Source organism: Rattus norvegicus, chromosome 1 (assembly GCF_021556685.1).
Source record: "Rattus norvegicus strain SHRSP/BbbUtx chromosome 1, alternate assembly SHRSP_T2T, whole genome shotgun sequence".
NCBI classification, from domain to species: Eukaryota; Metazoa; Chordata; class Mammalia; order Rodentia; family Muridae; genus Rattus; species Rattus norvegicus.
This window is the reverse complement of record NC_141534.1, coordinates 207049285-207300000: the sequence shown is the minus strand read 5'-3', so window position 1 is coordinate 207300000 and position 250716 is coordinate 207049285. Positions and strand designations below refer to the sequence as shown.

General features: G+C 48.3%; 2 protein-coding genes and 1 long non-coding RNA gene across 7 annotated transcripts; 1 reads left to right on the top strand and 2 right to left on the bottom strand.

Annotated features, from left to right (window-relative positions):
- Positions 1-8527: 8527 nt before the first annotated feature.
- On the top strand, positions 8528-12450 carry Nkx6-2 (NK6 homeobox 2). Of its 2 annotated transcripts, XM_087561138.1 has the most exons (4): positions 8528-9232; positions 9314-9486; positions 9680-10505; positions 11706-12450. In XM_087561138.1, exons 1-3 carry the CDS (start codon positions 8827-8829, stop codon positions 9932-9934), a joined length of 834 nt encoding a protein of 277 aa, XP_087417264.1. In that variant the 5' UTR covers positions 8528-8826; the 3' UTR covers positions 9935-10505; positions 11706-12450.
- Inpp5a (inositol polyphosphate-5-phosphatase A) lies at positions 11675-196100 on the bottom strand. Of its 4 annotated transcripts, none has more exons than XM_087577269.1 (16): positions 195720-196100; positions 134006-134047; positions 105699-105799; positions 101509-101596; positions 73159-73222; positions 66799-66902; positions 61646-61698; positions 60160-60279; positions 47574-47658; positions 32375-32470; positions 32205-32279; positions 24200-24273; positions 16318-16429; positions 13917-13985; positions 13107-13143; positions 11675-12971 (listed from the first exon to the last, which is right to left on the bottom strand). In XM_087577269.1, exons 1-16 carry the CDS (start codon positions 195792-195794, stop codon positions 12898-12900), a joined length of 1269 nt encoding a protein of 422 aa, XP_087433395.1. In that variant the 5' UTR covers positions 195795-196100; the 3' UTR covers positions 11675-12897.
- Positions 196101-209821: 13721 nt separating this feature from the next.
- On the bottom strand, positions 209822-217391 carry LOC134485195 (uncharacterized). Its single transcript, XR_015652695.1, has 3 exons — positions 216399-217391; positions 215690-215821; positions 209822-211708 (listed from the first exon to the last, which is right to left on the bottom strand). It is a non-coding gene; the product is annotated as an uncharacterized LOC134485195 (long non-coding RNA).
- Positions 217392-250716: the final 33325 nt, after the last annotated feature.

The window sequence follows — 250716 nt, the reverse complement described above, 5'->3', positions numbered from 1 at the left end:
GTCCCATGCTGTTCCTGGGGTGAGTCCCATGGTGCTCCTGGGGTGAGTCCCATGCTGTTCCCGGGGTGAGTCCCATGGTGCTCCTGGGGTGAGTCTCATGCTGTTCCCGGGGTGAGTCCCATGCTGTTCCTGGGGTGAGTCCCATGGTGCTCCTGGGGTGAGTCCCATGGTGCTCCTGGGGTGAGTCCCATGCTGTTCCTGGGGTGAGTCCCATGGTGCTCCTGGGGTGAGTCCCATGGTGCTCCTGGGGTGAGTCCCATGCTGTTCCTGGGGTGAGTCCCATGCTGTTCCTGGGGTGAGTCCCATGGTGCTCCTGGGGTGAGTCCCATGCTGTTCCCGGGGTGAGTCCCATGGTGCTCCTGGGGTGAGTCTCATGCTGTTCCCGGGGTGAGTCCCATGCTGTTCCTGGGGTGAGTCCCATGGTGCTCCTGGGGTGAGTCCCATGGTGCTCCTGGGGTGAGTGTTCAACAGTGTAACCCCACCCAGTGAAGCTCACTCACACCCCAAATCCCAACTCCCCACAGACCCAGGCACCAAGAGTGCTCACCACACTTCCCCACAGGGGACAATCTTCATGAAGTCCCCTGACAAAGCTATTGGGGGAAGATAAAAGTGTCAGGGGACAGCTTTATTCATCCCCTTCCCCATGACTCAATGGACTGAAAAGAAGGATGGTCAAAAATGACGCCACGAGCGCAGTCACCTCTGCAGGGTGGTCTATCAGGGCTACGGACACGGGCAGGGATACCTTGAGGTTGACCTGTCTCGGGCTAGGACAGAGGTGTACAGGGTTTCCCCAGACTAACCTCATCCCACACTCAGCTTCCTAGGCTCGAATCTGGACAGTTCACCTCTCCCCCTCATAACTCATTCTTCCTCCTTCTGATTATGCTTCTACTCATAGGCCAGGAATATCCTCTCTATGCTCCTCACTTCACGTGTGTATTTCCTTCTTGTACACACACACCACACACACACACACACACACGCGCGCGCGCGCGCACGCACGCGCGCGCGCCCAAGTGCACAGAGAAATCTATGGCTCCAGAAATTGGGTCTGTCTGAACTTCACCTCACTCGAATCAGTCTTTGAGCTTAAACAAACGCGGCGCTTCCAGGAACACTCTGACAGGGCCTGATCCGTCATGGCGAACGAGACACGTGTCTTGCACTCATTTCTGAAGACCTGGCTGGACTCATACTATTTTTTATTAACAGAAGTGACGTGCACCACCAACAAGAAAGCTCCGTGCTGAGCAGTCAGGGAAGCTCAGGGCTGTCAGCCCACCAGTCCCGCAGGACACCTGCCTGAAGTGTGTGATGCTCTCTGGGGCTTTGAGACCTCATCAGGGTAAATGCTGTTCACTTCACAATGAAAGACATAAGCCTATTCAGGGGAGCATTGAGCATATTTTTAAGAAATGGCTTGTCAGGCGTGCAGTTCTGCTCTCCCCAACTTGGCACACTTGTGGGCACTTCTGTTCACACTCGGAGCTGTCCTGTGATGGTGGGCAATTGCTGGCAGCCTCTGAGTATGAACAAGTGTGTCCACTTTGGGTTAACTGGGGTGTCTTCCTTGAGGATAACGTGTGACCTGCTTTAGTAATTGTCATGTATTCTCAGTGTCGCAGGACGGAGTCTCCACCATTTTTACCAACTGACCAGAGCCCCGGAGGAAGAGCAGGGTAGTGACAGTTGATGACCACAGGGTTTTTGTTCACATCCTTGTCGATTTCTACCCTTAATAATATGTTGCCACACTCAGAACAAATGGCCCCTCCTCTGCCAGCGTCCTTAGTCATAGAACACTATCCTCTTGGTGTCATTCTAAGGTACATTGCACTCACTCTAAACTCACTTCTTTGCTTAGTGCCCATCATCACGAGGAAGCACCCAGCAAGGCCCCCATCCCTGTCTAGCCAGGTAGGAAGGTAGACAAAGCCTGGGGAAAGAGTAATCCCCAGCTAGAATACTCAGCCAGGGACAATTGCCCCTGGTCCTCCTCATCGTGGACATGGACAGCTGGGACTGCAGGGAGCCGTGGGCCAGGGCTTTGCACGAGGATGCCCACGAGAGACCTCCCCAAGCCGCTTAGAGTTTGACTGCTTTAGAAGGCACTGACTTTGGCAGCAACTGAACCTCTCACCAGCAGAAAGATACCTCCTCCAGAAAGCCCTCCAAGAGGGCTCGGCTCCTGACTGATGCATGCCAAGAGCTCCTCTGGAAACACACACACACACACACACACACACATACACACACACACATGCACGCACAAGCACACACTTTACCATTTCCCCCAGCTGATCCAATCCCATCCCTATACCACAGCAGTGATGGCCAGAGCATTAGCCTTAACACAAATCTTTTATCAGGCTCAGCAGTCAATTAGCTCATGTGGCACGTGGTCAGAACCCCTGGAGGCCCCCAGAGAGAGCTCATTACACTCGATTGCACATCTGTGCCTGAAAGGCCCCGGGGAATTAGCTCTGCACTGTGATTTACAGCATCTTCTCTTTGTCCTTCCCTGAAGGAGACACGATGCTTGAGCCCCCCTCCCAGAAGAGTTCACCTTGGGTGGCATGTGACGGTCTCCTAGAAAGCCGTAGCCTTCTCCACCTCCTGGCCTTTGCAGTCCTACAGCTCCTGGTGCAGGGCCCTTTTGTGACTTGGGCAATTCTGCTCCCTGGTTCCTACCTTGCTTCCCACTCGGGCTTCTAGCACACAACAAAGGGTGGGAGAGCCCAGGTGCCCAGCTTGCCTGGGTACAGCTATGGAGGAGCTAGGTCCAGGGCTCTCCAAAAGAGAAGAACCAGATAGTTTTCAACAAGCCACAGGAGTAAAAGGGGCTGGATACCCAAAGCCAGAGGGGAGAGGGCTGGCCCACGAGATGAGGTCAGAGCTCAGTTGTGTGTGGAACAAACCCTCATCTCACGACACACTCATGAGCATTCAACTGTGACCTCAGCAGAGTCATTAGCCATTGGTTCATCCAAGCTCCTTGAAGCTTGGTACCTGGTGGTGTCAGACCTGGTTTGGGACCGAAGAATCAACTGAATAGGGCCAAAGTCCAAACAGCAAGCATCCCAGAAATGTTGGAACCACCAAAGATTTTCATTCTCCCAGAGAAAAGCATCCATTGGGAGTGAGGGAAGCCTTTATACAGGCACCTTGTAGCAGCCACAGGGACCAGAAGATTAGAGTTCCCAGTGCTGCCAATGTAAGTCAGACACAGTGTGGATGTGAATACCCAGCATCATTCTTGGACACAATGAAGTGACTTCCTCCTAGCAGAGTTGAAGCTAAGCAAATGGAAGCTTTTTGATACTTCTGTACCAGAACTCACACGTCTTAGAAGCCACCTGCATCCTTGCCCCTGCCCTGACCATCAGCTGGGCCTGACCAGGGTCAGCAGAAGACATCGTAGGAGTCCTGGCCAGCCTCTTCTTTGCACACAGATAGAAACTTCCTGGTTCCTGGATGGCCCTTGGCTGTGTGGAGACACACAGAGGCAGTGTGCTGTACCACACACGTCCTTGAGAGGACCCTCCCACTCTCTGTGACTGTCTGACATTTGGCTCCTTGGTCATTGTTCAGGCCATGGCCTGGCACCACTTTAGCATCCTAGGCATCTTAGTGAGGTAGTCGTGAGATCTCTGCAGCCTCTTCCCCATCCACTGTCCGGCAGGACAAAGCTAACTCCCGAGCAAATCAGTTACCCTCTTTGAGGTCGCCCCCATGCACAGCCAAGCAGGCCTCTGTGAATGAGTCCTCTGGGAAGCCGAGAAGACATGGGGTCTTCTGCCCTGTCCTCGCCGTTGAGACAGTTTCTTCTCCCAGGACCTCAGTGAAAACATGATAAAGAAGAACTTCCCAGTCCAAGGTCTCCCCCCACCCTTTCTGGAAAGGCTGCTCCTGACAACCTGGACTGATCTGCATACCCAGAAAGCTGTAGGAAGACAGGCTTATGATAGAGACCAGCACCTCTCGCAGTTCATGTGCCTGGAAGAATGTGCCCCAGGCCCCCGCTGCTGCAGAACAGGCTCCTGGCAGCTGCTGGCAGCAGTTTCCTTCTGGAGAAGTGGAGTCAGTTCATGTAGAATCATGAAGGAAAGTGGATGACAAGATCTTCAGTTCATTACGTTTCCCTGAAGCTGCTCCATACATCAAAGCAGAAGGCTCATGGGGAAGAAAACTGGGGTAAGGTGGTGGATGGAGTGAGCCCAGGATGGGACTCATAGAACAGAGGATGCCTGGTCAAGTTCAGCAAAGCTGGATGGTCTGGAGAAAGAGCAGGGAGCCCTGGCCTCCATAGCCAAACTCAGAGGTCTCCCACTCCCCTGACAACTGGGTCCCTCCAGCCCTTCCTGCTGCCCTAGTGGCTTCCTGTCAAGAAGCAAGGGGCTGATTTTCATCCTGCCTCAGGCCCTATTTCTAGACTACATCCAGTTTCCTATTTTTTGAGCCCCATAGCAACACGTGTGCTATTCCAGAGGCCTCCCTCGGTGCCTGCCTCCCTGGCTCAGTTGAATACCAGGACCTTTTCCCAGCTCCTCCCAGAACCTCCCAGTTCCTCATCCTCCCCCCTCACTTCCCTTTCACCAAGGTAGGTAAGACCGAAGGTATCAGACGAAGCCTCCATATGATGTTTTGGTTTTGCAGTGAAACAGTGCCTTGTTTGTAGCCTCAGCTCTGGCTGCCCTAGTACTTGCAATGTAGACTAGGCTGGCCTTGAACTCACAATGATCCTCCTGCCTCCACCTCCTGGTTGCTGAGATTAAAGAGTTGGCTACCACTTCAGTCCCTGGAACCCTTTGGAACTCACTGTTCTGCCATAGAGTTTGCTTATTTAATAGCATTTATTCAGTCACAGAATACGCAGAACATGGGCTCTGCATCCACAAGGGTCCTAGAGTGGGCAGCAGGGACCCTAGACTGGTTCACACTAGCCTTTACTGGAAATGGTCAAAACAGATGGCAGCAATTGAGCAAGTGGGAGATGAAAGGTGCCCCAGGACCTCCACCCCCTCCCTCGGACCAACACCCTCCTCTCTTTCAGAGGCAGAGTCCTCTGCTGCTTCGGGCAGGGGTACGACACTAGAAGACACTAGAGGTCGCTGGAGAAAGGAGCATCCATTTTCCCAATATGTTGGCTTTCAGCAACCCCAGAACAATCTTCAAAAGTCCCAGAAACGGTAAAGGGCGCTCGCACGAGAGCGCACACCAGGTTAGTGGATCTTCACGTCTGGACCTTTGTACCTCATCTCTTTCCTTTTATCCCGAGCCAGATGAGTGCTGTCCCGGAGTATGGCATCTGTACTCAGTGATTGTCTTGTGCTGCCTTTTCTCCGCCTGCCAAGCAATCCCAGTCCCAAGTCTAGAACTGTTGAGTCACTCACAGACATTTTGAGAAGCGTTCACACCTGTGCAAAGGACAAAGCTACTGATGGGCTGCCAAGACAAGCGAGCCCAGGGCTGAGCAGCTGGAGCAGTGCTAGCCAACAGCTTTGAGGATTGGGGTTTCACTCACGGGTGAAGGCATAGTTAGTGTCCATAGTATCTAGGTGCCTGTCAAGTTTGCAAGTCACTGTGATAACCTGTCCCCTCCCACAAACCCTCTGACAAGGTGGCTTCTAGGAGACATCCTTTCACTCTAGGTGTCTCTCCCCTGATTCTCCCCACCCCGCACTACTCCTTAACAAAATTCCATTCACCCTTCCCATAGCGGATAGGCGACTAGGAAGGAAGCCATAGATAGGGCACTCACCCAGGGCAGGACCACTAGACACACAATGGTGCACAATAAATATACACAGACTAAGTGAAGTTCCGGGTGGAGAACAAACGGTCCTCCGACCCCAGCTAAGTTGATCTGTAGTCCTCCTCAATACAGATTTTCTTTAAAACCTGGAGATGGCGAACCTCTCCACAGCCACACCTGGAGGAGACCCCAGGATCGTACCTCCGTAGGCGGGAGGATCTAGCGTCCTTCTGACTAATTGGAGTTGGGGGAGGGGGAACGGAGCTCGAGGGGGACATCACCTTTGGCTCAACCCAGAGGGCAGAACCTGGGGGCCGCAGAAGGAGCTCCTGCAAGTGGGAACTCTGAGGAAGTGGCTGTTTAGCCTCTCTATTCTTGCTGACTGTGCTGGGAAAAGGAAATTTAGTGCTAGCCTTTTTAGGGACAGGAAATGTTCCCAACGCGCTAGGCAGGACGGAACGCCAGAAGAGAATGTCGCAACTCTATCCTTCAACCCGCACTCCCCCTTCATTCATCCGGTTTCCCTGAGTTTCTGATCCTAGGGAAAGCAAGACAATGAGTGTCCAGACAGAACGCTACACCTCTCTGGACTCTGTGGGTTTCAGATGCAGCCGGAGTGAGCCCGTTAGTGTACACAGATCCAGGGCCACTGGAAAAGAACAGGGAGCGAAGATCTCTGGATTGCCCAGATTTAAGGAGGTCTGGACACGCCTGCGAGAACAGCCAGGGTTCGAGCCCAGAATTGCGGCACTCCTTCCGCCTCATAGCCCGGGGCTCTGTAGCGTGTGAAAGGCTAGAGCACACCTACCCTGTCTCGCAGAGGACCCGCGCTCTTCCTAGTCGGTTCGTTTGTTCCCTGTCCGCTTGCCACGGTGAAGTGGGGGATTTCAGGACTTCTCACTCCGTCCCGCCTCGCATTTTCCCGCCCCACCCCCATGTTGCTCACAGCTCTGGGTCCCTCAAGAGCTGGAGTCCCTGGCCTCCCGCACTGTCTTCCGCGAGTCCAGAAAAGTCCATACTCTACCCAGGGGCTGTCCTCTCCATGGCCAGTTCCTCGGAGCACACGCGGTCATAATCGAGGTGGAGCGAAAACGAAGCCAGCGGCTGGTCTAAGGGATCCAGGAAAGCCCACCAGAGATCCTAGCTTAGAGGATCAGTAGCTTAGAGGTCCAGAGGGCGTTGTGCTCTGCGCTGGAGGGAACTGATCCTTAGCTCCGTTGCGGCTGCTCGCTGCTCGCTCCCAAATCGATCCTGAGAGTATAGACTCAGCCTAAGAAGCCAGTACACTGAAATCTCTAGGCGCTAGGGGCCACTGCGTACGGGAGGACGGGTGAGAATCACATGCGCAAGGTCTTTCAGATTCCAGATTGTGCAGAAGTCAGGGGCGACCACAGCACTTGATCCAGTTCCCGCCATAAAGTGCCTTTCCAAGCCTTGACCTAATGGACCCGTGGCGTAAAGACCCCGACACCAACTGTTAAAAAACGAAACTGAACTTCTAAGAGGACCAGCAGGAATGGACGTTAGGCCCCTACATGGAACCACAGGGATCACTTTCGTCCGTAAGACAAAAACCTTGGGGACCAGGGCAAAAGGGGAAGTCGTTATTAACAAACTGCAGAGGGCCTCTGCCTAGATCGCCAGGACAGGAAACAGTGGATTGTGTTCCCACAGGTTGTATCACAATCAGTACTAGGTATTATGAGATTAACAGTAATCACTACCCAAGAGGAGGAAAGAAATAAGCACCAGCGTGCTACTTTCTCGGATCCTGCCTCGCGCCGCTCTAGCCGGCTACAATCTCAGCAAATCTACGGAGTGAGAGGCCCCTGTACTAGAAAAGGAATTAGAGCCTAGTGGGCTCTACAGGCCGGTCTATAGCCTGTGCTCTGCCCTCTAGACCGCAAGCGCACACCTAGCTGAAGTCAGTGAGTGTGGGGATCCTTTCGTTTTGGTTCTTGAATTCCAAAACCGCTGCATTCTGGGCCTCCTCGCTGCCTGAACCCTCGCTCAGCCGCGAGCAGGAGCGTTCTGGTCCTGAGCTCAGCTGGGCTCCAGTAGCTTCCTCAGTGAATGCATAATAAGCATACAATTTCGAAGGGAAGGCCCGGCACCTCCCAGGTACCCCAAACCAACTTCAAGGATTTCAGAACTGCGAGGCAGGGCAGCATGCTGCAATAGGCTGTGCGTGCGTGTGGTAGTAGGGCCACCCGCCTTGCCCCATATTGCCTGGAGCCATCTGTTGGCGGATTTTGGCAGATCTGAGGGAGCCAAATCTATCTGGTCCCTAGACTCCACCCTTTTTCGTTCAGAATCCACCCAGAAAAGTGACACCCACAAATTCACAGCAGCCCTCAACACCACGAGCTGGGAAGGCTAAGAAGTTCCAGTACGGGTCCAGGATGGAGTCTCCTGACTTGTGGCGTCCCGCCGTCCCAGGCTCTTCCCCGAACTAAGCATACTAAGCTTGAGCTTGCGGAGCGGATCTTGAAATCTACATTCTTTCGGTCGATAAAATATGTTCTCGTATTTTTTCCTGATTTTCCCATTAAAACCTTTGCCTAACTAAACTCCCATCCAACGGGATTTATTTCATCTCTAGGGAGATAAATCAGGGGGCAAATTTACAGCCCCGGAGGCACCTGCCTCGCTAATGGGCCCTTCATGGAGTGCATGGCCCGCGGGGGCGCGCGCAGACGGGCCGGACGCTGGCCAATGGCCTGGTCGCCAGTGCCTACAGCCAATCAGCGTGCGCGCCGCGCCCAGGCCCCGCGGTTATCAGTGCGTCCATCCCGCGCGGTGCGGCTCCGACCTGCCCCGGAGCCACCACCGCAGCCGCCCCTAATATCCCTGCCTTCTTTCTCTCTGACCGCCGCCCATTCAGCGCAGCAGCCGTCGGTCCTCTCGCTTTCCCGTGAGGGCCGTCGGCGTCCGCTTGAAACGCGTTACACGCATCCCAGTGCAACCGGCGCCCATCGGCGCCGCGCGCAAACTTCCCGAGCCGGCGGGAGCGGGCGGTGGCAGCGGGGCCCGGATGGGCGCCAGGATCGGAGGCGGCGGCGCCCATGGACGCTAACCGCCCGGGCGCGTTTGTGCTGAGCAGCGCGCCTTTAGCCGCGCTGCACAACATGGCTGAGATGAAGACGTCGCTGTTTCCCTACGCGCTGCAGGGCCCGGCGGGCTTCAAGACACCGGCCCTAGGCAGCCTTGGCGCGCAGTTGCCTCTAGGCACTCCGCACGGCATCAGCGACATCCTGGGACGGCCTGTGGGAGCAGCGGGTGGCGGCCTCCTGGGAAGTCTGCCCCGTCTCAACGGGCTCGCCTCGTCCGCAGGTGTCTACTTCGGGCCCGCAGCTGCGGTGGCTCGGGGCTACCCCAAGCCGCTGGCGGAACTGCCTGGGCGCCCGCCCATCTTCTGGCCCGGGGTGGTGCAGGGCTCTCCCTGGAGGGACCCGCGCCTGGCCGGCTCGGGTAAGTGGCCCGCACGGGATTCGGTAAGGACAGGGGGCTGGGCGCGGGCCTCGGACTGCGCTCACCCGCTCTTCTTCGCAGCCCAAGCCGGCGGGGTCCTGGATAAGGATGGCAAGAAGAAACACTCGCGGCCGACTTTCTCTGGCCAGCAGATCTTCGCGCTGGAGAAGACTTTCGAGCAGACCAAGTACTTGGCAGGCCCAGAGCGCGCGCGGCTTGCCTACTCTCTGGGCATGACCGAGAGCCAGGTGAAGGTGAGCTCGAAATGGGCCGGGGTCCAGCAGTATTGAGGCGGGGCCCGGAGTCCGTGTCCTGCGAACCGCGGGCGAGCGGCGGTTCGGCTGAGGCCGGACCGCGGAAAGCGCTGGCTCCAGGCGGGTCCGGAGTGCTAGTCGGGTGAGGGGAGCCTCGGTGCCCGCTTGATGATCCCTCCCCCAAACTCCCCAGGTGTGGTTCCAGAATCGGCGGACCAAGTGGCGCAAGCGGCACGCGGCAGAGATGGCGTCGGCTAAAAAGAAGCAGGACTCGGATGCCGAGAAGCTGAAGGTGGGTGGCTCAGACGCGGAGGATGATGACGAGTACAACCGGCCCCTGGACCCCAACTCCGATGACGAGAAGATCACGCGGCTTCTCAAAAAGCACAAACCCTCGAACTTGGCGCTTGTTAGCCCGTGTGGCGGCAGCGCGGGGGACGCCTTGTGAGGACGCGGCCAGGCCGGAGAACCCCGAGAACTGGGACTCGCGGCATACCCCGACGCCAGCCGCCCAGCCGCAGTGTGTATATATATTTTTACAGAATAAGTTATAAAGCGGACGTTGGCGCGGCCTCGGCGTGAGGCGCGGAGTGCGGGGTTTGGGCCGATCACTTTGTATAATCAATAAATTATTTAACACGTCCGCGTCGGAGCCGTGGCTCCCAAGGCTGCACATCGTCTTTCTTCCGTACGAAGCTGGCACCAGCGGGCGGGCAGGATCCTGCAGACCCCACCTAGCCTGTTCTCTGTGGGCGCCAGAGCCTGGCGCAGGGGGGCGCGACAGTGCTTGATGACGACCTGGGGCCCGTGTGCACATTTGGTTCAGAGGTTGAGCGCATGGTGGCGGTCCCAGAGCGCACGGTGATGGCAGCTTACAGGAGCACAGTGGTAGTGAGACTGAGGATGACCAGGCCATGAGAAGGCACCTTCAGCCGCCCCGAGGAAGGGAAGGACACCGCAGCTCAGTGCTTGGAGGAGCCAGGCCAGCAGGAAACTCGGTGGAAGAGACCCCAAAGCAGGTATGATTTCTATTTTCGTGCAGATCTTTTAACACATTTGAAGGGTAACCCAAAGTTCAGCAAGGCTTGTCCTATTGCAAGCAGCTAGCACCCTCACACTATTTCTTTTAAAAGTATTTTTCTTTTTCTCTTGGGGCAATAAGTGTGCTCTTACTATGCATCCATGTCCGGGTTGGGGCCAAATCAGCACTGTTCTACCATAGGTAGTGTTGTCGGTGATACTTTGTAATAATTATCCTGTTTAGTCAGAATTCTAAAGGTTTTGGATATAATTAATTACTAAACTGTGGTAATAAGGCCCGAGTGGGCTCTGCACCCTCGCTGGCTGTCAGTCTTAGACTTTTATTAGTACAAAGCAGGGTTTTAAGCAGGGCTGCAGAAATCATGTGAATCCTGCCCAAGCGCTCACAGTCTTCAGCCTGTGTCAGCAGCCCTGACACCCACCACTGGTTTCTCAGAGGACTGACAGGAGGCCCCTCAGCCAGGGTCACTTCTACCTGAGCTAAACCCATAGGTAAGACCAGTGGCTTATGCCCAGGCAGCTAAGCGCCTGGTACCCTCTCCATCCTAGGACCTTTCAGGGCACAAAACCCCATCTTTAGCCTCATACAAGTCTACTCCACACTCCACAACTGCACCTTAAAGCAGTGAACGCAATGTGCAACTTCCACATTAAGCTAATCATGACAAGACTTCTCTCTGTAGGGCATTTAAAAATATTTATTGGAACCATGAAAGCTTAACTCTTTGTCTTTTGTGCAGTGACTCTAGTACCGAAGTCAAATGCTCCTTTTGAGTCACTGGCTTTCTTTAAAAGGAAACAAGGTTTTTATTTTCCCTCCTTAAATGGGGCAATGTGTTGGTTCTGTGTGGTTTCTCAGCCAAAGTTCAGAGCAGAGAAATTTTGATAAAGGTTTTGAGCAAAGCAAAAGAAAAGCTTTTGTTTCATTCATTTAAAAGTGTGAGGGAATAGCCCTTTTCCACTACAATAAAAAAAAATGTCCTGGAGGTGATTTTTCTGAGGGCTTGGTGCCCTGTGGCAGAACGGGACTCTGAAATTCCCAGAATCAGAATGGGCCAGAGCAAACAGGGCACAAAGGAGGCCGCTCCTGGCACTTAGCATTTCAAAGGCACGGGAGAAGGAAGCAAGAAGACAAAGCAGCAGGAACTGTTTTCACCATGATCAATTTTATTGCTTAGGAACCGAGCAGTCACTTCCAGAGGCCTTCGAAGGAAGGACCCACAGCTGGAACCCACGGAGGACAACCGCTTCGGACATGGCACATTGGCAAGCAGCGACCATGGCAGTCACAGACCCGACCCTGGCATCAAGGACACAGGCTGGCCTTGAGTGATTTCTAGGGAAACCGACGTTAACTCGCGCCTCCGCCCCATCCAGGAACTGTAGTGTTCAGAAGTAAATCAATAAAAGCACGCTGTGTTTCCTCAGCAGGCTCCGCAGGCACCTTCCGCGGTTCTCAGTGCTGGGTGCGAGTCCGGCACAGGCTGTGCCCAGCATCACCGTCGCTTTTCTGCCGGGTTTACACACAGCCCATGCTAGAAGCAATCTGTGGGAAGTGGACGAGGCTACTTCTAATTCTCCCACAAGATTATGGTTTTAATGTAGGCTACTTGGCACCATAAAACGGTAACAAAAGACAGACAAAACGGTTTACAAAATTCTTAAAAGGTACACCCAGGCTAGCTATAAACTTCACATTCAGTTCTTAATATTACACAGAAAAAGGCAGAAGAGTGACAAGCTGCTAGTCCAGGCATACCACAGGGCCCCTCGCCCTGGGCAAGTGCTAGGTCTTGTCTCAGGAACAGGTGCTGACTGCTGATGGACTCGCCATTCAACTAGACTGCGGTTCTGCCTGCTCAGGACACTCGTGCACTCATACTGGAAAGTATATTCAGCATAAGTTTTGGTAAGATTTATAAATTATTTTTAAAAAGTATATATTTATATGTATTTATATATAAAAATGGAAAGCAGCTGCAGTGTGATTCTCACGCCACGTAACATGGCAGGAGAGTCAGACCTCGGGGCCTCGGGCTTGAGCACAGGGCAGTCTTGCTGCCTGGGCTAGTGCCCGGCACATTCCTCCTGGCAGAGAGGGACGCTGGACACCTGGGGCTCTAAATGGAGAAGCTTCCTCCACAGACAATCATTAAAAATGGAAAACTGTGAAGTCTAAAATACAGGCGCTCTGCTGTCTGTTAGAGTTTTGGCAATAGGACTGTGGCTTGATTAAACCCAATATGTCTACAATGTCACGTGACAGACACGACAGTGAGGTATGTGAGGCTTTCCGGAGGTCCGGAGGCTGAAGCGAAGTGTGGGGCCGGCCTTCTAGCAGGTGATGCTTGGGCGGTTCCGATGCAGCTGTTAGGAGGATGAGTTCGATACACTGCTACAGGGAGGTCTCTCGAGGATCCTCTCATGGCGCTGGCACCTCTTCCCTGGAGTGGAATTAGTAATTTGTTAAAGGATCAAACACACTGGGAAAAGCTGCAGAAAGGAGAGCAAGGAGGAGCCATATTTACCACCACGTCACTGCACGACACAACACTTGTGTACATGGGCGTGAGGTTTACCTGCCCCGGGTGCGATTCGGAAGGCCAGGAACACCGGCTGCAGTGGGAGAAAAGGGGAAGGTCAGCATGCCCCGGTTGCTGCCCGCCCACCGCTGGGACTCTGGGCCCTGATGTCTCCTGAGCATCTGGAACTGAGTCCAGAGGCATAAAGGCCAGTTGTGTACAAAGCTCAGGCTGTCAGTTAGCCTGCAGCTGGGAACTGAGGCTGGGCCATGAAAGGACCCATATAACCTCTTTGAGCTTGTAAGGAGGGTAGGCCTCCAGACAGTTATCAGTGTAAGGAACTATAGAGAAAGGACCAAACGCCAAGGGCCATATGCACCCATGACTAGCGTACGTACTGTCCCTAGCTCAGAGCCCTGGGCTATGGAGGATGTGGACTTATCTAATTTGGCCAGGATCTGTCACCTGGCCTCAGTATCACTGGAGACTGTGGCCACTCTGAGGTTAGGGGTGGTCATCTGTATATGGTCAGTGCACACCTGGTCCGTGAGACATGCATCACCACACTCTCACAGATGTGAGCTCAGCACAGGAAGGCCAGGGACACAGTCCCAGTGTCTACTGAAGCAGCAGCTGATCATCACCAAGACATGATGTCTGTCTTATACACTGTGACATTTTCTTCGGTTATGACTGATAATTTTTCTCATGCTTACCACCCACCCATCCTTTGGTAATTTATTAAAGCTAAATTAACTCAGATCAACGTTGCTTGCTTAGTAAAGCCAGTGTAAAGAAGTTGCCTACCACTCCCTCCCCACCCACAGGGGTTCAGTCCTTGGGCCCCAGAAACACTGCACAAGTCACCTTGTGGTCTCCCATGCAGACGTTAGGCCCGATGTGGTCGTAGGTGGCAACCTTCTCCTCGCTCTCTGACTGGAAGCAAACAGAGAGAGGGGGGTGTAGGAAGGCTGAGGCAATCTGCAGTCCTGCCAGGAGGGACAGGCAGGGGCTTCAGGGTATCCTTGGGATCAGAGAGGTTGAAGGAAGGCCTGGGGGCCTTACTACATCTCAGCATGTGGCTGGCTCTTCTGCTGAGAGGAACCCTGCTTCTAGAGAAGACGGGGGCATGTCAGCCTAGAGGTCAGGACTCCCCAGGCCTCCTGTGCCTACCCACTAGTCAGCACAGAGCCCCAGGCCCTGCAGTTAGTGCCCTCCGAGCTTCCTTTTAAGGGCAAGCCCTCATGTGAGTAGCTCATCGGTTTCCCATTTCTCCTATTTACACCTGCTTCTGAAAGCCTGCTTTATTAACCTAGAGCATGCTGTGTAAAGCCACCTATGCATATTAATTAACTGCTCCAAGCACTTCCTGGCAGACCCCTGGCTTTGGGTTTGAAGACAGAGGTTTTGTCAATGCTAATCAGTCAGTCAAGTCTGACCAGTCTGGAGTTTTATACCTGCAGATGAAACATCTATGACGATAAAGCTAAAACTGACTTATATTTAATGCAGTAGGAAGCTTAAGGTCAGATTTACTTTCCAGCATGGTCGCCTGCCAGAAAGTATGAAAACATAACCTTCAGCACCACATGCATGAACACTCGCCCATCTTTCAGGAGCATGTGGCCGACTCCTCGGAAGTGGGGAAACATCCATCAAACGCTGCATGGTAAATTACAAAGGCAGCATGAATTCGTGGGTTTTCAGCTGCATAGTCTTTGGACAGATAAACAAATTACAGAGGGGCTCAGACAGGACGCAGGCACAGCTCACTGAGCATTCGTCACCGAGGCTCGCAGGCACCCTGCCGCCTGGTGTTTTAGGACTCAGGAAGCAGAACAGAACATGATGAGGGCAGCAGCGCATGGCATGATGGATGGTACTGGGGAGCTACCTGAGGTGCTCTGGGGTGGCTCACTGTGGCACGAGACTCCAGCCCTGCAGGCACAAACCCCTGAAGGTCCTATTCTCAATGATAGAGGACAGGGCGTGGTCTGCCACTGTGGCTCTGAAGTAGGCATGCCGGGTCTGGAGATCCATAGATGTGAGGGCGCATTCCCTTCAGGAGCTGTAGATAGGCCCACATGGCCTCACAGGTTCCTGGCAGCCTTCTGATCACTAACTTAAGTGCACTTATCTTAGGGACTTTACCATAAGCTCCACTTTTTATAATCTTAACTGGTGGATGACATAATTTCTTCTGTCTACCTCAGTCCCGAGGAGAGGCTGAGGCTGCCTAATTCTTTTACTTTTGTCTCAAGAGGGCCAATGAGCAGGCCCAGGTCACAGACAATGTCGCTTCAGGTTCCCAAGTGGGCTTTCCTCAGAGACAGCATCGAACTGGGGCACATGCCCCATTCATGAGGCTAGAAGGTAGAGTTGTGTGTCAAGACTGCTGCTTCTGGCCAACATCCTTTCTCAGTTCTGGCATTCCTGCCTGAAAACCCCTCTCCACGGCCAGGGCCTGAACACCATCTGTACCCAGCATGCTCTGGAGTGCGGTTGTGAAAAGTCTAGCATCTGGGGGGCAGAGCCTTAGGTATCGGATGGCAGGCCTATCCCACAAGCTGGAAAGGGGTTCTTGAGGAGTATGTGTGTGTGTGACACAGGGACAGCCTGCAGCAGCTCATGAGAACTACGATGCAATCTAGGGGTATGGTGAAGGTGGGAACCCACAAGAGGGGCTCCCCTCCCCATCACAGCTGCAGCAGTAGGGATGGAGCAGCAGAGCACACACACATCCCAGCCTCCTGTTGGCAGCCAAGGGCCCACAGCCCAGTCTAACTGTGGCTATACATATACTGTTCCACTCACTGCTCCTGCATGGGTCTGCCCTTTTCACTGTTAGATCTGCATGGATGGGGCTGAGAGATAAGTCAGTTGATGACACTTTTTGAAATATGCAATTTACATATAAAATCTGGAAACTGAAAATAATAGGAAATCTGAAAACCCTCCCTTCATCTGGTCCTGCTGGGCACAGCTGTTAACTGTTCTTGCTTTACATAGCTTGTGGGTGCTCCCATGAACCCCCACAAGAGTTCCACAGAACACCACACAATAACTAACTGTTAGACCTTGCTGTGACCAGGGTCTTTGTGCTTCTAGAGAGATGACAGTGCAACTGCCTGTACCTAAGTGCTAGCTGAGAGGTGACTAAGTACTTCTCTTCTACTCATCTTACAATCAGCCAATCAACTTAGTGCTCTATGTAAATGTCCCCAGGCTGGGTGGTCCCTTCCTTGGTTAGCCCGTGGTTCCCTCTTACCTTAAGAACCAGCTCCTTGGCAGACAAGGACATGAGGATTCGATCACACCAAGCGGGGCATCTCGTGTTCATGTACTGTTCTCCCTGGCTGGAGTCCTCACTGTATGGGTAGCTGTGGAGACACAGGAACAAAGTGTTAACTACACTTGGGCTTCAGCAGTCCTCCAACTCTGAAGGAAAGGGTGTGCTGCTATCCAGGAAAGAATGCACATAGAGAGGTTTCTAGAATATAAAGCCTAACTTGAATGGTAAGTGTTCCCATCAAAATTAGTTCTCCCTGCATGCACCTATGTATTGCATGAGTCAGGCTGGCTGGTTTGTATATATCCCTTATTTATGCAGAGGCCTCTGTGCTCAAGGTGCGAGTTTGTGGAGAGGCCACCTGCCTCGTGTACCTGTCATCCTAGGAGACCTATCAACTCAGCATCCCTGTACAACCCCACTATACACGGCACACTTGCTGGACTGTGCTGCAGAATGAACTCCATGTAGGCCTGGCTTGGAGAGAGCCCTTTCCAGCATAGCTTCACTCTACATGGTTTTCGGACCATAAGACTCTCTGTCAAAGTGCACTGTGTTTCCTCAGGTCAGTCACAGAGCACCGTGCTTATGTTCATGTGCTTCTGCCGACTTCAGCTGAACAGAGAGTGACTTACATTCCATCCTGCAGCTGTCAGGTCACCTACCAGCTGGTGACTGTGGGAAGGGGCTCATGCTACCAACAGGCCTGGCCCCACTCCCACTGCCCTCAGAGAGCTGAGGCGCTTAGTACCTCTCCAGACCTCAACCAGCTAAAGCTGGCAGATGCCATGAGACGCGTGTGTCCTTCACAGAGACCATGGCTTTGTGGCCCATGTTTCTCAGAGGATTATCACTTGATTAAATTTACCTCAAATTAGGCTATAAAGCAAAGCCTTTGTAATTCATTCATGTAACATTATCACTTTAAAGAGTAAAAATCTCCCACACTTTTTTTCAGAAAAAGCAAATGTCCAATTTGTACACTGGTGACAATGACCTTGTTCAAGCACTCCTCAGTCCACCCAATGGGCTGTGAGTGAGAGGGGGCACCTCACTGTAAGCACAGACATCAGCATGCCCACTCTGAGCAGGTTGTAGACTGCAAGATGGGACCACATGGTCTTCCTGGCAGAAGGTCACCTGTTCTCAGTCCCTGCACTGCTTTTAATGTTGGACACACTGCACAGCAAAGGCATTAGCATCAAAGGCAACCTAGCCCAGGAGCATGTGTATCACAGGAGTCTCACTGAGGACACATCAAGGATGACCTTGAACTCCCAATCCTCCTGCCTCTACTTCCCAGTTGTTGGGACAGGAAGTGTGCATCATCATGCCCTGTTCTTAGCTCTTACAAGTCATCATCTTATGTCTGACAAGAGCTCTGACACAATTCCCAAACACAGGTCACTGTCCCTGGACACCCTGCTGTCCTGGAGACCTTGCTGGATGCTCTACCACTAGTCCAGGCACAGAGTCTAGTGGAAACACTAAGCTCTAGGTCTGGGGATTATAGGTTACTTCCCAGTGAGTCTGTAGATGTGAGAGTTTGTCTCTCAGGCACAGTGAATACCAGGAGAGCTTGTGTAGACCTGTAAAGCCAGGACCGTTAAGAGGCAAGGAAGAGCCCTCTGTCAGTGGGGGTGGGACCTGTAGTCACTGATTAGACCAGGCTCCTCCATGAGTTACAGAACAGCTGGAGAGACAGAGATTGGGCATCACCCCCGACTGCCTACACTTATCAAACTTGAGTTCCATGTTCCCTTGGATCCTATGGGTCTCAAGGCAAACTCTAGCTGCTACAAGGGAGTGCCTTCAACTCCATAGCCTGAGGTGTTCTTCAATACTCAACGTGTAAAAGCAGGAAGTTCTGATCCAGGTAGGCCTGGGGAGGCCAACATGGGGTCTGTAGTCTTTCCACCTTCTTAGGGGCTTCTCAGCTGAATGTAAGGTCTGCATGAGGCTGATTAATGCTGGCAGGGCTGTGCACGCAGACTTATCTGGAAGCAAACCCAAAAGGGTGGGAGGAAGGGCAAACCTGCCCTATCTCAGCTCTCTACAGCTCCCGGAATATTCGTCATAATTAATTGCAGTGCTGATAAAATTAACAATTGTCCACCTGTGCTGCCTCCACGCTGCCTCTCTTCCTATTCGCCCCTCAAACTCTGTCAGGATGTGGGCAGTGGCCCTTTGCTGGCTGTTTGCTTGCAGCCTGGCTCCTGTGACAAGGCTAGGCCCAAGATCTGGGCAGGCCAGGCTTGGATAGTGTTGCCATGGCCCCCATGACCACACTGTGGGAAGCACAAAGCCTGTTGTGTTTGAGAGTCCTAGGGTGCAGGCCTCGGGTGGTAGGGAGAGGAAGCCAGTGTGATTCATGCCTTTGCTTCAATTCTTGGCCCTTCTTGGACCAGGGGAAAACAAGCTAAAGGAAGTCGTTAGGTAGCACTGAGGCAGTCCTCAGAGTAGGGAGAGCTATGCCAGGCAGGGGCCTCTCTGCTTCCACCTAGCAGAAGGTCACCTGTTCTCAGTCCCTGCACTGCTTTTAATGTTGGACACACAGCACAGCAAAGGCAGTAGCGTTGAGGACAACTTAGCTCTGTCGTCTGTGTACCACAGAGCCTCACTGAGAACACATCTGCATGCACAGAGGTTTGGAGACACAGTGAATAGATATTCGGTTTCAAAGACACCAGCTGCTATTAAATGCCTGAAACAGGAGTGGTAAGTGAGACTACAGCCAAAGAAAATGAATGGGGCATCTCGAATCATGGCAACTGTGAAATGCCATGCTTAAGTAGAAGACCCTAGCAGCTGAGGTACCCGGGATGGCCTGGTGGCCGGATGTCAGAGGCTGGAGCCTGCCCCAGCTCCCTTTGCTATGGTTTCAGGAGCAGCTTGCTCAGGATGGTTGTAGAGGACCACAGGTCGCAGGCATGGATTCTCTGTCTGTTGGTTCACTGACTGTCCCATGCTGCATGTACTCTGTGAACCAGGACCCAGTGATAGACCAGTTCCATGGCTTCCTTGCTTCCTGACTATGTTCCAAATGATAAATATAAGACTTGTTTCTAGATTTTTGGCAAATGTAACCAATGCTACTTCTAATGCTGAACCTACTGGAGGTGAAACATCCATGTTATAAACATAGGTGTTCTTTAAAAACATTGACCTTATGTTATTTGTTTGCTGAGAGTGGAGCTCTTCCAATCCAGTGTTCTCTGAGTAACCCAAAATCTAATCTGTATAGCACTTGAACTGCCCCTTCAAGTTAAGCTTCGTATTGGGCAAAGTGCACACAGGACAGAAATTCATCAGACGATCCCACCGAAGGTGGACAATACAAAGCGGGTGCATCAGTAGGTCTAGCTGGTGAAGTGCACACAGCTCAGATAGCAGAGGTTAGGTTCCTCAAGACACAGTAAGAGCTTAGGAAGTAGAAGTGAAGACAAGTGAACACTCCGTGATAAGGCAGAGCCCTGGAAGGGGGGTGGGGCTGCATGTGGCAGCCTCATGCCTACCCAGTGTGGCCTGTGCCCTCGAGGATGCACAGAAGCTGCCTGGTTTCTGACACATGCAACCTGGGTGCTCAGGAACACCTTGTTCTGCATGAGGGTAGTCACATCTCAAACAGTCGGCAAGCCTCACACAGGTTCCTGACCACTTAGCCATAGGAAACAGAGCTGAGGTAGGAGCTCTAGACCTCGGGAGCTGCTTTTGGAGGTAAGCAGAGCCAGTCACTCACAGTGGCTCTGGGGTCAGTAGAGCCAGCATATATTTTACATTCACTCTACCCTCTAGGCATCATGGTAATGGGAATGCAGGGACTCTGGGAAGCCCCAGGGTAGTTGTATGTCCAGTGGTCAGACCTTAGGCCTAAGAGGTGGCACTAGTCCTTCAACAAGTGGGTACAGTTCTGAGGAGGTCCCGGGGCTTTCTTCAAGGGTACAAAGTGTGTGATGGTGGAGTTATGGCCTTCCTGTATACTTGCCTGTCATACCTGGTGAAGAGATGTAGGGAGAGGCCTAGGATGAGAAAGCTCATAGGGAGAACAGATGCTTCAGCCATTGCTGTCTCCCAGGAAGGCTCCTCCCAGCTCACATGAGAGCTTCTCCAGATAACTCCTGCCTACAGAACAGCGCCACAGGAGAGCGCGTGTTCTCACGCTCCTCAGGCAGAATCTTTAGGTGCACTTCTCTGCAACAAGTGCAGTGAGTTCTGGATGTACAGGCTGAAGTCCCAAGTGTGTCCATCAGTGAGACACTGCTTTGTTAGCAGCTGTGCACGTGTACAATCAGAACATGTGCCTATTCACATAATGTGCATTCATGAATTTACCCCTTATATCTAAACCCTGAACATGCCCCTCTGTATACACACCCACAATTTACACACTCGTTCACATATGTGCACACCTATACACAGGCCCTGAGAGTATCCAGATGTACTGACATATGTGTACATATACACACAGGGGTGCACAAATGTAAATGCTCATGTTCCAACACAAAGGTGTTGCACACGTGGACATTCTGTATATGCATATACAATACTTTACACATATACAAATAGTTATACATACATCCTGCACACCACATATTCAAACCCTCATAGTATGTGCATATGTACATCTATGGGCAAATATGAACACCAATGATTTCTCTGCACCCATCATCACCTATGCATATCTGCACGCACCTACACACACACACACACACACACACACACACACACCTACTTTTGTGCATACAGTATGCCTAAGGCTAACTTTCTCCTTTTTTTCATTTTGAGACATGGTCTCACTATGTCACTGTGTAGCCCTGGCTGTCTGGAGCTCCCTGTGTAGACCTAGCTGGCTTCAAACTAGATTGGACTTCCTCTGATTCTCAACCACTGGGATTAATGGTGTGCTTCATCATAGCAGGCCAAGACTATCTACTTCTAGCCTAGGAGTACACCCAGTACTTACCAGGCCACACACCACACTTCAACCCCCAGCTCCTTCCAGCTCACACTCTTGCTTATTCCTTCTCCACTGGAATGGCTCTCCAAAGCACACATGACAACACAACAGGGACTATAAATTGTTTGGTGTTATAGGGCCTTTGAGACAGGGTCTCCATGTATGCTCGAGGATGGCCTCCACCTCCTGATCTTCCCAGGTAGCCAAGACTACAGTCATGTGCTACCACTCTCAGCCTGCCATGGTTTAAAAACACAGTAGAGCCAAAGGGAGAAGGAACAGCACTGCTTCCTGGGCAGTGTCCCGGGAGGTGGTAGTGGAGGACATTGTGTACCTCCTGAATTGTCTCAGGAGCCTTCTGTTGAAGCCCATGACAAAGATGCATGCTATAACTGGAGAAGAAAGTGGACCCGGCAATACACTGGATGTAGCAGTTCAGTTTGGACCATCTCTCCTCTCCTCCACTTGAATGCTGTTTCTATATAGAGTGGGATATCTGTAAGACCAGACAACAAGCGCCTGGTGATGCCTCCCATGTGCTCAGTGTACACATTAGGATGATGGCGGATGGCTCCTACTTCATTACTGGCCTTCTACTGGATGGCTATTAGATAGAGGCCATTGTCACCTTCTCAGCCAGAAGGACATGTGAACTCTCTTCTCAGCTTTGAATGTGACTCTCATTAAAGAAGCTCTGCTTTTGAGAGCTCATATTATTTGCCTGCTCTACCCTAACATCTGGGACGCTACCTTCTTTGAAGACCACTCTCCTTAGTTGCCTCAGAACATCCCTATAGCAAGTCACATCACAAACTCAGTTCAGCAGTAAGAAGACTATGGTCACCTCAGGGGCACTCTGGCACTCTGCTGTACTAACCAACCTCTCCTGTGGCTACTCCTGGGGACTGTGCTGCACACACCTCTTCCTAGACATCTCTGAATGCACAGATGGATCCTGATGCAGGATCCTTTCCTGTTTGTGTAAAAGATTCTGCTGTAAAAATCCACTGCTGCCTCTGTTCCCTACTCAGAGGAACTTATCCTGACAAGCAGGCTGGAAGGAATGGACCTTCAGAGGCCTTCAGAGTCACCTTCCTGAGCTCATCATGCAGGGCCCCTTCTTGGTAACACAATATTCAATTGACGAAAACATGTTGGTGTGTCAAGATGGCTTCAAATCTGTGAGAGATGACGGCTGCTCCTGTCAGGTGGGGAAAGCAGGTCTCTTGCCATGTTGCTCAGGTTTAGACTACTCTGGATTTTCAGCCTAGTTGAGTCCTGTCCTGTACCTTTGGTGTGCAGGTGACTTTCAAGACTATAACACTGAGAGGAAAATCTCAAGACAAGTGCTAACTTCAGTCCACAAGTCTTGAGGGGGCAGGCCTGTCTTCATCCCACCCACTGTAGACCCTAGGCCTCTTAACTCTTGGTCATATGGGTCCCATTTCCACCAATACCCATGATTCACTGGGGATATTCAGAGTGTTTAAGAGACACATGAGTGTCAGCATAGGTCCCTCAATGTTTGACAGGATGTACTTAGAAAGTCACTTTGTTGCTCACAACTGTGATGCAGGGTTCCACTGGTTAGCACTGGGCTGCGCTGCAGGGCCCGGTACCCTGGTCAGAGTTTCATGAGGTAACCTCCTTGAGCCCTGCTGCTTGGAGCCAGTGTGCAAGTGTCCAGGACCTTGACCTGAGCACTAGCCAGATGTCTGGGAGTTACTAGGCCTGTGGCTCCTGCTTCTCCATCCCTGAAACTCTGTCCAGCTCCTCACCTTAGTCTTCCAGGTCAGGGGGCTATGGTTGGCAGCTGAAAAGGGAAGAGCGGTAGGAGTCCAGGTCTGTAAGGAGTGGGCTCCCCACTGCCATGCTTGATCACATACAATCCAGGTCTGTGTAGGAGTGGGCTCCCCACTGCCATGTTTGATCATATACAGTGTGCACAGCAATGGAGTGGCACTAGCAGAGAGGATAGAAACTGTCTGTATATGGGATGTAGGACCCTCCTTCTGAGGAAAAGATCCCCGGTATTTCCCACCAGACAGGTGTGAAATGGGCAGTATGACTGAATGGACAGAACAGCTCAGTTTGTTGGAAAGTGCCCTCCCCACTTTAGGTCAGAAGACTTGGGATCTGACACAGCCAAAGGGCTGGAAGAAAGAACACCCACAGCGACTGAAAGCTTTTGCCTGCAACACCCCTTATCCTCAGGAGCCACCTTCTGTACACTGCTGTGAGGAAGACGCAAAGGCCAAGAGGCAAAGCAGAGGATGGTGGGTAAATCTGCAATTTTGGTCCATCACATACCACACACTGCTTTCTGTTAGGCCTTTGCCCTTCCTTTACACCACAGCACTCTGAGGCCCTGGATATCTGAAGGGAACCAGTGCTATTGGATATCAAGATTCCAGGAGAACCAGAGTGAACCACTTCAGAACTCCCCCAGGGAAGCCAAGTGAGTCTCAAGACCTCCAGAGATCCTCAGCGTGCTGCCCGCAAAACCAACACCTGAAAAGCTATGACTTTGTTTTTGTTTTGTTTTGGTTTTGTTTTCACTTTGGAAAGGGGTCTTTAAAAAATAGAATTGTTTATTACTCACAGTTAACTCTTTTCTTCAAGCCATGGAAATGATACGGGGAGGTATAATTCACATACGTGTGCATGCAGACAGATGCACAGAACACAAGTCCACATGTGCAGACAGACATGCAAAGATGCCATGGTGACATACACAGGTGCTTATGTACACAGGGCACAAACCTGCAGACATGTGTGCAATACTCATTCTTAGAGACACATGTACACACATGCACATGGATGTACACACCAGCACTGACACACAGGCACACCCGAGGAGGTCGCTAGGAAGGCTGCCTGCTTCAGCAGGTGCAGGGCCCTTACCTGGGGGGGAATGAGATGTCCAGTTCATACAGTCTGTCCTTAAAGACAGACAACTCCTTGTCAAATTCCAAGAGCTAAAGAAAAAGAAAGAGAACAGAATCACTTGTTTTCCTCCCTAGAAGATGGGGTGGCGGTGGGGTCTGTGTGTACCTGGGTTACGGGTAAATTCCTAAAAAACAGAATGACAACCATCCAGTGTGACCTTACCCTCCTCAGAGACCAAGATCCATTGCCACCAAGACTCAGAGTACCAGCCTGGCTCTACCACCCAGTTGCCTCTGCTGTAAGAAGTGCAAGAACAGAGCTTAGGCTGCCTGGCCCTGCTCTCATGAGACACGGGAAGACTCCCCAAGAAGTATGCATCCCCTGAATGGGGGCCCGGCAGTCCTTTCCAGAGAGAGGAAAAGTGTCCGGTGCTGAGTGTGGTCCTCAGAGTAAGCAAGATCAACTCAGTGCGCCACAAACTGCAGCTGAGGCTGCACACTGCTGAGAGGAACACTGGCTTCCTCATACACAGGAGGTAGCAGACAGCCTGGCTCCCTCAGGACGCTTCCACCAGAGTATTGTGCCTGCTGGAAGGTGAGGTCCCACCAGCCATGACTGTCCGGTCACCATGAACACCCTGTGGGATACTATCCATTAATCATGTCCTAGCCCACAGCTGTGTGTAGCTGTGGCATAACGCTGGGGCTCCCCTCAAAACCACACCGTGTCTTCATTTCTTCCTTCCTCCTCATCTATCATTCTTGAACGTGCAATTACCAGCATGTGTACACTGTAATTACTTGTGTGCCAGCCTGCTACCTGCCCACTGGTGTGGCCCTCCTGCCTGTGTGCTCCTCTCAGAGCTGCTTTCATCAGAGCAGCACCAGGCTGGGCCCCACTCCTATCAACCAGAGTGACTTTGAACTGGTTAAGGGTCAAGTCAAGAGCAGCTGAAATCCCCCTCTGAGGTGATACTGTTTATGGGGGAGGAATAAAGGGTAAGCCACCACTCTAGACAGTCTCCTTATTTAATGTCATAATCTCAGAGCCATGTGGTGGCATACTGGATATGCAGACTCAAGCCAGAGGTCCTCAGACCCTGTCTGGCATGGCTCCGAAACTGGCTTCTGTCTGGCACTACTTTGATCTTGAGCAAATGAACAAAAGAGGAAGAAACATGGTTGTTTAGAGCTGTTGTTTATGTAAGTCAGGAGCCAGTGTCCCCCAAAGGTCAAGGTGGAAGCCTGAGGCAGCTCAAAGTTAGAATGTACCACAAGAAACAGGAGCAGTGGACCAAAGCACAGAGGTAACTGCTAACAGCAGTTTTAGGAAGTGTGGGTAGAACATAACATCCCACTCTCCTAAACAACTCTTCTCTACGCTTACTGGGAAATTTTAAGGAGGACATGCAATCTCAAAGGAGCTTCTGAATGGCCTCCTGAGAGGGAACTGCCTCTACTCTTCATGAGTGACTAATTGCTTCTGACTGCTGGGGTTCTGGACGGCCTACTGCCTTTCCATGAGTTATATGCCGACTTCTTCAGGTTAGTGTAAGATTTCCTCTTCCGACTTGAAGCAATGCTGTTTTACTCGGTGTCTGAACTTTCAATTCTTCCAGCTCAGGATTCACTGCTTCCTGAGGATTTGTGATGCAGACAGGTATAAGCACAGGCAGGCAATGTCCTGCTGGATGTGGCCCTCTGACCACTCACCCTGCCCCATTTCTTCTGCCACAGCTCTTGAGTTTCAGTGCTGCTTCTGGGCCACTCCTCCACCCATTCGTCAGGTCACAAATTTCTTCACCTGTATCTATTCAGCCTTATCTACATATTATATTTCAGCAACTATGATTTTAGAGGCTCTGTATGTCCTCAACTGTCTGACATCCTCATAGATCTTCTGCACCTTTGGCTATTGTCTTCAGACTCTTGATCAAAAGTGGAGTGTTTTTCCCATGCTCTGCAGATTGGGTTGTAAACTTATTTTTGATGGTTCAATGCTTGAGAAAATGAATGTGGTCTACCTTCCAGGATACTCTAACCCAGTCACAATAAATAGCACATGTGTGGGCACATGAGGGAGTGGTACTGTCACTCAACATTCTCCAGTTTTAAATACTCTCAAGTCACTGCAGAGTGGTACCAGGATTCCCTAGGGGCCTCTTTAGGGTCAGCACCTATTTCTGGATGGCCAGGACCTTAAGTCATCACTGTGGGTATCATGTATCACCCTCCATGCAGGGGAAAGCTGCAGCAGCAAGGTCTTGCTAGAAATGTTCACGTTAATAATGACAGATCTAAGTATTAACCCATTGCATACACAAGAACATGCTCCATTAAACACAACCTCATACAAGTTTATGAGAAGACCAGTATGAAGAAAGCGTGAGCGTGTGTGTGTGTGTGTGTGTGTGTGTGTGTGTGTGTGTGTGTGTGTGTGTGTGTACTGGAGGGGGTGCCAGCAGCTGGTAGAGATTTGGTCTCTCTAACCATGATCACACAGGCCCTATTCCATTTCTCCTGTTTGGGGCATTAAACCACCAATGTAGTGAGGGCACTGTCACACCATGGCCTCTATTCTAAAAGTACCCTTCCTCAATTTTGTAATGTTTAAAGAAAAAATAATGAATTTGGAATTAATTTCAATTTTTAAGCTGCGTAGCTGGTAAGGGAGCTCGGGAATGGCAGGTGAAGAAGTCCCAAGTCTTTGGTCATTATTGAGGGCCCTAGTCCATATGTCATTCATTCCTTTCACAGACCTAACCCATGCCCCCAGCCTCATGCTGGAGAAGACACTGTTGGAGTCTGCTCTCCACCCTCCTGCTGGCTGCTGCTGCCTACCAACAGACATGTTCTAGAATTCAGCTATGGATGCTCTCTGACCACACGCTCACGGTACTTCTGCTGCGCTGAGGCTGGGTATGCACGGGACCCACTGGCTCGCTGCTCAGCCCTGACTCTGACAGGCTGGTGAAACCCCGATCCTGTGTGACTGGCTTGCAGAATGCCTACTGCTCCAGGCCTGCCACATCAACAGGAGGATGGGGATTAGAGCTGTTGCCACCACCCACAGAGACCATCAAGTGTGAGGGGTTTCTGATTGGAAATTGCACCACACTGCTGGTGAATTGATAATTTGTATCTCTTTGAGATTTTTCACAAACATGATAACCAATTTCACATGTATCTTAAACGTTCTTCTTGATTACAAAGTGAAAAGCAGCAGCGATGTGTGTGGACAATGATAAAGCAGCCGCTAGCCTCATGCATCTGTCAGGAGCCGTCCCAGCTGCACAAATTCCACTGTTGCTGCATGGACACCGAGCTGATAAGGAAAAAAGGGCTTGGAAAATCAATGCACCCGGAGCCCCGGCGGTTGCTAAACACACAGAAAACATCTCTATCCAACAGGCCGAGCACCTAGAAAATTCCCAAGCCCTGCCCTGGGACAGCCAAGGAAAATTTAATCTCTCCAAATCCTCACCAGGGCACTCCATCCTGCAGCCCTGACAGCCACACTTATAATTAATTATACAATTTCGATGGGAATATCGACTAAACAAAGCTATAAATCATAGAAAAAGTCAATACGCATGGACACATTCAATCATGTCCTGGCCAATGATTACTACTCTTAAAATACAATAATTATTTTCAGGAGCCAGCTTGAATTAAATTTCTGTCAGACAAGTACAAGACCGGTGGCTGATGAAGGATGCGATGGATTTTGGGGGCCGAGTCCGGCGCGGGCACATCCATCCTGCAGACGGTAGTTTGTTTGTAGTGCGTGTGGCACAGCGTGTTCAACCAGGCCACGAGGATGAGATTATCTCCAATGCTCATTAGGCCGAGGGGACTCAATGCCAGATTCTGGCTTGAGTGATGGAGGCTGATTCCTTTGAATATGTGTGACCTGGGCAGAAGCCAGGCATCAGCAGCACGACCAGGACATTTCTGAAAATACATCTCAGGTTCTAAGTGGTAGCTTGTGGAAGCATGGGTCACTGGAGCTCCAGGCGCATGGCAAACCTGTTGACTTCCTGGATCAGATTCGGAACGTGGCAGATGGGCATGGGTCCCAAAAAATCACCATGTGGCATTGTCCCCTACTTCAAAGCTGCATTCTTTTATATTAGAGTCAAATTCAAAACATTTCCTGGATGTTCAGATTTTTTTAGAAAATAGGTCCTTTCTTACTCTGTAGCCCCCAATGACCTCAAACTTGCAATCTTCTGCCCCAGTTTCCCAAGTCTGCAATTATGGATTTATACCGTGTCTGCATAGCTGCTCATGCCTAGTGCAATTAATTCTTCTTCCTCCTTATTATTGTCCTCTTCTTTAAAAGATACTTCTGCGTGTGCACGTTCATGTATGTATGTATTGGGGTGCTTGGACATACGTGTGTGCACACACATACAAACATACATGCATGCATACATACATACATACACACATACAGACATACATACATGGACGCCATAGCTCAATATGAAGTGTCTTCATCTTATTTTGAGACAGGATTTGTCACTGAATCTGGAGTTCACTGATTCCACTAGACTTGCTGGCCAGGCAAGTCCCAAAGACCCTCCCCTTTCTACCTTCTCAATGCTGAGATAACAGATTCATACTGCCAAACAAACAAACAAACAAACAAACAACCCAAGGACACTGGGGATCCGAACTCAGTTCCTTGTTGAACAACCTCTCCACCCCCATTTCCTTAACCACCCTTTTAGTTTGTTTCTTTAAGGTACAATCGCATGTAAGCCGGGCTGGCTTCAAAGTCTATGCAGCTGAGGATGTCCTTGAATTCCCTCCTCTCTTACCTACAGCTCTGCAGTAACAGAACTACAGGAATAACCACTTAAATTTCACCTTAAAGAAAGGCCAGAACAGTGTGTGCTGAATACAGATTGTCTTTCAGAGAACAAGGCTGGCCATTCCCAAGGCACAGCACATTCTATGTCTGGATGCTAAGACAGCCACACAGTGCCCTTAGACCCCAGTGGCATACCCCTGTGTGTTTCTAGGACACATTTTCCCATTCCCCCTCCCGGTGCTTCCCAAGATCAAACTATGTCTTCTTAACTGTTGGAGTTCCTTGTCTGTCTCTCCTTAGCTGCTGAAGCCCCCTGTCTGTCTCTCCTTAACTGCTGGAGCCCCCCTGTCTGTCTCTCCTTAGCTGCTGAAGCCCCTGTCTGTCTCTCCTTAGCTGCTGGAGTCCCCCGTCTGTCTCTCCTTAGCTGCTGGAGTCCCCTGTCTGTCTCTCCTTAGCTGCTGGAGTCCCCTGTCTGTCTCTCCTTAACTGCTGGAGCCGCCTGTCTGTCTCTCCTTAGCTGCTGGAGTCCCCTTGTCTGTCTCTCCTTAGCTGCTGAAGCCCCCTGTCTGTCTCTCCTTAACTGCTGGAGCCCCCTGTCTGTCTCTCCTTAGCTGCTGAAGCCCCTGTCTGTCTCTCCTTGGCTGCTGGAGTGCCCCATCTGTCTCTCCTTAGCTGCTGGAGTCCCCTGTCTGTCTCTCCTTAGCTGCTGGAGCCCCCTGTCTGTCTCTCCTTAGCTGCTGAAGTTCCCTGTCTGTCTCTCCTTAACTGCTGGAACCCCCTGTCTGTCTCTGCTTCTAAAACCTCCTGTCTTCTTGTCAGCCCTGCATCCTTCACTTAAGGGAGCCTCACTTGTTTCTTGCCTTGCACAAAGACCCAAGTGACCTCACTTCTCTGGTTCTAAAGGGCCCCAAGGCCCTTCCCTAGCCTTCTCTAAGTTTGAATCACACAGCAGGGGCAGTGTAACCCCTAGGTGCCCAGGCTTATATGGGTTCATGCTCTCCTCTTTTCTTGTTCTTTCCTGAGACATTGCTACATATTTTGGCCTTGAACTCATTAAGCTCTACTCTGCCTCCTAAGCGTGAGGATTGAAGGCCTGTGCCACCACATCCAAGCCACTCTACTCTTTTGTAGTGAGCTGGGAAGTAGCCTTTTCCTGCAGATGTCTAGCAGAATACTACAACCATTGCCTTAGGAAAGCCTCTCTAGAAGGAACTACCAGTAGCCATAGTCTTTGAGTGACTGAGCAGGCAGAAAGGGACCAGAGGGCACCGAAGCAGACAAGGGCAAGGGGAAGGAATCCATCAGAGGCAGCAGCAGGGCACAGTGGGGAGAAACGGTATGAAGCCCTCCCATGGACAAGCAGCAGTGGAACTAGGGATGCCTGTAAGATTAACCTGGCAGGGTGCAGGGGTGAGGTTACTAATCAGCCCCAAGGCACGTGGCTCAGGCCTGCCACAGCAGTGGGGATGGATTCAGGCTCACAGAAGTTGGTGGACCCTGAGCTGGATATGTAGCAAGAGGCAAGTAACAGCACAGAGGGCTAGACATGCTAATCACTATGTTGTGGGTGGGAGGTTAACTTGGGCCATGATAATCTTAGTGGTATAAACTCTACCTTTGTGAACAATCCTAAATTATACTGAGACCACTGTAGAACAGTCAGCTCCTGATATTCCTAACACTCTTGTTGTCCGTGTCTGCCAGATATAGGAGGCAGACATACCATCAGATGGTTTTGAAGTGTCTGAGGGATGCAAGTGACCCACATACATTTATCCGCATTTGATGTGCTCAGCTCCATTCTAAGTGCTGTGCATCTATCCCTCCATAGCTCATGAAGGGAAACAGGCGTCGAGCTAAAGGCAAGTCAGAGATGGTAAGTGTGCACACACATGCAACAGTACCCGACTTGAAGTACCCAGATCTGTACCCAGCACCTGCACAGGCTCACACTCAGACCACCATTGAGAGCAACTTCTTCAGGACTAGGTAGCTCATCTCCTACCTGCTTCCCCCAGTGGGGGCCATAGCTGGTTATGGACAATTTTAGGTGTCTTGGGAGCTGGATGTTAGATACAGTGGTCACGGTATAGTTTAAGTTTAGGACTGTTCAGAGGTAGAGTTTATCACAGAGATTATCACCACACAAATACAGCCCCTCCCACCCCAGCACAGCTCCACATTTTACCAGAAAATAGAGATCTACACATAACAGTTATCCAGTAATAGGACAAAATTATACTACATTAAATAAAGATGGGCTGGCTAGGTAATTCAAAGAGTAAAAACACTTGCTACCAAGCCTGACAACCGGAGATCAATCCTCATAGAAGGAGTCAGCTCAGCTCCTGAAAGTCATTCTCTGGTTTTCACATGTACATCATGGCATGCACCTGCTCACTTCACTTCACATGCACACCATGCATGTACCTGCTCACATGGCCCCCAACAAATCCATTCATTCATTCATTCATTCATTCATTCATTCACAGCAGTTACATTGAGGCCACTCTCAGTGCCAGTCTGCATATGGCTTACATCAGTGCAGATGCCCACGTCTAGAGACACCTTCCCAGCAGCCCGAGTCTTGATGGTTCGAGTGGTACATTCTTAATGTACACTTTAATTTTCATGCATGTGCTCATATATAGCACAGCTGTATATGTACGATGAATGCATTCACACCCCAAGTGACACAAATGCAGTTTGGTGTAAATACATACACATAGTTTACACAATGCACACGAACATTTGCATATATACTCAAGTATGCACACACCTTGACTACACAACCCCACAACAAGGACACAAGGAACTTTCTCACTCCCATCACCACATATGTGTGGCTTCTCTCTATTTAAAATGAGGCTCCAAGCCCCTGCTGCGTACCTGAGGCCAGGGACTTCCCAGTTTACATGTTAGTAGGCAAGACGTTACTTCTCTGACTCGGAAGACTGCAGTGCTCATAGGTCACAGGAGCTCTGTGTTGCCGTTGACCCCTGATAATTCTGGCAGCCTAGCTTAGCCTGACCCAGCCCCAGCCCTACAAGTCACTCCCACTACGTCATCCCAGAGCCTGGGCTTAGAAGCCAAACTCTGGGTGGCCTAAAAACATGTAGAGGTACTGGTGACACTCTAGGGCCAGGAATGTTTCAAGCGCTCAATCAGGGTGACACTATAAAGGTTTTAAAACAGAACTTACCGCAGTGCCATTGTTGTCCCGGAAGACGTCCTGGTTGAAGTAGTCGAAGAGCTTCTTTTCCAACTGGAGCACGACCTGTGGAGTCAAAGATGCCTCAGTGCCCTGCACAGCTCCCACTCTGCAGGCCAGGTGTGGTTGGTGGCTGCCGCCCTCAGTCATGAGTCACTTACCTTACGGTCATTGTCTGACTCCCGAAATATCAACTTTACAACTTCATTGGTATCAGCAGCCCGGACTGTCTGCATTGTGGCCTTTGTGCAAAGTGTCTGCAAAAAAAGACAAGGATACTCAGTTCCAGTCTATCCACTCACTTCCCCAGTTGGCATTACCCAGAGCCCATAAGCACTAGTTTTCCAGTGTCACTAATGGGAGGGGAAGGAGATCAGTGTTGATGGACACAGCTTTCACATTCACTCCAGGTGTCTAGTTTGACAGCCCTTGTGAGCTATTTCCCAGGAAGCCTCCCAGCAGGCTGGACGAGGTCCTGGCTAGTGTAGCTGATAGTGCAGCACAGATGGAGTGAGCTCACGCTTCCACAAAAAGCAAGGCTTGGTTAGCAGTGCCCACGCTAAGCAGAAAGTCGAACCCTTCAATGGGGCTGCTCCTAGCTGTTGCTGGCTGCCCTGAGCCTCCCCAGGCCCTGTGGGGCAGGCTAAGGATATCAAGCTGTAGTGTGGGGTCATGGCATGGGGTACTAGGCTGCAGGTCCAGGGGCGGATGGTCAACAGAGTAACCACCAACCTTGTTGCATGCTTGGCCGTGCTGTCTTTGGTGGTTCTGAACCAAAAGCAACCAGCCAGAGCATTGCTTGATAATTAAGTTCCTGTGTGTTTGAATTAATCTCAATACATGCAAGAAGGGGTCAATAAGGTCATTCTCCAAAAGCAAGACAAAGTTTGGGGCTGCCCCTCCACCCCGCCAGGAGCCACACCCTCACACACATGCACACACACACACACACACACACACACACACACACACACCCTCACACACTCACTCACTCACCCACTCACTCACTCACTCACTCACTCACTCTGCAGGGGTCTAGAGCTCACAAGGACAATGAAAACAAGACACTTACACAAATGACAAGGCGACACAAGACTCCCAGAGACAATGGCAAAGCACCTATTGTAGGAATGAAGGTTCGAGTAACTGCCTCCTGCCTTGATGGCGAAGATGAAGGAAGTGGCTACTTTCCCAGCCAATAAATCAGTTATACAAAATATGGTCAAACAACCAAGTCAAACAGGAAGCAAGAACCTTGTCACTCTGGCTGGGGCTATAGAAAGAGCTAATTGGGGCTACTGACAGTCCCCAATTGGACCATATAGAAAAGGAACTAAAACAAACAAACAAACAAACAAACAAAACCAAAGAGGATGGTTAATAGTTAATAGGCCAGTTTGCTGGCAGTATTTGATCTTTTAAGGTCTCTGTATGGCAGGATTCCTTGGGCCTTGGGGCTCTATACTGACTATCCCAGAGAACTGCTTAAGCTCAGGACACTGCAGGTTCATTCTTGCCTGGGGCCCACTGAGGTATCAGATACCCTCTGGGCACAAACCTTAGGTGCTCCTGGGTAGCTGTGCCAACACAGCACCCATCCTATAGGTAGATGAGGATAAGGGCTGAATGGAGCCAGCCCTATGTGTGGCAAAACTCAGCCAAAACCTAACACTCCCAAAACACACTCCAGGCCAGGCCATTGACATTCAGGGCACAGATCAGTTAACCCAGCCAAGTCCCCAAAGTGGCTTTTGGACTCAGTGTCACAGATCAGTCTGGCTGCCTTGGAACTGTGGAGGATTAGGACAAGAACCCAAACAACCAGGGGCATCAAGGCCACCCAGCCCCCTGCATCCCATGGAGGTCCTGGCCCATCCGGATGCTAATGCGCTTAAGTGGCTTAAGCTGCTTTCTATGAATGGGGAAAGACGCTGGGTGGGGGCAGGCAGAGGGCCATTGTGGCCACTGCAGGACGGTTTAGGAAATTCATAGTTGTGTCTCCTTGAAGGCATCTGCCCTCAACTGTTAAAAACCCTGCTTTATCTCACCAAGCTGGCAGCTCCCAAAGGATCAACATCTGAAGGTCCCCCAGAGCTGTGCAAGGGCCAGCCACCCCGCCCCTTTCTCCCACACCCCTTCCCATGCACCTCCCCATTCACAGGTTGTAAAGGCTCCATCAGGAATGAGCAGGCAAAGCGGCCTTCTCTTGGCCTTTCACGCCAGAGAAGTCGTGACCACTCATGCAGAAAGCTGCCAGGCCCGGCCTTTCCGGCTCAACCTAAGGAAGGGATTTTACTCTTTTGAAAGGAGAAGAAATACCTCAAATGCTATTTTTAAAAAGCCATCTAAAATCTATTTTTATCGCCAATGGCTGCATCACATGGCAACAGAAGAGGTGGCTTAGCTCTCAAAGGATTGTTTTGTCTCCTGGAATATGCTAGAATCACCCATGTGCCAAGGATGCTCACCTGCCATTTCTGGTTTCTTCTTGCTTAGACAGGTACCAAAGCATGAGGCCTAGTCTAGCATCCCCAAGCCTGGTACTGATGACAGCAGCAGACAGCTGTTTGGTTTTGTTTTTTAACTATCAAACCACACGACTTTTACAGCTCATTAGCTTTGCACAAAGCTGCCCAGTAATCAGATGCCCTCATGTGTGTGCAGGCATTGGTCAACTCATCCCAGGGACTAAATCCGTTCATTTCCCTCCACTCAGCTGTCACCAACACTCCTCACAGAGATCAAAACTCTATTAAGGGCAAATAGTCTTAACAGCAGACCAAGTCTTTCAGATGTAATGTTAGTCTGTTTAGAAAAAGCAAAAATTACCCATGCTTTAAAAAAAAAACCAAAAAACAAAACTCTGACATTTATTCTATCTATCTATCTATCTATCTATCTATCTATCTATCTATCTATCTATCTATCTATCTATCTAGTGAGATGAGATCTCTCTATTACATAGCTCTCTGGCTGTCCTGGATATTAATGTATAGACCAGGCCTGGCCTTGAACTCAGAGAACTGCCTGCCACTGCCTCCTCTGCAAAAACAAGCAATGATAAAAAAAAAAAAAACCTTTCTAACATGACATTTATCTACTTGTATGTGTGCACATGTGAGTAGGTATGAGTGTGTCACTGCACGCATGTGGAGACCAAAGAACAGCTTTTGGGAGTCAGTTCTCTTTTACCATTTGTGTCCCTGGGATGGAGCTCAGGTCATCAGCTACAGTGGCAAGCTTCCTTTCCCACTGAGCCATTTCATTAGTCCTTATCTGTGCTTTTTGACACACAGGTATACCTGGGGCTAGACAGTGACAGCCAGCCACAGCTGGCCTCCAACCTCAGAATAATCAGATTCGAGCCCTAACAAGATCCTTTTCACACTTTTTCCTTCAGGACAGGGGAGAATGAAGCTATCTTACAAAGAGGTGACTTCTCAGGCCCAGGACAACCTTCCTGTATCCTTAGAGTCTGCTTTCGTGACACAGGGAGGTTTTAAGCAAGCTTGCAAGTTCGGCAGACAATCTTGATACTGGTGGTTGAGGAACATTATGGAAACACATAGAGATTTTTTTAAACTTTCTATGAGCAGTGGAATCCAAGCAAGGCAGCTCTAAGCTCAGTGTGAGCGCATCCTACTGGGCTATCCTCTAGCCATGCCCTAGCTGCTAAGCTGCAAAACCCAAATCAAGCCACACTGCAGCTTCTCTGCAGTGTCCAGCACAGCTACCTCCACACCGGAAGGAGCCTTTACAAAGGACTGGTGCGTGCTGTCCGCAGCTCAGAGTCCAGCCTCCATCTGGAACTGCCGTCACTGGACCAGCTCCTCTCTGTATCTTGCCACAGCAAACAGTGGCCAGAATAGAGACAGGGATATACACAGCAGCTGGGACCCAGGGACCTTCTCTCTCCTCAGAGGTAGAGAAAATTCAAAGGCACCTCCAGCTTGCCTCTTTTGCTCACCGAGGAAGCACACAGTAAAGGCTTTTATGTTCCTCATGGAGTGTGGGTAGCATTGCCTTTTGTTACTGTCCCATCATCCCTAAGGCCTGAGACACTCAGCCTCAAGCTCCATCTGCTGCTGGGACCATGCCCCACTCTGTGGGTGCCCAGCTTGGGCTACAGGATGTGTAGCTCCAAGGATAACTTGGGTTTCTGGACTGAGGGTACACCTCCAAGGCAGGAGTAGTAACCACATTGTGTTAGATCCTGCTGACGGTCTCCCCCATGGTAAGGAGCCAGCTCAGAGAGCCCCGGATGACTCAGGAGCCCCAGGTATATCTACCCAGCAATGGAGGTGGTAACTATGCTGTGGAGGAAGCATCCAGACAAGAGTGGCAGAGCAGGATTTGGTGTCCTGGTTAAAGGCCTCGAGAAACAGCAGGTCCAGGAGTACCGACTTCTATGCAGTGACATACTCTGACCCCAGATTCTTACCTGGTGATACTTTGGTTTTTTTTTTTTTTAATTGCAAATTCACACAATATATTCTGATCATGGTTTTCCCTCTCCCATTCCCTCTTGGATCCTTTCTGACTCCTTACACACCCAATTTATACCTTCTTTCTCTCTCTCTCTTTAGAAAACAAACAGAAAAAGTTAAAGAGAAAAACAAATCAGAATAAGAAAGGAAAAAGTATAAAAAAAAACTACAAACACTCACAAAAACAAACCCATAAAAACACAAAATTAGAAACTATAATATACAAACCAAAGACCAATAAGATAAATAATCAAACAAAGCAATATGAGGCAAAAAAAAAAAAAAGTCTACAAAATCCCTGCTGAGTTTATTTTGTGTTGGCCATCTACGGCTAGGCATGGGGCCTACCCTGAAGTGTGGTTTATACACTCAGCGAGACTCCATCGGAGAGAACTGAGTTTTCCTTTGCAAACAGCTGCCAATTGCAGACAGCTTCTTGGTTAAGGTGGGAGTTCGTGCCCACTTTCCCATCTCAGTGCTGGGACCCTGTCCAGCTTGAAACTGTGCAGGTCCTGTGCATACTAACCATTTAACCACTAAGGGTGTTTCTTTGTTCGAGACAGGGTCTCTCTACATAGTTCTGGCTGTCCTGGCACTCACTCTGTAGAGCAGAAATCCTCCTGCCTCTGCCTCTGGAGTGGTAAGATTTAAAGTGTGTGCTACCACAACCCACTGGGGCTGTACAATGTTTGTTTGTTACTCAAACCAGGATATCTGCTGGTGGCTAGACAGGCTTCTCAGGATGGGTGCCTAACCCTTGGTGGCATCCAGGGTTCCCTGGTATCTCTGCAGAGGGATGAGACATCCCAGGACTGATCCTGCCTGAGCAGGGGAAGAACTCTTTGAGGGCACAGAGGTCCTAGTCCTCAGCTAGGGCTTAAGCCAACTAACTGCAGGCTGGTCAACACTGATACCTGTAGGACCGAATATGTGGGACGGAGAGCACAGCCAACGTGCTTGCTTGCCAGGGCATAACATCTCTCAGAATTTGTCCCAGGGGAATCATAGACAGATTGGTGGACAGCTCTGGACCTGGAAAAGCCACCAGGCAATCTATTGTCCAGCCCAGGACTGTGCTCTGGGAGGGGTTGACGCCTCCATTGTCTAAGGTAGCCTGTCACTCACCAGTAGTTGCACAAAGCTATGGGGGCAAGGTTTAATCCTGACTTTAGTCAGCAGATGAAAACCAGAGGCCAGATGTCCTCTGGCTGTTAAAAAACCCAGAGCCTCCTGGCCTTGCCTTTTTCTTTTCCTTTGCTTTGCTTTCCTTCAAGGGGGCTTGTGGGGTAGGGGGTCAAGAGTTAATCACAAAGCAGTGACCCGACCCCCAAACATCATGGGCAGCAAGAAAGCCATTCCAGGGCAGGATTGGAGCTAAATCACCTGGAGAGGATTAGGCACCCTTCCCACCCCAAGGAGAACCTGAAGGGAATCATACCTGCAACTCCATTTGCAGTACCCAGGAGAGCAGGTGCTTCAGTGCACCCTTCATGAGCAGGCAGAACCCAAACCTCCAGGCTTCCTGGCTGCAGACCCCGGCTGCTCTGGCAAGGCAGCGCTGACAAGCCAAGGGTGCAAAGAGGCCACTTGGACCTGCCCAGGCTGGTTCTTAGATTTGAGGGTCACACCGGGAACAAACAACTCCTCCTGAGTGAAGCCTTGCTTGGCACTTTATCTCCTATGGCACAGTCACAGTCTGTGACTAAAACCCAGACAGCTCTGGTTCCCACAGTTGTGGGACAACCATCTGTTAGCAACCTCAGGCTAGCTTCCTGCAGTCTTCATCTGAGGTACTAATGGGAGGGTCATACCAAATTCCAGAGGCTTCTCCATGGATGGCGTCAGACAGTAGGATGATTGGCTCTGTGTTGTAACTAGAAGTCTGTCTGCACACACAAAGCAGCTAGGGCCTCCTGCTCTTGAAAATGGTGCTAACCCAGGGGCACATGGACTGCCTGGCACTGAGGCTTTGCAAGTACCTATGACTTATGAGGGAAAGGAGGAAAGTGGGGTTGCTGGGAGGAAGGTGTGGCGCTCAGGCTGGACCTATCCAGGTAGCATGGGTGCTAGCTCCTCACACAGGCCTGTCTGTTTACTGCAGGCAACAGCTGCTGGGTGGGCTTGGAGATGCATCTCACCAATTGTTCATGCCCATCCTCTAAACACGACCCTGTTTCTGAGCCTTTAGTCCTCTGACAACTTCATGCAAGAAAACATGCAGACCCTCTGATAGCGTGAAATCAGGAACAAAGGCCTTGGGACAAAGGGGTGAGGGGTGGTTGTGGCTGTGGCTGGCCAAATTTCAGCCACACACAGATGTTCCTAGGAATGTCTGAAAGCCAATGCTCTAAAAAGAAATGAGCCTTAAACAGTGTCTTTAGCAGAGAGGAGGAAGGCCAGTCCCAGCAGCATCCTATCGGATCCCGTCAGGGCCAGACCAACATTACAAGTTTTAGTGATGGGCCCTCACATCCGGGGGAACTGTGTGTCACACACAACAGTCTGCTCTGTAATTCCTAGATGAATTTTGCTTCATAGCACTGCAGTTTACTGACATTTCAACCACAATCTCCAAGACTTCCAAAAACAGTGGTGACTAATGACAGAGAATCCATGTAGAAACTCTGGGTTCCAATCAACAATTAAATCACATTTTGCTACTGAGGGACAGCATTTCAGATCAAGGGAGGCAGGGCAGAAAGAGAAGCTGAACCAGCTGTGCTGCCTACCACTGTACTATGGGGCAGCAACTCTGAGGAAAGTTTGGGCTCCTGGGCAAAGTAATCCAGTCCCACGGGGCTGGCATACGGCAGGTCTGGAATTGCTTGTGTCAAGTGAAGCTCCCCTGACTCTGTCCACACATGCTGTCACTCACAAGGCCCCCTTCAGTATCCATATTCAGTTACAACTATGGCGTCTATATCCCATCTCATCTGAACTCTAATCAGTCAGTGCCACGGTTAGCTGTGGGGCACGCAAGGTGGGCACGGGCAGGTGCTCAGTGCAGCTGACCTGGGAACAAGCTTCCCATGAAAGCTGAGCTGTGCTGAGATCACTTGCCTTCCTAGCCTCTGTCTGCTCTGCAGGTGACTGTCAATCTCTCTGACCACACAGCCGCTGCACAGGGGGCCCACAGGGTCAGAAGGCATAGCTGGCAGGGCACAGGTCACTAACAATGAAGGCTCTGCCTTCACTGTGGATGACTTGTAGGTGTGATGGGCTTGAAAGTATCCTGGACAAGAAGACCTCTATCTGGTTTAAACAAATGAAGCTCACACGATGAGCCTGCACCACTCTAGGCAGCCAGAGAGCAGCTGGTGTGTGGCAAGAAACCGCTTGTGCCAAAGAGGCCCAGCACCTTGTGTGTAGGTATAGCCAGGATCTTGACAAGAGCATGTGAGCCTATGACATGCTCCTCACAGGAATGGTGGTTACACACAGTGCACAAGGTACCCGTCCTGGTTCAATCTTCTTCCCATCTCAGACTGCTAGTTCAACCTCAGTCAGGAAAATATACTAAAGCTCACAAGCAGCTTTCCCACAGCAGAGATGATGAGAGGGCAGAAAGGGAATGACAGCAGCCAGCTCCCAGTCAGCCTGAGGCTCTCCTGAAGGAGGCAAGGACTCCTACCAGTTCCACGCAGATGTCCCTCGAAACATATCAAAGGACAATCCTTATCACTAAGCTCACATTTTGATGTCTCTAAAATGCAGAATTGGTTATTCCAGAGAATAACCATTATGTAGGTTAAAAATAGTTCTCTTAGAATACTGAACATTAATATGAATTCAGGTTCAAATACGTAACATGCTCTTAAATTAACAGAACATTTTTCCTTGGAATACTTCCTTGGCAATATTAACCAAAAAGGTCCTCCACTGCTGCCGCCGATGCAGGGTGCTTAGACACCTTAACCCCATGAGCCAGGCACCTCAGATCCACAACACCCTTGTCTCACCAAGAAAACAGTGGATGCAGGCCACTGTGAAGCAGGCACCAGGGCTTTAAATGTTAACTTGTGATAGTCCTCACAGTCTGCCACAGTCCTGAGCTAGCCACCTGAATTTAAAAGCACAAACAAGCCATTGTCTAACCATTCCTCAATAGCTGGTATCAATGGGCATTGTTTCAAATCTTATCACAGCGCAGAAAATAAGGGTTACTGGCAAGTCACTCAACTGATAGCTCAAGATGGAAACAGGTGATTTTAAAACTTGCGTTTATCACATGAAGATAATATCCTGACAAAATCTCTGACATGAACTGTACCCCAATCCGAAGTCAGCACACATAGGAGAGATGCTTATCTTGACTGCTGCTCTATGCCTGTGTGGCAGAGAACAGGGTTCTAAATCCATAGGACACCACATGGAAAAGATACTGCCATCCTTATAGAGGTAAAAGCCACCACAGAGCTGGCAAGGATACATCTGCACCAGGTCTAATTGTGTTTGATAAATACTTGTGACTAAATGGCACATACAGACAGTACTGAATTCGCCCTGCTAACCTTTCTTATCTTGGACACAGACACACAGACACACAGAAACACACACACACACACACACACACACACACACACACACACACACACACACACACACACAGCTTCTTGATGATAGCCCTGCCACACTACCATTCCCTTGAAGTCAAGGCAGAAGTCAGTGTGCCTTGTCCTAAGTCTGTGGCTAGATCTGCTATAGTGGTGGCACCTCAGGCCCATAAGGCCAGAGCTGTAGCCTCTCAGGTGCCTGCGGCCGAGTAAAGCATAGCACGCAAAGCACCGTCACTGACCCCACATCTGAGTGTCCCATGGCTCTCAAATAGCTCAGCATGCTTCACTGAGTGGGGCTGCAAACCACTGAAACTGAGGAGGAACAGGGCTTAATTTTGGCCAATTCACATAGCTGCACATACAGCAGGGTGGACTTGGTTGCCACAGCCACTCCTGTTCACCGAGTCCCTGGGTATATGCTGGTGGACACTTGGATCCAAGCCCCTTCCCTTTTGCTATGGTCTAGAACATGCCTACAGAACTTGTGGGCTATGCACATGGGGATACAGAGTGTTCTAACAAGAACCCAATGGCCATAGGTAGTCAGCAATTCATCTGGATCCACATGAAAACAGTCCAGTGGCAAAGGCAAGAGTGCTGGGGACTCTCAGATGGGGTCCTGAAGAGTCATCAAAAGGAATAGTCAGCTGCAACGTTACCTCCCTGGCCAGCAGTGTAAGAGCTCCTGGAAACCAGCAGTGCCTGGCTATCAAGCAGGCTGAGTTAGCTTGCTGTTGCAATAGTCTTCGTCATACTGTGGGTGTGACACTGGGACCCTTTGAAGTGCTCTTCATACTTGGCACAGCCAACACTGCGGCCACCTCAGTGCCACTCTGTACTGTGTCCCAGTTCTTCTGGAAGGCATCCGCTGAGACAGTGGTGCCTTCACTGGGCCCTGCTCTAAAACAGGCACAGCTGGTACCTAAGAATGTGGTTGTCAGCAACTGGCAATAGGATTTTGAAAAAGACAACTAGCTTCCAAAAATGCATCTATCATCACCACTCATGGGGAGGTGATGGACAGCAGGTGTGGTGAGCCCAGACCATGCAGAGACAGGCGAGGCTGGCACCGCTGTCACTTTGCGTCACCATGGCCAGCTGAACAACCCAGCTGCCAGTTGCCACTGTGCAAGGCATAAAACATATCCTCCAAGCAATCCCAGCAGCAGGACTGTGCTGGAGGCTGCATTATTAATTAGAGTAATGGAGCGTGGTCCTGTTACACGGCAGGATAATCGTGTTTAATTTGTGTATGTTTTAATTATGGCTTAAGCGGTGCCAAATTTGATCACAGTATCATCTTTTCAGTTCTGCTCTGCAAGCATGTTTGCATTAATTTGCATTTGAAACATAAGAAGCTGCTCTTCCTGGGGCAGTGCCTGCACACAGAGCCCCTTTCACAGGCCTCCCATCCAGTCCCCACACTCCTCCCTCACTGCAAGTGACAAGCAGGTCTCTACTGTGCTCCAAGAGCTTCCAGAGCCTCCAGGCTGTTCTCTTCCTGGAGGCACCCTAGAGCCTGAGCTCGCCCTCCCTGCAGGATGAACAATGGCTGCATTTAATGCGTTTAATTTACTGAGATTGGGCTTAGCTCATTGGCCTTTCATTGTTTTGGCGATGGATTTAATTAACCTCTGATGAATCTTGCCAGCCAGTGTGATGGCGTGAGACCCCAAGGGGCAGGGCTATCAAATGGGCCCGATTCCCTGAAACACTGGTATCTCCTCGCCTGTCCAGGATGACAGGAGCACTGAGGGGCCCCATTCTGGGTGGGGACCCAGTGGCCTAAGAAAACAAAGCAAAGAGTCTAGGCTGTGCCAGACACTGAAATTAACCTCCAGTTTCACTATGGGAAGGAAGCCACCAGTGGATGACATACTATTATGTTCGGTATCTCAGGCACCAGCTACCCACAGGCCTGGGCCAGCTTCCCCAGAAGACACCTCCTACAGGGTGTCACCCTGTGTTGTGAGCATCACCTTCCTCCTGTGACTGAGTCTGTCTGTGACTGTTCTGAGTTTTCACTCTTCCCATGTTTTACTCTGTCTTTCAGAAATATGAAAGTCACTTGGAGGTGACCTGGCAGAAACAAGGGTATAGAAATTCCTAAGAGGACTTGGGCCACGGCTGCTCTGCAGGCATGCATATTACAGCATCTGAGGTCCTTCATGAAGGAGAAGGGAGAAGAGGGAAGGACTGGCACTCCCAGTGGCCATGTCTGTGGACTAGCGTTTCAGCCACAGAAGCCCCACAGCCCGTGCCCCAGTAAGCATGGTCTGGCTGGGCTGCACAATTCCTGTGGGTCCTCAGGTGGTCCTAGGTGGGGTGGAGGCAGAAGAGTCCATGGAGTAGAGTGAGACAATAGACAGAACAGTGGGCCTGGGAAGTGTGGTGGGACACTCCCAAGGCTGGTAATGGGACCACGTCCCATGGAGTTTTCATACTGGGCTGGTAACAAGGATAAAGGGTCTTTAATCCCAGAGTTGAACAGGCTTTGTTTCAATAAATGAGCTTAAAAACCTACAGTAAAAAGTTGTTTTCCACATTTTTTACTGTTGGCTTGCTTACATAATAAAGTACATTCGCAATGTACTGTGTGCTTTACTGGCTGAATGAAAAGCAGCTATCCATAGTTTTAAAGAGCTTCAAAATCCCTCCAGGCATTCATATGCAGACCTAAGACACATTCACTTATTTATTGAGCAAATTAACTGTGTACAACTACTGACTCTCCTCCCACTCCTCTGCAAGTGCCAGGCAGACTAGTAATAGGGAGAAGGGGCTCCAGGCCTCCAAAGTGGGCAGAGATGCCCACCAAGATCAGTGGTCGAGGGAAGAGCCAGTCGTCAGGTGGCATTCCAGGACAGCAAGTGCCCAGTGCCAATAATCTCAATGCCCTGTTTCTATGTGTCATCTAATACCTAGAGATGGTTGGCACAAAGACAGCAGGTGCTTCAAAGAGATCTCACGCTGTGGGCAACTTGCTTGTGGCTGGACAGAGCACTGTTGGGACCGCTCCCCATTGCTGGATACACTGCCTGTTCCTTCTGTGGGAATCTGCATAGCAGACTAGTGGTGCCCCGGTCTTAAGTGGGACAGTGCCATGGGTGGAACACTGCAAAGAACAATTGGGTCTCTGGCTGGAGACCCAGCACTGTGGACCTCCTAGAACTGGGTTTCCATGATAAATTAAGAGGTTTTATTTATGGGTGAAGAAGCTGAATCCAAGTACAACATGATAGCAAGGCCATGGGGACATTTCCTTAAATACAAAGGTCCTTGATCTGTGCTAAAACCTCACACAGGCCTGCCACAGGCTAGCCCAGCTACTTCTCTCTGTAAAATCTGGGAAAAATGAAACTAGAAATCTGGCTTCACACAAGAAACTTAGAGAGATCCAACCCTCTCTCAGAAGCCACTCTCCCCTTGGAAATTCTCTCCAAACAGTGCCTTCTGTAGAATTAGAAGACTGCAGATGACTTGGGTGGCTTTGCAGATGCATTAATCTGCCAGCAGGTGACATAAACTCACCCTCCATGAGGCCAGAGCAGCTCAGTTAGAGCTTCAGACATATCTAACATCCAGCAGATCATGAAAGGCCAACAGTTCTCTGACAGACCAGAAGGCAACACTTACTGATGGGTTCTAAGAACCCTGACTACTTACAGAGGTAGCTGACACCCCTGAAACACAAAATCATCCATTCCTATCTTGAGAAAAGGTTCCCATGCCTGTGCAGCAAGGTGACATCTTCTGGTGCTTTCTCTAAGTCCTCACAGACTATTCTTCAGTGTCCATCTTGCTCTAACTATAGTAAAGGAGAAGGAGCTGGAAGACAGTGTCTCCCACCCACCACACTTTGGTGCCTGGTGTAGCCCCACCACCACTTGGCCTCCCAGTCTCCCTGCCTCCAGCTCACCAAAGCAGCCAACACAGCTCTGACTAGATGCCAGTAAGAAGCTATGTGGTACAGGTCAGACTGATGACCTCCTGGGCACTTGCTGGCTTCACGATTATAACGAAAGCCGTGCAACTCTGCCCAGGCACCGTAAGGAGACAAGACATAGGGCAGGCAGAGAAGCCAATGGCTCTGGTGAGGTCCTTCCTGGGTTTACACACAGGCCCACTGTATGGAATATCCACATGTCCACTCACCCTGACAGCCTCCCACAGAAACACACCCTGAAGGACAGATTTGAAATGTAGCCATTAGCTATTCTGAGTCTGTCCAGACTGGCTTTTTCTGCATTCTACCCAGAAGGAAAAGTCTACTGTGAAGAAGTTTCTCTGACCTTTCTCCAACCACTGGTGTTGGTCTTCTAAGTCATTTACTTCCATAGTAGCCTCTCTACCTAAGTAGGGCCCTAGGGAGTCAGGAAAGCCACTGTGTGCAACAGAACTGATGGCCTCCTGCAGCAAGCTGACAACTCAGCTCAGAACTCAGCAACGAGAGAGTCGGGGTCTGGGAAATGAGTCTTTGGGCCTCTGCTGCTACCTGAATGGAATGGGGACCTTCACTGAAGACCTTCCCTCCTAGTATACTCTGAACAGCTCTGGACACAGTGAGAGGGAGCTCCACAGACAGGTCTTACTCCCACTCTTTTCAGGCTCTGGCATCAGAATGAGAACAGACACTATAAGTCAGCAGGAGGGTGCAACTGCATAGGCACAATAGGGGGAGGTGTTCCTTTCTCCATGACTGGGTTAAGATGCACGGCTAGTTCCAAGAGACTGAAGTGGCAATCACGGAACCCGCATGGGTCTGAGCTAGGTCCTCTGCATACACCTTATGGTTGGCTACCTTGGTGTTCTTGTGGGAATCCTAAGAATGGGAACAGGGTTTTTCCCTGACTCTTTTGCTTGCCCTTGTGACACCTTTTCCTCCTCCTGGGTTGCCCTGTCCAGCCTTGATATAACTATTTGTGAGGAAACAGAAGAGGAGTGGATCTGGGGGAGAGGAGAGGTGGGGTGGGTGGGAAGTGAAATTGAGGTCAAAATGTATGAGAAAGGGGTTTAAAAAAAAGATATCCTGCTACCAGGAGCCACTGAATACCCACAAATATACCCCTTTTCCACTACCCACTGAACACCCAGGATTCCCCCTTCCCACTACCCACTGAACATCCAGGGATAAGAACTGTACCCACTGAATATTCAGGGAAGCCCCCTGAACCCACTGGTCATCTACGAGACATCTTGTACTACAAGGTTCAAAATGTACCCCATGGGCCTGCCCTGATGAGGTGCCCCAGCTTAATTAAACACAGAAGGAATTTTAATGGCACATCACTCATTTCTATCAACTTGCTCAGCTCTGTCTTTAAAAAATAATTTTCTACTGAGTATGGAAGATTAATGTGTGACAATATTTGGAACGGAGACTACTAATGAGAAGACAGTAATCTGAGGTACTGCATGACTTCATGCTGTTCTCACTGTGGCCTCTACATTTGGATTACCTAGTGTCACCGCATGCATGAAAGGTCCTGGGCAGAGTGGAAGGTAAAAGGTGGGAGGGGTCTCACTTTTCTGCACCTCAAGTTTTGCTGCCACCAGAGAAGGTGGCACATCCTAAACACACAAGAACCAGGAGAGAACAGTTGCAAGAAGCCAGGTACCCAGTTATCTGTCTTAGAGCTCTGGGTGCCAGCACTCATGTAGTGGCAGGCATGGCCCACACCACAGAGGAATCTGGCTCTTAAACTAACACCATAGGACTTGCTTCCCTTGGCAGGATACCCTAGTCGCATGGGTTCCTTCCAACCTCAGGCTGCATCACTTGTCTTGGGGCCAAAGTCTGCCAGCTGCAGTCACTCTAGGGACTCCAGGACCCTGGCACCCAGCCTGGGGCTCCCATAGTAGTCAATACCTTTGGAGTTCCCCAACTAAGAGAGCCTCAATTAATTACATGAAGTAGAACAACCAGTTTCCTGGTGTTTGATGAGGACTCAGCAATGGAAACTCCAGTGGGAACCAGCCCAGAACCCAACAGTCCCCAGCTCTGCAGGGGTCAGAGTGGCAGAACACGTGGCTTCCCCGGGCTGTTTTCTACGAGGCACACTGAGCTTACAGCATGCAAGGATGCCTATTCTTAAGGCTAGTAATGGCTGACTGGCTGAACAGACATCACCACACCACACCACCACACCACCACAGCACAAACACTTCTCCATGAAGACATTTTACTCAAACAGCATCGACATCTATGAGAATGATGACATGAAAGTGGCCTAAACAGATTGCATTTCTCTGTCACCATTTTCCCTGCCTCAAGGAAACTCAATGCCCAAGCTGAGGAGAAACCCGTGCTTACCTACCTCTACAACAGACTTGGAATCCAGGCGGAAGTTGAAATCACCGAAGACAAAGTAGGAAACTTTTTCAAATCGCTGGTCGATGATTCTGAGAGGAGAAATGGAGACCGTGGTCACTGGTGCTGCAATGCTGACCAGCTTAATTGGGCCTGGGCCAGCTACTCCACCACACTCCCAAATGCTTCCTGCCATAAAGAAACTATGATTGTTTCTTGCATTCCAAAACCTAGCCCAAAGGCACACTGCAATCAAACAGCAGCCAACTGTTCTTGGCTGGCCAGGAGGATGTGGAAATCAGCAGTAAAAACAGGACTAGACACTCGGAGAGATCAGCATTGAGAGGAAGCAGGAGAAAATGTTGGAGAGCTTGTCCTAGGGTACAGGTATGCTTATGTTTGTATGTGAGGCCCTATGACCACAGCAGGAACTTGCTTGGGCTGCCCACAGTTGCCCTCCTTATATATCATGAGCTCTCTTAATGCTGCAGTGGCTACATCCTACCCTGATGCCTCTAAGTCACACACAGAGGGGGATTCCTGTAATAGTACCCTGGCTAGCCCATGACTTCTCCAGATTCTCTACCAATCACAATCACTTTATGAAGAATTTTTCCCACTGATATATCCAAACACACAAACATCTGGCAGAAGGACACATAGCAGCTTCTCTTACAGAGGAGCTAAGGTTTCCCAACTGCCATAGTTGCTGGTAGCTAATTAACAACTCTCCTGCTCCTGAGGCAGAACAAAAGGTCCTGGTTTCTGTTTTGAAGGTGAAATGAAGAGCATTTACAGCACAGAATTCACTGACCAGAGACCAGTAGAAGGAAAGCGTGAGTTCTGTCTAGAGGCAGAGGACATCTAGCAGTTACTGCAGAATTCACTGGCCACCCCAGCCTTAGCCACATTACCTGATGTGACAAAGTCCAAGGTAGATCAAGGGACAGGTTCATGTTTAAAATAAAATAGAATAAACTTGATGGGCTGGGGAGAGGGCTCTCTGGGTAGAGGGGCTTGCTCTATAAGCATGAAGACCCAAGTTTGAATCCCCAGCATCTACTTAAAAAGTTACTGGTTGTGTGTACTTATAACCCCAGCATCCAGGTTGAGGCGGGGAGGGTAAAGACAGACAAACCCTAAAAGCTTGCTCCCTGGCTGGCCAGCCAAGCCTAAACTGCCAAATTCCCGTTCAGAGAATGACTTTTTCTCAAGGTAGAGTCTCACAGAGGAACAGGTACAGCTGTGAGATTCCCATGGCTTGGACATAGTGGACTCTTAAAGACAGGCCTGGGCCTCTCCCCGCAAACAGTTGGTCAGAGGCTCTCAATGGGGACAGAGTTGGGCAGGTAAGCAGGCATTCAGGTTCCATGACAGGGTCAGCTCCATTTGTCAGGGCATGTTCCACAGACCAGATAACAGTCAGATCTCTATGTTCACAGGCTGGTTAAGCACAGTGAGAGCTGGAGAACCCTAAGGAACACGGGGGAGGGAAAATGCAATGGTGGGGCTGAGCTAGGGGCTTACTAGCAGCTCTGGTGTCCACAGTGCTGTGCCCATGGTACTGTGCCATATATAAACACCTCACCCTGCTTCTTCTCATAAAAGACAAACAGCAAAACAGAGCAAACCTCCAGCCTCTGCTAGCTGCAAGGGTGAACACTATCACATGCAGACAGAAATACTTGATATGTCTAAACATCTGTAACTTTATCTTGTAATCTAGAAGATCTACCATGAGAAAGCTCAAGAACAGAGCTGGTGAAATGGCTCTGGGGTAAAAGTGCTGCTGTACAAGCTTGGAGAACTGGGCTTTCTACTTGGGACCCACACAAATGCAGGAGGGCATTGATTCTGTTAGGCTGGGGTCCCAGTTCATCCCTGCACAAACTAGGAAACCCCAGCTGCCCTCATTCCCCCAACCCCACCCACACAGAGAAAATTCCAGGCTAACATGTCATTATTCCTCATTTCCCCCAAGAGGGCCCACCTAGGTTTTGACCACGTATGGACACTGTCCCAGCTCCTAGCTAGCACGTCATCACTCCTCACCTAAGCTCTATAAAACCCCCTTGCTTTAGCCTGGTTACCTGCATGATCTCACTGAGCTCCACCTGTGAGATTGGTGAACCCACCTGAGCTGCCTCCTAATAAATCTGCCTTTATCCACTTTTAATATTGTCTAATCTGGCCGATATCTGCATCACCAAGGGAGAAAAGGGCTAACAGGGGTTGGAGAGATGGCTCAGGGGTTAAGAGCACTGACTGCTCTTCCATAGGTCCTGAGTTCTACTCCCAGAACCACACAGTGGCTTACAACCATCCATAATAGGATCAAATGCCCTCTTCTGGTATCTGAAGACAGTTACAGTGTACTCATACACATAAAATAAATAAAACCATAAAAAAGCCTATCAGACTACATGTCCTCCACATGCTCGCCACGGAACACTCATGTGCCTCATGAAAACCAACATTAAAAACAATGAAGACTTTTGAGTTAACAAAGTCCACTAGTGTTTTTTTCTGTTTCTGTTTGACTCTGTTTTGGGCAGTCTTGCTACAAAACCCAGCTTGGCCTAGAACATCTGTCTCTGCCTCAAAAGTGTAGGAATTACAAAATGTACCATTCTTCCTTTTCTTATCCTGCCCTACCTCTCTCATTCTTGCTTTCCAGGCAGGGTTTCTTTGTGTAATCCTGGAACTTACTCTGTAGACGAGGCTGGCCTTGAACTCAGAGATTCACCTGCCTTTGCCTCCTGTATGCTGGAATTAAAGGTGTGTGCCACCACCACCTGGCTACTTACACTTCTCTTAATGAGAATGAATATTAAGTTGATCTAAATGTTTTGTGTACGCCTATAGAAATAATATATACACTTCAGAAGCGATGTCCCATTCAGGCATGTGCTGGTGTGTTATATGCACAAGGTGCAGTCATGTATGTCTAACTTCATTGCAAGTATCCATACTTAGAGAGAGAGATGGCTTTGAAGGACTCATGGACAGAGCACAGAGGAGAGCTACCTTGTATTCATCAGCACTGATTTCTTAAGCCTTTGCACTACAACTTCACTCTCGGGATTCTGTCTCTTCTAGTATGGAGTACATGAACCAACGCAAGCTCTGAGCTGGAAAAGGGCACTTTAGCTTTTCCTTAGTCAGAAACCACTCAGCAGGCATTCAAAGCTGCCCAGACGTTATACTGAGGCCCCTTGGGAGGCCAATGGCACCCATGAACCAGAGAGTGTGGAACAGGCCAAAGCTAAGTTCAGTGTAAGAGCATCATGGGAGAAGTGACTTTATAGGACACTAAGTATGTCTATGTGGACAAGTCAATCCACAGGTTCATGTGTGGGACCGTAGAAGCCAGGGCCTTCTTATGTCTCTTCACTAGTGTGAGAACCAAACACAACAGACTGCTAAGTGTTGATGTGATGTAAACAAAGGCCTAGGAAGCAGCACGAAGATGCGGTCTTAGAAACAGCCAACCAGGCTAGGCTTAGCCACACCTATAATCCCAGAACTCAGGAGGCACAGGCAGGCAGATCTCTGTGAGTTTAAGGTCAGAGCTAGATCTGGAAAAGCCATGGCCACACAAAGAAATCCTGTCTCGAAGGAAAAAAAAAAAAAGGAAAGAAAAGAAACCACCAACTATAGAAGTGTATACATACTTGGTTAATCAAAAGGCAAAATCCATGTTAAGGTAAATTATTTCAAAAGCCTATTTCAGATTTAGGCTGAGCGCACTAACTTTAGATTCCTGTGTGTACAGTGAGAGAGGCCTGCGTTAGGGACCATTCCTCACTCAAGAGGTGCTGATGGGCCCTGGCTGGGTCCCACGCTGGGCCTGTGATGACCCAGGAAGGCAATTTCACTGGCAAGTCTTGATTCCTGTAAGACTATCATTAAAAACCTAAACTTTATCATGCTTTCCTGCCCTGCTCTTTTTGATATAATAGCCCAAGCCAATTAATAACAACACCCATCTCTGAAGGTCGCACAGAAGCAGCAAGATAAAGGGGCTGTCACGGCCCAGGCAATCGCCTGAGTGCCAGGCCGGCGTCCCTCACAGCACTCACTTTTAATTTCTACATAGTGCCATTTGGACCAGAAAAAAAAAGAGTTGTTTTAAAATTAATTACCTTGTCAGTAGCTATTATGATTAAAAAGTAGGTCCACATCAATATCATGTGCCTTATTCAGAAAGAGAATTACAAGAAGAGCCATAAAAATCAATTTTTTAGGCCTGGAAATGGTGTCCTTGTTTGACAGGTGATTCCAGGATATGACATCCCCACTGGGGGAAGGGTGTCTTTTCTTTATCTGGCCAGGGGCCTTGTTCTCCATCTGAGTACATCAACTCCCATAATGCAGTGGGCTCTGGACTTCTGGAGGAAAGTCACAGTGAAAGCCACCCCTTCAGCTGTAGTCACTTGCATGGCATTTGAACCCAGAGGTGCCTTGGACCTGCTGAGGGTCCCTCTGGTCGCTGAAGCCACAGAGAGCACCACTGTAACATCCCACAGGGCCTAAGAGACGAAACCTGCATGAGGCTGGTTTGCTTTTTCATCCCGAGGAGCTGCAGAGATCTGGAGGTGGAGTCAATCATGACTTGTCAGCCCTGCTACTGAAGTGCGGTGAGCACACTGGTGAACTGGCTCCCTCCCTTTTAGTCTTCAACCAGTCACTGGTACATTAAACCTTTGGCATTATACATTTACTTAACTATGGAGTCTATATAAACTTAGAGATCAACCAAGGTTGGTTTTGTCCCAACTATAGGACAGATCATGTTTCTTGATCAAATAATCTTAAGTAGCCAAAATGACTGATAATATAAAATGGCTAAATTACCCCAAATATTTGAAGGTAGTTTAATTTCCTAAAAGCTTCTCCTCACCATAAGTCACCTAGTGACCAGCTTCTCACAGGTGTGCTTCAGCCACTGAATAAAAAGTAAGTTCATCCAGCAAAATTAATGGCATGACCAACCTGAAGCTCCCAATCCCTGTGGAGGTGCTGGGGGAGACATGATCTATCCCCATGAGGCCTGAAACCCTGGGGACTCTCAATTCAGAGGGTCTGAGAAGTGAGAGAGAATACCTCAGAGGCAAAGCCCTGGCAGTAGTAGGTCCTCAGAACACCTGGCATGGCTTGGGGTAGCTCACAGGTCTACCTGTGCTCAGGTCTAGTCCTAGCAACCATAACATTCCTCATTGACTGGGTCCCCAAGCACAGTACCCTTACAACATGGACACTTTCCTATCTTGCCACCTCATCCCGTTCCTCCAGCAGCAGCCATCAAGCCAGGCTACTCTGAGGCTCCTGGTCCATAGCACCACAGAGGACTGCTTCATGCAGCAGAACAATGACAATCTGGGCCACGTGGTTCTGGTGAACAAGCTACCATCTCAACCCTGGCCTATGAAAACTGATTTCCTCCTGAATGGCAGCCAGCCCCTGCAGGTTTAGCAGGTTTATGGTCCATGAATTCCTTCTAGGGAATGACCCAGGGTCAGTGCATTGGAAAAGGGGCCTTTAAGGAGGTCAGGAGGTTATTAGGTTAGAGGGACCTGACATGACAGGAAGAAGCCCCAGAGTTGTTGGCTTTGTACCATGCAAGGACACGGTGTCCACAAGCCATCTTTAGGGCCTGGCTTGCTGCCCTTAACCTGAATTTCAACCTCTAGAATCACAAGAAAGGAGTCTCAGTTGAGTCCCTTGTCTGAAGCCTTTTGCTGCAGCATCCAGAGCTCCCTGGGACAGTGTCCGTCCCTTGAGCACTGGCTACGGACAAAAGGACAGCAGGACAGGCAGGGAAGACATGGAACATACCTAGACTCTTAGCTACTGGCCAAGGCTCCTTGTAACGTGGACTCTACCTTCTTTCCCAGCACTCCAGGAAAGACTGAAATCACTAGTGGAATGCTAGAGACTGGGTTCTTTTCTTTGGATAGGGATTGGTCTCCTCTCCCATTGGCAATGTGCGGACATTCACTGTGTGCTGGGGCATCCTGGGCCATACCCACATTAGTCTTCTCAACTTTGCCAAAGCCATGGCCCACTTGGAAATAGTATCTCAGCTGCTGGGAGAGCTCTGTGCCCACTGTGTACCCTAGCATGAGGATTACAAACCGCACATTTGCACCTCTGGCCTCTCTTCCTAGCACTCATCGTTCCTATTTGCTTTCTAAGTATAGGACCTAGACACTGAATGTACTCCCCCCACCCACCCCTGCAACACCAAGACACCTCCACTGGGTATAAAGAAGCCACAAAGCTACACAGAAGAGCCTTAGCCTCCCGTTGATGCTTTATTTCTTATGCATCATCTGGCAGGAAAAACCACAGCTGAGATCTCCAGAAACTGAGCCCCCTCAAGTCTCAGACACCCATGAGCACTCAAAGCGATCTCAGCTTCACCAGCTGCAGGGAAAGAAAAACTGCGCTGCCTCCCCAAGATTGGCTAGAAGTGGGGAAGTGGGGAAGGCACCTTTTAAGAAGACACTGAGACCCTCTAAAGGGAGGCTCAACAAGAGAATGATGAGGCTCCGTCCACCAAGGAGTACCACCAGAGCAGACAGAATGCTGCAGATGCAGGCTGAGTGTCAGGAGGCCGTCACGGCACTCCTCAAGCATGGCACTCGCATGCACAGAACTAAACTACACATGTGTGCTGATCTAAGCCAGAGGCATGGAGAATAAAGAGATGTGCGCTTTCATTAGACAGACACAGTGAAGCATGCAGTAGAATGCAGACACTGCGTCCAGGTGGCACTGTGCAGCCACACAGGCTCAGGACACAGACACAGGGCACCAATGGTCCCTTACTTTGCTTTATTTCTTCAGAAGAGGGAAAAGGAGGGCAAAATGCACATGCCGACCACTGAGCAGAGCTGGGTGGTTTTCCATCAGAACTCTACACACTTTGGGGTGCCTGAATCCATCTTTGTAAAATGAAGGGCATACTGCAAATTTCATCAGTCACCTGAGACACTGGCCTGAGCCTCAGTTCACTCAACTGCAACTGGACTTGACATGTTCTAGCCTCCGTGCTCCCAATGGAACTCCTGGCAATGCTGGCACAGGCCTTGGGGTTTCAGGCTGAGGATTCGCACAGCAAGCCTCATTCACTATGGGAAGTCTGTGCTGTGTAGGGTGAGCTCCGAACAGTGGGTGACCTGAGGCCTCCATAGGCACAGCCCACAGAGACACCTGCACTCCTCCTCCAGGGCAGTGCGCAGTAAATGAGGTGCAAGAAACAGCTCTGTGCGGGCCACAGCAGAGCATTCCGGGGTGACCTAGATCCTTAGCCGGGAGCTCGCCTTTGCCTAGAGACGCAGTGCTTTTCTTCTGTTCACTGAACAGCAAGGCGAGTTCTGGGAACGGCCTAAAGAGAAACATTTAGATTGGAGGGGTCTTTGAGCAGCCTGACAGCTGACGGATGACCATCCATAAAGCGACAAAGAGGGGCTGTGTGGCAGCCGGCGTCACATAGCCTCTCCCTGGGAAACTAATTGCTCCGGATTGTCCAGAGGAACATTATTTTTCTGGCAATCATTTCCTTTGAATGCCCAAAATGAGCATGAAACAACTCTTTTCACTGGACATAAAAGTTAAATGTCCCAATGTTGATCAAATTAACTTCAGCACTGTGACAATGGACTGTGTTTGTGAGAAAATAATGGGGGGACAGAGGGGTGCTTTATGCCAGGGCTTCACAGTTGTAATGTAAAAATGTCTCTGTTGAACTAGCTAGGCCACATTTCAAAGAGGACACTGAAGGCTCCTGTCACTTGGCAGAAAAAAATCTCATTTCATGGGCTGAGCACCCGGGAAGGTTTCAGGGCAGGCTCACAGTTGCTGCCTCAGGGTCCTGGTTTAGTCACCCCACATGCCCCCAAAGGGCTAAGCTTGTGTCAAGAAGAGTATCACATCAGTAACCAGTGCAGGCACCTCCTGGAGCCACAGGAGGGTGGAGGCGGCACAGCATCCCCAGGCTCTAGCACAGACAGCTCCATCTTCCTGGGCCTCTGGACCCGCCTGCATCTCTCAGAGCCTGGCACACTCTTTACAACCTACGGGTTTTCTTTTAAAATCCTTCATAGAAGTGTATGGTGGCATACGCTTTAATCCAAGCAGTCAGATGGCAGAAGCAGGCAGATCTCTGTATATTCAAGGCCAGCCCGGTCTACAAAGCAAGTTCAGACAGCTAGGGCTACACTGCAAGATGCTGTCTCAGGACAAAGTAACCCCTCCACACACATACATCCATGTGCACACACACATGACTTTAGGCTAAAGAGTAGGTTCAGTGGTTAAGGATAAATGTAGCTCTTACAGAGGACCCAGGTTTGATTCCCAGAATCCACATGGTGGCTCACAGTCCCAGGAGAGCCAATGTTTTCTTTTGGCCTCCATGACTACCAGGCACATATGTGATATACATTTGGGCAAAACATTCATACACATAAATAATAAAATAAATCTAAAAAAGTTTTAAATCTTTCATTAGTAGATATTTAAGGCTAAAACCTCATAAATTACACAAAAATAGAAACATTACTATCTGACACAATTAGTCCTGGCTAGCCAGGCCAGGCATGGTGGCTCACAAGAGCTACTCCAGTACTCAAGCAGCTGAGGCAGGAGAATTGCTGTGCATTCCAGCCCAGTCTAGGTTACAGAGTAAGTTGCTTTTTAAAACAATGACAAAAAAGAAAGAAAAGAAGAAGAAAGAAAAAACAAAGAGAGAGAAGAAGATAAACAATACAAAACAAACCTGCAAAGGAAAAGAAAGGATGGGAAGCAAGGCAGCCCTAGGTGCTTATGCTGGCGTCAGCTCAGTCCCTCCCTGGCTCCCATGTGTCAGGTGTCTGCGTGTGCTGGCTCTAGTGCGGCCAGGCAGGCAGGCAGGCAGACAGACCACTCACAGCTGAGGCTCTGGAGAGTTGTGTCAGTTGACCCTTGGACTTGCTTCTTTATAGCTTATATTAAAATAATCTTGGAGAAAAGTTATGATATACTAGTGCCTTGGTTTTAATAGCATCTTTCTTTCTCTTTTGTGGACAGGGATGCAAGACTGTCCATCCCTGGGTCTAATGCCTTCACTCGCCATCTCAGACGAAGACAGGGACCTACAGGCTGGACAGGGAGATTAAACCAAGAACCCAGCCTCTCTATTCCAGCCTCCTCAGTGTCTCTTGCAGCTCAGTGGGGCCTGCAGACAATGCTCACACGGTTCCCAGTGCTTCTGTGAATACAGCGCTGTTGGTGGCGGTGTCCATTCAAAGGCCAGTACAGCATTGTCCTCCCCAATCAGCACAGTAGAATGCAGTCTGCTGGTGGCTGCCAAAAGGTTAGCCTCCCGATGAAAGGGCGGGCCATTATTCACCACTCCTGCAGAGTGCCCCTTTGTGCCCAGCAGCCCAGCCCTACACTGCGGAGGTCCGGATCTGCGGCTGGCTGAGCTCGCCACAGAAGCCATTCATTGGAATGCAAAGATGCAGAAAAGTGGCCCCCAGACCCAGAGGCTGCTTTTTTTGGAGGCTGGAGGCATGGTGGTGTAGGGCAATGACATATTCTAATGCCTTACTACACTGACAAGCTGACCATGGTCACCAGGACTGATGGACATTTGGTCTCTCTTGGCTCCCAGCTCCCTGGGAGGTCCCAGAAAAAGGGCTATGGAGCAAACAGTAGGAAAAACCGTACAGACAAGGCCCTTGATGCTGGCTGCTGATTCACTAGCCCAGGAAGGCAGTCCCATGGAGGCAAACACCACTACCATATGCTCCTGTCAGAAGGGAGGCTACAGGGGACCTACCCAAGACTCTAGCAAACTCCTTGAAATTGAGACATGATCCTGAGGTAAGACATTATCAGCTGAGTGCTATTCTTGGGATCTGGTCTTGATGGGGGCAGCATCAGCCATTTTTTTTAAACTGTAGAAGCTATTGAGCAACACTGTCATGGTGCCTCCACACAAACATAGCTAAGCAGGGCCCACAGCAGAGAATACTCGAAAGCAGGGCGGGTCAATTGTCGTCAGGAAGAATGATTTGAGGACACCAAAGGTTGAGGGGGCCTGGGCTCATAGACTGTGTGGGAAAGTTAGGCATGGACAGGAACTGGACATTTTGTTGGGCTAAAGCATCTGAACCCACTTCCAATCGCCTGAGCTGTCTCCCACAGTAAATGCTGAGTGAGGCTTCAGGCCTGGTACAGCACCTGCTCAGCCATCAACTCCAGATGAAAGAGAGTGACTACATATGGATTTGCAAGACAAGCCCCAGATAGGGGCAACAATAGGAGAAGCATCAGACCCATTTCCCTTATCTGTGGTTCTTCTGCAGGGACTTAGATGATAACTGTGGCACTGGGGGTCTTCTCTTACACTAGACACTGGGAGAAGTCAACAAAGGAAAGGAACCAGTGAAAGGACCTTAGGCTGACCTCTCTTGTGTGATGGCATGGCCTCCAGAGGTCACCAGCCTGGTGCTTATTTAATCGTGGCACAGGAGTGAGACTCTATCTTCTAACTCCTTGTAGAGAGCACTGCTTCAGAGGCACATGAAGGAGGAGCTCATAGACCAAGCTTGCTAATTGCCATTGCAGGCAAACGTGGTAGGGGACTCAGTGGTTCCAGCCCCACCCTACAGTGGCACCATGGTCCAAAGGACCCAGCTTTGCCTCTTATTTTAGGAGCACACTTATCTATGGCACAGGCAAGCATGTACAAATTTGCCCTGTACAAGCCTCACAACACATGTGTGCATTCACACACACATCATGCTCATACTCATCCAAACATTGTATGTACATACTTATGTTCACACACACATACTCACACACCACTCTCTCTCTCTCTCTCTCTCTCTTTCTCTCTCTCTCTCTCTCTCACTCACACACACACACACACACACACACACACGTGCGCGCGCACACTGTGTAAGGACTTCCCTAGCAACTGTTCTTTGGGACCTGGTCTGATGCCAGGGACCCTCAAGGCACATCCCTAGGTCGCTGGTGATACTGGGGCATGCCCTAGGACCTCCTTTCATGAGAGTCTTAGTTCGGCCATCAACAACATTCTTCTACATGTCAAGAAGTGGCTCCATGGGTACCCTAGGTAGACTGCTTTTCTTCTGGTTCAAACATCTTCCAAGAAGCCTGGACAGGCTCAGGGAGTACCCTGCCCCCTGCCACTCTTTCTTCCTGACTGAGTCAGGCTTGGCACATCCCAACCAGTGCCTCCTCTCTCAATGACACAGCAATGATATGACTGTCCCAAGGACAGTAGGTGATTTGGGAATCACGGAATTCTCTGCTTAGCATAACGCCTATACTCATAGATGGCCACTTCTTCAAGAGAACAGATAGGAAGTTCTCTAGGAAAGTGTGGAGGATGGGAGAGCCTAAAGAGAGGCCAGGTATAGGCTGGAGGGAGGCTAAGATCTGAGTGGAGGTCAGGATGGGCTGAGGAAAGGAGATAAAAGCCAAGCCAGACAAGAGTCCATATACTCTCATTCCTCTGAGCTCAATGTGTTGCCCTGCTCTGGGTTGTTACCAGACTTCTAGGGAACAGTGTAAGTATCAGGAGGAACCAAGATTATTTGCCCAGGTCTGTGGCAAGTGGCTATAGCCAACCAGAGTCGATCCTTCCCTGTCACATGGCAAGAGGATCAACTTGAGGGCCACAAGGAAGGAGAAAAGTCTAGATCTAGCTTCTTGGCTTCAGAGAATGCCTGTCTATAAGTCAGAAAGATACTGGTATCCAGGTCCAGATTCATCCTATCAGTCAGGGCTACCATCTTCTCTGGATGACAGTCTATTAGTCCTGACCCATTCAAGGTCACATAGGTCATCACATGCAGATCCTGTAGCCAGGGTGGGTGGGAGCCCCAGCAGAAAGTAGGCAGTCTCTAGCCCTGATAGCCACTAAGGAGGCCACTTCCCTTCACCAGGCATCATCCTGTGCCCAGGAAGCACACCCAGGCCAGCTAGACAGGAACGAGACAAAGGCAGGAAGAAGGTAACACATGATGAGCTGGGCAGCAGAGCTTCCTTGAATTGAGTCAAGCTCTACACCCCAGACACTCTGAACAGGGACAGATCTGTGGGAAGGATGCTGCCTGTGGCTAGCAGAGCACCAGAGGTGTCCCACAGTTGTGGTGATTCTGTGATACCATACTATGTATCTGCGTCTCCCCTACTCCCCCACCAATAGAACAGAGAAGGAAAGAGAAACACAAACACCTATCCTCAGTCACCCTAGAGTGAACTACAGCATTGCCTCCTCAAGCCAAAAGGCATGAGACCTTCAGTTACAGCTCCAATAAATCACCACAAAGATGGGTACTCTAGCTAAGTGAATATGAGCTGTTTCTCTTAAAAGAAACGGAGAATATTCTAGAACTTCTGGTAAGCTGTCGACTCATAGGCTGCTCCTCCAGAGGGTGCTGTTTGGGATTTACACCCTTCTCAGGGTGAAATTCCCAAGGGCCACTGTCAAACAGGAAAACACAAACCATGAAGAGCCTCAGAGTAGCCACAGTCATGCTGAGGAGTGGCTAGGGTCCAGCACTTACCTGTCGAGCACATAGCCCAGAGCCTTGTGCCTGACACCCGAGTACACAGAGGGGCTTGTCTCCCAGGCCACTAAGTTGGATGCATCATGAAAAAGATGGATGTTCACCAAGTCGAAGGCACTGTAATGAACAGAGGAAGGGACCTGTTAACCAAGAGCTACAACTCCAGGCTACCTGAAACAGAGCTATGCCTCTCTGCATCCCACCCTCTTCCTCAGTTTTGGATCAAAGTCCTGAGCACCTATCCTTAGTCGCCCCAGCACTGCCTCCCCAAGCCAGAAGGCACAGATCCTTCAGTTATAGCACCAATAAATCATGACAAAGATGGGTACTCTGGCTAAGTGATTAAGAACTGTTCTTAAAAGAAAGACAGTTGAATAGAACTTCCTGTAGGCTGTCAACCCAGCTTCAAGGAGGAGGATGCTTCTCTCTGAGTCTCTGTCCATAAGAGTCCACAGTGCAGGAGATGAACCACTGTTGGGAACCATGTAAGAGAGGGGCACAAAAACAGGTAGAAAAATAGTCCTTCCACTGTCTCTGAGCATACAGCCTGGGGGTCTCATGCATACAGACTTGAAGAGGTCAGAGTGCGGTCTGCATCAGACTTTCTTCCCAGGCGCTATGAAGACCCTAGCTATCTCTAGCTAGCATGTACCATCTGCTTTGCCAAGTGATGCTTCAGACTATCCCAAGGGCACACACTGGCATGGCACATTTCTACAGAGCACTGGAACTGCACCTCATCATTTCTCTTCGGCAGCAACATGAAGGAGAGCTCCACAACCCAGCCACCAGCTCTGTGCCCTAAGTGAGCCTTCCATACTATGTAGGGAGAATTTGGTTCCTGAGACCAAGGGCAAAGAGCAGCGTGGATGGATGGTCACCTCCTGGATTGGGTTGTGAGAGACTGTAGCTCTTTATCTTAGGAACCCTCTGTTCTTCTCTTCCATGTCCATTCTAGGCATTGTCCTGAACAGCTCTAGGACCAGGACCTTAGCTGAACTAAAGTGACCGGAGCTTAGTCAGTTCTACTTCAGGAGCTGAGAAGTGAGCCCCATGTTTCTGCAGTTTTCAGGTAGACAAGGTGGGCATTACTATGGAGAATGCTCATCCACAGGAAGAACAGGCTGGAACTGGCAAATGGGGCTAGGATGTCTATACCCAATAACATCAACTTGCCAGTCTGTCTTTGCAAAGCTTAACTTTGTGGCCTGGGACCTAATGGGAAGCCTTCCTACCAGGCCAACTGTGCAGTAGGCTCTTGCACACACAGGTTATACTTGAGGATGGGTAAGAGGTCTCCCTACTTTCCTTTGCGTTGAATGCACAGGAGACAACACTGTGCCACAGGTATCACCCATCAGCCAAAAGAGGAGTGATGGGCACTTTGAGTAGCCATGTCCCTGTTCAAAGTGAGTAGTCTGACATGTTTGCCACACTCAAAATTATGGAGTGTCAACAGTTAATCAGATACCATGCAACATACCAGTCAGCAATGCACCACCGCGTCCTGATGAAGCCTTTTCTTGACCATTTGCACTGAAAAGTAAAGGTTACAGTGTGAGCAACACAGAGAAATGGAAGCCACAGGGTTCATGTGTGCTCATAGCACAGCTAAGAGACATTCCTTACTTTGCTTGCTTGCTTGTTTTGGGGACAATGCCTTGCTACATGATCCAGGCTGGCCTCAAACTCATGATCCACCTAACTGTAGATGCCACTCCCAGCAGTGACATAGTGTGCAGTGTTTATGCACATATGGGACAGCTACTAGGCAGGGCAGGTGCTACAGACTGAATGAATGCCCCCTAAATCCTGATATTGACAGCTGACTTCCAATATGATGGGGTTAAGGGGTGGGGGCTCTGAATGGAGATCCTGTCACCAGGGCTAAGCCTTCTTTCAGAGGGGCTTGATGAAGGGAGTCTGGGCCTTTTCATCCTCTTACTGCTTTCTGCCATATTGGAGCTTTATTTGGGCTTGTGGAGGCAGGTAGCCAGGCCCTACCTTGAAAGAGGATACAGCCCTTACCAAATGCTCTGCTAGCTCCTGGTTCCCACACTGCCTGGGGATCCAAAACTGTGGGAAAATAACTTGTTCTGATTGACAAACCACCCAATCCTCAGGCTAGAACTGCTACTGAAGGCTAGACTAGATAGTGGATGGTCATTTCTACACCATCCGTGTTCTCTACAACCAACCAACCAAACAACCACCATTCAGAGTCTAGGAAGCCCCCGCTTGGTCCTGAAATGACGAAAAAGTAAGAAAAGCAGAGAAAGTGGGGGGAAGGGGAGAGAAAGAGTGGAGCAGAAGCTGGCCTTTGCTCTTGACTGACTATGCTTCAGATACACTGCACATACAGCTGCACCTCCCGAACTTTTAGTCCCTGCTAACCAAGGCTGCTCATGCAGACACACAAGGGGGCTAGGCTCACCAAATAGTCTGCTGACATTAGTCCTGCCTGTGGGACAATGGCCTTTCCAGCACTCAGGGTATATGAATGCAAGAAGTGAACTTTACATTCTACTTTTATTTTAATTCATACAGCTCCACAGTTGAAAGCCATCTCATTCATCTTCAGCTCACAAAGGGGAGGCAGGAGCAAGAGTCTTATCTCCCTAAGGAGAATACTCCACAGGGTGGGGACCCTCTACAGTGTCTGGTACTTTGTCCACACTTCTTTGCTTGCAAATGTTTGTTGCCATGGCTTGCTGGTCTGGTACAAGGCTTCTGGCTTCTGCTATTCTATCAGTACTGGATCCTCACTGGGACTCCTCTCAGATATCCTATTAGTACCGTGTCATGGAGATCCTATAGTTTTTGATCTGTAGGACTGGCCCCTTTGTATACTGTAGTAGTTCATTGATGGGTTAGATGTTGGGTGGGCCAACTCACAGCCTGGATCTGGGCCTGAGAGGTAGCTGAGTTGGTCAGCCCTCTAGCTCTCCCTCTCTCAAGCTCTTGGCCAGCTAACCAGCGGAAGCCCAGGAGCAGGGCTGCTTTCCCAAGTGTTGCAGCCAGTGAGGGACAGGGACAGTTTTCTCACTCTCAAGACCCAAGAGCCAACTCTCCTGTCTACCACAGATGCCAAGGGATGTGGGAAGAGGGGGAGAGCATTTCTACTCCATTCACACTGCCGCCCAGCAGACAAGAGGCAAGGCTGACTCTCCCACACTAATGCCCTCCGACCAGCTCACCCACAACCTTCATTTCTAGGGCCATCCCTACTGTGCTGTAAGCAGGTGAGGGGTAGGGCCAGTTTTCCTGCTTGTTTAGTTTTAAAAATTAAATTCCCATAATGGAGCACTGAATTCAACATCAATTACTAATTAAATACATAATAAAATGAGTTTCTATAACAAACTTGGTAATAATTGCAATTAAGATTTTAGCTAGATATGAGACTTTATCTGCGTTCTAGACAAATCTCAAGAAATACAACTGTTAATGTTTGTATAACTCAACAGTTTCATAAGCTATTTACAGAAAACGTACTGCCTCTGAGGCACACTCCAACTATGACCATTCAGACTTCATTTCCAACACTGTGACAGAATGGCAAGATGTAGCTAGCTATCACTCAGGGCTACATTCCCATGGCCGTCATTCCCAGTGTATAACCTCAGTTTTATCCATATCCTTGGTCTAGACTGGGACACATTTCTGTCCTCTCAAAGGCCAGGGAGCCCTACTTAGCTACTTCAAACGACAGTCCTCCTTCAGCATCCCAGTCACCCTTCAGTGACCTGAAAGGAGGTCTGCACAGCAAAGCTTTCCAGGAAGAAAAGAGCCCCAAACTTCTTCAGACAGCCAGGAGTCTGCAAAAGGGAAGAAAACTGGGATCCATGCTCCTCAAGGCTCTATCTTTCTGACAACTCATTCCCTTTTATAATCAAGCATGAACACTGCTACATGGGGCTAGCCAACATATGTACCCCACCCCTATCAGCAGACCATCAGGTGGCTTTCTGACAAGGAGACTCTTTAGTGAGGCTTCCCTGACTACACACAGCACACACACATACATGCAAAGGAACAACACATGCACATGTTAACATATATACACATTTGTATTTGTCATGTATTACACACAGCAAATACACATACATGCAAAGGAACAACACATGCGCATATAAACACACACACATATTTATTTGTTACGTAGGGCAAATATTACTTACAATTGTAAGTAGAATTACTACAGGCATAGAGGCAGGAGCCCAGACCATAGCAAAGGCCTTGGAAGGCCTAGAAGTACCTACCTACAAAGCTGTCACCTGGCCATTGCAGATGGGAGGTGGGGCTCAACTCTGATGGGCTACTTCTAGCAAGCCATATTCATTCCTGACCACCTTCTGAAACCTTCACTTATGAACTCCTCTGAGCCGATGGGAATGGCGAGAATCTCATATCCCTGGGATAGGTGGTGGTACCCAGGCCCTCACAGGGGTTCTCTCTCTTAAGGGCCATGACCACACAAAGAGAACCCACACAGGCCCAGGAAAGCAGCACAGCGCTCACCTCGTGTGGCCTCTGCTCAGTCCCCTGTTAATAGGGTTCCTTGAACCAACAGATGGATTGCGAATCTAGGCAGCTTCATCTACTGAGAGAGCATAAATCGCAACGGAGAAAAGAGAGGCTATGGGAGGTTATCACCAACCAGCCCCACTGAGGAAGGCCTGCTTGGAGCATTAGTGGAATTAATTCATCTTTCATGGGCACATGCAGCAGGGCCTGTGATCTATGGTAACAACCAATTTCTCACCACGGCCAAGAGGAAAAAAATGACTTGGTCCGATCGACTACACAAATCTGCTTTTTAAAAATGGCCTCGCGTTATCTGGAGTGTTGCTCCCAGAGGCGTCATTTGAAATTCATACTGAGCCAGAAGCACCCATAAATCAGCAGAGAAAGTTTTGTTAGTTTTAGAAGCAGAGGGCCGTCATTATTTGGAATTGCATTATGCCTCCATCACAGTAATTACATTTAGATTATCCTTAAGTGATGGCAATAAAAGAAAGAGAGATCAGTCTTCAACTAATTCTCTCCCCTAAATGTGCTGGGTGCAATGACGGTCTGGCAGAAGGCATTAAGGGGCAAGCCTGGGCGGGGACACTGAGGCTGTGGACAGAGCTATTGCTGCGACTTCTGCACTGGAGCCCCAGGCCCTACCCTAAAGGAATACAACATGCTCTGAGAGGTTTTATGAATTAGGAAGCACCACAGAACTGACAGAGAATACTGGAGCTTGTGGCTTTCACATAGATTCTGTTGCTGTTAATTACTGTGGTGTTGTGGCACAGCTCATGACATAAGGTTGAGGACGTGGAGCCCCAAGACACTCCCCAGTTGAGCCCTCATGCTCCTCAAAGGCCCAGGAGCCACTCTAACAACTGAATCGGAATGTTGCTGATTTCCACAGAAGGACCCCATGGATATTTTTGTTCCTTGGAAAAGCTATAGTCCTCGCTTTAGATACTAGTTACTGCTGAGTTGGGCTTCTGCTCTCTTAGAACTGGGGTAGACGGGATCAGTTGTTACATATGAACCACAGAAGACCTTCCCTGCTACCCTCCTCCACCCTTAAGAGGCATGAAGCAAAAGGGCCTAGAAACTGAGCCAGGGCAGACCTGAGCACGCAGAAGAAAGAGATTTGAGACATCCTTGGCTGAGGGACAATGGATGGGGAAGCCAAGCCACAACCTGACAAGAGGCAGCCCTGATACCTTCATTCAAGGTACAATTACAATGCAAGTTAATAAAATTGGGACCTTGCTAAAAGAAACAAATGAACAAACAAACAAACAACAACAACAACAACAGACTATCTGTGAGCAAGTGTACTATCACACAGTGCAGCCACCTATGAGAGGGAACCACAGAACAGTCCTTGGGTCTGGCTAGACTGTCCTAACACCACAGTAAAGGGGGACATGTGTGAACTGCCAGTAGCCATCAGGGGCTAATTCTTGTTCTTCCTACCTTGGCACCTAAAACACTTCTGGTCAGTGCATCCAATACCTACTGTACCTCAACACATGAAGGGCAAGATGTCCAAATGAAGTCTGAAGGAGCTACTAAACTGAGCAGAGTCAAAAAAAGCAGCTTTTGGCTTTTACATTTCTAATCTTTTATCAAGCAGGTACAACTGCTAGCATGTATCATTAAGCCACTAGTTCTGTGTTAGCTGGTGGGTCTTCACTGGCTGTGGCAAGCCAGCGGCCTCCTCCGGGGACTTAGCTCTCACTCCAGCAAGCCCAAGGAAGGCGAAAGCCTCCCTCCCATGAACAGTGTCTGCATACCACAGCACATAAGAAACATAAGAAACAGCACATCAAGGCACTCCTAGCCACTTTATCTGCCCAAGAGAATGAAGACATTTCCTTCTCTTTTAGGAATGGCTCTCCTGTCTCAAAGTGACATTTTTAGTATAGTGACAACAGAACCTGAGCCCTTACATTCTCTGTGCCCTTACTCAGGGTAGTTCAGATCACCCTGCAATCCAAGGAAAAGAGTCCTATGGTGGGACAGCTGACTGTAACTGATGGCAGCGGAGGAGAGCCCAAACCTACATGGCCTCTGACTCACTCATTCTGATAATAGTGTGCTGAGGAGGAGGCACCAGTCCTCACACACCTCGGGAAAGTAGTCCTGTGGGAACTTCTCCTTCTCCAGCATGGGTGTGCTCTCCAAAGTGTCCGAATAGATCTCCTTGCCAGTGACTTTTTTATACTTCTTAGCTGGAAAAGACAGAAAGAATGATGTGAGTTAACACCATCAGCGCAGCCTAACAACTAGCCTCATGCTACTGGGGGATGCCATGCTATACCACAGCAGCCCCTGGGTCAGAAGGACGCCTTCAAGCAGGCAAGAGGCCAACTGCTGCTCCAGAGGTGCCTGTGGCTCATAAATTCTTGTTCCATGACCTGGAACCTGACACTCTACTTCATTATCCCCTAAGAGCTCCCAGCCTGCAGATTTACAGGGGCTAATTGGCACCTTCTTTGAAAGCCATGAATATATTTAAGAGGGCTGTAGAATTACCATTCACTCAGACCTTCACATGAATTTATTTAATAACATTGATTTCCTCTTCACACACGAACGACATCACTCATATTCTAGGGAAGTTTTTACATGAGATGTAGACAGAGACACAGGGCAGGCATTCTTTGGACCTGCCCTGCTAGCAGCTAGCCTACCCATCCAGTACTGACAGAACTGTGGCAGGCCCTAGTCTGAGTCCTTCCACAGGCAGGACTGAGGGAGGCCCTTTCAGTGCACAAGTATCCCACATCCTCACTGATCCATGAGAAGCTCTCAGAGCCCTCACAGGTAAGACAAGAGAAATGCTAGCCCTGCAAGGTGCCAGATGGTTCAGACAACATTTGGCCTTCAGGGTCAGGTCATAGTCCAGTCTTGTTCCTTATGTTACCAGTGCCAGTACCCCAAGATTCCGAGCTAAAATCTCATGCTGATGGCACATGATGAATATTACAGGGACCAGAAAGTCCATAGGAGCTGTCCTGGGACTGGGTCAACTCTGAGCTGACTGCATCATGGGCCTCCTACTCTATTTAGATTTAAGCAGATACTAGATAGACATGAATGTGCTGGGCTTTGAAGTCACCTCCACCACCTTCACTGCAAAGGACAAGGGGTCTCCCTCACTCAGAGAGAAAAGACCTTAGCAGAGCAAGGAGGCAGTACCTAGAGTGGGTAGGCAGGATCAGACAGGCCTCAGTGAGCCCTGTGGTAGAGCAGAAATACACTTACCCCAGGAACACTTGTTGCAGATGCCCCAATCCAACAGAAGGGTATTTTCCCATATAGTAGTAGCCAGTCATGCTAGGGTAGCTAAGTGTCTGCTGAAAGGGCATGGGGAAGTCTGACTAGACACTTCCACCAAAGGCTGAAGGCCCGAACAGATACCTGTGAGGTACCCAGGCATGTAACTTTCCCCACAGGCTTGTCAGTGGGCTGCTTGATACCCCTTACCAGACCCATGAAGCTCAAGTGCTCAATCCTTACCCCTTGTTATCATACCCATTGCCCCAGTGTGCCCCGTGCTCTTGAGATAAAAGAACAATGGCAGGGAACCACTCAGACAGGAAAGAAGCTAGGCAAGGGGCAAGAATGGACCCATGTCTACTCCTGAGGAAAGACCTGTCTAATTGCTGTCTTCTAAACTTCTATCAGCCAACAGTGGAGTAGCCAGGTGGACAATGCCACATACCAGTGAGAGAAGACACTGCTCTAATGCTCCGCTCCCTATGTGCCCCCCAGCAATTCTGGCTGAACTGCAACACTTTTCCTGGGAGCCTGGTCTCGCAGCTGAAGATGTACACTGAGCAAGAACACCTCACATACACAGAAAGGGCTATGTTACTGAAAAGCAGGTCCACATGTGACAATAGATAGAGAAATGGCAGGGGCTTTGAGAGGCCACTGTGCCTAAAAGGAATCCAGCAGCCATCATTGCCTGAGGATGAAGAAGAAACTGGAGTGGGAGGGCACATCTTTAAAAGGTCACTTCAGAGCCAGTTAAAGACTCCACATGTGCCCATTCCACATGTGCATGTGCATATGTGCATGTCGGCATAGACCGTGATATCCATTGAAGTCCAGTGTACTTCGAGCTCTGCATGCTGCTGTTATGGGTTTTGGCAGATGCAGACAAATGTCATATACCCACTGCTACAGAATCACATGCACTACTTTTTTCTGTCCCAAAGGTCCTCTACACCCTCACACAACACTTCACTCCATCTAGTCATGCTCTATGTCTCTCGAGTTCTGCCATTTCCAGACAGTCACAGCTGGATCCTGCAGTGCACAGCCTCTAGACCAGCATCTTTCACCTGCTTACTTCTCTTGATGGCTGACCAGCATCCCTCTGTAATGATACACCATTCATTTTCCAGTTTCTCATTGACTCTGATGCATGCTGGAGAGGTTTACAGCTGACTTTCTTGTTCAGTGGAGGACAGAAATTCCTAGTTTGCTAAGAGTACTTGTTGAATTCTGCCATATGCTTTTTCGGTATCCATTAACCCAGTAATGAAGTTTTCTTTAACAGATGGTGCGAGCAATTCTATTGGCTGACTTTGGAATGTGAAGTCAATTGCGTGTCTAGAGTAAACCCCGACTGTTCGTAGTGTATAACTCTTCTTACACATTGCTATCATCTTCCTGAGACCATCTGCATTCTATTTTCATGAAGTAGTCTGTCGTTTTCCCTTTTTCCAATGCCTTTGTCTAGTTTTGGGATTCAAGCAGCGCTGGCCTTCCTGGGCAGGTCCAGGTACTCCTTGGCTTGGACCTGGGAACTTTGTAGAGAACACTAGTTTCCCTCAGTAGATTCACCAGTGAGCCCTCTCAGGACTGGCAGGGTTGTTCAGAAGGTTTACCACTGACTTAACTCCATTCACAATTGTAGGTATTTTCAGCTGCAAAGCCCTTGTACAAATATTCAGACTGTAATGTCCCTACAATTCTCCATCATATTATTAAACTTATAGGCACAGCTTATAGGCAAAAACTTGTTATGATATTCTGATATTACCCTGTTATCAGTAGGGGTCCCTTACTCACTTCTGAGTGGCCTGTTATTCATTTCTGCTATCAAGACTCAGTGTCTTTCTTCTTTTTTGTTCTTGGTTCATAGGGCTAACAGTTTATCACTTTAATAGATCTTTTTTTTTTTTTTCTACAAACCAATTCTCTCTGATTCCCTGTATGCAATTCCATTCATTCTGTCCCCGATCTGAATTTCTGTTTTTCCATTTATGGTGAATTTTGTTTCCTACTCTCTTGCACCTCAGTCCTGAGTGCACTGACCACACTTGCTTTTAATTCCCAGTACAACTGCTCCAGATCTCTGTCATATTTGAGTCTGTGTCAGAGACCTGGTTCATCTTCTTAGCCTGACTTTTATGTCTTTAGCATGTTGCTGGGGGCAGAACATGAGCCACTGGATCACAGAAGCAGACGGATTTGCAGGATTAAGGCCATGTGCCCTATGACTGTAGTGTCAGACACTCAATCTCCCATCCCCCTGCTTGCCTCTGGTGCTTGAGAATTTCCAGTGAGGCATCTTCTCACAGTCAGAACAGCATTTATCTTCCACCAAGTCTGACCCAGCTGTGATCTTCCCACTGCCCAGCAGCCCCACAGCCCACAAGACAAGAAGGCTAGAAGCTGGTTGAGTATCACTTTCCTGGCCAGATGGGTTCTGATGAGAGCCCAGTTAGCTGGGGACTTGGTTTCCTTGAAGGCAGGCCCTGTGAAGGACAAGGGAGCACCTGGCCTTGACTGTGAAATTTCTTTGGGACTCTTAGAATTAAAACTCAAACACCTGGGAACTAGGCTTCCTCTCCAAGCTCGTCCACATCAGTCTCCTGTTGCACATGCATGGCCACCAGCTACAGTTCCGAAGCATGCCTACTCCTGACAAGCATACCCCAGCACCTATCTGTCTGCTGGGGGATGGCTTTGCCGTGTCCTTATTTCCTGTTTGTAGTGTGTAATATTAAAAAAAAAAAAAAACCAATACATGCTATCGCTGGCTAGGCACCAGCTGGTGGTCTCAGTCTATTCCCAGCCTGGTACCAAGTCTGAGACTGAATGCTTTCCCTTGCTGAGGCCTCTCTAGACCAGATCTCTGAGATAGCTCTCTCCTCCCCAAGGCTGGCTGCTGCCAAACCCGCTCAGCTTTCCCAAATGTCCACGGCTAGCTGGGGTAGACGCTTGTAAACTGGAGCTTTGTCTCAGTTACCTTTCCCTGGAGCTCAGTTGAATCACTGCGAGATGGAAAACACCAGACGATCTTGGTTTAGAATCATCAGCACAATCACTGGGCTTGGAACCTAGCATCCTAAATTCACCAATTATTCTATGTTAGAAATCTTCCAGTGGTGGATCCTGGTAGATTTGACCACCTGAACTAACAGCCCCCAGCCTATATCTTGGTTGCCTTGCTTCTGCTTGGTCCAAAAGGAAAGTCCCCCTCCTCACACAGCGATTGGCTTCTTGTTGTTTTTATTATTTAATCAATTAGGGGAAAATTCCACTACACCCATCGGATCCAAAAAGAGCTGCTCTGCTTGTATCTTTGAGAATGACACCAAGTCTTCCAAGTATTGTCTACTGGACCAGAAAGTAGAAATCCCTCTATCCTTTTCTGCTGCTTTTTCAGGGACTCCTTAAATTTCCAACTAGGTTCTCACTTTTTCAAATTGGGTGATGAACTCTTAATTTTATTCAGGATGTCTAGATTTCATTCAGTAGCTCACATCAAGCCAGGACTGTGAGTACTGTGTGCCCACCCTAACCTGAGATGACCCTGTAAGCTCCACGAGTGCCAGCTGCCACCAGGTCGGACCACTCTATTTGCAGAGTCATGTCTTACCCTGGATAGAAGCTTGCTTGCACATGCCCACACTGCCTCTGCTTCTGCCCCTACTGGCAATGGGAAGCTCCTGGGTAAAGGTCTGCACAGTGAAGCGAGTGTTAGCAAGGCACAATATCACTTCACTGACTTCATTTAATAGTTAAATATGTATGCAAATGGTTTCTTATGGATTCAGAAGCTCTTGAGGTTGTTGTTTCCCCCCCAACTCCCCAACACCCCCCCCAAACAGGGATTCTCTGTGTAGCCATGGCTGTTCTGAAACCACCCTACAGACCAGGCTGGCCTCACACTCAGAGACCTACCTGCTTCTGCCTCTGAATACTGTGTCTTACCCTAACTTTGAAGGGAATAGTCCACGTCTAAACATCACTGCTGGGGACATGTAAGTACCTCATGTCCACAGAGTCATGAGAAAGCAGCCCTGGCCACCTCCTCCTGGCCACATGCTTGGTGAGAAAGACAAGTGCTGTGCTGAGAAGCACCTGTAGAAGCAAAGGGAGAGCTACTCTGCTGCCAAGAAGCCTGTTCAGCACAAGGCAGGACAGGGTGCTAGAGCAATGCGGGGAAGACAGTTCCCCACCTCCTAGGGGGAAGCTCTCTCTGGGTAAACACCAACAGTGAATCAGAAGCAGCCAATGGAAGTGGTCACTCTACTGGGTATAAAGACCTGATGAGAAGGACTTTAAAATGCATGATTTTGGCTTGGGGTTTGAAAGTACAACACATCACAGTAGAAAGCCTTGGCACGGGGTGGTAGCAGCCGTGGCTTGAGGCTCTGATGGCAAGACACTGTTCACCCTAGAGATTAGGAAGCAGAACTGGGATACCTCAATTCTTTACCCCAGTGACCCACTACCCTACAGCTAGGTTCCACAACTACCTCCCCCAAATAGAGTCACCAGCTGGGAACAGAGAGTTTAAATGATTGAGAATATTTTGTGTAACAGCTATTCTCCCAAATGTCATGAACTCAGTGTGTTTTCCAAGCGACACGATCTGGCCTTAGTCCAGCATGGAGTTCAAGAAGGTTCACATAAAACAGAAGCAAGCAATAGCATGAAATAGGTAAATGGGACCCTGAGGAAATCTCTCCCACTGAGGTAAGAGGTATCCCAAAAGACTCAGAGAGATAAACTGTGGAAAGAGCCACATCAGCAGTGACATTCAGTCAAACAGTACAGGGCCGGCACCAGTCACTCAATGACATCCAGAAATTTTCACCACAAGTATGTCCACTTCTGTTTCTGAAATGTGCAATCCTCCTATGCCATTCATTTTCTCACATTTCAAAGGACCAGTAGGTCTTTTGAAACTACTACTTCCTCTGAGTCCTGTAAGGAAGCTGGAGTCCACTGAGATGGGCAGGAGAGGGCAGGGGCTTTGGTATGTGACCCAGGGCAGGCAGGGCAGGCCAGTGGCATCTCTCCTCAGGAAGGCCAGGGTACCGGGTTTTTAAGACGTGCAAGTGACATCAAACCCAAATCATGCAGGCCTGCTCATGACAACAGAGTTAGGGGACCTGGACAGCCAGACCAAGGGATGGGCTGCAAAAACAGATCACGGAAGCTGACATGGAGTCTTACCTTTAAAGTCAAACTGGTAGATGTTTTTTAAGGATTCATGAAGAAAATAAAAGCTTCCTAGTGCCTGTAGGAGGAAAGACAAACACAGAGTCAGGGCAGTGTGGGTTCTCTACTATGTGAGGTTCCCAGCCACAAAAGAAGCTTCTGCAAGGACAGCAGAGGAGACAAACTCACTCATCCCAGCACTGAGGCAGAGGGGGCTGCAGGTGGGCACCCAGCGCAGTGCAGAGGTGAACTAGGCAGCTAGGGCCAGCACTGTCCAAACACCAAGCAGACAGCTCGCGAGTCTCCTCACAGCATTGCTGTCCCAAGCTGCCACATTCCAGGCTGTAGACATTTTCATGATATCCCCAAGAGATCCAGGCTCATCTCCCCATAGCTTAACAGATCCCTCAGCTGATTCCACAGCTTAACACTACCATCTATGACCACAGCACAGCCACAGATGAGTTTACTATTATGAGAAATAGAGTCTGAAATACAGAATATAGTACAGAGTATAGAAGTTAGTCAACTCCCACCACAAATGTCCCCAAAGGAAAAGTCTGGGACCCCAACTAAAGTACTCACACAGTAAGGTTCAGTTCCCCAACTCAGTGCCTACATGGAGACAGATCTGGTCACCCAGCCCAATGTCCACACAAGGGTGGGTTTGGTCCTTCTTTCTCAGCATCCACCTAGGAATAGCCTGGTCTATATATGCCATCAGAGCCCAAGGACAGCAAAGTAGGAGGCCAAGACCATGTCTGCTAGCAGCACAGAAGGCTTTTTTGGACTTTTAAAGGTAAAGTAATACTGCTTGGTGTAAAGCTTTTCCCCTGGCCACTACAACTTAACAAAACTCTGATTACCAGTGCAGAAAACTCCAGTCAAGTCTTTCATTTGAGCTGCCCAGTGTGAGGGCTTGTTGATATGACATCACCATGAAGCTGGTAAGCCAGTACGTGGAAGTCTACTGCTTCCTTCCTGAAGTGACAATGGCCACTCCACAGTGGGCTGGGGCAGGGCTTCATCCCACTCTTCCTTTATGGCATCTTATATCCTCCTCAATCCCCAGAGACCTATTACTCATCCCCCAGCCCTCTTTCCTACACAGCTCACTCTGTGCTTTCAGTCCCAGGATCCAGGGTCCTCTGAAGTCCTGTGGTCCTTCCCTTCACTCCTCCTCCTGTCCACCCACATCTTGCCAGGCATCCCTTCACAAGGTGCTCTGTTCATCACACCAACTCTTGTCTCCAGAAGACTCCAGGGCTCTGCTGGTTCACATCTTCTGTTCCCATTTGTACTGTGGCAGGAAGATGCCTCTGCTCTGTGGATGGTCCAATCAGATCCACTGAGTCACGTGTTCCTCTGCTCATACACGTGTAAGTGAGGCACCTTCACAGCAGAACCTGGAAGGAGCCAGCCTCCAGTTTACCTTCTTGAGGCTGCATCAGTAGAAAGACCATGGTTCATATAGATGCAGAGACTGAGTCTCCTCTATGGGCCAGAAGAGAAAATTGGAGGCCTGAGCCTAGCATGAACCTAACACCTGCTCCAGGCCCACATGATACACAGCCCTGTGGAGGATGCCTCTCTATCTGCCTAGGTCAAGAGAGATTAGAGAGTGTAATGAAGTATGAGTTTATGATAAAATGGACACTAACTGCAATGAATACAACCAAAAGTGCAGTTCTTAGAATCAGAATGTCCACTATTAGCTCTAATGAATACACATTAGAAGTCAAAGTTCAACCCAAGTTTCCAGGGCTCTCACCACTGTATCCATACAGCCAGGACTCAATCCATCACTGGGCCCAGGGTCTGTGTGGTGGTATAATCTGGTAAGGCCCCTGGACATAGAGCATGTTGATAGTATGCCTTTCACATCTTGGAATACTGACTCCTTGCCTCTTCTGCTATAAACAATTAAAATACACTTACATACTTACAAACCTGTCACTGGTGCTTATTAATTATCTGCTAATGAGCAGCAGCCACCCTCTACTGTGTTTCTGCCACTGCTATGAGTGTTGGGCAAGATCCCTGATATCCCCAAAGGCTAGGGCAGCAAACTAAGAACTGCTGACAAGCTCAGTGTTGGGATGCTAAGGTTGGCCATAGTCCAGGCTCCCACTCTGAGTCCCAGCTAAGTGGCTAGATGACAGGGAGTGTGTACAAGAGATCTAGTTGGTCAAGTGGACCTACTTGCTAGCCCCCATCAGCCACACTGGCAGTGTTGTCAAGCACACCTTTCAAGGGGAGTGCAGCCATCCACAGACACACAACCTCAGGGGGAGCGCGGCCAACCAGGTACACTCTAGCCTCAGGAGTGCAGCAATTCATGGACTCTCCAGTCTGGTGGAGAGTGCAGCCAACCACCTATCTCCATTCGCTGAATGTAACAGTGGTAGGTGGGGCTTGCAGACACAGGAGAGTCAGAGCAGCCAACCACCTATCTCCATTCGCTGAAGGTAACAGTGGTAGGTGGGGCTTGCAGACACAGGAGAGTCAGAACAACAATGGCCAACTACTATTTCCAAGTTTAATGCAGAGCAAGGAAGCAATGTGCTTTGCTGTACTCCTGATATGGCCACCGACAAACCTGGGAGTCTCCTGGTCTAGAGTAGGAGCCCACACAGAAGAGACATTAAGCTATTCATTGGGAACACCTCCATCACTGTGCGTTCTCAAACAAATGTGACAAACAAATTGGTTTGGGCAATTTATCATTTCTGCTGGGATGTCAGCAGCAAATAGCACACCATTAACCTAGGCTCCTGTGTGTGGCCGGCTCTTCCAGCTCTTCCAGGGAATGGCTTAGTCTTAAACCCAAGCCATATGGACCCATCAACAGAGATACTCAACGGTGCCATTTGTCTTGCAGATCCTATGAATGAGGAGATCACACAAGCATCTCCTACACGTGATCCTAATATGGGAACAGCCTGCTTCACCTGTGGCCAGATGCCCTGTGAAAATGATGGGCAGCGTCCACAGCACTGTGGGCACAGCACTGAAAGCACTCAGTGTGCCTCTGCGGAAGATTCTCAGGTGCCAGCGCTGTGACCACTGCCCGAATAGATGAGCAAAGGACAATGAGGCTATAGCAGAAAGACCAGGGACCTCTCTGCACAAGCCAACTGTGTTCACTAAGGGCAATACAGAATATTGTATTGTATAAGGGATAAAGTGTCTCCAGCTCCAGGGTTTTGCTTTTTTAAATAAAATCAATCTCTGAGCAGAAAAGGCTTTGTAAGATATAATAATAAAGTAACCTTTAGGCCTGCAACCAGAGATCCAAATTAGATATAATTAGGTATTTGAAATTAGAATTGACAGAATAATACAGCATGAGTAGGCTGAACCAACTTTACCTCACCTACTCCTCCCCAGGAGTAGACTACACACATATAACTCCCCTGTACCTGGCAGATGCCCTCACCCCAAGGGAAGGAGGTGGCCTCACCCCACTATGCTGTCATTAAGGGCACACAGTTTCTCAGGATCAACCCCTGATAGAGGCTGGGGCATTGTCATTTCCATATTGTACAACTAAAACTAAAACTAAAGAGGTATCACATTGTCTTCTCTGAGGTTTCCTCCTCCTCCTCCTCCCCCTCCTCTTCTTCCTCCTAGGGTGGCCTTACCCCATCCTTGGTTGGTAAGGCCACATGCATTACACTGGCCCTTTCTTGGAGGTCCTCTGGTGGCTGTACAGTCCCCCCTTTCAGAACCTGAATCTCTCCAATCTGGATGTAGCTATCCCTCCTCTCCTCTTGCTGCCCTGGAAAGTACGGTCTTCCCTGACTCGTCCAGCTTCCCTGCTTGCCTCTTGTCTCCCCAACACCTATTTCCACTTCATCTACAGGTTGGACAGACCATACACCCACTGTCTATCTCTAATTTCCCTTCTCTGTAAATGCTAAGCCATCAGCTCCAAATGGGTGCTGCTCTGTCACTGCTATTGACCCTGTAGGTCCCTCTGCAGCCAGTTGTCTGCCAGTCTTCTCTAAGTACATACCCTCTGCCCTATGCGCTCACACAAATCAGCATACCTGTCACTCACAGGGCTCTAGCACTGCTGGCCATGAAGCATGGGCTAGCCAAGGTCTCTGCCATTGGGGTCATGACATGCCTTCTTTCTCCTCTTCCAGGTGATTCTCACAGGAGCCCCCTGCTATTCCAAGTCTCCATGGAAACACTATCCTCCTAGCAGCACAGCCCAGCCCAGCACCTAGTTATTCCTTTGAAATGCTGCATACCTCGACTTCCTGCTGATCTATAGACTTGTCTCCTTACTGGGGGAAGCTTATTGAGGGCAGGAATGTGACAAGTCCCCCAGAACAGATTAGTTCCTGGAGGAAGTCCATCAGCACAGTGCCCTTGGGGTCCAGTGCCTGAGCAGCTTTGCCTCCTATACTCAACTGTCTGCTAAAGTCTCAAAAGTGACCTGAAGCACAGCTTCTGAGAAGCTGAGGGTGTTCACAAAAAGTACATTTTTGACCATACCCCAAAGGTAAGACCTGAGTGTACTGGCTTTAAAACAATTTAACAGATTGAGTAATAAATCAGAGCAAAGTTATTGTAACATTCATTAGATTATAAACAATAATAAATGAAACAAAGCTTTCGTTTCAATCAATGTAGAGCTTTATTGATCCTTCCCTGTATAATAAACTCAGGAGCAGCCAATCTAATTGGATGAGGCAGCATTACCGCCTGTCTCCCTAGCATTACTTGGGGTGGGAGCACGTGGGAAAGGCAGCATTTAGCATGTCGCTGTCACAGGGTGTCCTCCTCTATAACCCACACAAACTGAGAGCTGATGCACTTCGGCTTCTAGGGCTGGACAGGAGATGATGGCAAAAAGCTGCTCCCTCCCCACCCCTGACCCCCAGCACCAAGTCCCATCCAGGATGGCCGTTGGCCCGAGAGATGCACACATAATTTCATTCCATCTCCCATCCAACATCCGACATTAGAAGTTAATTAAATTGGTTGTCCACTGTATTCATCCACTTACAAAGTTAATGATATTCTGTCCCTGAATTAAGGAGCATTTTATAAAGCGTGCACCATGGGAGCTGGCATGTTGTACATGGGGTGCTGAACCCTGTCACAGCTCCTGGTTGTTGCAGCTCCAATTAGGCAGCCTGGGAAGGGCAGGGCCCTGTCTGCCAGGGCAAAGCACTAGTCATCCTGACAGTGAGGGTAAACACTGCACACAACAGCCACTTAATATCTCATGTGGGACTACAATAAATTCCACCAGATAAGTACGCCTGTTAACATGTCACATTACCATAGTGTGGAGCGCCAAAACAGAACAAGACAGGCTGTGGGAGGGGCATATACCCCGAGGGTGTGGATAATGACAGGCGGGGTAAGAAAGAGTAGTTCCTGCTAGGATGAGACACCTGGGCTCTGTGAGGGGTGGGGGTGGGGTGAGGGTGGGGATACTGGTTTGTTTTTGTTGTCAACTTGATACAACTAAAGTCAACTAGGAATAGGGAACCTTAACTATAGAACTGTCTCAGTCAGACTGGCCTGTAGGCATGTCTGTGGGAGCATTTTCTTGCTTGTTAATTGATGCAGGAGGGGCAGGTCCACTGTGGGCAGTGCCATCCCTAGGCACTGGTCCTAAGCTGTATATGAAAGGTAGATGAATAGGAGCCTGGGAGTAAGCTAGAAAGTCTGGCAGCCACAAGTGGGCACCACCAAACCTGGAACAGAGAGAAATGGTCAAGCTGGCTGTCCTGCTAGAGTTAATATTGCTGTGAGGAAACACAACAAACAAAGCAACTTGGAGAGGAAAGGGTTTATTCAGTTTCCGCTTCCACAACACTGTTTGTCATCAAAGGAAGTCAGGACAGGAACTCAAGCAGGACAGGGATCTGGAGGTATGAGATGATGCAGAGGTCATGGGGGAGTGCTGTTCACTGGCTTGCTCAGCCTGCTTTCTTTTAAAACCCAGAACCACCAGCCCAGAGATGAGACCACCCACAATGAGCTGTTCCTTCCATTAATTAAGAAAATGCCCAATAGCAGGATCTTATAGAGGAATTTCCTCAATTGAGGCTCTCTCCTCTCTGATGACTCTAGCTTCTGTCAAGTTGACACAAAACTATCCAACACAGTGGTTACATCATAGGCCTGGGTAGCCACTGAGTGTGAGCATGTGGACAGGGCTGTCCTAAAATAGAAACTAGGGGTGGAGGAGAGAGCAGGGATGAAGTCCCATGAGTGTAGGGCAAGAAGGAGAACTACTAGACAGAGGAACAAGGTATGGATAAGGGATAAGAAATAGGGGGCACAGAGCAACCAACAGGGGCAAGAAGTGATCAGAGGGGACAGTGGGTGGCCACAGAGAAGCCAAGGATAGGCTGCAGTGTAGGGGTGGGCCAGGGGGCGAGCACAGGTGCACAATGCAACCACCATGGTAAAAGCACTGGAGAAACCATAAGCCCCCACTCTATGGAAGCCAGCAGTGATGCAGGGAGCCAAAGCCACACCGTCAGGCGGATTGTGAATCATTCTGATCATGCATGGCTTAACTGTCTCCTCATGCTCCCTTTGATATTTCAGAGAGGCTGGACAACCAAGGTCAGAAAAATGAACAGTAAGAGGAGAGTAGGGAGGATGGTCCTCCACTATGTCTTGCAGCTGAGGATGGGCAGTGCTCCCCAGGACAGGTCATTTCCAACTTGACTGAAGACATCAAGTGTGCACTAAAAATGGACAAGTACCACAGCAGAACTAAGACACAGTCTGCACAGCCAGCAGGTGTCTGCTTGGCTCAATTTCATGTTATCCTGGGTGGCTGACGACCACAGATGGGAAAGCAAGTCCTGCTGTTGGTTTCACTGTGGAGAGAGGTGTACAGACACAAGAGTGAAGTCTTGCAGAATTTATGCAGCGTGCTGTGCCCATTACATGCCTCTGCCGTGATGAAAAAGGACGCCAACCCTGAGGCTTTCTGCATAGTTAATGTAGACAACACTAGGTGAGGGTGGGGCTTCCCGCACAGGCGCCTAGACCTTCACTGGCATCCCTGAGGTACCTTCCTCTTAGACTTAGAGCCTATGTAACCTAGATGCTTTTTTTTTTTTTTTGATAACATATAGTTTGCAGACTGAGTTTTGATAATATAAAAATCAACTTAAAATAACATCTAGTTTTAATTATTAAATTTATTAAGTCATTCTTTTTCTATATCTGAATGGTTTCAGAAGTCAATCAATAAAACTTTCGTGGTAATTAAATTATATGAGTTTACATCACTGTTACTTACAGCCCTGCCTTCTCTTTTGGCTTCTAAAAAAATCATTAGCTTTTCGATTACAATCCCAGTTATGTGCATTATGGATATAGGATAATTAAAGCACAATGCACTTTAAGAGAGGCCAGCACCAAGCAAGACTTGTTTACAAAATACCTCCTGCCATTAGCGAAGTGCAGGACACAGAAAACACTGCAGGAAGGCTTTAATTGATTTTTGAATTTCAATTATATTGGAAAACTGCCTTCTACTTCTGTTTCAACTCATTTACCTTAGTTCCCGGCCTGAGGAAATGCTACCACGGTGCGTGAGCTCTGGGTCCTGATGGCCACACTTCACATTCCTTGGCTGTCACTCTTCTCAGGCTCCAAGGCCTTGAAGTGAGGACGCACTTGCTCCTGTCCTTTGCGATGGACCTTCTCTCTCACAGGTGATCTGTCTTACAGACCTGACACACTCAGACAGCCCCATATTTGCCACCTTGCTCCTCTCCATCCCTCCCTCCCTTCTTCACTTGGGTGGCTGTCTGAAGAGCAACCTTCGACATTTATCATCTCTTCTGTGGGCCTGCTGGCCATGAGTCCTTTCTGATCTCATGTGAGTAAGATGTCTTTCTTGCCTTAATTGTCCCCTCCCTTTGATTTTGGGTGCAGAATCTTGCTATGTAGCCCAGGCTGGCCTGGATTATGGCCTGCACTACAGTCTTAGGATTTCTACTGTGATGAACACCATGACCATAAGCGACTTGAGGAGGAAAATGTTTATTTCTCTTCCACATCACAGTCCATTACTGAAGAAGTCAGGGCAGGAACTCTAGCAGGGTGGGAACATGGAGGCGGGAACTGATGCAGAGGCCATGAAAAAACACTGCTTGTTCTGTTTGCTCCTTATGGCAACTGTCTTTAACTCTAGTTCCATCACCTTCTTCTGGTTCTTCAGGCACCGGGTACACATGTGTGTGTGGTACACACACATGTAGGTAAAACACATATAATAAACAAACAAACAAACAATTTAACAAATTATCTCTCTACCCTTGCATTCTTCCTCTCTGTCTGTTTGCTGGGCTTCTCTTACACCAGACAACTCTGAGCCATGTACACTCCATGATGTGCGCCCTACATGTGGCTTACCCCACATGGTATTTCCTTCTGTTCTACTGTACTTCACTGAGGATGTTTTCATCCCTGCAATGCAAAGCATGTGTAAAAACCTGTTTGACTTTAAAGATCTGGAGTTGCTCTCACCAAATGAGCCCACTTTGCCCACCCAGGAAAGTGACAGTGGTGACAGAAGCAGGGTGGCAAGCCTGGTAGGTGAGTAAGGCTCCCTCCCGGTGCTTGTGCCCAGGAGATTGGAGAAGATTGCTGTTGAGGTCTACAGGAGCCTGTCCTCAAGCTCTGATGATCTAAATATGCGACAGAGCACCCCTAGCTGAGAGTTTCATTGGCTGGAATTACTCCACCCTGCCCTGCTCCTGAGCATACAGCAGAGGCCTAGCCTGAGGACTCCCTGTGTAACCTGTGCTGGCAGCAGCCTCTTCTGGGTTCGGGACTCATCAAGCTCCTGAAATGCTGTGTGTTTCCTTTCTACAAGTCAGGGAAGGTGAAATCAGCGCCTGATACCTCATATTCCTGTGCTTACTGAGCACTATGAGCACTATGGGCTGCTGTCAGCAGTGTCACCTCTTCTCAACCTATTTCTTTGACACATAAGAGTGAGTCCTCAGATGATGCCAGAATACAAAGGCCTAGCACGGAGAGCTGCTAGCCTAGGGGCTCTCACTCCAGCTCCAACAGCAGGGGTGCAATCTCCGTGCTTTCAGTCCCCCACCCCAACATGCCTCCCCAGACCCAAACCATGACCTCTGCCCCAACCAGAAAGGAAGAACCAAGGCCACCCCAGAGGAAAAGGGGCCCTAGAATACTTTGTCCCTTGCCTGGTACTGTAGGCAGAAGGACCTGGTACTTTAAACATCCACAAGGAGACCTTCACCTCTTTTTTGAGGCAAATCACGAAGAACTCTTACGGGAAAGATGTCCAAAACAAGCTCTCTCCCACTAATGGCCTTGTTATAAATTAGACCTTACTGACAAAGACCAAGCAAAAGTGACACCCATCAATCGGATCTGCTGTTTGCACTTTCCAGACTCAGCACCACTGTTCTGACCTCACACGTGTCTGTCATTCTCATTTAAAGAAAGAAGTGGTGCCAGAATATCAGGAAAAAAGCAGAGGAATACAGGTCAAGGAAGATGGGTGACCCCAGAGATGCACCACTGCAGGGCCTCCTGGAAGGCCACTGAGGATGGCTGCAGCTGAGTCAGAGGCAGACACCAGGGTTGGAGACCAAGTAAGTCTTCTTACTGCTAGTCTTACAGGTAAGTGATTACAAGCCTTGGGGAGAAGGAGGATGGCAGGTGACATATGAGATTCTGATGACACAGAGTATCCAGGTTACAATGGAAATTTTATTTCAGAAGGTTGGACATCGAGGTTTTGGTGGAGGCAGAGAGAGAGATTTTTCTGGAAGAGAGTTGTGACCAGGGGAAGAAGTAGAGGTTGGAGAGGAGAAAGGGCTAAGGAGGGGCAAACCATGCAGGGCCAGAGAATCTGAGGCATTGCAGGATTGAGAGTGGGGCTCCTTGTAGTTCAGCATAAGCTAGAGCCAGAGGAAACAGCATAGGTGAGGGAGAGGTGAGCTATACATAACAAGACAGAGCCAGTAAGGACAGACTGTGGCTGAGTCCTGAATTGGAATGGAGACTGCTCAGGTGGAGTGGGCTGAGTTTCTGCCAGGCTGGAACTGAAGCACACAGTTGTCTCTCAAGAACTACACTGGGTCTCTGCAATCTAACACAAGTTACGGTACAACAAAGGAGACAAAGGAGAAGAGAGAGAACGTGGAGGAACCAGCTCTTCTAGAATTAAGCTCTGGTTCCCACACATTATATAAACCACACTGGCCTCTAACACAGAAGTGGCCAGAGTGGAGAGGTGCTGCATGGCTCCATGGCTATGAGTCTCACTAGTCTGCGCTTATTATGGTGTACAGTGCTCTACAATAACCCATCAACTGAAAGAGAGGAGAACGAGAAAAGGTTAACCCAGTCACATCTAGCTGCCAGTCCTTCAGGCCTCTGAGGCTTATTACTTCTGGTTTATAAAATGGGATTTGTAACTCCCTCTCACTCCCTTTTACTGTTAATAAGTTGTACAGTGAAGAAAAATATGTGTGTGGCCCATGTTCCAGTTCAAAGGGGCTGCAGTGGGGTGTAGTGTACTGGCACCATCTGTGGCCCACTTGCCTGAAATCTGCTAGTTAGTGTTACACACTACTTTATGCTCAGCATCCCAGGTTTGCCCTAGGTGACAATGGCCAAGGGTTGAAAACGACACCCAGCAGGTGGGTTGTGCTTAGTTCCAGTGGCTGCCAGGAGTCCTGTGGGTTCACAGAAGTACTCATGAAAGGCTATAGAAATCAACAAACCACAAGTGTGAGCAAAAGGGGCTGTAACTACTAAGCTGTGTGACAAGTCCTTAACTTCTGAAGCGGGAAGATTTCCAGGAATGAGGAGTGCCCCTCTAGCACCCCACATAGTGCAATAAAGGGACTGTCCAGACTCTGGCCCACAGGCAATAGGGAGGCCTCCTAGCACCCCTGTGCACAGCAGCAGTAGGAGGCTCTGGCTCCTCTACACTTGCAACACTGTGACCTGGCCCCTGTGCACAGTCTCAATGCTGAGCCCCACTAACATCCAGGAAACGTTTGCAATGATGAGCCCTTCTAACGTCCCATGCACACTCCTGCCCACCTGGAGGGGAAGCATCAGCACTCTTTCAGTTCCCTGATTATACTTTAATTAAATCTCCAGCCCGCAGTTTAAAATAAAGCCATTATGGATAGGGACCAAGAATTTCATCACTCCCTGGTGAGAATAAAAATCAATCACTTAAGTTTTTATGATGTAACCTAAGAAAAGTAGACCTTTCTGAGGTTAAAAGATTTGATGGGTTCTCATTTTAGCCGAAGAAATCTGTCTGATGCTTCTGTTTCTGAGACAGAAATGCCTTCTTCCTTCTTGTAGTCCCAACCTAGCAGCATCTAATAGTTATAGCAACAAGTCTGCCCAAGAAAACTTAAAAACTGGAATGTGGGGCAACGGGCTACCATCCATAGCACAGGCGTGACATCTCATGCTACCTGTCTAAACACAGGGGTGTGAGACTAAAGTCTGGGCTACCCTTAAAATGTCAACAGTAGTGCATGACACACCCTTCTCCCACCTTTTCCCATACCTTGTTCTCACCCCTGGACTGCCTGCAAAGGCCTACAGATGTGGGAACATTCAAAAACCGGGAGTCGCTCTGCTGGATGCCAATTGGAAATAAGAAAAAATAACAAACACTGATAAAAAGTTGCACCTGAAAAATCTCCACTCTAACTTATGCTTAGTGTACTTAGCAAAAGGTCAGAGCTCCCGAATCTGCTGGATAAATAAACGCCAGCAAGGCGGATGAATCACTGGAGAACTGGCGCATGGCAGCGAATGAATAACCTGCAAATGCGTCCCAAACCCCATTATTTCCCCTTTTCCAGGAGCCCAAGATTCATGTCCTCGCATGCCGCCAGTTCATTACTAAGAACTATCATCCCTCTTCCGGCGCAGGCCAGGCAGTGTGCACAGCCCCTTGAGGACCCTTTAATGTTTAATTCCCCATCATCCGCTCCGCTGAACAGCTTAATCTCTGCTTGTATGATCAATACTATATCAGTGTAAATTAAAATGACAATTTTAAAGTAATTAAGCCTGTTAATGCTCGATTCAAATGTCATTATTTGCACTGGGGATCGAGGAGAAATCACACCGTGTCTGAGGTGACAGGAAGACGCTTGAGCCTCCTCACCCTGCTGCATGGTGCCACTGGAGGCTTTAGCAAAGCGGATTAACTTCTGCCTCGCCCTGCCAGGGTGCCTATCCAATTTCTAAAGAGGATAACACAATTTGATGAATTTAATTCCAGCTACAAACTCAATTATTGTGATAATAGATGAAAACTGGGAGGAGACTCTAACAAGGCCTACGTTTTACAAATACACTTACCTCCACAATGGGATGCGGCAGCAATGGCCTGATTTGATTTGTCCCCTCTCTTTTGAAACCCCTTTAAATAATTATGATGGTTGGAAGGACAGCCAACATTTATTAAAGAGACTTGCTCCAACCCAAAGGGTCTGTGGTTTAGACAATCTGGGTCACATGCAAGTGCTTGCTGTCCCACGCTGTACAGCAGCATTTATGAGACAAGCTCTGTCTTATCATTACATTGCAGGACTCAAAGAGATACATAAAACTCGTCAGCCATGGACCAGAACTGCCTGTCCAATCCTGCTGCTCAGTCCCAGCTCAGGAACCAGCAGCCAGGTATCTTCTTTCTGGGTAGACAATGGGGACATTAATACAAAGAAAATTAAGGGAAAAAAATCACCACTCTGCTCTGATTCTCAGGAGCCAAGTGCACAGTGGGAGTGGGATGCTCAGATCTTCCCACACCAGCACTTTTCTGCCTGAGGGTTGGGGCTGCCTCAGGCACAGTGACCGTCAGTGGGTTTTATTCATTACATCAGCAATAAAAATTGACAACCAAACATTCATTTCAAGATGAAGAGCAAAGTGTAACAATTTCCGTTTGAGAGACGTCTGTACACTGAATGGCCAATCTTTCAGACCTACTCAGATAACTGCAGCCCCGATCTGCTATGGAGTTGGAGTGAAAGGATACATACTGAAACTATATAAATTTCAAACATGCTGTAACAAGGGAGGCATACAGTTAGCTTTCACATGCCCCACATCAAATGACACTTCATTTTCTTGATCCTGCATATAAAACCTTGGGTTCCACAAGATCATGTCCCCCTCCAACAATCACTGGTAGAAATCCGTTTTAAGATGAGTAAAAATACAGACTATGTTCAGATGGGTCTCCTTTCCTGCTGCATATAACTACTTCCCAAAGTCCACAGGCAAGAACTAGAGAAAAAGTTACCCTCTGTCAGAACTTCTTATGCTGTGCAAACAGCTGAGTGGAAGCCAGATCTTCAGATATTTTGTTTTAAAAAAAAATGTAATATGGGACCAAGGGAAAAAGTTACACAGAAAATTCCTTCAAGTTTTACCACCGCTTTGCCGTGTGTAAAATGAGAAATGGCTAATGAGAAGCTCTGTGGGTATCAGCACTGATAACCTGAGTTTGATCCCTGGACCCAAAGGGTAGCAGGAGAGAACCAGCTCCTGAGAGTTGTCTTCTAAGCTCCTGTCACCTGCACAGTCACACAGTCACCTACACACAGAGAGAAAGACAGACAGACAGACAGACAGACAGACACACACACACACACACACACACACACACACACACACACGGATACTTTTAAAAATGAAAGAAAAAACTAAGATCCTCTCACAAAATGCAACGGACAAGAACATGGGAAGCTGGCTTTGTTTGGGAAGGGTATTTTCATAACTGACAGGAACGGCTCCCTATGTCCCAGTAGCTTTATGGTGCACTGCAGTGACCCTGAGACATCTAGGATGATGCTCTCTGCTGATGATGGTGGCCTGGCATTCCTGTGTAGCCTGTGTAAGAACAAGCAGCATCTACAAAGGTGGGGCCTGGCTATGGGAGGTTCCAAAGTGGGGCCCGTGCCAGACAGTTATGTTTACTCTTCAGGGGTTAGGGTACCCACCCAGCCACCCATTTACCACAGTTTTTCCCTTCAAGGAAACTGAGAAGTTCTCTCATGAACAAATGAAAATGTCCCTTGGCAGGACCAACTAGAGAGTGAGAACTTAGGCACAGATGCCATTACCCATGTCCTGGGTTATCCCTTTATATAAACAGGACTCTGTCTAAAACTATACAGCAACAAGTAGTTAGTCTAAGGGGCATGGATCTAAAACAGATGAGGACCAAAGAACATAACCCTAACCACCCAGCGGAGGCACAGTGAGAGCCCACTCTTAACCACCACACCCCTGCAGACATCACACTGACCTACACCCAAATGTGTACATACTTAGGGACTGGAGACTAACCAGAAACCAGACACTGCTCAGCAAGCCTGCCCCTGATCACCATCTCATAGCTAAAGGGGCAGCAGGGTACAACTCTGCAAACATGATTAGAGCACACACTGATCAATCACTTGTGCCCACCGTGCAACTTGGTTACCTGGCTCACAGACCCTCTCCGACTGGGACTGATTTTCAAGAAACATATTATACAGGTTGGTGCCAGGCCACATTCCAGACACTGAGTTACAGAGAAGAACATGGTTGAGGACTTGATGAGAGTGCAAAGGCCTAGTCACTGAAGCCACATATACCTGGCATACATGCAGACACTCTGACCTGGGCCCACAGCAGGAGGCACAGCTATCGTCTAATGAAAACCTTTGAAGAGAAAAGGCCCCACCTAGAGCATCCTTCACTGGAGTGCTGGAGGCCCTGCAAACTGGGCTCCTGGAGGACAATGAGCCAGGATTCAGGCTCCTGCATCTGAGGTCAAATTTGCCACTGCGATGTGAGATGACTTAGTCCCTATAAGCAGTGTAAAAAACATCTCAGTAAGACCAAGGCATACGCAAGGCAGAGGTTACACTGCTGCAAGTCCCAGGAAAAGTCTAGACAAGCAGGGCTAGGCTCACAGGGGACTCTAGTGAGGCGTCACTTGAGGCTAAATAAATAGAACGAGCAGCTACACTGTGAGCACCAGGACTATTTTTTTTATGTCTACTGCTTCAGTGATTTTCTGTCAAAAAATGCTAACAAGCATCAAAGTCCTTAAGAGCTTTACAATCTTTCAGTTTGTTCACCAATACATTTCCTGCAGTGTATTTGTTTCCTAGGCTCATGTGACATGGCCCTCGATCATGCCTGTCTACAGCCTGATGGATCTGCCGCCACCGAGCACCTGGCTCAGCTTCACCAAAGACCTGTTAGGGACTTCTTACCAGAGAGCACAGCACAAAGATAGAGACATGGAAACCGAGGCCCTAGGTGGGAAACAGTCAGGCTGGCCTGGATCAGCAGGCTGGGAGTGTGAAGCCTGCACCACCCCACCCCATACCACCCTGTGCTCATGACAGCCACAGGCTCCCTGTTCCCACTGCCCTTCTGCCCACAGAAACCAGGACCCCAGACTCAGAGCTGACTGACACAGCTGCTACCTATGTGACCTATGGGATTAGGAGGGAAGGCCAGGGCAGATTAGAAGCCATGATTGTGAATACGGGCCCCTGCAGGCTTTGGGTAGAGCGACCAGAGAGACTGCCTTACTGCAGACATAGCGTCCATAGTTTTGGATGTGGAGGACACCTGGGGCGGACAAGTAGGGCCATGGAGTCAGGTGTCACACTTAGCTGGGGAAGATGGGTGGTGCCACATAACTGACTAGGGGTCAGCAGGGCCCATGTGCCTCACTGCCCTCAGATGAGGCTTCTCCCTGGTCCACATGCTCTCACACAGAAGACAAGGAAGTACAGCGGTTTTCAAGCTGCGGGATGAGCTCCTCCTTTGTGAGGAGATCAAACAATTCTTTCACAGGGATTGCCTAAGACCATTGGAAAACAGATATTTACACTAGGATTCATAACAGGAGCAAGGCTACTGTTATGAAATAGCAACAAAACTAGTTTTAGAGTCCAGGGTCGCCAAGATGTGAGACTGTATTAAAGGGTCACATCATTAGGAAAGTTGAGAACCACTCCTCTAGTACCAGGCCCAGGTTCAAGTGTGAGGCCTAAGGCTTTATTTTATGTTTTACACCTTCTGTGACATATGGGTCCACCTATAATTGGAACCTGGCCCCAGAAGCAGTCCAGAGTCCAGATGTGAGGAGGTTTCCTCACTTGTAAATCAGACACCGTCAGCACACTGCAGGGAAGGCACTTGGTACTGGAAGCCAGGGTATTGATTTGAAGGGACACCCAGGGCCAAGACACTGCCCTTGTGGCCAGCAGGTGAGCACCGTCTACTGTCACCTGCCATATCTGTGTCTTACTGACAAGTCTGTTCAGATCTCCCCCACCATGTTAAAAATCAGGTCCTTTGCCCTACTTTTACTGATCACTAATGGTTATTTACATAAAGAACGTCAAGTGAAATTCTTAGTCAGATGTTTTGCAAATGTCTTATGGGCTGCGAGCTGCATCATTTGAGAATGACTGCCTTCCAAAACTTCCTGCTTGCCAGGTTCTGCATCACTTCTTCCTCAGGTTTGTAACCACATGGAAATTAATTTCTATAGTCTCTGGTGAAAGCTGGGCTTTACCCACAGCAAATGGTCAGCTAAGGGCCATTCTTCCTTTATGCAGATCATTCCCTTATGACTGAACAGCTTGGACATCTCTGTCAAAATCAAAGATGGTATGCTCCTGTACTCCCAGCCCTCAGAAGGTTGAGGCAAGAAGATCAGAAGCCTGAGCCCAGCCTAACCCAGTTGATTCCAGAGTTTCCTTTCTAGCCTGTGTCCTGGATTTCTGGGTTTATGCTTGCACTCCATCGCCTTGCCCACTGCAGGTTTATAGGAAGTCTTGATCAGGCAAGATGGTTCCTCCAACTGTCCGTGTCAATGTTGTTGCGGCCACTGTAGGTTCTTTACACTTCCATAGTGAGTCCAGATTTTTGATTTCTACAAAAACTCTGTTCCAAGATTGACTAGAGTCACACTGAGGCATCATGCTGATCTTGGTAGAAGATACACCAATACCATTGAGCATTCCCCGAGCCTCAACAGGCTCAGGTTTCACTGATTTGTATGAGCCGCATGTGAAGGCTTTCCGGATACAGGCCTTAGATGGCACTGACCTAAGGCAGTCCTGAATAGTCCATACTTTGGTGCTAATATAAAGGGTAATGTTATCTAAATTTCAGCTTCCAAGAGAATCATTTACAAGTTGATAGCTTGCAAGCCACTGGACACAGGACAAGATGTCCAAGACCTAAATAAAGCACTTTCATGTTAACACGCCCAGTCCTGGTGGCCTGTGAGAGCACTGCACCCTGCTGGCTCACTGAGGGAACTGCGCTCTCATTTTCCAACACACTCCGTTCAAGACGTTGATCCTACACCTCCAGTGGTTTATGTTTGTCTCTAGATTGGATTCTCAAACCACAGCACAGAAGGTAAAAGTGTGTCCATAGGGGCATGGAGTGAGTTGGATGGAGGAACAGAGGGCACATGGAAAAGGACCAAAGCACGCTTCATTTATAGGGTTGGCCACACTCTGTCTGATTTCCACATGCCACTGGCCTTCACCCACCTAGGTCTGACCTTGCTTCTCATTTTGAAAGGTAGAAGACCAAAGTCAAGAAAAACAACAACGAATTGGGTTGGGTCACTATTGCTAGTCTACTCTGTGAATTTACTTCAATATTAATTTAAGGCTAGATCAGATAGGCCTTTAAATTAGTAACAACCAATCTGTCCACAGATGACTCCCGTTTTCCCCCAAGTCCCGCAGCAGTCCCCATTGACCACCTGGTCACACCCTACTTCCTCCTTTGATGCTCTAAGCATGGTAAAACTCTGACTTCTCTCCCTGCCAATCATGGTCAGATATTCTATGTGCCAGTGATGGAAGTCCCTTCCTGTGAAGCTTGATGCAGCTTCTGCTGCCTGAATGACAGGTGCTTCCTATATGTTCTCATGTGTGTTACTTAAGTGTCTGTTCCTTACATGTAGTATATAACATGGTACATGTTATGCGTAGTTAGCTCTGGGGCCCAACTGAAATTGAAAGCACAGGCTTCCCCTGTGCTGTGCTCTGGGCGGATTACTAAATTTCCTTGGCTCTACTTCTGCTAAGAACAGGCTAGTGTTCAGTAGCTGCCAGGACCCAGCTCAGGCAGTGCTGGCCACCAAGGGCTCCTTGGCAACTGCCAGAGTGTGAGCACTGCCTGCCTGGCATCTTCTAGTGTGGCCTGGCTCACCCATGTTTGCACAATGATGCCAACCTGGGATGTCAGCTACTGTACCCTGCAAAGTTCACAAAATGACCCTGTAGGAACCCAGGTAGCTGTGGTGGAGTGACTGGCCAGTAGGACTGATAGATGTAGCTGGCCAGAGCCAAGTGTTGGGGCTTCAAGGTCAGTGGAGACTTTGGTCCTTTAGCTGTGCTCCACACAACCCTTACTGAACTATCTGGCACAGAAAACCCCTTGTGGGGGGCTTCACTGGCCAGGTGAGCTGAGGGAACAACACATCACACTGATTTGTTCCTGTCCTTTGTAAGATGTTTCTTCAGCAGCTCTGCATCCTAATGTATTCCCAGAGCTTTGGCCAATGTCTCAACCACACCCTCTATAGTCAACAGCCCAGAACACAGGTCCTGAGGGCAGAAGCCATCCTGTGTGTCAGGCCAGCAGCAGGCTGAACGTACAGGAATACACCCTGGTTTTCTAGGACTGACAATCTAGCTGTACCTCATCCTTAGGTGAGGGAAGCGGGGCCAAGATCTCGGCTAAGTCTGGCAGACACTAGTTGCTGAGAAGCAAACCCATGCCCCTGTCCTCTCTGTCCTACAAGGAGAGATGGGTGGTGGTGTCCTAGAATTCTTCTGTGTGGTCATTTGGTGAGCTTCCCGGTGGCACAGGGCATGTGCGCCTCCCTCTGAGACTTTTGTCTGACTGCTGCCAGAGATGAGTTGAGCACCACTACCCAGCAAAGAGCAGTCCCACAAGAAAATGCAACATTACCATCTAGTCATGGGGGTCTGGGACGCAAGTGCCACCTAGCAGTCACCACATTATCCCAGAGAAGCAACCATGTGTGTGCGAAGATGACTTGGGTTCTGGTCATCTCCTTTTCCAAACCTGGTATTAGTGAGTTGGTAGTGTCTCCACAGTACCATACCTGGGGGAGGCTAACATCGGAATGATGTTGGGGAGGTGTTGAGGACATACATCAACATCCTGCATGCCAGGCAGCCATTGCCACCTCTTCCTCCTTAATCAATGTCATCTAAGCCAGGACGGAGTAAGTGTTCTTTCCTTAAGACCATGGCAAGTTGGGGTTGGAGAGATGGCTCAGCGGTTAAGAGCACCCGACTACTCTTCCAGAGGTCCTGAGTTCAATTCCCAGCAACCACATGGTGGCTCACAACTATCTGTAAAGAGATCCGATGCCCTCTTCTGATGTGCCTGAGGACAGCTACAGTGTACTTATATATAATAAATGAATAAATCTTAAAAAAAAAAAGACCATGGCAAGTAAGCAACATGGCTGGTCAGAGTTACCTCACCCTTGTGAGGGACCATAGGTTCAATCGAGGAGACCTAGTCCAAGCTGGTGGCCCCATCCCTCCTTCTAGTGCTGAGCCTTCTCAGAATGCTTGTGACATTCCCTCCCTGTCCCAAATCCATCAGCAGATATCCCATCCTCTTGTTCCTGACTACCTTGGGTCTGACTATGACAACAGAGATGTGAGGATGGCCATGCCCATGGGCACTCACAGACACCTGTGGCTAAGCAGATGAAATCTCTGGCATGAGTGTCATGTTACTGCAGCTCTCTGACCCAAACCCCCCTCTCAGAAAGTAGACAGCATGTGGAGAACATAGGCAACTGCTTCTCATGGCTGACAAGGAGTCCTATGTATGGGCCCACAGCTGAGTCTCCTAGTGACCACAGAGGTACATTCTGACCTGCCTAACACTCCCAAGGCACATTAGGGTCTCCTGACATGCATGGGAACATACCATGGTCTAATGACACCCAGAGAGGCAAATATGGGGTCCTCAACACTACAGGGGCAAATCTTGGGGTCTTTAACATTTACAGAGGTACCTTGAAGCTGCCTGGTGCCCCAAAAGACATGTCTGGATGTAGTGGGTACCCACAGGGGCATATCTGCATCTTTGTGATGCCCATAGGGTTTGCCCCATGCTCACCTGGGCACATCTAGATCTATCAGATGCCCACAAGGGCCTATCTGGATCTAAAGGATATTAACATAGGCACATCTAGGTCTATTTGATGCCTAATAAGTACATATGGGTCTTCCCAACATCCGGGGGCGGTCCACATCTGAGTCTCCCTAATACCTGCAGAGGCATACTGGCACACTGAGCCTGCCCTGCATAAAGAACAAGAAGCATGAGAAACTGATGGCAGAGCAGAGAGTTACTGACTCTGCTGAAGAACAAGGTTACCTCCTCTCTGTGGGCAGCTCTCTAGTATCCAACAGCACAGCTTTGACAGGCAGGGCATCTCCTTCTGGATGTTAGAGAGTAGGACCTCTCACTCCTAAAGATAGCAGGATGAATCCCATGGTCATGTCCTCCACCCAGGAAAATCCGGTGAGGATGGGTCAACATAAGGCTCCCACTGTCCCCCCGTTTGGTGCCCAGCACCTGCCCCTCAGCTTTCTGCCAGGCCAGGTGGGGACATGGCTAGCGGTGGGTCTCAGTTGCCTTCTGAAAGGGAAATTCTTAAGAGACTTATCTCAGTTTGTCTGTGAGCTCATGAAAACCAGTGTCAGCTACTTACAAATCCTGGAGTCCTTACAGGCACCACCCCTCCTGGAGACATGAGACTTAGCCTGTTCTAAACATATGTCCTGGGCTAGGCAGACTCCCTTCAGGGCCTGGGCTGTAGCTAGAAAAAGGCTCACATCTCCTCAGGATGCATGGAGCCCGGAACAAAATTAACCTCGTGGCAATTGTTTCCCCCACTTTGATAGCCCAATGTCAGCTCATCTGTTACAGGGAAATAAAAAAGTCAAGCCTAAATGTATAAAAAATTATGATGGAAGTCCTAAATAAAGCGTAGACTGCAAGCTCATTGAGTCAAAAATCAATCAATCAATGAGGGAGTGGGTTAGGAGCACCTCATAAGCCCCAAAGAAATCATTTGCCCAAACACTGGGATTTAACGGTGGAGGACCAAATTCCAACACTTTTAGGAAGTAAATAATGAAAAATCAATTCAGAGGAAAAACAGATCAAGAACCCTGACTGTGACGTGCCGACACATTTATTGCTGAATACCATTCCTCGGCTGACCCGAAAACTTCGGAAGGTGTTTATTTACTTTCAACACCTTCCAGGGATCAATATTTTTAATTTGGATCCGAGTTATTATTTTTCACATCACAGCAGCGGGGAGCGGCGTAAAGTGGCTCATATTTTAGTGCTAAAAAGATCGATACGACAGTTTCACCTTCACTGCAGCCCGGCTGCCTCGGCCGCACATCATCACATCCCGAAGGGCCATGGTACCGAGGCGGGAGGGCAGGTCATCACCCGACAGGGGTGCAGACAGCCATGATTTAACTGAGCACAGGGCGCCCAGTGCCCTCAGAAAACCAATCTTGTTCCTCTCACTTCATCAGGCCTCGGGTGAGGAGGAGGAGGGCAGGGCCCAGTGCAGAGGGGGCCACTAGTGGCCAAGATTAGTCCCTCATCATAAATGCATTTGCCTTTCCCTCCTCTTCCTCAGATCAAAGAACATCAGCCAACTCCATTAATTTCCCACAAATTTCCCCCAACCTCTTATTTAGGAGAAATCAGGGAGGGACCATTCAGAGTGGTGGGAAGGGGTCTTCTGGGAAGGGGCAGCCTCCACTCCTCAGTCTCACCCTCAGCACCAGGGCTTCTGCTGGGACAGTCAGGCCATGTAGGGCAAGAGCCTACTGAATACACTCAGGGAATGGGGGCAAATGTGGATATCACACCAGGCAGGATCACTGTGTGATAGCCCCTTGTCAGTCTTCAGCACCACACACGTTCTCCCTAACCCTAATTTAACTATCACTACCCCACTTCACCCCCCATTCTGCAAATATCCCAGAGCCCAGGAAAACCCAGGACACCCAGGAGAAAGCAAAGTCACGCATCTTATGTCTAAGTGCTCTTGGCTTATACCTCCAAGGAACACCCAACAGTGCCACAGCTACACAGAGGAGAAAGCAAAAGGCGGACCCTGACCTTGTTTGAGGACAGAAAAGGATCTACTGGCCCACATGTGAGCAGATCCAGATATCTACGTGATCCTGACTGGCAGGTCCGAGGCCTTTTGCCAAGCAAGAGCCTTGCATAAGCAGACAGTAGGACTTTTGCATTGACAGAGCTGAAATGAACCTAAGAGATAGCCTGTGCTTACTGGAGCCACTCTTAGTCTGCTATTATCCCTGAATCAGATAGGTTACTAGAATCTCCAGTCTCTGGCCTGCGCAGGACCCGTTCAACTATCATTACCCTACAGCCTGCATAAGCTGCTTACTAATAAGATTTCTAGGGGAACAGATGAGGCTGGAGTTCCCTTAAAGCACCCCAAACACTACTGGCATTATCCATCCAGACCACCACACCCATGCCTGCCACCAATAGCACAGCATGCAAGATTCTCTCTAGGCACCTGCACTTCAGAAGCACGTGCAGCCTCCAGGAATGTTCTACCTCCAGCTATGCGGCCTCCTTCTCTGGTCTGAGGCAGGGTATGGAGGATGGGACTGAGAAACCTACAGATGTTACCTCTTGTTAACTGCCCCAATGGCACAGCTCTATTCCTGCAAGGGAGCAGTCCCTCCTGTACCCTAGCCCTTTACTCCAGAAACAAGAGCTTTGCCAGGTCGTATAGCTCTCAAGGTTCCACCCAGTGCCCTCTCCTCTGGGTGCAGGCAGAAGCAAAACCAAGAAACCTGTTACCTTTCCAGTTTCCAACAGGAACGCTATTAAGTTAGCTCCAGCTTCAAGAGACCACCCAGGGTTGGCCAAACAAGGACCATAGCCCTAGACCTGGGCTTTGGATCCTCTATTCAAGCACCAGAACTTTAGATATCAGGTCACCAGAATGGGATGAGGATGTAGCTGCCATGTCTGAAACCCACCACAGAGAACCCAGCCTCTGGCCTCCCAGAGCAGGTGAGCAGCCAGCAAAGCACTGAACAACTCCATGCTGAAATTCTTCCCCTCCGCAGCAAAACAAGACAGCAATGGAATTATATGGAAATAAATTTTCAGTCTCTTCCTTACTTTGCCATTCTGAAGCAAGAGTACAAGGAAGCCGTTATCTCACGCACTCTTATTGATGCGCCAGCTTGTCGGGAGGTAAGCGATGTGTTTTCTATGCTCCTCCGAGTGGCTGGCTAAATCAGACACATGATTTCCATGCTGCTAGAGTGTCTGATCAATAGACACTAACGCAGACTTGGAAAACTTCACCCAGGTAGTTCCTCAGTGTCCAATCTGCATGGCTGGCTTACTGCAAAACTCAACTGTGCCACACTGTGATGCCAAGAGCCCTGGGGAGTAGCCTTCAAAGTCCATCTCCAACACTGGAGGCAAGAGGCCTAACAACCCAGGAAATAGTCCAGGTGCCAGGTGAGCTTTCTACCCCCCCCTTCCCTTCCCCTCTCTTTTTTTCTGGATCCTCTGAACTCCGAGTACCATTCACACCAGTTCAAGGTCATCTTTCTATCCTCTAATCCACACAGCACAGAGCTTAGCTTCCAGTGAGGGCCTTTCTTCAAGGACCCTCTCCTTGGGTCTGTCTCATCTGGCAGGCTCAGGAGGGCTACCCTGAGAATAAGCAGCCCTGGTACCATCCAACAAAACCCCAACTGCACTGTGGCTCTAACTTTGAAAAGGTCAGGGATTTTCTTCACTTTGTTAAAATCAATGTTCTTATGATCATACAGCCTCATGTTACATGCCAAACTTTACACTGATTTTACCCATTACTCTTCTACCACCACGAATGACTCACAAGGGCTATTCCCACCCAGCAACTCCCTCCCTCACAAAGTGTGGTAGAGTCCCTGCCCTCACTGAGCCAGTCTCTGGCAGTGAGGAGTAGCCCTGGCTAAGATACCACCAGTAGACAAACATGTACTCTAGAAGCCAGATGTCCCTCAGGAAGGGAAGCAAGAAAGAAGCAGACAGACCAGTGTAAAGGTCAGGTAACAGGAAGTCACATGTAAGCTGACAGTAGGGCCTGGAGAGTGGCAATGATGGCCCAGTCCACAGAAGGATGCAGATGTCCCTTCAGGAGCACACCACGGGCAGCTGGCATTCTAGGGCCCAACAGTGATGATTCGGTCTCCAGGATAAGCTCCACGTGGCTGTGACTCCATTTCTACCCCGGGTGCTGCCCCAGAGATACGTAAACAGGAGTTGATTGAAAAGAGCTAATGAAGACTCTGGGCCCAGAGTAAGGAGGACAGCAGTGTGGTAGGCTGGGTGCCACTTGGGGAGCACATCTTTTGCTCTTCTAGTTCCTCTACAGCAGCTACAGAGCCTCACACAACCCACTCCAACAGAAGAGCTATGTGCTTCACTTACCTCACCGATGCTTACATTGGTGGCACCTTGACCAGGACACTAACACATGAAAAGCACAAACCATTCTCTGGATGCCACAGGCCTCAGAGCCATCTCTGCTGCAGTCTTCCATACACTGTACAGAGCCCAGGGCCTTCCTACCTGCACGTTTTACCCCATTGTTTTCAGTACTGGCCTGGAAGGGCAGCATGGAGAGAAATGTAGTCTCTGCCTCCCTGCATATCCTCCTCAGGAAGTTCCTTCTCTGCTACACTTTGACTTCTGGCCCTCCAGTCCCTATGTTTCCCTCAAGCCTCCCTGAGTTCACCTCTTTGGATCTAAGCTCTTGCAACTAAGCCAGGGACCCTCACACAGTTCCGGAAATTAAACACATCCACCAATAGCCTCAGATTCTCTTCTGCTCATGACTGCCACCCTCTCTCCAAGGTGCCACCCTTCTCCCATTCATCCAAAAGGGATGTGGGTGTTCTGCACTTCCTCCACACTCCTAGCCCTCCAGTGGTCTGCCAGGAGACAAGTTCACTCAGTGACTCTAAATATGTGACAGGGAGGCAATCCTGGGAGAAAGGAGCAAACAACAACTAGCTAAGCCAAGCAAAGTAACCTCTCCTGGAGGCAAAATCAGGATCCTGTAGTGCTCTAGGGCCTGGTATGCTCATCTTGCCCTCTCCTGTGATTCACAATTAATCATTCTGTTGGCCCAAGGCCTACATCCTCTGTTTAAGTAGAAACATTCTAACACAAGGAACAGGATGGGGACCCAGGTTTTCCAGTGGTAGCAACATAACATGCCAGTCTGGCAGAATGTCTGAAGACCCAGACTTCTAACGAGCAACTTTCAATGTAAAATTCGCAAGGAGCTAGCCAGTGACAAAGCCAGGGGCCCAGCATTGAGGAGCCGTTCTCATGGTTTCTGTACAGCATAGACAGCAGACATCCATCTCATACTAATAGACAAACATGTTAGTCACAGTAAGCACACAGAACTTAATGTCCCCATTTCAGGACAAAAATCTTCCTAGGAACCAACCATTCCTGCAGGAAGCATGTAGCTACATGTGCTGTACTGGCGCCACCTCCTGGCAGCAAAAAGCATCTGCAATTCTATTCTAAGCCCCTAGAGCATCACCAGCAGCAGAAGCAGCAGATCTTAAGCTAGCAGTCTACCCCATCACCAGGAGCTCCCACCCCCACCCCAACAGCCACCCCCAAGTCATTTCACACAGCAGGTGCAGTTCATTCAGTTCAGCAGCTTGCTGGAAACAGGCCACTATTTTCTGATCCCCATTAATGCCCATGACAGCATTTATGTATAAGATAAATTCATCTCAATTTCCTTTTTCAATTAATGGCCTATTATTTGAACCAGACTCAGCTAAAAACACTCAGCTGATACCATCAATCTTACAAAGATTAAATTTCTCCGTCTGAAGCTACAGGGTACCAGGCTAGGCAGGAGGATGGCTACCTAGCTGCCGGATGCTGCCAGCTACGCTCAGGACCCCAAGGGTGGAGGTCCTTCCTACCAGGACATCCTACGGCTCTCACCAAAGACCACAACACACTAAGAACCACAGTGAGGGGCTGTGAAGTGGATGGTGCTCAAAGACCCAGGACCACTGCAGTTACAATCTGGGATAAGTGACCTCTAGTTTGCTACCTACAATGACTCCAGACAGACATGGAGAGCCTTCGGTCATCACCATTCAATCAGACAGAAAGGCACTTCATATCACACTGTGGTAGACAGAGACACTGGGTTCAGGACAGGAAAGCCAAGCCATAATCACTGCTTGACAAGCAAAGGAGAACAAAGCAAAGCAGATCTACCACACGCCATGCTCTACCCTCAGACAGTGGCCATCTTCCTCTGTCAGTCCAGCTATGAAGGCTCTTGCAGTATCCAACCAGCCCTGTTTGTGCGTGTGAGATTTATCCTCCCTTCCCCTGTACTTTTAGGTCCTGTGTCTATATATTTAAAATGGAGTTATGAGGAAAGAACCTTCCTACAGATGATGCCTGTAGTGGAGCAAGGCCTTGATGGAGGAGAGACAGGAAAGATGCTGCTGCTGAGCCTCTGTAGCCCTGGTGCCCTGCGGTCTGATGGTGATGTACCTTGAGACTCTGTCTAGATTTGCTGCTGGAAATTCCATCACCACAATCAGATCTAAGAGTGTGTTCATTTTTTTGAAACTGTACATCCCTGGCCATTATTCCAAGCACCTCTGTTCCCTTTGCCCTCTGGAAGGCCCTAGGGACATGGAGCCAGGCCACATGACGTCATCTCAGAATGACCCTTTCCAGGCTGTTTTCATTTTAGCAGTTCCCACCGCTTTCCTTCAGTTCACCCCTGTTCTGTGGTGTCTGGTCTGATGTCTATCTCCACTGATACCTCCTGTCTTTTTCATCTGTGTAAGCCTGACTTGAGAAGATAAACAGTTGGGTCTTGGCAGAGGAAACCCAGAGGGCTAAAGGGAGGAATCTTTTGAAAGAAGAAAAGAAATACAGAGCTGAGAGGAAGAAGCCAGTAGCAGAAGCAGCAAAGAGAAGAAGAGGGGGAAGTAGGAGGACTATATTCTGAGCGGGACGGAGCTAGAGGAAGGACACCTCTGAAGTGGGCAAGTGGGACATGGGTTTGAAGAAAACGTCTTTGAGAGGATAGAACGCATCTGGCACAAGACGCTCCAAGCCCAGAAACTGAAGCCTTGACGGGGTTCTCTAGCCCAAGGACAACCCCAAAGCCAGTCTCAGTCTCAGTCTTCCCCCCCTCTCTCTTTCTCTCTCTCCTCCCCCCCCTCCTCTTCCTCGTCCTTCTCTCTCTCTCTCTCTGATAGACAGACACAGAAGCACAGACACACAGACACACACTCACACACACACACACACACACACACACACACACACGCATGCACGCACGCGCACACATGATACAGGGCAGGAGCCATGCCCTGTTCTGCCTACCATGACACAAACCCTTGCTATATCTCTCCATATGCTGTGACAAAAGCCAAGTCAGGTAGCTGCACAAGGCAGAAGATGGGCTGACTGACGAGGATCACTGCTAGATCTCCCTCGTGGAAAAGAGGAGCAGCACCTATGAATGTGACAACATGTCAGAGGGTAGAGTGAAAGGCACCGGGGTGGAAAGGAGAGAAGCTAACTCAATCCCTGAAGGTCTGGGCACTGCAGAGCGCAAGATGCTGTTCTGCAAACCAACAGCTACAAAAGCTTTCAGACATCTCTCGAGAGTTCCTGACCCTTCCCAGTGCCTCCTACCTCCTAAAGCAGCTATGACCCAGGACACTTAGAGAAGAGGGACAGTTCCTATCAGGCTGGTGCAGGCTCTATTCTATACCACTGTAAGGCACACCTGTTCTTACAAAGTGATAGCCAAGCCCAGGAGCAGGGCCACTGAGAAGCCCAGATTCCAGTTCAATCTCTCATCTAAGCCACCCCAGAGACCAGGAATTCTCCACCTCGGTCATACATCTCAAGGCCAGCCTCCTTAACTGGCCATCCCCATCCCAGCTCTGCCCATGCTTTCTCTGTACCAGCAATGAGGATGCACTGGGGTGGGGGAGGACTCAGACTCCAACAGTCAACAGAACGTGAGAAGCTTTTCATTTAGGGCAGTCACACTGTGCTGTGACACGGCATGCATGCCATCTCGGTACTCTTTGGGAACAGCCATGATTCAGGTTCCCTTGGCCTGGGACTCACCATAGCTTAAAAATGACTTACCGTGAAGTGCTCCTGGGACTTGTAGTTTTCATCCAGGTAGACACGAGCCCTGTTGTATTCTTTCATTGCATCACTGGACAGTAGTTCCCTGGGAAGGAAAGAGTGAGCACAGTAAGCAAAGGCCCAGATGCCATGCCTGCCCATAGGTGTGCTCCCTGCCAGGAGGCCACGGTTAAAACTGTTTCTCATCACCCAGAGACCCACTGAGCCCCTAAATGGGCAAAGCAGGAGGGAGGGAAGGAGGAGCGAGGGGGAAATCAGCAATAGCCACAGTGAAAACCAAGTCCACTTTGTGTCCTTGGCACACAGAAAACAGCCCACATAGCAGTCTCTGGTCTCTACTCAGGCCTGTGAGATGCCTACACTGTGAGGCCTCCCGGGGATAAAGACACTGGTGGGAATACTTAGGACTCACTCAGGCCACATACCATGTGTTGGTGACTTCCACAGTCTGCTGCTCTTGCTGGCAGCCCTAGAGTGTAGATAGTGACAGTGACTAGCATTTCCTTAAAGTAGGCAGTAGCCTGTGCTTATCAGTCAACTCGGCAGAACCTCACTGCACCTACCACCATCCCTTTTGATGGTCAAAGCCCAACAGTTGATTTTATCCTTGTCTCTAGGTTGGCTAGAGAAGAAATACCACACATCTAGCCCAGAATGCGGGACAAAAGCCCATTGCTTCTCTGCTGCTGGTGAGAAGCAGGCACAGCATATGACCCAAAAGTACATGTTAGGGAAGGAGCCCGGAGGAAACCATAAGTCTAGGAAAGAGAGGCAGAAGATGAGCCTGGATGAACTCCAGTGGACCCCTCCCCACAGGTCCTGCTGCTGGCAGCCTTAGGTCGCAGCATGTTCAGGGTGTAAAAACAGAGATAGAGATGCCTGGGCACAAACCCTGAGCACTGAATTGAGGCCATGAGGTCATGAAGAGTGTGGGGAATAGAGATGACAGGGCACCAACCCTGAGCACCAGACATATCTGGTGTCAAATGACTGACATGGGATGATGGATTGAACACAATACCCAAGACACACAAGGTAGAGGAAAGGAATTGACTCTTACAAGTTGCTGTTGGACCTCCACACACAGGACACTTACATATGCCCTCTTCCAGACAAATGTGAGTAAAAAGTTACCTGACATGGGGAGAATCAACATCAGGACCATAGTTTTTTTTGTTTTCTTAAACAAGCTACCAACAGATCTGGGCCCAGAAAGGACAAAGTAATAGGATTAGCAGAAAGATGTTAAAATGGTAAATATAAATATGACCCAAGCCCCAAAGGAAAATAGGAGCCTACAGAAGAAAGGAGTCTTTGGTGCTGACAGATGAGAATCAGGATCTCACAGGATGAACTGAGACTGGGCATCCCTGCAAAGCAATGCAGTAGGGGATCCCACTCCACGTGGACGGCAGAGCCTCTCTGGGCAACACTGGATCAGGGCAAGGGAGGAGGGGGCAGGGAGAAAAGCAGCCTCTGTGGATGGAGGGAACTAATATTCTCCAAACTCCGTCAAACCTATAGGTGCACAATTCAAATAAACAATATTAAACCAGAGCACAGCAAACTGAGCTGCTACAAATAAGGTAGATGTGGATGAAAGCGAGCAGCCGGGAAAGCACATTATCCACAAGAAGATGAAGATGCACACAAGGGCTGGGCTCTGGTCGGAAACAATGAAACACAGAAGACAATGACGTGGTGTCCTTGAAGTAGTGAGGGAACTGACAAGCTCCCATTCATTCCCAACAAACACAGCTTTCAAAAATGAGAACAACGAACTTGTTCAGACAAACAAAGGCTGAGAGAATCAACAGCAGCTGACTTGCACTGAAATACACAGTACAGAAAGCTCTTTGGCTAAGGAAAACGGTCCAGGTAGAGCTGAATCCAGCCGAAAGCAAAGAGCACCATAGGGAAAAATCCACACGAGCATACCTGACCGCCCCAGCCTTCTCAAAGACAGACGCTCTTCAAAGCCAGAGCAGCAAAGTTTACACTGCCACGCACAGTCCACCTAGGGGGCAGTAGTAGTGGGACCTCCCTCCCGAGAGCCACTGGCCTGCAGGTGCTCAGATGCTCTGCTGCTCTAGCCCAAGACTCTCTCTCCTGTGTCAACTTGCAGTTCTTAGCATAAACAGTAATTTCTGTCAGGGATGTGTGCTGCAGATGTTTTTCAAAAGGTGGCTTAGTTCACTCTTTGTTCAGAATATCTTTCTGTAACAATATGGCTTTCTTTAACATGACAAATGTGTCAATCTTATCTTTCTAAGCTGCAACTTTTGCACATTCTGAAAGCAATCCTCCATACCTCAAAGCTACAAAGATATTTTTCTGCATCTCCATCTCCAAATTTTACTTTAGTATAACTAGAATTCATTCTGAGGCAGGGGAGAGTGACCACCTGGTCCACTGTGATGCAGGTTCTTCATGAGGCACTTCTCAGCCTGCAGTACCAAGGCCATGCACCGAGGAAGACATTCCATACAGAGGGTCTCTGCCTGCCCTTGCTGTTCTGCTGCTTCAATTCGAGCTGGTGCTCTAGCCTCTAGTCAGCAGAATGTGACTCAATGTTCCTCTGGATCGTTTCTGTGCTGTCTGTCCTTCTCCATGTGACCAGCTTTCGCTTATAGAATGTTGGGGAGAATGCTTTGTAACACTTTCATTAACATTGCCTTGAAGACTACTTAGGAGTATCTTACAGAGTTTTTTGACACCCAGTGAAGCTCCAAGACCTTGAGTGGTGGGAAGGCAGCACATGTTGCTTGGAAGAAACTCTGCTGTGAACAGGTTGCTTCCTCAATCTCTCTACACACGGGGATGTTTAGGATCTCAGCTGTCACCTGCAGGGGCATTTGAGCACTTAAGGAGCACTTCCTTCTTTTCTTGTCAAGCTCAGGACAGAGGCAAACAGGAATAAAGGGGCAAGAGAACACGGCAACACGGGCCAGTGAGATGGCCCAGTGGGTGATGGCATCTGTTGTACTAGCCTGGAAACCTCAGTTTGATCCTGGAGCCCACATAAAAGTGGGAAAATTTCACCCCAAATGTTTTCCTCTGACCTCTACATGAACTCTGTGGCTTGTGTACACACACACACACACACACACACACACACACACACACACACACACACACACACACACACACAAAGAATCAGCAACAGAACTGGGGATAGAAGGAACACCAGAGACCCATGGGGTGGGTAGTGCCTTCAGTGCACTCTAGGAACTGAGGCAAAGCCACTAACTCAGGCCCAGCTCTGTCTATGCCAAGCTGTTCCAATGGACAACAGGTCCCAGGAACGCCCCGTGGATGTTTCCTCTGACACAGTCCCTGTGGTCAAAGCTGTGGCCCAGATGACTTCTTTCCAAACCATACTCTACGAACAACAAACGAGCCCAATGCAAGCCTGACTTTCTGCAATCCTTTCAGAGCTTTAGCCCATTTCTCATTGAAAACTACATCCAGGACTTCCTAAATTCTGACTTTTCCTCTTCCTCCCTAGTCGCCCTTCTGGTCATTGTTAGGATGCTTCTAGAAAACAAAACAAAACAAAACAAACAAACAAACAAACAAACAAAAGGCAGAATGGATACAATAGGGTCTGAGGGCAAAGAGGGGCTTCGGGGATGGTTCTAAAAGGTACAGACGAGAAAGGGCCCTAATTCCAGACCTAGAGCTACTCAAGGATGGGCACTTGCTTGCTCCTTTGTGTCCATTCACAGAACCATCTCAAGAGACCCCGCTCCCCTTCTGCCTGGGCTGAGGTCAGATGGTCCTGTCTTCTAAGGAGCCACAGAGCTCAGTTTGCATTGGTTCCACACATGTACACTGTCCCCTGAATGGCATGTCACTCCCCCCCCCCCCCAGCTTCGAAACTCAGAAGCTGCTGCAGAATTCAGTCCTGTGCATCATCCATTGTCCACTGCAGCAGGCTGGCTAGCATTTACCCACCCCAGGACTCTGATGGGGATGGGGGGATCCCCAAGACCTGCCCCCCTAGCCTAGCAGCACAGGTGTTTACTCTTTGGAGGTAAGGAGCTGCCAGGTCACTAAACCACACCCTCTCTGGGGAAAACTGCAACTCCCTCAGCATGACCCACAGATGAGTTTCAAGGGTGGAATTCAAGACCACATCCCATCCAAAGACCTCCCCCAGTCCACAGGCTCCAGCTGAGACTTACTTGACAAATTTGTCCACATGAGACATGGAGGCCTCATAGTTTTTCCCTCCGAATTCTTGGCAGTGCAAGGCCATGAAGTGAGGCTTGTGTGTGTGCAGGACCTGGAAAGAAAGCACAGAGTTAGCGCACAAACCATGTCAGGGCAGTGAAGCATGTGTCTCACCTCCACAGACAGCAGGGCGCAGGCCACACAGCTGTGTCCACAAGTTCTTAACCGATTCTATGAGTTGCCACCTTTATGCGGCCAAATGTTTATTTCTAGCCTCTTTCATATTTCCTTAGCAAAGATTCAGAATTTCTAAGGACCCTTTTCAACAACCTAGAGGCCCTTTCTCTAATTATAAAAAAAAAAGTAGTATTATGCTATGGACAGGAGAACATCAAGAAAGTTTTCAACCCAAGTCACAACCTCAGCACATCATTAACACTGCTGTGCATACCTGTTAATTGAGTCCAGCCAATCATGTGTGTGACAGCATGTTCTTATGTGCATGCATCATGCATGCATGCAGAATTGGGTGTCAGCTTAAGTTAGTGTGAGAGCATTGCCTGTGTGCTGTCATGTGTGTATGCATGTATGTGCACACTATGCATGGGCTCATTCTTAATTCAGGATCTCCAAGGCTGACTTCTAAGCTCATTCCTGTACCCATATTGTCTGAAGCACCAGGTATGCACATCTTGTGTGATCTGTAGCCCTAAAAGCTGTTGCCCCATTGTCTAATTTATAGCAGCGGAGGAGTCTGGCATATGGCAGAAACACAGCCATGGTCTCATGGGCATTGAGTGAGTGGCACAGCCTAAGCTTGTCTACAACCCACAACCTTACTTCTGTCCAACTATTACTGTTCCTAGTTTTCCAAAACATTGCTTAAGTTACCAGCAAACTTTGCTTGGCATGGGCAGACAGCACGGGAAGACCAACCATCTCCTAGGCAATAAGGTGGGGAGGTACTTGGTTCTGTTCTCCTGGAGCATAGGGAGGGCAGATGACGGATGGGAGGCTGGGCTCTAGCAGACACTGAAGAGCTGTTACAGGGAAAGAAGGGCCTCTGGGAAGGGCTAGATGCAGGACCAGAGGAGAAAACACTAAGTTGAGGTTACTATGACCACAGGGCCAAGGTGATAGCGGGGAAACTCACAGGCAGGGCTGGAAGCCAGTGTACCTAGAGCCAGTCAGGGGCAGGGGAGAGTCCCCAACAGTCACAATTTTCATTTTATAAACAGAGTTCCATAACCACTCTCTGTGGGTCTTCAAATCTGGCTGTCTTCATCTAACTTCCAAGTAGCATTTCCCCTTTTCCCTGAGATTTTATTGTTTAAGCAAATAGTCTTTTGTAGCACAAAGCTCCAGATTTGAATAACTAGAACTCAAGGGTCAACTGTGATCCTACTTATCTCCCAAAGAGAAGGACCTAAGATCAAGAGCTACATGAGGACCCAGCTATGCAGCGTGGAGGAGGGAGCTGCAGGCTAGCAAGAAAAACACCCGCATAATGGCCAGGCAGGGCATGGCACCAGGCATACTGACCCCTCTTCCAGACACCAGGGGCACTGCTCAGAAGTCAGACTTGGCCGGAAACTCCAGAAGGAAATATGACCTCACCAGGGCAGAGAACAAGGTAAATCAGACCATGCTGTGGTCCCAAGATAACTGTGTTTAAGTAGGTATCACCTGGAAGAGGACTAGTGCTCGCCGTCCACGTGCAGGACAATGGGATCCACAGCAAGTCCTAGGCTCAGGGGAAAGGTCCATGAGAAAGGTCTGTGGGATGGATGCACACAGTGCTCCCCCTGGCGCTGGTGCTGGCTAGAACTTTGGTTTACTCTCAGCCGGGCTCATTACTGCTGTGGCCCTGTGACTATGCTGACACCTGTTGTGGATGGTTTTCATCCTCTTTGCTGGCTTTCAATTCATAGCTGTTTGTCAGCTGTCGCTCTTTTCAACCAGGGACTTCAGTGGAGCACAGTGTGTGTATCTGAATGTGGAGGCATAGCAGAGAGCTCACCAGCTTCACCCAGAGAGAGCCTTAGCCCTGTCCTGACTGCCTCAGAAAAGCAAACCCCAAACACCCTTGAAGTCTCGGAGTCCTGAATATTTGACCTAGAGGCCCAGGACACAGAACCTGAAGCCTCCAAGGGTGACACGGACAACACTAGAAGGGTAGCTGGCTGGCTAGCAGAGGTCAAAGGGTGCTTAGCCTTGTCATGTTTGTGTGTTTCTTATACAGTACCAGTGAAGACAGGAACAGAGGGGTGATAAGAAGGTGTACAGGAACTGTCAGATGAAGTCCGACCTGACCGGGCTGTCCAGGATAGACTTTCCAATCTCACTGTATGTTCACAAGTCCTGCATCTGCTAGCTGTGGGTTATGTGGCACAGGCTTGGACTGCTTTGCTACTTCAGGAACATGAGTCCAATGAGTGACACACTATGCCCAAGGACAGCACCAAGAGCTTTGCCCAAGTCCCTGCACATCAGTGACTCCATCTTGCCCTGGATTCTACTCTTCATCGCTGAAGTCTGTCCCCACACTGGGCTCATAGTTTAGAGATCACCTCATGACTACCACTGTGTATCTTGGAGCCCGTTTCTGTCCTGCCTAAGTTGCTTCTATAAGTTAAGGATGAGGCTTCCCCCAAAGGTGGTAGGAAGGAGTCATGAGCTGGTGTGAGGAAGGGCTGTGGGTTCCCACTACCTGGCAGGGTTCCTTTGCCTCATTCATGCCTGGACACATTGACTTGGGTCTCAATCTGTGTGGGACTTGGGGATATGGAGTCCACAAGGACAATTATAACATGTCCACCAGAGCCAAGGAAACAATGGCACTGCTGTCTCCTGAGATCCCAACAGCCTGTGTGACTGGAGTACAAATGAGGAGTGGTCACTCCAGAGGGCCAGGCCGGGATCCCACCTGGCCACAGAAGCAGCACCAGAGGCATGGCTGGGTAGCTATTTCTTGTAGGTTCCACAGTGGTGTCAGCTGGACCGCTCTGGTAACAGTGCATGCTTCTCTCATAGGAACGCACACACCTAGGACCTGTCTAGCTAGCACTCAAACAGAAATCTCATTCAGAACTACATCCTGGTGCTCTTCCATTGTGCCTGTTCTCCTCACAGACTGATATCTGGGAGTGTTTTGCAGGTCTGCCTGTTCTCCTCACAGACTTGCATCTGGGGGATTTGCTGCTGGTGTGCACTTTCTCTTTATGGAGCATGTTTTAAGAGTGAGTAGCACGCTTACTTTCATAATAGATTCTTCGGCAGGCCAACATCACACATCCATTGTTAAGAAAGCCCTTCCGGGGCTCTGGTATTTTCAAGCTCTATGAAGTAAGCTGAAATCCACTTTTGCTCAGCTTTCATGATGCATGCCCTCAGCCCCCACTCCCTCCTCTATAGGTCCCTCCTCTATAGGTCCTCTTCTCTTGCTTCTTCAGCAACAGTTTCCTCGGGTTGGAGGAATGTTTTAGTTGCATGACAACCTATCCGCCATGTGATGCATGAGTCCCCTTGGGTAAAAAAATAGATGATTAATGAAAACATCACGTGGCATAGAGTTGTAACTGGAATACAAAAGAGGAGGGGGAGATCAGAGCAGAAAAGGCCACTTTAAATAACTACAACTAAAAGTTGTCTTAGTTTGCTGAGATGCAGTCTCTAGAAAGTCAACAGGTTCCTGGCAAGCTAAGCCAGAGAAAACCAACTATCACCAAACCTATGAGAACCAGAGCCTAGAAAAGCCATACGTCCATCTAGAGAAAAGTAATGGAACACAGCCAGCAAAGACACTCCAGGTCCTCCGATGTTGTTCAGGGAACAGATTCACATACTGACAAGAATGCAAATAAACACATGTTCAAAGAAGAAGGAAGTTCAGAAAAACCCCTTCTACAGACCTGCTCTGTCCTAAGCAAGCACCAGAGACATATGTTTGCAAGAGGCCACTAGGATCCTTGGAATGGAGGAAAAGTCTGGGTAAGCAGAAAGATGGCTTCTAGCTGTTTTGGATACATAGCTTCCAGGGTAGCTGAATCCATAAATTTTAAATTTTGTACCCCCAAATATCTCTCTCTCTCTCTCTCTCTCTCTCTCTCTCTCTCTCTCTCTCTCTCTCTCTCTCTCGTTAAATACAAGCTACACGCGCACACCACGAAGCCATGATATGTGTATTTATACATAAGCAGAATAACCTACATCTCAACCTCATTGTGACTGAAGATGACACAGCACCACCCTGGATCAGGGCTTCTGGATAAGCAAAAGGTTAGGTCAGGAAATGGAGCCCCCAAGATTCTGGAGAAGATTCCAAGATATGGGCTCTAGGGAGATCTCAGGGGTCTGCAACTTAAAGTAGATTGGCACAAAAGAGAATCATCTGCGACAAGGTTCCTGAGAAGAAAATAAAACACGGAGAAGCTACTCCGGGACAGAGGGGAGTAAAGCACAAGGGAGGAGATGCTCAAAAAGGAGTTCGAGAAGTCAAGAATCATGATGTTCAAGAAGAAGCAATCAGAAAATAAGTCACAACCAGCCAGGGTACCTGACTTAACAACTGACAGGAGAGGGCGCCAGCACATCAGGAGTGTCACGAACTACCAACAACTGACAGGAGAGGGCGCCAGCACACCAGGAGTCTCACGAACTACCACCACAGCCACCAGCAAACAGCAAGTTCTAGGAGTCCCTGGCATGCTGTGAGGGTTAAAAGTCCTGCATACAGAGGAGTCTCTGCAAAATAGCCATGCAGCAGAGTAAGCTATGTTCTCTGTGACTGCAGAGCCAGAACCTCTACAAGGAGAAATGAAGAGCCAAACAGGAAGCATTTGAGGAGATGAGGACTGCAGTACTCACAGAATAGAGTAATGGCAGAAAGAACAAATCACAAAGGGCACCAGGAAAGAGCAAGCAAGGAGCCTCAGCAAAGTGGAAGTGGGAAGGGGCAGCAAGAAGGAAGCAGAGGAAGGACTGAGGGCCAACAGGGAGAAGGATCCAGAGCTGAAGGACAGAACAGAGCAGCACTGACCACCAGCACAGGACACAAGATTTGAATTTGCCCAGGAACACGCTCCTACAGCACCCGAAACAGAAACTCCAAAGCATCAACTCCAAGATTCACAGGCCTCCAGAGCAAAAGACCTAGAAATAATAACAGCAAAGGCCCACCCTGGGATTGGACTCTGTAAAAGCAACGTTCAACAAAGGCAACCATAGAAACACCTTCAGAAACATCTCAAGGAGATAAACATACTATCCACTGAGGGTACTATCAAGCCAGCTTCTCAAGAGAAAAAGTGGCATGTCTGTCCCAACACTGTTCTGAGGCATCTAGGTGATCCAGGTAGGAGCTATCTGTTTAGGCCCTGCTAGCCACTTGTGTCTGTGAAACAGTTGAGCTTTTCAGGGAGAACACCAACCAGCTACAGGCTGTGCCCCATTTCCCAAAACAAATTTGACTAATAAGGGTGCCGATCCCGGGTTTGATCCACTGATAGTGCCACAGACACTATATATAACTCTTCACAACCACAAGGTTTCCATACAGATAGGGGAGCATTTCTACCTCTACCATCATGTATCCAATCTGATGCTGACATCAGTGGCAAGCCACATGTAGGACAGTGGTCTCCAAGAGTATGATAGAACTGAAAACCCTCCCATGTCATATGGCACGATGTTTGTGTCTGTGGTGATGCCAACTCATAACCACTGTTTCACAAATGACTGCTCCAGGTTTGTGTACTCAGTGTGCGTATCTTCAGAGACAGTGCTCTACTCCGCCTTACTAAAAGGAAGGCTTCTCTAAAACGGCCTGCCACAGTGCAGCAGCAGCCTCCTCCATCTCTAACCATAGCCCCTCACTACGTCCAAGGGCCACACTGAATGCCTGCCTTGGCCAGCGAAGTCTATGAGTTCACTCTGGATGCTTGCCTAGCAAGAGTATCTCATGACATGCTTCTCAGAATGAGCCCCTGCTGTTATCCAACACATGACTGTGTATCACAAAACTAGGGCAACCATTCAAAATGCCAGTAAAAAGGCAAACATCTAAAACATAAATCAGAACAGAATGCAAAACCCAAAACAAAGCAGGAATGAGAAACAAAGAACAAAAAGCAGAGAGTGCATGCAGCGAGTTAGCATGAAGGGCAGACCAGACCCAGCCGCACTGCTGCTCACAATGGCAAGTCTGGACCTGCTCTGAATGATGTGGCTGTGTAAAAGGAAGCAGTTCTTTGAGACTGTCCCCAGAACCAAACACACAGAGACAGTCACCAGCCTCACCAGATGGCCCTGGAATCAGCCTGGACAGCAGTGGAAAGTGGTAAGTACAGGGAAGCCTCCAGTGTGTTGCCAGGCAAGGCCCCACATTGGGAAGGCACAGGTTTGAAGCAGTTATACAGAAGTTATACAAAGAAAGACCCACCTCAAGGGGGCAGAGTCAATACTGATGCCAGAAAAGGCCTCAGAAGATGAAACTTAAAGCCATCAGAGAGGAAGACAGAAAAATTACCTGGGGGAAGGGACAACACCACAAAGCACCCTGGGCAAACTTAACAGAAAAAGAGAGAAACGGAGCCACAATCACTGAAGAAGCTTACCATCTATCCTCAGCAACACATTTACTCAGGGGCAGACTCATAGTCATGGTACACACATGTACACACACTCACACAAGCACATACTCTCATGAATACAAACACAACCAGGACACAGGATAGCAAAACTGCAAGCCAATACCTATGGCATCACAGATTCTATGACATGCTCAGTGTCTACAGGATGTGAGCTCATTAGATGTGTTCTCCAAGAGAAGCCTTCTGGCCATAAACCGAGTCTCAATGAATCTTAAAGGATGGAAGTCACAGAAGCTGTCCTCGTAAGAAAAGCATACACTATCAGAGTCTTGTTTATATAAACAAACAAACACTACAGATGCTGCCTCATCATAAAGCAAGCCAGCTGCATGGTGGCCGCAGAGGACAGAAGGGATGACAGGCCCCAGACCTTTCACGTGCAACGCAGTCATCTTGGTCATATTGAGGGACTCATGGTGCAGACCAGTATCAGAACCCCTTATTAAATATTCCAAGTACACGAAGTGAACCATTTGTCAAGAATGTCCCAACAAAGTCATAAAAATTTGAATTTCTACCAGCAGAGCAAACAACTCTAACCATGGCCTGTAAGGAACGGTGAGGCCCTGAGTCATGGCTGATGTTCACTAGGACTCGGTGTTGCCCTTCAAGTGCAATGACAAAGGGGCGCCCTGCTTGTTCCTTTGCAGACGACCACAAGGACACTTGTGGATAACTCACCCCACAGTCCAGTTTTGCTTGAAGATAATGGAAGTGGAGGAGCTGGTGGAAACGTACAAGTCTGCCGGCTGCAAAGCTGCCTTGGTACTTAAGAGCACTGGCCACTCTTCAGAAGACCTGACTTTGGTTTCCAGCACCTACATGTGGCTCATAACCACCCAGAGCTGTAGTTCTAGGGGATCTGGCACACTCTTATGGCCTCTGAGGGAACTAGGCATGCATGAGGTACACACATACACGAATGTAGGCAAAACGCTCCTGCACATAAAATAAAATAAATCTAAAAAAACCCACAAATCTGCCAAGCTCAGCTTGGGTGTGGAACTAGCCTGGAATTCGTGCCTCTGTCCTCCACTTCCACAGGCTGGAAGCTGACCAGGCAAATGTATTAAAAGGCAGAGAGACCCGAAGCTTACACTCCCTTCGGCCAGTGATCACAGTCCAGTGTTTCTCAACCCCTTTGGGTTTCAAAAGACCCTCTCACAAGAGTTGCCAAACACTATCAGAAAAGACAGTTGCTTACAATTCATAACCATAGCAAAATTACAGTTACAAAGTAGCAACAAAAATAATTTTATGGATGAGGTCACCATAACATGAGGAATTGTATTAGAGTCACAGCATTACAAAGGTTGAGAATCACCACCATAGTCCCTTCTGGAATACTGGAATGGCCTTCTTTAATGGTTTTTACCACCTTGAAGTGTCATAGTGAGTGTGCCTGGACCATGGGAAATTCTGATCTCCTATAGCGTCTCTGTTCTCTCCTTGTTTGCTGATGAGAATGCAGTTCCTTGCAACTGTCCTATTGTGCAGCTCAACCTGGAACCTGTGTCCTGCTCCCACCCATGGCAGTGAGGAGCTACGCTCAGACCATGTGAATACATGTTATACCCACTTGTCTGCAAGGCTGGCACAAAGGCCAGCTCACATGTTCCAATGAGAGCACACTTAGCCACTGTGTATGAGGAGGTCAAAGAAGCTCATCGGAAGAGGATGGTTTTTAGTGACAAGCTGTTAGAAACTTTTGAATAACATTTTCTAAAAAGCATTTCTTTTACAAGGGAGTGAAGCCATTCAGTCGTTTGTAAGGCACATATAAACACTACTCTGAGAAAGTAGAAAGTCTCAGGGGCACAGAAATAGGACGGTGCCACTCTCTATGGGAAAATGGGGAGAAGGCCAGCCCCAGGGGTTCTGAGGAAGCTGACCAAGTAACACTTTGGCAGCAATGTCATGTGACAGCGCAGGCTCATAGCATACGGCTGGTTTCTAAAGCGTCCCAGGAATCACTGCCTAAGGGACATAAGTCTCCTCAGTGGTCAAATGAGACCACTTGACTTCAACTCACCATTCAGGCAATGGCAGGCTGGGGAAGGGTGGTTTACAGCAGCTACCCATTCCCTGGGGCCAATGCCTCTAGCACCCCAATACTCACCAACACCCCATGGGTGGAGACACCAGTAACTCACTGCCATGCAGCAGCAATTCCAGACTCACAGCACAGGCAGGTCAACCAGGGCCACAGGCAGAGACAGTGCCACACAGTCATTAAGGAGAGATGAGCCCGGGGCAATCACGATCTTCTGTCTCACTGTCACTTACTTCATTATGTCACTTACTTCATATGATTTGACTCTTAATAACAGCAGCATCGAATGTCTGGCCCGCAAGCTCCTGAGCACTTCGTCGGCTCCAGCGAGCTTGCTAGCCAGTTGTAGCTGCCCATTTAGCAAAGGGTGGGGTCAGCAGAGGAAAAGCAAGGCTATCCAGGAATCACACAGGACTATGATTCTTGCTTTGCCACCTGCTTCAGAGGGTCCGGGCCTCAGCTGAGGGTCAGTAGTGGGACTGCCTTCTTTAGACAAATGTTGTAAGGTATTAATGAGGATGTAGGTACCAAGTTCCCCAGCACAGGAGGACAAGTGACACTGGTTTGGAATCAGAATTCATGCCAAAGGTTGCATCAGCGGCAAGCAAGATATCACCATCATGGGCCCAGGCTGCCCTACTCAGGACCACAGAGGTTAGAGACGTCATGTAACGTCCATAGCAGCTATAAGACAACCGCCTGGCTCCTGCGCTGATCTTAACTGGCCTCCTGATGAGCCAGGGCGGGCAACCTAGTTGGCTTGAGAGCAGCTCGGTCAGTTTTCTCGGTGAAGCCAGTGGACCTCATGGATTGCCTGGCAGCAGGATGTCTGGAGGACTGAGTGTAAAGCCAGCTGCTATCAGATGTCACATCATGGCACCACTGGTGGGAAGTGTACTGGGAAATAAACTCCAGCCCTCCACCAGGAGTGGCTATGGACTGCATGGAATTCCATTCAGTACTGCCCTTGCTTGACAACAGAACTGACAGGGCTCTCCAGGACAAAAGGAGCCACCTCTGACTTAAAGGTAACACAGCTGGTGCAGAGGTTCTAGTGCCATTTCCATGAGCTATGGTCTTCAAGGAAACTCAAAAGATACATTAACTAATGTTTAATATTAAGTGTATTAAAATATTTTGGAAAAGAGTGAACTAGACATTGTGGCCAGAAAGAGCACAGGGGCTTACCTACACTGTACAACCCCTGCAGGTTGGTACACAGCCTTCCACCGTTAAGTCCCTTTTCTGTTTGGGACACTGTGCAGATGCCTGAGTACAGGGCCAGACTCAGCTCCCAGGAAGCCACTGTGAGCCTGTGGTCATCGACCCTGTACACTGCCAAGAGCAGAGTTAAAAATAGCAAGAGCCAGGCCTTGTTAGGTAGGTCTCCAAAGCGGAGCATTAGTGACCTAACAAGGAGTCCTATCCGGCAGGCTACACCATAGGAGCCCAGCCTCCAGGATAAGCGGTAGGGACAAAAGAGCTCTCTGGCCTGCCACCAATGCAGGCTCTAAATGCCCATGCTCTTGGGCTCAGGTGTGGGCTCTCAACCTCCCATGGCTGGGCGACAGGCACCCCCATCCTTGGCCGATGGTTCTCTAGTTCGCAATGCACTATTTGTGGCTCCTATAGGCCTCATTAAATGACCTCTCACAAGTCCATGCCTAGGACAGAGGGCCAGCTTGGGGGCAGGGGACAGGGGCTCACTGCTCTGCACAGGGCACTGTAAATTCCCCTGACCCCATGGGCAGGCAATGTAGCAGGCCTAAGAGCACAGCCAAACTGGTGAGGTCAGTGGCTCTTGCTGTGTTCCTCCCTTGTAGGCAAAACTACTAGCAGCTCCTCTGGGGACTTAAGAGAAGCCTACATACAGCCTGTGAAGAGTGACAGTTGTGGTACTAGGTCCTGTCTTTGGACCCTACACTTGAGGAATTCTAAGCCATACAGACTGATTCTTTTCATTTAATAAGTCGGTGCCTCCAACTAAGGTCAGAGCAAATTCAAACTGTAAGGCCTCCACTAGTTTTCCTGGCTTTCCAGCAGGGCCGTGGCCTTGTAGAAACAGCCAGAAAAGCTGTGGCACCATTGAACACCTCTCTCCGGACGCTGCCTACCACACAGAATCTCATCGAGTCCCTCTTCACTCTGGCCACTTATAGTTCACTGGTGTTTACTGTGGGGCACACAGTAGAGAGGGGGGGCCCATATGTGAAGTCCAGAGCCTCTGAGGTTCCCAAAGCCCCTGTCAGCGCTCCTTGAGCTGTAACAAATGAAGGCATTTTCTCAGTTGAGGTTCGCTCCTTTCAGATAACTCCAGCATGTGTCAAGTTGACACAAAACCACACAGCGCAGTCCTCATGGCCCAACCAACTTTCTTTTTCTTTAAGTGTCTTGCTCCATCCATTTTCCTCTGGCATGACAAATGACACACAGCCCAGCTGGAGAGGAAGGCCTGCAGTTACTGGGTCTCCAGCCTCCCTTTGTTCCAGCCTCCTCTTCAAGCCCTGCTTCCCAGACTGTGGCCCAACTCTGAGAAAGTCCAGCAGCCTTTCCCCAGCACCACAGATCCTCAGTCCTGCAACTCCTCGCTCCACATGGTCCTGCTCGCCTCTTCTCCCAGATCTTGTCATTGGCAAGCATGGCTTTGGGGCTGCAGTGACAGGACTCGGATCCTGACAATACTCAGCCATGTGGCTGCAGGCATATCTCATAGCCTCGTAGAGCCTCAATCTTCTTATCTTTAAACCTGGGTATGAAGAATGGCTCGATCTCTAAACTTCTGAGGAAGTTGGAAGAAAGAGCTGCGCACAACCTTGAACCCCAGGGGCACCCACAATGATGTAGCTCAGGGCCACTCCCAACCCCTCAGCATTATGGCCCATGGGGACCTAGCACACTGCAATCCAAGGACACCAGAGCACTGCAGCCCAGGAGCACCCAGCATGCCACAGTCTGGTGATGCCATTACTGATTAAGGGAATGGGAGGCATAAGACAAAGACATAAAAAACATGAGACCTGTCATATGAAGGTGACAGCACTGGTACCCAGTATTTTTTTTTTAAAGAATCCTTTATCTGAAGCTCTTCTTACAGACAAGTATCTTTACAGGGTAATGATTATATGACTGAGTAGCAGCCCAGCCCTTGATGGCAGACACCTGTGTTAGCCTGATGCTAAGCTGCTGGACCACTGATTTGGATCAGCAAATGTCCCTAAACATCTGAAGATCTGTTTCTGGAGATCTACTGAAGAATGTGCCCTATTGGAGGACTCTACTATAAACCTGCCACACACCTTCCCACAGAGACCCTGCTGGACGGTTATGTCAGCTTGGCACAGCTGACGTCATCTGAGAGAAGGGAGCCTCAATTAAGAAAAAGCCTCAGATCAGGCTGTAGGCAAGCTTGTAGTACAATTTCTTAATTCATGATATTTGGGGAAGAGCCCAATTATGGATGGTGTCACTCGTAGGCTGGTGGTCCCGGGTTTTATAAGACAGCAGACCAAGCAAGCCAGAGGAGCCTAAGTAAGCAGCATCCCTCCTGGCCTCTGCATCAGCTCCTGCCTTCCAGGTTTCTGCCCTGTTTGAGCTCCTGTCCTGACTTCCTTTAATAATGCGCTACATGTGGAAGTGTGAGCCAAATAACCCCTCCCTTTCCTCCACAACTTGCTTTTGTCGTGGTGTTTCAGCACAGCGATAGAAACCCTAACCAAGACGTACTGACCACAGCGGTCCCTCATGTGCTTCATGCTGCTGTGACAGCAACTTCATCAATATGACTCTCAGGTAAAAAGCAGAAAAGGCAAGCTTAGACTCCAAGGAGAAGTGCACATCTGAGACACTCAGCAGACAGTCACCTTCCCTGGTGTCTGGCTGTCCTGAACAGACAACATAAAACACGCTTGATTCCCAAGGCAGCACAAAACACATCAAGTAGTTTATTACTAACTGCTCTGATCATGCACAATAACAGATTAGAATCACAGGGTTAAATCAACATATTAAAATAATCTCATGCACTCAGAGGGCAGAGTCAGGTAGATCTCTGTGAGTTCAAGCCAGCCTGGTCTATGTGGCTGGTTTGAGGCCAGGTACACAGTAAGATCCTGCCTCAACAAAGACAACAACAGCAATCACTCCATTCGTTTCTCTCCACCTTATAAACTGTGGTCCTGGAAAACTTGAAAGTGTGTAAAATTCCTACCTGCTGTTTCAGTGGGCAGGAGACAGGCCTTGGCCTCCAATCAGCCAGGAGCTAATGTGTCTCCTTTCTTCAGAATTGCAGATTCTGAGAGGGGTTGTTGTTGGTCCAGTGTGTGCTCAGTCTGTCTTTCAATAACACTGAGTCTTCAGAGCCCAAGGGGACTCACTAGCTCAGTCAGACAGACCCAGACCCTTTCCTCTGTGAGCCCTTCAACTACCAAGAGCTCAGGACAGCCTGCTCCACGCAGAGCACAAAGCTACAGTTCACTCCACAGCCCCAGCATCCCAGAGCAAAAGAGTAGCTGAGAAGGACAGGTCAGGGCTGCCCTGCCCTGGGGTGCAGAAAGCCCCTTGTCTGTGTCCTAGCAGCACTGAGTCAGAAGGACTCACAAGTAGTCCCTTTCTTTTTGATAACTCCTTTAATCCTCACTCTAATGAGGTGGGTGCCATCACCCCGGGACAGGAGTTACTGGCAGGTCGGGTCACAAAGCTTGCTTACAGTCACAAAGCAAGGGCTGGCTACAGTGAGAATGGAACCCTTTCTGTCAGACTCCTGAGCCCGCATTGGGCTTTGCAGCCATACTCCGAAGTCTCTTCCTGATGGGTACAAAAGAGTCTGTGCCCTACTCTGTGCCAGCAGACCACTTAAAACTAGAAACATGGCCTTGCCCTGCAGGATCATTCTCTTCACAGAAGACATGCTTGACAGATATGCTTTCAGGATTTTCTGCTAAAGATAAATTTCCAGAAAAGTATTCATCCAAACTTGGGTTCCCTTTACAAAGGGTATATTTATGATTGCTGATCAGAGCCAAGCAAGATGGTGGCACTTGTAGTCCTGGCTACTCAGGAGGCTGAGTTGGTAATGCTTGAGTTCACAAGTTCAAGACCAACCTATGCAATAAAGTAAGATCCCAAATAAAAAAGAACTGTCAATCAGGACCATGTGCCATGAACATAATTGTCAAGGATGGCAACCAAACTAAATCTCTATCTTCAAATCAGATAGACCCATGGTCACCTCCAACTCTTCTCCATGCTTGGACAGGTCACATGCAACCAAGGGGGCCATGCTAGCAGGGGTACCTCTCATGCTGCTAGCTCCCTTGAACAGGATTTCCATCCCAACCCACAGCATGTCCATTGTGAACCATCAGGATTGGGCTTGCCCCCAGAAGAAGGGCCAAGTTCTCCAAGGTCATTGGGACCTCCTCTGTCACCTTCTACCCCATTTGCCTAAATTGTCTGTGTGTTCTGCTTTCATCACCGCTCAGAATGGAAGATGCTTCTCTGTCAGGCCATTATTTCTATAAGGAACACAACACTTAGTGAGTCAGCCAACAGGGGACACCTGTATCCTTTGGAGGCATGACATTCAACACCTCAATTATGCTGACCCCAGTTTCCCCCACAAAGCACCCAGGTTGACACCTCAGAACGGGAGGAAAGCCAGCATTAGTTTCCAGCCTTGGTTCCCCCAAGAGCCACCCAGCAGCATAGAGAGCCCTTACAACCCTGTCTTGGTTAGCTTCTCAGCTGAACAAAATGCTGGAGAAAGGGCAACCTAAACACACTCACAGTTCTGAAGACAGAAGCACAAGATCAAGATGCCAGTCCATTTGGGGTTGGTGAGGCCCGTGCCTCTGCCCAAGACCTCTGCTATGTCTTCATGTGTACAAAGCAGACCATCCCTGCTATCTCTTGTTTACATGGGCACTCATCCCAAGACCTCATCTAAGCCTCATCACCCCCCCATAGGTCCCACCACTGGCACCATCATAAGGAAAGGTTGAATTTCAAGGAGCAGAATCACAGTGAAGACCATTAATGTCTGAATCCCACAGCAAGTATGATTATGTAAAGGATCTAAAACACAGACCAACAAAACAGGAGCGGCTCATGGGTCTGGCAGACTCAGATGCTTCTCTTCAAGTGTGGCTGCCTGTGTGCTGCTCTCTCCTGTAGGTGCTACCACAATGCCCTTCCCAAAGTCAGGAAGCAATGGATCTCCTACTGATAGGTCATGATGCCCTCACCTGGCTACATTCTTACATCCTCTGGCACACATTTCTGGAGTAGACTGAGAGGAACAGACATCCATAGAGAATGGCACACAAATGCCCAGGTAGCTCTGGTCAGAGGAAACCCAGTTGCCACCAATGGGCAAATCATATGTCACACATATAGTTACAGAAGAAGAAGTAGTACCTATAAAGTGACATGTGATGCCTCCAAGTCTTGAGAGGTAAAAGGAAGACAGAGTCCAGCAATGGGCATTCTGGAATTGGAAACTCAGACTGGCAGAACCTCAGTCTACCCCAGGGAAGCAGGCAGGATAGCCACACCCTGGATCTAGAGGCACAAGGTATCAATGTGCAAAACCATACCAACAAGCACTTCAAGTTAAAGCACTTGGGCCCAACGAGGTCTAATATACAGCAGGCCTCTTCACTCCCTGGCAGTCGCCCTGGCAGCAGGAAGACCCAAGGGGCTCCTGGACTACCCTCAAGATTGGTATCACCAACTCCAGAACCCCTGCTCTAAGCCAGAGACCTTTGCCTCGTGCCTGTATGGCTCTTGACAAGGCACTTCTGTAACCTCAGCCAAAGACAATCTGAGAGCAAAGGAGGCTAACTTTAGCATATACATAGACGCATGGCACATGGCACCCTGAACCAGCTGCATCCAGATCAGACCCCAGTGACAAGATTGTTCCCAGGGCCTTCCTTCTCTATCCCCTCCCACTGCCCCTGACCAATAGGCTCCTCTTGTACTTCACAGAAGACCATAGCACTGGCTTCCCTCACCTCTGCCTGTGGTATACTGTGAAAATGCATTGCCTCCTACTCTAGACCAGGCTCTGACCCAGAACTTAAGAGTGATTCCTGCCTCTGTGGAATGAGGCTAGGTTATGTGGTGTGTTTTAAAGACTGGGGAAGCTATGCATGGTAGTACAGGCCTATAACCCCAGATACTGGGGAGCCCAAAGCCTGCCTCGCCATACAGCCTGGGTAATTTAGTAGGATGCACCTCAAACTTTGATAATGATGATGATGACAACAATGATGATGAAGAAGAAGAGTGGTAGAGGGAAGATTTTTAAAGAGAAAGGGGGGATGGGAATGGGCTATAGCTCAGTGGTAGAACACACACCGCACATATGTGAAGCTTGAGATTTAATTCCCATATATAAAATGAAAGGAGGACAAAGAGGGCACAGGGAGCTGGACACAGGGAAGGGAGTTTCTGTGAGACCTTAAGGATGAGCTGAGGCCCCAGTTTTTCCCCAGGCTGCTCTGTGAAGACTATAAAAAAGGGAGGTAGAGGAAGAAGCAGAAGGCCAGTGCCTCTGACCAGGATGAGGGCTGATAACACGAATGGAGTGGCGAGGCTGGGGTAATAGAACTCAGATGACACAAGGACCCTGAGAGTGAAAAAGGATGGGAGGAACACCCCCCGGACTCCACAACTGAAGATAAAAGTGAGGGCGAAGGGCTGCATCAGCACAGGAGACTGCAGAACCAGCCAGCAAGGGTGTGTGAGATGTGACACCCATGAGATGCAAGGGGTCAAGAGACCTAAGGGGCACTAGGTCACTCCAGAAGCTGGAAACAGGGTTGGGAAGAAAAGGAAAGATGCAAACAGCGTAACAATCCAGGGAGCCCCAAGCATCCTCAGAGAATTTCAAAAGGAGTGAGGACATCAAAATATATAAAGGCAGCCTGCATCCTGGGCACTGTGGCATGCTGGGCACTGTGGCATCCTGGCAACAGAGGGACACCTGAGGGACAGAGGAGTATGGAGTGCACAAGTATGCAGCTAACCTCAGTCTGGACATCTATTTGGAATCCCCCTCCCCAGTGGACTCCTCAAAGAACCCAGGCAGCCCAGCAGGGTGGCATTTCTACTCCACAGTGCTATCACTCGTCACAGCGCCTGACAGGCATGTCACATGTTCCGAGCCTGACTTCTATCAAAGGCATGGATTCCAAACAGAGCAACTGTACATATTTGCATCAAGCCTCAGCATAAACATGTCCTCGTGTGAGCTAGGTAAACAGCAGCAGGCCCCTCCTAAGAACTACATAGTACTGCAAATCAAAGAATTAAACCCAATAGATCCATACATTAGCCCTCAGGTTCAATAGCTTCCCATCAGCTGATAACCACAACAAAACACATGAGCTTTTGAGAATAATTCGTCCCTAAACCATACCTCCCCACCTCTGATTTCTTTTCATCTTTTAACACTGTTTTCATGAAGAACTGTTCCCAATTATGATGGAAGTCTAACTTCGGGGGTTTTCTTTCTTGAATATACTTTTAATATTGTATGTAAGAAATTTTTACCTGCCAGGCATGATGGTACACAACTTTAATCCCAGCACTCAGGAGGCAGGTGGATTTCTGAGTTCCAAGCCAGCCTTGTCTACAGAGAGTTCCAGGACAGTCAGGACTATACAGAGAAACCCTGTCTCAAAAAAACAAAAAGAAAAACAGAAAAAAAAAGAAAGAAAGAAAGAAAGAAAGAAAGAAAGAAAGAAAGAAAGAAAGAAAGGAAGGAAGGAAGAAAGAAAGGAAGAAGGAAAAGGAAATCCTTATCTAGCCTAGGATGGCAAAGGTCTTCTTTAAAAACTTCCTTCTAGAAGCTTCATGAGCCTAAGTTTTGCATTTGCTCTAGGGCCTGAATGGGGTCAGTCTCTGTATGCAGCCGCGAGCGAGCGAGGACTGACATTTAGCTCTGTGACTCATGGTGAGTCTACGTCAGTCACAGTACAAAGTGTGCACTTTACAGGTGCATTCACACCTGCCTGAGCAGCTGCCTCGCTCGGTGCACACAGGCCAGGCCACGGCTCTAAAATCTGAATTCTGCATTGCTGCTGCTCACCCGTTCACATCTCCGGGGCTCCTCGCCATCTCTGCCGTCGCGCCCATCTGTACCTCCACGGCTATCAACATGTCTAGACTACTGCAGCTTTATCATACTTCCTGAAACCAGAACTGAGCCCTCAAAGCTTGTTTTGCTTCAAACTGTTTGGCTCTTATAGTTCCTTTCCTTGTCTATATATTTTTAGAACCATATTTTAACTTGTAGAAAAAAATGCTGCTAAGAAACTTTTTTAAGACAGGGTCTCATTATGCAGTCCAGGCTGTTCTCAAACTCATGATCCTCCTGCCTCAGCTACCCAAGTGAAGACATTACAGGCATGCACTACATACCTGTCTTCTGCTGAGATTTTTATCACAACTACATTAGATTAGTAGTATGTCAGATGATGGAGAATTAACACTGACAGAATTCACACCTTCTAATCCACAAATGTAGCATCTCTCGAGTTCTTCATAGTCTTTATTCTTGCATTGATGTTACATAGCTTTTCAGTAGATAGATAGATAGATAGATAGATAGATAGATAGATAGATAGATAGATAGATAGATTATAATATATATATATATATTGAGGCTTGGATCTGATTGCCCCTAGGGATGAGGGAATCCTCACATACATCAAGTAATGCTATGTAACATTGCCCCCAAGTTATCCCTGATTGGTCAATAAAAATGCCTATAGCCTGTAGCTGGACAGAACAGAGGTAGGCAGAGCTTCAGTTCCCAGGCTTGGAGTCTGAAGCTCCGTGAGGGAGTAGAAGGTAAAAAAGAGAGAAGACACCATTGAGTAAGTGGATCGTGAGAACATAGTCATGAGGGCTGGCTAGTCAGAGTAAAAACAGCCCAGGAGAAACATGGCAAGTTATAACTCGGGGTTATTCATGGGGAAGTAGATACTAAGAGCTTACAGGACAGATATCTGCCCAGCTCCAGTGCTTTAAGGCTATTATAAATACAAAGGTTGTGTCTTTTATCTGGGAACTAAATGATCAAAGGCGGTGTAGAAACCCTTGATTAATTTTAACTACAACATATATTGACATTACATTAGATTTTACCCAGGTATTTCATTTTAGAATGCTAATGCTTTCCCTAAAGCTAAATTTATAGTTGTTTGTAGCTACTGAAAACATGTTTTCACACAGGTCTTGCGGTTGAAAACTAAATACATTCAGTTAGTGGCAGAGCAGCCAGTCTGTAATCTTCATGATTTTCCAGGCAGTCAGCAATGTCTCCTGCCAGCACAGGGTTTGTTCCTTCTCTGATTTCATCCTTGCCGCACTGCAGTGCATGGCCCTTCAACACCATGAGAAGAGCAACAGCACCCCCTGCTCCAGCCTTCAGTAACAAGTCGTGCTGTCGCCATTAGTAGATACACGTGAACTGGGGGGAGGGGTGGCAATGATCCCCACAGCTCTGCACACGTTGGTTTCTATGCATTCTATGTTTTCTATCTATCTGCCATGTCTCACTATGTATGTAGCCTTTGGCTGGCCTGAACTCACTGTACATCAAGCTAACCTCAAACCCATTGAGACTCATCGGCCTCTGCCTCGCAAGCACATGGATTAAAGGTGTGCACCACCACACCTGGCTGTTTTCTCCTTTGCCGAAGATTTTTAATCAAATGCACTACAGAATTATTTTTCTGCATCTATTGAGACAAATACAGTTTTTCTTCTTCAGTCAACATAGTAAATGATAGTCACTGATGCTCAAATGTTAAGCCAGCTTTGAATTTCTAAGTCTTTATACATTAACCACTATATAAACACTTGACTCTCTACATCCATGGTTCTACAAACATGGATTCAATCAACCACAGACTGAAAATACCTGGGGAAAAACTGCCTCTGGACTGTGCATAAACAGACATTTTTCTTGCTGCTATTCTCTAAACAATACAATAACTACTTACACAGTGTCTACATTGTGTTAGATATTAAGTGTGTGGAAAGATATATAAGAATTCTATGCAATATTGGGCTACTTCATAGAGGGGACCTGAGCATCTACTGATTATTTGGGTATCTGTAGGATGTATCAGAACCCATCTCCCCACAGATATGGAGGACAAATTGTATCATCCCTATGCATATGTGAGAATGTTCATATTTATAGCTTTGTTTTTCTCAGTTTTTTAAATAGAATAACTTCCTACTAACTATATGACAATTTCATACATGTACGCAATGCATCTTGATCATATGCTCCCCCAACTCTCCCTCCACTGCCTCCAGGCATCCCCCAAAGTCCCCTCCCTGTTTCATGTCTTTTTGCTTACTAATCCACAGAGTCTAATTAGTGCCTGTTGGAGTGTTGATGGATCTCACTGACCGGGTCTTGTGTAACCAGTCATAGATGCAGTTGATGGGCACTATGGCCATGCCAGCCCCTAAGACAGTATCTCCCAGCACTCCTCCCCACTGTCCAGCTCTTACAGTCTTTCTGACCCTCTTCTGTGACATTTGCTGATCCCTGGGGGTGAAAAATGATGATGTCCCAGCTAGGGCTGAGCGCTCACTGGACACAGTCTCACCACTCTGACCAGCTACAGCTCAGCAGTAACTGCTGACCACTGCAGAGAGAAACTTCTCAGGCTAGTGCCGAGGGTATCAGATTACAAGACATCGTTTTGATGTACGGAACCTTTAAGGGCTGTTGTGCTTGTCTTCAGGGTGGATACTGAGATGTGTTTTTCTTTTTCTTTCTTTTTTGGGGGGTACTCAATGGGTTATATTTGTAATATGTGTATATATACAAATACATATATTACACAATAATAATCACTGAAAGACAAAGGCATGACTTTAAGGGAGTATAGTGAGGGGACAATGGAAGGGCTTAGAGGGAGAAAGGGAAGGGAAATGCTAACCTCAAAAATCAAATAGCTGGAGAGATGGCTCAGTGGTTAAGAGCACCGACTGCTCTTCCAGAGGTCCTGAGTTCAAATCCCAGCAACCACATCGTGGCTCACAATTATCTGTAATGAGGTCTGATGCCCTCTTCTGGCTTGCAGGTATACATGCAGGCAGAAAGCTGTGTAATAAAGCTGTATACATAATAAATAAACAAATATTTTTATAAAATAAAATAAAGAATATGAACACATTTCCAATAGGTGTGAGAAACTTTTCTTGGGAAAATGGAACACACGCCTGTCTATTCACCGCAGACAGAGACCACTTAACAACCAGAAGTATGGATACTACCAAATCCAACTTGGTGACACAATGTGGTTTTAGGAACTTATGTAAAGAAAATGGGTGAAGGGTTACTCATAGGAGCAGAAGTGACCTAAAGACAGATGCATCACCAAAGAGATGTGTTTTTCTTATCATGTAATGTCTGTCTACTTTGGGTGCCAGGATAATTAGTGTTCATGCCACAGGCTGCGTTGGGAAGCATCAACTGTGACTCAGTTTTCTTGGAAAGTTCCTGTAACACTGTTACTGCCTCTTGCTGAAATGTTGGACAGAACTCACCAGGGAAGCCATCTGGACCTGGAGAAATATATGAGCAAAATTTTAATCTAATGAGTACAGGGCCAAACTCATTTACTATGGGGCCACATTCATTTACTGCCTCTAGAGTAAACACTGATATGATATTTTTCCAAGAATTTGCTCATTTCGTATAAAACTTCAGATCTGCTGGCATGGAGGTGACATTGCTATTCCCTGTATCGTCTTACTTCCTATAGGATTGAAGTGTAACATTCCATTCTGTATTCTGACACTTTTCATTTCCTCGTCCATCTTCAGAAGCTAGGTACAAAGAACAAAGTGAGGCAGAGTAACAAAAGAAACAGCAAAATCAATGAAAAGGGAAAGTGGGCAACAGTCAGTGAGCACACGGAGTACAGCCATGACAGAAAGTGAACAGAGTACAGCCTCCACAGACAGTGAGCACAGCCTCCACAGGCAGTGAGCACAGCCTCCACACACAGTGAGCACAGCCTCCACACGCAGTGAGCACAGCCTCCACACGCAGTGAGCACAGCCTCCACACGCAGTGAGCACAGCCTCCACACGCAGTGAGCACAGCCTCCACAGGCAGTGAGCACAGCCTCCACACGCAGTGAGCACAGCCTCCACAGGCAGTGAGCACAGCCTCCACAGGCAGTGAGCACAGCCTCCACAGGCAGTGAGCACAGCCTCCACACGCAGTGAGCACAGCCTCCACACGCAGTGAGCACAGCCTCCACACGCAGTGAGCACAGCCTCCACACGCAGTGAGCACAGCCTCCACACGCAGTGAGCACAGCCTCCACACGCAGTGAGCACAGCCTCCACACGCAGTGAGCACAGCCTCCACACGCAGTGAGCACAGCCTCCACACACAGTGAGCACAGCCTCCACAGACAGTGAGCACAGCCTCCACAGGCAGTGAGCACAGCCTCCACAGAGAGTGAGCACAGACTCCACAGAGAGTGAGCACAGACTCCACAGACAGTGAGCATAGTGAGCACAGCCTCCACAGGCAGTGAGCACAGCCTCCACAGACAGTGAGCACAGACTCCACAGACAGTGAGCACAGACTCCACAGACAGTGAGCATAGTGAGCACAGCCTCCACACACAGTGAGCACAGCCTCCACAGACAGTGAGCACAGCCTCCACAGACAGTGAGCACAGACTCCACAGACAGTGAGCACAGCCTCCACACACAGTGAGCACAGCCTCCACACACAGTGAGCACAGACTCCACAGACAGTGAACACAGCCTCCACACACAGTGAGCACAGTGAGCACAGCCTCCACAGACAGTGAGCACAGTGAGCACAGCCTCCACAGACAGTGAGCACAGCCTCCACAGGCAGTGAGCACAGCCTCCACAGACAGTGAGCACAGCCTCCACAGACAGTGAGCACAGCCTCCACAGACAGTGAGCACAGCCTCCACACACAGTGAGCACAGCCTCCACACACAGTGAGCACAGACTCCACACACGGTGAGCACAGCCTCCACAGACAGTGAGCACAGTGAGCACAGCCTCCACAGACAGTGAGCACAGCCTCCACAGGCAGTGAGCACAGTGAGCACAGCCTCCACAGACAGTGAGCACAGCCTCCACACACAGTGAGCACAGCCTCCACAGACAGTGAGCACAGCCTCCACAGACAGTGAGCACAGCCTCCACACACAGTGAGCACAGACTCCACACACGGTGAGCACAGCCTCCACACACAGTGAGCACAGCCTCCACACACAGTGAGCACAGCCTCCACAGACAGTGAACACAGCCTCCAGAGACAGTGAGCACAGCCTCCACACACAGTGAGCACAGCCTCCACACACAGTGAGCACAGTGAGCACAGCCTCCACAGACAGTGAGCACAGCCTCCACAGGCAGTGAGCACAGTGAGCACAGCCTCCACAGACAGTGAGCACAGCCTCCATAGGCAGTGAGCACAGTGAGCACAGCCTCCACACACAGTGAGCACAGCCTCCACAGACACTGAACACAGCCTCCACAGACAGTGAGCACAGCCTCCACACACAGTGAGCACAGCCTCCACACACAGTGAGCACAGCCTCCACAGACAGTGAGCACAGCCTCCACAGGCAGTGAGCACAGCCTCCACAGGCAATGAGCACAGCCTCCACACACAGTGAGCACAGCCTCCACACACAGTGAACACAGCCTCCACACGCAGTGAGCACAGCCTCCACAGACAGTAAACACAGCCTCCACACACAGTAAACACAGCCTCCACACACAGTGAGCACAGTGAGCACAGCCTCCACACGCAGTGAGCACAGCCTCCACAGACAGTAAACACAGCCTCCACACACAGTGAGCACAGTGAGCACAGCCTCCACAGACAGTGAACACAGCCTCCACAGACAGTGAACACAGCCTCCACACACAGTGAGCACAGCCTCCACACACAGTGAGCACAGCCTCCACACGCAGTGAGCACAGCCTCCACAGGCAGTGAACACAGCCTCCACAGGCAGTGAGCACAGCCTCCACAGACAGTGAACACAGCCTCCACACACAGTGAGCACAGTGAGCACAGCCTCCACACACAGTGAACACAGCCTCCACAGGCAGTGAGCACAGCCTCCACACACGGTGAGCACAGTGAGCACAGCCTCCACACACAGTGAACACAGCCTCCACACACAGTGAGCACAGCCTCCACACACAGTGAGCACAGCCTCCACACACAGTGAGCACAGCCTCCACACACAGTGAGCACAGCCTCCACACACAGTGAGCACAGACTCCACAGACAGTGAGCACAGCCTCCACACACGGTGAGCACAGCCTCCACACACAGTGAGCACAGACTCCACAGACAGTGAGCACAGCCTCCACACACAGTGAGCACAGCCTCCACACACGGTGAGCACAGCCTCCACACACAATGAGCACAGACTCCACAGTGAGCACAGCCTCCACACACGGTGAGCACAGCCTCCACAGGCAGTGAGCACAGCCTCCACAGACAGTGAGCACAGCCTCCACACACGGTGAGCACAGCCTCCACACACAGTGAGCACAGCTCTACAGCAGCTCCTTCAGAGTGGCCAACACCAGCAGCCCTGAGTCACCCTAACAGTCAGTTTTTCTTATTTCAGGCCATGCTCTCCCATCTTCACCTGCTCAGTAGTTTGTGACTGGCTATGACATTCTCTTTAACAGAATCAGTTGTTGGATGCTGCTTTGGAAATTCTCTTATTACAAGCTAAGTGAGCAGAGTGTTCCCCTTGCCTGTTCCTCCCACGGGGACCACTCTTCAAGGTTGTGTGCTGTCTAGTGCTTGAAGCCAGGTTGTACATAAACTGGCAACTGTTCTTCAGTGTTAGCTGGACACAGATATACGCCTCATCACATGGATCTTAAAACGCCTATAAGGAAAGACCATGCAAGACTTGCTAGGGCAAAGGCTTAGCATCTGTTTAGACACCTCTTGTAATCTCACCTTCACTGTCTGTAAGCTGTTTTACAAGTCTGTACATTTAAAGCTATAGCAGTACACACAGCCCATGATCACAGAAAGGCCTGCTGCAGGATGCAGGAAGGATGTTCATGATGACTGTCCTGCTATAAATACTGGCCACCTTCACGTATATTAAGCTAGTTAACTTCAGAGCTGCCAAGGGAAGAACCTGTGTACCCTGGCAGAACGTAGCAGAGAAAGTATTTCTTCAAGCTTTTTTGAACTTCCCCTTCCTTTCACACACACACACACACACACACACACACACACACACACACACACACACACAAACACACACACACACACACCCCATCCCCTCCCTTCAAGGGAAGAACCTGTGTACCCTGGCAGAACGTAGCAGAGAAAGTATTTCTTCAAGCTTTTTTGAACTTCCCCTTCCCTTCACACACACATACACACACACACACACACACACACACACACACACACACACACACACACACACCATCCCCTCCCTTCTTTATGCTAGTCAGGCAGATGCTTAGGCACACCAACACACAAGGCATGAGGCCTCTTGAAAGCACAACACTAAAGTATACTAGCTTTGTCAATGACAAGGTTGAAGCTAATTTTCTAGCTGCCCCACCTGCAAGGCTGAAAGAATCAAAATCAACACAAGCCTGGCAAGGGCTCCTTCTAACCTCTCAAGTCTCAGTCTCTGCTGGAGGCTGTCTACAACTACACCACAGAAAAGGCTCCTCACTCTCACCATGATGCATGGATACTCAAGAGAGGGAGGGCAGTGTGTGTCCTCTTCCTGCTGCTGTCTCCCAGATGCATGAAGTTCATATGAATGAATGGTGAATGAATGAATGAATGAATGAATGAATGAGTGAATGAATGAGTGGGCTGAGGCAATGGCTCTGAAATTTCCTGCAGAGCATACATGAAGCACTATAATTGCACATGACTTGCTAAAATATGTAGGAGAGGCTTCCTTCTCCCCAATTGTCGTCCTCAGCATACATTTGGAGCACAAACTGCAAGCTCATTCCCGCTTTCTTCCCATCAAGGGTGAGGAGCAAGGCCTGACCTAATTATAAGAGCCTTGCTGAACAGCCAGTGCAGAGTAAGGGAAAACATGCAAGACCAGCAAGACCCCTAAGATCAGAACTGAGGGCCACCTTGGAAGGCAGGTACCCAGAAGACATTAATCAGACAGACACACTGCAAGCCAGACCAAGCTCCGGTCACACAGCTTCTGTACTGGCTTTCTCCGGTGAGAACCCCCCAAACAAAGCTCATAGGCACCATCTCTATGCTCTCAAGTCTAGCTCCCAATTCACAGTTATGGCTTTGTATGGTGGGCACCCTGGAGCACAGCTGACCAATAAGTACTATCCTCACGTACCCAGGCCTAGCTCCCACCTGCTCTTGTCACTGCTAGAGAAGAACTTTCAGTCATAGCTTCCATGCTCACACACAGATATCCTGCCATGGCCTTACAGGAGCCTACCACTTTACTACTTCATTCCTCCATCTATCACTAAGAAACCAGGAGTCAGAGGGCCTGGTGAGCCAGCTGGGATCCCTGCATCTCCCACCCAATTAAATGCCCAGGACTGGCATAGATGGCCATTTTCCACAAGCCAATCCCTATTCCCAGACAGCAAGACCAAGACTCTTCTGCAGGGGAGGCAAGCTCAGGCAGGATCCTCCTTCACATACATATAATGTCAGCTATACAGGACACCAGCAAATATGAGACTAGAGTTCCAGGAAAGCCCTCCATGCTGTCCTCCATGTCTCTCCCATACCCCAAGCCATTTCCTCTATCAATCTCACCAAAGAATGCTGGGAACTCTGCTCCTTGTATAGAGATACATAGGGCAATCCCAGATATGACTCTCCCTGCATCAATCACTCCTAGAACTGGTTTACAATCCAGTAAACCATTCTCTACTGTGGCCATTGGCCCACACCAAGGTCCAATCAGCCCCATGGTTTAACCTAAGAACATGCACGTACCATCCAGGACTATGAGAACAAGAAGAATACATGCCCAACACCTTGTGATTATCCACACAAACACATGAGCTCATTAAACAATCTCAAGACCACACCATACCATCCCCACCTTGAAGCCTAGGAAACAGGTTCATGGCGCCCAGGCCCTGGACCCAATTAGCCCCCATCATCTAAGACCATGGTGACAAGGCTCTCCTCTGCTCACTTATAGAGACTGTCTTCTGACAGAGGCCTCTACATTCACTTACTACCAGACCCTTCCATGGCAGGTCTCTGCCCCACCTCTTACTACCTGAGGCCTTCTAGGCAGGACCCCTGTTCTTCATTGCCCCTGACCTTTCCATGACAAGGTTCTCACCAGCCCCTCATTAAATCAAGCCATTCTATGACAAAACCCATCCCCCTACTACCTCAGTTCCTTCAATGGTAAGGTCTGCCCTGCCCCTCACTATCTCAGGCTATTCCCTGGCTATCAATTCCTTATCTGAACCAACCCCAAGTATACTCAGGGCCTTTCCTTCATTGGCCTTAAATATATGCCAAGAATCTGCCTTACATCCCTAACTAAAACCAAGTATAATACCTGAACAATGTGGGTTCATAAATGCAAGATTAAGAGTGAATGACCCCACCTCCAAATACCTAGCAAACATATACGGTGGCCAGCAAGAGAGCAGAACTGCCAAGTATTGTGTGGGATGAAAAGATTCAGCCCCAGAAGACCCGCATCATTGTACCCAGGATGGGTGGCATATACTGTGACCCCCTGACCCTGACCCTACCCAGCCTGCACCCCCAGCATGCTGCAGAGCTACAGGCAGGTCTGTGGCATAGGCGCAGGGGTATCTGTAATTCCCCGCCTCTTTGCCTCCTACATGACTTGGGCTCCACTCTTGTCCTCCTCCACCCAACAAACAAACAAGGCTCAGAGAATTAAATACTACAGTTCTAGCATAACCCTGTGAAAACTACGTGGGAACTTCTGTATACACACAGCATGCCTTGCCGTCCTCTGGGCTGTGGTCACTCACCCAGTTACCTTGGTTTACCCTTCTTGGCTGCTTAGCCCTTCTCGTCCTCCAGGTCTGCATAGCATCTGCTCAGAGATCTGTCACCCACCCAAAGCCAACTGTAGAACCAGGTGGCTGCTTACTGTGCTACACCACCCTCCTACTGGGATGCACTAGGAGACTGCTGCCTATCTACTCAAAGTGACACCCCCAAGATCTTCCCACCCGCACCTGCAGCAGGCCCTGTGTGGTCATGCCATCAGTATGGGTCAGTCGAAGCTTCATGCTGCACCTAGGGGAACTTTCCTGAAAAGCACTACAGAGTGCCCTCCTCAAAGAGGTACCCTCAAATAGACCCCTGTGTACTATTTCCCTCCCTGCCAGGAGAGAGCCAGAGAGCAAAATGTCAATCATTAGGAGATGGTAACAATTGTTTCCTAGGACTGACCTGGTGGCATCCACTCCTGCCCTCCACATGGACAAGATGTAACCTTTGCATAAAAACACCACAACAGAGATACTCACAGCCCAAGTGGCTACAGGAAAGTGCTGGCTCAGAGCCTCTTACCTGGTAAAATTCCCGAAGCCAGTTCTTCTGCAGGTTTTCTGGCTGTAAATTAAGAGAAAAGGGGGAAATTAGAGCACAGCCACAACCACAAACAGAGAGCAGAGGCTCCAGTAAGGAGAGCTGAGGGCTGACCTTACCGGGAGAGGGAGGAGGGGAAGAGGAGACATGCATGGGACCTCTAACAATAAGGGGTCTGTACTCCTGAGAGGAAGACCATCCACACACGGTCTGGCTGGCCTCTGTGAGCTGCCCTGAGCAATCCTCACTTAGCCAGAGGCAGGGACACAGTACCTATGATCCACTCCACATCCTTGGTCTGTCGCCAGCTGGGGTTGTAGGAAGGAAGACAGAAACAGCATCATATATCTGTTTCCAAAGGCAACAAGCCACTCCACAGTGCCACATAAGCATGCACTTCGAACATCATGGGGCTCTTCTGTGAGCTGAGGCAGAGGAAGGTGTTGTGAGGGGTATTTGGGGAATCAGTCACAATGCTTAGAACTTTCAGGAAACAAAGTGCAGACAGAAAAACCCATGCCATGTATGTACATGTGCTCTCAAACAGGAAGCAGGACCAGAAGAGGCAAGTGTCAATCATGGCAAGCCCTGTTCAGGGAAGCAGGAAGGAACTGTGGCCACAAAAAGGCTCCTGAACCCTGAACGTGCTCCTTTACGTGGTGTCAGTCAGATGTCGTGGGTAGACCTTGGTCAAAACTTGGCATGGGGGAAGACAGCCAGTAGCCCATGAGCAGATCAGTGCTACCCTAAGAATGTCAAAGCCATTCAACAATGAAAAGGTACTCTGCACTCTGAAGTATATACTTAATTAAAATTGCAAAAGCTATAAACACAATGTTATGTATATTTGTCTGTCTGTTGGTTGATGGTTTTTCACACGGCATTCCTCTGTCACTGAAACTGAAGTCTGCCCAGGTCATCTCAGATAGGCAGAAGAACACCCAGAAGCTAGGCTCAGAGGAGCAACACCCACAGAGCCACAGAGAGGTCCTAAATCACTCCAGCACTTTGCCCACTGAGTGTCTTGAAGATCATGGAGATAGAACTAATTAAAGATGGGAAAAAACTAGCAAGGAACAAGAGCATCATAGAGCAAACAAGGAGCACAAGGAGACTCTACCAAGCCTCAAACACATGCCTTATCTCCTAGTGAGTTTCCCAGCACAGGAGACACTGCCTCCTCATCCTGTCCTCACAGAAGGCAGCAATAGGGCACTACAAAGACAAGCCAGAGTGGGGCCGGGCATGAACAGAAGAGCCCAGCATCAACCTAGAGGCTCAGCATCATGTGCCGCAAAGGAAATGCCAATCCAAAGCCACGGAGTATCCTGGTATAATGGAGCACACTGTAATCCTAGCACTGGGAAGCAGAGGCAGGAGGGTCGCTGCAAGTGTGACAGCAGCCTGGTCTACAAACCGACTTCTAGCCTACATAGGTAGAGCCAGTCCTTAAAGTAAGTAAGTAAGTAAGTAACTAACTAACTAACTAACTAACCAACCAGACTGTCAAGACAGATGATACCATAGTTAGGACACTAGGACAGTGTCCGAGAAAAGGATAGCAAACAGAAACCCTCCACACTGCTGGAGGCAGCAGCCTGGCTGCTCTTTGAAATCTGGACCACCATTTAACCAACAACTCACTTCTTCAAATAGTCTCCAGATAAGTAAAAATGCATTCCACATGGAACCTTATGTTGACAGCAGACAAAAGGCAGAGACACGGCTGAATGCCCACAATCAAAGAGCACAGGAAATGGGGCATGTGCACACAGAGGAAAAGCTCAGCAGGTTTGATCCCCAGGTCTCACAGACTCTCTAAGCCGAGGTAGAAGAAGCTAAGTCATGGAAGGTAGGCCCTGCCCAGGCCTCTGAAGGTCTGTGGAGGGTGAGGGTTATCAGCAGGGGATAAAGCAAGGGGCAGTGTAGCCCCCAGAACTTCTTAGTGCAAGAGGCCACTGCATGGCCTTCAAGGTAGCCACTGTCCAGGGCAGTGACTCTGGGGCCACCAGTTCCAGCACATGGGCCACTAACACAGCCAGGATTTCCACCTGCAGCACCCTTTCATTCTCATTGTGAAGGCTCTGGACTCCCTGTCAGCACTGCAAGCATCCTTAAGTATTAGAAGTAGGACTTACTTCTTGAAACAAATGTCAAACCCATTAACCAAGTCCGCAGGCTAATCACAGGCAAAGCCCAACTATGCTCCCAGCTCCTGCCACCTGGTCCAAGAGCACCCACCCAGGTAAGTTTTGCAAAGGAGCTTCATGGTGCTTAGCTTTCCTAACCTGGGCCTTCCCTGTGCTTACAGTCAGGGGACACTGGCACAAGGCCACTCAACAATCCTCTCCAAGCCGCTTGTCATGGGGCTACAACCCACATAGTCCCCATCTTTCCAGTACTTCTACATCTCACACCAGGACATGGATGTCATGAGGTTTCAGAACAAGAAAATCAGACCCTTACAAGAGAACAAGAGAAAGTCATACTTCAGGACAAGCCAGCAGCGATGGCTTGAACCGAGCAAGGACAAGGGAAGCCTGGGCTCCAGACTCAGTTCTTTTTATTTCGTTAACACCTGAGCACTTGTCACTCCTCTACTACCTCTACAGAAGCTAACTGAGGAACTAGCTGAAGGGTGCATTCCCCAGCCTGGGACATATATTATAGTACTGGCCTCTCCTGTCACTTACACACATAAGCTTTGCACTGTAACAGCAGCACTGAGAGACACCTGCCTAGGAACATAAAGTGGGAGGGTACCAGGTCTTCCACAATCCTGGGGTGCCAGGGACTTTCAGGGTGACATATGTGTGTCCATGTCTCATGACCACTCTGCTGCCTAGGCATGGACTGGGCACAGCTGGGTGCTAACAAGGTACACCTTTAGGCCTGAGACCCCCTCACTGTCTCCTGCCTGTGTAGATAAAGACACACTTTTCAACTTCCATGGAAACCAGCTGAGGCCTCCACACCCTGCACCTTCCCCTGACGCATGAACCTTAGTACCTCACTATCCACAGAAGTCATTCCCAACACGTTCTCCCCATCTGAACATCACCTTTCTTCATATTCTCATATGAACACAAAACCACCAGAAAGAAGGGGAAGGAGAGAAGCCGTGGCAGGACAATATGGCGGGTGACGTTAAGATTCCAGTTGTACCTTTACAGGTTGTTATGAATGTTTTTAAGGGATGGATGTGTATTGGGCTTTGTATGTTTAGGTGGGCAATTATATATTATCAATTGGGTCAAAGGTTATCGTGTTCTGTGTTCTTTTATGTGATGGTTTGAGTGTAGGAAAGTGTGAAGTGGCTAGAGAGTCTGGGCCGCCACAGAATTGGGATGTGCACTTCTGGCATGGAAACCTGACTTGGGAACTAGATAGGTAGAGAGGTTGCTGCCAGACTCAGAGAGAGGCCTTCAGCAGTGTGATATATAGGATGGAGCAAAGCAGGTGAGACGCTTTGCTGACTGAGAATTAAGATATCTAGCAGATATCTTGGGGCACCGTGGTGCCGGATCTAGTGGGGATAAAAGACAACCATACTTTTTTAATTTTTATATTTTTATAACAACAGATGGAGAACCAACACAATGGGCAAGAATCCACTAGTAGTCCTAAGAGTTGAGAGAAAGTTTTAATTTCTAAGTAAGAGGAGGCCAAGAGCCATGTTAAGTCATGTGATATCTTAAGCGTGGGGGAATTTAAACAAAGAGACAGGGAAGCAGCCTGGACTGGCAGACTGTAGGTCCCAGGCTGTGTGATAAGTAATGGCAGATCAGAGAGTTAAAGACTAAAAGCTGCTTTTTAAAGAAAGTTGTTTAGAAAGTCTTTCAGGATACTCATATTCCTTCTAACGTGGGCTCCACAGGAATTTTGGGTTGAAATCCTAGTTAGACAAGCTACTTCTTAATGACAGGTATTATCCAAAGGTGATTAAGTTTTTAGAAACAAGAGAGTAAAGAGATTACCTGAATCACGTGGGGATTTTCACCCACAGTTCAGAACTTAGGGGAAAATTAGTCACTAACTCCAAGTAGAGAGTTGTGATAAATGTCTGTAACACCAGGCAGAGTGAATACAGACATATATTATAGAAGTTATTAAGGTTAAATAAAAATCTGTGGCTCCAGGTAGAGAGCCTAACAGATGGATATATTTTAGGTTAAAGTCCTGGTTTGATACGTTGCTTATTGGTATTAGAACTGATAGAAGGTGTTTAGTTTGTTTTATGAATTACCCCGCTAAAGGCCATATGGCTCGTTGATGCCGGCTAGCGAGGGTTTGTGGTTACTTTTGATATTTACCACAACAGGAAGCTCAGATTCTCTTAACGTGGACTCCACGGGAATGTTGGGTTTATTTCCTGATATCACAGAGTACAAAAGCCTATCAGGCTCATTGTTTAGCTTACTTCCTTTTTTAAAAATTGTTTAATTCTCATAATGGGTGTGACTTTGAGTTTTGTAGTTATATTATTACCGTGGGAGAGAGTGCAAGATATAAGCTTTTCTGGTTACAGACTAAGGAACACAGTATTTTGGGAGAAAGATTTTGTCTTTGTGTTTTTCAAAAGTGTGATTAGGCTCTGGAAACCTCACAGAGTCATACTGATCAGATTTGATAGAGGTAGACCACCTGAAAAAATTGATTCAGGAGAATCAAACAAGATATCTCAATTCTAATCTTTTGTCTTGAAAGTTGTATTTTGCAGTGTGCCTACTTAGATTCCTGGTCTCAAGGACTTTCAGCTGGGTTCAGTCAGGACACATCGGCTACAGCATTTGCTTCATTTTTTTCTACCCCGTACCCCCAAGGATACCTTAACACCCATGTACAGCTTGAAGAAGTTATGGAAGAGTCATCACCCCAATTCATTGGACTTTTGGGGGGCTGAAAGTGGTTATTCTAAAGCTGTTTTTATGAGGAATTTAAAATTGGTTGTAATTTAACAGGGAGGAATTAGCTAGATTGAGTTGCACAGTCATAATCTCATTTGGTAACTAAGCTAAAATCATATCTTTGTTTTGGAATAGAATTTATTTGTCAAAAAAAGTTTAAAAGTACAAGATTTAGAGCCAGTCCTTCTATTGATGTCATTACAAACTTCTGAGCTGATTACACATTTGAGTAAAGGGCCAAATAGCAAACTCATGGCTCTGACTTTGTGAGAGAACTTTCAAGATAGTATTAAGATATAAAGACAACAGTCCAGATTGTCTTATATTGATGGTTTTCAAAGATGTCAGAAATCCACAAAATTTGAGATGTAAAGTTATTTATCTTTTGTTGAGACATATCTGCTCCTAACAGTTTCCCTTTGGTGGATTTAATGAAGAATTTGAACATCTCTACCTCTAGGTGAGGCAATACTTTGTGGCTAGGCAGCCACTAGACAAAACTGCCTATTTCATCTGCACACTAATACTGTCCAGAAAAGGACAAATTATGCAGAATAGTTGACGGATAAACTCTGCCAAGACAGGGTGATCAGCCCTTCAAATCTGCATTTCAACAGTCTGTCAGTTGATTTTGGGCCAGAAGGCTGAAGACTTGCGCTCACATGTTATTAACAGGGGACTGTGCTAGCGGAGATTTGTCTCTACAATCTCTCAGTTCTGGAAGCTGTGTTAGGCTCCCTATGTGTATAGATATTTGGTCATTCTCAGATTTCTGGTGGGGTTGAAGACTGATTATTGTCTCATAGCCCATCAGGCTGTTTAACTCTGAAAATACATATTTTATTGGATAGTTATCAGATAGAAAACAAGCTAGCCAAGATATAATATAGATTTTAAGCCTTTCTTGAGCTGGAATGGGTAACTAAATGTTCTGTTTAACTGATAAAGTGTTGGACTGGATGTTAGATATATTTTATGCTTTTAATTACAAAATGATAATAGTTGTACTCAGCTTATATTTGAGAGAAAAGGGTTTTTTTAAATTAGACAAAAAGGGTGAAATGTGAGATGATGTCATTACGTAGGTGAAGGCAGATACAAGACAGAAGGAGGCCTATCATTGGACAAAAAGGAAGGATGGGTGGGAGAAAAGTTTGAAGGAAGAGGAGGAGACTGGAACGGAAAGGAGGAAGAGACAGGAGGGACAGGGAGAGAAGCTGTGGCAGGACAATATGGCGGGTGACGTTAAGATTCCACGCTGCACCTTTACAGGTTGTTATGAATGTTTTTAAGGGATGGATGGTACTGGGCTTTGTATGTTTAGGTGGGCAATTATATCTTATCAATTGAGTCAAAAGAAGGAGGAGGAGGAGGAGGAGGGGGAGGAGGGGGAGGAAGAGGAGGAGGAAGAGGAGGAAGAGGAGGAGAAGGAGGAGGAGGAGGAGGAGGGGGAGGAGGAGGAGGAGGAGGAGGAGGAGGAGGAGGAGGGAAAGGAAGGCAACAGCTGAATCTGCTGCCATGACATCCCCATTGGCCCACGCCAACCCAACATTCTTTGGTCTGGCTCACAACAAGAAGTCAACTGTGGACAATCTGGATGGACACTCACCTCAGCTGCTGTGCTAGTGCAATACCTGTCTCATCTGGAAATGGATCAGAACCAGGGTGCCAGAGAGCCAGTTTGCAGCCTGTACAGAACCTGACATGCCTCTCCAAAGTGGCCCTGCTCAGGGTCTTGCTCAAGGCTACATGGCCATGGCCATGAGAGCATGTGCTGGCGCCTCTGGAAGTGCTTCAGGACTGCAAGCCCCTCCAACTTAGTTTTTGCGTCACACTCATGTTTAAATCATTAATCTGAATTTCTCCTGCTTTCACCATGGGTCCACAAGAACTACAAAACAGCGCCAAGAGGGTGCTTTAGACAAGGGTAATCTGTCTACTGTTTATCAGAAGCACTCACAGCTGTGGAGGATTAGATGGCACTCTAACTACATGACTGAAAATACTCCATGGGGAGAAGATAATCTCAAGAACAAGGTCAGCACCATGAGGCACAAGAGTGCCCACCAGGCTCCCCTGGCCAGCCCTCCCTGGGTCCTCTTGAACTGCATGCTCACTGCCCTGACCTCACACGCACCCAACTCTTCCTGCATTCATTCATACTCTTGAAGCCTCCACACTCAGTGTCATGCCTGCTGACTCTCACACACACTCACTCTCTCTCACACATGCTCACTGTCTCTCACACACACTCATTCTCTCACATACACTCACTTTTTTGTTGTTGTTGTTGGTGGTGGTGGTGGTGGTGGTTTGTTTGTTTGTTTGTTTGTTTTTTGGGGTTGTTTTGGTTTGTTTTTGTTTTGTTTTATTTTGTTTTTGGAGACAGGGTTTCTCCATATAGACCTGGCTGTCCTAGAACTCACTCTGTAGACCAGGCTGGCCTCTGCCTCCTGAGTGCTGGGATTAAAGGTGTGTGCCATCACTGCCCAGCCTACATGCTCACTCCTACAGGCTCTACATTTATTTATGCCCATCCTCACCTGTACCTATACTCAAACACTCACCTGTGCTCACTCTCAGGTTCCACACTCACCCGTGCTCACACTCTTATTGGCTCCATACCCACCTGTGCCCACACTCACTCTCTCAGGCTCCACACCCACCCATGTCCACACTCACACTGTCTCACCTACCCAGACATTTGTTCTCTCATACACTACCACACACTTGTCTCTCGCAGACCACCACACTCACTCCCACGGCCCTGCCCTAAGGGTGACCAGGACTGTAGTGGTGCCCATTCCTCAGCTCTTCATGGCTCTGCCCACATGCAACCCATCCCCATGTGCTGTGCTTTCACCATCAAGAGGCTGGGACCGTGCTGACAACACTGCTCAGCCCCAAGCTGCTGCATTTCCTCCTCCAAAGTATCTCCTTGTTGCCCTTCCCTCTTAGGCTTTGCCCCTGCCACAGCCAGGGCAGTCTGCAGTACCTCTCACCCCTCAGTAAAAGACCTCCAGACCTTCAGAGCCACCTAGCAGAACTCCTGACCCTCTACCCATACCATACAGAGTAGACCCTTCCTTCTCTGGTGTCGGGGCTTCTACATTTTGTCCTCAGAGTCTTCCAAGCCCAACACTGCTACCATGCATGGCCACAGGCCGCCTCCTCCCAGCATGCCCTTCCTGGGTCACTAAGGCTCCCCAACCAACAGTAAATCCTAAGCTCCTATTTTCCATCCTTTCAAGCAAGCTACACGATAGTCCCACCCTGCCTTCCCTCAGAGACTGTCACCTCCTAGCCCTACGAGTTTCTTCCTAGCCCGACCTGAAATGTAAAACTCCGTATGACAGTGATGTCAACCATCATCAGGTTCTGAGACACAGAAAGCCAAACAGCTAGACCAAGAAATGGCTGTAACTGAAACAACAGAAAATAAAATGGAGCAACCTCTCCTTGACAACCATAACAGTCAAGACAGGGATGAAAACACCAAGACAAATGCATGAGGCAGAAAACTGCAGAGCAAATACCAGATCAAGAATTCTTGAAGGGGAGGGAAAACCAACCAGGCCAGAGAGAAGACGGTGACCCTGGAGTAGGAAGATGGCGTAGCCAGCCCTGAGCAATTCAGCACAAAGCCTCCCAAGATGTGGAAAACACCAGTGTGACTGTGGCTAGCCACAGAAGGGCACAACGAGTGGGCTGGTGCAAGCACTACTGAGAGCAAGCAAACTGGGGAGAAAGTTAGAGGAAGGCTGGCTGGCTGGCTTCAAGCAGTCACCCCTCACAGCAGGGAAGGGCATTCACAAACATGGCCTCACATGGAAATGCAGTTCAGAGCTCCACTCCTGGATGTGAGAAGAACTGCAGAGGTCACCCCCTTAAATTATTAAGGGATCATCTCCAATTCAGCCATCCCTCTGCTACTTCTGTGGTCTTCCCCATAATCCCAGAACAGAATCTAAACCTTTAATCTGGGGACAGTAGACACTGTCAGGTAACCTGCTGCTTGATGGTTTTGGCCTGTGATGTTGGACTGTGGCTGTTGGCAGGTTTCTGAGAGGTCAGGTTTGTAGGTGATTTGTGATTTTCTATAATGTTTTTTTAAGGGGGGCGCGTAGGGGAAAGACCTCCATGAAATGACGTCATTTTGATGAGGACCATGTAAGAACTGAAATTGCAAGCCTGTCACACATCACTGAGAACATGCTGAGATGCCAAGGCAGCCTGATGACACTGTCCCCAGAAGACCCAGGAAGTGAAGATGAAAAGTTGGCAGGAGTAGCCAGGCACCTCTCACTGGTGAGGTTAGGCAACAGACAAGGAATTCCAGGGCAGTGGGTGAGTCTTTATTTCCAGAATGCCATATATATCAGATTCTTTCTTTACTCTACAAATAAAATCCAAAGGAATTTGAGAGGTAAACAATAAACTTGAAAACTCAAAAGAATAAGAAGGGAAAAAAGCCAAAAGCTACTGTGTGCTGAAAGCACACAAGGCAACCGCAGAGGCCCACGCTGACCCTGCAGTATGGTCAGTGGTGCCATCTCGGGTTCCATGTCCAGTACTACAATCACAATGTAACTCAATTCTTCAAATAGAGGGACATGTCTTTCCAGATATAAGAAGTAAAAAAAAAAAAAGGACTGCAGAGATGGCTGGCTCAGTGGTTAAGAGCACTGGCTGCCTTTCCAGAGTACCCATGCTCCATTCCCAGTAACCACATGACAGCTAAGAATCGTGATTCCAATCTCCCAGGAGATCTGACATCCAATTCTGTCTTCGACAGGCACTGCACACATGTGGTACACAGATGCCAGGAAAAACACTCATACACATAAAAATAAATTAAATATAAGGAAAATTTAATTTAAAAAAAAGAGAAAGGCACCTGAGAAAATGTCCACAATTTTAACATGCAACACCCCAAAGACCAAAGCAAAGCACACCCACTCCACAAAGAATGTTCTGGCTTCTGCACAACATAGAAATGAAGTGGAAACGTACGGTTCTGTGGAAAGTTTGCTGAGGCAAACACATGAAGGGATGTTTAGCTGAAGTGGACACAGGTGAAAGGCTAAAGGAGACTTGTGAAGGAACGTTTATACAGGAGCGAGGATGTTCTGCTAAAGCATGTGAAAGGACATGTGATGAAGGATTCTTTGTGAACACGCATGTATTGGTCCACCTTACATTGCATAGTTGAGCTACATTTGTCAGGATACCATAGAAATGCACCAAAAAAACTTCTGGTGGTGTGCGGCAGTTTTTTGCAGCTTCTGTGGACTCAGGCTAATTGGCAGAGTAATGTCAGCTGGGACAGACACAGGTGGAGGACACGTGACATTTAGAGGGAGCATAAATAGAACTTATGGACAATGATGGAGGTTGAGCTAGGCTTGCTTATAGAGCTAGCTGTGCCATGCTTGTTGGTCTCATGTCTTTGCTGCTCTTCAATTCACTGAGAGAGGCACAGCTGAGAACGTTTCCCGGTGTGTTCCTGTTGGCCCTGGTCCCTCTTGCTGATTTGTGCTGAGGCTGAGGCCAGGCTGTCTCTGCTAGGTAGTCCCTCCTCTGCTGATTTGTGTTTGTTATCCCAACCCTACCAAACTGAACTGCTGCTATATCTGTGAAGTCTTTGTGAGTGGATTATGCTGCTACTGCTAACCTGTAATCTAAATTGCCAATTTCAGAACAACACAGACACGAATTGCTCCAATTTCTAAATAGGCCCACTTTCCCTCATATCTTTTTCTTTTCCACTACCTCTGGTGGGTAGTGGGGTAAAAGGGAGATGAAAGTGTTTAAAACCATCATTAAAAATAGACTTTAAAAAAAACGAAGTTACACAGCAGTGCACATCCCAGTGAGAAAACTCAAGCAAGGGGAAAAAAAGGTGTCAAACTGAAAGAGAAAGGAGAAATTATCTTTTCTCAAGGACAACATGATTTTGGATATACAAATTTCAAAAATCATATATAAACAGAGAAAACTCTTAGAACTAATACATTTAGCAAAACAGCAAGATAAAGAATCATCACACACACACACACACACACACACAAACAGTTGTATTTCTTATACCCACAATAAACAATCCAAAAACCAAATTAAAAAAAAATCTCACTTAGGATAACATTGTGAGGAACAAACAGGAATTAAACAAGGAAGCAAAATACTGTACACTTCACAATACAAAATGTGAGACAAAGAACCCAGATGATACGGCCAGAGCTGCAAAGATGCCGGTGACAGCTGCAGAGGCTGGGGGACCCGTGGAGAAGCTGGCACGGTCCACAGAGATCCACCGCCAATGCAGAGGGCAGCAGAACACCTATAAGGTTTTCACGGAAACGGAAAACTCCGTTCTCACAGCCACGCAGAACTCTCGAGGAACCCCATATATTCAACATAATAAATTATGTCAGGCATGGTACACATAATCTACTCTAAGGAGTCTCGGGCAGGAGAAAGGAGATAAAGAATGAGGAGGAAGAAGGGGGGAGGAAGATGAAAAGAGAAAGAAGGAAAGAAAAAAGAAGAATGGGGGAAGAAAGGAAAAGAAGAAGAGGGAGATGGGAGGACGAGGACGGAGGAAGGAGAGGGAGGAAGAGATGAAAGAAAAGGGAGAAGGAAAGAGATTGGAGGAGGGGGGGAGGAGCTGCTACAACAGTAGCAGCAAAAGGATGGAGACTCCCACTGCATAGTGTCAACCACCTTTAGACCCGCAGAAAAGCAGATCAGCATGGACTAGCACAAAGGAAGACCACAGACTGATGGGAAAGATCAGAGAGCCTAGACAGAAGCCCTGACTGGCAGTCCTGTGAGGTGTGACGTGGATACCTGAGCCACCCAGTGGGCAAACAGGCTAAATTCTACTCCATGACCATTTAGTACAGAAAAGCAGGTAGGGAGATACGAAGAGCAGCAATGCCATCCAAGCAGCCTGCCCTGTGCTGTGCATGCCCAGGTCAATGAGCTGTTTTACAGAACAAGAGTAGGTTCCAGGCCAGCAATAACAAGAAGTCCCATAAATTCAACCCAATTAAGGTCAAGAGAATTCTGGGTCTAAGAAAGACACAATAGTGTGTCTATAATCCTGGCACTCGGGGGAATGAGGCAAAAGGACTGAGTCCAGGGCCAGCTACTGCAATATAACAAGACCCTATGAGAAGACAGGGAGATAAAAGGGTAATCTTGGGCTAGAATGGCAAACCTACCATAACCTTACAACACATAGCACACGTGGGACAGGCTGGAAATAAACACAGGAATGAGAAATTCCCAGTCAGAGACCTGAGTACAGCCTTAAATCCTGCATAAAGGGGTTGGGGTGTCAGACCACCCTTAATCCCAACACTCAGAGAGGAGACAGAAACAGAAAGATCTCTGGAGTTCAGGGATAGCCTCATCTACATAGCAAGTTCCAAGGCAGCCAGGAATGTGACCCTGTCTCAGAAAAGCAAAAATACAATAAAATAAAATCCTGTATAAAGGGTCAGCAAGTTAATTCTCTAGGTAAAGACACTTAACCACACAAGGTGGGTGACCTGAGTTCAATGCCTAAAATCCATGTAAAGGTGGACAGAGAATCACTTCCACAATGTTGTATTCTAACCCTCACACCTACATCATAGTGTGTGCATATCTCTGTCTCTCTGTCTCTGTCTCTCTTTGTCTGTATCTAATTCTTATCAAATTAAAAAACTCTGCATATAAAGATAGTCTTACAACCCTACTAATATTGGATCCATGTTCTTAGAGATGTGTGGGAAAACATGACCTCTTGAAGGTCACAGCAGAAATGACAATTTGATATCCTATTATTTGCCTTAATTTTCTCACCTCAAATATAAGGGCTGAAATAGCAGAGGACAAGAACGTATGGCTCCAAAATATGTCCCTCAGCTGTGGGGTGGTGCAGGCATCCTGAAGCCCTGCTGGCTCCTCCTTCATACACTTCTACCTCTTATACCCTCCAGAACATAAATGACGGTTTTTGACAGCACCCATCAACATGGAAGCTTCTACCTTAAAGAAGCTAACATGATCCCAGTACTCAGGAATTGGAGGGGAGAGAGCTACAAGTTAGAGGCCAGTCTGCATCACACAGCCAGAGAAAGGGCAGGATAGAAAGAGAGAGAGGTTGGGAAAAATATACCACACCTTCAGACAAGTCTGCAGCAAGGCCCAGGCAGCAGAGCCCCTCCCCACCCCAGCCCTCAGATCCCCTCCAGAGCATTCCAAGGAGGAAAGGAGGAAACAGCACGGTTTGAAACAGCTGTCCTTCCAGCAGCGGTTACTTCTTCTTTCTCTTTCTTTCTATCTAATAAGTACCATGCAGTGCTTTCATTGTTTTAACTCTTCAAGAACTGAAGAAGAAAACCACCAAAGCATTCAGAATGCTGTAGCCAACACTGAATGACCACTAGTGGCTGAAGCAGCAATAAAGATGAGCAATAGAGAGGGGAAATACGTGCAACTTCTACAAAGGCTGGTGGGCCAATTCCTGGCTATATAAACAGCTGCTAGATAAGCCAGAAGAAGATCATTAGCTAGCGTGTGCGCGCACACGCACACACACACACACACACACACACACACACACACACACACACACACACGAGAGAGAGAGAGAGAGAGAGAGAGAGAGAGAGAGAGAGAGAGAGACACTAAGAGACTAAGGGACTAAGAGGCTGTGAAACTACAAAGCTTCAAACAAACCCATATGCACCACATGCATGAGACGCTTGCCCACAAGTACAGGTGTACACAGCAACTCAAAAGCCACTTGGCTCAGGCGGCTGCTACACAGATACATGGCACTGTAGAGTGCATCCAGAGTCAGGAGTCTCTCCCACTGCAAATCAGCACAGGCTTCATATTCGCAGTGGCCAGATCTGTACTGGAAATGTGCTACTGTGGCTGGATATTTTATGCTATTTTTTATTGTTTAAACAATATAGGGGACTGGAGAGATGGCTCAGATGACTGCTCTCCCAGAGGTCCTGAGTTCAAATCCCAGCAACTACATGGTGACTCGCAACCATTTGTAATGAGATCTGATGCCTTCTTCTGGTGTGTAGGAAGACAGCTATAGTGTATTTCTATATAATAAATAAATAAATCTTTAAAAAAAACAATATGGGGCCAGTGGCCATGTTATTAGACAGGAGAGCTCTGATTACAGACAGAGGAAACTGAGTTCCTATGATAGGATAAATACAACATTTACATATAAACAGGATAAGCACAGCACATACAAATGAGGACAACTCAAACCAACCACATTTACAGCTATCACACATGACCATACACCCAGCAGCACTCACAGCTTCACATGCCACACTCACTGGAAAATTCAGAACACACGCAGTTTCCTAGTGGGGAAACAAAGCTGACCACACCATCAACGGCAATCAAGCAATCATCTTCAGTTTGCTCCAACCACAGCTCTACACAGAAGGAGCTCAAGGTCCTCCTTGCTCAAGGTCCTGTTCCTGTCCTCAGAGGAGGGAGCAAACCAAGTAAGTATCAACAGGCCAGCAGAAGCCTCCAGTGCTGTGGAGTTAGCACAGAATGGAAGACAAGCACACTGGAGTCATAGCCAAGACCAGCGAGCCTGAACAACCCTGGGAACGGCCGTGGCAGTAGAGCACAGATAGTATCTGTACAAGTCACTGGAGTCTGGGTGCAGACGAGTATAAGGAGGGGAATCCACACCAGTTACGGGTGTTGGTCACTTTCCCATTACTGTGACCAATATCTGACAAGCAGCCGAAAGGGGGTTGTTTGCTTTGGCTTTTCGAGGTTGCGCAGCGTTCAGCTCGCAGCTGCTTGCCTCCGTGTTCTTGGGCATCATGGCAGCAGGAACGTGAAGTTCACTTCAAGCGCAGGACAGAGAGAAGGAGATAGAAAGGGGCCAGGAACAGGATACCCGGCAAAGACCTACCCCAGTGAACTACTTCCTCCAGCTAGAGCCTATCACCCCAAGGTTTCAGAACCTCCCCTGAACAGCATCATCAGTTAGAAATAGGCTTTGTACCTAAACCTGTGAGACATTTCATATTTAAAACAAAACCGGGCATTCCATACACTGTGGGCTTTACCTCTGGTAACCTTCCAGGTTCTTAGAAAGGAAATGGGAAAGATCCTCGCAGGCCCTGAGAAGGATATGGAAGCAATGAGGTGAACTGCACCCCAGAGCCAAAGCCTACCCCAGAGGTCGGGATTTGAATAAGTACCTAGTCCACATGCAAGGGCTCCTCCCTCACAGAGCCTTCCATCTCACCTGGGAAGAGCAAGACAAGATGAGGATGTGGAGGAAAGTCAGGGCAGAGCCATGGAGAGTAGGGCGCGTGCAGCTGGGGGGGCGGGGTTGACCAGACTACAGATTCTCCCACCTGATTGCTGCACCACAACTGCAAGCTGTGACAGAGAGAGGTGCTACAGCAACAGCCTCTCTGGAGACTCAGAGACACCGAAGGCATCTGAAGAAAGAGACACAGACAGAGGAAGAGATGGGAACCCTCTGCTGTGGCCCCAACAAACATCAGAACCAGCCAGCTCCAGAGGCCGAGCCACCTCAGCTCCTTCCACCTCACATATCATGTCTGCATTCCAGCAAAACTCAGAGTTTCCAAAAGACAAGAAAAGCCCAAAGACAGAAAACACGCATCAGAAGCAACCTCAGCTATGACGCACATCTGAAACAATGGAGACACGCACACACTAAGGACTCTGAGAGTGGATGTTGAGAGAACAGACAAAATGATGTAGCCAGAAGTCAGGCACTGAAGCAGAAGAAATGAAGGCTTCTGCCAGGCTCACTGGAGACTCGGCCACAGAGAGTTCCAGTAAGCACAGAGAAATGTCAACAGGAATGTCCCAGACTGAACCACAGAGAGATAAAGATCTTAAAAAGAACAGGGCTGAGGCTGGGGAAGTAGCTTAGTTGGTAGAGCACTTCCCATGCAAGCATGAGGACCTGAGTTCAAGATCTAGAACCCATGCCACAGCTCAGTGTGGCCAGCTTGTAAATCCTAGTGCTGAGACATTGAGACAGCAGAGCCTTACGGCTCACAAGCCAGTCTAGCCTAACCCAGGAGCCCCAGACAGTGAAAGACCCTCTAGTGAAAACATAAATATAAGGGGTTGGAAAGATGGCTCTGCAGTAAAGAGCACTGACTGCTCTTCCAGAGGACCAGGTTCGGTGGCAGTTTAAAACTGCAACTCCAGTTCTTGAGGATCTGACACCCTCTTCCCACCTCCCTGGATGCCAGGGACACATATGGTGCACAGACACACATGCAGACAAAATGCAGACTAATGTGCAAAAAAAATAATTTTAGGTAAAATAAAAGCTACCTGTCTTTTAGTGAATAACATGTCAGACTGAACTCTGGTGAAGAAAGAAAGAAAGAAAGAAAGAAAGAAAGAAAGAAAGAAAGAAAGAAAGAAAGAAAGAAAGAAAGAAAGAAAGAAAGGAGGGAGGGAGGGAGGGCGGGCGGGCGGGCTAGCTGGCTTTCTGGAAATAGAGAGTGATTTCGAAAGCTGTGAGTCTCTAACATATAGCAAGAGAACGAGAAGAGGGAATAGCAGAAGTATGAAGCAGTAATGACGAGAGTTTCCTGAAATCAATGACAAGCATGACAAAGCACAGATGGGACTACCTGAGCGACACCATGCAGAGTAAATATGAAGACATCCAAACTTGATTGTGTCTCATTCAAACTTCAGGACACTATTAACAGGAAAAATTCTTAAATGAGGCAAGGGGAAAAAAAGACCTTAACTATAGAGAACAGTGACAAGAATTACAGTCAATATCTCAGCAAAACAGTGCAAATAAGAGTAAGCTACATAGTGGTGAAATATTTTTACATAAAATAAAAAATCATCTAGAATTATGTGTACAAAAAACTGCACTTCAAAAGTAAAAGAGTGAAAACCCCTCCTCAGAAAAGACCCACCCAGTAAGCAAAGATTACTATACTATCCTATAGGAGGGAATCTTAAAAGCCGAGTGTCCCATGCCCAGAGGTAGCCAAAACAAAACAAACACAATGGTTTTTTGGTTGGTTTTGTTTTTGATGCCCTCTTCTGGCCTCTGTGAGCACACTGTATGTAAGTAGTGCACAGACAGGCGGACAGCCAAAACATCCACATACATAAAGTATATTTTTAGAAATAATAAGAAAGCCAACAAGCATCTGTGATAGGGCTGTGAGACCCCAAGATGCAGGCACTTCCTGGGCAGACGGGTGTTAGGAGCTGCTCAGCCACTTATGATGGTTTCACTCCAGGTAACGCTCACCTACAACCTGACAGGACCTGTGAACAGGCACTCCCACAAGGGGCTCTAAGATGTAAGCAAGCACCAGCTGGGTGTTTTTTAAGTTGGCCTTATCAGACGGCCATTTCTGAGTCTGCAGGTGAGACCCAGGAAGCATGCACCTCGGTAGCACCTGCCAAGAATCCCACAGCCAGGAGAAAGGGTATCTGCAACAAACCCTCTTTGGGAACCTGAGCACAGACCCCACCCTGGTGAGAACAAGCCCTGCCTACAAGCTGACTGCCTCTAGAGACTCTGGCATAGGACCCATCAGTTGGGTGAAGCCAGACTCCCACCCATGGAAAGAAACACAAGACAGTAAATCAGTGTTTGTCACATAGCACAAAGAAAACTGTCAGATGCATGCCAGTGTGTGCAGCAGAACACAAGGAAGATTTCAAGTATCTGTCCCAACCAGGTTTGTTTTGACATAATCTCTATGGTCAGGATTTAATTTAAAAATGTTACCCAGTGTTGCCCTGCACAGCTATTAAAGGGCAACTGCTATCAGTCCACCCATCTGCCGTCTCTCTGGCTTGCCAAATACTTGCTATCCATGTTTTCAAACAAACAACTCTTGACATTTCCTTAACTTATGGTCCTTTTGTCTTTTCACTCTGTAAAATCTGGCTTTGTCTCCCTTTCCACACTCCTTCGGGTACTATGCTGTTCTATATCCTAGCTTTTAGTCTATTTATTACATTGTGTTTTATAGCAACAACTTGGAATGCTGTACAATAGATGGTATTAAATATTGTGTGCCATATGTTTGTATATTAAAGCCAGCCCCCTCCTCAGCAAAACACTAAGGTCAGCTTGAGGCCCAGAGGTCTGTAACTTGCAGAACAGAATGAGGTCAAGTAACGAGGCCAAAGGAATAATACCAGAGCCAGAGATCAGGGTGCTGGCTGAGGCAAGGGGCAGCATACAGGAAGACCCAGACATCCAGCATGGAAACTAAAGCAAATGATAATTATAATATAAGAAAATTCAGGGAAGACAGCAGTTTATAAAAGCATCATACAAAATCAGCAACCATAATACATACAAAAAAATTAAATTAAAAATGCAGAAAATATCTTGGGGGAAAAACTTTTTGTAGAGTAACACAAATTTGTAAGTATGAAAATCTGCATGACAAAAAAAATTTGAATCCTTTAAAAGAATATTCCAGCAAGAGGGAGGAAAAACAGCAGCAGTCAGCAGAACAATGTCTGCTGTCCTTCAAGACTGAATCCCATCAAGGCTCAGCTCTTCCAAGTCAGGGCAGAACACTCAGGACATCTACTGATGACCTGGCCAGTGCAGATGATGTTCTTGTGTCAGCTGGGACAGGATACAGGATCTCACACCCTGCTGCCTGGCAGGAATCACTGTGCATGTGCAGAGATAAACTATGGTTCAAAAATCCACACAACTTTTTTTTTTTTATGTAATAGGAGCTAAGTTTCTTTCTTTTTTTTTTTTTTTATTAACTTGAGTATTTCTTATATACATTTCAAGTGTTATTCCCTTTCCCGGTTTCCAGGCAAACATCCCCCTCCCCCTCCCCTTCTTTATGGGTGTTCCCCTCCCCATCCTCCCCCCTTGCCACCCTCCCCCCAACAATCTAGTTCACTGGGGGTTCAGTCTTAGCAGGACCCAGGGCTTCCCCTTCCACTGGTGCTCTTACTAGGATATTCATTGCTACCTATGAGGTCAGAGTCCAGGGTCAGTCCATGTATAGTCTTTAGGTAGTGGCTTAGTCCCTGGAAGCTCTGGTTGCTTGGCATTGTTGTTCAAAAGGGGTCTCGAGCCCCTTCAAGCTCTTCCAGTTCTTTCTCTGATTCCTTCAACGGGGGTCCTATTCTCAATTCAGTGGTTTGCTGCTGGCATACGCCTCTGTGTTTGCTGTATTCTGGCTGTGTCTCTCAGGAGAGATCTACATCCGGCTCCTGTCGGCCTGCACTTCTTTGTTTCATCCATCTTGTCTAATTGGATGGCTGTATATGCATGGGCCACATGTGGGGCAGGCTCTGAATGGGTGTTCCTTCTGTGTCTGTTTTAATCTTTGCCTCTCTATTCCCTGCCAAGGGTATTCTTGTTCCCCTTTTAAAGAAGGAGTGAAGCATTCACATTTTGATCATCCGTCTTGAGTTTCATTTGTTCTAGGCATCTAGGGTAATTCAAGCATTTGGGCTAATAGCCACTTATCAATGAGTGCATACCATGTGTGTTTTTCTGTGATTGGGTTACCTCACTCAGGATGATATTTTCCAGTTCCGACCATTTGCCTACGAATTTCATAAAGTCGTTGTTTTTGATAGCTGAGTAATATTCCATTGTGTAGATGTACCACATTTTCTGTATCCATTCCTCTGTTGAAGGGCATCTGGGTTCTTTCCAGCTTCTGGCTATTATAAATAAGGCTGCGATGAACATAGTGGAGCACGTGTCTTTTTTATATGTTGGGGCATCTTTTGGGTATATGCCCAAGAGAGGTATAGCTGGATTCTCAGGCAGTTCAATGTCCAATTTTCTGAGGAACCTCCAGACTGATTTCCAGAATGGTTGTACCAGTCTGCAATCCCACCAACAATGGAGGAGTGTTCCTCTTTCTCCACATCCTCGCCAGCATCTGCTGTCACCTGAGTTTTTGATCTTAGCCATTCTCACTGGCGTGAGGTGAAATCTCAGGGTTGTTTTGATTTGCATTTCCCTTATGACTAAAGATGTTGAACATTTCTTTAGGCCACACAACTTTTAAGAAGTGGACACTTCACTCCCATAGCTTTGTAAGGCAGGCCAGCATCTACAGAGTTGAAAATGTCTATGCTATGTATCCTAGAAGATCTTCCTAATAACTAAACAGCTAAAGTGCCTATCAGGTATTACAAAAGATCTCAGAGTGACCTCTTATAGCAGAAAGGTGTCATCCAGTCTCCAAGAGTTAGCCCTGGTTCACTCAGTTGGGGCAATACAAAGCCAATGCTCACTCACCCTGGTGGTTAGGTATTCTTGCTAAAAATGCCTAGCTGGAAATAACCACCAGACAACTTCCAGAGTGCCCAGAAAAACAACAGTGCACCCTATCCAACATGTCCAAGACTTAAGATCAGAGTCAGGAAGATAATGAGGGCTGGGGATGCAGGTGGAGTGCCTGCCTGCTGAGCATGCATAAAGCCCTGGGTTCCAGTCCAGCACCATATAAAATCAAGCATAGTGACCCATGCCTACAATCCCAGCACTTAGGAGGTGTAGACAGAAGGATCAGGAACTAGGTCACCCTCACCTATACAGCAAGTTCAACTCCAGCCTGAGCTACATGAGATCCTATTGGAGGGAGGAAGGGAGGGAGGGCGGGCGAGCAGGAGGGAGGGAGGGAATAAGGCTAATGATTGGAGAAAGTGACCTCTACACTCACCACATGACCCTGAGTGCTCTCTGGGAGGAAGAACACACACAGTGGTCGAGGACACAGACAACTGGAAAGCACTATGTAACACGTAACTGTATAATGACGTGCTTATGACTACTTGATTAGAACCACAGCAGGCCGTGTTCTGGTATCTCACTATAGGCTGCAAGGTTGTCTGCAGCTTACTTACAAACAGATACCCCTCAGCACCCTGAGAGGTGGTGGGTGCAATTGATAGGAAACAGTCTCCCACCTTGCTCCTTGGAAGGCATCACTGGGCAGCAGCTACACTCCTCAGTAGAGCCTCAGCTCTTTCTGTGTAACCTCTCTATTCACTCACTACTCTCTAGGCTCTGGGATACTTGCTACCCTCAGGGGTAAACAGGCTTCAAGCAAACACCTAAGCTCCATATACTGCCTGCTGAAAGAAAGAATCCTCACTGAGGATGTGAGCATGCCCATTGACCCACAGAGCCCTGCTCCTGCAGGACCACACTCATCATCCAACATCCCTGGAGGCAGACAAGGCCTTGTTTATGCACAAGAGTAGGGGCAGAGAAATGCCATGAGAACTTCCTAGCCAACAAGCTTAGAACTACATCAAAGCTCTCCCCGAAGGTACTAGGAAAAGTGCTGGCCATCAGAGCTGGGTCTCCTCTGAAATAAAGGTGACAGTGCTGCCTTCTGTGCCTAGTATCAGACCACGAGAATGAATGGACCCCTTCGTGTGACACAGAGCACCATTCAACAATCACACATCCTGGGCAGCTACCTTGTGAGCTCACAACTTTTAAGACCTGTTCCCTTCTTGAAAAACTAAATAACAAAAACGGGCACACACGCACACACTCTAACATCTAGGACAATCTGAGTCTTCTTAGCACCTATGAGGTGGTGCTGTTATCTACATCTGCCAGCTCATACCAGTACCTGAGCCCTGTTCTGTGACTCCCCACTGTGTTAGCTACAGGTATCCACCTTTACAGGGCCCCATCTTTAGAGGGACCTGCAAAACACCTGAGTCAGGCTACACTGGCTACTCCCAACACTGTGGCCCAACACAGTGAGTATGGAGAAAGCAAGCCATCTCTCACCCTTACTGTCAAGAGCAGAGGCAGGGTTCACACCTGACTGACCAAGTGTGTCGTTTCATCAATCCAATACTTCTGAGGAAGCAGCCTGGAACAGTGTGACTTTATCCAGATTTGCAGAAATATGAGGTAGGTGGGACTCTAAGAGGCCTGAGAAAGATTCCCTAGTTTCACCTCTGTGCAGCCCCAGAAAGCAAAGCCTTTAACGGAGAGAGGACTCTCAGAAAGGGGGACTGGGTGCATGGGTCCAGCTGAGGGAAATCCAACACAAAATCCAAAACAGATGAGCCAACACCACCCCCGCCCAGGGGCCTCATTTTTTCCTGGAATTCTCAGGACTGGGGTCCATAATCTCACACTGGGACCCCACCATCTACACTTCCATGATGCCTTCACCGCCAGGGCCACCACACTCAAAAAGGAACCAAGAGCCACTTCTGTGGTTACTCAACATATGCAGTGTCTGTCTTCTGTCAGATAAGTCTCTTCTACCGCTACAGAGGAATACCACCTCTCACACAACACAGGAAAGGGGTAACTGGTGTCCAAGGTCTGGAACCCAAGCTTAGGGCAGACCTGAGCACAAACTACAGAAGCCTTGCACCCCTGTGACACCCAGCACACTGGGTGATCATATACAGCCAGCTGTGGTGAAACCACATCCCACAGGCCAATTAACAACTGAGGACAACCAACTTCAACATAGATTCATCTTTCCTCAAACACTTCCTCAGAACTGTTACACATAAGCCATAAACTAGTGTGGTGGACTCCCAAACCCTGTAGATGGCACACAATGAAGCTCCCCAAGGACCAGAACAGGGCCCCCATGGCAATACAGGGACCCAGGGTGGAGCTGCTGGATTCTTCAGGAAATCCTGTCCCATGACACCCTTATCCCTGCGGAAAACCATTTCCTCTCATGAGGAACGCAATCTTGTCTACGCAGTCACGAAAACACTGAAGTTAAAAATAGTTTTATAAAAGGAAGTGCTGATTGGGCCTCCCTACTCTAGTGACAAGTATAAGCTGTGTCCCCACGGATGGGGGCAGAAGCTCCTGCTGGCTGGGAGGAGCCAGGACAAAGAGCCACCAGAGAGAGTGCCTGAACCAAGGTGCCTCCTGGATTCAGCTTCTCCCTACAATGGTTCTTTGCATAGAAGCCTGACAGCAGGACTGGAAGGAAGGCTCTAGCAGATACCTTCTGCTGAAGGACAACTAGAGACCTCTCCTCTTGCATTAAACCAGATATTAAAGCAGCCCAGTGTCTGTGAAGTATGCTGAGCTTCTCCAGAGGACACCAAAGCTGAGAGCCTTAATCCACTGGGAAGGAATGCTCGGCAAAGTTTAAACCAAGTGAAGACCATAAGCTAGAGAAGGAAGGAAGGAAGGAAGGAAGGAAGGAAGGAAGGAAGGAAGGAAGGAAGGAAGGAAGGAAGGAAGGGAGGGAGGGAGGGAGGAAGGAAGGGAGGAGGGAGGAAGGGAGGGAGGAAGGGAGGAAGGAAGGAAGGGAGGGAGGAAGGGAGGGAGGAAGGAAGGAAGGGGAAGGGAAGGAGGGAGGGGGGAGGGAGGGAGAGAGAGAGATGCCCTGGACCAGAATTTTACATAATTATTTCCCATTAGAAAAGGTCAAATCCTATAAAATAAAGTCAAACTCTGAAACAGCAGCATATAAAATTAAGTAATCCAGGGTTGCAAAATGGCTCAGCAATTAAAAGTGCTTCCTGCTCTCCCAGAGAACCCAAGTCCCACCACCAGCACCCATATCTGGCAGGTCACAACTGCTTTTAACTCTAGCTCTAGGGTATCTGGCACCCTCTTCTGGCCTGTGCAGACACCATACACAAATTCACGTGTGTACATATGCATGCACACACGCACACACGCACATCAAATTTTAAAGAAATTAATGAAGTAACCCATCTTTCAAGCATAGTCCAGACCTGTGTAGCTAGAGTCGAAGCACCAGATACAAAAGAGGGCAAGATAATAGACTGGAATACAAGGCTGGTGTCCTAGTTTGCTTTCTGGTGCTGTAATAAACACCAGGACTAAAAACAAACTGGGGGTTGGGAGACAGCCCAACCTGGGAAAGAAAGGGTCTACTTCATCTTACCGCTTGCAGCCTATCACTAAGGGAGTCAGGGTAAGAACTCAAGGCAGGAGCCTGGAAGCAGGAATGAGCAGAGGCCATGGAGGAATACTACTTACTGGGTTGTTCTCTGTAACTTGCCCCACCTGCTTTCTTATATACCCCAGGCCCACCTGCCCAGGGGTGGTACCACCCATAGTGAGCTGGCCCTTCTCTCATCAATCATTAATCAAAAAACTGCCCCCCAGACTTTGTTACAGGCCAAACCAATGGAGGCAAGTTGATAAGCAAGCAAGCAAACAACAAACATAAACACAGCCAGTAGAGCAGGTTTACACAACACTGAGACTTCAGTGCTCCTTTGATTTGAGCATACCCCGACTCACAAGTCCAATAGCCCTGCAAACATGAGCGTCCCACACAGGCCACCTCTGTCTCAAGCTCCTGCCAGCTCTGCACAGTGCAGCAGGCGCAGGAGGTGGCGGCTCTGTCCTTTTATTTTATAAATATGTCCCTCGCCAAAAAAACAAACTGAAAGCAAATCCTAGAAAACAAGCCATGGCACACGATGTGGTAAGCAATATGCTCACTGGCCTCTTGCTGTAAACAGGACAGGGAGAGGGGCACCTATATGGGGCAGGGGCCAGTAAGGTCGTGACAGTCTACAAGCAAAAGATGGTACAAAATCAGACAGAAAACCAAGTTGCCAGCTCATCATTTACAAATCCACATCTGAAAACCAGAACTAGGGAAGTGTAAGGGGCAACCAGGAGGAGAGGTGACCAGGAGGAGGGTGGCCAGGAGGAGGGTGGCCAGGAGGAGGGTGGCCAGCCACATCTCCACAGTGTGCCTTCTCTGCCACACTAGAAGTATAAACACTTCTAGCTCCTACATAAACTAGACAGCTTTCTAACATGAACTGCACTGACTGACATTTTGGGAAAGTCACGAAAAGAAAACAAAAGAAGAAAGTCACAACTGTGGTAATGATGATACCATTGTCCTGGGGCTCTCGTAAAGTTCTGTGATGCCCACCAGGAAACCAGCCAGCAGAAACACACAGGCCTGCTTAGTCCTCCCAAGTCCATGGCAGCCTCCAACCCAAAGGGGCCATACCCACACAATATGCCTTGGGTGACAGCCCTGCCAGCAACCCTTGGAGCCCTGCTTGCCTGGTGGGATGAACCCCACTCCAGCTGAAGAGGACACCTGCTTTGTTGTGCTAGTGACAGGCCGGCTGTGGTCAGACACAGAGACGGGGAAGAAGGCGAGAAATCCCCACTCTTTTAAAGGAGGACTGGCTTCTGTGCATACCTGCCGAGGTGAGGTTGGTCTCTACTCTAAAATGTGTCAGGAAAATCTCAGCAGTCACTCCAAGCTTTGCAGGTAGTCCTGCTCCTCTGTGACTCAGGCAGTGTGACTGCCTCAGTCAGTAGGCATCTCAGCCAGGGGTCACACTGAACACCTCAGCCTGCAGGCACTTCCACTTCAGAAGCTGGGAAACCATGTAGATAGAGAATTAGCAAAAGTGAAGTTTGTTCCTAAGGATAAAAACCAACTGTGGGGCTGAATATGTCTTAATCAAAATGCTTGGTCCAGAAGTGTATCTGATTCTATACTGGGGGGAAGGGGGGGCTGTGTGTACCTGCGTACACATAAGGAGCTTTCTTGGGATAGGATCCAAATCTAAACACAGAATTTAGCTATGTTTCTAGTTCACCTCATATACATGATCTGAAGCAACAAGAGTTGCTGGCAGGGCTGTCACCCAAGGCATACAGTCTAATAAAAATCTGTGACAGAGTCTTCCTATATAATCCTAGCAGGCCTGGAACTAGATATGTAGGCCTGCTTGGCCTTGAACTCACAGTGATCTGACTGCTTTCACCTCCAGAATGCTGGGATTAAAGATAAGCTCCATTACACCCAGCTGTAGTGTAAATATTTAGAGTCCCTGTGTTTTGTCTGTGGTCTATCACATGATCCCACTGGGTGTGAAATTTTCCATTGATGACATCATTTGGCATTCACATAATGGATGTTGAATGTTGGGGTTTTTAATGTTGGTGTGTGCTCACCATGTCCACTGCATAAGAGAAACCCACAAAGACAGAGCAGTACAAAAGTAATCAGAGGTGGTAAATTGACCTTGACAGATTATAGGCACATCTGGGTAAGGACCGTGAACATGGGGCCACCCTGCTGCCCTCCCAACACAAAGATCAGAGACTGTACAGGTGCACGGCACAGGTGTGAAGGCATCTGTGCCCAACCGCACCACCCACTCCTACACACCTAAGACAGAAACACCTGACCACAGGCTCAATTCACTTTACTTTTAACGTAATCAAAGAGCCATCAAGTTGGCTCAGTTGGTGAAGGCACATCAAACCTGATGGCCTGAGTTTGATTCCCAGATTCCCCAGTGGAAGGAGAGATCTGGCACCTGAAAGCTGCATTCAAATCTCCACCATGCCATGGAGTACACACCCTTAAACACATGCACACCACCATGCCATGGAGTACACACCTTAAATACATACACACCACCATGCCATGGAGTACACACCCTTAAATATATACACACCACCATGCTATGGAGTACACACCCTTAAACACATACACATACGATGAATAAACATGCAGGGTTTGATTGATTGATTGATCAATCGATCAATTGATTGATCTTCAAAACAGAGTCTCACTGTGTAGCTCTGGCTGTCCTGGAACTCCCTGCTCTGTGGACCAGGCTGATCTCCAACCCACAGAGATCTGCTTGCTCTGCCTCCCAGTGTGCCTCTACACCTGGCAAATAAACGTGTTGGGTTGGGTTGGGTATAGTAGAGTAACTTTAAAATTGAAAATAGATTCTTTTCTCAAACATCCTGATTATAGCTTCCCCTTTCCTCTTCTCCCGGTTCCTCCCCATCTCATCTCCCTTCTGACCCACTCCATTTCTGTCTCTCATTAGAAAAGAACAAGCTTCTAAGAGATAATAACCAAACAAAATAAAAGATGAAGCAAATTTTCATATTAAAGTTGGGTATGGCATCCCAACAGGAGGAAGAGGACCAAGAGCAGACGCAAGAGTCAGAGCCCCACTCATCTCACAGTCAGAAGTCCCACAAACACCTTAAGCTAATAGCTATGACACATACACAGAGGATGGTGTGGACCCACACAGCCCTGTGCTTGCTGCTTCCTACTGGGAGCTCATCTGCACCTTGCTTAGTTGACTCAGAGGGCTGAGTTCTCTTGGTGTCCTCCATCCCCTCTGACTCTTAAAATCTTTCTGCCTCCTCTTCTGTGGGGTTCCCTGAGTAATGAGGGGAGGGATTTGATGGAGACCTCCAATTTAGACTCTCTCTGCCTGGCTGTGGTCTTCGCATCTGTTCCCATCTGCTACAGAAGAAGCCTCTCTGATGATGGCTGGATAAGGCACTGATCTATGAATGTAACAGAATATCACTAGGAATCATTTTATGAAATTTTCCTGCTTAGACCAGTCATGTTCAGTTTTAGCCTAGGTCTCTGGACTAACTAGTCTCTGGTTCTTGGTTATCCAAGCAGTATTGGGGAGGGTTCCTTCTTGTAGACCAGTCTTGAGTCTTTGTCTTGAGTCCAATCAGACATTGTTGGCTACTCCCTCAGGCTCTGTACCACCATTGTCCTAGCATAAGTAGCAAGCAAGACAGACTGTAGGTAAATGTTTGTGGCTGGGCTGGTGTCCGTGTGTCTTCAGTAGCCTGCAGTGCACCTTATCCTACCAAACAGACTAGAGTGTAGGGTGAAGACTCCCCGTAGGTGCCAGCTTGATTCTCCATGTACAGTGAGTTGTGTGACCATTGTCTTCAGCAATGAACCACGCTGTCAGTGTGTGGAGAGCAACACTTTGTCTTAGCATCAGCCTGGATTATTTGGGAATTTCCATTGGACTGCCTTGTTTAACAATTCGATTGACTGGAACTCAGCCCAACCATACCTGGTAAATAAATAGAATTTTTTTTTAAAAAAAATAGAAACTATCAAAGCTTCATACTAGCAACAGTTCAAAAGGAACCTCTACTTCTGCCAAGCATAGAAGTCACTATAGGCTTCCTTCAGATCTTTTACTTGGCATCAGCCCCAGGTGAGGAACCCAGACAGAGAGAGGCCTTCGTTCCATACCCATGAAGGAGACAGACAAGAAAGCAGTGAGCAATGCCAAAAGCTGGTTCCTGGGTAGAAAAGCTGGGGCTCCAGAGAAGACGACACAAAGAAGGACCAGCTCAGGAATACAAGGACCATCACAACAGACAAGACAGAAGGGACAACACATGAAAACACTGTGTCACCATGCAGACAGCTGACAGGAAATGGACAGGGTGCCCCCCTTTAAATGTGAACTGTCGCTGTCGTTCAGCACTTGTTCTTGCAGCCTTTTTAGGAATATTGTAGTACCTGACCTGTATTGAATCTATCTTTATATTTGTTTCATTTATATGCATGTGTGCATGTGTGTGAGTGCGTGTGTGTCTGGCATATACATAAAGGCACCCGTGGGGCTAGACTAGGACATCGGATTCCTTAGACCTGGAGTTACAGGTAGTTGTGAGGTGACCAATGTGAGTGCTGGGAACCAAATAGGTTCCTGAAATTCTCTGAACATTAGCAAACATTTTTAACCATTGATTCATCTCTCCCGAGCCCCCTAAATGTATCATTACATAAACTTTTTAGAATACGACCTCTTAAACTGTAATAGGGCTCAGAAGAAGCTAAAGGGCTTTAAGAACCATATTATCTGGCTGTATTTCCAGAATACTTTAATTAGGCACAGGGTTAGAAACAGTAGAAGTTATTAGATTGCTGATCAAAGGGGCAGACTTAGAGACTCATTGATTAAGAGTATTATTCACGGGGGTTGGGGATTTGGCTCAGTGGTAGAGTGCTTGCCTAGCATGCGCAAGGCCCTGGGTTCGGTCCCCAGCTCCGAAAAAAAAAAAAAAAAGAGTATTATTCATTTCCTATTCAGACTACATATTAAATAATCCTCACCTCCAAATGTTTCAAATCATATGGCCTAGTCACAATCATTTGCATCTCAATAAATAAATAAATAAATAAATAAATAAATAAAATATGAAGTGGGGGGTGATTGAGACAGGGTTTCTCTGTGTAGCCCTGGCTGTCCTGAAACTCACTAAGTAGTTCAGGCTGGCCTCAAACTCAAAAAATATGAATTTTTAATAAAAGCTTATTTTTGTTTATAAAGCAAGTTTACTAATTTTTTTCCTTAAAATACAAATTTTAGTTGGGTAATGGTTGCACATGCCTTTAAACTCAACACTTGGGGGATAGAGACAGACAAATCTCTGTAAGTTTAAGGGCAGCCTGGTCTACAGAGAGAGTTCCAGGACAATCACGGTTACACAGACAAACTGTGTCTCGAAAAACCAAATATCTCATATATTACATATGACACACAATATATATATATGTGTGTGTATATACATATATATATGTAAAATCTTGGAGTGTGTGTGTGTGTGTGTATGTGTGTGTGTGTGTGTGTGTGTGTGTGTGTAGATGGGATGGCTCAGCATTTAAGAGCACACACCTTTCTTCTAGAGGACCCAAGTTCAGTTCTAGCACCAATCATACTCATTACTGCCTGTAACTCTAGCTCCAGGAGATGTGACACAACCTTCTGACCTCACAGTTAATACATTCAGGTGCATATGTTCACACACTGACATACATACACATAATTTAATTTTTTAACATAAAACTTAGCAGATAATAAAACAGAAAACTTTTATATTTAAAAAATATCTCGGAATAGTGTCAAAGGGAAAAAAATTTCACCAAGAAAAATGGCACAGATGGCTTCACTGTTGAATACCATAAACATGGAAGGAAGAAATACCATCCGTCTCACACAGCTCTTTCCAAGTTGAGAGGGGAGAACAGCCCAGTGTGTTGTGTGAGACAGTATGAGAGACACTTAAGCCAGACAGCATTGCTGCAGAGGTGAGCAGAGAAGAAAGCCAGAGGCAGAGGTCCCAGCCAAGAAGGCCTTAAACTGCAGGGAAAGGAGCAGGGTAACCAAGAAGTGCTTGGCCTGGGGAGATTAGAATATCTAACACTCACATCATGGAGATCTACCCTGAGGGAGGATGGAGGAAAGCTACAGCCTCCTTTTGGTGAACATGGGAAAGCATGGGACAGCACACAACACTTCACAGTAAAAACTTTGAGTGACAGGAGGAAATGCCCTCTGTTTGATAAGGGACATCAAACACCCCACAGAGACACTGCATCCTTACTGTGAGCTACTAGACAGAGCCACTTCATGTGTCTGAGGGCACCCTGAGGACTAGAGAAAGGCATGCAGGTTGTCACATAAGAGACTGGAAGCTATACAATAGCTGTGACCGCAGGGTCAAGGGCACGAGAATAATGTCCTAAAGCTCCATTCCCCTTCCTTACACTAACGAACCAGAAAATGAAGTAAAAACCACAGACAGACACAGGACAGGGTTTAACAGAAGACATACAGCACCAACAACTACAGACCACCGAGAGAAACCGAGGCTGCCTCAACAAAGCACTCCAGATGGCTCCATGGACCCTTCCACTGATCCATGAATTCAGGGCAGCACAGGTCAATATCCTAGCAGGCAACTGGCAGAAACTGACAAGGTACTGTAAAATCTATGTGAATAAAAACACACCAGCAATTTGAAATGCAATCTTAATGGAAGGACAGTGAGAGGCTTCGCTAACCTCAGGACATACTACAAAAGCACTGCATTCACAGGGAGTCCAACACAGACACGCACCTACACTCTGATTATCAACAAAGGTGCCACTGCAATCTAATGGGGAACGAAGCCTGGTCAGCAGAGGTAGCCCCAAGCGGTGGGAAAAGCAACGCCCACTTCTATCCACAGCATATGCAAAACATACCATGGTGAGAGCCAGAGCCCAGCTGTGGACCATAAGCCACAAAGCTTCTATTCCCCTCCCTTCTTTTTTCTACATGTATATGTTGTTCACCCACATGTATTTGTGTGTTCATAGGCTCAGGTATATGTGTCCATGTGTGCACATGTATGGAGGCCCAAGGTTGACCCTGAGTGGCTTCCTCAATCTCTCTCCATCTTGTCTATTAATCCAGGGCCACTTACTAAACCCAGCGCTTGCCATTTCAGCTCATCTGGTTAGCAGCTTGGGAAAGCTTCTAAAGGCCAGGTTGGCTGTGACATGGCTTCTGGAAGCAAAGAGGTCTTATGTGACAGAGAGTGTAATGAATAAGAAGTCGAGTTCAAAATAAGTCTAAAAATACAGTCCTTGGCCCATCACTCAAAATGCTGAGATGAGGCAGGTGGATCATGAACTTGAGGACTGAGCTTCATAGCAAGACTTTGGCTAAGGAAAACCGAGGGAAAGAAGATATGGCTGAAAATAAACACTCCTAATCTCCCTTCTCTTTCCCACGCTGCTGGCCATGAGAGCCGCATCGGCATTCTATGCTGTATGGGTCCCACTGTAAAAAGGAGGGGCTGAGCAGCTGGGGCCTGTGTGTCCAGATGCAAGGCAAAACCAGGCACAGACAGCACCTCTGAGACTGAAATTCAACTCTCGGGTCCCCATCACACTGCAGCCCTGTCTCCTACTCCTTCCCCCAGTAAGTCAAGATGCCCAGTCTGCTCCCATGCTGTAATGTTGTCCAAGGAACACAGATCCTCCAGGTACACCTTCCATGGGGCTAGGGACAACCCTCTTTAACTTCCTCCAGCCTCTTCCCACAGGAGGCCAGCCTCCTCTACCCCAAGACTAAATGGCATCTGAGGGTCCATCCTTCTCACACTTGCTTAACCCAACCAACTGTAGCTAGAGTCCAACTGATTACCCAACTCAGCTTTGTCCTAAGGGCCAGCTGCCAGAAATAACACAGGTCCTGGAACAGGGACAGCTAAGGCAAAAGGAGCCTGACAGCCTCTGAAAAAGGAAGAGGATAACAGGGTGCCTGGCCCTGGCTTGGTGCTAAATACTCACTGCTCTGTCTCTTCTGCTCTAGATCCTGTTCTTGTAGCCAATGATGCATACACAACTAAAGGAAAAGGTGAGGGTTCAAGTAAAAGGGAACTCAAGCCTTTCCACTCCAAAGTAACAGTCAGCTATGTACAGTATTCCCATTGGGGAGCTGAGCATGGCTACCCTTTTCTAGTACAGTTCCACATAGCCCCAGATCACACAGCTTGTGAGTTCTAGGCTCAGTTGAGAGCCCTGGAGCAAGACAATTAGCACCCAGTCCCCATGATATAATAATAACCCACACTGCATCCACAATTAAATGAGATCCTGGCTAGCTGGCCACCAGGAGCCAGCTTGGAACAATCGGGGTACAGAGGGGACAACTATTCTTCCAGGAGATGTATGATAGGCAGACTCAGCATAGAGCCTGTATCAAAGCCATGCAAGCAGGCTGAGACATAGGCACCCAAAGGAGAGCAACCATGGCTCCATATAGTACACATCTACTCAGACCTGCAATTGTCCCTAGCTGTGGACTGAGACAAGAGAAGTTCACAATGTACAAGCTGCACTTCTGACCCACAAGTAGGGCCATAGCATCTTTCTCACCAGGAACATCTACCAAAGCCTGTGACTGGTTTGTGCAAATCAGTTCAATGCCATCAAGTCAGAGGAACACTCAGCACCTGAACTCAGGCACCAGGGACATGGTCTCCCTGTCCATCTACCTCAGCCAGAGTTCTGAACTACAGATGATGTACGACACTAGAGCCCAGGCTAAGAAGTTTGAGAGGCATGAAGGACATGGCTTCACTGGTGCTTGCAGACAGAGTCGCCTATCCAACTGGGCCTGTTAGCTGTGAGTCAGGAGCAATGAAGGACAGAGGTTTTGTTGGCTGCTCCCCCACAGTACTAGCCTTCTACAAGACTTCATGAACAGTGCCTAGAGAGAAAAATGCTCTACGAAGGGGCTTCTCCACCTTGGATGGTGACAAAAATTCAATTACTTGATTTTTTTTTCCCTAGAGAACTAGCCCATTTAGAGAGCTCAACATCGAGCTAGCTGTACCATTGAGCAATGAGTGCTGCCAGGTTGCTGGAAGAACAGTTGGCAGTCTCTCAGGATCACCAAGACACTCCACAGATCTCCGTACAGCCCATAGCATAAGTCTCTTCCACATAACTGAAGCTATCCTGGTCCAACTTCACAAAGAGACCAAGCCCAGAGCCAAGCAGAGCTGCCAGACCATAACCTATACATACTAGAAGAGCCATCCCATCTGTGAACAGTACACAGAACCAGTGCCACCTGCTGTCCTGACTACCAAAGGTTTCCAGTCCACTGGCCTCCCACCATTGCTTATCTTGCTTCTTTAAGTGTGAGCACATGTGTAGGTAGGCATGAATGCATGTATGCCCACATATTCCCAAGAAGGTACTTGTAAGGGTTTAACCATCTCGGTCATCCCACATGAACCGAAAATGAAAACATCCTTCCAATGACACATATACAACCTGGAAAGTACCCTAGAAACTGCCAGCCAGCAAACCTCAGAACTCACAAAGAAAAGAGTAATGCTTAGCTCCTCTGGAAGCACAGAAACACTCCCAACATCCTTTACTCTATGATTTGCGCTATTCGCAGACATCCTGTTTTGAAGTAAGGACAGTTTTCCACCCTGTCTTAAGGATTGCTGCACAGACATCCACATTCCAAGGCCACTGGGCACCAGGGGTCAGGACTATAGCCTTCATACCCCAATATGGATACAAGTCCTCCCCCTTAGAGGACCTGCACTCGCCCATCTTTTTAGGAATCACTGAAAGATACCTACCCTCCAGTCTGTATGGTTCAGGATAGCCCAGGAGCAGGTGACTGCTACTAAAGAGAAGTCAGGTCTCCCCCAAAAGAACCAGGCCACTGTCAACCATAAAATAAAGCCATATTATGGGAACCCACAGAAAGGCTATGAACCAAAGCCAGACATATACCAAGATAAGGAACCATCTATGCCTCCTCTGTGCCCAGAGCTCTACCTACAACCAACACTCCACTGAAAGACTATGTCATCTCTGCACCATCATCCTGCCGCCCTACCTGCTGCCCAGGAGCACCCCTGGATGTTTAAGAGACTGGAAAATTCTAGCCAGTCTGTTCCCATATATCCCTATTGTCTTAGACTCAGCCAGTGGCAATTCTCCCCTTTTAGCAGTTTCTACCTAAAAGCACAACGCCCTCTTCATACAGGTCCCCTGCTTGACTCAAACACACCTCTAAAGTTCATTCTATGGCTTTGGCCCCCAGTGTGGCTACATATGGGGACAGGGCAAAACAGACAGCTAATTAAAATCAAAAGGTCCTTAGAGTGTATGCCCAGCTGTCCTTCTAAACAGAACAGGAGACAGCAGAGAGCTCTCAGAGTTTCTAAGTGTGCAGTGAGGCCAGGTGGGAAAGCAATGGGAAGCCAGCCAGCAGTAAAGCAAGCAGAAAGTGCTGTGCTGGGTCCTTCATCTCTGTCTTGTATGCTCCAGGGCTACTGGAAACCCCTGCTGTGGGACATGACTCACAGCTAAGCCGCTGTGCCTGCCTTCTCCTCATCTCTCATAGAACTTGCCCATGCGCTCCATAACCATGGAACCAGATGAGTCACTGTCCCTTTCTGCCTCCCTCTCCCTTTCTACTATGGCCCCTCTGGTGATCATCTCACAGCCATATCTTTCCTCTCAAAGCCTGGGTACAACCTGTTCCCAAAAGTTGTCCAGAACCACTCAAAGCCAACCTACCTCCCCAGTATGGCCCCAGCTTCTCCCTACAAAACAGAAGGGCATTCTTACACATCAAAAAGGAGTACCTTCGTCCATTACAATCTCTAGAAAGAAGCCAAGAAGATGACTGTGACAGCCCTGGAAAAGTATTTCTTAGTCCTTAGGGACTGCAAAGAAATATACCATGTTAAGCTTTGGCCCACCAGTGTATACACACTGTTGCAACCCTTTTCAACAGTGGGTCCACAAAGAAAACACTAAAGGAAGATGTCTAAAAAATACTAAGGAAGACACCGATATTAAACCGTACCATTCCCCAAACCCCACAGAAAAACCACAACAATGAAGCATGCTAACCTAGGCATCCTGAGTCTGCTACGCCCACTCACAGGCTCTGCCCTAACTTCCTACTTGAGTGGCCCACTGCCGAAAGACACCTCTTAAGCTGGGACTCACAATGAGTGGAGGTGACCACTCTCCTTAAACATGCTGGAATCTGAGAAACTGACAACAGTATCCACACTTCCATCGGCTCCTTGAATCTGGTTCTGCCTAGTTCCTCATTCTCCTTTGTGACCTACCATAATATTCTGAAGGTCTAAGAGTTAAAGCAAGAGCCAATGTAAGGCTCAGTAGGAAAGCTCATGTCCATCATGCAAAATCCTTAGGTTCAATAAACAGTACTGTCTTGAACTTTAATTTTTAATTAAAACAAAAGGGAGCCAAACTTCTATTAAATGCTCCCACTTAGTGGGACCAACAACCACACCCAGTTGATAGAGAGGGCTGTGTACCTGTCTGCCCAGTAAGTGGAAGCCTCCATCATGTCCTGATTCTGAGTACCTACCCTTCCCTACCATATGCCCTTCCTCCAGGTATCCCCTGCCCTGTCTTTCTCAGAGCAAAGAGCACTTCCTAAAGATCCCAATTCCCATGTGCCCCTAAAAAAGATCAGAGCCCAGCTGCATCTCCTTCTCATGCACCCCCTTATTCTAACCCTGCTAAAACTAGACCTCACAGAACAGAGACCAGCATGTCTGTCATAGCCACATCTTGTTCTTCAGCTCAGTGATAGATAAGTCATAGCTTGTTGGAGGGTAAAACCATGCCAGGAAGCTTGGTAAGATAGAGCAGGTTGAGACCTGGAGATTTGGTGGGCACACACCTGAGGCCTAGATGACTCCCAACTCCCTGCCAGATTCCTGGCCTGGAACATGTGCCACATTCCTCACATAAAAGAAACGTGTTCTACGGTCACATAGGCTCAAAAGAGAGTTCTCCATGCTAATGAGGTACCTAGAGGCCTGGAGGGCTTAGCCAATAAGCTTTCCTTCCCAGACATTACTCCTGCAGAAGGTATTTAATCTCAGATCCACCCTGAGAAGTGACTATGATATATGTATGCATCCATTTTCCACCATGAACAACCAATAAACTGTTTAGAACCATGGACTGTCTCTTTCATCAGGATTCGCCATGGGGAGCCATGGAGAAGGCATTCGACTACAGAGCTCCAGCTTAATTCTCCCATAGAAGGCGTTCTGTGCTCCCAGCCACAACTGCCACCAAACCTGCCTCTGCCAAGCTAAGGACGAGCCAGTCCCCTGGCCCTGGACTAGATGCTCTCCCCAGCCCACTGGCTCCCAACTCCGTTCTTGGCTCTTCTACAACTCCCAGGGGTGCCTGGATGTCCAACAGTCTCATCGTCGCAGGCCCAGGGACCCCCTGAACCAACTCTGGCTTTCCCACATCTCAGATTGCGCTTTCCCACCCCAGGAAAGGTGCCTCGCTTCTTCCAGAACAGCCCAGCACCTGCCCCAGTGGCAATGTGGGATAAGCACTGTCAAATTCCCCAAGTTCTACCTCCCCAAGAAGCTGTGCCCAGCAGCAGAGAGGACTCAGGCCCACAATAGCTACGTATTAAGCAATAGTCATAAACATGAAGGGATACATGAGACATAGGCCCATACCACCTCCTTGACATCCCAGCGACACAGCTTCTAGAGCCACTAGAAACCTGCCAGCGGCTCCACAGGAAACACAGAAGACAGCAGACATGTCGAAGTTAAGCCCTGGAAAGGATCATGGCCAGGGTGGGCTTCAGCACAGTCTGTGTCTCTGGCTTTGCTTTCAAGCTTTGCTTGGGCTGCAGTGTCCCTGCCAGGGAGTGTCCCTGTACTTTCCACCTCCCTTCTTCTCTTTTCCACTGGGCTCCTGCCAAAAGCCCTTCCACACCCAGTCACCTTCCTAAGGTCCACTCCAGTCTCTCCCAAGATTCCAAGGTACTCAGGACAGGAATTCCTCTAGGTGTGGGTGCAAGCCAAAGGATCGGGTGGTGACCTGCCTTTTGAGGAAGGAGGAGAAACCAAGTGACACCCACAGGGCAATTTAGAGGTCTGTATAAGTCATTCTGAAACTAGAGTGCCAAGGTAAGGGTGTGGCAGATCCAGCAGCCAAGCCCCAGTCAGCTCCTTATCCCATATCAAGTCTCAGGACATAGCCTAGGGCCTCCCTGGCCTAGGCAGGTACTGGATATCCAGCGGTTTCCCTTGGTTTCAGTGACTGAGAAGGTACCAGTTTGGAGATGCAAATGCCCAGCTGTATGTGCTGGTGTGTACTGGTGAACACCAGCCATGTCTATGACCACTCAGGAGATTCCTAGCTGCAGCTAGCTGTCAGAGAGAGAAAGCCTGGAGAAGCAAGGGTTGCAGCCACAAAACCTCCAAATCCCACAACCTGGGGGTCACTGTGCTCTTTTCTCCCTCTTTCAACATCCAGGACCAGAGTTGTCCCCCTCTCCCAGGACCAACTGAAGAACCCTCTAGAATTTGCATCCACACACCTGAAAGGAAAAGCAGTATGTGGCGATGCCTAACACCTGGTGGGACTACTCCCTGGGGGCAGGAAGGTGGAAGACATATCCACCAGCAGTCAGGCTATGATCTGGGAGAAGCCAGGAAAAGCCCACCCTACCAAGGCTGCCAGGAGCCACACCTAGTCACCTTAAGGATGGGGCCTCGGGCCTGGCTTTCAGAGTTCAAGTACATACACTAGGCAGAGGACAATCCAGATTACAAGGAGGCCCACAGCAGTAGCATAAAAAGCTGTGACAGATGGGTGGCATTTGTGGGCAGAGAAATGTGTAGTGAAACCACTTCCCCAAACACTGCTTGTGGCCCAGGCATGGACAGGAGCCATGGGCTCTAAAGTGCACATGAGCCACAATGTCAATGACATCAGACACTGGCAGAAAATGAGAGCAGACAATTAGACCAGAAAGAAAAGGCCAGCATGGGTAGCACTCTAGACACTCCTCAGGGCCCTGGCCACGGGAACCACAGCCAGTACAGGAAGGATGACACCGGCAGCAAGGCCTCTGGAGCCCACTGCAGCGCGCGCGCGCGCGCACACACACACACACACACACACACACACACACACACACACACACAAAAGTCCATGCTTGACTCCCCCTCCACTAACATAAACATCACACACAGAACTTTAAATAAACAGATCTCTGCAGGAAGGGCCTGAACGTAAACATTCCCCACAGCCTCAGCAGCTGGGGGAGGTGGGTACCACTGGGTTTTTCTCCTGGTTTCCAAATGACTGTGAGTGTAGTTGTATGGGTTTGATGGTTTCTAACCAGACTGAGGGTGCTAGATGGGCTTTGCCAATACCACTTGTCTTCCCCTCCAACCCACTTTTTGGCTCATGGGGACTGGCTAATGTCCATGACACCTAACTCCCCAAACAAAAGCCAGCCAGCTTTTTCCAGATAGGACTTGTATCAAGAGAAAGGACCAACCCACTGAAACAGAAAACACAGGTCACCTACATATACAGGCCTGTTCTTGGGGCCATTCTTCAGGAATGTGCAGGTCTCGGACCATTGAGGGGTGGGATAGGCCTTCATACGGTACACAAAATCCCAAAGCAGGGCAATAAGCCTGGGATCTTCACTCTGCCATGCTTTTAGTCACCACCATTTTGGCCTAAAAGTTAACGTTAAAACCACCGAACATGCTATAGAGAATCCAGGAAGCAGAATCTTAGCAGGTGCATGCGCATGTGGGAGGAATGTTCTGCTGTCACACAGCAGAGTCAGCACACCTGTTTCTCACGGTACCTGACACTTGAACCACTAGGGAGCCACCCAGGACAGCATGTGCAGAGGTGCTTTATGACTTTAGCCACCACCGAGATGAAGGCTTCCAGCCAGTCAGGAGTGACCAGTCAGCCAGTGGCTACCTGATGCCCTTTAGGAAGGTCTGGAAATACTGTTCCCAAGACATTGCACCCCGGCCCCAGTGAGAGGCATATATGAATACAAGGAGACTTGCCCACTAGAAGCTCACAGGACACATGCACATTTAAAAAAAGTTAAGCATGTAGCAAGAAGCACACATGAAATGAACTCAGCTAAGAAGTCTTTGGAGAGGTGCTTCCAACCAGGTGTGGTGCCGCATGCCTGTAATCCCAGCCCTGTGGAGGCTGAGACAGAAAGATATTAAGGCTAAGCCTAGCATGGACTATACAGCGAGTTCCATGCAAGACAAGCACTTTGTCTCCATTCCAGAGAGAACCAGGTCCCAAGGTTTGGGCCAGCAGCAGAGACTGCCTGTGAACAGAAGGCCAACACATGCGACCCACAGGGTGAACACTGCGGCTTTCTGCTCAGCCAGAGCTCCTCTGCATCTTGACCAAGGTCTTTGAAAAAGCTACAAAGAGAAGATGAGACAAGCATGCAAGACCAGTAACAAGCAAACACGTTGCATGGGCCAGATGCATGATGAAGAGCAAATGTAATGCAAGCCTACCAGGAACTGGAGGCTTCGAGACTGTAAGTTTCTCAAGCACGTGAACTTTAAAGCTACTTGCAGCCTCACTGCCCCAAACACCCCAACTCCCAACTACAACCACCGGGACACCCAATGGTATCAGGGTACCCCTTAGGAGGCTGTTGCCTAAGCCCCTGCCATGTTAGCCTGGATGCTCCCCAGACTAAACACGTGAGTCCTGAGTTTTCTGGATAGATTGTGTACACCAGGTCCTGCCAGGGGCTGCTGCTCCCAGACCTGTCTGGAACCTGGAGGTGGGTGTGTTGCGCCAGTTTTCTTGTATGTCAGGCTGGCTGTTAGTGTTCACTAACACTTGCAAACTCCAAATCACCTCTCTGCCATCCACAACAGAGACTGTGTCTATGGAAGCCATGACAGTGCTTGAGAAGTAGGAGGAAAGGAACTTCACTTTGTCTACAGCCTAGACAGTGAGCACTTTAGGTTTTAAATTTAAAAAAGAAAAAAATCAGATATGCACCGCTCAAATCCATGAAATGTACAGTGGCTTTTCACACCTTAGGCTTGGCACAGTTGTGAAGGATGCTATAAATGTGGCTTGTCAGTGTGAGTACGCTCCTACAAGGCACAGCCAGGTGGCCAGCAAAGGGCCCCATGTGCCCTAAGCACTGCTCAGAGCCAAGGGTGCCCCACAGCCAAGCTGGGCTTTGAACCAGAACACATACTCAGTGAACACTAACAGCCAGCCTGACATACAAGAAAACTGGCGCAACACACCCACCTCCAGGCTCCAGACAGGCCTAGGAGCAGCAGCCTCTGGCAGGACCTGGTGTACACAAGACTCACACTGAGCTCTCTCCTTTCTCCTATCCTGGGCTCTCCGTTTGGTTTTAGTCAAGTGTTTGGTCACTTAACATTACTCTGGATGTACACTTCCAAACCACAGGGAAACTTGGAACCAATGGTGGATTCCAGGAGCTGTTTCCCAGCTGAGACTCATGACTGACAGTGGTAAGCTCAGAACCAGGCCCTTGCAGCAGGGAGGGGATGTGCCAAGAAGTCTCTGAGAATGCCACTGGCCACCATGCAAGCCTTAAGTCACATAGCCACATGTGTAGACTACAACATATGGCAGTAGAAACTCAAGATGCACAATACTGAAGCCAGAAGGGAGCAAGCGCCACTTCTGTGGGACAACAGAAGTCAGTAAAGCATCCTATGCAAATTACCATCTCCCTCCACCCATCCCCACCCATCAACAGGCCATGGAGAAGTCAATCATCAGCTCTAACCCTTACCTCTCTACCTTCCTTCTTTTACCTCACACACTGAAAAGCAAGTCAGATCCACGGAATGGGGTGGGGTCCTGTCTGGCTGGCATAAGCTTGAGGAAAAGCCACAACTTCCCTCTGTGATTCACACAGAGAACAAGATGCAAAGAGATCACAGATCAACATCCAAACTTTCCCTACTGCACTAAGACTACTGCCCTCAGGTCTTCCAAAACACATCCCTGGGCTAAGAGTGGTTAGCAGTGGCATGCAGGATGGATAGACCACAGCCAGCTCTGATAGCAGTAACCTGATGTTAGATGGCATGAGGCAGCCACAGCGGTAAGAGCTACAAAGAGAGCAGAAGAGGCCAAGCACATGAGACTAAGCTCAGTGATACCGAAAAGGAAAAAAGAGATGATGCTCAAAGAAACTGGAATGAACTGGTCAAGAACATGTCAGACACAGGCACATACTCTAGACCCCAAAAGTTCTGGCCCTCAGATAGCCATCCATGGCAGATGGCACCTAGGAACTCCCTCACACAAAGGTTGCAATGATGAATACAGACTGGCCCCCTCCTCACCTGGAGAGGGGCTGGAGGAAAGTCTGGGTCTATACAGACTGGGATCTCTGCTGAGGACCTGGATCTACATGACGAGGACAAATCCACATGAACCAAGTACTATAGAGGAGTGACTGAACAAAACCCAATTTGAACCCCCTGAGACTCTCAGGGAGGAAAGAGGGTGGGACATCCTGAGGGGAAGGACTTCCCAAGGACATTAACAGAATCTAAAGTCGCAAAGGAGTGCAACGCAAACTGAGGAATGAAGAACAAGTGGAAGTGGCTGAAGCAGGCAGACCTGAGCACTCTAGTGTGACTGCTTAGGAGGAAGAGGAAGCAGATCCTGGGGCTGCAGGGCTGAGTAGGTAAAAGGGCTCAGGGCTAGGGGCCCTGCTAGCTAGTCCTCCTAGGGAGGCCCATAGTGAAGCTGATTTTGGAAAGGTGAGAAAAAAATAAAACAAAACACTGACAAGCCTTAGAATGAGTGTGGCTGCAGAGGAACAGAAAAGACACAGGGACAGCAGACAGCAGGATCCAAGAAAATGAGAAGCAATCAGGGGCAGTGCAGAAAGGATCTGGAGTAAAAGGTTTTGCTCCCCTGACATGGTCTTCCCAGAGCAGAGCAAGCCTAGATACTGCCCAGTCCTCAGGGCTTGAGAAATACAGTCAAGTAGGGTAATAGACAGCCAAACGATGGGGCCAGGGGAACTGAGATGCCAGGCCAGCCTGAACCTCCCTAGTAACCTCAAACCTTCCCTGGGCTCCACCCAGCTTTATGAGCAGCAGCAACCTGCCATCCCAGATGGTCTCTGCTCTTCCTCTACAGCCTCCCGAACCCGCAGGCATTTTAGTCAGGGATTCGGAGCTGAGGAAGCCCTTGCCACTGTTCAAGGGACACCTCAGAGTCAGCTTAGCTAGTGCTCAGCTGATGCCATGGCACCTCTCAGCAGGGAGCTGAACCAGTCACCACAATACCCCAAAGTCTCTGCAGGCACAGAAGCATGCGTGCTGAACATGCAGGAAGCCAGGCCCGCACATCTCACGGGAACCCCACTAACTGCCCGGGTGCAGTGTCCTGCTGGAACACTCACATCAAAGGAGCACCCCTCGACGTGCTCTGCCTGCCAATCAAAAGCACTGTGTTTCTAACCCAACTCAGAACAGACGTGAGGAGCAGGAGCAACATTTCATTTTGTCAGTCGACTGGCCCTCTAGCTTGGTGCTCTGAGAAAGAGATGGCCCTGAGCTTTGCATTCCCAGGTGTGCCACATTCTGGAGTTCTTGTGAAGTTCTGGCTGCTACAGACCTGACAGCCAGGCTGCATGCCTGAAAGCAAACGCCATATCTGCAGGCTGCCTATGCGCCAAAAAGCTGGTCATGAATATGCAAGTTGACCATGAACCATGAACCTACTCGCAGGACTAAGCACTGAGAGCTGACTATAGATCTAAGAGCCAACCACAGACCTGAGAACTGGCTGACCATAGACGGAGCCCTGACCACAGACATAAAAGCTAACTATAGATCTAAGGGTTGACCACAGACCTGAGAGCTCACCACGAACCTGAAAGCTGTTCATAAAGTGGAGAGTTGATCATGGATGCGAGAGCTGACCACAGGCTTAAGAGCTAACCATGGATATAAGAGATGACCATGGGCTTAAGAGCTGACCATGGATGTGAGAGATGACCACGCCCACAAACATAAGACTTTTGCATGTACACTTTCCTGACATCACATTTCACATTTGATCCAACAAAGCTCGCCACCTCAAAACACTAGGCAGAACTCCTTTAGGAGCTCTGGAGCTCAACTAGACTGCAAAACCTTTACAAGACTTTCTATCTTCATAAGATAGCATGATGATTCCACCCCAGGGATGCCTTCGGGCACAGCACAAAGGAAAAAAGACTGAGATACCATGGTAAGCCATGTAGGTAGCACCTTCTCCCTTGGGGCCTTGCCCCTTATTCTCCCTGTGAACGTGGGGATGGGCACTGTATCCACCAGGTCAGCCATCCTCCCTGGCCAGTTCTAGAATGAAATCAGGATCCTCACCCAACGTCTCTACTTCCTTAGGGTATAAGCCAATGCCTGCTGTGATGAGCTCAAGAGGAGGCCTAACGGTTGTGTAGAAAAACAACACAGAGTCAGGGGTTCGAGCCAGGGTGTTGGCAAGGGCCACACACACTGTAGCAGGACTTGGGACAAGCAGAGAAACAGAAACTAGGAGTGAGCCCCGGAAGGGAGCAGCCACTGACTCCTACTCCCAGCACTAAGCTTCTGACTGCAGGAAGTGTCCCACCCTCCTTGGAGGAGCTGGCAGAGTGCTGTCTATGGACATGAGCAAGTTGACCACAGACCAAAGGTTCTAGCCTCCTACCCTCCCACAGAGCCAAACTCTGGACACAATAGCACTTCTCAGAAATGGCAGTGGACACAGGGAAGGACAGGAGCTTTCCACCCGAAAGAACAGCAAAAGATGGACATAGACACTCCTGAGGAGAGGCACACAGCGTTAGGGCAGCAAGCCTAGCTCTTGGACTCTTCCTGGAGCTGTCCAGGGGGCTTGCTTTTTTTTTATGTATGTGAGTACACTGTCGCTGTCTTCAGACACACCAGAAGAGGGCATCAGATCTCATTACAGATGTCTGTGAGCCACCATGTGGTTGCTGGGAATTGAACTCAGGACCTCTGGAAGTGCAGTCAGTGCTCTTAACCACTGAGTCACCTGTACGGCCCAGGGGCTTGCTTTTAAACTTCCTGTTCTGCTTAAGCTCTCCTCAGGCTGACAGGTAGAAACCACCTGCAGGCTGACAGGTAGCTAAGGGAGTCTGTAATATGTAATCCTTTCAAATACACCCCAGGGCCTGTCTAGCTGTTCTCACTAGAAGTGGAGCAGAACCTGTAGCTCACACCTTAGGATAGAGTCAGCAGCTGGGGTCAACCTGTAGAAGACAGGCTCACATCTGCAGAGAGCAAGAAACCTTTGTGACATCAGTTACCAGGCCCACGACCTAAAGGAAGACACAACACACACCAGAGCCAGATGTACTTCCTATGAATTCTTCCAGGTGACAAATAGGAGGCCAAGCCACACTGGACTCTCCAGCAAGGCCCCTATGACAGTTGGCACATCTTGAAGCTCAGTGAGAAAGCTGTCTTACATCACCCCAAAAAGGCATTCCATCCTCTGGGAGCTTAGGTCTTAACCTCCAGGGCCTCTTAGCAACTGCAGCTGCAGCTACAGAGGAGACACCAACAGGCCTGCATCAATATGAAGCAGGAAACAACCAAGGTGGAGGCAGCAATGGGTCAGTTTCCTACAGAAGGATGCCCTTTAACTCAGCTCAAACCAGTCTTTCTCTAAGAAAAGCCAATTAATCCTGTACAAGAAGACACATCTCTCTGCAAGAAGCAGGAAAGGCAGCATACACAGGTCAGCAGAGAAGGGAGCAAGTGTACACAAATGGAGAAGAATCCAAGCCAGCAGCTGCCTCTGGTCCCAGGAAGCTTTAGGTAAGCAGCCCCAGGTCAGTGAGTGTCCACATTCTCTATAGACCAGGACCGTCAGCGAAGGTCATCGTCAGGAATAAGACAAGCAAATGAGTCACAACCCAAGTGAGGCAGGAAGGCCTGGTCTCCATATTCTTCTCCAAGCCCACAGGGTGTGCTCACAAAAAAGATATCCCCGGGTGTTCATTGCAAGGGGCTACTGAATGGAAAGTTTCAGAGGTCATTTCTTCAAGAATCATCCTGAAGTGCTGCTTTCTTCCTAGTGTCAGTTGCAGTGGAACTGCATACAATGAGTGTGAGGGTTAGTTTTCTCTGTCTACTGGTCATAAGCTATGGCCATCTGGGAAGAGGGAGCCTCAACTGAGAAAATGGCTCCATCATACTGGTCTTTATGCAAGCCTGTGGGACACTTTCCTGATTAATGATTGATGTGAAAGGACTCAGCCCACTGTGGGCGGACCACACCTGGGCAAACTGGCGCTGGCTATCTACAAAGAAAGCTGAGCAAGCCACAGGATCACAGCAGTAAGCAGCATCCTCCCATGGTCTCTGCTTCAATTCCTCCTCTGAGTTCTTGCCGTGAGTGCCTGCCTTGACTTTTCCTTCATGATGGACTGTGAGCTATAAGATGTCATAAATCCTCTCTTCTCCGAGTTGCTTTTGGTCATGATATAGAAACCTTGCTAGGACAGAGAAGAACTCTCCAGAACATGGCAATTCTGCAGGTACCAGGGTACAGGGGTGCTGTGTTCTCTCACACGCTTGGAGCTGCTGGCAAAGTGCTGCAGGACAGCTGGCTCAGAAGACACCAGGGCATCCATCTTTCTGTTGGAAGCTGACCCTCACCTGGTGTCTGCTTATTCCATCTACACATTAAGTCAATAAAGGTGCCCCTGATGAGGTTCTGGTTCTCCCAAGACGTATGCAGACAGAATCAAAGCCTCAAACTTACAGCTATACCCATGACCCAGGACACTCAGAAGAAGGTGAACCCCATCTCCCTGCACAGGACACACAGTCTGCTCAGCTGCTCTCACACATAAGCTTAGTGTCCACCAAATACAAGAGAAGAGGAGGTAAAGGCAGACGGGTATGATAGGACACTCAAGAAAGTGTGATTTAATCCTGAATGCAGTCAACACCAGAAGACAGAAGAAACCTGGCAATCCAAAAGAGCCAAAAATTGGCAGACCTGCAATAGACAGTGAGAGAAAGATGCGATTACACAAGTCAGGTCAGAAAACCAAGTGCTGTCTCCAGCCTTACAGAGGGGAAAGGACCACTAGGAATGTGTGAACAACCACGGACCCATGAGGAAAGCAGCTGGGTACCCGAAGGATTCCTAGCAAGATGCAAACCAGTACTACTGACTTAGAAAGAAGGAAAACTCTCAGAAGATCACCCACAGACACAATTAGGATAAATTTAACCCAAGTTCAAGTCTGTAAAATAGTTTTTAAAAAAAAAATTCAGTGAAACTATTTGAACAGATGGGAAAGGTAGTAGGAGAATTAATAAGCAAGGTGCAATGGTGTGTGTTGAGTGTAAATGTGTATTTGGGGGTGTGGTATAAGTGTGTGTGTGTGTGTGTGTATATGAGTGTGTGGTGTGGGTGTATGAGTATGTGGGTGTGGCTGTGAATGTGTGAGTGTATGTGAGTGTGTATGTGTGTGACTGTGCATGAGTGTGTATGTAAGTGTATGTATGAATATGTGTATAAGTGTGAGTGTATGTGTGTATGAGTGTGTGGTGTGTATAGGTATGTGGTATGAGTGTGTGCATATGAGTGTGAGTGTGTATGTATGAGTGTGTGAGTATGAGTGAGTGGGTATGAGTGGGTGTAGTGTGAGTGTATGTGAACATGCATGTGTATATTGTGTGTTTGAGTGTTTTTGGGTGTGTGTGTATACATGTGATTGAGTGTGAGTATGCATGTATGTATGAGTGTGTATGTGGTTGTGTGTATGAGTGCATATGTGAGTGTGGGTATGTGAGTATATAGGTGTATGTGTGTGTGTGTGTGTGTGTGTGTGTGTGTGTGTGAGTGTGGGTCTGTGTGAGAGAAAGCATTTTTTTATATTAACTTTAAAAAAAAATAAAGTAGAAGAAATGAAGAACTCACCTTGATTGGAAGAACATCATTGCAAAGATAACACTCCCTTGAAGAACTTACAGGCTAGTAATAATCTGTCTAAGTTCAGGCTGGGTTTTTGTGGAACCTGACAAGTTAAGCCTGAAACTCATATAAAACTGGAAGGAAATGGCCAAGGCAAGACTTAGAACAAAAACAAAACAATTGGAGGATTCACACTTCTGACCTCAAAGTTTACTACAAAGCTACAGTGATATAGAGTATGTGACACCAGCAAGATAGTGGACATGTCAAGCAGAGAGCCGAGAAATAAATGTGTGAAGTTCATGGCCAATTACAATTTCAACATGAGTGGTAAGACGCCCAATGGGAAATAAGAGTCTTTTCAATCAATGCCACTGGAATGACAAGATTGCCACAGCCAAGAGAAGCAAACCACTACCTTGTGTGACTGTAGGACTTAGAAGAAAACATGTCTTTGTAACCTCAGACTAGATACAAGCAACCAAGGAAAAGGCAAGGCACAGTCCATCAAAATTAATATCATTCCTGCCTCAAATAACACTCAAGAAATGAATATAATATACCCCAAATGAGAAAACAAATTGGGAATCACACAACTGGTAAAGGTCTGGTATCCACAATATATAAAGAATTCTAACAATTCAACAGTTAACAAAAGTCAAAATGTGCTGCAGATTTGAATCTTCAAAGTAGACGTATAAATACCCACTAAGCTCACGGAGAAACTCAATATCAGGGAACTGCACGTCACATCACAGGGAGATGTCACTCTATACCTACCAGGACAGTTATCAAAGATGAACAATAGCAAGTGCTGTTTGGGGATGTGGAAACACTAGAACCGTCACTGCTCGTAGAACATGAAACGCCTGGCTGTGGAAAGCACCCAGCAGCAGTTCCTCAAAAGCTAAGCTCCCTTGGCCAACACCTCCACAGCTGGGTTTACACCCAAGAAAACAGAAACCTGTGTTCAAACAAAAGCTCGTTGCATGGATATTCACAGCAACCCTATCTATGGCAGCAAACTGCCATCAATACCACACAAAATGCAGTGTGTATCACACGATGAAACACACTAGGTCACAAACTGAGTGAAGTACCACAATGCCACACCATGGGCCACCCCAGAAAATATCATGCAGAGTCAAAGCATGGGACAGGGCATGAACTGCTAGATCCCACTCATAGAAACTATCCGGAGCCAGAGCTTGGTTCCCAGAACCCACATCAGGCAGCTCACAACTACTTGTATCCAATTCCGGGGGCTCTGATTCCCCTTTATGGCCTCCAAGGGCACCTGCACCCATGTGGTTCACATACGGACAATCAGACAGGCACACATACACATAAATAAAAATAAATCTTTTGTGTGTACGTTTTATTTTGTTTTGGAGGCCAGGGTCTTACTATGTAGCTCTGGCTAGCCTGGAATTCACTGTGTAGACGAAGTTGGCCTTGAATTCACAGATATCCAATGCCTGTCTTCCAAGAGCTAGAATTAAATGTCTGCACCAGCATGCCTGCTAATAAATCTTAAAAAAATTAACATAAATGCCTGAAAGCCCTTCCCAGAGCTAGTATAAGGAAAGCTTGAGTGGAAGCAGTGGTTACTATGTAAGTGTCCTATAAAGGGTCAAGCTCTTTGTGGCCTCCAGCCTTGGAGAATTTACCCTCAGCTCCCTAGCCTGCTCCCAGTCCCAGGAGAACTTCTCTTCCTCATCACTGTCTATTTCTCTTTCTAACCATGTGTCCTGATCCAATTCAATTCATTGCCCTCAGTCAGAGAGAAGAACCTGGGTATTTCAACAGGTGACGTTCTGCCGGGCGCAATGGACTCAGGTCTGAACTAGAATGCTTAGATTTGCTCCTTGAACAGCATCCAGCCCCTGGAGCTGAGCTGACTCCAGCAGGTGAGGGCTGAGCACTCTCTTACAGGGACGCTGCGAGTTAGCATCTCGTCAACAAGGCAGACCCATTGCAAACACCATGGAAAGACTATGAAACCCCTCCACTCCGCATCTATGTGGGCCACACAGGTCGCAGCCTTAGTTCCTCCAGAATGTGAACAGCAGGGTCAGCGTTCCACACCTATTTACACCCCACTACAGGAGAATACAGTTGTGGGATCATCAGAGCATAGGTATTGATTCCCATTAACACTAGGGTGCATCTGATCTCTCCCCAAGTAGAATTTTATTCAAAAAAGGATAGAAAGATCAAGTGTTGGCATTTTTGTGTCTGTTATCCACAGTTCTTAGGTACACCACAATGTCCTTACTGTTCAGGGCCTTGCTGTTCAGTCATAGAAACACCCACAAGAGCCTAGAACTCCCAAGCCACTTGATGCCCCTAGACCCCCTTAACTCTACACTCAATGCAACACCTCTTCTTCCATGGGAGCAGCTGCTTGCCAGTAGATAAAGGTTTAACAATTCACAGTCAGCTCAGGGGCTCAACTAGCCTCAAGCCCCCACTCTGAGGGACAACAGTAGCAATGGAGCAGACATGGCACTCTACGCTCACCATACCCTCCCACTAGACACAGACCGAGGCCAATGACCTTGTTCACTGTAAAGAAACAGGGGCCTGGAACCATTAGCACACAGCACCTCTTAGCACACAGTACCTGTTCCTACTTCTGTGAGCCACATCTGCCACATAGCTCCCCATTTCCTGACTCTGCTTTTATGTCACAGTACCCCAACGGCCACTCCTTCCTTGCCTCCCCAGCTAACTCAGATTGACCAAACCAAAACCTCAGGACAGCCACACCAGAGGATGTGTGGTCTCAACATCGGAGCATCCCTGTGTTCCAGGCCACTGACACTGGCTCCATGAAGACCTTCTCACTCAGAATTATGTTCCCAGGTTAGGGCAGTCGGTTCCCTGTGGGGAAGGTGGGTCAGCAGGTGTCATTGCAGGAGGCCCCAGAACCATGAGGGTGCAGACCTTGGACTGCATCTAGTGAACTAACCGCACCCTCTACCCTCACGCTCCCGCCCTCAACACAGGCCCAGGCCTCTCCTCACTCCCCAGCATGCTCTCTCCAGGCCACATCTTTCTGCTAAGATACAGCAGAAGCACACGAAACTGGAGCTCTGTAAACCTAACACGGAGCTGCTCTGGGGGACCTCAAATGACGGAGGTTGGGGGAAGTGAGACCCCATCTGTCCCCCTGAGGGTCTCAGGCAGCCTCCTGCCTGTCACCAAGGACTGTTTTGTTTACTTACTGGTCAGTTTCCATGGCTCTCTCCTGTTTTCCACATGGCCTGGCCCTCTCCTCCCACCTGGACAGTGTCAGAGTACACCACCTGACTGCAACAGCGAGGGCCCCCAGGTCGTTACAAGAAAACAGGAAGTTATGACAGATCTGAGAAACCCAACCGTGATGAAGGAGAAGAACAGCAAAACATGTCCCCAGAAATGTGCCTGTTCCTCACCCAGATGCCATGCCAAGAGAACAAGGCCTAGGAGGGTAACTCCAGATGACAAATGAACCTGGATGTCATCTGCATGGGTAGGCCTCACCTCCAGCACAAGGCTCGGAGATAGCACAGAAGGAAGCGGCAGACTCTCAGCTCCCACATGTATGTCAGCTAGCTCCCACATGTATGTCAGCTAGCTCCCACATGTATGTCAGCTAGCTCCCACATGTATGTCAGCTAGCTGGTCAGAGCCCGACACCCAAAGACATCCCTACTCTGACTTCTCATCCTAACTCATCATGCGGCCAGCAATCACCAAAATACCAAAAGGTGGACAAGGGAGGCTGCACAGGGCTGAAGGACAGGCCTCCCTGGCTCCTTCTCAGGACCCCGGATAGTACCTAGAATAATGGAGCCTCAAGCCCAAATGGGCCAGGGTCACACATCCAAGCCTTCCCAATGGCCAACTCCCAGAGAGGCAAATACCAGGCCTGACAAGATGGCCCTGCAATGCTGAGAGGCCCAGAGAAACAAGAAAAGATGCAGTGGGCCAGTAAGCCTGACAGCTCATCACCCCACAGCCTTAGACAAGCATCCTCCTAAAGGGAGAAACAAGAGCGGATTCTCCCTTCCTGTGTTTCCCCACCACTGAGGCAGCCAGATGCCCCCCCAGCTGCAGTTAACATCCACTGCTCTCCTACAGTGGCTATGTTGATGGGCCTAAGCCAAGATAGCCACCTGCTGCCAGAAGGCCAGACCATCCCATTGCAGACAGATGTTTCCCACAGAACCTCAAGGAATGCAACTGCCAAGTCCACAGAAACACCCAGTCTGGCAACAATGCCCCCACCCTAACATGCCGCGACTCATCCCCAGCATGACCACAATCCTACATAAAACCTGGGTGATTGGTCCACAGAGCCAGAGCCATAAAGTACCTCTGAGACTTGCACATGGATGGACACACATCCAGAGTCCCAGGGAGAAGATAATTGTGAAAAAACAGGAATAGTAGGCCAACCGCCACTGAAGGTCCCTGGAAAAGTCCCGCCACACCCCCATAGAGATTGACAGGCGTGGGTTGGACTGCAGAGCCCTTACCCCCTCAACAGTGGCATGCTCCCTACACTGTAGGCAACAGAAGAGAACCATCACTGAGTTCTCCTGGGACGACGCCTACTCCTGCTTCACCTGGATTATCTGTGTTTGATGAAGGAACATTATGACATCTGCCTGTCTGTCCAAGTAAATGGGGCCTCCAGTGGGGGTCCCAGCACCTTGTACCCTCCTAGAGAAGTAAGCGGGTCAGCAGCCAGGAAATTGCCTAGTACAGTCAGTGCCAAAAGTGATTACCAACACGGCAAAGGAACCAACTTAAAGGATGCCTACACTGAAAAGAAAAGGCTAGAAGTGCACTCCATGCCCACTCATCATCAAGAAAATACCACCAGGTGCTTGCACAGCAAAAGGTTGTGACCTACACACTACCACAGAGGATGAAATGGTGCACCCAGACACAAATACACATACACACACAAGCACACTGACTGTTCAACCAGTCCCAGGGAAGCAAGCACCCACACCCACACCCACACAGAACTGTAAGCCTGAGGAAGACAAGCACTTGTGTCCATAGAAACAATGTTTACTCACTCATTGTACCTCACAAAGGCCTGCCTACAGAGAATGAATGAACCATGTGACCATACAGTACAATACAACTCAGCCACGAGACAGGTCAACTGTTGACACACAAAACCAAGGAACCTCAAAATCATCACATTGTGCTCACTGAAAGAAACCAGACATCAGACTGAATATCATATGATTCTGTGACATGGAAACTTCAGGGAAGACAGGACTCTACAGGTCAGCAGAGCTGAGGAGGGTGGGGCCAGGAGCCGGGGCTGAGCACTTAAGAGGGCTAGGTGGGAAGTGTTACAAAACTGCTTCATGGCAACAGATGCGTAAATGCAGGCATTTTCCGAAAGTCATTGACCTGTACAGCCTCCTAGGTAAATTGTGTGGTATGCAAATTATTCCTCAATAAAACTTCTTAAAGGAAAAAGGGAAAGAGCTACAGTCCAAGAAACAGGCTTTTCCACTAACCACAAGAGTGCACTGGACCATACTTATCCCCATGGCACCATGAGGTATAAGCACAGCCAAGGCTAACGTCACTGTGCCAGGGCAACACATCGCCTTTGCTATCAGCTGACTAAAAACACCTCCCACCCAGCCTCCACCTTCATCCTGACATGGGATGGGCATCAGCTCTCAAGGAAAGCTGCCAGCTCTCCCTCCACTCCTACCCTCTATCCCCAGATCACGCGGTGCTGCTGTCAGAGGACAGACACCTGGAGGCAATATGTATATTGAAAGCTGTCAACAGGAGAAAATGACAGGACAGAGCAAAACCTGGAATCACTTCAGGTTGGGAAGGAGGAAGCAGGCAAGGAGAGCTCCAAACGTATTGCCCAAAGCCAGGACATAAGCTTGTCCTAAAAGGATCAGTGAGAGCCGCCTGCCCCTACAGGGACCTGGAGGAGTCCCTGGAAAAGAACAGTGGCCCAGAGGCCACAGATGTAGAAATGTGTCCTACTTGAGCGACAAACACTGTGAGGGGAAGAAGGTGTAAGAACATGAGCAGGGGAGACAGCACCAGTGCAGAAGGAAGCTTCCGGGGAGTCCCAAGTGTTCCCGCAGGCCGAGGCAGTCAGACAGCAAAGCTGCAGATGAGGCTCCTCTGGGAGCAGTGCCAGGTCACACAGGAGGCCGTAACCGTTAGCCACATGTGTTCAGGCTCAGTGAGTGGCTGCCCAGCCATCTGGCAGCAGCTCGGCACTCAGAGACATAGTGAAGACGAGGCTGCTGCCCCATGGGATGGGACCCACAGCAAGTTCCCCACATGGGAGTGGGATGTCATTACCCAGCAGCACTGACAAAGGCAGGTATCCCCACTCCCTGCTTTAGTATCCTCAACCAGACTTCCAGGTGTGATTCCTGCTTGCTGAAGCATAAACAGGCAGAAGCAGAAGATGAACCAAGGTCACATGTCTGATCAGAAAGGCAGGGGAGCACTGAAGCCATGGCTCAGCAGTTAGGAAGGTACTGCTCTTCCAGAGGACCCAAGTTTGGTTCCCAGCACCTATGTTGGGCAGTTCAGAAACACCTGTAACTCCAGCTCCAGAGGATTCAATGCCCTCTTCTGTCCACCACGGGTATGAGTGTGTGGGTGCATGGGGGTGTGTGTGTGTGTGTGTGTGTGTGTGTGTGTGTGTGTGTGTGTGTGTATGTGTGTGTGTGTATGTGTGTGTGTGTGTGTGTACACAATGCAAATAAATATAAATATATTGTAAAGAATGGTACCAGGGCACACACTGACTTAGAGTAGGTCTATCTGAACCTCCAAGGGGAGAAGAAAAAGGTCTGGAGCAATCTGAGAGGGAAGCGTGGCAAGCACATCATCTGGACGGTCCACCATGTGAGGTTAGAGACAAAGATGCAGATAGTGAGGGTCAGACTAATGCAGATAAATCATGGAGACAGTGCTCTGGGGTGCAGTCAGTTTAGAGGTTGAGTAGGCCCTGACCAGAGAGCGGGAGCTGGTCCAGTAGTTCCAATGTGAAAAGGCAGCTCTATTCTGCATGCATACCCCAGGACAGAGGGCACAAAGAATACCCTGTAACCTCAAAAAACTCCAAGGAAAAGCACCATATCCTCATCGAGAGATAAGCCATGAAGATAAATGGCCCAAAGCCACAATGGTCAATCAGTATGTCAAGACTCTGCAGTAACTAGCCCATGGAGACATTGAGAATGAGCTGAAGACATTCCATGTGCAAAACAAACCCAGAGCAGTGTTCTGGACTTGCAGGGCACTAGCACTCTGGTACCACACTCAGGGCATATTTCTAGCCAGGAATCTCCTTACATCAACAGCAAGACCAGCTTACCTAGAGCCCCTCCAGGGCCCGAGGCCCTCTGCATCAATCAGGGTTGATCTATACAAGTCAAGCATCCTCTATAGGACCAGCTAGACCAGCTCCTCCTTATGGCATAGGGCATGCGGCTATCATCCCTCTGGTAGCATGCCACCTCTCAGAGCAACCTTTCACAGTTTAATGTTGGGGAGCTATGCAGGCACCAGGGGTGCACTCATCACTAATGCCAAGCATAGACACAACAGTGACTCAACTGTCTCAAAGATGAAGTCCAAAGGCATGCTCACAAAACAGAGCAGTTGCAAGAAACTGTGGGCTTAGGAGCCAGCCTCCCACAAAGCCCGCAGGGATGCTGCATTAAGTTGGTAGACCACACCCCCAATCTGCCAATAATAGAGTATTAATTAAATCAGAGTAGAATTTCCATTTCTGAATCAAAATTCTCCTCACATGAAAACAGGCAATGGCCTCTCATTGGTCTTACATTTTGAACGCTCCATTCTCCTTCATCACTAAGGAAAGCCCAGAAAGCTTTCTTACCACCGCATCTTGTCAGGAGGTTTACACCAGGGTCCTTAGTCCTTTAAGAGGTTCAAGATCAGGCTGCCTTCCCTGAGACTTAGTGCTGGACCTTTCTAGGTTTCACTATGCTTGAAGGCCAAACTCTGAACTATTCTTCAGAAAAAAAGACAGCCCGAAATGGCCACCAGAGCTTCCAAATTCCCTCCCTGCAACTCCAAAGGCAGTGCTTGCAAGGCAGACCTAGCTGGCCAAGGCTTTACTGGACTGCCTAACAGAACCAAGAGCCTGGCCAGCGCAGGCACCTTCTCAGGTCTTTGGAGAGTCTGTCAGTGTGGGAGATTCCCAAGCAACCTACTGAAAAGGACTCGTCTACTGCACTGGAAGGGGAACAAGTCTATCTTCTCTGTCTCAGGCACACTGGTCAGTCAGTAAGCTTGCATCAGGGCAGGAAACCTGGTGTGAACATGGCTGTCCTGGAACAGCACAGGACAGAAGGCGAGCAGCTCACAGCTGAGGCCATTTCCAGGGGAGCCCATACTCCCTTAGCTATAACCTAGGGAAGCTGGTTTTTCTTCCTAAGTCTAAGCCTCTCAACTGTAGTCTTACTGCCTGGGACAGGGACTCCTGGATTTCTGTGACTTTCCAATCAGACCGCCAAGTCCATGAAATCCCATCACAGATTCCAACACTAGGCAGCAGCCCCCCCCCCCCCCCCAGCTACTGGGAGGAGGATCACTGCATGTTGAGCCTGCTCAGGTGTCTGAGTGGACTGTACGAACACAACTGCCCCACAAATGTCACTAAACCATCCAACAGCTCTACCCTCAGTGCTGACTTCAAAGATGGAAAAAGATTTAATATTTCAAGCCATCCCCATGCTCCCAGTCCCCTCAGCACCCCTGGAGCAATGAAAGCATGAACAATGGATGAGCCCTCATGGCCAGGGGTACTGCATCCTCAAAGGCTAGTCAGTAACAGAGAGACACATGGTCCTTCTCCCTTCACGTTGGGACAGAGTTGGGGTTGGGGCAAGCAGAGCATGGGAGCAGAGGACCACCAGGTGTATGGCAAAAGTCTAAATAATGTCTCTCAAAATTCTAAACATTGAAAGAAGCCAGGAAATGATGTCTGTGGAAAATCACCTGTGTTTACAAATCAGAAATGGTTTCATACCATGGTCAAAAGCACCAGTAACAGTAGCATAAATGTTGCAATAGTGCCTCATTTGATCCCACCACCCTGAGAGACAAGTGCTGGGCCTGTCTTACAGACTCAGAAAACTGACTACAATTCAGACTGCTCCCTGAAATCTTTGCTCACGAACAGCATAGCCAAAAGGAAGAATGCTGAGACTCCTAAGCCACCTAACTATGGTAAGACCAACTAGGGATCGGTAGAAGGGCACATGGTCCCAGTTCCTGAACACTAGGAAAGGGTTAAGGGGATGGGGGTGGGGGGGATTCACAGCATGGAAACAGGTGACCACCAGGTTTACCTCAAGATTCTAAACATTGAAAGTACCCTTTTCTAGCAGGAAAGGCCAGGCCATTGGCAGCCGCATGCTCTGCCAAAGAGAAAAATAGACATGTGTGACAGTCTCACTTCAGGGGAGTTTTTTTTTTTTTTTTTGGTTCTTTTTTTCAGAGCTGGGGACCGAACCCAGGGCCTTGCGCTTCCTAGGTAAGCGCTCTACCATTGAGCTAAATCCCCAGCCCCTTCAGGGGAGTTTTAGGAGTGGTTCACTGCTTAAGAGCACATGTACTGCTCTTACAGGGGACCCAAGTTCAGTTCCTAGCACCCAGTTCCAGAGGATAGGGGCCCTCTTCTGGCCTTGATAGGCACTATATTCATGAGCACATTCCCACGCGTGTGCATTTAGAAATAACTTTTAAAAGAGTGCCAATCTTCTGTGGAGAAAATTGCAGTGGGCCTAGCTAGGTGGGGCCATGTTGGCCTCAGTTTGCTGCCATTTGGAGCATCACAAAAAGAAATGGAACCTATGTGAGGGCCGGGAAGTGAGCATTGCCAGGGAAGGTCTAGGTTGACCTGGGTATACCATCCTGAGAAGTATGAAAGGAAAAGCAAATACAGGATTTCCAAGAAGCCAAGTCTTAGAAAAAAGAGCAATGTTAGGTACTGGGGAGGATGTTGGGAAACCAAGAACCACTAGAGGGGCATGAAATGAATGGGGGCAGGGGACTGAAGAGTTGGCACAGAGGTTAAGAGCACTTATTACTCTTGAAGAGGACCCAAGTTTGATTCCCAGCTCTCACAAGGCAGCTCATTGCTGTCTGTAACTCCACTCCCAGGGGATCTGAAGCCTTTTCTTCTGACTTCTATGCATACCAGGCATGCATGTAGAGAAGGAAGAGAAGGAAGAGGAGGAGGAGGACGAGGACGAGGACAAGGACGAGGAAAAGACAAGACAAGACAAGACAAAACAAAACAAAACAAGACAAGACAAGACAAGACAAGACGGGCATCCATATATAGACAGCATGGTAGCCCCTCAGAAGCAGGACAGTTTCTTCTGGACTCAGCAAGTCCTCTGCAAGGCACACCCCATACACCTTGTGAGCCGAAAACACCCACACCAGAGTTCACAACAGTTTTCACAACCGAGATGCAAAGGCAGTTCAAATGCCTACTAATTGATCACTGGACAAACACAAGCACACAGGAACAACTCTATCCCTAGAAAAGCATGGAGCGGTGATGCATGCCAAGACAGGAAGAATGCTGATGACTGACTCCTTGCTACGTTAAAGAAGCCAGACACAAAGCCACATTCTCCACAGGTCTACTTCCAGGAACCAGGAACCTCCAAACAGACAAACACTCTAGTGGTGGGCAGTAGTAATGGAAGGTGAAGTCAATATACACGGCTTCCCTGGGAAGTGACTGGAATGTTCTAGAGCTGACTGCAAAGAAGCAACCCTAGTCCTGACATCAAGAATCCCAGAGTAGGGGTTGGGGATTTAGCTCAGTGGTTCAGTCCTCAGCTCCGGAAAAAAAAAAAAAAAGTAAGAATCCCAGAGTGAAGAAGTGTGGGGCAGAACCTGGGAAGAGGAATGAGGTAGAGACTGTCCTCATGAAGGCTATGTAGGACAGAACAGGCTTGTGAGAGCCAGACTATAGCCCCTTCCACACCAATGGTGAAAACCTGGCAAAGAGGATAAATCTGAAGAGGGAGGTGGGAGAGGGAATGGGCCAAGGTAGCCTGGAGTCCACCCACCCACAGCAGTTCTGACTTGCCTCTCTCCATCCCATGGCTCAAAAAACATCTGCTGACTAGGGTCCCTGCTAACACTGCCAGTTCTGCAAGACCATGTCTGCCTGGAAAGGGTCACTTGGGAGTTAACTAAGCTAAGCAGGAAACAAGCTCCGAATGACATCTTACTCTGAATACATAGCAGGACCAGGCCAGCACAGCCTGACCATGTAAGGGAGGGCGATCTGAAGCATTTACCTTCTCCGTTCACTACTAGTCCACGAGTGCAGTCTAGAGCTACAAACACAGTGGTTAAAGCACCAGCCAGATCAGCAGAACGATCATAGCCTGGTTCACTCATTCCCTCTCTCCCAGTGACATCCAGTCAAACTAGGAATCAGCCAGAGGCAATGTGGCAGTCACTACTAGAAAATGAGAAAGTAGCAGATGCTTCTGGATACCTGACAAAACACTTCTGAAGGGTCACCAGCTGGGACAGAAGTCCTCAGAAAACGGGCTGAAGGCTCTTCTCCCAAAGACTGACTGAGCCAAGGTGGTTTTTTCTAACACTGTGCCATGACTTTAACTGTCTCACTCTTACCAAAGGGACCTTGGAGCTTCCTTGCCCTGGTCCTGGGTATAAAGCAACCAATCCCTCTGCCAGTAAGCAGAGTGTCCTGTAATGTTCTGTGCTTAACATTTTCAGTTCTGACATTTAACACAATGAGTACTTACACGCGCGCACGCACACACACACACACACACACACACACACACACACACACACACACGTGCGTAAACCCTGAGCGGTTTTTAAGAACACGAAACATTTCGCCTACAGTGAAGCATTAGGACTAAAAGGTCAAAGGGCTCCAAGCACCATGAAGGCCCTCGGCAGCACAGTTCAGCAACTGCAGTGGGCCGCCCTGCCAGGCAAGGATGCCAGCCAGGACGGCTGGTGAAGACAAGAGCAGGCTGAACAAGATGTTCTGGAGATCCCAGGGTACTGACGACAAAGCTATGATTAAAATTTACATACATGGGCTAGGGCCTATAGCTAAGCAGGGAAGGCCAGGGTTCAACCCCCAATTTAAAAAGAAAGAGGTACATGTTTTAAGAGGGGTCCCCTGTGGTTTAGGAAGAGGATGGAAACATAGGAGGGGAGACTTCTGAAACTATAAATGCAGAAACGAACCACCTACTGCTTGTGCATAAAAGGAAAAAATGCCCTCCAGAGCCAGCATGACTGTTTCAAATCGGACACTTTCCTCCTGGGAGCTGATTCCCTCAAACAACAGCTAAGGCACTGGGCAGGGGAGCGCATGTTTCCCACAGCAAGAGCTCCTTTACACCACTGGAGAGGTATGTCTGTCATCAGGGGCACAGTCAATCGCACTTTCTGAGTCCAGTATAGCTGAGGAATTAAAATCTACCTCACTTGAGAATTTGCTACTTTCTCTCCCCAGCTTCTTTCCCACAACGCCCAATCCCTGACCAAGGAAGCAGGCCACAGAATGTGAGTGTGCCCTTCTTGGTCATTCCATTAAGGGTATGCCTGTCCCTGGGGACTGGTTTGGAATTAACTTAGGAACAATTCGTCAAGACAGATATTCCTTTTAGATATAAATGTAGTGCAAAACTTCAGAGAGCCTTAAGAAAACAAGTAAAAAGTCAGACACTATGTTGCTGAAAAGTGAGTTAAGGAAGGCATGGTGGTCTACCATCTTTAATCCCAGCAGACGCAGGTGACGCAGGTGGATCTGCCTGCCTAGTCTACACAGTAAGTTCCAACGCCAGTGAGGGCTACGTAAGGGCTCCATACATAATTAATTCACCCTCTTTAATATCGGCGGAGAGAAGTGTGTTACGTATATATACGATTGAAACGCAACAGAAACTCTAGAACTCAGAATCAAAAATTACTAGAAAGAATGTTTCTCACAGCAAAATTATTTTCCCTTGGAGATGAAAGTGCCCCACCATGCCTAATTTTCCTGACATTTCTGAGGCTTTGAAGCCACAGCTAACGGATCTGAATCATCTGAACAAAACCACGCTACAGTGACAAGTTACTGGAAGGCCTAGAATAGAATGCTAAATATACAGGCACACACCCATACAGGCCCTTGTGGAAAACGATCACACGTGAAACTACATCAAGTTGTCCAAAACTTGAGAGGGCAGACAGTGCCTCTCTAGCAGGGAACTAGAACACGGATGTGTCTGTAAGTGAAAATAACAAAATATAGTAATAACGCCTGCCTTTACTAATAAAAGCCAAGCTTACACTGTCTGTGAACTCAGTTCAGTGAAACTCTTCTCCCATGCTCCCTGCCAGGAAGGAAACAGGACCCTCGCCTGAAATCTACATCAGGCCTGTATCCAAGCCCTGGCATCATCCCAACTGTTCACCTAGGCAAGGGGAGGGAGAGGGAGAAAGGGGAGTATGTGGTTCCGTAGCTCCAGCTGTGGCATTACCCTTTCTTCTTAAGCAAGCGTGCCACTTGGAGCCGCATCCTGCTTTATTTGGGTTGGCAGTTTAAGTACCAACAGCGGGGTGGCATCATGGCTGCAATGCTGAACTAGGTCAGCCCCAGCCTGCTCCAGGGAGCTCCCAGTGCCCCAGGCCTCAGCTCCCTTCTGCCTCCCAGAGGAGAAAGCCCAGGGTTCCAGGGTGGGACTGGAGGAACTGTTCTACAAGATAAGGGCCTTTGGCACCATTTTTGGCCTTGAAGAGCTTTTCAGCACCGGGTTCATTTAGTAAACAGGAATATAAAGTCCTCCAAGGCTTGAATACAGCTACCTCATTTGAGTACTAGTGCTATTGCAAGTAACCTGGCAAAATGAGGGTGTCTTACTCCTCAGGCCCCTCACAAGATGGGACCAAGGGATGACACCTAGGTACCAGGACTCAGATGATGGAGTTCAAGGTTTGGGACTGAGGTCTATTGGGAAGAAGGTTCAGGGATGGGAGGTGGGGTGCAGAATTAGAGGCAGGGATCCCACTCTAGGGCCAAGAGTAGGTGTAGTAACTCATGTTTCAGGATAGAGACTCAGCATTCAGGGTCAGTGACGTCTGGGTTGGGAGGACAAGGAACCAAAATTTGAACGCTGGGTTTCTGGAATCAGAAACAGACTTTGGGGATCAGAGTCAGAGACTGAGAGCCAGGGGTGAATCAGGAAACCCGGGGTCAGCGTGTGCTTAGGTTTGGAGGCCAGCACAACCAAGTATCAGGATTCTGGGTCAAAACTCCAGGTAGGAACTTGTGGCTATGAAGTTCCGGAGCAGGAAAGGGATAGGGATTTGCTATCTCAGAAGGAAAGCAAGGAAGCAGCATCAGGATTCAAGGATCTGGACTTAGTAGTATGGGTTAAGACAGGGGTTCAAAAGCTGAGTTTGGCCTCGGGTACCAGAAAAGCGGTGTTAAGGTCCCGGGTGTATAGCTGGAAGTTTCCTGGCCTAGGGTACCCCCACTATGAGGTCAGGGTCTGGGGCTTGGGAAATCCCTGGTCGGAGTCTCCAGCTGTGGGTAGGGGGCATCAGAGTTACACGTCCAAAAGACAACTGGCCAGGGGTTCGCAGCTATAGAAGGCACTGTAGGGGCCGGAATTTAGGGTCTCCAACTGTAAACGGGGATGACAGGGTCCCGGGCTGGGAGACTCCTGGCCCGTAGCCGCCCCTCCCTACCGACGGCGCGGCACTTACGTCGTCGAAGAGCGAGCCCACGTTGGCCGTGACCAGCAGGACCGCGGTGCCGGGGGCGGCCGCCTTCCCCGCCATGGTGCCCGGGCGGAGCGGGCTCTGGACTGGGTGGCGGCGGCCGCTTCCTGCGGGGCCGGTAGGGCTGGGGTCTCGCGGGGCCGCGGGGCGTCAGCTGCGCCGAGGGACAGCACTGGGGCGCATCGCGGGCTTGGCGGGTCGGACCGGGCCTGGCCGGGACTCCAGCCTTGCGGTCGCTGGCTCTTCGTTGCTCCGCGGCCCCGCGCCCGCTCGCCGCCGCGCCTCACAGCGGCCCGCGCGCAGCCATTAGACCCGCCGGGAAAGTTCCCGCAGCCGCCGCCGCCGACTCCGGCTGGGACAAGTCCCGCCCCACAGGAGGTGGGACCCTAGAAGGCGGTGCTGTCGGTCGCGCCGGAGGCGGGGTCTCCTTGTGGGGCGGTGCCTACACACAATCTACAGACCTGGGTCATAGGCTCCCTGTCTCAGGGCCGGCTGGAAGGGCGGATCCTCGGGCAGGAGCTAGGCTGGGGGGTGGGGTCTGTGCAGGGGCGGGCCTGCTCACAGGAGCTGGGCCTAGGGTGGGGAGGAGCCAACACCAGTGAAGGGGGAGAGGCGGGCATATGGGGCATTCCTGTCTGTCAGGCCCCTGAGTCCTCCCCGGCTTTGCCCCGCCCTGCCGCGGTTACGCGCATATTCCACCCTCCACTCCCATGACGTCACGGCCCTGCTAACAAGGCGCCTCTTAAAGGAGCCGCGAGTTTGGATGACTGCAGCCCGCCCTCTTTTAGCCTCTCTTGTTGGAAGCCCTGGAGCTCCTAGAACCTCTATCCTGCCCCCGATGTGGAACGCATTTCAGCCCGGGTCCAGGCCCTCGCCGGTACGGGGAGTCTGACGTAGGTGGATCGTGGGAGGGAGCGAGGTCACAGAGAATTGAGGAGGAGCCTCCTCCTGGGTCTGCAAAGAGTGGGTCTGCAGATCAAGTGTATGGGATTTTGCAATTTCCTAACACGTCCACCCAGTTCCTTATATAGGACTTTGCTTACAAGACAGAAAGCTGTTGGCATCCAGAAACAGAAATTTTTTTTAAAAAATCATTTTAAGAAGCAAGCGTATTGGTGTATTCCTGTAATCCCAGTACTTGGAAGTTGTAGCAGGATTTCTATGAGTTTGAGTTCGAGGCCAGCCTGGACTATAGCTTGAGACCATACCCCCACCTCCACCCCCCCGAAAAAGAAAGTTCAGAGTAGGTGTTTGGACAGCTAGCTGTGGCCCCCATGCCACACCCAGGGACAGTTCCCTGAGTTGGGGATGTGGTCAGTCCGGGTATTTTAGCCACCAGAGCGGGGGAGGGAGGAGGGAGGTATGCTAGTTAGAAGAGTAGAATCAGTTCTACATGTAGAAGGAAGCAAGAAATTTCTCTGAGATAGAGACAGTTGGTCCTAGAGGTGGGACGGAGCTGATAGGGAACTTATAGTGAGCTGGGTCATCCTTGCTAGTCTAGGCCTCCAGAAAGCCCTGTCCAGTGGGCCTGCTGCACTGTAGCCCTTGAGGAGGCATCCACTGTAAAAGAAACAGTACTACAGACATACCAGAACCCTGTTTGCAAGGGGAGTTCTTCTCATGGGTTCATTCTTTAATTTTTTAGTCTGTATGTATGGTGTGCATTGGTTCAGGCACACATGCTACAGAGATCAAAATCCAGTTATCAGTTCTCTCCTTATGGGTTCTAGAATTTGAACTCAGGTCATCAAGCTTGGTGGCCAGGGCTCTTACTCACTGAGCCATCTTGCCCTCTAGATGGCCTTTTCAGAGGAAACAAGTAACTGCCTGAATTAATTTTAGCAGGGCATTTACTTAACGCAATAGATGTGAACATCATCCAGTGTGTAACTAGCATTTAGCAATGTTAATGAGCTTCCCACAGCAAGGCTTTGAAATGAGTATCTGGTGCTTACAGCGCAGTGCCCAGTAACCACATGCTCTCTACCAAGTGTTTCCCAACTCTTGGCACTATCCAAGAAAGAATTCAGAGATGAGACCAAGTAAAGAATTAAGAGAAAGTACTACTACAGAGAGAAGTCCACACTCTAGAAGCAAATGTGTGCAGGCTTCTCAAGGGAAAACCTATGGCCATGATTTTGAATGCTCTGTCTTATGGGCAAGCTTTAGAAGAGGAGAAGATTATTCAAGAGTTAAAGTAGGGAAAGAATGAATGTATGGGCACTTTCCAGAATTAAGGTTTATTTTCTGTCCTTATGGGTTTGGGCTTGTCATGATACCAGATGCATAATGGGAGCAGGCGAATTTGCACTGCCAGTGACATGGAAATGCTGCTATAAAGAAGCAAAGATTAGCGTCCATTTTCATCCCAGCGTCCCGAGTACTTTTGTCAGACACTTTGCACGGATACTGATGTGCTGCTGCTGCTGCACTCTGCAATAGCATCACACCCAAGCTGAAGTGTAATTACCTTTAGTTTTCCCTGTCCCTAGTCTACCTCACAACCCTTTTATTCTACAAAAATCCATCCATCAGCTGATCAGTGTCCACACCACTTGGTAGTAGATGTCTGCTGTGAATTGCGTACCCCATCCAGACTCGATAGACTGAAGCCCTAACTCCACATTCAGTTATTGAGAAATAAGGCATATCCTGAAGTCTTTAAAGTTGCAGGGGCCTGAAAGGGGGAGGGGGGCATTCTGATCTTTTGGGATTACTGACCTTATAAAAAGTGGGATCAGAAATCCCCAGTTCTCTGCCCCTCCGGCTGCACATAAAAGGTCACTTGAACACTGCAAGAGGACCTCGGCCTGACATCAGGAGCACCCTGAGCAGAACTTGAACGTCCAAGCTCTGAAGCTGTAAGAAACAAAGTTCTGCAGTCAAATTCCCGCAGTCTGTGTCATTTTGCCATGCCCACCAAACTGGATGACTCAACAAAGCTACACGGCCAAACATTATCTTATTTGTTTGTTTTCTTTGTTTGTCTTTGTTGGAGGGAAGGGAGACCAGATCTCCCACAGCTAGGGCTGGTACTGAATTGCTAATCCTCTTGTCTTCATTTCCCAAGGGCTGCATAATAGTACATCACTATACCTGGCGAGCATACCCTTAATAGAAACCAAATATAGGGCATGCTGTTCCCTGTAACCTGTTTTGAAAGTGGTGGCATCGCTTCCTTGCCTCCCCTCAGGCCATTTTCTCCCTTATATACCAGTACTCCCTGGCCAGCGTGAGTTTTGTCCTAACCTCCTTCCTTCATGAACATCAGATTCTATTCTTCCTTTACCCTTCCAAGCGTGGCTCACCCACACAGTCTTAGCCCCCTCTCATACCTGTTATCCATTCTTGACTCCTCTAGTACCCTAGAGGGTAGTCCTAGTCCCACTTCAACACCCTATCCTATCACAGACTCATCCCTTATATCATCAATAGCGATGTTACCTCCAAGTCCAAGCACCTCACTTTCCCTGTGACCTTCAGATTCTCTTCCACAAAACACATACACACACGCACACACACACACATACATACATACATACACACACATATAGACACGCAAACAGCAGACACACACATGCAGACACACATAGACACACACATACAGACACATAGACACACACACTCATGCAGACACACACACAGACACACATACACACACATGCAGACACACACACAGAGACACATAGACACATACATATGCGTGTGTAGACACACACACAGAGACATACAGACACATACATACACATACACAGACACACACACATGCAAACACACACAGACACACACACATACACACATGCCCATACACACACACACATACAGACACACAGACAGACACACACACACACGCAGACACACAGACACACACACATGCAGACACACAGGCACACACAGACACACACACATGCAGACACACAGGCACACACACACACACCCCAAACCCTTCACACCCAATGCTGATCCCACCTTTTATCGGTACGCACACATGCCCACACGACCACAGACAACACATGCACATGCCTCAGCTTCCAGCTTCTCTGCTCTGCTTCTCCAGGATTCAGTCACTCTCATACACCCCCCCCACACACACTGCTCCCTGTTCCTTACACTTCCTGGCTGCCCCTCAAGACTGATTATGTGCGCTATGTACTTGCTCTGAGTCTGCTCCCAACGTAGGAAAAACAAAAAATTAACCTGTACTCTCACATCCAGGCACCCTCATACTCAGAGGACACATCCACTGAGCACTCTCGGCTTTCCATGTAAGTCCTCATCACTAGAGATGTCAACAGGAATCCTGCCTCCTCTCTCTGGACCACCAGCCATCCTAGCAATTGTTCTAACCCTTCACTGTGGAAATATGTGCGGTCTGATCGTCCTGCTACAGCAGCAAGCTATTTTATCTGGTAACTACTCTGGGACTCCCCAGCCCTTCAGGGAGATGAGGCACCAATCTCACATCCAGGATGCTCCTCCTGGGCTGTAAAAGCCCTCCTTTACCCTGTACCCTGCTGTGTCCATGCATCTTTCTGCCTTTACTGCAACCCTGCCCTAAAGGTGTCCCGGAGTCTCTGCCTAGCACGTCGAGGAGCCGTTATCTTCCAGAGCGTCAGATTGGCTCCTCATAACCACATACTACGAAAGCATAATAGAGAATTCCTCTGTCCTTCTAGTTCAGCGGCCAGTTCCTAGGTTGGATCTCAGTCAGGCTCCCAACATGGCTGATGCCTCTGTTCACACCTGGAGGCTCTGGGTTGGGGATTTAGCTCAGTGGTAGAGCGCTTGCCTAGCAAGCGCCAAGGCCCTGGGTTCGGTCCCCAGCTCTGGAAAAAAAAAGAAAAGAAAAGAAAAGAAAAGAAATATGCAAAACACCTGGAGGCTCGCTCTAATGTCCATGACACAACTGCCAGGACCTACCTACACTTTGGAGAGCATCCCTCCTTACCCTTCTCCCTCATCTCCTTTGCTAGGCTCTCTGTGTGCCCCACCCAAATCCTGGGGTCCTGATTGTGTACTTCCTGGGGGCATAGTTCCTCCTGGCTGACCTCATGGGTCCCACACCCTGCCTTCACTCTCCACAACTGATTATGACTCAGAGAAAACTTTCACAAACCTATACACCCCTTTACTTCTCCAATTCATTATCTAAAACATCCCCTCAGTGACACCCTGCCTCTGGCCTAAGACCTTGGCAAACATATGTCTCATTAGCCTGGCTGGTCTCCTCTTATCTCAGGCCCCACACTGGCCCCTTCCTCCATGGGACCTCCCATTCACTTGCCCCTTTACACTATTATAGTATTATAGAGCTAGCCTCATAAAAAAAGTTCTCAACAAATATTTACTATATGAATCAGTGAGGTGTCAAGCAGAGCTGGATCCAGAGCCATCTAATCTTCAAGAAGATATAGCGCTCACCTCACCCAAGTTCAAATCCACATTTCTAAAAGCAGGAAAGACGCTCCTTTTCCTGCGTGTTCCTCACCTATTGAGTACAATCCGGGGTCTCTGTGTTACCAGGACCAAGATAAAATGAGAAGGGTAGACCTGAGCCTACCTGGTCAGCACAGAGGTGGTGGCAGAGCCTGTGTAAGTCCCACCTGCTGTGGGGACATCCACCCCTCTTTGACTAGAGGATTTGCCCCCCCCCGGAAGAAAACTGGATCCAAGCCATTTGCTAACTCTATGTCGTAACCTCCCTAGAAAGAGCAGCGTGTTGGCCTCATTGTTACTTAGTCTAAGAGAATTTCAGAGTTAGCAACAGGTTGAAGGGTTACAACCCATATTCCTTGCAAGTGTTCTCTGTCCCATTCAGAGGTCACCCTTAGCATGTGCACTTATGTCACTTCACATCTCTAGGACATTTCACTCTTTCTGTAGACGAGCTTCAACATCCCTGTCGCTGCACCCCACAACGCTGAGGTTAAGTGACTTAGTGGATCATTTTCTATAGCCAGAGAATCTAACTGGATGCAGAGTAGAAAGAATCCAAGCTCCCATCCTCCCCTTTTGGTAGGGAAAATGGGGTGGAAAGACCCTTAAGCTAGGAGATGTTTGTTTGTTTGTTTGTTTGTTTGTTTGGTTGGTTCTTTTTTTTTTTCCGGAGCTGGGGACCGAACCCAGGGCCTTGCGCTTCCTAGGTAAGCGCTCTACCACTGAGCTAAATCCCCAGCCCCTAGGAGATGTTTTTGATTTGTGGTGGGGGAAGCAGTCTCTACATCTTTGTCTGTGTCTGTATGTCTGTGTCTGTGTGTCTGGGTCTGTGTGTGTGAATGTGTATGCATGTACCCAACCTGTGTGACCTGTGAGAGCTCTCCTTCCAATATGGAGATCCTGGGCATCGAACTGGTATTCTCAGACGTGACAGCATGCATCTTCACCCACCTTTAACTCTCTAGCTGGGCATACTTATTTGTTTGCTTTGAGATAAGGTCTCATTCTGGGGCCAAGTCTAGCCTGGAACTCATGATGATCTACCTGCCTCAAAACTCTAAATTACAGTTGTGGACCAGTATGCCCAGTTGAGCCTAGAGTTTGCTTATGGAAGACCTGTCATCACCTTTAGCCCGAGAGAAAGGAGGGCATCCCTGAGTCTGATGAGTTCTCTCCACCATGATGGGCCTGGTAAGCAGTTATCACCTTCAGATTCCAGCTGTGGGAGAGTGGATCGCAATGTGCCCTGCTGCTTCCCAGCACTGTCTTAAGAGCTGTTTCTGTTCTCTACATGAGAAAAATAAGAGTCCGAGAGATGGCTCAGTGGTTAAGAGTGTCTAAGATGCCCTCCCAGGGACCTGAGTTCAATTCCCAGCACCCACATCAGGCAGCTTACAACTATAAGCCCAGCTCTTGGGAATCTGATTTCTGTGGGCATTTGCATTCATGTGCATAGCCCTATACCCATACATATACATAATTAAAATAATAAAAATAAATCTTAAAAATATGAAACTTGCAGAGTCGGCAGGATGGGGCGAAGGCAGCGCTCAAGCAGGACTCCAGATCGGCTGCTTCTCTAAGCAGCACCATCCAGCCTTAACTTGCAAGCATGCTCTCACTCACCTGATTATTCATTTGACAAATATGTATTAGGTGCTGCTGTATAGCTTTTCCTCATGATGGTAACATTCCTTTGGGGCTGGGTGGGGACTCGCCAAGCTCATGAGGCTTTTCAAACTCACACTAAGATTAAAAGACTCACAGGTTCATAAAATTTTTAAAATGTATGAGGCCTCACCCTGAGATTATATAAGCAGTCAACACCAATGTAGCAAATTATGCAGCTTTTGTGGGTCATCACACTTAATGGGGTGATCTTTCCAGTGTTTGCAGCTCCCCGAGCCACCCATATTTCTGTAAGTTATTCCAATAAATCCACTGACTGACCAAGCTGAACTTGAATGGAATTGTTTGTTCCTTCGCTACCCCATTGGCTTCTCTACCTGGTGTGAATACAAGTAATCTCCTTAGGAGGAGTTACACACTGTTGTGCATCCTTAAGATGGTGAAAATTAAAGTCCTACTCTTCAACAAGCTGAGATTCTCAGTGGAGGTAGGCAAGGAACGTGTGCACTATATGTGTACTGTATGTGCATGGTGGCTCTCTGAACTGTCCCACGGAAGAATCATTTGCTGGGGTGTAGGGAGATGATGCTGTTGGCAAAATACTTGCCCTGAATGAAGCATGAATACCTGGGTTTCATCCCCAGGCCCAACATAAAAAGCCAAGCGTGGGCACACATGCTTGTAATCCCATTGCTGGAGAGATTAAGACAGCTAGATTCTGGTTTAGTGATCATGCAGCCTAGCCTAAATGGCCAGTCCAACTTCCCAGTAAGAGACCCTGCCTGTCTTAAAAACAAAAAACAGAAACAACAACAACAAAAAGTTGTGGTTAGGAGCACTGACTTCTCTTCCAAAGGACCCTGGTTTGATTCCCAGCATTCACATGGTAGCTCACAATCCTCTGAAACTCTAGTCTCAAAAGATCCAATACTTTCCTCTAGACTTCAAGGGCACCAGACACACATGTGGTACAAAGACATACATGCAGACAAAGCACCAATATACATAAAATAAATATGGTGGCAGCTCCCGAAGAACGGCACCTGAAGCTGATCTCTGCCACACACGTGTACTTCCACATACATGCACACATTTATCTGTGGACGCAGTTAAACACTGACCAAAGAACATCAGAAAACTGCAGCACTGCATAGAGTATGGAAGGAAAGCGTCCACTTGTAACATTATTTTGATAGTAGTTCTTAGTTTTCCTTAGTCCAACAGTCAGCACTCTGATCATGACATATACATAGTTTCGGCTTCTTCTTTAAGCCCAATATTCTACTATAAGTGCTTTCTGATAAACTAAAACTCTTTCTAGATGTTAGTGGCTGAATAAATAAAGGTCACCTAATAGACACATAATAATTCACTGAATTCGTTACTCCCTTTCATTGTTAGATTGTGTCCAATACCACATAATTAGAAAAAGTATGTGATAAGCTAGGTGTGGTGGCTCGGCTCCATGATGACAGTACTTGGAAGATGGAGGAGGCAAGGAAATCAAGAATTCCAGGTCATGCTGGACTACAAACCCCTGAATCAAAAGGGGGGAGGGGAGACAGAAAACGAACATTGTCCTAAGTGTGAAGCATTTTCCATTTTTTGTATCCTTTTAGGACCTGGAGAAATGGCTCAGCAGTTCAGAATGCTCACTGCTTTTGTGGGGTGTCTAAGATAGGTTCTCAGCATCCGCATGGTGCTTCACAATTTCCTGTAACTCCAGTCCCAAGGCATGAGAAACCTTCTGATCTCATCGGCCACCACACGCATATGTATAGCACATGCCAGGACTTTCTAGGAATTTACCGGGTTATAGGTAGGATATAGGGAATGACTAATGTCCCTCTGCAAAGCAGCCTCTTTGATCTAAGACTAAGCAGGGGAGTGTACCATGGTTACGGACGGAAGACTCAATAGTGGCAAAATATGAGTTTTCTTCTATTCATCTACAGATCCAACATGATCCCAGCTCCGGTTTCCTTCCTTTCCTGTTCCTCTCTCCTCCTTTTCTTCCTCCTCCACACTTGCTCCCCTCCTTCCTCTTTCCCCTCCTTCATAAAAGTTGACACTTTGTTACTAAAACACAGAGAGGGTTTTGAAAAAGACCTAAGTCTGGCTACTCACACTACCTGGTTCATGACTTGTCGTGAAATTTCAAAGTCTTTTCAGGGGACATAAGAAAAGGAAGCCAAAGGGGCCAATGCTGTGGGGAAGAATGTTCAGCAAATGCCACTGGAATCAGTTGTCTTCCTGGATGGAGCAGAGTGAATCTGGACTGTGCCGCACACTGTATTAAAGGGCACCACACCGAGCTAACACTGAAACATTTAGGACGTGGATGCAAATGACATATGTGGACCCTGACAACTTTTATGAGCAGTAATACAAAGCCATAATCCTTTTTACATGGGGAGTTGTAAGTTAATCTGTTGGTTTGAGTTGATGTAAAGAAAAATAGAGTCTGTAGTGATAGAATGTTGTTCCTAAGGCAATTAAACACCTAAGTGGGCAGGTTGCCTGTATAACGGGCAACTTATGAGCTGGGTGGGCTACTGACCTTGGGGAGAAAAATCTGAATTCTTTTTTTTTTTTTGGTTCTTTTTTTTTTTGGAGCTGGGGACTGAACCCAGGGCCTTGCGCTTCCTAGGCAAGCGCTCTACCACTGAGCTAAATCCCCAACCCCAAAAATCTGAATTCTAAATGGCATCTATTCCTACAAGTTCAGAAAAGGCGCCATGGCACTTCCGTTGCAGAAGTGTCTTAGAGAACAACTTCCACAGACAGAATAGTGGCAAGGCCCTGCTGATGGTTTTACCCTGATTGTAGGGTGTCTGGGCAAGAGGAGCTTGGAGAACGCTCAGCCCTCAACTGCTGACTGCTATCGCCTGGGAGGAGGATGCAGTTGAACAGTTGAGAGTTTGTACTCCAGAAGAGGCTCTCAAGAAGGCCTGGCTGTCCAAATGTAGCCAGTACTTAGCTCCCAGTACTACCAAAGGACACAGACTCTTCCCTGGAAGTGAGTCACTAGTCAAGGCGTGGGCTGTAAGGCCACTGTACATTCACAGACCTTAGCCACCTGTGAGCTTGCAGCACAGGCAGAACCCTCACCAATAACCACAGGCTCTACTGTGTAGTTTCTCTTCTACTCTCAGGACCCCCTTCTGCAGGATTGCTGAGAGTCTCCACCCTAAGCCAAGTGCCCCACCAGCACCAAACTCCATCCACCAGTGAGCTCCATCCCCAGCCTTTCAATTGTGCACTTAACCAGCTCCATAATAGTCACTGATGCTGGTAAGAGGTCCTAACAGGAGGAGGACAGCTTGTTCAGGCATGCCTTGCAGCCCCGGCCACCCCAGTCACTCAGATCCAGAGCTGTCTCTGGCGCTGCAAGGCAATGACTAAGGATTTATGTGGTCATTTTGAGCCTTCCTGACCGTCTCAGGATGCTCACAGAGGGATTGGGTGAATTCAATGGCTGCTATTCTGGGTGAGGAGATCAATCCTTCTCCTTCGTCTTAAACAGACTGTGGACAGGGCCAAATTATCTACAAAGAATTAACAGGCAGAAAGCAGTAGCCTGATCTATGAGTCAGACAGAGGCATATTCAGGATCATCAAAGTGCTTTGCAGCAGACAGGGCAGAATCCCCTGTGAAACTATGCATCCTTAGTAAGAGGCTAACTCTCTGTGGCCAAAAGGTACACAGTTCTGTAAACAACTAACATCCCCCAGACCCACCCCACCCCAAAATAAACAAACTGAACCTAAACTGAAGCCAGGAAGAGCCCAAAAGGAGCATTTCCCTCGGTGCTGCCAGTGCTTCATAATGATGCCAAAGCTTCTTCTTAGGGTTGAAACAAGAACGGTTTTGAAGATACCCACATTCTTAATATAATAATCAGCAAGGCTAACGCTGACGGTCCATCCTCAAGGAGTCTCTGGCCAGCCACAATGTCCATCCTGCAGCTTTATGTTCTGATAAATCATCTCTATAAAGATCCCTTTCCATTGTCCATTGTTGAGTCTACAGGAGACTTCAAAAATATGCTCGAACTATTGTTAGAGGAAAGAACTAAAAATAAAAGTTTTAAAAAGCTGAAAATCTGGGTGCGGTAGCACTTGTCATGGATCTCTGCATTTAGAAAGCAGAGGCAGATGACTCTCTGTGGGTTCAAGGCTTACAGAGCTAGCGCCAGGTCTCACACTCTGCAGCCCATGGCTACATAGTGAGACTTTGTCTCAAACCCAAACAAACAAAAAAGAGCAAGAAGAGGCCCTTGCTATACCCTAGTGGAAACTCTGTTTCTCATAGCCCCTAAATTTAATGAATCATGCGGGTTTTGTTTGTTGTTTGTTGGTATATGTTGAGTGCTAAGCACCATCCCTGGCACACACACAGGACAATTAGGCCCTAGAAAATGTATAAACTAGTAGACAGAGATCCCACTGTTCTAGAGAAGATACTGTTCTAGTGAGAAGATGCTATCCAATTACATTGTTATAGTATTTTGAGCAATGATGGTCCATTCGAAAATAAATCTCACTGGGTATACACATCATACTCCTTTATGTATTAAAAGGAACTTTCTTCCCTGAAGTAGTTCCTCGGGTGTGTAATAGCAACACTTGAGAGGTCCAAGGGTCATCCTCAGCTCTGTAGTGAGTTCCGCAACACTCTGGGCTATTAGAGATCTTGTCTTTTAAAAATGATAATTATTGCTAGATTATTAGGCGGTGGTGCATGCCTTTAATCCCAGCGTTCAAGAGGCAGAGGCAGGAAGATCTCTCTCTGTGAGTTGGAAGCCAGCATGGTACAAAGAGCGGGTTATATGATAGCCAGGATTTCACAGAGAAACCTTGTCTCAGAAAAAAAAAGGGGGGGGGGAGGGAGGAGGAGGAGGAAAGAAAGGAAGGAAAAAGTTAATTATTCAAGTTAACTAGAAACTCTATTATGGCCTTTTGTCACAGAAGTTTAGTTTTGTTCGGTGGATCTTGGTAATTTGTTAACTATCAGTCGTAGTATGTCTTCCAGCCTTGAGGAGAATGAATAGATGCTCTTAGCCCTGTCTTCAATAACAGTCCAGAGAGGAGTCAGGAGTGCAGGCCAGAGGTTCCCACCTGCCTTTCAGGTGGCTTTCTTTCTGCTGAGAGCCCTTCTGGCAATAAAGTGGCACGGAGGACAGGCTGTTAACTCTGGTCCACCCCCAGTCCTCTTCCTAGGAACTTGAGCTATAAGTGGGAGGAAGAGGAAGTGCGGTCTCCTCAGTCACACCCAGAGCTCTGTGTCAAAACAGGATAGCCTTGTCAGGACTCAGGGAGGCAGGAGGGAACCTCCACGGTAGCCATATGGAACAGATAGGACCAGAAATACTTACTCAAGGAGGCATGGCGAGAACACCACAGCACAGCTGAGTAACAGACATGCCCGGAAATGCTTGCTCTGTCTACAGGTTACTATCACCACACCATGGTTTATGGAAAGTTTAATCCCAGAACTCAGGAGGTTGAGGCAGGCAAATCTGTGAGTTCAAGGCCAGCCTGGTCTACAGAGAGAGTTCCAGGACAGCCAGAGCTACACAGAGAAACCTTGTCTTGGAAAACTAAAACAGAAAAAGAAGTTGGTCACTTCCATTTCTGAAGTGCAATGAAAGTCTGAATTGTGCTCATTTGCTTAGAGTTGAGCACAACCCCAGGGTGGTCCCTGGGAGTCACAATGGGTACATTTCCAAATCTCCATTTCAGCCACTGTGCTTATTGACTTCTAGACAGAGCTACCTTGACTTAGGCAAGCGTAAGTTATGAAAACAGGTCTGTTCCTAAAAATGGAAACATCTTGTAAAAGTTACAATTAAGACAGTCACATACATCTCCCCCCCCCCGACTTACAGTAACTACTTTTATTCACCATTAGTTCAAGTCTAAGAATAGCTAAAGTCTAAAACGATTAATAAAAATAAAATATTTTATTATTCTTTTGTCCTTGTGCTTTTTCTGCCTTGTTAAATAAGCAGAAATCAGTAAAAAGCGAGAGTATTCTAGTGTATACCTGTCATCACAGCACTCAGAAAGCAAAGGAAGAAGGGGCTTAGAAAGTTCGATGCCAGTCTGGTCTATACAGAGAAACATTAGCTTAAAATCAACAAAGGAGGGGTCGGGGGAGGGTGGAGAAACAGCTCAGCGATTAAGAGCACTTGCTGTTCTCACAGAGGACATGGGTTCAATTCTCTGCACCCACATGATGACTCAGAACCATCTGTAACTCCATTCCAAGGGATCAAAAGCCTCTGTCACTGCTGTCTCTCCTTCTTACCTCTTCCTCTTGTTGTTGTTATAGTTGATATTGTTGATGTTGTTGTCCTCCTCCTCCTCCTCCTCCTCTTCCTCCTCCTCTCCTTCCTCCTCTTCTTCCTCCTTCTCAGGGCATCAGGCACACATGAAGTTAACATACATGCAAGCAAAACATTCATACACATAAAATAAAATAAATACATCTTTTTTAAAAGATGTATTTATTTATTTATTTATTTATTTATTTATTTATTTATTTATTTATATGTAAGTACACTGTAGCTGTCTTCATCCACACCCAAAGAGGGCATCAGATCGCATTACAGATGGTTGTGAGCCACCATGTGGTTGCTGGGATTTGAACTCAGGGCCTCTGGAAGAGCAGTCAGTGCTCTCAGCCACTGAGCCATCTCTCCAGCCCAAAATAAATAAATCTTAAACAAACAATAAAACCCTAGAAGTATTCTGTGTTTCCTTGGTGCTTCTTTTTAGTCTTATTTATTTATTTATTCATTCATTCATTCATTCATTCATTCATTCATTCATTCATTTACGTATGTACTTACGTGTGTGTGTGTGTCCCCACAGAGGTAAAAAAAAAGTACTGGATGGATCCCCTGGAACTGGAGTTACAGACAGTTGTGAGATACCTGTGGGTGCTGGAAATTGAGCCTGGATTCTCCGGAAGAGCAGCCAGTGCTCTTTTTTTTTTTTTTTTTGGTTCTTTTTTTCAGAGCTGGGGACCGAACCCAGGGCCTCGCGCTTCCTAGGTAAGCGCTCTACCACTGAGCTAAATCCCCGCCCCGCAGCCAGTGCTCTTAATTGCTGAACTTTCTCTCCAGCCCCCTTTTCTTTATTCTTTAAATTAAAAATTAAAACTAATATGTAACATGCCTTTCCATTATATATAAATTCATATTTTTCTTTCAGGGAAATGTTTGTACCTACATTTTATTTTGACTTATTTTTTTTAAATCTTTATTTATTATATACATTGTAGCTATCTTCAGACACACCAGAAAAGGGCATCAGATCTCAGTACAGATGGTTGTAAGCCACCATGTGGTTGCTGGGATTTGAACTCAGGACCTCAGGAAGAGCAGTCGGTGCTCTTAACCACTGAGCCATCTCTCCAGCCCCTATTTTGACTTATTTTAATTAAAATTTAAACATAAATATTAGGCACATTAGTGGAGTACCACATGGCTTGTTTGTTTCATTTTGTTTGACATAAGGTCTCTCTCTATGTAGACGTGGCTGTCCTGGAATTCTCATGTAAACCAGATTAGTCTCAAACTCACAGAGATCAGCCTGCCTCTCCCTGTGTGCCTGGGATTAAAGGCATACATCACCATAACCATATCTACTTCTCTCTCTCTCTCCCTCACTCATCTTTTGAGATTATAATGCAATTCCATTATTTCCCCTTTCCCATTCCTCTTTCCAAACCCTCTCATAGAGCCTTCTTTGCTCTCTTTGAAATTCATGACCTCCTTTTTACATTGTTGTGTGTGTGTGTGTGTGTGTGTTGCTCAGGCTATACAATGTTACTAATATGTAAATGTTTTCAGGATTGATTATTTAGTATTGGATAACCAACTGATCTGCTCTTACTTAGGAAAGACTGTTTCTCCCACTCTTGGTTCTCTTTGGTTGTCAGGAGTTCATGGTGTAGGATTGAGGTCTCATGAACTTTCTCCCATCCATGTTGGCAAACTAACTGATGCTGTCTTTGCTTGTAGCTATTCTTTTTAATGTCACACATCTTAGATTGTTCCTGGGCATTTTGTGTGTTTTTCGCTGACCTTGGGATTGTCTTCTACCGCATGTTCAAATTGGCTGAAGTTTATAAGTAGCGGAATATTTAACATCCGAAAACTGTCACTTCTGATTTCCCTCCTTTATGATTTATTAGACATCATCCCAAATGTTCCAGGTAGGCAATCATATCAGCAAGTTTGAAATGAAGACGATAATGCTATTTAAAGCTAAATTATAATATGCCTGAGAATGGAATATACATGACGGATTTTTTCCAAACCACAAATAAATTTAATTAAAATTGTTTATTTTTGAAATATGAGTCAAGTAAAATATTTTCTTGGCAATTCATAGCATCATCATTTTTTTTCTTTTTCTTTTTTCTTTTTTTCGGAGCTAGGGACTGAACCCAGGGCCTTGCGCTTGCTAGGCAAGTGCTCTACCGCTGAGCTAAATCCCCAATCCCCATCATCATTTTTAAGTTGAAGTGACTCTTTAAAAATAAAAATCTTGCCAGGCATTGGTGGCACATGCCTTTAGTCCCAGCATTCCCAAGGCAGAGGCAGGCAGATCTCTGGGTTCAAGGCCAACCTGATCTATAGAGTGAGTTCCAGGACAGTTAGAGCTACACGAAGAAACCCTATCCCAGAAAACAAAATAACAACAAATAAAATAAGGAAATAAAATATAAATCTCACCTGGTTTGGGCAGTGGTACTACTCACTGAAAGGGGGGCTTCAGACTTCTTGTCTCAGTTCCTGACCGTATGTGCTTCTCTGCCTTCTCGCCATCATCCTGTTTCCTTCTCAGAGCAGAAGTAGACGGCACAGATGCCCACAAGCAGCCGCTTCTTTCACCTTTCAAATGAGAACAAAACCAAGTAGGCCCTAGGCATCTTAGAAATCCAGAGACTCCTTTTTTTTTTAACATTCAAAAAACATTTTACTTTCTGCACAAACAAGCTTTTAACATTTCCTGGCAATTATTCAGCAAGATTGTGGCCGTTTGAAAAGTTTATAGAATGAAGAGCTTTGCTAAACCTGGCGCCAAAAACTTTGCCCAGTTGGCCTCTGAACATCTGGTTTGGAGGTCTATGTACATTGTGTGTGTGTGTGTGTGTGCGTGCGTGCGTGTGTGTGTGTGTGTGTGTGTGTGTGTGTGTATTTGTTTTGTATGTGTGTAGTATAGGTTTGTGCGTGTGTGTGTGTGTGTGTGTCTTTGTTTTGTGTGGTGTGTGTGTGTGTATGTGTGTGTGTGTGTGTGTATGTTTTGTGGGGGGGTGCTATGTGTGTGCTGGTCTATCTACCTATGTGTAAAGACCTGTGTGTCAACATTGAATGTCATTCTTCAGGTACTGTCTATCTTGTATATTAAGACTGAGACTCCTTTTTTAGACATAGGCTGAACACAACCTAGACCTGAGACCCTGAAGTTTTAGAAGAAAAAACAAGCCATTCTTCTGACCACCTACTGGACGATAAGGGGCCTCTCTGAACTCTTCCCTTCTCTGAGGTCTCCCTCCACAATAGTGGACTTCTCCAAGATCTTCCAGGCCTTGAGATTCTCCATTTGCTTTCTCTGCACCTAGATTATAAGCCCCAAGGAACCTTAGCACCCTCCTCATTTGAACACTTTAGGCCAGCAACACCTTGGCAAGCACAGCAGAAAGAAGCCACATGTAGACAGTTCAGGGTAAAGGTAAGCAGATCAGAAGAGGCATCATTGGATGTAGGCAGCCCAGAGCGTGATCAATGCTCAGATCATGAGCCTGCAGGATTACACAGTTTGCTCTGCTTCTAAACACACATGGGGTTTAGAGACAATCCATGATGCTAAACTAGGGTTCCACCAGCAAAGCTCTCTGAGCTATAGAGCACAAAGAATGGTCCAAGTGCCTATTCTCAGGTCTTCAAAGTTTTGGAACCGGAATCCTCCTTGGGAGGGATACTGTCTTCCTCGGGCATTAGAAATACACACAGAGGGGCTGGGGATTTAGCTCAGTGGTAGAGCGCTTACCTAGGAAGCACAAGGCCCTGGGTTCGGTCCCCAGCTCTGAAAAAAAGAACCAAAAAAAAAGAAAAAAGAAAAGAAATACACACAGAACTCAATTCTGCTGATTGTGGAGAGGGCAGGGACATGGTTTCTCATCCCTTTTGTGTTGAAGGAAGAGAACGCTAGTCACCTCTCTCTCTCTCCTCCAGCACCTTCTCTTTGCTAGCTTCTCTCTCACTTGCTCCAGGCTGTACATGCTCTAGAGAACTACCTGGCTATGGGGAAGATAGTCTTCCATGGTGAGGCCCACTCCCTACAATCAGAAGGGCACTGTCTGAAGAGAGATAAAAAGCCTAAACGAGAGGGAGGCAGAGCAAGATCTACAGCAACCCCAGAGATCACTATTCAGAGAGAACACAGGCAGGAATGTGATGGTTAAAGCTGATTCCAACTTGACAGGATTTAGAATCACCATGGCAACAAACCTCTGGGTGTGTCTGTGGAGGAGTTTCTAGATGAATCTAATCTCGATGGGAAACCAGCCCTGAGTGCAGGTGGCACAATTCTATGATCTGGGATCCTAGACTAAATAAAAGGGAGAAGGCAAGCTGAATGCTGGCGTCATCTCTCTCGTCTCCCTGACTGCAGATGCAATGTCCTTAAGCTTCTGATGTCATCCTTTCCCACATGATGGACTGTGCCTTCAAACTGTGAGCCAAAACAAACCCTCCCATCTGTAAGTTTATTTTGGCAGGTATTTTGCCACTGCAACAAGAAAAATAACTAATTCCAGCACTTGGGAAGCAGAGGACGGAGGATCTCTGAGTCTGAGGCCAACTTGGTCTACAGAGCGAGTCCCAGGACAGCCAGGACTACCCTCTCTTGAAAAATTAAAATATATAAATAGAGAGAGAGAGAGAGAGAGAGAGAGAGAGAGAGAGAGAGGAAGAGAGAAGGAGAGAGAATGAGAATGTAAGAAGTCTGGAGATGCAAAGAGGTGGAAACCTCCTCTCCAACGCTGGGTTGCCCTACATGGCCACTATTTCTTGGACTTGTCTGATTGGGCCCAGCTCAGAAGCCTCAGCGTGAGTAACAGTACCTGAAAAATCAGCACCAAACTAAAATGTGTTGCTAGGCCAGGCACTTGTAGTATGCCCAGCTTCCCCAATTCCTCAAAGAGCCAGCCCAGAGGGCAACATTCTCCGTGGAACGGAATTGCACATCAGCTCATGCAAGCTAGAGCCCAGGGACAGGCTTTGACCGTACATCAAAGGGATGATATGACCTTGGGAAGCTTCCTTTGTGAAGGACAGGCACCTGGACTAGGGTACAGCAGCTGTCACCTGAGGAATGTAATTCTTTAAGGACAGAAGCAAAGGCTGCTGCTGATTAACTCTGATGTGAAATATTCATAAGGCCAAGGAAAAACCTTCATAAGCATAGAATTTGAGTCAGGGACACGCCATGGGTATAGTGAGTATGTCGGCCAGCTGAGATCAGTGTTTACCAAAGGGACTGTCACCCAAGTAGGGGTAGTCGTTCAACCTGGGGGCAACTGAAGACTGGGTGTATGAGCCAATATGTGCAAGGAGAGAGAAGGGGGCTACCGTACAAGAGCCCTTCATAATAGCTACATGTGAAAGAGGGATATCTACGGGCGGGCTTATGGTTAGGACAGCCCAGCCCAGGGAAAGTACACAATCCCTCTCTCCACAACCTTCTGTGTGTTGAATCCTTCTGGAAATTACTAAGAGTGTGAACCTGGGTTCAGCCTAAGGGTAGAGATATAGGGCAAGACAGGTGGAACACAGAGGAGAGACCAGCATTGTGGAAACACCTGTCCCTCCCCAACTTGAGGAATGGCCTGCCAAGGGAGGGGACATCCGCCCACCTATTGCTCACTGCCTCATATCTGTACAAGATAAGCAATAAACCAGGCCTGACTCACCTGGTCTCCACTGTCTGTTCTGAAGTTGAATAGTGACAGGTCTGTGGCTAGGAGGGACGTTCTCTTCTCAAAGGTGAGTCACTCAGGTGCCTTGTGACTTGTTAAATGTGTCCTCAGCCTTGAAGGCCTTTCTCTCAAGGAAGAATCTCATTAGCCCTTCATAAGACAGCTATTGGGCAGCTCCATGAACTGCCTTACATTCATTTCTCTACAGATCCTTCTATGTGGAAACCATACAGAGCCTGGTGTGGCCAAAATATTAGCATAGAAGTGTGAGGTTCAGGACTTGTGTTGAGGGCAGTGGGTTGGTGGCTTGAGCCACAGGATTTGCCCACTTGGGCTTACAACTAGCCCCTGCCTAACCCTGTTTGGGCTCAAGTTCATGACCAAGGATCCTTCTCCAACACCCTGGGTCCTCCTGCGATACAGATTTGCACTACTCTACCATCTCTGGAACTCACCAGCTGAGCTCCTCGCCTGTTCCTCAGGGGTCTTTAAAAACAAACCTGGGGGTTGGGGATTTGGCTCAGAGGTAGAGCGCTTACCTAGGAAGCGCAAGGTCCTGGGTTCGGTCCCCAGCCCCAGAAAAAAAAAAAAAAAAAGAGAGAGAAAAAAAAAAAGAAAGAAAAAAAAGAAAACAAACCTGATGGCTATGAGACTGCAAGACCCTACCACCCGGAGTTATAACCCTGCTCTATGTGGCCAGCAGCAAGCTACACATGCTGGGCTGAGGGAAGTGGACCATGTAACCTTGCTCTCCTGTCTAGTAGATCCAGGCTCAGTGGGGCCCAGGCTGCTGCAGTCAGGTGGGCTAGTGAGGACATAGTTACAATCCCTGGGACAAAGGAGACAGAAGGGGTGGAAAGATTACAGGGATGGGGGTGGGTGACAGAAATACCTCAGATGTACCAAGCAGACACTGTAGGGTCCATAGCACCTTGCACTGCTGGCCATGTAGCTGAGCTCAGGAGACATGGCTCCGGACATGACTTAGAAGACCCTCGGTGTGGTCAGTGTTGGGGCCTGGAAGCTGCAGGACAGGGGAAGAGAACACAGAAGAAGGCTCAACTTAGGATCTGAGTAGTGGACAGGGAAAGTATCATGTGTGGCCATGTCCTATAGAGCCTTTGCTATTAGGTGAGCTTACAGCACAGTCGCTCTCCTAGCTCTGGTGGCTAATCTCTGGGATCAGGCAGCCAGGCAATAGCTCACCCAGACCTCGGATCCTGCCAGTGCTTCCTAAAAGGCTTTCTCCACTGCCTCTCAACCTAGAGCTTGTATGGCAACTGTCATCAAGAATGGCATTCTGATTCCTACCTGACTACACCAAGCTCCTCTGCCTCCTGCCTCCACTGTGGCCACCTGCCTAGGCCTGATTCCTGTCATAAACCCTGTGACCCCTAAGCAGTGCTGCACAACTGAGTGTAGCTAAGGGCTTGCCATGCTTCCTCCTCTCGGCTGCCAAAGCAAGTCTTGGATACCAGAGTGTACATCTTGTGAGCTCTGTATGGAGGATAAATCTGTATGGATCGGGCCCTACAGCTCTCATGGTCATGGAATTCTGGCTAAGGTGTGTGATCTGATTCAGGCCCTGGGTGTCAACGTACCTCCAGGCGTCTGCTGAAGCTCCTTGGTGCCCACCAGTCCTTGTAATGGGTTAGTGCTCATTGATGGGAACCAGCCCACCTCTCCTTGATCCTTGCCAGGTCAGGGTGCAGTTTGATGTGGGGCACCGTGGCACTCTTGAGCTCCTCCCACCCCTGTGTCCTGTTTGGCCCACTGAATTCTCTGAACAGGAAGTCAGAGTTCCCAGAATGCGGCCAGGAAACAGTTTAGGAGACGCATCCCTTCGGGACATGTAGATCTACACTCTTATATCCCTCTGCTCCAGGGAGCTCTGAAAGGTTGTCAGTAGCCTCTGAAGCAGCGAGGGCTTCCATCATCTCCACAGTGGACTATCCCGGTCAGGCTGGCTTGGGCAAGCCCGTCAGGCACTGTTCCTTGATGTTCTCCTTTGATAGTAGATGGCTTCGGACCACTGAATTCCCAGCCTCAGTTTCCCCATCTGTAAGGTGATGTACCATAATCATGCCATCCCTTGAGATTAAAATAAGACAGAGGCTTGAATGGAAGACCTCCATCCAGTTTCTGGACCCAGACCCGAAGGCATTTTGTGGGTGCTAAGGAGATGTCAGGGTGTCTTCTTGCCGCATTGAACTCGTGTATGACACTTCTGGTCTGCTAAAGTAAGTTTCAAGAATGGATACAGTATGTACTTAATTTTCGGAACGTAAGCATCGAAGCCCAGAGTTATATAAAAAGAAGAAACACTTTCCGGCCAACCTTTCCTCCTCCCCCCTCCTCCCTCAGGCTCCTGACAGCGCAGAGCCACACAGAGCCGACTGCTTTTAACCTCAGGAAAGGTAAACCAGAGGCCCCACTCAGAGCTATTTTAAGCAGAGACTTATAAAGTAAAAGCAGCTGTAAAATGAAAAGCTGCAGGCGCATTTCCATTTCCTGGAGTGATGGGACAAAGAGCTTTGCCAGCAGGCCCCGCAGCTGGATCAGCACTCTCGGCCAGAGCTGGGTCTCCAGGCCTCAACCAGCTCCACCTGGCACGGGGCAAGGCCCAGCTCTGGAACAAGGATCCTGGCCAACATCAGTGCCAAGTTTCCGTAATTCATGGGGCAGAGAGGCAGCAAAGGCCATGGTGGGCGTGTCTGGCAGGGGCTCACCCTGGCCCTGCTGCATGCTGGGGCTCAGAGCCGGCCCAGCTGCTCGTGCATGACTCCTTCCTGCCGGTTTTCCTTCACTATCTCTAGCCCAGGACAGAGCTGCTATCGGAATCCCAGGAGACTCGTGGGTGCCTTTCCAGCATTTCTTTGCCTCCTATCTGGGGCCTACTTGGGGACCACTAATTAAACTGCAGAGGCAGAATTTAAGATTATGAAACGTCCCTCTTCAGGGCAGACCGTCTCCTACGCTAAGGGGCCTGGCTTAAGCCACAGCCACCAGCCACTAGCCCCCATCCACTCTTCCCCACATACTAGATGCTACACCGGAGACTGAGCTAGGAATCAGGGTGCTATCCCAAGGACAGGGACTGCCATTAAGTCAGAACCCTAGCCCAAAAGGCCTTGGAATACAGGCATGTTCCCTTTAGATAGCACTGGCTGAATCTCAGGCCTGGGAGGAGTCATTGCCTGACTGCCTATTCAGAGAGATCTAGCCACCAGAGCTGGAAGAAGGTGCTGCAAGCGTACTTGGGCTCTCTCTGGGAAGGCTCTCCGGGACCCAGCCATACATGGTACTACCTGGTCCACCACTCAAGCCTGCGACTGGTCCAAGTTGAACCTGTTCTTGAGCTTGCACCCCTCACAAGCTGAGAGCATCGCTAGCCAGGGCATAGTGTCCACTTAAGTTGTCTCAGAAATGGTCTTCTCGGCCTGGGAATCGAGCTCTGTTATTCTCTATTTCTCTACCTCTTTATCTGCATCGTTCCTAATCTGGCCCCAATGCCACTGGACACACAGACTAGGCACAAATTAACAGTATCCACAATGAAAAACTTGGTGAGGAACCTGTGGACATTATGTCATAGAACTGGCCTTGCTCATGGCCACAGAAGTGATTGCTTCTGAGGTGTTCCACCTCCTGGTTTCCAGAGACCCATGAATCCACTAGCTATCTGATGGGGCTTTCTGTAAGGCCTTCTTCTGGAGGTAGGGGAAATGAGGGTGGGGTGACAAATGCTGGTTTGGGGTCCACAGCAGTTCTATTCCCCCTGTGTCTATCCACTCACTCCAAAGACTGTCCTATGCAATTTACGTAAGATGCTTCACAGTTCCCCCAGCCCTACAGTGTTTCTGGTCTGTCCATTTTGCTGTCTTGCCTCTCCCTAGCTCTCTCAGCCAGCTCCTTGTCTCTAGCTAGAGTTCCCCTGGGGGGGCCTAATGTGTCAGGTCTCCTTATAGAAGGCAGCTGCCCCAGGAAAATCCAGCTTGTCCTGGTGAGAGATATTTAGCAGTCACTGTTCAATGGCTTTGTGTCCCACAACTGCCTCAGTTTCCCCGTCAGTCTTTCAGTGACCTCAGTGGTGGCGGCTGATGGGACTGATGGACTTGTCCTTGGGGTTGAAGGGTTTACAGGCAGCTCAGACTCTGGTAAAAAGGTGAGCTTGCAAGCTCACCCTGCCACCAGGGTCACCAGGAGTCCACGGATGTGGACACAGTCCTCGAGGCTGTCACCTGGCAGGTGCTCTTTTCTTCCAGGTGACTCCACTTAATAGGAAAGCTCTACAGTCGGTCCCCATCGCTGCATCAGGGTGAAGTGAATACCGAGTTTACAGAAGACATGAAGACATTGGGGAGCCCAGCATCCCCAAGACAGACAGCTTTTGCCCACAATGACAGTTCATCATAAGTAAGTTGACAAGTGTAGACCTGGTTTCTTCTTTTTATCAGATGCGGCCGAGTTCAAGGAGGGCATCTAGAATGTTCTAATGGGTGCCAGCAAAGAAACCATGTGATCCCGTGTCTGGCTCAGGTGGAGGACAGGACCGTGTGATGGGCATTTGGGAGGTGCAGAAGAGGTGCTCCTTTATACACAGAGACATCCCGAGACCCCCAACCTCAGCTACCAGATTCCCAGCATTGGCTTAGTGGCCATGTGTATAGGGCTGTGCTTCCCAGGGGTGCTCACCCCTTAAGCAGGAGTCTCTCTGGAGAGTGTTTATCATCGGCAGATTTCCTGACAATCCCTCTCAGGGGGTGTCCATGTTAGCATTTGCTATGGCCCTGTAATCCCCCAGTTCACCTACCCACCCAGTGGAGTTCTGGGGACGTATCTCAGTCTGGAAGGAGTTCCTGTTTCTCTTGGGGCTTCCTGAGGAACCAGGGTGCTGAAGCTGGGCAGGGCAGTGTTTGATGCAAACTACAGCGCTTGTGCCAAAAAGAGTAAGAGTTTGAGCAACTATGTCCCAGGAACATGAATTCAAGTAGTCCAAATATATGTTCTACCATGGAAGTTATCACACTAAGATTTCATGGTTATGGAGTTCTTCAATCTACGGCCATCTCTTCCCAGCATGTCCTCGTGGTCCAAGTCCTGTGCTTCAGGGTCTCTTCACACGGTCTTGTGACAGATCTTTAGCAGCAGAGAAGATCTGAAACTAGCCCCCCAGGGAAGGACTACTTCCCAGATCCTGGAGAGTATTTGAAGACTGCAGAAACACAGGAAGGCCACACGCCCTGTCTGACCTCTGCCCTAAATGGAGGGAGGGTGCTCGATGATAACACCCTTCGTATAGATCTTCTCTAGTAGATAGACCTAGAGGCTATGTCTGAAGCACAGAGTGCAGAGGTCAGAGGTGAGATGGTTATCCAAAGTGAGAAAGACCTACCCTCCAGGCAGCGGCCACTCGCCCTGTGTCAATGGGCTGCACTTATCTTCCAGGTGCATCCCACAGCCCTGGGGAAAGAAAAAGCTAAACAAAAACAAAGCTCCTGTCATTTTACAGGAGAGGTTTGAATGAGTGGAATGGGCGGGAGGCAAGGACCAGAGTCAGTAGTTCCTCTGTCTACCACTGTCTTCCACCAGGAAGGAGCTGTAAAAAGGACTCCAGACCCCTAGTAATTTATTTCAAAGTCTTAACAAGTGGCTGGGTGAGGTCTCCAAGGCTTTGATCCCAGCACTCAGGAGGCAGAGACAGGTAAAAGAGACTTAGTAGAACTGGGTGGTAGTGGTGGCACAGACGGTGGCCACAGCACACCTTTAAGCCCAGCACTAGGGAAGGCAGAGGCAGGTAGATCTCTGAGTTCAAGGCCAGCCTGGTCTACGGAGTAAGTTCCAGGACAGCCAGGACAACATAGAGAAATCCTGTTTCAGAAACAAACAAGCAAGAAGCAAAAGTCTTAACACACCCATGTCTTCATGGGAGGTTTATCTGAGAATAGTTAGGAAGTGAGTAGAGATGGCATTCAGTGGAAAAATGTTTCCCTACCATAGGCAAGACCTTGGGTTTAAGCCCCAACCGTGAGAAAAAAAAAAAAAAAAAAAAACAGAAACAAAAATTCAGACCCACATAAACGTCTACTGACAGCTATGAGTCAAGTCTGACTATCAGATACAGCCACGAACACTGGCAGAGTTTATTCAAACAGAATGGCACAGAAAGTGTTCCTGATGGCTTGGTGACACAGACCATCCCTGCCATACCCTTACCACAATGACACCCAGACAGGGCCTCCACATATTTTGGGGGGCTCTGGTAGAAGATCTCTCCCTCTCCCTCTCCCCCTCTCCCTCTCCCTCTCCCTCTCTCCCTCTCCCTCTCCCTCTCCCTCTCCCTCTCCTCTCCTCTCCTCTCCTCTCCTCTCCTCTCCTCTCCTCTTCTCTCCTCTCCTCTCTCTCTCCTCTCTCTAATGGTTTGTATTGTTTACAGAGAAGAGTATCTTTTTATAGTCAGAAAGCTGTTTTCAGACTGAACTGCTCACCCCTACGCTGTGCCTGTGTTGGGGGCAGGCTTGCCTGCAGAAGTCTGTCTTATAGGGTGCTGGTGCCTGGCTGGAGCTGGAGGCTGTGAGGGCTCAGTGGAGACTGGGCTTGTCTGCTTCTCTAGCCTTTGGTTACAAAAGTGCCACTGTTTTAAGATAGGAAAGTGGTCTGGGCTGGGTCAGCCTGGGGACAGCACACTGCCCAGGACCTCAGAAACTAACTTAAGGATTGGCTAAGTGTTCAAGCCCCTGTCCAGTGTGGCTTCCGGGGCTGAGTCTGGAGTGGGGGTGGGGGCATCCTTTGTCTGAAGTTGATGTGTGTGATGACTTGGGGGAGAACTGCTGCCGGTGGATGCTTTCCCTGTGGAAACAGGAGTTCCCTGACTGCACCAGGTGCCCTGCACACCACTGCAGGGCAGGTGCCATCAGAAGAAGGATGTAGGCTGGCTTCCTGGCACTGCCCTCAGGCTCAAGGCTTGCCTTCAAATTCTGAAGTCATTTTTGAACATGGATCCTGTATTCTGTTTTGCCTCGCTTCCTCCTGCTAAACAAAAGAACCCTAGAACCGAGAGGTTCCTTGTGTTCAGGAAAAGACCCCACAGACGTTGGTGAATTCCTGAGGTCAAAGCCAAAGGTCTGAAGGGTCTCCTTGACCAAAGAGAAGTCAGAATCAACAGGAACAGCCCCACCATGGTCACCAAGGTGCATCAGGATGGAGGTCAAGCCAAGGAACCCCCAACCTGAGCAACGACGTGGGACACTGGAGCCCCACAGCCCCTCGATGAACCCCTGGTTCTCCAGCAGCTCTGAACAGCGAGACCCAGCCCAAGAGGATGGCTCTATCCACTCCTAATTATAACTTCCAGTGCTGGCCCAGCTAGCCGCTAGCTATTTTTAGCGTTCTCTAACCCAGCCCCCTTGTGACTCAGCAAGGTCCGGCTGGGATGAGAAAGTTGCTGTTGCTAAGGATGCTCCAGGGAAAAGAACTGGGCAGCAAGGACCCTAGAGGTGGCGGGCAGGCCATAAAGCCTTCCTCTCCCTGGACCTCGGGCCTACAGAGCCTGAGACAGCCTCAGCTGCTCTGCCCCTCCCCCATCTACCACTCCTGCACTTCTGGCTCAAAGCCGGCTCCTCCCCCACAGCCGAGCATGGAAAATCTGATGTCAGAATTCCAGCTTCAGCAAGGAATGTGGCCTGACCTTCACCTCCCAGGGAGCCATCTTGCCTGAGGCCTGAGGGGGTGGGCATATCACCACCAGGTTTCTCTGGGCACTCTAAGACCCACTCCACCTAAACAGGAGTGCCCATCCTCCGCACCACATCCTGCCCACCCTGCTGCAACCATGGCCTTTAACTGGTTTCAGCATCTTGCCCTATTGCCGAGCACCCAAAGGTGCCAGGCCGCTTGTCACTGAGCTGGCCTCACCCCAGCAGCTCAGTTAATTACAGCTGCCCAGAAAAACAGATTCTGAAGAGGGTCACGGGGTGAGTGGGGAGCAGTGTGTGGGTTCCTACCCCAGCCAGTGTTCAGGATCCCTGAACCTGGGCAATATAGAAACCCCATCTATGCAGTCCTGCAAGGGGTTTCCAGGATGGGGGAGGGTAGGAGCAAAATGAAAGAAAGCTGGGGGGGGGGGGGCAGAGTGAGTGCTGTGTACATGTATGTACATTTGTACATGCGGCATATACTACAGATGTATGCTTGTGTGCACAAGAAAACAGTGTTTGTGTTCACACTCATTCCCTCAGGGCCAGGCTCAGGATCGAGTTGGAATACCAGCCCAAGAGGAATGGGCACAGGGGACCTTCCTACAGATGGGAAGGCTCTGCCCTGGGCGAAGATGGAACTGTCCAGGAGCTGGAGTGGGGACGGGCAGTCCTGCTGAGTCCTTCCAAGTGCCAGGCCTTACAAGTTCTTAGAAGCCCTGGCTCTGCGCCTCCCTGGCAGCCCCAAGTAGCTTTTGAGTGTGGGAGACCGACCTGGGCTAAAGTGGAGACTGGTTGGCCTCCCCGGCTCTGCAGGGGACTGGCACCTGCAGTGTTTCCTGACTTTCTGCCTTTCCTATGAAATGTCTGTGACTAAGTTCCTCTCCAAGCTCATGCCCTTGGAAGAGGAGGTGACAAAAAAAAAACCAAAAAAAAAAAAAAACCCCAGTTTGCTAATGTCCACAGTGGCGTCACTCAACGTTGGTCCTTTGTTCCTACGCTTTCATATTGAGGTGAGAAAAATCATTCCCCAAGCCAGTTCCATTTTGTTTTGTTTGTTTGTTTGTTTGTTTGTTTTCTTTTCTTTTTTCGGAGCTGGGGACCGAACCCAGGGCCTTGCGCTTGCTAGGCAAGCGCTCTACCACTGAGCTAAATCCCCAACCCCCAGTTCCATTTTGTTAATCCTGCATTTGTTTGCTATCTTCTAAGTCTGGCTTTAATGAAGTCAGGAAAATAGGAAGATTTATAGAAAGCCACGTCAGAGAATGAAGGTGGTATGCTGTTTTGCATTAACCAAATCGCCACTCAGCAAACGATTTCTATTTGGAACACCTCACTAGCCGCCCCTGCTGCAGGCTTCCCCTGGAAGCTTCCCGCTCAGATGCTCCAACACAGAATAGTGCAGATCTAGCTACACCTGTACAAATTAGGGTCTGTCATCTTTCGTTAAAAATCTAGCAGGAATTTGGGTCAACACAGAGATTGACAGATATTTGTGGCATATGTGACTAGAGGCCCCTCTACTCCTGGCAGACTGGAGGCTGGCGGCTGCTTTGGGGGCAGCCAGCCCCCCAACATCCATATTTCATCAGATGTAGCAGGTAGGGCCTAGACGCCCCAAGGAGGCCACTGCAGTCCAGGAGAGTGCAACCACCAGGAGATATACACACGGACTGACATGCTCTCACATGAGTGGGAGCTGCCACTAAGGCATTCACAGGATGGAGGAGCTGTGCTGCATATATCAAGGTGCCCAGAATGGGCAGGGCTTCCCCAGGGCAGCCATACAGCCCTGGTTCCAAATGGACCCCAGAGGAGGAAGCCATCTGACATGTCCTACTCAGACTGCACAATTGGGGCTAAGAGTAATTCTCCACTCTTCACAGATATACAAACACATACACACAACACACTTATGCACACTACACATAGGTGTACACATACCTGTACACATACCATACACATGTGTACATCACACACACATGTACATACATCTACATAAACTTCTCAAACACATGGACACATATGTACGCATGCAGGTCCATACACACATATACTACATAGAGGTATACATACACACACACACACACACCATACAAGACCACATGCCCCATAGCCCTCACTAGCACAGAGCTCATAAATCACCCTTCATAGAGACAGAAAATGCCTCCTCTCTGCTGGCTGCATTAGAGGAACAATTCTTCACAGGCAAGTGCCCCTGAAGACGATCTAGAAACCTGTGTTGAATTCTGTGCCGAGGATGCAGAAAGGGACCCAGGCAAGGTAAGATGGGAAGAGACATGGGGAATAAGCCATGAGAGAAATGAGCAAGCGATACCACATATTGAGACAAAAATCAGCAACTCACTGTGGGAGATAGATAAATCAGTTCTGCCAGCTTGTAATAGATGAAGGAGCTACAATTTTCAAGGAAGAAGGTGGACCAAGTAGTCTTACAAAATGCTACATGCCACATGAAGAATAAAGAAAATAAGTAAAAATGTATTTTGTAAAAATAGAGTATAATTTTATTTTAAAATGTCCAGATTCTAGGCCTCCCGAGACCACTACAATAGTCTCCAAAAGAAATGTGATTTTATTGAGGCCCTTTGTTCCTGCAATGAAATAGGCTAGAAGTGAATGCCAGCCAGCCTTAAATACTTGGCTGGTACCAGGGCTCTAGACATGTGCAACCCCTTCCTCCCCATGACAACCTGGGATAGTGCGCGCACATCAGGAACAGTGAAGCCAGCGGCAGCTGAATTCTTTTCTCTGTGCGGTTCCCATGACTCACATCGATATCTCCAACCACCGAGAACTGAAAATAAATTCTCAAAAGCAACAGTTGGGGCCTGGAGAGATGGCTCAGTAGTTAAGAGCACTTTCTGCTCTTCCAGAGAACCAGAGTTTGGGTTTCATACACATACAATTAAAAAGAAAAGGTCTCAAGAATCATGAGGAAAATTAAGCAATCAGTCAGAGAGATGTAGGAATTACCTCTGAATCGGGGCCTTTTGGGTAAATCTTTTGAAGAGTTACAACAGTTATCGAGAAGTATAAACTTTTCTGATAAGGAGAAGACTAGATATTGCCTAATGTGTTTTATGAGCAAAATAGCCTTGGCCCGAAGATCAAAACTGATTCAGTTGGACTATTAGTCAATTAGATTCAAAAGGGAAAAAGCCCGGCCCAGGATGTTCGAAGCTCAGGGGTGCAGAGATAGTTGAATTCCAAGCAGTTTACAAGCTGAATATCAAAGAGGAAAAAGCTCAGCTCAGTAAATACTAAGGACAGATTTGATGAAAGTCTCATTTCCGCACTGTATTCTTTTTAAAGAGTTTCAGTAGGATAGCTACGGTGGTGCACAGCTTTAGTCCCAGTATTGAGAAGCAGAAACAGGCAGTTTTCTGTGACTTCAAGGCCAGCCTGATCTACATAGTAAGTTCTATCTTAGCAAAAATTATATAGTGAGACCTTCTCTTAAAAAAAGGGGGGGGGGAGGCTGGAGAGATGGCTCAGCAGTGAAGAGCACTGATTGCTTTTCCAGAGGTCCTGAGTTCAAATCCCAGCAGCTGCATGGTGGCTCACGACCATCTGTAATGAGATCTGATGCCCTCTTCTGATGTGTCTGAAGACAGCTACAGTGCACTTATATATAATAAGTAAATAAATCTTTTTAAGAGGAAAAAAAGAAAAAGTTTTATTTCACGGTGTATGTGTGTGTGCACGTGTGTACGTGTGTGTGTGTGTGTGTGTGTGAGAGAGAGAGCAGGCATGTGTACTACAGCATGAGTGTAGAAGCCAGGGGAGTCTCTTCTCTTTGTCTACTGTGATTTCCAGAGGTGAAACTCAGGACATCCAGCTTACACAGCAAGTACTTTCATTCCCTGAGGAATCTCGGCAGCCCTATGTGTATGTAGCATTGATGATAGCATTGATGATAAAGTGTGTGTGTTTGACACAGATCCAAATTTTAAACCATGTTCCATCTGCAGCTGGATGAATCTACTGATGCAAAACTTGAGGACAGGGAGGGATGAGTACACCAAGATGTGATTGTCTTCCATTTATCTGTATCCTGAGGCCTTAGAAAATGGGCTGGCTTTTTGTTTGTCTTTTATTGATAACTTCAGTCCAGTTAGTGCTGCCCGTATGTTCATGGGTGTGGGGTTATCCACTGACGTGAGAGAGACTTATTAGCAGCCTCATCTCCCAAGGAGAGTGAATCATCCTTTCTCAGCAACCACCCTCTGTCCACAGTTCTTTTTTTTTTTTTTTTTTTTTTTTTGGTTCTTTTTTTTGGAGCTGGGGACCGAACCCAGGGCCTTGCGCTTCCTAGGTAAGCGCTCTACCACTGAGCTAAATCCCCAGCCCTGTCCACAGTTCTTATGCCAGGGGTGGGACCTTGGAGAGGGGAACTCTCCCCTATTGATGTTAGAACTTTGACTGGGACATGAGGTTGGGACAGAGACAGGATGGGAGATACTAGGGGGAGTTGGAGGGAGATAATGATGGATGAATAGGATACACTGTACAAATATGAAGTTTTTGAAGAATCACCAGTTTGAGCCTCAGGATTTGCAATGCTAAGACTGGAATTGGTCCCTCGAGCATACTAGGTGCACACTGTCCTCAAGCCTCACCCCAGCCCACCTTGGGATTTTCTGCAAACTGTTCTTCCAGATGACTGTGTCCTTCACAAGTCCGTCTGTTTGGTCCTCTCTTATCTCAGAGTCACTAGGACTCCTGTAGTGCAGGCGAGCCTAGTGGGAAGCATGGTTTTTCCTGCCTTGTTCCCAAAGTGAGAGGAAGCATTCGGACTGGATGCTGACTGAGAAGGATGTGAGTTACCCAGTTCTGCCTGGGCCTTCGATCCCATGAAGGAGGTTTCTTTTGCTGAGGATTTCATGCATGAATGTTGCATTTTATGAAGATGACCACAGATATCTCTAGTCTGTTCACATGGTAGATCATATTGGTGTCTGTGTGTGTGCACGGGCACACATGAATGTGAAAGCCAAACCTTAGGTGCCATCCATCTTATTTTTAATCTGTTTTTTTAAAAAAAGATTTATTTATTTATATGAATACACTGTAGCTTTCATCAGGCACACCAGAAGAGGGCATCAGATCTCATTACAGATGGTTGTAAGCCACCATGTGGTTGCTGGGAACTGAACTCAGGACCTCTGGGAGAGTAGTCAGTTCTCTTAACTGCTGAGCCATCTCCCCAGCCCCGTCTTATTTTTTTTTTTTAAAGTAGAGTCTCTCATTGGTCTGGGACTCACTGGTTTGGCCACTCTGGATGGCCCTAAGCCCCAAGAATCCCCACCCCCAACCCCATCAACACTTCCCCACTACAAGGACTAAAAGTGCGTGCCACCACACACATCTTTACAGGGATTCTAGGAACTTAAACTCTCTTCCTTGCACTGCAAGCTCTTTACAAAATAAACGATGTCTCCACCCACCCCCACAACACATACTGATTTTTAAACAAGGACTCAAGATAAATTCTCTGTTTGTGGGGTAGTCTCACTCTTCTACAAGCCTGAGTCCAACTTATCTATCCTTAGCCAAACGTTTTCTGTGCCTGCGAAGTGCCACTGTCTGTGTGTGCTTGTTTTAGGTTTGGGGGCGTGGTGTTTACTTACGTTTTGTTTTTTTTTATTTGTTTGCAGTATCTTTGCGGTGGACTATAGCAGAGGCTTGCTGGGACTGTCCTCCATAGTTTTAGAGGTGGGGCTGGTGAGTGTGAAGGTGGAAAGGGCTGAAATGGGGCCATGCTGATGACTTAGGATGTGAAGCGGGCTGGTGGCGCTGGGCCTGGACTGGGCACGGTGTACCAGCTTCTCTCTCCTTTGAAGACCAAGCCTAGCTGACACCCCCTGGTTCCCACAAGACCTGCATGGACTCCCGAGGGCAGCTTGTCAACTACAGGCAGGTGCTTTGGGCTTCTCTAGACTTGAGGGCCTAATTGCTCTGGAGAATTTCTCAGATTCACAAGCAGTTTCTCCTACAGAACATTAAGCAAACCGGACAATGGAGCCACCTGCTCCCTTCTACCCTGCTTCTTCCTCTCTGCCGCTGTGGGCAGCGTAGTCACTGGGAGAAGAGCCAGGAAGGAGTCCGTCCTATTTAGTGTTATTATTGCTGTGATGACACATCATGACCAAAGCAAGTTGTGGAGGAAAGGGTTTGTCCAGCTTACACTTTCTACATTGCGGTCTGTCACTGAAGGAAGTCAGGACAGGAACTCAAGCAGAGCTGGAACCTGGAGGCAGGAGATGATACAGAGGCCATGGAGGAGTGCTGCCTGTTGGTTTGTCCTTGTTTAGCCTTCTTCTTACAAACCCAAGACTTCAGCCCAGGGATGGCACCACCTGTAATGGGTTGGGCCCTCCCCCACCAATCACTAATTGAGAAATGCTCTTTTTTATGGAGGTATTGTCTCAGTTGGGTTCCCTCCCTTCCAATGACTCTGGCTTGTGTCAGGTTAGCATAAAACTAGCTAGGACAGCGTCCCATAAGATGGAAGCTTTCTGGTTATTTTGGTTAGACCCAAAGTTTTCTCAGGAACAAGAGACATTAGGCTGCTGTTGGGCTGGGGATTCAGTCTATGTGCTGGACATCACTGGGCTGGCCTAGCTTCAGTCCGCTCAGTGACTAGTGTCACTTCTGCAGCTGCAAACCACTCCTCCAGGCCAGGCTGGAGACCAGTAGGTAGGACAATGGTGTCCTGGTTCTGACTTAGCACTAGGAATGGAAACCCTTGATAGGAGGCAGGAAGAACAAAAGAGCTGGCACTGGACTGTTCAAGTCAGAGGACAGGCACTGTTCAAGAATAGGGAGGGGCCTAAGGTGGAGTTCTGAGAGACAGAAGAGCTGGGCAGGAAACTGGGATGGGGCCAGGGACAGTGAGATAGAATTGCTTGCTACAGTCACAGCCCACACAAGAGGGTGTGCCTGAGTGGCTGGGTGCAAGGTCCAGGAACAGGTGTTAGGGCATCTGGCTTGATTGGAGCAGAGAGCAGGGTGTGGTGGTGGCTGGCCAAGAAAGAGGCTTCCCCCGAGAATAGATAGTCCCCGTGTGGGAAACCCCAGCCTTGGTTTCATTTTCCACGCCCTGCTTACCTGTCAAAGAGTCTCTAGCATTGGACACTTAGCACATCCAGGCTCCCTGTTCTGGACCAGACGCTTTCGTCCCCAGCCACCTCCTTTCCCAGGGGCCTCAAGAACCCAGCTGGGGGCCTGGAGAGATGACCCAGTCATTAAGAGCACTCATCATTCTTGCTAAGGACCCAGGTTCAATTTCCAGTACCCAGATGGTGTCTCACAACAATTCATACCTTCAGTTCCAGGGGATCTGACGCCTTCTCAGGCACAAGATATGCACTTGGTGCACAGACATCGTGATGGTTACCCTTGGCTATGGACTTGACTACATCTGGAGTTAATTAATTTAAACCTTGAAAAAGGAAGGGCACATCTGTGATGGATTTTTGCTTCCTACGAAATAAGAAAATATACTTCTAATCTGGATCTTTGAGGTAGGGCACCTTTAATCCAGATCTTCTGAGTGTGGAAAAGACAAGCCTCTAATACAGATCATTTGCGCTAGGAAGACATATTGGATCTTCAGAGTTGAGAAGATACACCTTTAATACAGATAGACTGAGCTGGGAAAACCCACCTCTAATCTGGGTCATACCTTCTGTTACATGCCTATACAAGAACATGGAAGAAGGAAGCTTTTGCTCTTTACCTGCTTGCTATCACTTTGTTAGCAAGTCCTCCCTTCACTAGCATCACAGCCTACCTCTTCAGGCTTCCAGCATCTACTGAAGGCCAGCTGAGTAACTGAGTAACTACTGGAATCCTGGACTTTCTGTTCATAGCCAGTCATCGTCGGATTAGATGTACCACAACTGTAAGCCATTCTAATAAATCCCCTTTCTATACACATAGAGATTCATTCTATAAGTTCTGTTACCTTAAAGAACCCTGACTAGTGACAGGGTTGGAGAGATGATGGCTCAGTGGTTAAGAACACTGACTGCTGTTCTCCCAGAGGTCCTAAGTTCAATTCCCAGCAAACATATGGTGGCTCACAATCATCTGTAATGCAATCTGATGCCCTCTTCTGGTGTGTCTGAAGACAGCTACAGTGTACTCATATACATATAGATATTTTAAAAAAACACTGACTAATGCAGACATATATGTGTGCAAAACACTCACACACATAAAATAAAATAATCAAAAATAAAAATCCTTAAAAGAACAACAAAAAGCCATCTGGGACCCCTTCCCAATACAACGCTCTTCATTTCTGACCTGCCTTCAGCTTTTGTACTAAGAGGAAGCCCCATCCCCAGGCTCTCCCAGCATTTCCAGTGGATGAGCAATGAGGAGTCAAAAGGCAGCAAGCGCCAACTGCCAGGACCTATGCCTGGTGATCCTTGTCACTGGTAGCTCTGGAGGCTGAGCAAAACTGTCTTTCAGATCCTACCAACCATCCAGGCCACTTGGCTCCCTCTCTCCTCCTGCCATGACACCTAGGCCTTTTCTATACTCAGAATCTGGAACTTGACCCAGCCTCAGGACCTTCACCTCTACCATACCCTTGACTGTGTGCCCGCACTCTTCTTGTTATTCAGTGCTCCTTAGCTTCTCTGATTGGCTCATAGCCTCTGCACCCCCTGGAGCCACCCCTTTTTGTTGCCTCTGAATCAGCTCACTCAATAGCATGATCTTTTTTTTTTTTAAAGATGTATTCATTTATTATATATAAGTACACTGTAGCTGTCTTCAGATACACTAGAAGAGGGCATCGGATCTCTTTACAGATGGTTGTGAGCCACCATGTGGTTGCTGGGAATTGAACTCAGGACCTCTGGAAGAGTAGTCAGGTGCTCTTAACCACTGAGCCATCTCTCCAGCCCTCAATGGCATGATCTTCTTCATACTTGGGCTCCTTTGTTTACTTTGACCTCTTTAGAATATGGGTCTTCTAGAGCCAGAAGTGGACTGATTTGGGGGCAAAGGCTGCAGAAAAGGGATGAGAGATTCTTTCCTGCCTTGTGTGTGCTTGGCTTGGTTGCCCTTAGAAGAGAAAGAGGTAGAGATCTGAGATGCTTAGTGGAATCAACAAGGATTAGCTCTACATGGATGGAGCCATTTTCGGGTAAAGGATTCTGCTTGCCTTGCAGACCCAGGAGCAGCTGTGTGCGCCTACCCATGGCCCAGATTATGTTCATCCTTGGAGGGGCCACAGCTGTTTAGCCCGATCTTATCGCCCCTATAAGAAGTAGCCACTGAATTTTCTTTTGTCATGTAAACATACCAAGAATATCCTAGGAGGTATAAGGTCTGTCATATGTTTTCTGCTGTCTGTGTGTGCTTCATTTTATGTCTCAGAGGACTGAGCAAGCTTTCCCTACTTTGGAGAATGTGTTTGGCATGTCTATGAGGATGACTTTTTCTCTCACTTCATCTAGACTGTGACACTCTCTGTTTAGATGTTCACTTCCCCCTCCGGGGGCAGCCACAAGGCCCGGCTGTGCATTCCTGCTGACCTGAGATATTGCCAATCTTTTTATGTGTTAGGAAGACGTTCTCCCTAGCTTACTGCATAGACTGAAGCAAACCCAGAGCCAGGCTGATGAAGACAAAAGCCTTCGCCATGGCTGATCCCTGGAACAACCTTGTCTTGGACAACATCTGGGCTGGAGGTGGGTAGAACTGGCTGTGCTGTGGGCATGAGTTCCTATACCTTCTGTAACTAGTTCCTAGTCTTTAGGCTGGAAGCTGGCAGCTGCAACCCAGTGGTAATGAGGCCTAAGGCATGGGCACTGTCAAATGATTGCACAACACACTGAGAAATCTGTTTCCTACGGAGGCCAGCTCAGCTGTCAAACTTGCAAGGCTGCCTCTGCTCAGAGCTGGAGCTGGGCCCCAGAGTGCTCTGGCAGGCCTGGATAGGTTTGCCAGTGTTGGTTTGTCTCGGCTGTTTGTCCATTGGATAACTCTGAAGTAATATTGCATCTGGGTCCCACCAGGGAGGGACAAGGGAATAGACTTGACGTTAGAATACAATTCTCTATGAGGTCGCTACTGACCACCTGATGACACCCAAGAGTTCACAGCACACTTTCACAAGGGCTTGGATGTTGGTACCTCACTGTGTTTCCTTTCCACAAGCAGGAAACTGAAGTTTCATCGACTAGCTGAAGGACAAGGCAGTGAAAGCCCAGCTGGGACTTAGGCCCCAGCCCTGGATCCCAGCATCACTGGGTCTACCTATGGTAGCCTTGACTCACCTTCCTGTCAGCCCATGGTGGCTCTTTCCTCCAGCATGGAAATGATCATCGTCATTTTGAACAGAAAGGAGCTGTGGTCACTTGCATAAGACCTTCACAAGATTGGGTATTCCCTCATGGAGAACGGGAGGGCTCACTAGGCCCATAGGGTCCCTTGCATCCTCCAGGATACTTACTTAGCCAGTTAAGTCTTTGGGAGAAAGAGACAGTTCATTTGTCACAATGACCCTGAGTAACTAACTCCAATAAGCTTTTTAGTTCACAAACTGGATCTGGGTGGAATCATCTCTTCTGTTCATGATTTCTCTCTCTTTCTGGGTAGAATGGAAATATATCACCTAGGAATAGTCACACAACATTTGGAACCAAAAATAGGGACACAACAGAACCACATATGAATAGGGTGGGGAAGATAATTATTCACCCTTGAACAAACTTTGGGGTTTTGTTGTTGTTGTTTTTGTCTTTGTTTTTGTTTTTTATGTGCCACAGAAGTGAGCAACTCCCAAGAAACACTAGGTACATTTCTCCCCCGCCAGAAATTACATGGGGACAGATGTTTGCTGAGGCTCACCCTGCAAACCACAGTGAGGGTTTCATCTGAGGGTATGAACTGTGAAGAAGTCACGTTCAGTTGGGTGACATGGGAGCTTATAGAGTTGCTCTGTCCCTGTAGGACAGTAAATACCAAACAGTTCTGTCAGCCTGGAGGACATGACAAAATTACAGAAACTTTCTAGGGATTAGAAAAGGTGGTGATCGTTTTCCCAGGCTAAAGCCCTTTCTACAGATGGGTGTGGCTGGTAACAAGGTCACAAATGAGTCATAGATAATGGCTGGATTCTTGAGAACTAAATCAAGTAGTGTGGCTATCCTTGTTATTGATTTGGTTTTTTTTTTTTAACTAATTTTTTTTTTGGTTCTTTTTTTTGGAGCTGGGGACCGAACCCAGGGCCTTGCGCTTCCTAGGCAAGCGCTCTACCACTGAGCTAAATCCCCAGCCCCTATTGATTTGTTTTTAATGAAACAATTGATACTTAGTCCCTACAGTGCCTAACAATGCTTTCTTTAATATTCTCTTAGCTACTGAGTTCTGGGACCAATTCCCATTCCCTTGACATAGGCAGTGGTTACCTTTAAAGTCCTCCAAGTTTCCTTTCACAGTCCTAATATTTGTCAGGGGATGATAGTCCAAGACTTTTTTGCTATCCTGCTCACCTTCTACTTAAAACAACAACAATAACAACAACAACAACAACAACAACAACAACAACAACAACAAAACAACAACAAACCCCTATTCATTGAATAGATGATATAACACTAATCTCTGAGTGTCTTACAGATTCAGAAAGCCATCTGGAAGATACATGAACACATCTGAAGGACTGCAGATAGAAGTGAGTCCATACAAGGTGCAAGAGTCAGGCACGGCTGTGAAATCTGAGGCGGTTTCATGGTTGAGTAAGACTTGTTGACACCTGACGAGGTAATCAATACAATTCTACACCAGGCTTAAACAAAGCCAACACTAGGGCTCCTCCATGCATTGCCTGCAGACACAAGTAACAGAGCCAGACAGGAATGGGTGGCTGTAGAAATACAGATGAACACCGATACCCTGCAGCTGGATCAAGGAGAAGTGTAGCCAGTCGGACGAGTTAGAATAGTATGGTGGCAACAACTCTAAGGTTTGACCCCTGATGGTCTATACTGACAATTGAACTTTCATTAGAGGCCTGATTTTATGGATAGTCCTGTCAGAAGGGAGAACTAGCAAGTGCTGGGTCAGTCATAGAGGAGCCAAGATAGGTTGGAAATAGCCATGGCTGTCACCGCTCCATGAAATATAGAGGTATCTTCTGAACGCTATCCAAATATGTGAGGCCTGCCATGACAGACGGATGCTATGATTAGTGGGGCAAGTACATAAATCTTACCCATCCTGCTGTGATTGCCAGGTAGACCAGATGACAGTCTGCCTGTCAGTGACGGATGCAAACAAGTCCTCATCTGAGTGGACACTGGCACAGGCCTCTTGTAAGCATTCCCATGCAAGCAAGCATCGTGTAAGACTACCATCAAGAGCATCTACTATCAAGGGCCTCGCCCACGTCCGTGTTGGGTATGGGTGCTCTTGAGGAATTGACGCTAGCAGGAGCTTGCACTTCACAAACATAGATGTGCAGAACTGCGCTTGGTACAACCGAGCCCAGTGGCACTTAGGCCTGTCTTACAATTTTGCAAGGCCTGCATTAATTGAAAGGAAGGATGAGTTACTGAAACAGCCATTCCAGAGTTCTAGTGAAGGCACCTGGTATTAGTAGGAAAACACCCTCTCAGAAGTCACACGTTACTGAGTGAAAAATCTAGCATTGGCAGTGGCCTACCTCTTATGACTTATTGACTATGAAGGTCCATGAAACTCTTCCTATAATGCAGGCTATTGCCACCGATGTGGTTACACGCCACAACTGGATGGTAAATCCATGTTGTTGAGAATACTGCGAGCTTTGTAGAACATGTAGAGTTCATGCTGTAGATGATCTTGAAGCCCCCTCGCTACTTGCTGCTATACACAGTGCTGGAGGGTGCCATCCAGGCTGCTGGGGAAGAATTATCATCAGTGGTCCTTCTTGGCTATGGGCACTCCATCTCCCACCTCCCCCTTAACCCTCAGTAATGCCCTCCGGATACTACATAAGATGTGTCCTCTCATGCATTCGAACCATAAGTACTATGAGTGTAACCAAATGCTTTCCAGTTTCATGTAAGGCTGACTCTACAGGGAAGAGCTCACAGTTAGTACTGTAAATGAGGGCAAAAACCTATAGCTGGGGCTGTCATGTGACTTAATGAGGAAGCTACTACTATTGCTTTATTAAGTGATATAAAGAACCTGTCAGTTTGTCTTCTACACATTTGAGATTATTGTTGCTGTTAGCCTTGGTCAAGGAAGTTTCTTTCTTGCAGTGAAGAGTGGCTACTAAGGAGATTCCTAGTCACTGAAACTACTGAGAAAAAAATCACTGTTTCCAGTTCAGAGCAGCCCAATGCTCACTAAACAGGATAAAATAGTCTTATACGTTTGTCGTGTCCCTCCGAGGCTCAGGGAACATTGTGAAGGAGGAGATAGGAAGAATTTAAGAGCTGGTAGAAGGAATAGTGTTGAGTAGCTCTTTTCTCTAGGTTGAATATGATCACTGCCATTTTGAATCAGAACAACTGTGACCACTCACAAGACGCTCACAAAAGTGAATTCAGTAATATTCTCTTGTGAAAGGTGGAAAAGACTCACCAGACCATCCCTAAGGACAGATGAGCAGCTAACAATTTCTAGGAAAGGGAGACTCTTTGGTGCTGTACCTGTAAGCAAGTTGTTCCTGTTTCTGTAAATATCTTTTACCCTGCAAATATCCCCCAATTAACCTATTGATTCAGCAAATGGACTGGGATGGTATTATTTGTCTGGGGCTTCTGTTGCTCTTTTATCTGGAGTCACTAGAAATAGATTCCCAAGGAAAAGTGGCATACCATGTGGGAGGTGCTTCGCTCTCTGGAGGTTCATTCTGAAGTGTCACCAATGTGCAGACAGATGTGTGTGGGTGCACTTGCTCATGGACATACAGAGGGAAGTGGGTGATTCACCGTGTGGTGAAACTAGAACTTTGGCCTATGGGATAGGAGTCGCTGGCCTGCTTCCTCTGAGCTGAGATAACGCAGTTTAGGTGGAGACTTGGGGTTATGCACTAATAGATCTGCTGATCTGCCCTACTCTTGGGCAGAGCTCTTTGTCATACCCCTTTCACAAGCCCATTTTGCAGAGAATAGCCTTGAATGTCCTCTAGCCTCTTAGAGCAGTCCTGGACATGTCTCCAGCTTCACAAAAATCTCCAACACAGCTCTAGATTGGGCCTTCTGGTGGCCCTATCACTCTCCCAGAAGTTGAGGGTGAGAATATTTTCCCCTTTCTTGGAGTCTGGGCCTGTCTGACCCTAGAACTTAATATGATCTGTTCCTTCTTCCTCCGATCCCCCTGATGGTGGCCATGGCTGAAGACAAAGTCATAAACCAAAGCTGCCAATCCTGACGATCAGAACTCAGCCCTCTCTGCTAGTCAAGGTGGAGGTTGAAGGCTAGAGAGAGTGGTCACTCTTCTTGTGCTCAGAGAGAAGTCACTCTGTAGCTAAATATGAAGCGGTCCTGCAGCCTGTACCAACTCACCCCGCAATCAAATAAGGACTGGTACCCACACATCATTAGCCCGAAAAAGGGAAGCCATGCCCTCCTGGTCTGTCTGGGAAGCTCTTGGAAAGAGCCACTTGCAAAAACTTCAGGGCATTGACTCTGAAGCAACTGCCCCTGTCAAGTACAGGTGTGAGGTCAAGAACATCCTACAAAGAACAAAGAGACCCTATGCACAGAAGGATGTGCTCCACTTGAGACAAGGAGAAGCTGAGAGCTTGGGTAAGACTTGTAGATATACCTGGACCTCCCCAAAGTCAGGGTCACATTCCTTACTGGGCTTGAAAGGGATACAGAGTAACACACACACACACACACACACACACACACACACACACACACGCACACAAGTGGTTATGAATGGACAACCTTTAGAGAGGAATTAGAGAGGAATTTGTGGTTACAACAAATGAGAGTGGATGTTTCTCCTAAGTTTTGGCGTCTGTGGTCTTATGTAGCACCTTCCTGTTCTCAAACACAAAAAACGGGCATCAGTGAGATAGCTTGGCTAGTAAGGGCACCAAACTTGACAAACTGAGTTTGATCCCTGGAATCCACATGGTATAAGGAGAGAACCAATTCTCACGAGTTGTCCTCGGACCACATGTGTATTGTTGTCGAACGCGTGTATGCACACAAGCACACACAGTAAACAAACAAATGGAATTTTTAAATGACTAAATGTTTCAACACAGTCAGTAAAATTTCAATGACTCAGTTTCATACAAACTATCTTTTCAGCCACAATATAATTAGTTTGAAGTAAACACAAGATTTTGCAGATAGTTCTAATGAAAACAAGCTTTATAAATCACCATTTATTTGGAAAATAAAACAGACAGTTCTAAATGGCAATCAAACTAAGGAATAGTGCAAAATAAACAGAAATACTTAGAGAACATGTTACAAATTGGGCGTTGTCGCTTACACTTGGCAATCCCAGCACTCAGGAGGGCAACACAGAAAACTACCAATTTGAAACCATCCTGGGACACATAGTGAGACCTTGTCTCAACCAATAAGCAAACAAGCAAACACAAGGAGAAAGCAGCCACGCTGAAATTCAAGTGTCATTGCGATCTCAGATGTTGAGAGATGAGACCTTTAATAGTGATCAAGGGAACCAGAGCAATGGCTCAGTTCCTAGATGCACTTGCTGCTCTTTCAGAGGACCTTAGCTTGGTCTTAGTCATACACAATGGACTCACAATTGTCTGTAACTCCAGTTCTGGGGGATTCAACATCCACTTACCATGTCCTTGGACAACAGGCATCATCTGTTAGGTCTCAAAATGAAAAAGACTTAGATAACTGAAATGTCTGGATTATATAGGGGATGGCAGCTGGGAGAAGGGCAGCCTAGTCCCTGGGCTGGAGGGTTAGGATAGGGGACAGGGTATGCCCGTCATGCCCTGTACAGGTAGGAGCTGAAAGAAGCTGGGAGAACCTGGCAACCAGTCTGCTTTGTTATGTTAAGTAGACATGTTAGTCTACTGTTCCTGGTTTGAGACCTAACATCATGTATGTGGTGCACATATATATACGTAGGCACAATGCTCATACATACAAAATAAAATAAATAAATCTTTAAAAAGTAATAATAATAATAATAATAATAATAATAATACCCCAGTGATCGAGAGTGAGGGCCTTACTTTCAAGAGTAATTAATGAGGGTCAGGTTTGCTTTCCCTGGAGTGGGTTCCTGTTAGGTCCAACTCTCTGTGCTTCTTGTCACTCGGCCATGTCAGGACACTCCTGGGGGCCCTTGCCAAATGCCAGCACCATTTTTCTGAACTTTCCAGGCCCAAGACTGAGGCATACATTTTCCTTTATAAATTACCCCAGCCTGGGATGTTCTGTTATAACTTCACAGGCTAAAGTAGTGGTATCTGGAAACTGTAGTCTGAAGAGGACAGAATGAAAATTAATGAGCTGAATATCCACGCCCAGGGAAGCAAAGAAGAGGAGGCTAAGGGCGGTGACCGTGGGAGAGAAGAAGACAATGGCAGGGGCAAACGTTAACCATCCAATAAGGCTCAAACCCAAGGGCCCAGGTTCTTTGCCTGTAAAGTGTTGTCACAGAACTCATGAGAGGACAGGCAGTGGCTGTTAGGATGCAAATGAGAAATTAGCTGATGTGCACTGAAGGGTTTGTTTGATTGGTTGGTTTGGGTTGGTTTGGTTTGGTTTGGTTTTTGGTGTTTTGGTGTGTGTGTGTGGTTTTTTTGTTTGTTTGTTTGTTTGTTTGTTTGTTTGGTTGGTTGGTTGTTTTTTGTTTTTGTTTGTTTGTTTGTTTGTTTTTTGAGACAGGGTTTCTCTATGTAGCTTTGGCTGTCCTGGAACTCACTCTGTAGACCAGGCTGGCCTTGAACTTAGAGATCTCCTTGCCTCTACCCCCTGAATATTGGGATTAAAGATCTGTGCACCACTAGGACCCAGCTGTGTACAGGGTGAATTTTAAAGGGGCTCGAGACCCCATAGGTACAACAATGCCAAGCAACCAGAGCTTCCAGGGACTAAGCCACTACCTAAAGACTAAACATGGACTGACCCTGGACTCTGACCTCATAGGTAGCAATAAATATCCTAATAAGAGCACCAGTGGAAGGGGAAGCCCTGGGTCCTGCTAAGACTGAACCCCCAGTGAACTAGTCTATGGGGGGAGGGCGGCAACGGGGGGAGGGTTGGGAGGGGAACGCCCATAAAGAAGGGGGATGTTTGCCTGGAAAACGGGAAAGGGAATAACACTCGAAATGTATATAAGAAATAGTCAAGTTAATAAAAAAAAAATACCATGAGCCAGTCAATCTGAAGTCTCCTCCAAAATGAATGAGATGTTCAATGACGTAAAGCAAGTCAATCCCCAGAAAATTATGACTTAAATATTGTTTCAAGAGGAGAGAGACTACCTGAACGTTCTACACCATTCATAAGAGAGCTGTCCCTCTGACAGACAGCTCTACAGTACACACCGAGTGCAAAGGTCAAGAAGCATCAGGTGGCAGGACTTCACTTCCCTCAGCTCACCAGATCAGGATACAGGTTACAGATTAAAGGGGACCCATCACCATCCCTGCCCCTGGGAGGTGAAAGTTAGCAAAACATGCCTGGGAGTCCTCAGGGAGGCCTGGGGGAGTTCACACCACTAGCTTCAGCATGGCTAAGAGAATACCCGCTTTCATTTGTTCATTGGTTTGCTAGGCAGTTGCCTCACCCCTTAACACCAGCTCCAGAGACCCTGAGTGTGTTCCTTGTCTCCTTTCTTGTCCCAGGCTCACGGCTCTTTCCTGAGGAAGCTTACACAACTGCAACGCAAAGCCCCTCTACAAGCTGCTTGCGTCCCAGTGTGTCTGTGTGCACGTGAGACACACACGTCAACACATGTCCTGTGTGCTTTTCTCTGGTTCATCTGCCTTTCGCAATAGGGCCCCTTCTAGCTGAGAACCTGTAGGAGGTGTCTCACACATGTTGCATAGATGTGTTATACCAAGTTTGCAAGGCACAGAATATTTTAGCCTTAAACAAAAACTTCCAGAGAGAAAAGTATAATGTCTCCCCAAACTACTCTGGGGCCCACGCATTTAAAATACATTGAGGAAGGACAGGATTAGAAAGGACAGTCCACCCTTAGTCCCAATCCCATATGGAGCACACTTGCTCCACAGTGAACATTTATTTCAATGTGACAGTGCTCTTGTCCAAAGTGGGGGGATCATGAGAGAAGGAAGAAGCAAACAAAAGCTGTGAACTGTCTGCCCATCACCTTCCTGTATCCAATCCGTGGGATCCCCTCTGTAACCACACCTTCCTCCATCATAGGAGACCCTGACCAGGGAGGCTACTTCTGGGGTTCCACTGCACCGCTCTTCTGTGTGAGGCAGTCTGTCCTGTTGGGCCTAGCACTACACTCATCGAGGAGAGGGTAAGTGGCCTCACCACCAGCCTGTCTGGGTCCTGTGCTCTCCAGCATGCCCCATACAGGTGATGATTTGACATACCCCTTGCTCCAGGAAGCAACTGGTGCCTTTGAAAACTGAGTTGTCAGTGTGGGAAGGCCGAGCTTGCTCAAGAAATAGCTAATTTGGGCTGGAGAGATGGCTCAGTGGTTAGGAGCGCTGACTGCTCTTCCACAGGTCCTGAGTTCAATTCCCAGCAACCACATGGTGGCTCACAACCATCTGTAATCGGTTCTGATGCCCTCTTCTGGTGTGTCTGAAGACAGCTACAGTGTACTCATATAAATAAAATAAATCTTTAAAAAAAAAGAAAAAAAAAAGAAATAGCTAATTTAATTTTCAGGACCTTGGAGTGGGCTCTGGGTAGGGTTGATTTTTATGACGATCACGGAATCATATCAAGGTGCCCATTTAGTATAAAGAGAGCACTGATTTTAGCAGATAGAATTGGATCTGGGGCTGGAGAGATGGCTCAGTGGTTAAGAGCACTGGCTGCTCTTTCAGAGGTCTTGAGTTCAAATCCCAGCAACCACACGGTGGCTCACAACCATCTGTAATGAGATCCGATGCCCTCCTCTGGTGCGTCTGAAGACAGCTACAGTGTACTCATATAAAATAAATGAATAAATCTTTTTTTAAAAATTGATCTGAAGGGCTGGAGAGATGGCTCAGTGGTTAAGAGCACTGACTGCTCTTCCCGAGGTCCTGAGTTCAAATCCCAGCAACCACATGGTGGCTCACAACCATCTGTAATGAGATCTGATACCCTCTTCTGGTGTGTCTGAAGACAGTTATAGTGTACTTATACATAAAATAAATAAATAAATATTTAAAAAAATTGATCTGAAGCCTGGAGTCCTGGACACTGAGGTTACAGCTGAGTGAACTGGGGAGCTTGCTGTTCTCAGTCTGTCTAAAAGGTAGCACAGACCCAGTTCTGGCCCAGACATATTTCTAAAGGAAAGAGCATGCTGTTCTGGACAGTCCATCCCTCACCCCACCCCTGGGCCTCAGTAGACACCCACACTGCTAACACAGATCGCTGCCCCCAGGAAGCCCCACCTGGGTACTGGAGGAGGCTCCTGAGATGGTATCCTCCCATGTTTGAGTAGAAACCCTGGATGAGGTCCTTCCTGAGTGACTGGGAGAGAAAGCCAGGAGCCCGTGATCATCAGAGCCCAGCTCACTCAACCCCCACCAGGATTATCATCTATTGGCTCCTTTGGGGGCCTGTTGATGTTCCTATGCAGTCAGGCCTCTGCAGAGCGAGAGGAGGGAGCAATCGCTCTGAGGAGTGCCTTATCCTGGAAGAAATAAAGTCCAGGATGCACCTAAGGGACTACTGGAGGGACCTGGAGCTGAGAGGAAGGCTACACAACAAATTTCTGATGGTATGAACCATTTGACCTCTGGTATGCCGTGCCCCAGCTTACAAGGCTCCTGGAAGGTGGGCAAGGGTGACACATAGGGACTGAAGAAGGGGTCTCCACACAGAATGGCATTGTCTATCCTCAAAGATTACATGGCACGGCGGCCAAACATAGACTGCCGAAGGTGTTTGCAGATAGCAGTCTCCAAGAGAGGCCAGCACACTAATGTCTACATCCTCCATGAGGATAGACCCTTATTCCTAGGGTATAGAACAGGATCCATACCTTGCCTGTCTAAAAATAGGGAGAGAGGTAGAAGATGGCCTATCTGCTTAAAGATATATAGAGAGGGAGTTGGTTATATCACTCCTCAAATGCCACTTCCACAGAAATGCCAGCTGACCCCTTCCCCTCAGATAATGGTGTCCTGCTGTATGTCCATTCAGCATTGTCTTCTCCTGACTGGCATTGAACCCTGCTTTTAGGTCATCTTCATGCTTGTGCAATTGCCACCTGGTTCCTGAGGGCAGGGATGTACCTGTCCTAGTCTCAGCTTCTCTCTGCTGTAAAATGGCCTTCATTATTTGCAAGTGACCCTTGTAAGAGCAGGGTGGGGGTGTGGAGCACAGTACCATTTCTCAGTTCCAGCAGATCTAAGCCCAGAGTCTTAAGATGGGGACAGTAGGATGGCTCTGGAGGCCTGTGGTTCTTTCAGAGACAGGACTGGAGGTAGAGCCCATGATTTTGCCCTGTATCTGTTCAGAACTGAGGAACTAGGAACAAGCCTCTAACAATTGTCCCGGAACTTGAAAATCCTGAAAACACTTATGGATAGTACAAGCACATTCTCAGAACCAAAAGCTTCCCTCGTCCCTGACGTGGGAGCCAGGTGATAAATAGTGCAGGCTGAAAGACCACTGAGGCACAGAAAACCCAGGAGTCAGAAACCCATTCTTCCAGAGACATGCTGATAAGTTAACGTCTTCGCCTGAGAGGTCCAGGCTCTGAGCTAGCCATGAGGGAGGCCTGAGCAAAGGCAAGCATGCCCAGTGGGCACCTGCTTCCCTCTCTTGATCAATAATTAGGTCATAGCTCACTGTGGCTCCTAAGAGCTATTTTTAAGTCCTGCTTTATATAAATTCTGAGAAGCATTTTACAGAAAAGAGCCAGTGCATTAAAATGAATTTTAGAGATGAGATGAACACTTTCAGCTGGGTCCAGAGGTCATTTCCTTTAAGGGAAATGTTCTGCTTTAGAGAGTAGCAGCCAGGCCTAAGTCAAGTTTTTTTTTTTTTTTTTTTTTTTGTTTTTTTGTTTTTTTGTTTTTGTTTGTTTGTTTGGTTGGTTGGTTTTTTTTGTTTTGTTTTGTTTTTTACTTTTTAAAAAGATCTTTTTGAGACAGGTCTCACTATATAGCTCTCTGGCTGGCCTGTAACTTTCTCTATGAGCAGCTGGCCTCAAACCTCACACAGAAATCTACCTGCTTCTTTCTCCTAAATGCTAGGATTAAAGGTGTGGTGCATCACATCTGGCCCAAGTGAAATCTCTTAAGAACTTGGTGTTGAGCCTAGGTGAGTAGCTGTGCTGAGGCCCTCAACTGAGATACTAATAGGAGTTTGAGACAGATCTATGCACCCATGGGGAGAGCTCAGGGCCAGGTGGGCAGGGATGCAGGATATACCCTAAGTGAGGGTAGGGGCACACCCTGACTGGCAGCTCCCATTGCACTGGTTTGGTCTCTGATATGGACATGCAAGGATTTAAATCCACAGCCCAAGAAGCCAGGCATCTAAGACAGGGTGCCTGGGTGTAGACTGGCCACACAGCCCTGCTTTGAGGCTGCACCTGATTCTTACCCATTTCTTCTGGTACTCAGGGCAGGACACTGAGCTACCCGTACTTGACCAGTATGGGGAAGAGTATCATTTTGAACATGGTTACCCTTTAGTGTGCTTGACAAGCTGCTCTTGTCAACAGACCATGGAGCAGCCACATACACATGGTTCATTCCAGAGAGAAATCCCCCAGAGGTCGTTCTGCCAATAGGAGAGCTCTCTCTCCAACTCATCCCCCCTCTTCTCTGTGAGTCTGATTCTCCATCCTATTTAGCCAAGCCCTTGTACACACACACACACACACACACACACACACACACACACACACACACACACATCAGGCTTGAGGCTGAGCAAATGGTCCCAGTTCCTGAGCCTTGGGGCACAGAAGAATGAAGAGGAAGAGGACGCTGGATGCTGTGGTGTGCACTGTTGCACTGTGATGGGTGAGCCCCCCACCCTCACATCACACCTACGCAAGCAGCATGGTTGGCTCTAGTAAGATGGGTGCTTTCCCCCAAATCTTACGCCTGTCATATCCTCGCCAAAGCCTGGGATGCCTGGGATCCCAGAATCATCTAAGCATCCAGGACTATTTGAAAGTTGCCGGACTCTCGCCAACATCTGCATTCTGGAAGATTCCCTGGACACCCCCTCCCTCCTGATTGATAGAACTGGCTGAGATGGCTGTCAATGTGCAGGACCAGACTAACATGTGCTGCCTGGGCTCAGTGCAAAGCGAGTATGGGATGCCTTATGGTCCTCATGCTTCATGGGCAAGTGGTCCATGGCAGAATGTGGTGGGAGATATAAGCACTGGGTGGTGGAGACATGGGGATAGGTAGCAGGCAGAGGCAGCATGCAGCACACACCTTCCCAGACTCCTGAGAGTGGAGTTAAGTTCCCTGCTGAGCTCTTGGTCTTGTGGTTCTTTCAGTTCTCTTCCTCTTATTTCTAAAGAGACTCAGAGGTCCCTGGGGACACATCCACTGATCTCACAGAGGGAGAGGGAATGGTTCTTTGAAGCAGTGTCAAGGCAGAAGGGACTTACTGCTATTAACATGAAAGCCTGTGGTTATATCATGAAGATGCTCTCAGAGCCTAGAGTCCAAAAGGAGGCATGCTGGCTGACCCAGTTTCTTCTCCCGGTCTGCCACATGGAGCCCTGAGGCAGAATATGCTGAGTCCAAGCGTCCTGGGCTTGTGTTCATGGTGAACTAGGTTGGGGTCCTCCCGTGCCGAGTCCCTCCCACTGTAGATATGGCATCCTTCCCTGGGCAGGCAGTCCTAGGCTATATAAGAAAGCTAGCAAAGCATGATCATGCAATTCAGCTAGCAAATAGCATCCTCCATGGTTCCTGCTATAAGTTCCACTCCTGGGTTGCTTTTGGCAGAGTGTTTTGTCATGGCAACAAAGAAGAATAGAGGACTGTGCTTTGCTTCTTTGACATTTACAATGCTTACCATCTTGGGCTTGGAAGATGGCTCAGCCAGTAAAGATCTTGTTGCACAAGGATGATGACCTGAATTGATCCCCAGCATTTGCATAGAAGTTGGGCACAGCAGCACTCACTCTACTGTAATCTCAGCACTGGAAAAGGCAGACGCAGGTGGAGCCCTGGGGTCCAATGGCCAGCTACTTCCCAATTTGTGAGCTTGGGTTCAGTGAAGAACCCAGTTTCAAGAATTAAGGTGGAGAGGCAATTGAGGAAAACAACAGATGTGAACCTCTGGCCTATAACACATATGTAATGTGTACACACACACATACACACACACACACACACACACAGAGAGAGAGAGAGAGAGAGAGAGAGAGAGAGAGAGAGAGAGAGAGAGAGAGAGAGAGAGAATGATGTTCACACAATTCTTTCTCAACTTCCTTCAAACATATCTTTTCATCCTGCCTGCATGGACCACATCACTTGTGGCTGCCAAAATGCCTCAGTTGCGTTTGAATCTTTCCAACATTGTGCAGAATCCTTGTCTATGTTAACTGTCTCTCCAGAGAAGCAAGTTTAGGACGGAGGGAGCCAAAGGAGATGCTGGGTGGCTTGCAGGGAGAATCGCAGTACCAATGACTCGTCTCAGGGAGCATACTATCCCTACCGTCAGAGGGGTGCAGCTGCTGAAGGAACTCAACAGAAATGGGGGAGGTGCTCAGCTTCTCTACCTGCAGTGCTGCTCCCTCACCTCAGCTTCACAAACTCAGGGACTATGGTCTCTAGTGCTGCTGGCCTCTGAGAAGTAGTTCTTTCATTAAAACGCTCTTCTCTCTCTCTCTCTCTCTCTCTCTCTCTCTCTCTCTCTCTCTCTCTCTCTACCTCTCCTGTGTCTGTCTCTGTCTCTGTCTCTGTATCTCTCTCTCTCCTGTGTCTGTCTCTGTATTGGTCTCTATCTCTGTCTCTGTCTGTCTCTCTGTCTCTGTCTCTTTCTCTGACTCTCTGTTCCTCTCTCTCCGTGTGTGTGTGTGTGTGTGTGTGTGTGTGTGTGTGTGTGTGCGCTCTCTCTCTCTCTCTCTCTCTCTCTCTCTCTCTCTCTCTCTCCCTTCTCTTCTCCCTCTCCCTCTCCCCCACCCCATACTGCTGAGATTCCAGGTCAGCTTCATTTCAAACAAGCCCCTTGTAGTTCACACCCAATTCTGTCCCCCAGGAAACCACAGTGTCTGAGTGTTCTTTGTTCCTCCTCTCCCCACTTTTCACAGAATTTGTGATCTCCAGACACTGCACAGGGTAAGAATGACAGAGGATCCTTGGGACCCTCACAATACGGAGGTCACACAGAGTCTTCAGCAAAGGATCTATGATAACCCTCAACTGTTAGAAGAAAGATGCACTAGTAACAATTCTGTGGGCTCCAAGTCTCCACTCAAAAGCACAGACTGTACCAGACTCACTCATTGAAGATTCCAGAAAGAACCCTTAACAAAATTACTTTCTGATGCTCTGGGATGCCTGTCTGTCACTTCCTCTTTTGGACTCCAGAGTGTTGACAGTCCTTAAAGGCAAGAGCCCTGAGTCCCTGGGACCCCCAATGTTTTTGCCAGCTATGAGAGATTTTTCTAGGGTGTGGAACCAGCCTCTCTAACCACTGCCTGGATTACTCTGGGCCTCTGGACTCTGTAATACACTCTTCTAAGGAGGTCAGAAACTGTGTTCAGCTCCTTCTCAAGCTGACATGACCTTAGTCACCAGAGAGCTGCATGCCAGCCTTGAGCATTGCTTTCTTTGATCACCTTACAGAGGTCACACAGTGACAGGAGAGGCCACAGTCATGGACGGCTGTGATCTGCATTCTTGGTGGCTATGGCACTCTGCCCTCTATAATGAACTTGGGTCAGAGCCCCAGGTAATCAGTGGAGTTAATAGATCCCTACGAGCAGAAGCAGACATGGCTTCTAGTTCCCTCCCTTTTCAAAGTTCAGGGAGGCTGTACTGCTGATGCAACTGTTCTATAGCTCGAGTGTGTTCATCCAAGGGCAGGGTGTCCCCATTGTAATTAGGTGGCTCACATTTAATTTGGCAAAGATATTAAAAATCATCCCGGAGGAGGCCCCTGGAACACAGGGTTGAGGAGGGAAGGCTCTGTGGAAACCCTTAGAAAGAGGGCATCTGAGGATCCACAGCAGCCCGGCATGTAGTGTCCTGAAGTCTGGTTTTCAATTTCCTTTTGCTGTGGCAGGGCTAGGAGGAAGTTCAGAAACCTATCTCTGTGCTCAGGAAGGGCTTCTGAAGGTCATACAGGCTGTCATAGGCACTGAGAATTAGTAGGAAGCTCTGAAGGTCAGTAACAACTCAAGCTCCAGCCAGCACGGGACTCCCTTTCCACCAAGGACTGACCAAACCTTTCGAGTATAGTTAGCTAACTTTTCACTGCTCCCCCCAAGCCCCTACCTGAGGACACACTCCTCTCACTGTGCATTTACCTATGGCACATCACTCCTATCCCTGCCTGCCTGTCTAATGAAATTCTTATCATCCAGGAGGAAAGAATGGCCCATTAACCAAGGATGAAGAGAGGCATCTCCTCTGGTGATATATGTGAGCGCTGGGGTATCTTCTAGGTCCATTCTCAAGGCCACCCTCCTGAACTGGGATCTTAGACTGTATAAAAAAAAAAAAAGAGGAAGTTCGCAGGCATGGTGGCACACACTTTTAGTACCAGCATTTGAGTGCCAGAGGCAGGTGGATTGCTGTGAGTTTGAGGTCAGCTTGGTCTACATAGAGAGCTCCAGACCATCCAGAGCTGCTCAGTAAGACCCTGCCACAATAAATTAATAAATGAGTGAATGAATGAATAAATGATAAGAGGAAGTGGGTTGAGCACAAATGCTTTTCATTTTTCTGTTTCCTGACTGTGGTTGTAACATGACCAGATGCTCTGGGCTCCTATAGCCAGAAGCTTCCCATTACGGAGGACTATACACTCAAACTGAGACAAAAACAAAAATAAACTATAAACCTTTCTCCCTCCAGTGGCTTTTGTTAGGGCATTTTATCACGGCACCAGGAAAAATAATTGAGATGAAAACTTGGCATCAAGAAGTGGAACAGCTGTGGAAAACCTGACCAGGTGGCCCTTAGACCTGTAGAAGTGTTACGTGGCTGGAATGTGGAAGAGTTTATTAGTCTGGGACAGAAAACCCCCAAGTACCTGTGAAGCTGAACTTTACAAGCCATTTGGTGAAAGTTCGGAAGACAAGAATGCCGAGAGGAACAGATATGGAGGCTCAGCTTTTTGCTTTTGTTTTTGTTTTGAGGGAAATGGGGACTCTATGAGGACCATGGATCGGGCCATTCGTGTAGTATTTTGGCCAAGAACCTGGTTTCATTCTACCTATACTCTGAGAACCCTAGTGAGGTTGAATTAAAGTCAATTGACAAAATTGGTTGGCAAAGGAAATTTTAAGACAGGAAAGCATTCAAGCTGGTGCTAAGGAAACAGTTATAAGTACTAAAAAGAACATCATTGTGATAGTTTGTCTATGCTTGGCCCAGGGAGTGGCACTATTAGAAGGTGTGGCCCTGTTGGAGTGGGCGTGGCCTTGTTGGAGTAGGCGTGTCACTGTGAGCGTAGGCTTCCAGACCCTATTCCGAGCTGCCTGGAAGCCAGTGTTCTGGTAGCAACCTTCAGATGAAGATGTAAACCTCTCAACTCCTCCTGCACCATGCCTGCCTGGATGCTGTCATGCTCCTGCCTTGATGATAACAGACTGAACCTCTGAACCTGTAAGCCAGCCCCAATTAAAAGTTGTCCTTATAAGAGTTGCCTTGGTCACAGTGTCTGTTCACAGCAGATAATCACTAAAGATAAATCTCCTGGACACTGGGATGGTAGGAAAGATCCTTGGGGCAAAATTCCACTTCTCGAAGGCATTATCTTGTAAAAGGGGTTTCTTAATTTTTGAAAGCTCCTGCCTAGATAATTTTTCCTCAGAGCCAGCACAGGGAAGCTGATATAGCTGTGGTCCAAAAGGATTCATATCTCAAGGGGGCAGCAGAACATGGCAGAATCCTCCACATGTGACTGAAGACTGAGGGAGTCATGGGATCCTGCTCCATGGTTTCAAAAGGCAGCCATGGGCAGTCTGTGGCAGGATCAGAACCCCATTACTTGAAGCTGCAAGGGTGAAGTCTAAGCTACAATAGAGACCTTCAGGATGTTGGAGATCCCAGAACTATGAGATGTTCACCAAGGAAAGCTGAAGGCTGGTTTGCGTGTGTGTGTGTGTGTGTGTGTGTGTGTGTGTGTGTGTGAGAGAGAGAGAGAGAGAGAGAGAGAGAGAGAGAGAGAGAGAGAGAGTTGGAATGTGAACTGCAGTAGGCAGCAGAGCATGGAGTGGTGTCTAAGACCTAAGGTCACACCACTATTGCACATCTTCAGTGGCATGTGGGTGACATAATATGCAGAATCTATAAGTAAGAAAAAATCACTCATGACAACTCTCTCCAGTAACACAGCACATAGCACCCTCTGACATTATTAATACAAGCTAGCAGGGAGAGAGACTCCACCTAGGTCAGTCTGATTTCTACATGTCCTACAACCAAAGATGTGATAGTTTGGGCAGTAGGAACGTACATTCTGACACGCAACCACCAGCTGTTGCAATAGCTTGTACTATGTGTGAGACTTGAGGAGTCTCCTTTCCAAGAACTCCTAGAAAGGAAGTCAGTTCATCTCCAACTCTGGGGATTTCATCTAGTAAACTTATACTTCTGAGAAGCTCTTTTTTTTTTCTTGTTTAACCAATATCCTTCCTTCCAACTAATACAACCCTTTCACGGTTGCAAGACAGATGGAGATGGCGTTTGATTTAGTAGCCTTCCCCGCAGTTCTGCACATGTGTGCTTATGAAATGAGTGTCCCTGGGACTTGATTCTCTGGCATGCCCATGCGTAACACTGAGTCAGGTGAGGGCCCTGACGGTAGCTTCACCCATTGTTTGCTTGTATGTAAATGCCCACAAGAGGCCTGTGGCAGTGTCCACACAG

Bases quoted from the DNA above. Each gene is read 5' to 3' on its own strand.
- Nkx6-2 (XM_087561138.1), top strand. From the start codon at position 8,827: ATGGACGCTAACCGCCCGGGCGCGTTTGTGCTGAGCAGCGCGCCTTTA. The intron at 9,233-9,313 runs GTAAGTGGCCCG...TCTTCTTCGCAG, and splicing joins CCCGCGCCTGGCCGGCTCGG to CCCAAGCCGGCGGGGTCCTG. The intron at 9,487-9,679 runs GTGAGCTCGAAA...CAAACTCCCCAG, and splicing joins TGACCGAGAGCCAGGTGAAG to GTGTGGTTCCAGAATCGGCG.
- Inpp5a (XM_087577269.1), bottom strand. From the start codon at position 195,794: ATGGCGGGGAAGGCGGCCGCCCCCGGCACCGCGGTCCTGCTGGTCACG. The intron at 32,471-47,573 runs GTAGGTAAGCAC...CTTTTTTTGCAG, and splicing joins ATTCCAAGTCTGTTGTAGAG to ACACTTTGCACAAAGGCCAC. The intron at 32,280-32,374 runs GTAAGTGACTCA...TTGACTCCACAG, and splicing joins AGTCAGACAATGACCGTAAG to GTCGTGCTCCAGTTGGAAAA.